This window comes from Lonchura striata, chromosome 5 (assembly GCF_046129695.1).
Source record: "Lonchura striata isolate bLonStr1 chromosome 5, bLonStr1.mat, whole genome shotgun sequence".
In the NCBI taxonomy this organism is placed as follows: domain Eukaryota; kingdom Metazoa; phylum Chordata; class Aves; order Passeriformes; family Estrildidae; genus Lonchura; species Lonchura striata.
The window spans coordinates 44,538,246-44,826,603 of record NC_134607.1 but is presented as its reverse complement, the minus strand read 5'-3'; the positions used below and the strand labels follow the sequence as shown (position 1 = coordinate 44,826,603).

General features: G+C 39.2%; 8 protein-coding genes across 13 annotated transcripts; 2 read left to right on the top strand and 6 right to left on the bottom strand.

Annotated features, from left to right (window-relative positions):
- Positions 1-65,721: 65,721 nt before the first annotated feature.
- Positions 65,722-107,431, bottom strand: MYRFL (myelin regulatory factor like). Its single transcript, XM_077783153.1, has 25 exons — positions 105,310-107,431; positions 98,635-98,725; positions 95,662-95,729; positions 95,310-95,568; positions 94,431-94,522; positions 92,450-92,597; positions 89,143-89,338; positions 88,606-88,682; positions 87,249-87,359; positions 86,591-86,681; positions 83,604-83,804; positions 83,134-83,242; positions 82,517-82,626; positions 78,916-79,079; positions 78,265-78,328; positions 77,474-77,559; positions 76,628-76,699; positions 76,460-76,506; positions 76,171-76,335; positions 71,737-71,811; positions 69,486-69,573; positions 69,154-69,228; positions 68,106-68,214; positions 66,015-66,089; positions 65,722-65,921 (listed from the first exon to the last, which is right to left on the bottom strand). The coding sequence occupies exons 1-25, from the start codon at positions 105,353-105,355 to the stop codon at positions 65,835-65,837; spliced, it is 2,706 nt and encodes a 901-aa protein (XP_077639279.1). The 5' UTR covers positions 105,356-107,431; the 3' UTR covers positions 65,722-65,834.
- Positions 107,432-107,839: 408 nt separating this feature from the next.
- Positions 107,840-140,468, bottom strand: RAB3IP (RAB3A interacting protein). 4 transcript variants are annotated; one of them, XM_021544257.2, is made up of 12 exons: positions 140,465-140,468; positions 140,240-140,280; positions 132,037-132,309; positions 131,576-131,837; positions 124,859-124,954; positions 122,330-122,407; positions 121,755-121,958; positions 116,904-117,032; positions 114,582-114,694; positions 111,102-111,201; positions 110,928-110,997; positions 107,840-108,207 (listed from the first exon to the last, which is right to left on the bottom strand). In XM_021544257.2, the coding sequence occupies exons 3-12, from the start codon at positions 132,282-132,284 to the stop codon at positions 108,125-108,127; spliced, it is 1,383 nt and encodes a 460-aa protein (XP_021399932.2). In that variant the 5' UTR covers positions 132,285-132,309; positions 140,240-140,280; positions 140,465-140,468; the 3' UTR covers positions 107,840-108,124. The 4 variants fall into 4 exon arrangements, with proteins under 4 accessions (XP_021399932.2, XP_021399933.2, XP_021399934.1 ...); XM_021544258.2 differs by lacking the exons at positions 124,859-124,954; positions 140,465-140,468 and having other exon boundaries at positions 140,240-140,346; XM_021544259.2 differs by lacking the exons at positions 124,859-124,954; positions 131,576-131,837; positions 140,240-140,280; positions 140,465-140,468 and having other exon boundaries at positions 132,037-132,145.
- A 10,266-nt stretch (positions 140,469-150,734) lies between these two features.
- Positions 150,735-172,185, top strand: BEST3 (bestrophin 3). Of its 2 annotated transcripts, XM_021544261.3 has the most exons (10): positions 150,735-150,896; positions 154,570-154,739; positions 156,435-156,529; positions 157,069-157,302; positions 162,442-162,596; positions 163,276-163,353; positions 163,771-163,923; positions 167,184-167,264; positions 168,563-168,714; positions 171,061-172,185. In XM_021544261.3, exons 2-10 carry the CDS (start codon positions 154,588-154,590, stop codon positions 171,965-171,967), a joined length of 2,007 nt encoding a protein of 668 aa, XP_021399936.2. In that variant the 5' UTR covers positions 150,735-150,896; positions 154,570-154,587; the 3' UTR covers positions 171,968-172,185. The 2 variants fall into 2 exon arrangements, with proteins under 2 accessions (XP_021399936.2, XP_077639644.1); XM_077783518.1 differs by lacking the exon at positions 150,735-150,896 and having other exon boundaries at positions 154,237-154,739.
- A 4,998-nt stretch (positions 172,186-177,183) lies between these two features.
- Positions 177,184-185,922, bottom strand: LOC110477989 (cathepsin E-A). The gene is made up of 9 exons (XM_021544265.3): positions 185,817-185,922; positions 185,463-185,640; positions 183,355-183,472; positions 182,750-182,868; positions 182,084-182,283; positions 181,308-181,430; positions 180,253-180,397; positions 177,774-177,872; positions 177,184-177,681 (listed from the first exon to the last, which is right to left on the bottom strand). The coding sequence occupies exons 1-9, from the start codon at positions 185,870-185,872 to the stop codon at positions 177,502-177,504; spliced, it is 1,218 nt and encodes a 405-aa protein (XP_021399940.1). The 5' UTR covers positions 185,873-185,922; the 3' UTR covers positions 177,184-177,501.
- A 4,599-nt stretch (positions 185,923-190,521) lies between these two features.
- Positions 190,522-191,358, top strand: LRRC10 (leucine rich repeat containing 10). Its single transcript, XM_021544282.3, has one exon. The coding sequence runs from the start codon at positions 190,522-190,524 to the stop codon at positions 191,356-191,358; it is 837 nt and encodes a 278-aa protein (XP_021399957.2).
- A 2,497-nt stretch (positions 191,359-193,855) lies between these two features.
- Positions 193,856-204,787, bottom strand: CCT2 (chaperonin containing TCP1 subunit 2). 2 transcript variants are annotated; one of them, XM_021544266.2, is made up of 16 exons: positions 204,650-204,787; positions 203,969-204,043; positions 203,437-203,502; positions 203,227-203,338; positions 201,672-201,748; positions 200,846-200,958; positions 200,178-200,380; positions 199,884-199,984; positions 199,678-199,805; positions 199,161-199,264; positions 197,539-197,658; positions 196,835-196,963; positions 196,646-196,749; positions 195,571-195,670; positions 194,732-194,873; positions 193,856-194,158 (listed from the first exon to the last, which is right to left on the bottom strand). In XM_021544266.2, exons 1-16 carry the CDS (start codon positions 204,650-204,652, stop codon positions 194,128-194,130), a joined length of 1,608 nt encoding a protein of 535 aa, XP_021399941.1. In that variant the 5' UTR covers positions 204,653-204,787; the 3' UTR covers positions 193,856-194,127. The 2 variants fall into 2 exon arrangements, with proteins under 2 accessions (XP_021399941.1, XP_077639643.1); XM_077783517.1 differs by lacking the exon at positions 204,650-204,787 and adding an exon at positions 204,432-204,467.
- Positions 204,788-208,355: 3,568 nt separating this feature from the next.
- Positions 208,356-259,080, bottom strand: FRS2 (fibroblast growth factor receptor substrate 2). The gene is made up of 7 exons (XM_021544267.2): positions 258,968-259,080; positions 225,525-225,630; positions 223,056-223,147; positions 221,050-221,236; positions 217,902-218,060; positions 216,932-217,095; positions 208,356-214,586 (listed from the first exon to the last, which is right to left on the bottom strand). Exons 3-7 carry the CDS (start codon positions 223,119-223,121, stop codon positions 213,636-213,638), a joined length of 1,527 nt encoding a protein of 508 aa, XP_021399942.1. The 5' UTR covers positions 223,122-223,147; positions 225,525-225,630; positions 258,968-259,080; the 3' UTR covers positions 208,356-213,635.
- Positions 259,081-276,039: 16,959 nt separating this feature from the next.
- Positions 276,040-281,401, bottom strand: YEATS4 (YEATS domain containing 4). Its single transcript, XM_021544268.3, has 7 exons — positions 281,294-281,401; positions 281,085-281,204; positions 280,484-280,550; positions 280,299-280,393; positions 278,825-278,917; positions 278,660-278,747; positions 276,040-276,721 (listed from the first exon to the last, which is right to left on the bottom strand). The coding sequence occupies exons 1-7, from the start codon at positions 281,342-281,344 to the stop codon at positions 276,552-276,554; spliced, it is 684 nt and encodes a 227-aa protein (XP_021399943.1). The 5' UTR covers positions 281,345-281,401; the 3' UTR covers positions 276,040-276,551.
- Positions 281,402-288,358: the final 6,957 nt, after the last annotated feature.

Genomic DNA, 288,358 nt, shown 5'->3' with positions numbered 1-288,358 from the left:
CTGCAGGCCAGCCTAAAGGACGAAGCACTAGGGAAAGAGTTGTGTTCAACCCTGAGAGGCTGTTTCTACAAGAAGATTGATCAACATATACACTTTTCCAAATGACATTTTGTTCTCACAAACACTTTAAGGCACTGACAGCCTACTTTGCCCATCAATAAACCTGTGTGAGGAGTGCAAAGGTGCTGCCCTGGCAGTCTGCCCAAAGCCCATTATGCTGCCATTTGCCTCAAGGAGGAGGTGTGGAAGTTTCCATGCGCTTCATGGTGAGTCTGCAATGGAGACATCGTGGCACAAGGACTGTGAGACCTGCCCAGAAGCAGGGTGGATGCAGTGGTAGGAAGCTGGGTGCAGGGGGCAAAGGGGGTAATCAGGGAGCAGAGCTACAGGAACAGCTGGAGGCTAAAGAAAGGTTTTGTTTCTGGCATCTTGTTGCAACCTTTAAAATGGATAACGTAAAGCCTATGCTAGACTAGCCCAGGCAATGTACAGATCGCACTTGTACAACAGTTTCTTTACATCTACTTCTTTGCATCATTGTCATAAACCAAAAACAAACATAAGCTTTGCATTTCAGAGTTTTAATCTCTGAGGTACTCTGTTGATTTTTGCTATTGGAAGAAACTACCTCATCTCCTGTGAGTTTGTCCTCACAAGTCTCCCTTTGAAAAAGGAGAGAAAGTTCACATACAGAATTATTTTTCAAGTTTATGTATAGAGGTTATTATTATAATTGAAACTTTCCTGGCATAATTAGTAAATATAATAGTTTCTGTGTTCTAATGCCTGTGCACCAATTTATCTTCTTGTAATGTTATGTTACTGCAGGGAGTTCCCAGGATCAAAGTCCAGCCTGTACAAAGACATTATCTGATCGCCTTCATACTAGTGACTGAAATAGAAATTTAATACTACAGGAAAAGAATGCAGCAGTTCCTGCTGTAAAACTTCTTTCATAACACTGGCCAACATATATGGCATTTTAAATGCTGGTTGACATGCCATAGTATACTAGTTGATTCCAGCTGTTGCAAGTAACCTGATACATCACGGTGAGGAGCAGCTCCAAGGAAAATGCAGATATTGCCAGATGCTGGAAGTCCATATTAGGAGAAGTATTGCTTTGTCCTTCTGCATCAGAGATGTATGCATCTTCCTTCTATGACAAACTTTTGTTTTCTTATCCTTTTATGAGTCAGTCCATTGTGAGTTCTGATTCATTTGTCCAGGAGAATGCTCTGGTCTCTCAATTTTGGTAAAGGAAGTGAGCCTTACCTTTTATGTATGTGAAGGTGAAGAAGTTACATTTTGTAGGATCTATAATTGTAGCTCATATTGACAGCAATCAATATATTTCAATATAGCAGACTGTTCCATTAATATACATGACAATGTGTATGCACCCCAGCAAAAATACAGATGATTTTGGGTTTTTTTATAAATGTAACAGATCCACATATACCATTAATCTGGTCAGAAGGAAAGACAATATTTTTGGTTAAAAGACAAAATTATGAGAGTGGTCCAGGTCCAAATTGGTATTTTAACCAGGCAATTTCTATTTCCTTTTGCCATCTCCAGTATCTTAAACTTTTTATTCTCTTCATTCTCTAGTAACTGTAGATACACATGGCAATATTTTCAATGTAGCTGGATAGACAAGAGCATGGAAAGAAAAAAATATTAGCTTTCCATCTGTACATACATACTTCCTTCAATTTTTAAAACATTTTCCCAACACTTTAGTTTTTTTACCTGTTTGTAAAACACATTTGAAATTATTTGGGACAGGGATAAAAAAGCATTTAACAACAACAATATGAAATTTTAAAAAAAGATAAAGATTTTTCTCACGTTACCCAATGCTGTTAGGAGACTTCTTGAAAATAATAAATGTTCAGTGAATGTATTTTCTTTATACCCACAGAAATGGACTTCTTTCTTTCATGTAACTTTTAAAATCAAATAGTGGCTTTTTAAATTTAGCTTCGAGTAAACTCCACAGTTCTTGTTTGAATTTACCAAGAGGTTTTGGGATACATGTTTTATTAATGCCATTTTCACCAATTTTCATATTTGGAGATTTTCACATACATTTCTTTTGTGGGGAGGGGAAGAGGGAGCCTCTGCAAATGACACTGTTAAATTGTTTACATTTCACCTACGCTTTAAGGAGTGAGAGAAATATTGCATCAATACTCAGAAACCTTTGTGGGCTTTGCAATGAAACACTGCAAATTAGGAAATTCTTAACACAGGCTCAGCCATATGAACCAACTTCACTCAAAACCTGAGAGTGACTTATTTAGAGATTTTAGGCTACTCTAGTTTTGTTCACTCCTGGATTACCAAATATAGCATCCCCCCAGAGATGAAATGGTAGAAAAGACACTTAAAAATGATAACTGGACATTTCTGCTGGCAACTTCAATCTAGCTTTTCACCACAGAACACCCAAACCTCGTGATGGATTGACATCCTGTCAATCACAAGAAGCAGAGAACCCACAGTGCTACATCCATGCAGTGTGTAAGTCCTCTTTGCCCATCAGTTAAACACTAATTTTGTTTGCCTGCAATATCATCCATTATGTAGTGCTTGCTTTTGATGAAAGATTCCAACACTAGCTGAGTTTATTGATTTTCCTGTCCTCAGACTTGAGTCCAAAATATTACTTTTAGATGCAATATTAAGTGACCTTTGAAATGGTGTGGCCTTAGAGGACCACATTCAAGTTTTCTACATTAAGATCTAGTTCCTGACATTGCTTTCTGAGATAAAATAATTTGCATTCTACCCAAACAAGTTTCAAACTTCACAAATTATCTTAATTTGTAATTTAAATTTATAAGAAGTAAGTAAAAAGAAGAAAGTATCTGTATACTAAACTGTGACCAACTCCACCAATGTGGAGAGTAACACAGGAAAAAAATAAATGCTAATTTTGACTGATCATTGGGGGATTTTTTTTTTTCCTCAAGAAAGTGATTTTTTTTTTTTTGACAATTCTCTAAACTAATTTGTTGAATATATGCATATTCTTCAAGTGAACAGTTCAAAATATTAAGGCTGTCTTAGCTCAGTGGTTCAGATTAATCTCACCTATTTCAGTGTCTGGGCATGTTCAATCATCAGTAAGGGACACAGGCATCTTCATGTTGGCTTATTAGTCCACTGAAATTTCTGCATGAACTGTTAAGGAAATGAAGGTGAATACATGCTTCACTTCAGTAAATGTCTCATTTCAACAAGATGCACTTTGCACCAGTGAGCTTGCAGTCTTACACACGAGAGCAGAGTTTGGCACTGCATGGGTATGGTATCAAACTGTAAGAAAGGCATCCAAATTCATCCAGCAGGAAACCTCACAATACTTAAAATGCTAATTAAATTACATGCTGAAGTCACATACCTTTACCACTACAAGGGAAAGGTTTATAATGTTGTTCTACAAGGACTGCTAAGTACAGATAGCCTTACTAATATAGAATTTATCAATAATCATGAGTAACAAATGAGACTGAAAAGCAGTGAGCTTTTGTGGCAACATTAAACTTAGTAAAGCTATTAGACCACTCACTGCAGTGAAAGGCCATGTCTTGCTGCAGCAGCAGTACATTTGGATACAGATCAAATAGCTCTGCAAGTTAGAAGCTCCAACATACAGCTCCTAATTCACAAGAAGTCATAATTACAACCAATCCTTATCCACAATCAGTCTATTCCTTGCTTAAAATTAAAATAATATTTTATGTACCCAAATAAACTCTAAGAACTATAGATGACTTATCTCCACTGCCACATGCTTCTTTTCTCATTCTAGCCCCCTTACATTTTTCTCTCATAAGCTTTTGTGAGGAGACCCTTAGGCCAGTTTGGGCTAAGGGCTTTGTATCAGCAATACATCAATGTGCTTTCACCCCTTATCTAGGCAACTGAGAGCACCACAGAGTGGTCAGATGGGCAGATGCTTATGTAACCTTAACCAGGTGGAGCATGTTAAAGGAGTCGGATCACTCTACAGGAAGGATGGAATTTTTGTTTGAAAATATGCAAGAACTTGGCTTCTGTGATTACACAAGAAGCACATGTAAAGCATAATTTAATGTAATGATAATTTGACAAATGTTGACTCCTGCTGATAGAGCTGCTAATTACATGCTGCAACCATTCTACTAGATCAGAGGGATTAATACATTACATTAATAAAAAGTCCTATTTTTATGGATATCATGCATTAATTTAGTAATTCTTCATACATTCCTGTAGTCCAGTGTAACATGGAAATACTGGCTCACCAAGGGCCTATAAAGCATCACTAGTATTTATGAAGCTCCATCCTTTTAAGGCCATCTTCACTGGGACATTTTATTTTGCTTTGGTATTTACATTTTCAGTGCAAGAGCAGGATTTCAAGTCTTGTGCTGTAAAAAATAATGCAGTGCTTATTGCATGCAAATGAGTGTCAGGAATTAATGTAGATTTGAGACCTGAACAGAGAGTTCAAGCCCTCTTTCTCCAAGATATTCCTTAACTGCAGGAAGCACCTCCAAAATGAGAGGGATAATTCAGGCTACACATCTATTTACTACTTAGTCCTATAACTGGAACTACAGACAAGGATGGAGTTCTTGGTCATTTTTGTGATGCATCCAAAGGTTCCTGGGGAATATGCTGCCAGGACCAGAGTCACTTGCAAGCATCAGTTAATAACAACCTGGGTGAATTTCAGTCTACTCCCTGCAGAGAGCTGAATGAGTCTGTAAATATCTGAGATCATCAAGACATCCAGATTGTTCATACATTAAGAAAAAGTTTCCAAGTGCTTAATCTTCTGGAACTTCAACTTCCTTGCTGCTTACTTTTAATACAAACTGTCATTAGTGATCTGTCTCATTGATGCTCCAGGCTCTGATAAGTCTTTGAGAAGACTCTTCATTTTTCTAAAAGTCAGCTTCTAGCCCTCGAATGGCAATTTCCACCATAGCAAGTGCTACTGGCTGCAGGATTACAATGCTTTTATAGGATAGATGGATAGATAGATAGATAGATAGATAGATAGATAGATAGATAGATAGATAGATAGATAGATGGCCTGATTGGCCTTTCCTCTAGAATCACCATATAGATGGTAGGTAGCTTCTCTGGAGTTAGAAGAAAGCTGCCAGTGCAGGACAGATGCAAGTAAGCACAGAAACCAAAGCGCTGCAGATGAGTGATTTTTAATTTTTTAATTGTGACAAATGTGAGCCTGAAAGTTGCCTCCCTGATGCCACACATCATCCAATAGGCTCAAGTGAGAACCTGATGAGGTGGAGACATGTTTCAGAATGGCAGCTTTACTAAATCCCAGTCTCCTTAAAGAAGAGTGATCCTAACAGAATGAATACTGGTCTTCTCTAGACATTATATATATATATATATTTTTTTTTTTTTTTTTTTTTTTTTTTTTTTGCCAGCTCTTCCATTTTCCCAGACCTTTCCAATCTGAAGGCTTTCTGCCTGGGGAAATGGAGAGCTTCACAGCATGAGTCAGCCTCAGGGGCAATCTTAGTCTGACACAGTGACACAAGCACAGTTTAAACTGAAATATTTGGAAATTACCATAAAGGGCACATGAAGGGATAATCCCTCCTTTTTTTCTCATGGTCCTAAGAGACTCTTTGGCAGGGCTCCCACAAGGCTGTGGTAGTGGGCAAGCAGAGTCTGGTCAGCAAATATAACATATTAAGGAAACAATTAATCTTCATTCCAAATTATCTGCCATTACTGACTGCATACATGTGCACAGTAATTAATCCCCTTTCTTGCTGAGGAACTGATTCACTGCAATTTATCTCAAGTTTATCCAGCCGCTTTTGCTGCCCTCAGCAGCTTTGCTGGGGCTTTCTCCTGATCACACTCATCTTTTTCTCCTCCTGAGGCAAATTGCAAAAGTGAGAGTGGAGGTTCAAATACTATCCCAGAATGTTGCCTTATTGAATAAGGTAAATATATAATCATCCAGTTTAAAAAAATCTGTTAGAGATGAGAGATGATGTAATTAGTTTCTGTATCTCATGGTATGTTGATACATTAGACAAAAATATGAACCATGCAGAGACATCACAAGAGAAGCCTTTAAAAAACATATGGAGTGATTTTTAAAAACCTATGGAGTGATTTTCTCCCTGTTTTCATTCAGATGAGTAAATCTTTCTTACAATCAATCACATGTGATTATGAAAGGTGGGTTTAGATCAAACCCTCCTCTTGAACAGCTTAAAATAATCCAGACTTAAATTGATATTGCTTATGTATTGTTGTAGTCCAGATAAGCCATCCGCCCCATGGGTGTGAGATGCAAAGAGAACTTTTAAAATGTTTGGGGTTCTTTATAATTATAGTTATACTAGCAATAATGTAGGAGTGGACATTTATTAGCTTAACATTATTTATTTGGCTGCATTTTTGTAAACTGAGGTGGAAATCTATGAAAAAAATGTATTTGGTCTATGTGTTTATTTCATTTCTACTATTTTTAAGTCAAAATTTGGAATCTTGTTTCTACACATTTTAGCAGAAATCACTGTAGAACTAATGTCTGATTAGAGTGAAATATATCTATCAACTAATTATTTTATAATTCAAGGTATAATTGCCAAAAATGGAGGAGGCTCTTCCAAAATTAGAAAAACTCAGTAATTCCTTTGTGCAGAATACAGTCAGCACAAAGTAATTACTGCAAATAGTCCTAAAAGTATTACAGTTTAACAGCTGGATGTATCCAGAATATAGACAAGGAGATCCACACAATTAAAAATTTCAGCTTTTTCTTTTAATACTCTCAATAGCATTTGCATAATTAAGCAAAGTGGTTACAATATTAAGGGATGCCACCTGCGGAGGGATTGCTCTGAAATTGCACTCTCTCCTGTTTGTGCCACACAATACTGTTTAACACACAACAGCTTACATGTAGTCAATCCAAACAACAGTTTTATGCTGATATCCACCACTAATACTTGGTTAATTATGAAGACAAAATAGGGGTATGCAGGTGCTGCCTTGGGTCTGCAATGGTCTAAGATGTATTTTTGTCATTCAACTGTTAAAGGAAATGCATGCTAAGGTTTTGCATTTCCCAGTCTTTTTTTCCCAGAACATACTTGTTTTTGAAAACTTCTATCTTTTTTATCTCTAAATACTACCTTCTATTTTGGCTAAATAATTATCCTAAATTAACTTTGTTAAGCTTTTCAGCCTAACCATTCTGTTATACTATGAAAGCATAAAACTAAAACCCAATTTCATCTGTTCTCAATTTTTTTTCCCAAATGCTTTCAGCTTTGTAAGAAATGAAAAGCAGTCTTAAAAACATCTTTAAAATGAAAAGGGTTGTGGGAGTTCCTGTATTTTTTTTAGTAGTTTTGTCAGTAAACTGAAAAACCTGTCATATCACAGTTGCCTTAAGTCATGAAAGAATAAATAATTTTAGCATTTGTTAGTGCAAGTTAGGGGAGGGAAAGCAAAACATGTAAAACATTGAAAGAAAACCAGTAACCTAATCTTGCCTAACCCTTCTTCTTTGTACTCAGTCAAGTGGATTATTTGGAATTATGCTGAAGATGTTCAAATAGCTGGGGTTGAGCTGGTATGGGATTTAGCAGGAACATCCATCATGCTTCGTTTCCTGTCTGGGAGAAGCTCACTGTAAATATTCACAGAGTATGGGTAAAATATATCTTAGACTAAGCTGCCTTTGTAGAGCAACAAAAAAGCAACTGCACAAAGAAAGGCATGGTGAGAACAGCCAAGAGCAAGTCAGCTCCTTGTTTGAAGCTTGCAGATCATATTGTGCATGACCAAACTAGCCACCCTTGATCTCACATTGGCTTCACTGCCACTAAGAGTCTTTGGTGAAGTTACTATTTTTTGCTTCTGGCTGGAATGTGGCAGAAAAACACTTTAGTGCATGATTAAACTAGCTCCAGGCAGCTAAGCTGGACTCTTAGACGAAGGTCCTGTTTGGGTTCTCACCATCTCAGAGCTGAGGTTTCATGGAATGCTTCTGTTTGACCTTGGCAGAGCAGGGCTGCGGACAGCGCTCTCCTTGCTGGTCTCCTCGACAGCACCTCCCTTTCCTCCCTCTTCTGCAGCACAGGATGCCCTGGTGCCGCTTCCCAGTGGTTTTCCACTTCCCTATCTCTACTGTTCCTCACCCCCTGACACATTTTCCTTTCCCCTTAGGTATCAGGAGGGGATCCTCTGCTTCCTCTTAACCTTTGTCATTAATTTTCAAACCAGGTTCTTTGTGTGTACTTTCCTGCTTGCAGAATGCTCCCTATAACCTCCCCTGGATCTACCTTGTCGTCCTTTTATGGTCCCTTCCTTCACCCTCTGCCTGGCTTTGATAGCAGAAGCAGACTTGGTGGCAACCATGTTGCAAATGTTCTGTGGTTCGTTGCCTCTCTGCAGAAAAAAAACAGAGCGAACTTTCCGCAAATGAAACATTCCTCACAGAGGGCTTCAGGAAGCATGTAATTTTTAACCTGGAGCTACATGGAGATTTATAGTATATTTAGTAGCAATGGTTCCATTCAGAATCAGGAATAGTCTCCCTAAAGATACCAGAGATCAGCTTATTTTCCATGCTTCTGAGGGATGGCCAGGGAATCTTTTTTCCATCTCCTGAGGTCACTCAGGCCTTCAGGAGGCTCCCAGCATATGGGCAGGCTGCCTGGGCATCACATGAACTCCCTGAAGCAGTCACAGCCCTCTTGGACAATAACTGCCTGTGAATAATGGATGACCCCAGCCAGGCCTGCTGGGGATATATTATTCAAATGGCAGCAATGCCCAAAAAAGAAAAAGCCACGCTTGAATTCTGTATAATCACAGGATAGCAATCGACCTCCAAACACATGGGTGGCTGCCTTCCTGGCACCGCATGTCTGGTAAAAGAATGCCAGGATTGCAAGCCTTTATTAGTACTTGATAAACTGAAAAGGTGTAACTTACACTGCTCATTTACTTCTAGAGACTTATTCTTCTTGCTGCCCCTGTGCCTTTCCAGACTTCAGGCCTTCCTATTTTCCTTCTGCTCTCAAAAACAGTGGAGAGAAAATACAATGGCATCTTTAAGCTGGATAAGACTGTTTATAGTGGTTGGTGACACTGTTCTTGCAGCTAGCAAGCTAAGCCAAGATCACATCTTTTTATATATAACACCCAGCTAAATCCATTCAGGAGCTGTATCTCAGCAAAAGGTGCAATGCTGTGAGAGAAGCCTCCTTCAATGGCACAGACACAGAGTTCTCCCAACAAAGTGAGTCTCCGTTTGTCTGTGTTTAACCCAATGTGAACACAGACACTTCATGTAATTATTTGAATTGTTACATCTATCCAGAGAAATACAGTCCATGGCTATGAGGCAGGTTACATTCTAGGTGCTACATAAAGTCTGAGGACTCAGGACTTATGGTCTGACTGTGGCTGTGCCCTTTCCACAGTTTCACTAGAGCTGGCAACTTGTGTGCCTCCTCCCCTTAAATGCAGGTTGTACATACAAAAGTAGGTCATACATGCATACACATCTCTGCAGTCCCTCCTGAATGTCAGAAAACTCAGTAATTTCCATTTGCTCTGCAAAGTAAATGCCTGGGATGATAAATCCTAGCTCACAATCCTTTTGTATAATGGGACACCAGTCACAAAGCAAGGGGCATTAAAAAAACTATTTACTCAGCCACAGACAGCAAAAGGGCTTTAACTGTGTCCTTATGTCCAGTGCAAGTATGAAGAGTATTGACAGGGCTTATTTTGAATGATACAAATAAAGAGAAGCTGTTAAATGTAATTGCAAGAAAATTAATGTGGATAGTGGTTTTATAATATAAAGTATGTGAAAGCTTAAAAACAATATATAAATTTTCTTTCTGTCCCAGAATAGACATTTTCTGAAAAAAATATAAAATTCACTTATTCTGATACTATAGTAATTCTACCATTTTCAAGAAATGAATTAATCCACTTATATCTCTAAATACTGACTTTTACTCAGCCTTAATAGTGCTCCTAAATTAACTATCATTAAGCTTTTCAGCCTTGTCATTCTTTTCATGTTACCATGTAAGCATAAAACTACCCAGCCCTTTCAGCTGACCTTCAAAAAATGAAGCAGCATTGCAGATAAAGACCTCACAAATCACAATCAAAGCTTTTGTTGACTTTACAGTGCCAAGGTTTCATCCAGATGGTTTTTAATACAATGCCTTTGTGAAGCTATGAAGGCACTTGATTATAGGTAGCAAAGTACATGCTGATGACCTCCAGCTGAGATGCCAATTCTTGCACAATGGATTTCAGCCTGTTGGCAACAAATTTGCATTCCACTGTCGTCTTTTAACACATATGTACCTGTGGACAGAAGACCAAAAGCCTGATCCCTCCTGGAACAGACAGACCCATATCTGAATGACAGGTTCAGCAAATGGCAAGAATTAGTGGTGTGCAGTCACAAGGCTCTGAGGGCAGTCTTTGTACACCACAGAAAGTCATGTAGAGCTATCTTTTCCCTATTTTTTTATTGCTGTTTCCCAGCACCACTTTGACATCTTCAGAAGACACATGATTTAAGAGTCTAAGTCTCCTTAGGTTTCGCTCCTGGAAGTCTTGAAATACCTCCAAGAATTGCACAGAGGTTTTTCCCAATTAGTTGCCAAAATTCAAAGCAATGTTAAATTAGAGATTATTCACATATTTAAAGGTATCTGAGCTGATATCTGCCTCTCATAGGCTGATGCTGATCCTTTAGCAATGCTTCTGGGGTCTGAGTGTTGGTTCATGCAGACAAACTTACTTTTCTGACCTATATATATATAAAACCACAGACGGTTTTGTATAAAACCAAACCAAAAACTTGTAAGGTCACCTTTCTAAGTCTTCTGCCATATCCAGATACTGCATCTGCAGAATCAGTGCATCCCAGCCTGACCACAGAAACAAGTCAGCAGGGCTCCCAGGGCTCAATGCTGACTGAAGAATGTAGAGTTCTGTGCTGGGTCTGGTGGTGGGAAAGCTCCTCTGGTCTCCAATGCTCTTGGAGGTATCATGGCTAATGTAATAGAGGAGACAAGTTTGCAAAACAACCATCGGGTGACCACAAAAGGAAATCTTTAATATGGACCTTTGATGTAAGAGAAGGAAAAATTGAGTCCCGAGCTTCCAAATACTGAACTGAGATAAAAGAGAAAGGGCTTCATGGAAGTGACCATTAATCAATTTGCAATATTTAAATTATTTAAAACATTAATTACCTTTCTGCTAAATTAAGCTGAATCAGTAGCTCTGTTTAAATCTGCCTACTGTAGCAAAATCCATCCTAATTTCCTGATCACTCTTCTACCCTGCAATGGGAACCACTCTGTGAGGTGAAACTTTGATCTAAAAAAGTAAGTAAGCATAAATACTTTGGTTATGACCATCTCATTTAGAAACTCAGTGCTTTCAGCAAAATAACACTGTGTTTTGATCCATGATATATTTAAGGAACAGGATGATACATTCATCCTAGTGGATGAATGACTAAAGCATGTTGATTTTTGGTACAAGGTAAGTACTGCCCTCAGAGCCTTGTATTTTTTAGGTAAGTTGACTCTGAAGACACCTCTTTATTACATCTCAATTGGTTCCTTTTGTCTCTCTTTTTTTTTTTTTTTAGCAGAAACCTTGCAGAATTTTTAACATGTCCTCCAAGTTTTCTTTTGTTCCAGAATTGCCTGTTAGTTAATGGACAAAGTTTAACAATACCTGTTAACTTCACTTCAGACCACTAAGCTTTGAAAGTAATAAAATACAAGGTTGTGATATGAAATCAAAAATGTCTGAGACTTGTTTGCAGTCAATGCCAATATATTTATTCTAAATATATGATGAGCCAAATTTATTTCTATTTTTATGCTTTCTACTTTAAAAAAGCCAAACAAAATACAAAAAACCCACACCCCCCTATTGCTCTAGTTCAGACAAGTATTTTCGAGTTTAGAATGTAAAAATAATCAGCAAAAAGCTAAAAAAAAGTTAATTTTATTAATGGAGACTAATAGAAAATGTTGGCTCTCCTATGACTGTCTTTGGAAATTATATATAAGATGAAATATTCCTAGTTTTGAACATGCAGCTGTGTTTGACTGCCAACAGTGCTCACTCCCACCTGGAATGTTTCACACAATAGTCACTTTGGAGCATTGTAAGGAGCAGAACTGCCTTTCTGGAAAAACTGTACGGAATCAAATACTGTGCTTGATATCCACATTTCTCAGACTGCACCGACTCTCCTGGCTGAAAGCAAGATAACTCTACTTTGGTTGGAAGTGTAGTGAACATTTGTGTACCTCAGCCTGCTGTGGTTTAACGAGGTATTTTACACACTTACCTCTAGTTAATGTGGATTAATTTTCTGAGGACATACCTATACATGAAGTTACTTTGCAAAGGGAACCCCTGAGCACTCCTGTGTGCCCAGCACTGCTCCCAGAGATGTCCCAAAGCCCTGCAGCAGGGCAAGGGCTGCTCCCAGCCTCTTCCCCAGTCCATTCTTCTCCTACATGGAGTCCATGGAGTTAGAAGGGCAGTCCCAGAGGATTTGTGGGGACTGGGATTTGCACCCTCTCCACCCACTTTGTTCTCCCTCTGGCATCCCATCTGGGGACTGCTTGGCAGAGACAAAAGAAAAATTCCTGGCCCAGGGACAACTTACAATACATCATGGAGGAAATTACTTCGTTGTAACTTTGTTGGCACCAAATGAATTCACCATAATTATTGCATTCAATGTGAATCCCAGTGGAAGCAATAATGATTTTCAGTTTATTCAAAAAGGTTGCTATTTTCCCTGACAAAAAAATTATGACCTAAAAATATCTGATGTATTTCTCATTACTTTAGTGACTTTAATGATATGTTTGGAAGAAACACCAATTTTCCTGTCTACTGCTTTTGACACAACAACAATTAGTCATAAGCAATGAAAAAAAGACATTAGTTAAGAATGGTAAGAAATACACAATGTTTCTGTATTCATAGCTATTGGATTATTATTTGGTTACATTAGTCTAACTTATTTTGTAGAATCAGGGATTTAGAAAACACACCCTGTAAAAATTCAAACATGTTGATTGTAGAGGCAAAAGAATTGTATCTCATCAGTATAATCCTTCCAGAGGGAAAAGACACTTTGGTAACACCTAAGTATCACATCATGTAGTAAAAATAACAATGCAGTTTTTAGAAAACCAAGCTAGGCTTAGGATAGTAGTGTTTGTCTAATTACAGAGAGAGAGAACATAATCACATAATGCTATTTTCCATGCCTTGTCCCTAAGTTTGGCTGATATATCTCTAGTTATTTGAGTAAATATACAGAAAAATATATTTGTAAATGTTCTCCTTAACCATTTACTTTTATCAATGTTTGTTGATGAGTTTGTTGGTCACTTCTTTTATTCTTCTATTTGACAAACATAAAAAACAATTATGCAAATTGTCTATGAATATTTCAGAAACTTAAAACTAGTATGACAACTGTACTGCATAAATTTTGGCTTCTATTTCCCCCTTTTTTACTCTTCCCAAGTCCTTTCCCCTCCAGACACTGCTCTTTCAACTATTCTCTTCTCACATGTTATCTTACCTTCGCTTTCCAATGTTGTAGCATTTTCCATGAATCCATCTTCACGAACAATGTATGGGGGAAGAATCTTCAATTTCTCTGTCAGTCCTTTTCCAGAGGGTAGGTTCATTCTCCAGAGCCAACAGGTCAATCAGTGGCACACATCACCCTTGTCATACAGACTGGTATTCTCGGACTAAGGCATCTTTCTCGGCTTTTCCTAGCACCATGTGCTCATGATATAATTATACATTTACTACTGCCTGTTAAGCATTAATCCAATGTGGTTTGGAAGTATAGATTGTCAAGGCTACCATCTATACTCAACATATGAGGGACAGTGGCTGAGGTCTAGGGCTATCTGAAGGTCCAACATTAAGGTTTTACTGCTTCATTGGAACTTGGAGCCTTCTCATGGGACATGGGTTAGGCTACATATGCTCCCTCTCTCTGTTAAAAGAAATCCCAAATCTGGCTGCTTCAAACAGGATATTCATCTGGGCATGAGCCATAGCTACATGGTTAAGAAGACGCCTTGTCATGGGCTCAGCACAGACAAGAACTAAGGTTTGGCTCCTGTAAAAGTCAAAAGGAAATTCTCTGCTTTCTCAATGCAAAACCAGGTCCTACCACAGCATGAGGCTATTTCTCCATTTGATTCCTCTTCTTTCAAAGTTAGATAATTTCCCTCCCCCACTTCTTCATTTCTTACTATTTCTGGTAGACTGGGAAATTTCATTTTGGCAATTTTTATATCGTGAACACAAAATAAATTGTTTTTGTTTCATTACTGCTCACCCTGCAAAAATTTGGTTTCTGCTGTGTTCTTTGCCTGCCAGTTTCCAATTACACAAAGAGATACACTATTAAAACACAGAATAACTTGCACTACTTGCACTTTTCTGAACCTTACTGCTTATAGGAGTGATTTAAACAGCACCTACTGCATCAGCTAAACAAATTGGTCTTACTATTTTCTACAGATAATGGAGGTCATTGATTATTAATGAAGCTTAATTTATTTACCTCATTTTCCTTGATGAGTTTGCTCAGCAACAGACCCCAAACAACAAGCAAATGAGCATGGAAAGGTTTTTTCGATGACAGCCCAAGCTCTCCAAGACAGAGGTTATACAAATGCTGCCATGGTAAGACAAGCCCCCTTTCAGGCTTCTTGTTTATAAAAATCCCTCTGAGAGTGTCTTGCCTCTGGGGCATGGGCTCCAATGGGTCCCACCAGAGCTAATGTCCAGCAGTGCTGCAGCTTCACCCACTGACTCTCTTCCTTGCCCTTTCTCAGAGGGTCCTGGGCCAGAGACTAGGTTTTAAATGGCACCAAAATTAGGAAAACTCACTAAAATGGAGAACTGCCTGCACATCTCTTTGAGTTATGCTTTGAAATACTTTACAAAGTGTCACACCAGTGACTTTTGAAGAGCTGATTTATTGTTCAAAACTTGTTTTACTCACAGAATTGCTAGCTTCTCATATGAAGCAGATACATATGAATACAGATCATAAAATTAATGTATATGAAAGTTGTCAGGTGTCCTAAGCCCCTCCCTAGCTTACAAATTTCTTTGAAGTTAAAACAAAACCAAGCCTCTAATTATCTGGAGAAAACCCTGTGAACAAGGAACCTTACGATCAGAAAGAAATTTTCACCCATCATCTATTCTATGCTAGTATTCCCATGCAAAATCCTTATCTGTACACTTTCTAAGGCATCTTCCTTCTGCATGACTTCTGGAAGTCTTCAAGTACCAGAAGCCCAGGATAATATGATTTCTCTGATTTCCTTGGTTTTAATGTGGTCCCTACTGAAAAGTGGAACTGTTGGAATATTCTGTAATAACAATACCAATCATGAAATATTTGCTCTAAGATATTCAATGAGAAAATCTTACATCTATTAAGTTAATCAATAGCTCAGCTATTTCACATATAACATATGTGGCCCCAAATCTGGATTGTACATTGAGAGAGGCAAAAAATGTGTTTGAAGGAGAGCTTTCTGCTGGCACTAACTGAATTTAACAGTTTGCTAATCATTTATCATGTACTAAGTAAGTCCCAGGTGCTCAGAGAAACCTCCAGCCAAAGGCAGAAGAGTGATTTCTGTATCTCTGTGGGTAAACAAGTGATCTCACAACCATAAACTGCCACTGCTGTGGATACTACTATTAATTTTCACTAATCTGGAACATCAGGTCAGCTGTGCAAATCCTTCCTGATCAGTGCATCCAGGGTCACCAGTCATGCTCAAGAAGCCCACCAACCTTCAAAAGGCAGTAGTAAAATAAACTGCCTTTCTGAAGGATGGAGATGACTTTATGGGTGAGGCAAAATTGTACCATGCTCTCATGTGTCTGAGCACATTATGCTATTTCTGAAGTTTTACACTGGCCACATCCTCTCCTGATACTGTGGGCAGCATGACAGACCCCAGGGGCATAGATGGTGAGCAACAGGAGGTGAAGAGATACGTGGTTCCCTGTGCCACTCCCTGCTGCTGCAGAGCAGTGCTGGCCATATCTTAACTGCAAATGAGGAAACTTGATGGCTGCTATAAATTACATTGCCAACCCTGGGGGCTGTCCAGCAGTGGAGGGCTGCCACCTTGGAGTGAATGCCAAAATACCAACCCCAGGCAGTGGAGGCAAATGCAGTAGCTGTGTGTCTCCTGGGGGCTTCCTGATGCTGGAGATATCTTCAGAGGCAGATGAACCATATTAAGGGCTGATTTGCATGTCAGTCACTCATACCACTACTTCAGACTTAATGATCTCCTTCTTTGAAAATATCAGTTGCTACTGAAAATAATAAATGGAAGTTTATGCATCCCAAACAGCTAATGCTCATAAAGAGATCACATAGCATAAAAGGGATTGCCAAGGAAAGGATGCACCCATTTGAAGCTTTTGGCAACAGCCAGACTAATTTGCTTAAAATTAGCTCAAGGGCAGTTGAGAGCAGTTCCATACATCCCATGTCACATGTCAAAATTTCATTGCCTAAAATGGAAATGGCTCATAAATCACAAGGTAGTGCAAGAGCATGCCAAGCAGAGGACTGTTAACTGCATATTAAAAGAAATAATCTTTTTACCAAGCAAGTTTACTGGGGCTACTGTATCCATAAGGGGAAAAAAGAAATTCTTTGTACTGTCCTTGGAACTATTTGCCTTCATATGTCCTGCCCTCAGAAGCCTCTGAGTTTCCTTCACAGTGCAATATTTCATTCTCCTTAGCAGCTGGAAGGTCGGTTTGTTAATGCACAAGGTGCAGAATCAGTGACAGCTGCATCTGTGCCTGACCAAGGGCATGGCATAAGCAGGCATATGGTACATAGAGCATGTTTCACTTGCTAAGGCAACAAACAGCATTTTTGTTGTACTTCAAGCCTTTCACTATTGAGCCTCAAACCAGCTCTATCTGTTGGGCTTGCTGTACCAAGAATGCATTGAGGATTATGTCATGCAGGTCAGATGTCTCTCTAGGAAAATATGAGTTAGTTATGAATGATGAGATGCAGTAGACTGTCCACTGTATGTGCATGTATGCCTACCTGTGCCTGTATATCATGTGTAATACTGTAAAACCTGGTTTTGCAGATACAGCTGTTGACTCTGAGTACTTCTGCCTCTACATGGGAGGAGAACTTATGTGACTAACATGTCAAGAAAGAGGCATGTGCACACTTGTAAACTTGAAGTACAGAAAAATCACCTACACACACCCAGTCTCAGACAGGACTAAAAGCCTGCAGACATTTCAGGATTGACAGCATGCCAGACTCTCCATAGAGCTGGTTTGGTTTTTAGAAACCTGTAAAACAAGAATTGCCAGGAGGCAGGCAGTCTGCCAGCGATTAGGGGAGCCTGCAGTACCTCTACTGGGGTGCTCCGCTTGTCCAGAGGCTGTGTGCAGCTGAGAGGGCGGGTGGTGTCACACGGGCTGCTGCACAAGGGATAGAGAGAGCACACCAACCTGCTGCCTGAGCTTCTTCTGCAGGGCCCACTGGAGGGTTTTCAGCATCATTTCTGTGCGCAGACCAGCCAAAGGCGGCACACCTCCATACTGTGCCTGGGAGGAGCATGTTGCTACACTTGGGGAAAAAGAAATCTGTGTCTTCCAGCAGGTTTAAAATTTTCCCCCTGTCATTAAGACCCAATAAAGCTGTTAGCACCTACTCAGGTATCCTATTTTCTCATGCCATCTTTCAGGTGTGCTCTATGGGCTTCCCTGTTTAGTACACGCAGGATACATTTTAAGAGCCTCATGAATTATTTTGGGTAAAGCAAAAGGAAGCAAACTCCTGGCTTTGGAGGGAGGTTAATCTGGCAACAGCTCCACAAATGGGTATCCTGGACCTCAGCCCAATTTTCTGTCCTCAGTCTCCTTTCCACTTAGGTATGATTTCCAGGCAGGCAGCTGGAGCACGGGAGACAAGGGACCCGCTGGAGCAGCTGTCCAGGGCCAGGGAGATACCCGGGGTGCCTGAGGTGCATCCAGTGCTGGGTGCTTGCCTTGAGGCTGGAGGGCACCCCCGGGGCTCCTGCCCTGCTTGGTGCAGAGCTTGGGTAACATGGGGAGACCAGAGGCAATTTAGAAACATGAGCAGATGAGGCTGGAGAAAGTGCAGTGTGCACAGAGAGGTTGCCCCTGTGAACAGCGTTTGTAGGAGGCAAAGGAAGGTCCTGCAGAAGCAATCCCATTGGCTTTATCACATTCCCTGCTCGTATCCTTGGGGGTTTGTTTCACTTTTTCAAATTCTGCACTTTCTTTCAAGGTATATTGCTCCTAAAGAGAGCAAAGATTTTACAAAGCTAATTCCAGCAATGTTCTAGTATAAAAACTTTCTCCTTTCTTTCCTTGGCACTGCAAAGACATGCATAAATTTAATTGCATCTATTTATTTTGCATTAGCATATCCCTTCTCCCTTTGTCAAATCACCATGCATGGGATTCTTAGTTTAGGATTTCTTCTGTTTCAGAAATTAGCACAGAAAGGATCATACTTTCAGGGGAAAATAGGGAGCTAGAACTATCTTAGAAAAAAGAGCACAAGCACATTTTTGTAGATAATTTTCTCTTTTGGAATTTTTTTTTGTTTTTATCACCTGAATATTACATGTTTTTATTAGCAAGTAGGATTTGGGCAGGTTTCAGAAAAGACAAAAAAGGGGGTGTTTTATATTTTTTTATTACTTTTCCTCAAACCTGTTGAAAACAATTGACATAATAAGCTACTTAAGCACTCAGTTTGCATAAATCCCAAGAGGAATAAGATATCTCAGAGCTAGACATCTAAATAGCTTAACTAATTGCCTCTTGACAAAGAGACTTTATGGAACAAGCCATTCAGCCCACACAGTTGTTTTCCTTACCTTCAGAGAACACCATTACAGCTGTCAAAGGGCTCCTAGACCTGGTATGAGTTAAGGATTAGTTGAGGATAGAGGGATTGCTAAATATCTTGATTTTTGTCCATCAGACTAATGTGAATCTCTGTTTTCCACAAGCTTTTTTGTACAGAATTAATCAGCCTAAAGATGGAACAGCAGATGCAATATTGGTATCTTCCACAGCTGTAGCTGTAATGACGGGTACTTTCTCCTCTTTCCTCACTGACAGAACAATACCGGCACGTTAGAACTGCTGCAAACGGCAGCGCATCTGCTGGGCACAAATGGCCCCTCTTTCTTGAGGCTGCCACTCCTCAGCAGCTAGCTCAAGGTGCCAGTAGTTAATCCAGTGTTCATCTCTGGAGGACATTTGAGAGATGAAAGTAGGAGCAGGCAGTGTCTCCCTGGAGGCTGCAGAACTCCTCATTGAAGAGAGGTGCCAGGGGATGGAGAGAGCAAGGTCTGGAAAAACCCCAAAACTCCACCGCATAAAACCTCTGCATCATCATCTCCAGGGCAGGGGAGCTGAGAGCTGGGAGGGATGCTGGGGAAACAGCAGCAGCTCTTTCCAGGCTGAGATCCCCAGCCTGCTGTGGATGTTTAGTGTTCCACCAGGTTGTTTCTGCCCTTATAGCAAGGCTGGGCTCATGCCTGGATCTGGGACACTGTGCTAGTGTCATAGTATCACAACCAAAATCACTGGAAAAGCTGCACTGAATCCAGGTATGGCCAGGAAGTCCAGGCTGGGCACTGGACAAGAGAAACAGCAAGCACATGAGAGCAGAGAACAGGTCAAGAACATAATCAGACATTGCAGGTAGAGAAGACAAGGACCTCACACTGGACCAGGTGCGGGAGTAAGTCAAGGGCAGAGGCAGGAACCAGGACAAAATAGGAAGAAACATAGCTTCAAGCTTTGCCAGAAAGAGCTGCAACAATGGTTTCTTCCAATGTCTGTCTGGGGACAAACCTAGGGCCACAGGTGGATATGAGATTTAATTGTGCCCTCAGATAAAGCAGTAAAATGGGGGGCACTGGCAGCCTCTGGAGACAGGGACTGAGTGGAATTGACACTGCCAATTGTCAGTTGAAAAATAAAAAGATAACACCATCCTGCTGAAGGCATATTTAAAAATACAATATGGGTCTGAAAACCACAGCTAAAGTGTTGTTTTAGTTAATTATATATTAAGAATCTTATTCTCAGAGACAAGCAGAGCCTTGCTTAAATTAGCATGTTGCCTGATAATAAAGAACTTTGCTACAATAACAACACAACTACCCAAAACCAACATTCTAAAAATAACATAGTGAAAAAGTTTTCACTGACTCCTAAGGTCATTAATTAATTATGTTACAGATATTCTGTTAAGTTAGTGGCAGTGTAAACCAAGACATGGATACTGAAGGTATCTAAGCAGAGACTTTATGTGATATGAAAGGAGGGCATATTAATTACAAGTAGACTATGAATATACATCAACATAATAATCAGTGTGCACCTCATGTACTTTCAGGAATCTTAAACTGTTGTGTATATGATATAGCTAGAATAGCTATTGACTCCAATGGTTTCAAATGAGAGGCATCACACAGCTAAATTCTCTGTGCATGTGGAGTGGAAGGAATTAACTTTAGTCAATCTGGTTCTATGACCGCAATATTTCCTCTGGACTCCTATCCTGAAAGGTATTTACACTTTTTTTTTTTTCAGTCTATTATGCTATAGACATGACAGACCTCAAAGGCCATTCCAGGACTGGTTTTCTCTCCTCTTTGCTTATTTCTGCACCCATTTTTGGAAGAGTGAGTGTCCCCATGGTGCTGTCTGAGAACATACCACCTGTTCTTTCTGTGTAATGCACATTTTGTTCAAGTCCTGGCCTGATGCCTGCACAGATGACCTCTTCCAACACTGTCCACTACAAAGTTACTGTGGGAGTCTTTTGTTGCTTACAATTTTATCATCCCTTCACATAAGCATAATTTTGTTCCTTAATTTAAAAAATACAGTTAAAAGGACTGATTGATCTGTACTATACCCATCATAATCAATGAAGTTCTCACTGCATTGTATTTCTCCCCAAAATAACCATTCCCTGGTTTTGTATCCTCTTTTTAAAATGTAAGTCTCACCAAATCTCTAATTTTGTTATTCTTTCTTGAATCTTTTCTAAGTTATGTTTTTTCTTGAGATCAGAAACAGTATTGAAGAAAGCATTCCAGAGATCTTATAAATATACACACACACATTCTGTTTGTACTACTGAGCACAGTAGTTTCTATTGCTATTTAATGAGCTTTTATGAGCATTTAATCAACATTAATGTGTAATGTTCCCTGCTGCTGTACATGTCACTGATATCCAAAAATGCTTACAGCATTTTCCACAGACCCAGCCCAGAAATTAACAACATATGAATATATGACTTTTTTTCTAATATTCACATCTTTTGTATTTAATCAGGTACAAATCTGACTTCAGTTACGTACATATTACCTAATATAAAATCTGTTTAAACTCTTTTAATGAGTTTTTTAAAATTTGCCCTGATTTTTACTAATCAAATTATTTAGAATTGAAGTTCCTCCCTTCATGTATCAGGCACAGCAGGAGGGTGTGAATCTAAGATCTGCTCAGCATGGGACCATAAGTTATTATCTGTGTGGTCATGAAGGCCAATGTGCAAGCATATTTCTAATTCTCTAATGCTGATTTACATCAGTGTTTTAATGGGAGGACATGTGAGAAGGAAAACCTTGCACTTTTTGGAAAGTCCTCTCTTTCTGCTGTTTAGGCTGTGTCCTCTTTTGTGCTTTTTATGTGTGACATTTATGCCAAGTCTTTCAGATTTATCTTCTTTGAAGATTGTCATGGTGGATTTTACTACACACTTGTGGCTAGGGTTATAGAATTTGAATATATGCACTCAGGAAAGTAATATTAAAAAATAAATTACTTTGTACTGTAAGGAGTTCTGCACCTCAGGGTTGCTCATCAGGATGGATGGAGCAGAGGATTCATTTCAGAAGACAGACATAACCCAGGTCTTTCAATACAGTTCCTACAGATACATCTCTCAAACATGTTTGCCAGATGAACTTCCTTGAGTAAACACCAACTTCATCCTACTAATTACACTGCAAAATTCATATGCACTCACTCAATATTTGCAAATTATCTCCTTGCAGCAGTCCTTTTCATTTTTTCTTTTCCTTTCTGAACTGCACACACACGCCTTGTGGCCCATAAGAATGTGTACGCTGAAAAGAAATTTAAACACCAGCTGGCCTGAGCCTACATACATCAGAAGAGAGCTGCAGTTTACTCAGCTGAATTCATTTCCCAACAGTATATTTAAGGGTAGAATGCAATTTCAAGGTCTAATGGCTGATAAAGTTAATGTGCACATGGGAGAAACAAAAGGTGCTGTCATTGCTGCAGATGGTTCCAGTGCAGATCCATTCGTGTACATTCCTGTCCTGAAATGATTCTCCTCAAAACCATGACATAGCCATGTTCCCCAGGGAGGACAGGGGAGCCAGGAGGGGCAGTGGGGTGTGGGGAGGAATCCAGAGGGTGAGGCCACTGGCAGCCAGTGACTGGAGGACAGGGGGGCAAATGGGAGAAAAGAGCCTTTGGACAGGGGGTCAGGGTGCAGAAAACACCCTTTTGTACACAGCTGGAAGGAGAAAAGAGACAAGGAGCAGGATCAGAGGGATGTGAAAAGACAGGGGTTAACAGCTGTGTATAGCCTGTGGTCCTGTTTCTGCAGTGAGGACAACCCCCAGATGACAGTTGACTCAGTCTGAAAAGCCACCATCACTTGATGTCCCCACTGCATTAAAAGTGTCCTCCCTTCCAAGGGGACCAGCTGGCTCCTCATTGCCAAAATCTGGCTGAAGATAGGTTTCAAAATGAAGGTCTGCTTTTCTTTTTTAATTTTTTGTACTATTCTTTCATGAGAACTCCTGTTCTCATTTATGATTAAAGCTGGGAGCTGAGCAGATATCAAGACAAAAGAAAGGCTTTATTAGAAGTATTCTGTTCAATAGAACTAGAAAGCACATTTTGGGCAGTTCTAGCCCAAACAATCCTCATTTTACTGAGCTGAACTGTGAGACCTTCCAGACACAATGGCCAAAGCAAATATCTTATCTTTGTGTATTTATCAAGAATGGGAATTTAGATTAAAAGAGTGGTTCAATTTGTCCATAGGAAAGAAATAAGACCAGTACTGAAACACCAAGGAAAGCTGAACTTAAGCCACAAATGTGAAGGGACAAACCCATGCTGGGATTTTGTGACAGACACTAAAGGAGATCCTGGTGCCTGAAGGGGAATGTGGCACCTTAACCCCCAAACCCTGATATTCTCAGATGAACTCCACGGCACCTTATCTGCTACCAGAAAGCCCTCCTGCTCCCACCATTTACCCCATTGAAGTTTTTCTCCCAGTGAAAAAAAAATAAAAATTTGGGAGTTCATGGCCAATGGCACAGCCCATGGACAAAAAAGGCAGTGCCTGGATGCCTTCTCCAGCTCAGCCTTCCAGTGTGCCCAGCAGCCATCCCTGTCCCTCCCACAGCCCAGCGCCCGCAGAGCCTGGGGGGAGCTGGTAGAGAGACACAGGTCCTGTCCCTTTTGGGAGCCTGACCAGAGCACTGTGTCATGAGAGTAAATAAGGACCAGCAAGAAAGAAGCACGGCCATCCCTGTGCACGAAGAGGAGCCACCCCATCGGGAGGGAGCAGCCGCTACAAAGGCAGCACCGCAGAGCCGCCCTATGCCGCAAACACTGCGTGCTGAGCCTGCCCAGCCCGGTGCAGGGAGCGGGGCTGCAGGAGCTGGGCTGTGCTGTGCTCCTCTGCAAGGCTCTCCGGGCAGAAGGTCTCTGAGGCCTGTGACGCCTGTGTCCTACGTGCCCCAGGCCAGAGCCACGGCTGGGCAAAGAGCCTGTCAGAGCTGTCAACCATCACATCAACAAATGAATGCTCATCTCTGCTCAGAGAGGGTTTCAGATGCGGTTGCACAGGGCTGGAGGTGGCAGGGCTCCTGTTCAACATGGGCAGAGAACAGCCAAGGTGGGGCTCTGAGCAAAGGAAGCAGCAGATGTGGATTCAACAGAAGATAAAATAACTGGACCAGCAAATTCACAGCAAAACCCTGAATGTTTTCTGTGCTGAGACAGCCACAAAGCCTTGTATTAAGGAAACAAATCAGACTTAGGAAAGACCAAAAAATAAACACAGAAAGGCAATGCTCTGTTACATAAAGGAAAAGCCAGGGTCTGGAACTGAAAGGTCTGCTACATGTTCACCTGAGGACCTCCCAATGTGTCACTACGGGACACATGAAAGCACGACACAAGCGAGCCACCTGCTATTTGCAAGGTAAAGAAGAAAGTTTATTCTCCGACTCCAACTTTTATACTTTCCCAAAGGTGACATTGGGTTGGAGAGTGAATGGGCCACCTCTCCAAAGACACTGGACAAACCACTAGTACATCAAGTTTCTCCACCCCCCATAAAAGAATGCAAAACAATATATTGTTTATAGAAATTGTGTGGGAAAGTTCTCCAACAGAATGTAAACTCAGAAGGCTTTAGAAAATCTTAAGAATCAGGGTGACACCAATGGGCCTGAGAGGCGGAGGTGAACAGGAGTGCTGTCAGCAGGTGCCCTGTTCCCAGCAGCACAGACAGGGCTGCCCCAGGCCAAATGGCCAGGATAGGGCTGGGAGAGCCCCTTTTCCCTCTCAGGGGTGCATGGGAAGATGTTGTTTCTAAGCATTTGTCTGTCCCACCAACAACCAGAGCTTCAGCCTGGCTGCTCAGCCTCTCAAAGTGTTCCCCTGCAAATCTGGGCTAGCACAGCAAGGCACCAATAGCCTGCAATGTCTGAAAACAGCACCAGAAATGGCTGAGGTTTCCCTCTGTGCAGAGGGATTTGGGTGGGACAGATGAATTGAAGAAAAACTGGCAAAGATTAATTTTGCACAGAATGTTGTACAAAACATGGATTTAAAACCAGTTCTCCCTCTCTGCGGAAGCATTTGTCATTCATATAAAAAGGGTTGTGATTAAAATCACATTCATAAATGAAAAAGTAGGCAACTTGCTAATCCTTACTCTAAAAGGGAGGGAAAGCAATTTTGAAGGGAAAGAAAGGAAATTAAGTAAGTTATAAAACAAGATAGAGGCAGCTGGTGGCAGCTTAGGACAGTCTGGCAGTTCATCTGCCCAAAATCCTCTTGTGTAATGGAGATGTCTTTCCAGGCACCCTGGCCTCACTGCTGCACTGAGAGCCACGGGCTGGCCAGCTGCACAGAGACCTTTATTGCCTGCCTGCCCTCATCTGCCAGGGTTCTGTCTGCTATGGAGGTGAAGACCTCTGCACTGGGCAGGGTATTTCTCAAGCTCTCCCCTGCACACCCCTGCCTTTGTCTTCTGTGGGGTTTCTAAGCTCTACAGCCAGGTAAGGTAAAACACTTATTCTCTGCTACTGAGATTCACAATTAGGCACTGTAATCCTACAAACAGTCAAACAGTCAGAGAAAACCATCTGATTATGCTATAAAAAATGTCATTAAAATGTTGGGTTTAAAAGAAAAACCCTTAGGTCTGGAAAAACTCATTAAAAAGTCATTATTAGGTAGAACCACCATAGCAGAAGGAGGTGGGTGTTTGGGTAATGGACCTTGCATATGCACAGAAGGACCTCCTGGTGATGCCATTATGATGCCAGATTACAGTGGCTAATCAATTTCAGTGCCAATCTATGGAGATCCCATTGAGTTACAGAAATAAAGCAAGGTTCTGCTGTGCAGACGTCCCTCTACTTATTACAAAAGTAAGAAAAGAAATAGATATACATTGCTATGGTTTTATTCTGCACCAGAGGTAGTCTCATAAAGAGAACCTCCCACCTTTTTCAGGGCTCCTGTGTGCCAGCTGCCAGAGGGTCCTGCAAAACAGCATGTGCTATCAGTACAGAGCACACACCAGCAGCACATGCTGGGCAGGATGTCTCAGTAAGGGACAACATATGTAAATACACAGAGGCATTTTTAGTCTGCCAATAGCAAATGGGTAGGTGCATAGAAAAGAAACATATCATATTTGGCTAATAAAAAATGCTTGCTCCATTAGATACTGATCTGGCTTCACCAGGAAACAAAGGGTTTGAGCGTTTGGTGTAGCCTCTAACCTGTCCTGGTACACCTGGTGGATTGCAAGGAGTCTGACTGTATTTTGCTAGAGAGAAAAAAAGCCCACATTTCCTTACACTGGTCACAGGTAGCTTCCATCCAGTAGGAACCTGTAGCCAAAGAATGTGATAAAATCTGTTAATTTTTGGTTTTAACCAAAATGTTTGTTGCACACAAAGTCATAGTTGTATTTAATGCAAGTAAAGCCTTTTGGTTTCCCAGCTGAATCCCATTCAGCTGTGCAGATTGATGGAGGGAATGGAGGGCCCTGGAGACCTGCAATTACAAGGTCAGAATCTGAGCCAGTGTGTGATGCTCCCAGCTGTGACCCTGCTGTCTGCTCTCGTGTAGGTGAAGTAAAACATCTTTGATCAAAGTGTGCAAGTGCCTACTCGCAAAAATTCCCAAATCAGTAAAAGATAAGGTAACACATAACCCTTTTCTTTCCTGCCCTGCAACTGAGGGTGCCCTGCTCTGTGCAGATGTGGCAGCCCTGGCACAGCAGTAGGAAGCCCAGTGTTGCAGGCTATGTGCACCTGGAATTTTTTTCTGGACAACATCTGTTTCCCATTAGCCTGTAACAGACAGTTTACAACTATTTTACAGAAAGCCAGTAACCATAGCATCATGGTAGCTGGAATAGAGTCTACTAAAAATATCCACTTTCAGGACAAAAACACTGAATATTCTTTTGTTTTCTATTTCCATCCAGCTGCAGTCATCAGGATAAAAATCGTGCAAAAGCTCAGGCAGGTTTACTGTTATACATAGAGAAACTCATTAAGCCATCCTCCAGTTCACAGGAATATTTTTCTACCCATTTTCAAACCTTCTGGCATATTCACAGGAAAGGTCACCATAAACAGGTTGCTCAGTCATCTGTGTAACAGTGACCCAAATCCTTATGCCCACAGGCAGACAAGTTGCTGAACTTCTTTAGCAAGGATTTAGAATAAAGGACTTCACTTGCTGGATTTCTCTGGGAGAAGCTTTCTCTGGGTTTCAGAAGTATTTCATGCACTCACAGAGGTAAACATTGTCCAAGGTAGGAGCTACCAAACTGGACATAAAGTGCAGGCTGTTGTTCTGATTTTCAGCATTTCTAATATTCCAATAAAAGTGTAACTAAATATGTAATTAGAGTGGAGCCAAGCTTCTCAGAGCATAACTTTCCAATTTAGCTTTGACCATGGCCCAAAATAGCTACATGCAGGCAAAGCACCATTTGAGGAGAAAACCTTTCCTAAGAACACTTGCCTGAGAACAGCCCCAACCCAGGTGGCTCAAAGAGGGAGCTGGCCTTTTGCCAGGATTTGTCCTGTTCTTGGATTAATTCCCAGAGTAACTTCAGGAAACTTCCTGGACCTTCTGCATTAAAAAACACCTTTTGCTATGAAAGGTTAAGCCTTAAAATACCACTGGGGAGCAGATCTTGGAAGCAATTGGTGTTACAGGCCAGTAATTGTTGGCCTAAGGAGGAAGAAGACTGAATGGCCCTAAGACATAACACCTCTCCTTGCATTTCCTTGGGCCCCTTTCTCTTCACTTCCTTTACAGTGCTAAGTTAAGACAGATTATTTGAGTTTCCTCTGCAATACACAGGCTATTTAGTGAACTGGTGAGCAAAAGCGTGACTTCAACCGAGGTTATCAATGTGGACAAGCTGTGCTTGGATTTGCATGGAATCTACTCATCTACCACATCTGCAGTGTGAAGTTGGTTGTGTGGATCTGACTGCTGCATTCAGGCCAAAAGTACCACCAACTTAAGCTTTTTGCCTTGATTTATTCAGGGAGGAGAGCATCACTGCAGGAAGACTTGCTAGGTTTATTGAGATCGATCTATCAAAGGATTCCTCCCCAAAGGGTGTAATAGCACAAAACCTCATTTATGGCTTCAGATACCTCTGTAATATTTACCTGTATTAGCTTTGGTTGCTGTTAAATATTAAGAAAAAAAATTGAATAAATGGGAACTGCTTTCATGCCCTTAGGGGTGCAGGTGTGGTATGAACATGATTAGCACATAAAGGGGACTCTAGATGTAAATGCAGACCTGTATTTATTTACTGTTATTGTACACACACCCTATATGCCATATCTACACTTAAAATTGCTAATTTAAAGAATTTAGAAAATCCCCTAGGCATAAAAATACCAGGACTCTGTTAGAATTAATTACAAAATAGACAAAATTAATTGGCTACATTCTAGTTTGAAGGTTTTGGTTAATCTCAACTCAGGCTTTTTGTGCTATCAAGGAAGAAATCTGGATACAGTAATATAAATATGGACTATAGAGCTAGGCCTGAAAGAGATGTCAAAGCCATCAGAATCCTATGTGCAGGGAGTTTCTCCAGACATCAGGACTAGGAACACAAGAAGATACCTAATACAGGGGACAGCCTACGAGCAGCCTCAGAAGAGTCATCGAGAGGTGATCCTCATAATGCAATCCAGGGTGATAGCTGCAAAGGATGGCTCATGCAGAGACATCCCAGTTACAAGGGAAGAGAGAAAATGCAGATGACACAGTGGGCTAGGCTTGTGTGCTGTGCACCTCCCACCCAGCATCATTCACATGCTCAGGGCAAGATCTGGGGCTTTGTAGTTTTCATCACAGTGGAAAAAAGAAAGTACATTAACATGTATGACAATTAATGGCAACAAATGTATTGACAATAAATTTAGCACTTGAAGCCACTCTCCTGCATCCACACAATCAGGTCCCTGTCATGTCAAGGTAGATATACCTGCTGTGAAATTAAACTCCACTGACACAAAACAATTATATTAGTGGCAACTGACTCTCTGGCATGTGAATATTTGCCATCAGACACTACCCAGGAAATGGGCAGTTTAAGCAAGCCTAATTTATCAAGAAAACTATAACCTGAGGACTTATATTTTCATTTTTCTATTATTCACAAAATAAGATTATATATGGAATAGGCATGATCTTCAGTCACACGCATTATATGACTTTGCAAGCAGGGGCTGCAGCAGTGCTCTCAACCTCCTTCTCTCAACCTCCTTTGCAAAGGCACCTTTTCTAGTTTGGAGGAATTTCACCAACCTGATGTAGAAGATGGAACTGAGGTGATGTGAAATATCCTTGCTCCTTAGCATCAGGCACTGATCCAAAGTGAGTGCCAGAATCACAATGATGGGCACTTAATTTTCTACTGCTGTGAGTAAATCTAGATGTTCAGAAAAATGTTCTTAATTTCCATCTTGATGCCTGCAAGTTTACAAACTAGAGTAACAATAGACTAGAGCATAACACCTTACCTCATTTACTATCACTTTGTTCCTTTAGACCACAAATGTCTGCATTATTAGTCCAACAATTTTATGTGTTTACAATGTCCTTTTTGAGCTGCTAATTACTTGATTGTGCTGAACTGTTGTCGGTTGTGATACTTTTGTATAACACTGCCTACCAGTGCATTGCTGTGAGCCTTGCAGTACAGCCCAACTCCCAGCCCCAGCTTAGCAAAGCCACTTGACCAGGTGGCTGCAGCACAAGGTCACCCGGGATGCATCCTTTCCTGAATGCATCCTTTGCTGAATGCATCCTTTGCTGGATGCATCTCTCATGGCCCAGCCTCCATCCATCGCAGCCTTCCTTGCAAACCTGGAGCAGTCAGAGCAGAGACCTGGCAGCTTGCTCTGCCCGGCGTGGGGGATCAGCACAGAGACCCCCAGGGAGCCTTGTGGCCCCAGCACACACAGGCCACGCAGGAGGTACGTCTGGTACATCTGGTACGGCAGGAGTGCTGCTGCATCTGTCAGGAGCACACACACGCTGATGTGCAGCTGGACCAGGGCAAGGAGACAGCCAGAGTGGGCAGGACCTGCCCTGGGGAAGAAGGTGGGTGGGAGATGCCACAGCCTTTGAGTGAGGGTGTCCAACCTGTTGCTGCGTACTTGCCCAGCACTGCATTGTTTTGTGAGGTACTTTTTGACAGGTTTCATCAATACTGGTATGAGCCCAAGGCTATTTCTTACGTGTATAGGGCTGATCACTCCAGCACGTGTTACACACAGAACTCAGTGTACCAAACTCAGCACTGCTTCTATGACTGCCAATTCCTTACCTCCACATGGAAAGGGCAGTGAAGAGCCCAGCCCCTGAAGTGGTATAAGAGCTGCATGGAAAGTTACAATTTTTGAGCATTGTTTGCTTTAACCATGGAGACTGTTAATAAATGTCACTAAGAAGTGTGTTACTACCACTTTCTGGGAAGTGAAAGGCACAGGTGTGATATACACACTAAACTCATGATTGCTGCTGTGATCCAGAGGCAGGGATAACACCAGCTAGCTTTGTGCCACCAAGCAAAGTACAGTCAGAGACACCATCCCATAGGATGTGGAATAGATGGAGTGACAGCCCTGTCACTTCTTGGAAGCTTGCACACAGACCAATTGCACACAATTATCAGGTGATAATTTTCAATTCTACCCTGCACCATCTTTCTGATGGTGCTCAGCACAAAGAAATTAAGCTTGGCATGGCTCCAGCATCAGCAGACACCTGGAAACTGTCTGGCATGGCTTCCAGCAGGGGAGAAGTTCCAGCCTCAGGAAGAGTAACAGGAAGTCACTCCTGCGTTTCACAGAGCTGGGACCTCCCTGAGCAGTGGAAAGCTCCATAGAAAATCCTAACAAAGAGCCCAGTAAAATTGTCATGTTTGCCATTTCTCATCTCCAGCGTGGATACATCAGAGGTTGTATCAGACTGTACTGAAGCAGCATGCTGTTGCAAAAAAAGCATGAAACCAGCACCAAACATTTAATTCAAAGGCTGTGTCATAGCTTGTCAGCTGCCAACCAAACATCACCCAGCCCTCACTCAATCCTCTCCAGTGGAATGGGGGAGGGAGAAAAGAGTAAAAGTTAGAAAACTCATTGTTTGAGATAAGAGAGTTTAATGGGACAGAAAAGGAAGAAAGTAATAATAATAATAATTGCAATGATAATAACATTCTAAGAGTACATAAAACAATTGCTCATCACCTGCTGACTGATGTCCAGCCAGTCCCCACACAGTAGCCCCTGGCCCACTTTACCTCCAGTTTATATATTAAGCATGATGTCTCATGGTCTGGAATATCCCTTTGGCCAGTCTGGGTCAGCTGTCCTAGGTGTCTTCTCCCACCTTCTTGTGCCTCTCCAGCCTCCTCAGGACATAGGAAGCTGAAAAGTGCCTAATGTAGTATAAGCACTTTTTGGCAACAACTAGAAGCATCAGTGTGTTTTCAGCATTATTCTCATATTGTATCCTAAACACAGCACTCTACCAGTTACTGAAGGAAAATTAAGCCTATCCCACCCAAAACCACATCAGGCCTCAATATTCATGGTATTCTCCTGGAGACAGACAGCTGTTTTCTCATTATTTAAGTAAGACCCAAACCCTGTAAGAGAAGCTGCAAGTAATGGTATCCTTATGTCTCTACACAGGAGGCTTCCCAGTTCTGGCACTAAACCATCTCTTATTAGACAGCCAAGCTATAATTACATCTGGGTCAGAAGGCATAAACTGACAAGTTTTACTTGGAAATAATAATTGGGAAAAGAAGCAATAACTAAACTGAGATAATAATTTGGGATCCATTTTGCCCTCCTGAGAAGGCTTTTCACAGATTCTTATTACCATAGGAATGAATATAAAATCCACATCCTAAAGGGTATGCAAAATAAATTGTTCAAAGAAAATAGGCATAACCAGAAAAATACGTAATAAATTCTGAATTCTCAGATGAGCACACTGGAGTGGGAGGGTGAATCAGCAATCTGAGGGGTTGCTGTAACATAGGGGGAATTTGGCTATTCTGCTGGGAAAGAAAATGTTCCCTTTTCCAGATCTTTGGGAAACAAGACACCAATTTGATGATCCACTTTTTATTGTGTTCAATGCTATTTCTGAACTCTTGCTAATTACATTGGCTAGTTATTATACCCTTAAAGAAGCCCATTGTGAAATGCAACCAGGTGTCTAAGCACTGGCTGTTGTACACTGGACCACAAGATACTTGAGGATGGCAGCTTTTTCCATATTTTTTTAACTTCTTGTAGTTCAAGCAGATGCCTAACTGAATTAGATCATTAGTGACTGAACTGCAGCCATGACACAGGTTTATAAAAGCAGTGCCAAGAGGCCAGCAAGAGGGAAAGAGGGTCATAATGGGCTTGCTGACTGTTTGGCCTGACTTCCTGTGTGATGGATGCCAGTCAGTCATTCTTGTGTGTGGGCCATTTCTGATATTTGTGCTACAAAACATAAATTTGGTCTAATGAGTAACAAACAGACTTGGAAATGAGACATTCCAGGGAAAAGCTTCAGAGTGCCAAGCTTTTCACTCATGCCAGCTGTCTGAGCTCTGCATGTACCTGCTGCACACCACGTGTTCCTCTGGGGTTTTCAGCACACCTACCTTGGCTTCAGACACACAAAGTGGGGAGAGTGGGTGGTCACACCAGGTGTCTAAAGCTGAGCAGTGTGGTACCTCTTTTGTGACCCTGTGCAAGAAAATGAGTCCCAAATAAATGGTGCCATCCTGAGTGTGCCACAGAGACCAAGTGCTCGGTAGACTGTACCAAGGAGAGGCCCTTTGACATTTGATACACTGCAGGAAGGCCATGGTAAGCACATCCCTGGCCCTGGCCTGGGAACAAAGTGAGAAGTCTTTCAAATTCCAGGCTGAGAGAACACTTAGGGAAAACTATGAGCTCTACCATTTCTGAGGCAGGTTAGCTTCTGATGTCTTTTGAGAAATTTCCCTTTCTCGAGGGGAATTGCAATGCCAGGCATAAGATCGTTTCCCTGCTTTGTTAGAGAGGTAAACAAGATATCAGCAGATCAAAAGTAAAGTGGCTGGTCTGTCTCCTTTTGCTGTGGTTGTGAAACAAGGCAGTACAGGTTGTGTCTGTGAGCTACAGAGAGGGGTAGCAGCTGCTCAGCTGTGGTGGCTCCTGGCCTGGAAATAGGTCAAGCACAAAAGGGGATCAGACAGCAAAGAGCAGAGGAGACTCTTCTCCTTCATGCTTTCATAAACCCGAGGATCAGTCTCAGCATAGGGAGACGTTGCCTGGGGAAAGAATAACAGAAGGAGGATGAGGCTAAGAGGGCCTGAGATTAACTTTTCTAGGAATGGGGGAAAAGCCATAGATGTATAAAATGTGGAAGGTCATGAAAAGGAGAGTAGAAAGCAGGAAAAGCCTGGGCATGGGTGGTCCTGGAGAAGTCCAGGGAGAAGGAGCATTTAAGACAACAAAAAATTTCTATTCATAGTACAGTCTATTACAAACATGTACATTTTCTTTAATGGGTTTTAGGTTAAGCAAGGTATATCTAAAACATGTTGAGCACATTGCATCCTCTGATGTTCCACCAAGGATGTAACATCTTTCTAGCATCTGGTTTTGTGCCTGTCTCCTCATGAGCCGTTCCTTGGTCTGTCCAGTTCTCTTCTGGGCAGGGCAGGCAGAGCTCACATGAGACTGTGACCACCAAGAGCCATTGGGGTCTCCTAGGTGTGCCATTCCTGGTGCAGAGATGTGCTGCATTAACTCCTGCTGGTGGCCTTAGGATGCAACTGCCTATGAAATGAGGTAAAGTTCTGTATATGTTACAGCCCATGTCAAGATATATGGTGTCCTACAAAACCCTTTCCAGGGTAAGAGGACTGTGCTTCAAACTATTTTTGCTCACATTCAAAAAAAAAAAAAAAAAAAGGTTAATTAATCACCCACATAGTTGGGATTATGAAGCAATCAACAGACAACACTATTAAGAGTAAGATAGGCCTGGCATACTTCTCTCACTTTTTAATAAAAGTTCACAGAGGTCTATCTGTTTAGCAAAGCTCTGACAGAGGCAAAACATCCAAATGTCCCTGAGATGAGAAGGAAACTTCTTGTGGTCACCAGTGTGAGGTCAGATCCTGGTACAGTGTGGCCTCTTTTACTCTTCCTTTCAAAATACTGATACCACTGTGTTCCTAGAAAATATCAAAAGATCAACACATAAATGGCTGCAACAAACAATACTTGCTGTCCTTATGCAGTTCTTCTTCTTCCTCCAGGGCTACAGATAATTTAATGGGAGAAATGGTTATTTCATAATGAACTGTTCATTACAGTATTTTCATTGACAGTTCAGTGAAACTGTCATCTCTTCTCACTCTAATTGCTTTTGATCAACTAAAGGAAAACATGCACCCTTAAAAGATAATTATTTTGATGAAGCTGGAACAGCTCCCTCTTTAAAGATACTGATGTGGCAAAGAGCAAGCAACAGACAATGATGAGAAAAGAAAGGAGGAAAAAAATTGACACATTTTCCCAAATTATCAGTATTTCTGCAGTCAAATGCAGTTACTCCAGAGGAAAATTTTACATGTCCTTCAGCAGCCTTTGACAGAAGAATTTATTTGGATTGGCTCCTACAGGTACACAAGAAAAAGCCAACTCTTGAGTATTTATAAGGGAGCAAGTGGTTAACTTGTGTTGCATGAATCAGGTTTCTCACTGGTGCCATTCAATCGAGTTACAGAGATTAACTTGGATATACAGTCTAGTATAACCTGCCATAGAATACCTATAATTGAATATAGGCTACAACCCTAGTCATAGCAGAAGTAGCAGCAATGTAATCTTAACCTCTAGTGGAAAGTATGATCTATTTACACTCAGGGTTTAATGGATTTCTGTAAAACACCTTCTTGTAAAACACCTAAAAAAACTTGGTTGCTCGTTGCCTGCTCTTGGTAACTTATTAAGCATTACTACATCACACAGAAAACTGACTAAAGCCACAGTCCCTTAAATACTAAACAGAAATTTGTTTCTGTTTAGTTCACTTCTCTTTACCAAATACTGAAGTATGTAAGAGAGAAAATAAAATCCTGAATTCCATTCAGATTTGGGATCAGATTACAAGAAAGGTCTTGCATATTCAGAAAAGGCACCGGAAAAGCCCCAGACTTTGGACAACCACCAGATCACTCTTTCCTGGGTCTCTGGGGTGGTCAGAGCACAGTTGCCCCACAGAGCTACATGAGGCAGGACGGGGATTCAGGACAAGGTGTCACCCCTCCCCTCCTGCTCACCTGTAGCATTCACTGCCCAAACATGGTCAGTCCTTCCTGACTCCCCTGTTGGTGCTGCACCCCCATCATAGATGCTGTGTGGGACCCCACCTCAGCCCTGTCCTCCCTCCTGGCTCTAGGCACCAGCTCCCTCTTTAGGACCAGGGGCACCAGGCTCTGTCTCCAGGAAAAGCCCCTGCCAGAGACCTGGAGGGAGATTTCCAAGAGGGTGATGCTGACGAGAGTCCCCAAGAAAAATAAAGCAGCGAGACCAACTGCTGACCATCTCTGGGACAGGTGTCAGCGTGTTTTCTGAGAAGGACCTGGCTGCGCACCAGGCAGGTAACTCATCCTGGTGCTCCTTTCTTCTAACAAGGGCTTTGATTTCTAAACATGTAAGATTAGGATTGATTTTGTATGTTTTGAAAACCTCTGTAGCATACATTCTCTCCTAGCCAAAATGGTCACCCTTGGGATTTCAGCAGAATATGTGCTGAAATCACTCAGCTCTTCCAGGAACTGAATCACTCTTATTTGTGTACCTAATCATGGCTTTAAAAGCTTAACTTGTAACATGCTGGTTTGAAAAATACAGTCACCTCCTTCCTGGTTGTACACATGTTCCTGCTGTTTTACTACAGACATGGAAATTAAAAATTATAAAATAATGTCCCTTAACCTGAAAGAGATTGTTTTAAAAGCCAAACTAGCATCTCCTGGTGGTGTATGGAGGATACCTGTGTTTAGATACAAGAGATAAACTGACCAGCTGTGAAATTGGGAGGATGGAAAGAGATCTTGATTTATCATGTCAAAACCAAGCTTCATGTGACTTTTCAGTCCCAATATAATCCTCTGTTTTTAATAGCTGGTACTCAGGTACAAAAAAAGCTTTTTAACTGCAGGCTCCAAACTAGCAGAGGGAAAACAAGAGTATCTGTCACCTCCCTGATAGCCTCTGCCAGCTCCATCTACCCATTTTTATAAAACATGTTCACCTTATACATTCAGTGCAATTTAGAAAATCACACTGGGCTTTATGTGATCACATTTCCCTCATGACCTTGAAGAAATCAATATGAAAAACCAGAGGCTTCACTATGCCTTTGCAACGATCAAACCAGGCCATGTTTAGATTGGATATTAGCAAAAATCTACTGAAAGGGTTGTCAAACATTGGAACAGGCTGCCCATGGAAGTTGTTGACTCTCCATACCTGAAGGTATTTAAAGATGTGTGGGTGTGGCACTTGGTGACATTGTCTAGCGGTGGGTTTATTGTTGGACAATGATCTTAAAGGTCTTTTCCTGCCTAAACAATTCTGTGATTCTGCAAGAGTAACACCTGTGGGAGGCTGCAGAGCCCACATGCTGTATGTAATCCTGCAACAATATCAAACTTTTTTGCTTTCTGATATTTTTTTCCTCCTTGTTCTATATTTCCCTAGAAACCTCACAGTCAAGTTTATTCTAATTTTGCCCTTTCTTCTGTCAGGTTATTTTTACTCCTGCATTCCTAATGTAGCTTGAAATTAATGCAGCCTTTTTATTTATATATCAGCCTCCTCAATGATGTATGCACAGTTTGAGGAGAGATATAATTACAGGCTGCTGTGAAAGAGCACAACATGCTGGTGTCGTTACATCCCAGGCAAACTTCAGCTTTGTTTGGAATTCATGGCATATTTGATTTTTTAAAAAAATGTTTGATCTGAATGTCATTCCTCTAGACCTGATAATAATCTAAATCAGATCAGGACACAGGCAGTATCTCTGTGCAGCATCAGAAATCACAGAAAAAGGGGCTGAGAGAACATGGCCCTGCTGCCTGACTGACAGGGCAGTCCTTCATCCAGGGATTTTTGAGCCCAAATAAGGAATGAGGTAGTTTTGATTAATACTTTAATTAAAAGCACTCCAGACAAACACGTCTAAAACTAAGAAATGGAGGTACAAAATTAATGAGAAAAACCTAAGTCTCCTTTGCAATGACCCCACTCTTGGATTTGTAATGTGTTGTCAAACTGTGAATATATCACTTCTTGCCAAAAAAATAAAAAGGTAAGAGAGAAGAGGTTGAGCTGTGACCACTGGGGCCAGCCATGGCTGTGTATCTCACATGGCAAGGATTTCAAATGAGGACAAAATCAAGGGACATTTTACCTGGAGACTCTGACTTGAAGCAGCTGCTAAACAGCAATAAGAAGAGGAAAAACAAAGAAGAAGGATTAAAACATTCTACTGTCTTTCTAATAGCTTTCACTGAGTATCTTGCTGTGGCCTATGAATATTTAGATAGAAAAAGTAGTAATAAAACTAACAAGGTTTTATCTTTATAAATAAAGATCACCTCACCTTATTAATTACCCCAAGGGTACTGTGGTTGAGATTAACTCTGGCTGAAAAATGGCTTTCTCATAGCCATTTTAAGAGTTTCTTAATCTCAGGATCTTTCACCAAAAAAGAGAAGGTGAAGGAGAGCCTAGAGAAAGCAACAGAGGACAAGGCAGAAGAGAAAAAAAATTCTCAAACTTCCAAAACCTTGTTATATACTAAATAGATCCTCATTCATGGATACTATATATCTTTAATTTATAAGAGAGACTGGTGTTTAAACAACTGAGATCTAGCCTTTGGATGTGTCATTTCTATTCCTGGCTAAATTCAATTTCCATTTAAGAATATTTGTTGAATTTCCTTAATTTCTTCTTTGTATAAATGGCATATATAATAGGGATGAAGGCAGGAAAAAAATTAAACAATTGCTTATGAAAACGAGACATTTTAATTAAATTTAAACATCATAGTACTTAGTATTACTTAAGTAAACCAGCACTTTTTGTTTAGCATTGCTATGAGATGGTTTTTCCCTTAAATAAATTTTGCTCTCCAGTATCAAACCAGGATTATTCTGAGTACTCTCAATGAACACTCTGGCTAGTGGGATATTGCACAACCTCATGGTCTAAAGACCTTTGTAAGTGTGTCGGTAAATTGGTAAATTGGGATTGTACTTGTTTTACCTAGGTGCAGGCTAGATTAGTCAAATCTAATAATGGAGGCTTCCTCCTCTGGCAAAGGGGAAAGAGAGCATCTCCAAATGGCAGAGCATCTCCTTAAGGGTTTCAAATTTGCAGGTTAAATAGCTTTCTGTGGGTGCCTCTCTGTCTGCTCTGAGCATGGAACAGGAAATAGAAGAGTGCTTTTAACATCTGTACTTACTACTAGATGAATAAAAATAGAGAGATGACCTAATGCTTTAGATCAAGCCTGTAATTTACTAGCTTTGGCACAAACCATTGCAGCAATTACTAGGAATTACTCCCACATTTCAGGGGGAAAACCCCAACAAAACTAAAATGGAAATAGTAGAACGTGTAGGACTTCAAAAATTCCTGTCCCAGGTAAGCAGTTTTGTATAAAATGGGAGATCAGAAACCAATTTAAAATGAAAGAAGGGGGAAAAAATTATCTCTGCAGCCTGTACAGTTTCAATCTCATAAGAGGCCAACTACAGTTGGTTTGGTTCTACTTTGAAAGGTATATAAAAACATCCCAAAAGGAAATCTCATTACACTGTGACAACAATCAAAACACTTTTTAGTGGAGCAATTCTAGAGGAATGCCTTTGAAAGTACTGAGCAGAAAAACAAGTGGATGGGTTTGCTTACTTTTATGCAGAAACCTCACTGGGGAGGTTTGGTTGCAAACAAGGGGAGGCTCAGCTCTGCAGACCTCTCCAACTAGCAGGATGTGACACCTGTATCACACTGTGTGCACTCCCATATCCATCAGTCATCCGGGGAAAGCAAAGATTGGAGATGGACCTTCCTGAATGGCACTGAAAGACACTGGAAAACCCCAAGTAACCAAGGTGGGACACAGTGAAATGCTTGAGACTAAAACCAAGGGGTGAGGGACCTCTGATTTGATCCATTCTTTTGATGATGCCAAAGCAAGTGCTCCTTGGGTCTGAAACAAGATTTAGTCTTTCCACATCACTGCAAAGGTCCAAGTGATTTCTCCCATGAAAATGAAGAAGAAAGAGCCACTGCTTATTGGCCACAGATACAAGAGGACTGTATCCCTGCCCCATGGCACTGCATTGGCAGATCAGTCATGCACCCCATGGCCCCGCTTTGTTTCTCAAGGGCTGAGTGTTGGATTCACCAGCATCTCAATCCAAAATCTCTCTGACATGTTTTATTTCTTTTCTCTTAGAAGGCAGGACAAAAAATTCAGCAGTGTTTGCCCCTAGCTAGCTATCAAACAAATGAACAATTGCATATTTGAAGTGGAGATGGGGAACATTAAGGCTATTCCAATTATAAAACCACCCTAATCTTTACTGAAAGCTTTACTGAAATCACAAAAAAAAAAAAAAAAAAAAAAGAAAAAGAAAAAAGAAAAGAAAAAAAAAAGCTGTATTTCAATGTGATATTTTGTGAAATGGTAATACTGTGATAGTGATACAATTACTGCAAAGGCTGTATAATTGGATGATTTAGGATATGCAGGGCTTTTGAAATACATTGGGCTTGTTCCTTTCACTAAGATTGCTAACACTTTCTTTTAAGTCTTTCATTTTACATTAATGGATTCATTTTACAAAATCCCCTCTTATGCTAGTACTAGAAGGAAAGTCAGTTGGGCCAATTTGCTTTCTGTGTAATGTTTGTTAATGCACATCCTTCCACATGTCCCTGCATTCATCTCCACTCTAGCTGAAAAAATCTATTTTTTCTGTTGCATTTCCCGGAGATCTTTTCCTGCTCTCATTAATTTTTATTGCCTGGTCCAGACCACTCTCTGCTCTGCTAAACAACAGGAAAACAGAAATCATGTTCCTAGTAAAGTGGGCAGCAAATTTCTCAAAAGGAAAAATAATAACCCCATTTAATTTTTTTTCTACTCTGTCCCTTACACAGTCTGGCACTTGAGTTGGTTGTTTTTTTTTTTAATCACTAACTACATCAGCTAGGGGTTTTCTGTGTTCTGTCATCAGTCACATCTAGCTTTTTCCCTCCATCCCATCTGCAAATTAATCCAGCATCCCTGGGGTAAATCATTGTTCAAATCATTCCTGTCAGCAGCTTATGAAGGTCTTGGCTGGCTCACCAGTGCAAACGCTGATCCCAGACCTTGTCACCTCAGCTGGGACACAGCTGCTCAGTGCCATGCCAGGCTGATTCCTGCCCCACAGCGAGGGCCAGGTCACCCCATGGCACAAAGATACAGTGACTTTTGTCTCTCAGCAAGAGGTGGGGTTAGGGCTTGCTCTCATTCATCATCCAAGAGGGACAGAAATACTTTTTTATTCCACTGTAATCTGCATGCTGTAATCTGAAAGGATTGTGCTCCCCCCTAACACACACCAAAAAAAAAGACCTTAGTTTATTGCTCTTCCCAATCTGCCTGCTTTAAGGGGAAATAGCTGGTGCCAATGAATAATGAATTGAGTATTTGCATACTTTCTTTTTTGTTTCTTAAATATTTAGTGTCATTGGCCAGCTATAGATCTATTGTCTTATGTCCCCTTTTTGAGATGATTTATACTCTAAGCAAATAACTCCATGTCTTACCTACAGAAGGTGGAAGTGCTGGCCTGCTGAACAGTGCCAATTTCAAAACCATTTATTTCCTTTCTCTTTTGATTAGAAGAAAAAGGTGGCAAAATCTGTTTGCTTTGCCTATTGCCCACCTCCTTTCTTTGAGCCAAGTTATTTCCACAATCTATTCAAGGCATCAGAGCCAGTCAGTTTAATGGAAACCCTTCCCTCTGAGCTCACAGAAAAGACACAGCCTCAGTTCCTAAGGAGCTCCTCCCCTTGGAAGTGTGAAGACGTGGTGACCACTGAGAGATTGGACTCACTCCAAGCCTCAAAGCATTGGCTCTGTGTGACAGAGCCTCTGCAGCCTCATGGGTAAAGTAATCCTGCCCAGCTGGCTGAGTGCAAAACTGACAGAAAAAACACTCTGATCATTTTTTTTTTAATCTGAATACCACTGAGGCGAAGCTCAACTAAAGAACATGTAGGGTTGGCCTCAAGTAACTATGTAGAATAAGAAAAATTGTTCTCACTGGGATTTTTATGTTACAGGAACTATTTCAGTGATTTTACAAGATTGTAAGGATAGTATTTGAGAGTAATTAATTTTTTACTTTATCTACAGAGTGCTTGAGTAGAGATAATTGTGTTTTACAGTGCTTGAGAGAATCCAGAAAGCAGTTTGATGTCAACTTTTCTGCTGAGGCAATCCAATCTTGCAGATTAGACACTGATAAGCATACCAAAGATACATAACTCTTGGTAAATGCTAAAGATCATCATACTGTAAGTGTAATTTTGATGATGACTACTTTGCCACTAATTCAAAACAATACCTGTCATTGTGTTTGAAGTAGGCAAAGTGCTGAAACGACAGTGCTGGAAGCTGTGCTCCTTTATTCAGAGATGTACTACAGAGACACAAGTGCAGCATCAGCTCCTGCAAACCAACTCATCTTCATGTTTCCACATTTTATGGGAAAGGCTGTGGCTTTCAGAGCATGAAAAAACCTCTTTGCTCATTCCCAATCTTGCTGGCAAAATAGGGAGCAGCAGAGTACTTCTGCAATTCCAAAATCCTGCTTTCTGGGTATCCCTGTATCACCTGTCACCTTCCTTAATGATACAACTAATTCCTCTGTTCCTGTTTGGAGTGTATCAGCCACTCTATTCCTTTCATATTCTTCTTGCCCAATGAAAACCTAAAAGTTAACCTGCCTAAGAAGACATGTCAGAAGACACATACTGAGGACCAGTGGGCTACAGCATCCAATTCTACTGCTTTTGCATCCACATCAGCTCAGCCATGGGTTTGCCATGCTCCTCTGTGCCTCGTCACAGCCCTGGAAGGAGAGCAGGGTGTGCTGGCACGGTGGGCACAGGAGAGCTCCCCAAGGACCATACCCCAAGGATCTGCCCCAAGCAGGGCTGGTGGAACCTTGCACATCCTCTGCTCTCAGCCTGGAGTGGTGTCACTGCACACACTAGCAAAGGGCTCCAGAGTTTTCATCATTTGTGTGACCAACACTAATTGACTGCTTAATTACATCTCGGTGAGAAGCATCTTTCTCCCAATAGCAAATATTTCTGATGTCTGATGGGGCTAGCACTGGCAGGGGTGCAGAAAACTATGCTTGAAGTATGACATTATCAGAGCAGACTGTTCTCCATTCTTCTATTTTAAATGATATATTGTTATTTAACTAGAATTTAGCAATCACAATGCAAGTTTAAATACAAAACAGCAATTGTAGATTAATTAAAAGTCACATGATTAAAACAAATAATTCTGAAGATTGATAACTTTGTAACTACTTTTATGTTCATAATTCCTGTTCTCCAATATTGTTTGCAAAAGTCAATGGCAATTAAGTAACCTTATACCATTCGGTCAAAAGTAAAAGAACTTTGGATAATTGATTCTATCTGTTAACAACTCTATTAAACAAAATAGACAAAGCCCCAACTACAGTTTCATAACAAAATTTCTGGAGGACAGTTTCTGCCCCCAGCTTCTTGCAAAATGAGAATGAGTTAAAAGAAGCCAGATTTATCCTGAGGGACAAAGGATGACAACAGTCACATGAAACTGTTCCAGGATGGTGTGAAAAGATGCTGGTCATGTCTACTGGCCTTCACCCACTTATGATCTCTCCAGAGGTGAACAATGATCTCCCAGCCCCTGCTGCAGAAAAATAATTCCCAATGGGCCATTATACTCTTTGCACTGAGGTGCAAAGCCAAAAAGCTACATAAAAAAAAAAAATATGAAGTCAAAGAGAAGAGAAGAAATAAAATGTCATGACCAGGGAAAGGATATGGAAACTAAAGCTGTCACTTAGGGGACTTTGAAATAGCAAATTAAAATACTTCTGGAATACAAGCAGGCAAATAATACTAGGTAATGATAAAAGATGCAACACCCAAGCAATAACTCTAACAGACAAAATCTGGAAACCATCTGAGCTCATACTTACCTTTGCCTGCTAAAGCACCTGATGGACAATTAGAGGTGGCTGAGGGGGCTCCTGGCTGAGCTGCTGAGCTGGAGATCTCCAGCATGGCTCACCTCACACCCCTCCCATTCACAGGGACAGAGCTGCAGTCTCATCTGAAGATGAGGATGCAGAGACCCCCTGCCCACCCAGTCAGAAATTGCCCCTCACCCACACATGAAAATCCCTTTACTGGGAGTACTTGGGGACCATGTAACAGGCAATAAGCCTAGTAATAGATGGATGCAGGAAAACAACTTCAAAAAGCACTGTAGGATTGAATGTCTTCCCTAACAAAATGCCGGATGTCACCCTCAGTTGATTAGCATTACAACTGAAATGTGCTTATAAATATGTCATATTTTTGTAGCACTGAGAAACCTTGGGAGCATTAGACAGTCCTCAGGACACTTTCCCTAAAATGCAACCTACAAAAATGTTCTTGTTTTCCTCAACACACTGGAGAAAAAGATAAAAGCTTTTTTGGTACTCAGGCATCACACATAGATCAAGGGAAACATATGGACAACATGTTATTACAGCATTTATGGGCATTTTTCCCAGTAACATTGACCAGTATGGAACACAGGACACTGACCTAGGTGTGGACCTGGGATTATCCTGGAAGGCAGCTCCTACATCCACAAAACAGTGACAACAACCCATTACTGAGAATTTCTCACAGGCATCTGTTAATTATTTTATGACACACGAAGCCAAGAGAGAACAAATCCCAGGGAAAGTGCTTCCCCAGTGGCAATTTATGGCCCCACTTCGGTATCTGCAGGCAGAGACAACCACTTTGCACTGATAACAGCCAGAACCTCCAGGTAATGAGTCTTCAGGACTGCCATGAGCTAAAATGTCCTCCCCAGTTTTCAAAGGTGGTGGAATTTGGGGTGTCCCTTGGTATTCCTTTCTGCCTAAAAGAAAAACACCACCTCCTTTCAGTGTCAACTTGGCACCTCAGCCATGCTCATGTCATGTTCCCATAGTCACTCTCAGACAGGGCTGGGAGTGCTGCTGCCACACAGGGTCTCATCAGCTTATGGGTATGACCAGGCATTAACCTCAGCTCATTAATTTGATGTACCAGGTCTCAGTATTCTCAACCTGCACCCAATGTACCCCTCAGCGACACTGCAGTGCAGCTACTGACACCCACACAGAGGGGAGTGCCAGGTGGAAAGGGCAGACCCAGCCATGCTCCTGCACTCTAAACTCAGCTTAAGCACATCAAGGTAGACTTAGTGAAGATGGTTATTGATGGTTATACTGCCACTTGGGATGTCTCAGTAGCTTTCTCTACATTGAACTGAGCAACCAGTTGAATATGACCTCATTGCTTCTGTGATGAAAACTCAACATTATATGAATTTGAAAGAAAAGAAATAGCACTAAATCACTAAGAACAAGCACCACACAAGTGCAGTTGGCTGAAAGTTAGATGCTGGCTGCCAGTGAATTTTAGTTTGTGTCTGTGTTATATATATCCTTCGTGCTTTTGTTTATAAAGTATGCAAGGATATCTGGAGGCAATATTTTAAGCAGAGGGCACAAGGCACACTCAAAAGACAGACTTGAAAATATAATTAAATTGTATTTTTTAACTTATTTGATTATGTCATTATCGAAAGTCAAGGTTGGGATTGTTTCGATTAACTGACCTAAACCTTTTCTTCCATGTGTATTTTAAGGACATATTAAGGAAGAACCATCATTTGCCAAAGTTTGGGCAATACATATTATCTAATTATTGAGTCAAAATACAGATTAATTAACATTGATTAAGACATCTTTCCAAGCCTTGTTTTCTCCCTGAAAATGAGTATAAACACACAGCTGTCTGTCCTATCTCTGGAAGGAGATTTTTTTAGAATTTCTTATGTCATTTTACCTATTAGAAAATGTTTATGTCCCTATTTATGATTTCTCACATGATTATTCCTTATTATGTCAGAGCTATCATACTCTGCCTGGATGCATGTTTGGTAGTCTCCCTTTTCAAGGGTATACAGATGATTAAAAGTTTATTTTCACAAAGTATGTGGAGTAGTTTTTTCTGCTAAATACCAAAACAATATTCAATTGGGAGAATTAAGCTTATGAAAGAGATGCTAAGGCAATGTCAAAGATCTTTCAGGAAGACGGAACTTCTATGCAATAACAACATGGTTGGATTAACTTTACAACAAAAGGAAATTAGACTGGATTTCTACAGAGTCAGTTTTGTTATTCTAGCTAACAATATGATTAACATTGAATGAATAGTAAAGGCCTCATTCATGCTTCACTTAGCCCAAATTAATGTGACTGATTACCCAGCCTCTCTGTACTGGCAGAAATTCCCGTGACTCCTAGGCTCATTTATCCAGAAAGTCTCACTTCTAAGGGAGTTGACCCCAGGTAGAAAAAAAACAAAAGCTGAAGCCTTTGAAACCTTTGCACTTCATTGCCTTTTCCTCTGGACAACCAGCTCCACCTTTATGTGGGGGTAAAAGTCTACAGCCCCAAAGGTCCAGCTGGGCTCCCTTGCAGATGTGAAGTTTGACAGTAACTTCAGGAACTTCTCCTTTCTCAGGGAGGTTCATTTTTTTCTTAAATTACTCCCATGCTCCACATTGCCAATAACCAGACCATCCTAGACAGAGGTTACTGCTAGGTTTAGGATTAGCTGCTTGCCCTCATTGAGGACAATCCCTGAATCCCCAAGGTGCCATGAATTAAAGCTGCTGCTGAATAACACCTTTCTCCCAAGCACCTGAGGAATCTGAGAAGATCTTATGGGCCGTGAAAATGACAATATGCACGTCAAGTGACGTTTGTTTGCGGTGAAAAAACAAGTCAGTACAGACTGACATCAATGTCAGTATGATGAAGGCTGCAGAAGAAAACCTAAGCTGTAGATTTATCTTAAGAGGCAGGAAACCAGGCAGGAGCAGTTTCCGCCCATCCCTGCTGCTGTCACTGCCCCATCACATTACTGGAGTAATCCACTGCCTAAGCATAATCAACATGAAGAGCCTTGACTTTGCCTTCTCCTCATTCTTGCCTAAGTACAACAGAGATGAAAACTGGAGGCAGTGAAAACAGTACACGTGCATAAGCAGGCAATTGTCTCTTCACAAGCTCACATACTCCTTACGTTATCCTTCAAAATACTTTCCACATTCCACCACAGGAGCCTGACTTTCACAAATGCACAGCAGGCACCTGCAAATCTGAGTGCCTTTTGTGGTTTCAAGACCTGCTAGTGCTTGAATCCAACACCCACACCCCACCAAAAAAAGCCTTCTGCTGGATTTCTAGAGCTGGACTGAATGGGGAACCAAATCCTAGATTTATCCTTATGCATTCATGGCTGACTCGAAGGGAATCCACTTAGGACATAATGGTGTTGCCAGGGTTCTCACTGGGGTATTGACACTGACCAGTGGGGATCTTACTAGCCACCCTTTAACTTCTGTCTCTTTAATCACCAGAAAAATGACCATACTCTCTTAAATGGCAGCAATTCTCCTGCTGAACAGGCAGTGCAGTGCTGCATTAGGGGCAGAGCCTGAGTGCAACCTGGAGGCCATAAAATGGGAGCAAAAGCATTGAGTCAAATCAGCTGCAGCTTACTTGGCTTCTGCTATTGGCAAGGTACTGGGAGGGCAGCACCTGGAGATGGCGTTTGGGAGCCAGAGGAAGACAGGGAAATGTGGGAAGAGGAGGACTGAAGAGTGGCCTGTGGGTGGGAGATGAGAAAAGCAGGTCGCTAAGAGTGAAAATCCAGAGGAAACTCTGGCACACCTAGGGGCTTCACATTATATTGTCACAATACTTCCATTTTTAAAGGCACTCCAAGTTGAAAGCCCTACATAGTATAAGTTTATCCAAGCTAGAGAATAGGGTGTGGATCCTAGCACTTGTGAAGGCAGCACCTGCTTTTTCAGTGCATTTGCCCAACAAGAACACCTGAAGGAAACCAATTCTGGTACTAGTCATTCAGCAAATTATTTTGAATGCAATTCGTAATGCTATAAGCTAGGTAAATATTAACTGCTGTGTTACTTCAGATAGTCAAAATCCAAACCTAATCTCATACTAAGGCTTAACATTAAACCAATTACTGCTGACTGTGAAACATATGTACATCTTGAAGTCTTTTGATCTTTCAGAATGGGTGACAGAAATGTCTCCTTGCAATGTACTCCATACTGAGATGATCTGGCTGTGGTCCCTCAACTCCAAATGCTGGCATGTGCTGCAGACAATTTGACTCACAGAAAAAAACTTTACTCCTTTACACTGCTTTGAGCACTGGAAACCACAATTTTAGTCCATTTTCACAAACTAATGTGAGAAGAACAGGAGGAATTACTGGATACCTTCTGCAAATCACATGCAATTGTCACTACTGGTAGCTCCTTCATGACAGTGTCTGTGTCTCCTGAAGGTCTTTCTGGCATCTGCAATGCACATGGCAACCAGAACCAAACCAAATCCTCCTCTAAGACAAACAAGAGACGAATGGGAAAGTATCCCAATAGTCTTCCTGGAAAAACTCTACAGAGACTTAATTTTTATCATCATAATGGAGACTATGTCTGAGAAAGTAAACAAAACAAAGAAAGGAAAAGAAAATGTTTCTCCAAGAATATGCAAGTAATTTTCATAGCAGAGTAAGTCCTTGAGTCATGCAAAGGACAAAGCTGTGATAAAGCTAGCTTTTCCAGCCCTACATGCTCTAAATATTTCACATCTAGCAATATTTTTGTGTACTCCTGTGGGAACTAAAAATGTCTCTCAGACATTTTTAGAGGTTCCAGGCCTTGGTCAGAAGCATTTTAGATCACGGCAGGCAGCTGGAAACAGCTGTGATTTTGAGTTTGAGCCATGGAATGAATTACCAACTTTGAAGGTGGAACAAGCAGTCACAAAGGGTTAGATAGTATAGTAAAAGTAGTTACAAAGTATAGGGGAAATTTTTTTAGTATTGTACAGGGGGGTTTTAACACCTGTACAGGGGGGTTGTTATTTTGTACATGGGGGTCAGAAGTTCTAAGATGGAGGAAAGTGGGCTGATCCTGTTCTTCCTCTTTCTTCTTCCTTACCTCCATGTTCTTGGTGATGTTGGCACTCACAGATTGGTTTAGAGTAGAAAAGCACCTTGTAACATAGGTAGTAGGTATTGGGGAATAACTGTAAACATGTAATACTCAATATATCATATAAAAGATAGCAGCAGCCCTGGGCGGGGAGAGAGAAGAAGCAGACAGCAGATAGAGAGGATGTCAGGGTGTGTGTGTGTGCCTCTGCCCAGGCCGCAGATCAAACAGCCACAGCCTGAGAAGACAATCTTTTAGATAACCAACAATAAACTGCCTTGAGACAGAACAACGAAAGGCTGCGGAGTTTTTCTTTGGACACACGGGTTGGAGGAGAGACTTTACCACCACACAAGAACCCAAACCAAACCCAGGGTTCTCACATACTCCTAAAAGTAAAAATCAAGAAATTGTTACAGAAATAAGCATTATGATACATATACATATCTGTTTGACTCCTGCCTAGAAAAAAAAAAGATTTGTACATTAAATTGGAAAGCCCCATAGTCCAGAATATGGCTCCAGAATGAAAACAATTAAAAGAAAATTGCATTCCAATAGATTGTACTGTCATACTTTGTTCTTAGCTGAAAGCAAATCCATGTTTAATTTTAAAAAATTGTCATTAGGACATATATATGTAATAGTCTGAGCAAGGGACAGAAAAGATGATCAGATTTTGTTACTTTTTCTGGTGTTGCTTTTTTCATGGTAGTTAATACATCTAGAAGTTTAACTCATTGTACAAAAGGTTTTCTAGAACTTACTGACTTCATGTTTTTGAAGATTATCCTGACAGAGCCAGTAACACAGAACATTGTTTTGATGGTGGCAATGATGTTGAAAACCAGTGGGATAACCATTCCCCTTCCTGAAACAGCTTTTATGAGCATTTCTAGAAGCAAAATAATAATAGTAATATGGCAGAAGAAGACTGCAGAATCCTTTCAGAATAACCCTAAAGGACATCTAAAACATGTTGAGATGCTGGAGCATGTTCAGAGAAGGACAACAAGCCTGGTAAAAGACCTGGAGCACATGTTCTATGAGGAGCCTCTGAGGGAGCTGGGGTTGTTTAGCCTGAAGAAGCAGAAGCTCAGGAGAGATCTTGTCAATCTCTGCAATCACCTGACAGGAGGCTGCAGCCAAGTGGGAGTTGGCTTCTTCCCCGAGGCAGCCAGCAACAGGACAAGAGGACACAGCCTTAAGCCACACCAGGGGAGGTTTCTATTGGACTTCAGGAAGAAATTCTTCACAGAAAGGGTGACTGGGCATTGGAATGCGCTGTCCAGAGAGGTGGTGGAGTCATTATCCCTGGAGGTGTTTAAGGAAAGACTGGATGTGGCACTCAGTGCCATGGTCTGGTTGACAAGGTGGTGTTATGTCGTAGGTTGGACTTGATGATCTCAAAGGTCTTTTCTAACCTCATTTACACAGTGATTCTTTGGGTTTGAAGAGAACAAAGAAAGGACTCAAGTCCTGGAAAGACAAATATGTTACCAGAATCCAGAGTAGGATACATATGGGATTAATTACACAACAGAATAATATATGCAAATACATCTGCATGCTGCATTACATACTATCTTTTTCTAAATCTGGCAAGTTTCCCTTGCTCTGTCCTGCACATACAGTTTTCCAGGCTGGCTATTAAAGGACAGAAGTCATTTACCTGAGGTAATTCTGCCAGGAAATCCCTTGGGATGGATGAAAAGCAGGGGCTTTCCAGGGCCTCGTGCCTGGAGTCCTTTGATCTCAGCCACATGTCCTTGCTTGGCAGCAGGCGGGTACTGCACATGATGGCCCTGTGCCAGTCACACTGTGCATCTGTGGCTCCTGGCAGAGAACGAATGTCATTCCTGGGAAGGAAAACCTCCTCTGGATGCCAGGGGAACAAAATGAAATGACTCCTGGCAGGATGCAGAACAGGGATTGTTCAAGCACAGTAGACCCAGGTATCAGTTTGCAGAGTCAGAGACTGAAAAACTGACAAGGTGAACATGATTGGGAGGAGGAGGAGGGACAGACAGATACAGAGGGATCTCCCCTCTTGCAAGCCAAATATACTGCTTTTGGCAAAAACATGATTAAGATTTAATTAATTACTAGGTAAGAACTATCTGAGAGTCCCTAAAGGAAAACCCTGAGTTGTTCAGCAGGAATAAGCCACCAAATTAATTTTTGTCAGCACTTGCATAATCCAGGCTAAAGCAGAATTAACATTAGACTTAAAATTCCTTGTAGAGCAAATCTTTGCCTTATCCTGAATATCCATGAACATGATCAGTTGTGGTATCACAAACAAATAGGTTTTCTGGTAAAATAAACATGTGGAATAGGTTTTATTGAGCTTATTTCATAAACCAGAACAGGCAACAACTCAAAAGGGGTGCCACTGAACACAATCTTGCAGCTTCACTCTGAGATGCACAGGGAGACACATTGAATGACAAGTGAGAACATCTGGCTTCCACGATCAGCAAACTCTTTTCCCCACAGCCTCAATTTCTCCTCCAGAAAGACACAAGGTACTGTGTTTTCCATGTTTTTGCAGAGGACAGAACAACAGAAGGCAAGTTTGTCAGCTAAGCATCTGCTTGACTAGTAACATTCAAACCAAAAACTTTCAACAGTCTTAAGAGAGAGGGACTCCCTATTGAGCTGCATGTGCTTTTCAAACTTGGGCAACAGGGACTCTGTTTTAGTATTTTACCACCCTCATTATAAAGACCCTCTTCCTCCCCTCTTTATTTTAAAACCATTACACCTTGTCCTACAGGTATATCATGACAGGTCCTACCATTTTGTCCCCATCATCCTTATAAGCCCTCTATAGGTATTGCAGAGCTGCAAAAGGTCTCTCCTGGACTTTGGAGGCTTTTTTTTGTCCCAGATGAACAACCCCAACTCTCTCAGCTGCTCCTCATAGCAGAGCTGCTCCAGCCCTTCAGTCATTTTCATGACTGTAGTCTGGACTTCTTCTAACAGGTCCATATCTTTTCTGTGCTGGGGACCCCAGAGCTGGATGCAGTATTCCAGGTAGGGTCTCACCAGAGCAGAGGGGCAGAAGCCCCTCCCTGGCCCTGCTGGCTATACTGCTTTGGATGTAGCCCAGGATATATTTGACTTTTGGGGCTTCAAACACATATTGTTGGCTCTCATCACCAGCCCCCTGACAGCCCTCCTCCACAGGGCTGCTCTCAATCCCTTCATCCATCAGCTTCTATTGGTACCAGGGTAATCATGGCAGTCAAATAAACATAAGCAGCAAAGAGCAAAGAAGTTTTACAAGAAGCTGCACACCCAGCTAAGGAGGAAAGGACCGTGAAACTTGGAACACCTCATAGTATAAACCTGTAAATACTTCACCAGCTGATGCAAGTGAAGCTGTTTTGGCTTGCATAAGAGCAAAACTGGCTGCCACTGATTCAGGCATGAAAGAGGGCTTGTGGATCCAAGCCCATGTCCATCAGATCAGTTGATACAGCTGGAAAACACAGGCAGTGCCTGCTCTAACCCCCAGGCCTCACCTTGCTCACATTCAAAGTGGCAAAGCTCAGTGCAGTTCCAAGAACCAGGCACACAGTCCTGCCAGGACTTGCAGGGAAGCCATGGGACCTGGGCAATTCTAATGGCCCACAGTCCTGTGTCACAGATGACACCCCACTCAGAGACAAAATAGCCCTGCCAGCCCGAGGGCTGCTCTGACCAAAGCACCATAGCTATTTGTGAGGACCAGGCTTGGACAGCAAGTGTTGACATCCCCTCCCCAGGGACACACTAGGCTGCTCAGCAGCAGCTTGTCTAGCTCAAGCCTGCCATCTGCACCCTGCATGTGAAAATATGCCCTGTGCAGCTGTGCAACCCCTCTGGATGTTTCACTGACCTATATTCCCATGTGTACACCTTACAGAGCAGCACCAGTGCTCTGCAAATGCCATTTCTTCCACACATCACAGCAGCTTCCCACTGTGCCCACCCATCACCTTGAATACTGTAAAAAGGACCACTTCCAGCACGACCTCAAGCCTCAGACAGCAGCACAGCTCTTTGGCTGAGAATTTAGGCATCACCTCAGCTCTGACACACTCACCAAAGGGGTTCAAGAGATGAAGCAGCACAGCTCAGTTCACCAGATGTACAACTGTGTCTGAACAGCAGCGGGCCAGTATGTCAGGCTCTGCAGGAGCTCACTAAACAGGCCCATTAGCCAGAAAAATAGGGCACTCTGCCAATTAAATTATTAACCTCCAGGCGTATTTGCATGCCTCGAACATACTCAGCTTTTCCAGTTTTACTCCTTTTGCTACACTCAGTGACCCATACATGTCACAGCACTCTATGTGGCTAGGAAAACATTTTTATAGTGTTTTGTAAGTGAAGAATAGCAGAGACTAGGTCCTGCAGAATATCTTATGTCAAGTCAAGGGAAGAGCCTGGAGAAACAACTCCTGACTCACCATACAGTGCTCTGTCCATCACATCACATCACATCACATTTCAGTGGAGGGACATTGCTGGATCTGCCACATGCTGATAAAGTTGTACAACTACAAACAAAGGTAGCAAGTATGGAATCTTAAATTATATGGGATTTTTACCTAAGTGAATGGTCTTTTGGTTTTCTGTTCAACTCCTTACATGGATGAAGTTATATGCACCTTAAACCCTTCATAGGCCAAGCTTTTAAAAGTGCAAAGATCTTGTATTTCAAAATCTATAAAAGTAAAAAAAAAAAAAAGAATTAAAAAATATAATAATAATAGTAGTAGTAGTAGTTCAACTTGCATGGCACTATTTCCCACTCCTTTCTGCTCTGAAGGAAATGCATGCTTCCAACCAATGGTACTCTGGGCTCTGTTGCATGGGAAAATCACCCTGAAGTGCTATCAAAATGCACAGCAGCAGCACAAGCCCTAGAGGCATTACTAGATCCTCTGACTAGGTCACAAATTTTTGACTGTAGTTACAGCTGAAAGAGTGACATTCTTTCATTCCTTAGGTCAAACTAATTCATATTTTAACCATGTCAAAACTTTAAAAAATCACTTAATCATTTAAATCACAGCCATGGGTGTTTTTTTCCCTAGGTTTGAACAGGGGAAGTACAGACATAAGCATGCTGGGGAAAGCTCTGCAGCATAGGAAACTCCTAAGTACAGCTCCCACTGGTTTTCAATAGGAATTATGCCCTTCAGTCCCACGAATGCTTTTGAACACTTACTGCACAATGCTCATCTTTCTTTGCAAGCTCCATGCCGAGCAGCACTGCCCTTTGGCAGAATGTCTGACTGCTCTCCTGATGTAATGCAAATAGAGAAGTGAAAGAGAGAGACAAAACCGACCTTACTTCAAATCACAGAGCAGCGTTGTCTGTATTAATCAGTTCAAAATAAGAATATCAAAGAGCGTTTTCCTTAAGTTGATATATTTGACAGGGCATTTTGAGAGGCTCAGGGATGCAGAAACAACTTTTATATAGTCAGAACAAAAGCCACAGACAAAACCAGGTGTTTAAAAACCTCTAACACTGCAGAGGTTCCCTTAGTAAAGTCTGTTTTGATGATCATATTTTAATTTCACACAGCTGTTAGGTGAACATCATCTTAGCCGTATGCTCTAGCACCATCTAGCTTGTGCCCAAGGAACTTTCTCCTCAAGTAGGGAAATGATTAATTTGTCATAAATGTGTCATTTCCTTCAAGTCTGTGCTTCAGCTATTTTAGTTATTTTGACATTATAATCCAAACGAAAGCAAAGGTAGTGAGTACAAAGCAACCTCACATGTTAAAGAGGCCCCTTCATGGATCAGTTCCTTCAGCTGTATCCTTTTCCATCTGTCAGTTTATCTGTTCCCTCTTTTCTGTGCTTCAATCCTGCCAAAAATGCATGCACGTTAGGTATTTCTTAAGTTTACACTTCAAATTTTGTTTACTTAAACAACGGTCCTTAGAGGAACTCATTAAGAAATCAACAAAGAATGGGCCAAAATAGCATGACACCAATTCTTATTGACAAAGGAAAAAGCACCAACAATATGGAAAAACAGAAAAGAGTTCCTGTTCATCACAGGCAAGGCTAATGGTTAGTATTGGGAATGTTTTTTCTCGTGGAGAATTGAAGAGGCTCCCAGTGGCCCTTGTGCCCCACAGAAGTCACCTTGATGCATTCTCTGGCTCAGAGCTCAGATGCAGGCAATGCAAACGAGAAGAAAACCTCCAGTGGTGCGGGAACTGATGTTTAACTTGGATCACCCAGAAAATTATACATTATTCCATTCAATACTTGGGCTGACATAAGCTGTCCTGTCCAGATTCCCAAAAGTGAAATCCATACTTGCAGAAACTGTGATAAGGACCACCATTACCCCGCAGCACACATCAGAAGACTTCTCCTAAGGAGTCAAGGGAGCTGTTCTTCTTTCCCTAATCCTTGATGGAAATGTTAGGAGAGTTTTTGCTAGTTGTGAGGGCTCTCTAGTTACACTGCTGCAGGGCTCATCAGCGATATTTGTAGCGACCTTGCTAATATTTTTGGAGGGGCTTCTAGCTAGCTTGCCCACTTCTCCCTGAAAAGCACCCCGTAGCTGAGTACTCACTCTTGTGGCACCGGTTTACACTGCAGCAGAGTAAGGAGAGGCTCGCAGACAGCTGTGTGCAGTGTCACTGAGGGAGGTGACATTGAACTGGTGCTCATGTTATCTCCCTCCCGAACGAGAGCAGACAGGTCCTAAAGCACGGCGTCTGCTCTGGCAGCCCCGGGAGCAGTCTCAGCTCCTCTGCTGCAAAGGACTTTGGCAACAAGCAGCTGGGGCAGGCATTGATTTGGATATTGTTTCCATTTTTGCTGAGCCAAAGCTTTAGGGAAGAACTCAGCTGGTTTGTTTTCCTGTCAGCACCTTCATGACTAAATTAGCTTGTGCGTTACAAAGCGGTGATGCCAAAAGTGCAGCAATGCAGGGAGCCCGGTCACAAGCAGGTGTATCTAGAGACCAAGCAAAATGCTATTCCTCTGCCAAAGCTGCACATAGCTTTACGTGTTTCTATGAAAAACCCTTAAGGCTCTCACTCAGCTTTCAACTTAATTTTGCAAACATGCTAAGTCTCCAAGACTTGAGCTTTTCTAATACAAGGCGATGAAACGCGCCGGCCCTGGAGCGCCGCACGCCCTGCCCTGCGCAAGGCCGGGGCGCGGGCAGCGCTCGGGGCGGGCGCGGCGCAGACCGCGCGTCTGCCGCGGCGCTCGGCGGCACGCAGAGATTTCACAGAGGATGCTCCATCCGTCACCCTGCTCTGCAGCAGAGCTCGACCTCGCTAGCACTAAGGAAGCCCCAGCAGATTAACATTTAATGATGCTTTCAGTTTCAGCCCTTGTAGTTTTTCATCTCTCAGAGGGCAGACAGGGAAGAGAAAGAAAATTGTATACTATGTACAGCATATGGGACTTCTTTCAGCCATCTGCTTTAATATGCTTGACTTTGACAGATTCCAATTTTTTAATTATTCCAACTTGGAAAAAAAAATTCTACATATATCTTATTCCAGAAACAGAACCTTGTTGCTTCTTGTATACCCAGACCATTTTTATTTAGATTTGTGTAACCATCATACCTAATTCAGTTTAAATAAGTAAACACAGGGAACATGGTTCTTGGTAGCTGTCCGAACAGAAGCAAGAAAACTGAACCTTGCCAAGACAGATGGATTAAATGAGATCCTTCATGTCACTCTTTGTTGTCTTGGAAAACACATATAACCACACAACTTCATGCAAAAATAAATCCTTAAGGGACAGTAAAGTGAACCAGAAACAGAGTTTCCATTCTTTTTGTTAAGCGCTTCTGTTCTTTTTTTTTTTTTTTTTCTGCCTGTGAAGTGTCCAGCTTGTGCTCTGTGTCCAGGAGCAGCTGCAGAGAAAGCACCTGGAGGTTCCCAGAAGCCCCTCAGTGCTGCCTGGAGCACCCGCTGAAGTCAGTAAGATCATCACAAGCACAGAAGATGTTGAAAAAACAAAACTGTGATATGAAAGTTCACAAAGTACATAATTGGTGGCATGGCTGAGCATTTGATAACTTATTTGTAGGAAACAGTGACCTGAAAGAAGGATTTACATGAGAAAGTAGAGGGACAAAAGTGATGGCCCAGAAGGAAGGAGAAATACAAAAGCTAGCAGAGAGATCCCAAGCGTTGAACATTTCTGGAAGAAAAAGGTAAGAATTTTAACTTTGGGATTATAGTTACCAAGAGACAAGGCAATAGTCAGATCCTTAAAACAAGTAGATCACCTAGGAAAGTGATAAAACAACAGGCAAGAGGATAATTGGTACTGCTTCAACCATACTACTGTAGGGGGAAGCTAGATAGGAGCACAGTGGGGAGAGAAGGAACTGAATACCACTGAAGTCACTTCAGCAGCCAGAGCCCAGCTGTTATGTGCACTTTAGTAAAGAGAATATCTGAGATGGCTAAAGTCCAGTGAAAGTATGAGCTGGGCAGTCATGAGGGTAAAAACAAGGCAATTAACCTGTCCCATACAGTAGCTTTCATTGTTTTTTAGTGCCCATGCACCTTCAGCAGCCACCCAAGCAATGAGGTTATCTCAATAAGTTGCTAGAGCAGGTTTTCTTTTGCATGAAGAAAGCAGAAAACTATTAACAATTCCTAAGAAACTGACCAAAGTAAATCAGGAAGACAGGAAGTCACTTTTTTTGCAGTCAAAATCCTCCAAAGGAAGAAAAAGAAAAAATTTAAAAATTTAAAATTGCAAAATCACAAGGTTGCAGCAGACTCCCAAGCAGCCTAGAAACTGAGAGTCATGAGTTTGCAGAAAGGGTGCCAAATAAAGGCCTTACAACACCTGCAATAATTTAGAGAACAGCTCCATTCACAGAGCTTGTGCTCAACTGCTCAAGTCACAGCAGATCTGGCTCAGGGGAGACTTCATTCTCCTTGGTATCTGGCAGGCCATGGGTTTAATGCTGCAGGTATTTCATGTCTTCCTGGCCCATCTCTGTCCTGCTCTGCTGCAGGGTGGATACCCCTGCACTGGTGAGAGACATGCTGAGCTGAAGCATATCATTCCTCAGAGTGAAAGAAAACCTTCTAGAAAAGTGTGGGGCCTTGACTCTTCAACCTGCACATCTCATATCCCCTTGCTAAAGCTCAAAGCACATAGCAATGGTATGAAATCCAAAAGGAAATTTACTCTGAATAGTAAAAATGGGTGTTTGCAGTTAAATGCAACTATGGGAATAAAAGAGTAAAGCCTAACACAAAACTGAACTCCCTGGAGCAAAACCCTGAGGAATTAGTAGGCATTGTTTATGAGCATCATCATAGTGTGCTCTTTCTGCCCCAAAGGCATGAACTGACACAGTCCCCAAGAGCAGCACAGAGCAGGGGAGAGAAGAGTGCAGCAAAGCCCTGAAAGCACATCTGTCTCTCTGTGCAACATTTGCAGAGTATTACCCTTAAGTGTAGGGTCTTGGTCCATGTATGGGTGGCATAACTACAGGACATAACCATTATTACCACCATTAGATGTAAAGATATCCAAACACATCAGCAAGAACATTCACAGTCTCTAATTAACACTTTGAGAAGTCAGAAAATATAGATCATGCTTAGCTACTGCCTCATTTTGTTAACAAGGGATAATTGAAAAAATACATGCTAAAATGATTGCCTAATCATCACATCAAAATTGTTAAAAATTCAATTCATTGTGATCAAATAGCTATTTACAAAAAGCAACAACACACAGAGCACATTACTTGTTTGGGGTCTATCTCACCAAGTCTGAACAAACAGCCTTTGTGCAAGGAATTTTACAGAGGAAGGAAGATCAAAACTCTGCCCCAGCAGCTTTTGGGCTAATTTTGGGAATCAGAGTATCCTTCCTGCTGCTCCATCACCTCCAGTTTGAGAATTATTCGTGTCCCTTTTCTATGTATCCTGAGGAACCTCTGATATTCCCCCTTGCAGCACTACCCTGACCCCAACCATTCTCCCTCTGCCATCAAGGTAAAGGTCATGAAGGTCCACAGGAAGAGCTTGCATGACTCTGTGCCTCCAAAATGCAGGATTAGGCCAACTGACAACAAAAGTCCTCTGTCACCTTTACCCCCTAAGGATATTTTTTAAATCTAGGTTTTCAATGAGAAAATGTGTCATCCAAATGCATAGCAAATGATTTGTAAGTAATTTACCAAAGAGTTTTGTTCCAAATTCATGTCAAGCTCTGCAGATATAACAAAGTAGTCAGGACACAATTTGTTTTAGGAATCAGCAATATACTTTAGGCAGAAATCTCAACTTGTAAATATTGCATTCTGGCCCAGCAGATTTCCTTTGTGATAGACCATGACCACTTCATAATTCTAGGGCAAAACCATGAAGATTAATAAAAAGCAGAAAAAGGATTTTAATCAACATAGCCAGCTGGTCTGTCGTTTGGATTATGTTGTGGAAGGCAAAGTGTAACATTAAGATTGAACGAAAAATGCAAAGCACTGATTACCCTGCAGACTGTCTACCAGCTAAATTAACATTAAACTCATATTTGCAAATCCTGTGCTTATATTACTGCATGTAAGCAATTGTGATATATTTAACATCAACTAGAAATTTTAAAATCTGCCTTTAAAATAATGAGTTTTGTTTCAAATCCTGTTCATAAAAGTCACTTTCCACCCGTTACTAAGAAGATGACCTATTTTAGATCTCATTTTTTAAAAGTATTGTGGTGAGTTCCTTTTCTGGAAGGAGTAAAGCAGGACACCGGATGTCTGGGAAGCAACGAGTGAGGGATGAGGAGAGAGAACCTGCTTAAAACCCAGGGGCGGGAAGACAAAGGCTTATCCAATACAGGAACATGCAGCCAAAGGATGGGACCTCTGGTCTGCAGGGGTACAGCTCTGGGTGCCTGGGAGCCTCCTCCAGGACACAGACCACGAGAGGCATCAGAGGCTGCAGCCTGACCACTGCCCCTGATCAGCAGATGTAGGCTGCTGCCAGCTGCTGTGGGGTGGAGGGAGAAGGGGGGAAACAAGCTGGCTGGACCGTGGCCAAGGAGCAACAAAAGGCTTGTGTGCCATCCCCACATCGTCCTGCCCTGCCGACCACCCAGCCCGCAGAGCACCATAGCAACCAGAGTTAAAATTGGGTCAGGATGCCAGTGCAAAACCTGTTATTTTGAATATAGGGCTTGCACTGAAAATGTTCATTCATGTGCTGTTTTGACAGAAAACATGCTATTTGGTGAAGCTGAAGAGGGGAGAGGAAAATATGCTTATGAGGAAATCAGTGCCCAAAGTGCTGTGAGTGCATGAATTTTTCTTTTTTTGCTGGTGCAGTACCTGGACAAGACACACTAGGACTAACAGAAGTGCCATCACACACCTTGGATTTCACTGAGGTTCCAGGCAACACCCACAGGGCCCTGGGTGCATCAGCCAGGCTGCTCCTGACCACCTGCCAGCATGGCCCAAAGATAAGCAGGAAAGGAAGCAAGTCACTGGACAAATATATGTGATCTAGGACTGGGACATACTTATTCCTTGGCCTTTCCTTAGAAAGTACAGTTCTTTCAGCTAAATGCATAACTCATAGCCAGTAACTGCTACTCCAGGCATTATGTGATGCTAATTAAAAGTATTCTGTCCATATTAGAAGAATGTAACAAATACTATGCATGCAAAAGTGCAGGGGAGGGGGTTTGGAAGTGTAACCGTAAAAATAGTTTCTTTCAATTACTTGATCCCCACTGTACAGAAAAAAAAACAATAATACTTTTTCTGGAGAAATATTTCTGTAGCTCAAGAAAGATATGAAGTTAACATGCCAGAATCAAAGCAGTCAAGCTGAAAAGCTAAATCTAGACCTAGTACACTCCTCACTGGGCCTGATTTTTCTAAAGTGCTGAGCACATTGTTTTACTAAAAGAGGACCTGTTTGATTAGTCCCAGACATACATAATCCTGACACATTTGAGCATCTCAGTGTGCCTAATTAATTTACCCTTACGACACTGACCCACTTCCAAATCCTCTTTCCCTTCGTGAAGTAAAAACACAATTAGCAAATTTTTATTAGTGAGCAATGGAGGCATGAAGGCTTCATCAGTGGACCCAGGTCTATACATGAGCAGGACTGCATCCCAGCTTCCTCAATAAACCTGAGAGACATAGAGACATTATGCAAGATTTTTTTTGCCTGGAATGAACTAAATCCTGGCTTTTAACCCAGCATCAAATTCACAAGCTGATATGATCAGCTTCACTGTTCTGCTGACTAATAATTTTAAGGTGTTGATCAATTACAATAAAATTTGATGGAGGCTCAGCCAATTTATGTTTCTTTAAAATGCAAGAAAATCCACAGCCAGGAAGCTGAAAAATACAGAACTTGTGCCCACAGAAAGAAACAGATAGGAACAATTTAATATTTACTAAGGCAAGTAAGAAATTCCTGTGTGAGAGGCAAGAAATCCTGTGTGAGCATCCAGTTATACCCCATCAGTATGAGAAAAGCTCAAATCAAAGCCAGTCCTGCCTTTGCCTTGTCCAATATATAAGGAACATGGGGGGAAGCAAACATCTTGTGGAGGAGAAGTCCACAAAAGCCAGCAGAGCAGCTGGAATTTTTGCAGTGACAGATTATCAGTGACACAGGACACAAATCCAAAGTAAGTTGTTCCTCTGTAGCACAGTTTATCTGAGACATTATTATAATTATTCCACAATGAAGGCAATATCAGTAAATGATTCCTTATCATGAGTTTCCATCAGTTGTTCAAAGCTTTTGAGTTTACTATAATGTCATATATAAAAGCCATGTCCTCATATGAAAGTCTTACAGCACTGCAACTGAAAAATTATTATTCATTTTCTGCATATTTTAAATGTAGTTTCTATACCTATAATGAACTGGCTTATTTAAAACACACTGTAGCATCCATATCAATAGAAACCTGATATAAATCAGGTTTGCATTTTGCAGATGGATTGGCTCAGGTTCTACACAACAGATTCATAGTTCAAGAAGTCAGTGACTTATGAGTGAGGAACTTCTTGTACTGTGAGCAGAATTTAACCCAAAGTTAATGAAAATCTTACTAAAAGTATTTTTCTGATTTTATAAAGCAAGCTAAAATCCTAGAAAAATGTAGATAATCAGGACTTAATAAAAAGATCACCCCTAGGTCTCCCTTCAGACATGTTCTATGCAGGACTGCAAACCCAGTTTTGGCATTGCTAACGTCTCAGGGTGGGCTCACAGCATGTCACCAGGCTGCCTCCTCACTACCTACCAGGCATCTTCTGAACTAAAGAGTCACTTGAACTGAGCTGTAGTAAGAGACCAAAATGCTTTTTTGCTCACAGCTGTCCACAGATGTGCCAAAGGCTATTAGCAATTCAAGCTGCAGACTCACACCTCAGAGCTGCTCATTCTGCTCTTCTGCCTTGCCCTTGGTTTCCATGAAGTGACCATGCAGGATTTCCTGCCTTTACAGCCTCTTGGCTCAATGCCCTGGCTTTGAATTGATCTCTGGCTCTTACTTCAAATGCTGCTGCCACTGCTAGATCAAACTCAGAGAAAGCACAGCAAAGTAATTTGTGTTACAGTCAAGTAAAAACATGAATTGCCACATCATGTTCTTGGTATGCACAGCATGGTTTGAAACCCAGATCAGATGGCACAAGATCACCCCATTCTAGCCCTGCATGTGCCTTCTGCCACATACAGCTGTGACTTTCATGCAGCCTGGCAGTTTCCTTTGCCTCAGCTCCCTCTTAAATTAGGCAGAAATATTCCAGTGATGGATGTCTGAAGGTTTCTTACAACCACATTGTGGTAAAAAATAGATAAGGGAAAGAGAATTTCCTGTTCCTTAGAATTTACGTAAACCATTAATAATTAATAAATCAGTTTTCACAAAAATTCTTTCAACTTAGAATGACCACCATTAAAAAATGTTGTAACTCCATTACTGAGGACAAATGAAAAAAAAAAAAAAAAACACAAAAACAAAACAAAACAAAACCAAAACAAAAAAAACCCACAAAAAAACCCCAACAACAACAACAGACATGCTTAAACTTTTTAAAACCTATTCATTTGGAAAGGTTAATCAATACTTCCTTTGGCTTTACAGGATGGAAAATGCTGCTGGCCATGTTTTCCATGTGGTATTCTTTTCTCTGGTAGTTCTGGTTAAATGCCATACAAGGGAGAAGGACAGCAGGAGGCCAAGAATATCACCAGTCCAGTGCTGTCAAAATGAGTTCCACTTCCCAAACACAGTAAAGTGGAGGCTTGGCAGTTAGGGGGGTGAGAATTATTCCTAGAGCTTCTATATTTCCAGTCCAAAATGGATCAAAATCTGGTCATGTAGGTCAGTCACTCACTGGGTTTCTGGTGGGGCTGTGTCACGGTCTAACTCCAGTAAGCAGGTAAACAGCACCCAGCCACAGTTCTTTTGCCATAAAGTATTTAATTTCTGCTAGGTCTTCCCTAGCTTTTGCCAAGATTGATATTTGTTATCTCAGACATATTAGAACACAGCCTTCATACAGCCACACATCACCTTAAACCTGAATGATATCTTCAACAGTATCTTACTACAAACATAGGACTAGAGAACTAGTTGAAAATTCTTAAATGGGCAAACTGATGTGTAATTAAATCACCACAAGCTTTTTAAGAAATAAAATAGTTGCTATCCCACATGAACCTCACTCTAGACTCTAATTAGAGAAAGCCTTTTGATGACAGGAAACACAGTTTATATTCTCCTGCTGCAGTGCTCTGGGCCATTGGAAAGGGAATTACAATCCAGAATAGTGTGATGAAAACCAGGTGGGCCTAAAAAGGTAGAATTTTTGGTCAAAATGCACATGCATTATCGTCTGTGGCTGATTGACTCTACCCTGAAGTACAAAATACAAAAAATTAAAGGCACAGATTCTGATTATTTTGTATCCAGAGTTCCAAAACCAGTTAGTCTCTGGAATATTATAGAACAGTGGTTTACACCACAAATACTTCCCAGGAAAAAAAAAAAAAACAAAAAAAAAAACCTACACCACAAAATTACCTTTACACATAAAGTCAAACAAATAAGTAATTTAAGAAAAAGAAGCCAGACATTGCAACTGACCCACAACTAGGCACATGCATCTAAAAAAAAAAAATCAGTGAGAAGGAGATTTTAAAGGAAGCTCCAAAATAGCGACAAAAGAAGTGCCAAATCAAGGCACAGAAACAAATTAAACTCTCCCATCACACTGGTAGGCAATAAATATACAATTCAGGCACACTGGTGTTCACAAAGACTGTGGCAAGGTCTTCTTTAAATATTAATTTTTCTTCCTAATGTTTCTCTTTCACTGCTAAATAATTTCATTCAGAGGACAGTTGTTCAAATGTAGCTTTCACATAATAAATCTTTAAAAGCCTACATTCTCTCTGTTATATTTACTTTCTCTTGTCTACACAAAAAAAGAGGATTGATCTAAACATATCCTACAACACTATTTACACTTCAGTTGATTATTAGATCTGATTTCTTTCTGAGTAACTAATGTAAAATTTCATTTGAATAGTTATCCTGAAAAATGTATTTCCTAAATATAAACAGAAAAAATTTCCCATGCAGGTGTGTATCCATATGCAACTTAGAAAGCCATGAAGGCAAGACATTCTTATTTTCAATATTTCTATTATTTTATCATACTAACTCAAAGCACAAACACCAAGAAAAAATATGACCTGAATTTAGGAGTAAATAGTTCATTCCTGGTGTACAGTTTCAGAGGGGAAAATGGCTAAAATATAACTTGTTGAAATAGCAGTAGCATTGTTAAATCACACAGCTGTGGTGGCAATGATGGGACTGCTTTTTGAAACGGAAACTCTTATACAGACAACTGAATTGACCTGTTGTTCCCTAACTTACACTTATTTTAGAGGGCATTTGCAGAGTGCTACATTTCTAATTTAGGGTTTTGGTTGTTTTTTGTTCTGTTAGCAAAAAACGAAATGGATTTATATCTAAAAAAGGGCAGCAAATACTAAAATAAAGTGTATGCCTGTAGGACAGAAGCAGATCTCCTTATTTGAAATAACATTTAATCATCTTCCCATTTTTTGAAAACTGAAGGGTATCCCAGCTCAGCAGTATTCCTACCCATTTGCTATTGTCTGCTATATATATAATATCATATAACTTCTACATGATCTATATGATCATTTTATTTACACATCTATCTGGGATGCAGTAAAGACTTGAGCAATGCAAATTTTTCAAAGCTATCAATAGGAACTGAGAGGAGGTGTCATGCTGCTTTTGGTGCTGAATTACACAAAACCAAATCTGACTCATCGGCTCCAAAGCTAAACATCCTGAGAGTGAGGTGAAGGTATGGCAGGTATTGCAAAGTATCCTTACCTAAAGATGCTGAGCTGACACAACTGACTTCTCCATAAGCATATGGAGACATATGACTGACACTGAACCACTTTATACTATAAAAGTACCACTTATAGATATACTATAAAAGTTCCAAATGGAAGGGATTTTTAGCACACTCCTTGGAGCATGTGTGGAGATTCCTCTCCTGGGTGGGGACACCTCTTAAGGTGAGCTAATGATGTTTGCCCACAGTCATTGGCATGGGTGAGTAACATTGATTTCTACACAATAATTGTTTCTTTTTTGATAACTTTAATGTCATTGCTCTAATAGAGTACCTTATCATATATTACACTAGCAGTGTTAACTTCCATACCATGTAATAAGTAATCCTGATTAAGATCTTTATGTCTAATCATTTATCATAATAAATAATTCATTTTTATACATCTGTCTTGCCATCCTTAATTCTGCATGACAAAATTGTAGAAAGGTTCAATCACAGGTGCATAATTCCTTAGACTTAAACCGTTGGCCAAGTCTGGGGCTAAGATTGGATCCAACCACACCCAGACTCCTCTCTGAGGAGTTTAGAAAGCCAGAGGTCATTCTGCACCTTGTGACTCAATGGGAAGGCTTCTCTTATAAACTTTGAAGCTCCCATTCCACCCACAAAACCATCATATACTCCATTACCTTGTGTCTTTTTAGAAACAGTTTCTGGAAATGCAGAGCTATGGTTGTTGTCAAACACTTTATTTTTCTACTTTTTTATTAATTTAAAAGTGAAAAAAACCCAAGAAAATCCCATACAATCCAGAAAGAGGTTTTTTAAAAAATCCAGGATTATTTGCAAGTCTCTTTTTCATATTAAGTGTTTCCTCATCTTTTCCCCAAAGAACAGAATATTCAGCAACATTTTAATTACATTGCCGATAAAAGTAGAAGTAGTAATCAGTAAAAAACATTCCAGCAAAGTAACGGTCTGTTGAGCAGCTAGCAAAACCCTGCAAAAGAAAAATAAAGGAGATTCATATAGGAACTTCTTTCAGTTCAAATGCTATTGGTCTTTTGCTATGCTGCCATTTGAAAAGGCTTACCGGCACAGCTACGCGGAAGGAGTATGCGCTGTCATACAGCCTAGCCACAGGGAGAGCCCAAATGTGCTGCCGTCCCTAGGTGACAAATGAGAGAGATTAGATAACCTCATTTCGTGGGAAACTGGAGAGAAGGATAGACTCTGGAAATGCTTCATTGACAAATGCAGTGCAAGGTAATTACGTATTTAAAGATCAAGTGCTGACTTTAAAACCTGCAAATGTGGGTTTACTTTGATAGGCTCCACATGGAGAACTGGCAGGCATCTGACTCCCAGTGACGCTCAGCTGGCTCTGAGTAACTGGATTCCTTCACTTGTTTTCTAAGCAAATCTCCCCAAAAATGGGGATTCTTCTTGATATGCCAGGTGGCCTGAGAGCTTCAATTTGTAATACTAGCAAATGGCAATTCTGCTGATTTTGGGACAGCAACTTTAGCAGTCCCCAGAAGAAAAAAAATTTCCTCCATATATTCTAAAGACATGGGTAGACTCTTTACCCTGTATCTCAAATAGCATGAGACCTGAAAGGTCTCATGCTATTTTTTATTACAGTGCTCTGCCGTGCAATAGCAAAAAACCATATTTTGTACCTGAAATGTTAATGCTAAAATGAATAAAACAAAATTCAATCCTCACCTCTCTTTCACCTAATGACCCATGGTAACTTATATTTCTAGTGTCTCATCTCCTTCATCTTTCTCTCCTCACTTCACTTTCTGACACATCCTCTCTGCTGAAGACAATGTGCTCACATGGCAAAACTTACGTGGGACTGGTGAGTTCACATGATTGCTGTTCTGGCTTTTGGCAGGGAATAAGCCTTCCCATCCCTAGAAAAATCCTCTTAAAAGAAACCTCTTCAGTTAGGCATTTCTATTCTGAGTCACATCAAATCTGAAAGCTCACTGCTGCTGGAGGCTAGTTAGCTTTAGTCTTTTGATATGGATTTCAGGTTGACACAGGAAATCTCTTTGACCAGTTTTGTCAGTAACCTTCAAGGACATTTCTGCATTGTGAAACTCTCATTTCTGACTTAATTTCAATTCTGCTGAAATTACAGCAGACAGGTCAAAACTTGGAAAAGTTGGGCTTTTGGATGACTATGCCACTGTTAGAGAGAAGCCTGAAACTTTTTGCAAGGACATTTGAAAAGCTGAGCAAAAAGTCAGCTGGAGGTATCTCAAGTGCTGTAATCTGACTAAGCACAAAAAAAAAACAAAAACCAAACAAACAAAAAAAAATTAAAAACATGTTATATATGGGATCATAGATCACAATTCTGAAGACTCTTTTCCAGAAGAAATTGGAAATTACTTCCAAATTCAGAGATGTTTCTCCTACAAGGTGTTCAGAAATTGCTTCTGCCTTTCCTACTGTTTTAGCCAGAATAAATATTTCTGAACAAGCATTAACAAATGGGGGCCTTGAAGGAGGCCTGTATGTCCAGGGAACCTGAAGAAAGTTTAAAGCCTTCATCGAGATGCTTCAAGATTTGCTAGACCTGGTTACTAAATATTTTTTAGTGGGAAAAGCTAACCTGTTTCAACACCTTTTATCCCCATTGAGGCAATCCAGAGAATGACACATAAACAATTTTGCTTTTAAATGAAGACTTTTCCCTAGAGGGATTTATTGGTAAACTCCTGTTCATACAGAAATAAAACAGAATATTACCATTGTTACCAGCAAATTCCAGACCTTAAAACTGGAATTCATTACCCGTAAGATAATAATGGAAACCATCAAGTAGATGAGAGTTTGGAATACTCTCCTAAAGTTCTGAGTGATAAGTTATTCCTATTTCTTAAGTATCTCTGGCGTTATAATGAGTTGTAGTCGTGGCATAGGCTGAAGCAGAATCAAAACTGTTCTTGCAGAGAATTATTGGATAGATTATTATAACAGTCGGCAAAAAACTGACTCCAACAAAAAGACTGCATCTCATTATGGTCATGCCAAAGCCAGCCATGACTGACAGACTCAAAGTACCAGCATCTGGATTTCTAGTACTCCAGCAAAGATCAGAATTTTGTAGCCATTAGTTTCATAAAAATGATTCCCAAAACCCAGAGCATCGCTATAAAAATCTTACCTGTGTGGTTTCTTGGAAATTCTTCCTAGTGTTTTGGCTTGAAGAATAATGAGAGCAATAATTTCCAAATGTGACTTTGCAGAGAAATATAATTAATGGTTCTGTGGTGCTTCAAGAAACAGAGAAAAATAAGGATAAATGACTCTATTAAAAATAAAATCAGTTGCCCCCAAACCAATACTCAAAATACAGTCATGTTCAGTGAAACTCTGAATATGATGTATTAATCCCTGTATGGGAGGGCTATACTATTGGATTATAACGGCATACATTTAAAAGACAAATTTTCAGTGGCTGTAGAAAACAAGCAGACACTTTAAGGGCACTGTTATATTTCATCTTATCTGAAAAATGCAGATGCTTACAGGGATAACACTGAAGATCAAAACACTGGACAAGTCCTTTGTTGCAGAGACAGAAGTCATAAACTGCTGTCAAGCAGATTGTTTGGCAGCTGTTCTGACTACTGCTGGCCTTTCTCAGAATAAAACTCACAAATAAATGACCTGTTCCCTCTGGGAGAACACAGTGGAGGTGGGCTTTTGAGGAGAAAAAACCTGCTGAAAGGATTAATTCTGCTGCTTTTCCCTGCTGTAAGTCACAATTTTACGCAACACCAGAAGTTCCTGCACAAGAATCCCCCATTTACAGGGCTTGGCACAACAGGCCCAAAGAAGGTACTCCCTGGAGTTACTCATGTTAGGTTCCTTATGTTTCTCTACAAGAAAAGAAAAATCAGATCCCTAGGCCAGAGACCACAATCTTGCTAATACATACATACATGTCTGCCCAAATGATTTGTAGGATTGAAGCTTAAGACTTCTGGATTTCAATACCTGCAACATCAGGTGAAATTTTCCTTGAGCTGAGAATGGTATTGGGCCTATGCAACAGCAAGGAATCTACCTAAAAGGTCTACATTGTGCATAGATTTTTCCCACTCCTCTGAATAGGATGAATTTGTGTAACAATAGACATCAGGCAAGAATTTCTATCAAATTAAGAACTACTGTTCTCTTTTGCATGTATTCCTTTTAATTGTACTTACTTTATTTCCAGTGAGATTTCTACATCCGTGGGCATGTATTTGTTAATAGGAATAACATAGCTGTAGTTTCCAGAGCTGAAAAAGGTTGCATTAATACACATGGGATTTTGAGATAGACAGTATCTTCATCAAAACATGGAAATTGCATTTAAATTTAAAAAGAAAAAAAATAGTAAAAAGTATCAAAGACTACTGCATACTAGATGAATCAACTGTGAGCAGGAGCCAGCCAGGGCACAATAATGGTGTCTAATTTTACAACAGTATAATACAACAATTATTTTTATTAATTTATTAAATAATAAAGTAATAATTATTAAAAATTCACCTACCTGCACTGCAAATTTTTACTACAATAGCGCTTGTCAATGCTTTGCTGAGTTTCCAAAATCTGTATGGAACTGATTGTTGTATCAATCCCTAAAAATATTAAGAATAATAGTTTATTCTTGATTATTTCAGAAATCTTAGATAAGAGCATATTAAAACTGCAGTTAGTCTACTGCCTTGATTGCCACTACATGACTTGCTGCAGGTGTAAATTCAAACTCAATTAAACACCTCTGGTTGATTACCTTCATTCTGCCATTGGAGAAACTGAACCTTGTTCAGTTTGCAAGGACAAATATCCTGGGAACCTAATATTGCACCATTTTCTTTTGCACAGATGTTCAAGGCTACTTTGATGGCATCCCAAGTAAAACTCAAATGGGTCAATATTCATTTTCATGTACTAGAAGCCATATACATTCAAGTAACCACAAACTTGAAAAATCTCATCTTTGTTGAGAGGAATAATATGGAATGCAACAAAACTTGTTTCTAATTATTTGTGGAAGAAAACTACCCAGCTTAAAAGAAAATAATAATTTCTTCATATAATGTTGCCTTGAACTTGCAAGAATTTTTGTTTTTGCAAGAGTTTTGTAATATACTACAGATAGATGGTGAGTTTAGCCATGATAATATTGTTTTTCCCTTAAGCAGACACCACATGTCTGAGAGTGCTGTCCAAATCCTTCCTGAGCTCTGGAAGCCTTGGTGTCGTGACCACTTCTCTGGGGAGCTTGTTTCAGTGCCTGACCAACCTCAGGGTGAAGAATCTTTTCCTAATATCCAGCTTAAACCTCCCCTGACACAATTTCATGCTGTTCCCTTGGGTTCTACCACTGATCACCAGAGCAAAGAGATCAGTGTCTTCTCTTCCCCTCACGAGGAACCTGTGGGCCACCAGGAGGTCTCCCCTCAATATCTTCTCTAGGCTGCATAAACCAAGGGATCTCAGCTGCTCCTCATACAGCTTCCTCTGCAGACCCTTCACCTGGTCTTACAATGTGGTGCAGAAAGCACAAGGAGGACTTGGGTCAGCAAGCCCATTCCTTCATATCAGGCTGTGTACACTGGATTTGAGTTTCTGTTCCTCTGTTCCACAGCAACCATTCCCTACTTTGCAGAGAAACTTGCTGAGTATAGGGTGACATATTCTCTGATTATAGAATCTCTGTGTGGTAGTATATACTTAATTGTCAGCATGCAAATATCTACAAGTGACAGAGGAAAATTGAGCAAGTTCATCTCAGAGAAGTAGCACAGGAGAACATTTCCCTGTGACACAGCAACTTATTACAAGATGCAACATCATGATGCCTGAGGTGTGTGTACACATGCAAAAAAAAAACAGAAGGGGAATGATTTTTCCCAGATTATCCCACTGCAGCACATCCAGGCAATAAGTAGAACCTGTGTTCTATCCCTCACTTGCTTTAAGTGCATGTTCTAGATGTCTAAGTCTAGATGTTTTATCTTCCAAATATTGCCTAGTCTTTAATCAAATATTTATCAAAAGAAAAAAAAAAAAGGAAAAAAAAAACCAAGCCTTAAAACAGAGGATCTACATAAACCAAAAAGACACAAGACATAATCCTGCTCACACTGAATGAATGCCAGAGCATGCTGTTATAACATATGTAGTCAGCAGATACTCATCTTTACATAAAAGAATCAATATTTTCAGCCCAGGCTGGCTCTGACAGCAGTGCACAGTCACTAAAAGGGGAACCTGAAATCAAGCCAAATTTCCTGTGTCAAGGAACTTAATTTCATCTCCTCTGAAGGCAGTGTCAGGATCTGAAGGTAGAGATGGCCCCTTTGAGCAGCTGACATTTTAATCCCTTAGGTGAGATGAGGCAAACACCAAACACTTCCTTCACACTGTATTATGAGTTTCCTGCACATGAATATCACGCTCATATCCTTAAGCACAAGATTTTAGCCCCTGTCAAGGAAAATGGCACTTGTCATTTTATTGTATTTGAAGCCAAGCCTAAGAACTCTCTAGAGAGGGGAGTCAGAATGTCTATAAAAATCCAATGAAGAAGCAAGAATAAACTGAAAATGACAGTGAATCACAGGTTTCCTGTTGTTCACAGGAACTAGACTCACAAGTGGTAATTCTCTATAATGATTAATTATAACTGAAACTTCCCTAAGTTCCAGAAGTAGAATTCAAAGCCTAAAAGTAGATTTTGAAAATTATACAAGTAAACACTTTAATTTTTTTTTTCATTTAAATATAGGACTTACAGTCATTTCCAAGATCAGGTCTTCCACCAGGTTTTTTGAGGGGATCTCGTTTGGGTAACAAATCACTTTTGTTTCCTGTGAAAGGATGAATGCACAAACATTGCCCAAGTTAGCCTTGCACAATTGTAACAGCAAAGTATGAATAGAAAACCAGAAGATATTTTGTTAATTATCTCTTGAATAGAAATGCATAACCATGAGAGAGATCTCGAAAATACAAAGCACCTCCATTCAGAAGAAGATATACACAGTCAAAATAATTTTGCAGATAAGAAGAAACAAGTTTTTGAAATCTACAGAATATCAAAAACTTATCCAAAACATAGCCTAATAGAAAAGACTTCATCATACACAGAGAACATCATCAATTTCTATAACAGAGAGCCAAGCTGAAAGTCAATATGCAGCCAGGCACTTCAGCACAAATCTGACCAAAAAGCCACATCTTTCTTATTAGTGAGAAAATCATTTTAGAAATTATAGGCATATGGCATGCAAATATAGGCTGAGGGAGCAACTTAGATTTTTTTAATGTGAGATGTTAAGATACTGCAGACTGAGCCAGTACTTCAGAGAGAGGATGCATAACCAAATTTAAAAAGCTAATACTTGTCTCTAACAAATGATCACCATGTTCACTGATGTCACCTCTGTAACTTCACACATGGAACTAGGCTGTGTAATATAAGCTGATGACTTCTTTTTTCAATTGTTATTCTATTAATTTTCTCAACACTTGCCTAGAAAAATGAACTTTAATGATCATTTGAATAATCATCATATAGTACAACTTGGGGAAGGCAAATGGCCCTCCAAGCCCATGGGAAATGGTCTAATGCTATTCCTGTGCTTCTACACAGATTGCCAGCTAAGAATCTGTTCAGAGACATGTTAACAGGAAACTGGCACTGGAAATGCTGATTTTGCCTAAACTAATGTGCTTCATCAAATATCACTTCTAGAATACCAAAATACTCCATTAACATGTTTTCCAAAGGAAACTTTCTGATTTCAGAATGACTGTTTCATTAAAGGAAGCAAGGATCAAAGTGTATTATTACTGAGATTGAAACAAAACAGCTGGATTGACCTTTTTGTTTTCTTATTCATTCCAGATTTGGATTTCATTTCAGTATTGGGAAATTAGAAAATCCAGACTTTTCTTATGCTAGTAGGTGACCAAGAGCATGGAGCAACATCAACAAATGGAATTCAAGGGCCCAGAAGCAATGTAATACAAATCATCTTTGAGATTTTAATCTGTCTTGTGTTTTTATATAAAACTCTGATACTGCTGCCAGCTATTCCTTGAATTAATTTCCTATTTACTAGTGCATCATACAGATCTACAGGTTCCACCAGATTTGGTGGTAACTGCTGCATTTAGTAGTCATCTGCTGTCCCATTTCATTATACAGTTCTACACACGTAGTAAAATGGCTACTGAACACATGCAACCACTTAGACATGTACACTCATCTTGGGGCAGACCTAATAAAAGCCTGTTCGTTCTCTCATTCCCCCCTTTAATTCACAAATGAATTGTCACACATTTTCTTCTGGTTTCTCTTAATGGTCCAGATATGCTAGCTATGCATTAAACACTGAAATTTTCTATTTTCATTAATAGAGAGCTGTTCTGTAGAAAATGCATATCCCCTAGTGGAGGTAAAAGATTGTTCTATGTAGATAAAATAGTTCAGCCCATGCAAGTGTTGGTAGGAATATTCATTAAAAACTTGGAATTAGTAAACACTTAAAAGTGTGGTTCTTTTGCAGGTGATGGAAGAAACCATTAAGAGGTATCAGAATTTTGTACAAAAACCAGGACAAAGACAGATTTACTTCACTAAGATTTCAACTATTTAAACTGAGTCAGTAACCAGCATAGAACTTTATTTTCACTTGGGTTTTTACTCATAATAGAATTACCTTTTCACTGTTCTTTCATATATTGCAATCTAAATTTTGAATACAAGGTGCCAATTGAAAACACCAAGAACTATCACAAAGCACCACAGCAACCTTCAATAAATTGTAAATAAAATTACACTCTTTCACATTTAGTAATACTGAGGGTTTTCTCAAAGGCCCATGTGGGGTGTGAAGAACCAATTCAATAACAAATATAGAACTACAAGCATGACAAGAATGTAATGAGGAAAACCATCATCTTCAGATAAGATTAAGAAAAACTCATCCAATAAATGTAGTATCTTTTTTTTTTCTCTCCTCGAATACTCTATGGTTTTAATTCAAGTGAGTTATAATATTCTGTAAGCAGCGTGGGAAAAATCTGCTGATGATTTCTCATAGTGATGGTATTTTACTATGAATCTGTTAACTGCCCTCTGAAGGCAATAAATGTGAATTGCCAAAACCCAGCAGGGGCTCTCACCAACCTTTTATTGTGAGGGGAGAGACACTGGGGTGAGACAACAAGTAAGGACAGCTCCTGGTTATTGGTGGCGCTTAACATTAAGGGGAGAGCAGTGAGCACTAATGGCATGGAAGCAGAGAGCAGAAAATGCTGAAGGGTATTCACATTCCTCAATTCCACTGAAATCAATGGAAGTTCCAAAGCCTAAATCCTCCAGAGAAATCAGTTAAAAGGAAATATGAGGAAAAAAAAGGTCGCATTAAGCTAGATGACATAAAGATCTGCTGAGCTTTTGTTTAATAAATTTTCTCTTGCTTATGAATGCTTTTGCTTCTACTTGAACTTTCCAAACAGCCTTTTCATTAACAGCTCTGGGATGCAAAGGATTAGGAGCTACAATGTGTGCACTCCACAGTAGTCTGCACCCACAGAATTCAAGTATTGGATGTGGAGCAGCAAAAGGTCTGTAGTAACTCCTAAATTAGTGTTTTATTTAATTGCAATTTCAAACAGCTCTACCTTTCTATGAATTGGAATAACCAGCTGATTCTAAAGTATCCACTTTTTATTTTGATTATTCCCCATATTTAATGCTTAGCTTTTTTTTTCTGAAAACATTTTCCTTTTCATTTATCTTGGCTACAGCAACATTAAGCAGCTTGTTGGTTTTCCTTCTGTTTGGATTTCATATTGACATTGCTACCTTCCATCTGGGGATATATTCAGGTTCATGAAACTTGTGCAGAACTGAAATGCTTCAGTAGCTTGTGTACTGTGCCAATTTTTCACTCTTGGATCCACTCTTAATGCTTTTTGGAGCATAAAACCTTGAGGAGGTAATGCTTTGTGTTAATTCTTGTCTTCTCTTTCCACCTAATATCAGAAGCAGCCAGGTGAGGATAGAAGGTTTTCATATTTCATTTTCATCCATCTACAATTCCCTCATTTATAAATGAGATTAATGTCTTCTTAATTAATCAACACTCTTTCAGGTTTCAGAGCAGTACCAATCACTCAGGTATGACCTCCTGAAAGTCCTGCACTGAGCTCTGTCTGCCACAGAGCTTACTGCAGCACTGATCACAAGAAGCACAAGGACCACTCACACACAGCTTGTCTGCGGATTAAAGGGTGAGCAGTGGGTGCGTCCCACTGAAACAGCTCACGCTGAGAGTGTCACAGCAATTGGTAATGCCTGTCCTGGCAGCCGTCTGTACTTCAGAGGCTGAACTGCATCCATCCCCAGTTTCACTCCACTTTGTCGACTGTGCTGCAAGAATTGTTCCCAAGGCCAGGATAGGAAGAGTATGAATCCTGGTTTAGTAATATTAACACTCGCTTCCAGACACTGGATATGTTAAGCACTGGGAGAGGGGAATACAAGATTCCCACAATTATCCATACCTTTATGCATTAACCCTTTCTTATAAATATCATAGAAGTTGTAAACAACGCTTCTTCTCATAAACTATGCATACAACACCTGGCAGACAGAGTCAGTAAAATAACTTATTCCAGTAAAAGTATTTTATTTTATAGAGCTCTGCCTTCAAATGCTACTGCTCAAAACCCCTGCCTTAACAATCAGAGTTTTAAGAGTAATTTTTATGCTTTCAGGCAGTTGGCATTCTGTCTCTGCCCATAGCAAAGATGTAGTACCACCACATTGTGACACAATTCAGTTGTCTGGGGTTTTTTGCATCTGTTAATTAATTCTCTACTACTCCTAATCAACTCACATCCAACTGCAGCCAAAGGTCAGTTAAAGGGATTTGTGACTTTCAATTTCACATCACATAATTCACCAAGAATGGCCAGGAAGAACAGTGACACCAGACAAGGCACCTTAGGGCCCCAAATTCTTAAGGGTAACCAGGCTGGATTTTTCAAAAACATATTGACTATAGTGAGGATTAGTTATATCAAGATTTTTTAAATACTCTGAACTAAGCTCTTTTGTAGAAAGCTAACTACCTTCAAAGATTCTTGCGCCTTTCCCCACACTTTCCATACAGTCTCTGCTCAAATTATAAAGAATTACATTTCCAACTTACGTTTCTCCTTTGCATTATTTTTTTCATAACTTAGAGATTTGACTTTTGGGTGATGAATTGGACAACAATAGACCTTGTCACAAGGTAAAATGTCACAGAAATTCACTTCAGGGATCCTGCTGGTGGGTTGTGTTGTCTGAGAAACTGTGCTTTCACTCTGCAATGCTAAAAAAAAAAAAAAAAAGCAAACCATCAACAAAAAACCCCAACATATAATTCTCACAAATGCTGTATACTGGCATTTTATAATAGCCAATTATGTGTATGCAGACCAGCAGAGACACAGTACCTGTTGTGGTAGTAGCGGGAGAAACTGGGACAGAACTTGAAGTATTGCTGATGAAGAAAAACAATTCATTAAGAAATGGACATTGGAGTTGAGGACCAAAAGAAATTGATCCACAGCCTGTTACTGATTCTATTAATTTGAATTCACTATGGTAGTTTAACTACTTGCCTGTAAACTGGCTGTTTTTCAAAACGGCTGTCACGAATGCTAAGTAAATATAGGCTCCATATTGTCAAAGCACTGTAGAAAGAGAATTGTTCTGTAGATTTACACCCATCTTTTATGCAACACAATATGAAAAATACCTTGACAGCATTGTGTCAAAATGCAGTCATGCAAGTGTTAACTATCTGATCACTTTCCCTTTAGTGGGAAAAATACTGGCTGAATTTAATGGGGTTTAGATCAGATACTCATATAGAGTATTGTGTTCATATACTTGTATTCAACACAAAATACAGCCACTTTCCAACCTAAATAAAATCACACCACCAGTTCAAAGTACTCAGGTCACTGAGTACTTTGAGATTGATTGCAAGCCACAGGTTTTTGGACTGGAGACAGAAAATGGCAATCTCAGAAGTCCAGAGCATACTTTCCTTTCCACAAGTCCAATACCACAAGTTAAATTTCCAGTCACTTAATTATCCACCACAATGGGAATGAGTTCAGCTTCATTTCATACAACAGATTCACTCTCACATCAGAAATTGTACTTAGGCACAGAATGACTGGATAAAACATGCAGAGTCCAGTTTTGCACCTCTAGTACAAGCCACTGAGATAGACTCAAGGTGCACCATACATTGTGACATGGAGAGAGATCAGCTGTGAGTAGCTTACTTTTATACAGTGGTTTCAACTTTATAATATTACCAAGGATATTAATTGTTAATTTTAATACATTGTGTTCTTCAAGTCAGAAAGGAAAAGAAGAAAAAATGTTACATTCTTTCAGATAAGTAGAAAGAGGAAAGGGATAAACAAGTCAATTTGTTGTTAATTAATTTTTACCATAGTGCCATAATAGCAATCAAAGCTATTATAGTCACCCGGAAAATCTTCACGGAACAAGATTCTTTAGTCTTTGATAAACAAACCTAGGGTAAAAAAAAAGTTTGGTTAATTCAAGTGGCACATATCTAAACAACTACCTTTAGATTAAGAAATACTACACTACGTTGACTTTACATCACCCTTTTTTTTTTTTCATGATCACACTTATATAGTGGTCAACATCTACAGAGAAAAAAATTAAAAGGTCTCTAAGAATGTGCATTGTTGATAGTTTGGGTGTGCAAACATTATAGAGGAAGAAAGGATAGCTAAAACTAACAGATTCTTGTCCTTTCTTCCTGCCATTTCTCATACTTTGGAAGTATGAAGTATTTCAAAATCAAATCAAGAACTCAGTAAGTGTCCAGAATTAAAAGTTCAGCAGTTTTCAGTATGTGCTCAAATCATGCTAAAGCAGGACTGGTACAAATACAGAAGAAAGGCACTTTCCAAACTAGTAGGATAATCTTAGGTGATGGAGCATTTGACTGTCATTATGGTATGAAGCATATTTGACCTGTTGTTTTCTCTTGCTCTTTGGCACTGGCAAAAGCAAAGTAGGCAAATGAGCATTAGTTTATATTAAAGAACAGGGCTTGGCAGCCTAGGAAGGTGTCTCAAGGTATGTATTTCCTCACTCATATGATCCCTTTGAAAAAGGGTATCCACTTCCCATACCACAATAGAGGCATGAGAAAGTGAAAACAAACCACAGTGAATGACTCAGACAAGGATTTCATTTCACTCACCTTCCTGGATTTTAGTGGGACTGATTTTATTGATGGCAAGAGACTATTAGCTCGACTATACCTGCTGTAAGAGACAAGATCTCTTTAACATTCAAATGCTTCAAGTAATTAATGAAGAAAAGACATTTTTACTGTGTTAATGTCACTTTTGTAATTCTAACATTTACAAAGGGAAAGGCAAAAGTGTCAGCAGATTCATTTTCAAGGATAAAAGTCTCCAGTTAACTCATTCAGGTGAATGGTCTTAAATGCTATATTTGATTTCGAAGAAAACTTTGGGAAATGGCTTAGAATAAGGAAACATTCATCACTTCCACTGAAGCACCAGTGAAGATTCTTTCTTGCAGAAGAAGCTCTGCAGATTTGTTTTAGAAGCAATTTCCAAGTCCCAGAGCTGTAACTGGACATAATCTACCCTTTATGAAACAGAAGCAATTACAAAAATTACTGCAATTTAACAGCCATTTCAAACATTAATTTTTTCAGTGACTAAAAAAAAAATTTATAAATTTGGAGTCTTTTGCAAAACTTAAATACTGGAAAATAGCTGAACTCTACTGTCAAGCAAAATCGGGTTTCCCTTCTATCGCTTCAGAGATCACTTTAACAACTTGTGTGACAACTATTAGAGAACATCCCAGCCAGAGGTACCTGACTTTGCTCTCTTCACTGACTGTTGACTTTAAACTGTTGATCCGTTTCAGCCTGGCCAGTTTCCGGTTCCACTGCTCCAGTTCTTCTATTCTGACTTCAAGGTTGTTTGTTAGTTTACAAAGCTGCTTTACAGCACCAACATTCTCCATAAAGATCTGATCCTGAGAAGAAAACAATGACAAAAGTAGGCACATAGTAGATACATAGTATATTCATCAACCAGACGTAACAAGCAGAAAATAGTGCAGAATTCATCTATATAAACACAAGTAGATGTAGATTACTGTAGATGTAGATGACTGGTCACTGTAGATGACCATAAAACCCTTTTGCTAGACATTTAAATTGCAGTAAATTGAAAATGAGGACTTGAAGGAAAAATGGAAGCTAAAGGGCTTTTTACATCAAGAATTTAAGCTGTATTTTACCTTCATACTGTATTGAAACCTTAACCCTGTTCCAACAGGCATCTACTACTTGATTTTCAGTGCTTTAGCTGAACGCAGATTTTAGAATCCCTTAGCAAAATATACATCCAACCATCTCCCTACAGGCATTAGGTAGGCTTAGACAAACCAGAGTTTCTATACATGTTGTATACATAATATTAATCAGAGATAAGTGAGACAGATTAAAAACCAAACCAGATGTCAAGTTGTGATTGTATAATATTTTGCTCTCCCCTTCATCCTCTTCAGTCTCTTACAGGGGTCTCCTAGGTTCTAATAACATGGTCATTTCTGCAATTTAAAACAGTTTAGGCACCCTCCATTTACTCCTTCTGGATATTTTAGCCTGTAAAATCCTTCTATTCTCCTACCTCTGTTTATCATCTAGGTATCAATCTACTGCTGGAGAAGGCCTCAGTATAATCATCCAGGTAGTATTTTATCAATTTCTGAGTAAAAAATGGTTACTGATCCACTGCAGGAGCATAGTAGCAGAGTACTTTGTTTGCTGTGTGTGAAAGAATGGCTTTCTCATACTAAAGTCCAGCCAGACTGGTGCCATTGGATGAAGCTGTTACTGCAGTTAATGCTGCTCTGTTCCAGTCTAGTCAAGTTATGCAGAAGTAAGGTAAAAGGAGTTTTGCCTTTCACATTGTAAAAGCCATGCACACCTTTCATTTAAAGGTGACTGCATTCCATAAAACCAGACAGCATTTCATGTAATCAGAATCAGAGCACACTATCAGTGGCAAGTCACAAGTTTCCCTACTGCCAGAATACCAAGAGCCCATTTAAATAAAAAGTGACTTCAAAATAATGTCCTTTACCTAGAACTGTGAAATCACTTACACGGACACTTGCCCTCGTATCAATGATACGTAGCAGCTGCCCTTTCCATTGTCTTCAAATCAAGAATGAATTGCTTCTAGGTGGCTTCAACTAGCTGAGAAAATTGCTCTTCTCACAAAATGAAGGAACACTCTATTTGAGGGGAAAAAAAACTGATCAGAGTTTCACTGCCCCTCTAGTGACAAAGTACTGAGCACAGTGAGACTGAGAAGATTCCATCTGAAAAAATTAGTTGAGACATTTCTCTAGAAAGTAGCAGAGCCTGGTTCAAATGCAATGTAATCAATTAATTTTACAGAGTTCAACAGCTCCAAACTGACAAAGAGATGCAACACCAGCTAACACCCTACTAATCTGGATGTAAACTTGGAATATGAAATAACAAAGTTCAAGGCCTCATCACCTGCCAAACTGAAAGAAAAGAAAATTAAGCACTGTCCATTTACTATTCAAGCTGCTGAGCTATTCTGGGGCTGGGAGCTCCAGAAATTTAAATCAGATGTTCCACCTGAACAAGACATGTTCCAAATCTCTGAATTCAATATACATCTTAAACTGTTAGACACAGATCTCTCCTGATCCTGTCACCCCAGAGGTCATGGAATTGACATCTATATACTCTGCCACAAGTGTTAGGAGAAAGAGGAGAAAGCACAGATTTATCTGACCATATTAAAACACCAATGTGCCTGTGAAGTAATCCCAGATCCATAACTAGACAAATAGTCAAGAAAATGATAAGCAGCAAATAAGCTATTGCTGTAACAATCCACTCCTGCTTGGGCCACATACAAAGCAGAATCACACCCTACAGGGATGAACAGAAGGCATTCTCTGTCTGTAGGTCACATTCCTGGAAGACATCCTGGCAAGCACTCTCCCTACAGGCAAGATCCAAGGTACAGAGAAGAAAGGGAACATGATGGGCCCAAATGGCAGTGCTGTGAGGCACTGTTAGAGATGGTAGTTTGTGTGATATTTCATCAAGGGAGAGATATGAATCAAAAGCTCAATTTTCCAACCTAAACTTCTGCCACACAAAAAAATCGACTACCCCAAAGAAATTTTGGAGGCATTCAAAAATGCAAATGATGCAACAGGTGTCATACCATATAATTGGAAGGTTTAAAGGGCAAAATTAACTTGGGGTCACCTACCACCACTGCCCTTCTACAAGCACCTAGAAATAAGCTACAGGCTGGAACCCTGACCAAATAGAGCACATTTTCTAAAAGTTTGCTTTTCAACAGTATCTCCAGAAGTGCTCTTTCCACAGCTTTATTCAAGGCGTCTAATTCATACTTCTTTTATATGGAATGCAACCTAGAAGATTTAATTTAAATTATTTATAGCCTATCAAAAGATGACAAGTGACATGCAATATTTTTGTAGATATTTTCTCCAAGTTTGGTGGTGTAAACTTGTGTTTTCTATAGAATAATGAAAGAATGCATTATGATGATGAATGCAGGATTGATTTCATGATATCATCCAGACAAGATAAGGTCACCTTTCTCTAAAACCTCCCTCTTCTCTTTATCAGCTGTAAGTGGGAAAAAGCTGGGAAGTGGTCTTTGGCATGCAGTGAATCAGCAATTAGCAGAGGGGCTGCTTTGAGACAAGTCTGCAAGCTGTCTGCAAGCTTGTGTGACTGGACTCGGTGACTGACAGTCTCTTGCAGTATTTCCACGGGAAAAGGAGGAAAAGAGAGCACAAGACAATACCTCGGCAGTATTTCCAGCTATGAGCATGGTAACTATTTTGTGTGCCTTGTCATAACATATGATTTTGAACCTAAAAAAAGCATTTCAGATTGCCAAAAAAAAAACCCACCTACACACAGAGCTAGCACCTGGATTTGGTATGTAAAGGTTATACCAGGATTAGACTAAGGAAATTTTTATTTAGCAAATTGAATGACATCATTGCTTAATTCACTTGTGGAAAGCTTAATTAACTGAAACACTTAAGCACAAAACAATGTTTTGGAGTACCATTTGCTGAACCAATGCTATGAAATCACTATCCACTTCTATTCAGAAAAGTTAGGGCTTTTTCTTTTTAACTGTATGTGCGTATAGTATTGTAATAAGTTTTTAATATAGATACTTTTATCACTAAAAGATTCATCCCTTTACTAGCAGCTGTTGGTTATGTTTTTCTTAATGATTCATCAAACACCATTTCTGTAACACATGTGGGGGGCTACAGCATTTTATGGTGCACGGTGTGTGTTCATAGCTCTCCACATGGAAGAACAGTCTAAATACACATCCCCACTTTCTTGCTCAAGACGATACCTTGTCAACCATGAGGAAGTTTTCTATTTTTTCTCCATCATTACAAGCAACATCTCCAACTTCTCTAACAGCTTCAGGTAAAAGCCTCTTCACTTCCTGGGCTATTATTCCTGTTCAGGAGGTCACAAAAACTAATGTCAGGAAATATACTGGCATATCTGATGACCATTCTAAAAACTACGGGCAAAGCAAAAATTATCTAGAATTTTTCTGTGGTAGGAAAATCCAGGATTTCAAGGGTTTTTTTCCATTCAAAAAAAAAACCCAAAAAACAAACAAACAAACAAAAAAAATAAAAATTAAAAAAAAAAAAAACCTAGAAACTTTTAGAATTCTCATTTTTCTGCAGAAAGAACAAAATAGTTTGTAAGCACACACTTCATTCTCATTAAACTTCTTGAAAATAAACTCCCCATCTTTAAAAATTGAAGCAGAAGTTGTAAAAGTACAAGCAATACCTAATTTTTGCATTTTTATACCACAAGAGATACACTGCAAAGTGTGCAATTGCAGTAACCTAAAAAATGATGATGAAATAGCAAGATGTTAAAAGACACTATGGCACAATAAATATCAGAAGATGTTAATGAAAAATGGGAACAGAGCTGACTTTATACCTGTTTCATGGGTATCTTTTATTCCCATAACAGATGCAAATTCAGGCTTGTAGTCATATTCCACCAGTCTCATTTGTGTTATTCTTCTCAACTGCTCATTTGTGTCGACCTAGTTGGAAAAGTACCAAGATTTACATGTTGAAACATTAAGCGTGGTATCTAGGACACCACTGAGAGAGCATCTAGCCTGACACAGTCATTTGGCCAATCATCACATAGAAAAATGCAGCCAATCTTCCCTTTCCCCACTATTTGTACGGCCAGTTACCCTCCTGTTTGACAACCCCCAGCTTCCACAGAGAGCCTTGTCCAGTCTGTAGGTGATGCTTCTCAGAGCACAATGGTACCTCTGCTTTCTTTAAGGCAGCTTTTCAGCACAGCCAGGATACAGGGGCTGCTTCGCGCGTGGGAGCAGCGATGCCCACGCGCTGCAGGGCACAGGAGTGCCCTGAGCACCGCAGGGGCCTCACCTCCCGGATGTTCTGCTTCGCCCGGCTGTCAGAGGGGTGCATGACTCTGCCCATAACCTTGGCGTTTCCGCACACAACCAGCGCTTCGTCTGGGGCATCTGTGTTAATTCCCACGCGACCATGGTAGGCTATTGCCTCTGGAACCTGGCCTCGCTGCCACAGCACATCGCTGTCAGTCTCAAACTGCCCTGGGTTAGATGCCTGGAAGGAAATTTTTTGCTTAAAGATACAGTATAGCATAGATGCAGTATTGTGTGTTCTATTAGAACTTCAGGGAAAATGAATAGCCAAATCTTAAATATTGAAATTGTATTCAAGAACTTTTTAACACACTAACAGAAAAAAAACAGAGTGGAGTTATTTCTAAAGGTTTCTGCTTACACTGCACTGGCCTCGTGCTTTTTTCCCTTGAATTCTAATTTATTAGCATCTTAAGCTAAATTGACAATGCCCAAAGCTTTCCAAATTTTAACTTTACACAACATAACCATTCTTTATCTACCACTAAATTTTAGCTGAGACTGGAAATCAAAAAAGAGAAACAAGGCAGAGATTAAACACATGTGATTCATAAAATCCTCTGAAATGTTTTAAATTAACTCATATTGAAAATCTCCTGTCAAGGAAACAGAGTCTTTTAAAGAACACCAATAAAACAACAGAATGCATATAACAAGAAAAGACATTTTTATTTCAATAGCCCATTTTGGGTTGTTTGTTGTTTTGGGGTTTTTTTTTAAATTTGAATTCAGGCCAAAACACAATCATGATAAAAAGAAGCAAGGCTTTCACAAGGCTTTGCCAGCTACAAGGCCTGGCACTGTGTACTCACCACTGTTTGTCACAATTAGAGCATGATCTGATAAGCCTGACAAGCACCACTCAGCTGGCAGCTTTGTTGTGCTGGAGTGTATAAAGGGCCAGAAGATGAGCTACTTTCTCTCAAAGTGCATTTGCATGGCTTTGCCACTTTAAGGTAGCCAGTGGCTGACTTGCTTTACCCTCCCACTGAAAGCCTGTTAGACAGCTAGAAAATATCTTTATTTTCCTTCTATCTTTCCTCTTGATATTTTCACCACTTCAGACCAGAGCCTCTTGATCTTTCTGCCTTTCTGCCTTCTTTTTCCTCTGCCTGAAATAGTGGCCAGGTTTGAAAAATCTCATTCCATGAATTCCTGTTCAAATACTCTCTCACATGCTTTGAAGGAGCCCTCTTCATCGAAATTTCAAAAGAATCTAATATTAAAAATAGTGGGAAAATGTAAATTTCCAAATCTTACATAAAAAATATGTATCTTGTGAATAACAAGTATGAGACAATTGTGAAAATTCAACAGCTTCCCCAAAATATTACTTATGTGATATCTGTGACAGGTATCAGATAGCCGTCAGATCCAGAAAGAGAAATTCAGATTAAAACAGGATTGTGGAAATTAATTGACAAATAAAGGAAAATAACTATATATGCAGGAATGATACAAGCACATTGCTTCAGCATTCTGAAGCAAAAATCCACAGCAGCAGCCAGGATGATAAAACTTCTCAGCTGTGCAGAAAACTGCTGAACTCCACATGTTGCTTTCTAGTCTTTTCACATCTCCACCCAGAAAGGAGCTCCAGGCCACAATGCCCCCCGAAAACCTAACTATAACTACAGAAAGAGGGTTTATGGTACAAGAGGATGCTCAGATGAAAAAGGAGCCAGGACTGAAACCATCTGAAAGCCCCCATCTTCCTTTGGAAACCCCTGAGCAACACCCCACATGCTGGAGATTTGCCCTTTTGCTCTCTCTGAACCAAAATGCTAAACCAGACCATAGTTGTAAGCCTAGGCAGATGATGGGCTGCCAAAATGGATGCAAGCAATGCCCTGCACAAAACAATGTGAGGACTAAAAGCTTCTGACAGCCCTTGACTTTCTTTAGAAGCCTCTTCACAACTCCACTTAATACACAGGAGCTTTTGGTGTCGCTTGACTGCAAGCTAATACACTAAGCCTATTCCTCTCCATAAGCCAAGGGCTAGAAAGAGTCCATGCAAACAAGAAGCAGCTCTTCAGCTGACCCACATGAAAAAGTTCAGTGGACTGCAATCTTCCAGAGGCCCTCTCTTTGCAGCCCCACCACATGGCACCGTACGTATTTCCCATCTTTCTAAGCTCTAAACATAACATTCATCCTAGAAATAACTATACCTCCAGACTATGCCCAGTTCAAACATTAACCAGCACCTACTGATCACAAGAAAAAGGAGCCAGGACTGAAAGCTTTTAGCAACCCCCACCTTCCCTTGGCAGTCCCCTTGCAATCCCACTCATTCTGGGACTCTGTTTCCTCCCTCTCCCGGCCCCAGTTCTCCATAGCTCTTGTTACACTACAGATCTGGGCTTTTTCTCTTTTCTGAGTCTAACTGTAGGTCAAAGCTCAGTACTAAAAGAAAAACATTCTGTGAACCAGGCAACTGAAAAGTAAGTTAAGAGGAAAAGAGATTATCTTCCTTTTGTTAATTTAAAACCTAGATTACTACCATCAAATTGAGAGGTGGGACACTCTGGAAGAACACTGGAAAAGCAAAGCTATAGGTCTTAAACTTCCTAGAGCTGCTTGATCTTCTTCTGTACTTTTTTTCCTTCTCATCCTCGTTGAAAACTGAAGACTCTAGCTAATGAAAGCTTTTACAAAATTCCTGGCAAGTGAAGTAAATTGTTTCACTGCAAATGAAAAAAAATTCTGGAAAAATCAATATATTTTGTATACTGGAACTCATAACAAGCTTTCTTTTAAAATCCTTCTATAGCCCTACTTATAACATTTTTAATTTCTGATAATTAGAAAATAACATACTCATACAATGCAACTGTAGGTTTTTTCCTCAATCTTTTTGACTCAGTGTTAATTTTTATCCCCAAGAATCATGACCCCACAATCTCTTGTAAATATCAAAACCGTAAATATTTTTATATTAAAATAATACAAATTTATACCTACCCTCACAATGATCTTTTCAGAGACATTTGCAGATAGTAAGTAGAACTGGTCCTGAGAGACAGCATACAGTCCAACTACCAGCATGAAGTATCTAATTTGAAATTGATTTAATCCAGACAAAAATTGAATTCTTTCTCATTGAAAAAAAGTTTTAAATACAGCTGTTATTATTGATACATAAAAAGACAATGTTTTTTAAATTTCTTACAATATAAAAGAAAAAGTATTTCCTTCACTCTTAAGAAATATGCTCTTACAAGCCCCACAATCACTGAAAATTAGCAAAGAATACAATAATTTTCAGAAATTCAAGTAATTTCAAGAAGCTTCAAAGATTAAAACCTTTCCTGCCTCTGAAGAAAATGGTCATAATTTGGGGTTTTTTGCTTCCTGATTTTGTCAGCCATTATTCTGCCTATGATTTCTTGAAACTATCTCTAACCATGAGGATGAAGTTTGGAGTATTTTATTATCATATCATTCTGTGACTGCAGAGAAAGAGGCTTTTAAGAACACACCCAGTGTTACAGATCTATCACAGAATTTGAAAAATACCAAAGATTTGACAGCAAAGAGTTTTCACAGACATTGACTCCATTCTAAAGAAGACCTTCTCTTTTCTTCTTCTAACACACAGGCCAACTAGCAATAGCAATACCTCTGATCAGGATTAGGTTTCCCCTTTTTTCTCATATTATTTGCTGTCGTTTCACTGAAATGCAGCCGTCCTAGTGTTACTTTAGTTATCTGGTCCCCTGGCAGATCAACTCTAAAACAGAAGAAAAAACAAGATCAGGGAAGTAAATATTTGGAGATGTGTCTGCTCAAACCAGGTGTCCACAAACTCATTAAAACAGTTCTGAGAAAAACTGAAAAATCAATAAAGCAGAGGAACCACAGTAAAAATACAGTAACCCTGGTTTCTAAAAATATATTTAAAACAGTGACTACACCAAGGAGATAAACGTGATAAACCACCAGCAGTAAGAGACTGTTCTTAGTAATAAGAGACTTATGTTTCTTGGTCTGTATGCAGCCTTGAATATAATAAAACTGTATGTGTTCCATATGATGCCTATTTTCTGCTTGACAGGATTAATAACTACTTGATTATTATTGGGCCTGAATTTCCACAGTAAAATTGATAGGTCTTACTGCTTGTCCTTCTTTTCATCTGCACCTAATTTACATGTCTGGAAGTACACAGTAGATACCTATGTCTCAAATACATAGTAGGAGTCCTCCAACAAGTGATAAATAATACAAATGAAGAGTCCATATAGATAAAATTACAGTTCACCAAACAGTCATACATAAAATAATTTACATACACACAGAATCTATTTGTTAGTACACGAAAAGAGGAAAAATGTCATGAGAGAGACAATTTTGTGAAAATCAAGCTCTTCTTCCAATCTCAAAGTTCAGTTTAAGTAATAATATAGTGCAGCATTTATCCCAGGACTGTCCTGTCTAACTTGATGCTGTCTTCCTTCTTTGTATTATGAAATTAATTATTTATAGAAAACAGAGCAGCTCCAACATAGGAAACAGGCCAGAAGAATAAACATAGATTCTGCCAGTGAGTTAAATGCTCAAGAATGGCAGAGCTCCAGAAAGATGCTGCATGAGTGTTTCTAGCAGAGGCACTCCCCCTTAAAAAGACTGTAAATGTATCTCATGTTCATATAGGACAGGAACATTCTGACATTTTTTAAGATTGGAAATGCATCTGTCATACAGCTCTAAGTGTAAAATAGTGTTTCTAGCTGAATATAAATATTTTGTATAGCCATATTTAACATATCTGTAAAACTGATGAAAATTTCTCTTAATGAAGTGTGACCAGGTATATATTACTACTGTGATTCTATGTGTGCAACCACAATGAAATCTGGATAAAAATCAGAAAACTGGCATAGAGCTACTTTAAGATTTCAAGAAACAACTACTTCATATTTCAAACCAACCATACATATTGAAACAAAATGGAATAATTTTCTCAAAAATCTTACTTAACAGGATGAAAAGTTTTTTTGCTTCGATCTGATTGAGACTGTTCAATAGCAACTATTTCATTTGGAGCTTCCACCTATAAAACAAAAATAATGTTCAAAAATGACAAGAATATAAAATTTTCAAACACATAAAAATTGAAATAGACATTAATAGGCAAATTGTGCCTAAAACAGTGAAAATGCATTCATATCTAATAGAACGACATAGAAATTAATAGAGGAACTGACTGCTGATCAATTGATAATTGACATCTAATCTGAAGGCCCAAGTCTTTCTGCAGATGTAATTTGAAAAAAAGAAAAAAAAGGGAAAGTAAGTGCATTAATTTACAAAAATAAAAATGCTTTTTGAATCCAGGCGGTTATTAGCTCATTCCATGCCCAAGCTTAAGTGTAGCTATTCAAGAACAGATCCTACATAAGGTAGTTACATGTTCTTGGTCAAAAAATTACTAAGAAAAGAGTTCACTTCCATTATTTATCTCATTACATGGATAATTAAAAGTAATAATCTCAAAGAGGAGATACACTTGCCTTAATTCCATAAGCTTTCAAGTAAAACTTTTCTATTAGTTTCCTCCCCTGCTGAGTTTTGACATATTTTGGATGTCCAGTGATTCTAATATGAACCGTGATTTGGAAATGATTCTTCTTTTGGCACACAAAGGCATCATCTGCTGTTGAAAAATTAAATCCTTTATCTGTGACAATGTGATATCCTACAGCAGGTCTACAAAAACAAGGAGAAGGAATGGCAACTTTAAGTACTGACATATTTAAGTGACATCTTGACCTCCTTTTTTATAAAGTGTTCCAAAAATTCATCTGATTTTTAGTAACAAATCTGGAGTAAAATACATCATTACAATCACCAGTTCTACCAGTATTTTCTTCTTAGACTGTCAAAGGTGTAAAAATTAAAACACATATAAAATGTCCTCTAATTCTAGTCTGAAAACAAAATGTTTGGAAACCGGAGGTGGAGAGGCTTACATTATACTCCCTTAAAAATCTGATATAAAGGAACTCTGTGCACTTAAGAATGCAAACTAACCTTTTAGTGTATTCAATCATTCTTTATAACAGCACTACAAACCACAATCTGCAGTTAGTGCTGCAGACAACAATGAGCAAATGAGCCAGCAAGACTCCCCACTTTGTTCACAAGTTCCCACAGCAAGTGCTTCTGCAGAAGCTACAGGGATTCCAGTGAGGCTTTGCTTAAGTTAAAAAAAAAGCTATAGGTACCAGCCCTTCAGCCTGACTTTAAATTGCCCATCCTATTCTGGCTATTTTATTTCTTCAAAGGGCAAATTGTCACCCAAAGAGCAAGAGTATTCTGTCTCTATGATTCACAGTAAACAAGGAAAGGTATCAAAAGGTCTTTCTACTAGAGACAGTGAACTCACCGTCCCAACAATGTTTCCAGTCCTCTGATTTAAGTGATGGATAATTCTGAAATAACTACATGGCAAGGTTCTCTTATATAGACATTGGCTTTTCTTGTTAATGAAAGTTTGATAATGATAATCTTGTATGATACTACTGAGAATCTCTCATTAGCACAATTACTGAAGATGTATTTTCATTACTTTTCCATTATTATTTGGAAAAATCAAAATGTACAGACTTCATAGAAAATATACAGACCTTATTATTATTTTATAAATTATGAACAGAAGTCCCCTTTCAAACAACTATTGATTACCTGGGACAGGGAATAAAGAGAAAACTATTTTGTAACTACTTCAAAACTTTAAAATTATAATGAAGATTCTACCATCTCCTCATACCACACTTACTAAAGAAATAGAACTTTCTCATTTTTTTCCTACAGTGGGTATTTTTTATGTATATAGGAAGTGAATATATTTCATAGTAGGAAAATAAGTCATTTTTTGTATTTAGGTGTATTTAGGTCATTAGCTGATATTTTTAATGCAATTTCAGACTTTTTTCCTACACACAGGCAAGAAGCTTGAGAAGCAAAATTACAAATGTCCACATCTCCAAGTTCCAGTATTTGGAATGATGGCTCCCAAAGAGCAATTTCATATTATAACTTTCTAAGTATGTACTTTATAGTAAATAAGAGCAAACATATATTTTCTTCTTAGTCCACAAAGAATGATGAGTCATACCAAGCAGTACAGCAAAATTTGGAAGAACTTTTAGGTTGTAATAGATATCCCTGTCACACAAGCATCCCTACTAGAAATATGCTTCACATTCCTCTTTCTAATCAGAATTTAAGTCTTCAGACATATTTGGGACAGAGCACCACCAATATCAGACAAGAGCCAAGAATGCACCAAAGCAGACACAGTGAAGGGCAGAATTAACCGTAAACTTTTCTAATTAATCTACCTCAGCTAACAGCATTTTTGCTGTGAAAATGAAATAACTAAGATGTTCAAGTCCTGTATGAATAAAATGGAAAATAATAATTACCCTGAGAAATACCCCTCAAAAGGGTGCAGCAATTTGAAGGCATGGAATTAATCCATCTACACTAAGCAATGAGAAGCATGTGAGTGTTTGAGGCCAATAGAATACAGGATCCCTACACAGAAAATCTGTGCAATGTGCTGTAATTACAGTGTGTCTTGGAAAACAGCACTGCCGTTGACCTCATTTAAAAGTAATACTGACTTCCTCTGCAAATAACACCTCAATCCCCTCCTACAGTAATGGCAAAGAGCATGTATTGGGATACTTTATTGCTTTGTTCACAAATAAACGTGTCTAGAACCTTAATTTTAGTTGTATGGGAAGCAACAAGTAACTGGGTAGTGGCAGGAGAGCAATCTCCCACCATCAGCACACAGCCCTCATGTAGTCATTGACTGAAAGTGCAACCAGGACATGGAAGCCTTCATTTAGAGGGAATACTCATATCACAGATTCAGCCAGAGCCTTCTGGGTCCATCCAGCTCCCAAAGTCTGCTCTCTTGTCATGTCAATCAATACTTGAAGAGAAGGGTTGTGTGGGGCATAGTAAGATGTGTAATGCCCCTATCCCCTGTGCAAACAGAGAACATCAGTGTCCAGCAATGACACAGAAATGCACCCAGATTCCATGACACTTTTTGGCAGGTTGGGCGAGAGGAGCATTAAAATTTACTGTGCTAAGTAAGCCCCATGTAGACAGTGACAAATTTTTTGCACCAATCCTGAAGAACTAACCAGATGCTTTAGAAAAGGGTTAATTTGTTAAAAGGGATCATATCCTAAATATTAGAATGCAGAAAATCAGGGATGTAAAGTGAATTTGGAATGACCTTTTCCAGATCATGTGCCAAAAAAAATTATTTACAGTTTGTTTAACACAGGAAAAATCTAAATATTTGACTAAACAGTTACATGTCACCCACATATCTATAACTAAGACTTTAATAAGTCTTAATAAGTCTTTAACAAGTCTATCTATAATTAAGACATTAAGACTTAAGTTGTATGAGCCCAGAAGTAATACTGGTAACTTCTAATGTTTTCCTTTAATGTTTTAGACCACTAGGGGGAAAGGTGCCATATGCTTAGTAATTACTTGCCCCAATGCATTTGACAAAAAACAAAAGTTACCAGGTGTCTTAACTCACTTTTCTTTTGCCCCTAAATCCATGAAGGGAAATCAGAAAACCTGGCATCAATTTCAACCAGTGTTTCTTATCTGATACACCTGCAAGTTCATATTTCATCATACCTGTTATACTTCCTTCTCTAAGAAACAGGGATGCCAAATGTATAATTTATTCCTACAAAACTACAACAACAGATAAAAAAGGGAAAAAAAAAACAGAAGAAACCATTTTTTTTTTCAAGTGCAAACATCATTGCTTACAATTTTTCGTAATTAGAGTCAAATAAGCTGTTCCACTGAGAAGTTTGATATGGCTGCCATGTAAGAGCTTGACAGCATTTTTCCAAAGCTGCATTCTGTCCATCACTGTCATATTCTTGCACTTCAGCAGCACAATCCTTTACAGTTGCTGTAGAGAGATAGTGATAATGCAGTTATTTCTTTTGGGACTTGCAAAAAATCCTGCATAGCCATTTTTACAAATATATTTACATAAATGCACATACATATAAATCACAAATGCATTGCGTATATATTTAAATGTGATTAGCCTTTGCAGTTATTCCACAAGATTGTGTTATATTATCTTGTTCTAGAAAATAAAATTTTCAGCTTTCCTGATTTGCAGAACAAATGTTTGATTGACATGACAAGTAGCACTTTCTATTTTTTATTCTCTCCAAAAGGATGAATAGTTTCCTTTGGTGGGGGGGAAGTGAAGGAAAGCTAAGAATTCTACTGTACCTTTGCAACACTACAAAAAGTAATTAAGCAAAATAATTGTATTTGTTTCCCATTCCCTCTACCACAAGTTTGAATTGAAGAATATACTACAGGAGGCACAGTTTTCCAATAGCAAGCACATTCACCATTACATATGGTCGATCTCCTTACAGCTTTCTGCCTATACATTAGAGAATCCTTTGACAGACAGGGTCAACCCCAATTCTCTGAGATATTACACATTTTATGAAGACAGAGGAAAGTGTGATAAGAGAGATAGATAAATACAGTGCAGTAAAGAGAGGAGAAAAACTGAAATTGAGCATGTAACGAAGATCCACCCACAGCCAGTGACAGCACAGTAAAACAGAGCCTTCAGAATAATTTCAGGCCCAAGCTTCATTTGCAAGTCCCCATTTCTGACATACAGCAAAGATAGATAGATAGATTAGATAGATAGATAGATAGATAGATAGATAGATAGATAGATAGATAGATAGATAAACACCACAGTAAAGAAATTCATGCCTCACTTCTAAATTATCCCCATGACATTTTCACCTACGTCTCTTTTTCCAATACACGTGTAAGTGAGATGCTATTAAGAATGACACCCAATGAAAGCTTGTTTCAAAGCTATATCTTTCAGTATTAAAAGCAGCAAGGGCAATTTCAGATATAGAAGTGGCTGCTTGTGCTCTCTTTTCAGCAGTGGCTGACTTAGAGGACTAGCCACAATCAAGAAACACTGATTAAACAAAAAATATCAAAGAAAAAGCAACTTACTAAATCCAGTGCTACCATTAAACAACTTCTAAAAGATTGATTCGATGCTGACAAATAACTTACTCTGAAGAAATAACAAGCAGCTCAGATTTTTCACTAACAGACATCAGTAAAATTGCTCAGGTAATCAGTCATTACAAACTGTTCATTCAGATAGAGCCTTACACTTCACAGAAGCTGATTCATTTCTGTAGATGCCTGATAAGGTTTTTTGTATAAATTTGTATGAGCTTATTATTTTTATCTTGATAAAACAATATGGGGAAGGAGCAGGAAAGAACATACAGCTTTTACCAAGCTTGCTTATGCATACACTTTGTAGAAAGAAAATATGGAGTGGAGGAGATAATAGGAAATGGTAATTTCTTTACTCATCCACCCCATTAATTCCCTGTTCAGCTGACCCAAAATTGTTTCTTTGCCCAGTCAAGTTAGGGCCAAGCAAAGTAAGTAAAATATATTATCATCTCTGTAGTGGAGGTTCACATATGGAAAAGCGCAGAATATTCTATCAATAAAAGCCTCAGGAAACATGAACCTCTAATGCTCTTTCCTATTTTCCAAATAGAAATAAATCCTGCTTTTCCAAAAAGGTAAATTCCTCCATACTGGGTAGTGGAGTACAGACGACTAATATTATATACCATTTCTGAGCCAGCAGGAGCTGGGCTCCTCAAGTATTCACTTGTCTATGGCATAAAACACTAAATTTCCTCTTCACACATTTGCTCACCTTGTCTGGAATCCTGAGACTGTGCTGAAGAATCAATCCCATCTCCTAGTAATTGGGAGAGCTTCCTTTTTTTGCTTGATGCTGCATAAATACTTTCATAAAAATACATGTTGCATTAATCCTTTATAGATTTAAACATAGATATTACAGAATAATAACAAAAGAACACCCTGGTACCTCTTATCTCATTTTAACTGCACTGTCATCCAAATTCTGATTTGCTGAGGGAGGAGACTGTTGGGGGGTTTTTAAAACTGAGTTATCCAATTTTTTCCTTTCAAAACACCTTATTTTTTTTTTTTTATTTCACACCAATAAAGAAGATTATTCCATTTAAAAATGTATACAATGGCAGGGGTTTATTTTCCTGACATTTGCATTAAAATCACAGCTTTTATCTTGAATAATTTTCCTTTTTACCAGTTAATATTAAAATACCAGAGCATTTTAAATAATTGAGCATCCAGAACACATTGGTGGGTTAATATGGCAGAGAGTATATGATTACTGCTTCACTTGCTTACATAGATATGACAATTCCTTTTCTCTAATGTCCTTTGCAAGAACATTTACAAGATCATGCACAAATTTCTACAACAGGTATTGCAAAACTCCTCAATATTTTTATAATCCAGTTATGAAAACCCTGTTGATTTCTCAGTAGCCTTCTATTGTTTTAAAAACTGAAATGCATTTCTACTTCAAATCTAAACCTCAATCAGGGTATTTTAAAGAACTCTCAACCACAAGTGTCTCAAAAATGTCTAAATACTGCCATCCTGTGGAAAATCCTACACCCACAGGGATTTGCAACCAGTTTTAAACCAGTTTTACTGGTTTTGCGTGTCTAACCCTTTGCATAAAAGTTTTATCATTTACCCAGAAATCTGAGATGCATTAGGCTGGAAGTATGAATAATTAAAACCCAAACAGCTGGAGGATGTGGAATAATTCCATGGAGTCCCAGCATTTTCTGTCTTCAGGCAGCAGCCCTGGGAGATGGTGCAAGGATACCCCGTGGCACTGGGGTCAGTGTAAGTCTCCATGAACCCGCAGGGGAGCTTGCTGGGTGCCCCGACAGATGGGCATGGGAGTGGGGGCTGCAGCCCACTGGGCCACACAGCATCACACCGTGGGACTGAGAGAAAAAACAGATTAGAACATAAGCACAAGGAAGAGGAGCTGGAGATCTTCAGGCAAGCTTGGGAGGGGCCAAATTCATGTCACCTACTTTGTAGCTGTGGTGGGGAACATGGTTCTGAACCAGAGTCCGGTGGGGAGTCTGGCAACTGGCTTTGCCTAGGGTTGAAAAAGAGATTTTAATTTCTTCTGGAACAAGACACAAAGGACAGCAAGAAGGAATGCTGAAAGCAAGTGGAGGGGGACCACCAGGCTACCGACAAGGGTCTTTGGGAAGAATTGCTCACCATGTTTGCTGCCCCTTCTCACAGGACCAGTGTCACCTACCCTTCATCAGACCATCTCCTATGGCCCCCTGCCTCTCTGCCATGAAGGAAGGCCCAATCCCCATCCCTTCTCATCCAAATCCCCCCTTCATAGCCTGCTGACTTCAATCCTCCTTCCCATGAGTGTTTCTTCAGTTACCTCCAGGCATGCCAGTGACTCTCAACATACAGCATTCACGAGGGATTTAAGCCCCACTCTCTAAACTAATGGTTAAAGATCTGTAGTATCTTCATCTCTCTTAAGGAAGAGGAAATCCTATGCATCTTGCTGCCATTCAAAGGAGCTACAGAGGCTTCTTCTGTTACATTAGGAATAGATGGGTGTTTAAGAAATGGATCAATCCCTTCAGGTATTCCTATGAATTGCCAGCTCAAACACTGCTCTGAAGCCTAATCTGAAACACAAATCTTAAGGCACATGTTAGGCTGAAAATGCTGCAGCAGAGGAAGGATGACAGAAATCTAATGAGACACACCTCACCTCAGAGGCTGAAAAAAATAACATTTCTTAAATAGACACCCTCATATATATAAAAGACATGTTCACACACAGAGAGAAAATATTTTCAAGCATCAATAGAAAATTTTGACTCTATTGCTTCTACTGCAGATTTTGTATTTCTGAGTTTGGATAGCATTAAAGAGAGCAGTTTCATTTTTGGTTACTGGCTATTACTTTTGACGTGTGCTTATGCATTTCTTAATGGCATTGCTACTAGTCTTCTAACATGTTATGTCCAAAACCCTGCATTTTGGGTTAGCTTCAACCACACGGCTCCTCTTTAAAAATAAATTTTAAAATTCCACATTATAATAATCTTTAATTTCTTTCAGTACAGATTCTCTGATGCTTTTAAATGCCATGACTACACTCTAAACCTTGTTTTCAACTTTGAATACTTAGTATATATTTAATTTTTCTTTTTCTTGTGGGATACTTGATCTATATATACTGAATTCCAATTGTGCTTTGTAAAATTTTAAAAGATCCATACATAAAAGTCTAAAACTTCCCTTCTGCACATTCAGTTCATATTCTGGCTTCAGATGTTGCCTTGGGTACTTGATTTCTGCTTTAATGTAGATTATTTCAGTAAAATAGAGAGACAGACACTTTCTAGGAGAAAGTATTTATGAAGTAAAGAGGTAGTAGGGATATATCTCCAAGTTAGAACTTTACAGAGACTGATACTGTGCTTTTTGAAGGAGAAGAAAATAATCTGTAGTTTAAATAATTCTACATTACAATCATAGTTAATCAATTAAATGCCCACTTAGTAAAGGACATGGCAGCCCTTTTTCTCCTTTTGATAATGTGGAAGATATTACTGTGGGAAAAGACAAGGAAATCACATGATGCTCCACATGTAATGTATGAGAAGAATAAATGTAATGCAAATGACCTTTCTGATGCAAGATGATCTTTAATGGAAATTTCAAGATACACCCAAGATCTTGGTGGTAACAGCACCCTTTTCATTGCACATGACATTACGAAGTTCTGCATTTTATATGTCTATATGGAGGATTTTAATATTTTTCTCCTTAGAAGTATTTTGACATGTTCCTTTATGATATTCTATTCTGTTTATGCATAAAATTTCTGCACTACAGCAAAATGCTTAATAATTTGACCTGTACAGATCCAATGATTCGGTAAATGTTCTTAATTCCATAAAGAACAAAATAGAGCTCTAGTTTTAGTGTAAAATCCTGTTCAGCCTCCAAACCCATAATAGTTTTACTTGCATGTAAGTACTTTGTAGCAATGGAACTATAATAGCTAACTTACTTAAGCTACATAATAACACACATATGCACATTTATATTTTTGCTATATTTTATGCATAAAAGAAAAATAATAACATTTTTTAAGTTGTCATAAAGGAGTTCAATAATATTGTTAACCTAAAACACATTTAGTCACTCTAAAAATAAAGTCTATGGATATTTATATACTTCATTCTTCTTTACTTTTATAGTGTGGGCAAAGAGAATCACTTCATTAGATTTAGATCAGGTAGGGGCCTATTTGGCTTACTTTAAGTAAACGTGCTGCTGAGTCTGTCTAAAATGTAAAATTCCATGCTTAATTATTTTTAAAATAACCCTTCTTGCTTTGCTTCTTGGCAAGTGCAAGTGTCAGCCTATTAATAGTACTTTGCCTTGAACAACAATCATCTGACAGTTGTCTAGATGAAAGATTTGAGGTTTAAGTCTTTGATAGATCTATACTACATAATTTTTCACCCCTGACCATAAGCCTTTGCACCTTGTATCCTTTGAAAGCTTTAAAGTTAGTCTCAAAAGAGATGATGGAGTTCCTGTTCTAAGTATTAGGGGGAAAACAGTAGCTCTGCTTCCTTCAAACTGGGAGACTTCTGTTATTCTCTCAATTTATTACACAGTAGTCTCACATTTATCACTTATTCTGTACATAAATAGTAAATTAGCACGTAGAGGAAAGCTAAAGTAACAGTTCTGCATTTGATGTCATAATTAGTTCAACAGTTGTGAATCAACTCAGACTTTATTATCATTTGTTCTGTTGAACAAGAAGACAACCACATTTCCATTACTGGCTGTTGTTTAATTTTTCTAAGTTCTCCTATGCAGCTTCAAGAAACAATGTCAAGAGAGCTACAATCCTCTTGAAACTCAGAATTTATCATGGCACTAATAAAACAATTCAAGACCCGTGGCTAAGGAGAGGAAGTAAATGTTGCTATAATACTTACAAAGTTCCAAACTCTATGTCACTACTAATGAATTCTTCCAACAGGCTTGTATCCACCATGGGATTTTCCAAGGCTCCATGGACATCTTGCCCTAAGGTTAAAAGTAAAAAAGACAGAAATTCAGAGGGAATTGTCAGTATTTCAGAATAAGTGATGCTGCTGATGGTCCTACACAAAGGAAAACCAAATCTGTCCTGTCTCATGTGTAAAAAAAGAATGATGCTTCTGGTTTAGTCACTCTGGGAAAAAGGATGATGAAAAATGCAGAGTAATTAACAATGTGCAGGGACACTGCAGATGACAGTGCAGCACCAGGTAAACACCACTGAATGCATGGCATTAAGGCTTCAGGGAATTATTCCAGCAGAGGGATGAAGGACCCCAGTCTGCAACGGAGAAAAAGGGTTTTGAAACTTTTTTACATTGAGGTCTAAAGGGTTTTTGGGTTGAAGCTCAAACACTGTCTTACACAGATCCACTTGGTGCATTAATGCTCACAAGTACTGCAAGTGAGTTTCTGATATAAAACTCCATTTAAAAATCCACCATCTGAGTTTAAATAAAGCCCAAATAAACCTTAAAAAATGTTTGATTGGTGGCTTCCTTTTATTCTGCCTAAAAAACCAGCCCACTAACATGTTCAATGTATTAGCGAATAGAAAGGTTCAGTACTTTGTCCTTTGTTGCTTAGTAACTGAAGGCTATAAACAGATTTTATGATTATAAAGTTTCCGGAATTCATGACAACTTTTGTAGAAAGTCAATGGGCACTCATTAAAAAACCCAGCCAAGCAGCCCTACTCTGCAGGCTCCCCCGGTCTGCAGCAGGCCTTCCATAAATGCAGGTGTGGCCAGTCAGAATGCAAACAAGATAAGGACCTTGACATTCCTGCTTGAGCTGCAAGTGCCTCTGTCCCACTTCACACGTCATTAAATAGACCAGCCCACACAGCCAGAGATGTGAGGCTCTGCCCTGGAGTCTGACACCAACCATGTCCCTCCAGCTCAGCAGCAGGGTGTGAGAACACAACAGGTTAATCTCTGCCTCTGAGCCAAGGAGTAGTTACTGCCTTTGGTGCATTTGCTGTCTTCTCACTCTGCTACCTTGCATAGGACACTTACCCTAATATATCTTCAGTTCCTTTTCTGATGTCTGTCTGATGCTGTTCCTTCTTCATCCAGTATTTAGAAAGGACGTTCATGCAAGCAGAATCTAAAAATCTACCACCTTGCACAGGACTCCCTCAGTACATAAATCCACACTGCTAATAAATGTTTCCCAAATTTCTTTGTGATCGTAGATTAATCTAGGTATTGTTTACTTTTGGTGCTGCAGGCTTCATTTTGACTGCCTTTCACTGAGGGATAGCAACTTGGAGGTGTGCTACTGATAGATCCTTGCACCTCAATTTACTGATGTTGTATACAGAACTGTCCCACGCACACCACAGAAGAGATTCAATAGGTGCAGCCCACTAGCTTATCTCAGCAAAACTGCAACGCACAAATTCTGGAAGCAGCAGCAATCACTCTGCAAAACCAGACAGAGAGTGCAAAAGAGCCTGACTTTCCTTAGCAGCCCTCCTCAAACCTGTTGGATTCTCATCTTCTCATTCTTCATGTCTGAATGTAGGGTCCCCCTACCTTGAATTACAAACCCGTCTCCTTTTACTAATGTGATCCACAGGAAAACGATTCTATCACCTTCTTCTTTCACCCCACCTGTTCTTCCTGTTCAAACCTCCAAACCCTCACATAGAATGATATACTTTCATTACTAACTTCAGGCCAGAAGTCAAATGCAAAATGTTTTTCCTATACCACACACCAAGAATCCTTTATTTTGACCAAGATCAGGGACAGGCTCTTTTGAATCAAAGAATATAGCTTTAAATCAAACATGAACAAGGCCTTTCAAGTGGACATCCCACAGTTCAGAGATCAGCTCTGTTGCTAAGTGATGATAACAGAAATATCTATAATTTTTGCTTAATCTCTCCACTTTGTATGAACAGCTAAATGGCAAGGAGGAGAATGAAAGAATAAGCAGTGCTGGGAGAGGAATGAAGTACACTAGGAAGACAGGCCACTGCTAATGAATGTTTATGACGCAGGAACACGGAAGAGTGGGCACATTTTGCTACCCTGTAGAACTCTGTGAATGTACTTTTCAGGTTAGTGGCATCACATGCTTGTACATCTGTTTCAGCAGAGGACCTGTTGGATCATATGCAGATTTATTTTAATTGGTGGCATCCATTTCACAGGCATTTGATCACAGTAAGTACTTAACAGATATGGGCACCAAGCAAGACAGTCACTCACCTGGATGTTACATGCTTGTAAGAGCAGAGAACTAACTGTTCTCTAACTGTGTGTACGTGGCAGGACAAGCCCTACAGTGGGGCCTCTGTGAAGCACAGAACTATGCACCTGCCTAAGAGCTGCTGGAGGATATGTGCAGTCAACAGGCTCAATCATCAGCTGGTGCTCTGCTTGCAGTTCACAGTTTATACTGCAATGTGCCCAGATATCTCTGGAAGAGTCTGCACTGAGTGACACATTCACGTTTGGTGCCACTGTGCAGAGGACTACCAGCTACCCAACAAACAGATGAAGATGAAAGCACAAGGTGGTACCATGGCACAGGGTCACACACAGATATTTGCAGAACACACACTGCAGTCACAGACTGCATATGATTATATATTTTTCTCATTTCTTCTTTATCTTGATACTTCTGCTGTTTTGTCCCCAAGTCTAAAACCAGTACTACTACTGTCTTCTGTTTCCTGTCCATTCTCACTTAGCCTGTCCCTAATACCCGGCCACAGGCCCCCAAGGAGAAGTATGAACTCCAGCCTACTAATTTGGCAGTTACTCTTTGGCAGACATCCCCTTCTTTCCTCCAGACATGAGGCTCCCATCACCTGGCCCCCTTGACTCTATCTATGGTCCTGTGACCAAGCCTCAATCCCTGAAAAACCTACCTTGATCAATTCTCCCAACAGTTTCATGTAGCCTTATGCATATCTGCATTTAAATCAGCTGCCTCCTTTTCAGTGGTATCTAAATGGAAAGTGAAGGATGGGGGACAGAGAAATAATATTGACTAAAAATCAATACTAAATTAATAATTTTCTGACATTAGAAGAGGATGCCAGGAAGCTCCCAGCCAAGTCCGGCAATCTGTAGTAAGATCAGTGGTAAAGTACCAGCTACTTTACACTGGAAACAATCCTTGTATACAGCTCAAGGTGTAAACACAGCACAGAGAACATGGTCAGTGTTCAGTTATTCTAGCTGAACAGACAAATTCATGTTTGCTACAAAGCCTTTCAACTTGAGGGATATGTTTCTACTTAAGAATTAATAACTAGAATTTCTACCTAAAGACACTTTACCATGAAAATCAGTATTTTTTTTTTACAAAAAGAGGCTTCAGCACTTTATGTGCTCCACTATACAGGCTCAATGGTCCAGCTGAACCTCATTGACTTACACTAAGCTAAGTATTACTTCTTTCATGGTAATGGACTCCGAGACTGGTTGCCATTTAAAATGTGTACAAAAATCCAGCTCAATTTGACTGGAAGTGACCTGCTGTCATTGACACAAGCTGCAGAGCTACAGGGTTATAAGTATAGACCAGCTGCAACCAGCCAGGAGGTATCAAAACTTAGGTTATTCCACTTCAGTAATTTGGTTAGTCCAAATTTTAAGGAGTGAGTCTGCGTTAAGATAGCCCTTTTCCCCCCAGAGTAAAATTTTCTATAGAAACAAATCTTACCATCAATATTTTATGTTTTTCATTTCATATTTTATTCCTGTTTCAAACTCTCATCCTTAAAATGGTATTTGGCACCTCTGGGGTTTACGTGTTTTGTATTTTAAGGGCATGTTTCTTCAGTGGCTTCATTATTTACTACAAACTAATCTATATTCCATGTTACCCATGCAGAAGTATGAGTATACAGAGAGGTGATGATTCCACTAAGGAAGATATTTCCTTAGATCACAGCAGAGACAAAACACATGCATTTCAGACACCTCAAAGTACCTTACAACAGAAAGGACCAAGTTCAACAATTTAACTAGGCTGACCTTCTACCAGGTCTCTCTCATTGATAACATCAGCAAGAACAGATTGTTCTGCCAAATACAGGTGGAAGAGCTAACCAGGAGCTCTGACCTTCCCTTGACAAATAGGAACTTACAGACTCTAAAATGTAGAATGTTTTAATTGTAAATACTCATTTCAACAAGAATAATAGGAAAAAGCCTGCATCAAAGATGAAATAGAAAAAAATTCGAACTTCCCAGCAACACTAGACAAAAGCCGCTTACTTGAATGGGAAAAAGCCATGCTCAAATCCCAGAGTCATATCTAATCTAAAAGGTCTATCAACTATTCAAAGAAGTGATTTCCAGGAAAACAAATATTATCTCACTTTCCTTGAAAAAAAATAAACCCTGTTTCAGACTGTCCCCTCTCATTACTGCAGATGCAATTTTGTTCTACTAGTGAGTGTCAAAACAAATATGCACTGTAAGGAGCAAAAGCACAAGACAGAGGGGACTCTTTTTGTTCATGAATTTCAAATAATTTTATCAAGCAGATCTGTAGATTCATTAACTGCCAGCTGATGCGTTTGTAAGCCAAAATTGAACCACTGAGGAACCACTCAGTAGCACCATTCTCCACTTGATATTGCACTTTCCAGTTTGTTCATAGCCTTGAAAAACAATGTTCTAACACTGTTATGACTAATCACAGAGACCACCAAATCAACACTAACAATTTATGACTCTTGCTTCATGAGGTTTTGCCTCATTGCTGCATTACAAAGCCAGCCCACAAGCCGTAGTGCTAAGCTGCAGAGATGCCACTACTTAAAACTGGCTTTGTACTCGGTAAGTGTAACCCCTGCTTGAAAAGGGGGCTAACCACCTCTTCAGCTTGCTCCCTTTTCAGACTTACCTATGGTTTATAAAAGCAAGAAAGCCTACTCCATGCTGAATGAATGATTAGCTCTTGCAGCCTTGACACATATCCATGTCCAGATAATGAAATTCAGCCATCTAACAGCATCACTGCATGCTGTATGGACTTAGCAGACCTTTGTGACATTCTAATGGAACACAGCAGAAGCACACATTATGGAAGGGACATGACATCCTAAGATGTTTCCTTTTTCCTGTAATTAAAAGGAATCAACAGGGATTCTCTACCCTTACACTGGCACACACTAACAGAAGACATTCTAAAAGGAGTTGAAGTAATAATTATATAATTAAAAATAATAATTCTCATTAAAGAGCTCATACAGCTAAAATCCTTGCTACATCTTCCACCATCAAAGTATCATTGTCATAAAAATCAACAGAATCTAGCCTATGCTCCCCTAGAAAGTCATGTTTTCCAAGAGGATTCCTAAAAATGTGCTTTTCTGTAATATAATTTGTATTCAACACTATTTTGATATTTAACAGCTATGCAATGCAGCAGTTGGGAAAAAAAAAAAAAAAAAAAAAAAAAGCCTAATAAAAACAAGTATTATGCTGCTGAAAGCAAAGCCAAAAAAGTTTGTTAGCCTTTCAACTCCATGATGTAAACATTTAAGGAATATGGCGTGAATTTCCTACCATCTATAAACAACACATTTTTTTGCTAGCAGTCCTAGATTGTAGCTCACCAATTTAAATTTCTTGGCTTAAATGTATTTCCCTGATCAATTTTTTAATGTCTTAGCTTGAAATTAAAATTTAAAAAATACAGTTGCCTCCTCTCACCCAGGCTAACAGAGGGACAGGGGAAAGAATAATACAGAAAGAAAATCACAAGAGTGATTTTCCCAAGTAGGTAACTTGGTAGTTTCCCAAGTTACTTTGAGATCAGTGAACACCTGCATTTGAAAATAAATACAAGAAAAGCAGCTTAGAACAGTTAACATATTAAAAACAAAAAGCAAAGTGTAAACTGGAGGGAGAGAAAAAAATAGTAAACATCAAAATAAAAGTAATAGGTTTTTGAACACATTATCAGAGAGTCTAAAAATGCAGTTTTATTATGGAATCTATTAGGAAGTTAATTGTGTAGTAAGAGAAAGTGATGAAACTAACTGCACCAGCTTGAATGGAAAAAGTCCTGAAGAAAAAGGCAGGACAGATGATCCCAGCCAAAAGACAAAAATATCCAGGTTTAACTAACTCCTCAGAAGGTCCTAAGGATACTGACACAATTAACATTTTACCAGTTACAATCAGGCCATTTTAGTTAGTGGAAGGAAAACCCGCTTTACTTGACATGATAAAACTGAGAAGGAAATGAGATTAACCACATGAAAATCACTAAGATTTCAGAAGTGTTACACAGCAATGAGTCCTCAATCACTCCCCAGTTTTTCTTCAAGGCAATTTCCTTGCCCATACTGCAGGCTTTGTTGCATGTGCCTTCCCTTTGGTATTCTGACCAGAGAACAAAGAAAAAGGCACTGGAGCACATCTGTACTATTTGTAAGCATTCTGGTATTGTCTTCTACAATATCTTAGTGTAAATACTAAGCTTTGGGTTTTAGAGCACTTTTTCTTCCTCCTTTCTTCCTCAATTACCCCTGAACAATTACTGGTTTTGCTGCCACTAAAAATTAAGGCATCTCTTGAAACTAGTCTTACCTTCAAAGAACTGCTGCAAGGCCTCATTTTCTCCCACCACATCCATGAAAAGCCAGAAGTGTTTTGCTGTCCTACTACTTGAAGAGCTCCTTCTGGGACAAATGCACTCTCTTCCAGATGATTATAAACATACCAAGGAACACATCATGTTTTTGTCAGAGGTTTCAATGACTTTGTCCCAGCTGATCTCATTCCTCTCTAACTAGAGTCAGGGTTATACTTAGGCTTCATGTAAAGGACTTAAACTTCACATAAAGGAGATTTCAACAAGGCTTTTAAGGCAATATGATGCGTGTTCTAGCCAGTCAGTAAGTCTAATGTTCTCGTTTTAAGGACCTTTGGTCCCAGTACTAATTACACATGCGCAAAGAAAATGCAGCAATAAAAATTACTTATCTTGTCTTTGTACTTTCACACAGGTCATGTAAGTAGTATTATCAATGAAAGCAATAATAATCAAAAATGCAAGAGCAAAGCCATCACTGGTAGGAAAGTAGAACTATGTTGTTACTATTAACAAAACAAAATCACACATTAAACTGTTTGTCTAAGGTAACATTGGAAAACATATGGGAAAGCAGAACATGGAACAAATCTCTATTAAGGCTAGCAGTAAACTCTACTACACTTTCTCTTAGTTCATCTTTAAACAATGAAAATCGGCCATTCTGTCACCACTAAGCTAACAGGAAAGAAACACTCAAGTAATTTGAGCAGACATCTAAAAAAGGCATTTGGTTATAACAAAAGTTCCAGTGAAGTCTGGCATTAAGACATTTTTGGAAGTAATTATATTCACCAGACAAGTAGCTGTTGTCCACTTTTTTACAAGCCCCAGGCACTCAGTGACAGAGGTCTCTCATGATAAGCAGCTCATATGAAAAATATAGAAAAGCATTTTGGATTACGGGCATGAAGACAGAAGTCAGCCAGCATTTACAAGATGTTGATGTAGTTGAGCCAGTCATTACTGCTGAGATGCACTATATGGGGTACACCTTTGTACAAGAAATCACCTCAGGATAGTACATTTTAGATACTACCATGTACAGAAAGGACCAATCTCTCTGCTTAAATGAGCAACAGGATTTTATTTTAAAGGATAAGTCAGAATAGCACCAGCTACTGGCTACCATTTGCCTACTGCTAGCTAATCATGGAAACAGTTCTATCTCACTATCTAAACTAAGGATTAACAAGCATTTAGGAAGCATTTATGAGCCTAACATAAAACATTAATACCCATAAACACAGCTTGTTTTCTAAGACTGCGTAAAGCCAGACTTCCTTAGCATTATTGAAAGGATAAACAATCCTTTCACAACTGCTGGTAGAAGTTTCTACAACAGCAAGTAGTACCCAGTGACAGAAGACTGAGAAAAGCATTCCCTCAGAACTAAAATTGCCCAAGTTGAACCTACATACTCCATTACTAATAATATCTAGGTTCAGTTTTTTGTTTTTACCTTAACATTGAAATGTCTGGTCAAATCAAACACTTGCAAAGTGCTTTCACATATATACAAGCAACACAAGCATGGCATTACATTTCACTGCCCCTTCCACTGACTTTTATGAAAACAGAGAACATTGCAGAAAGACAATGATGAATACTGTTGATTTTGTTCAGCATCAAAGAGATCCAGTGAGATGCCTCCTTGTTAGAGAAACAGCTGTATAAGCTCACTTTCTAGTCAATTTACCTGTCAAAGTTTTAATCTTGTGTGCAACTGATCAAGACTGAGATCCAATGTTTTTCAAAACAGGCAAGTCTCTTACATACCCACAACCACGTTCCTTGTAACATTGTCAACTATCTGCTTTAACTGAGACAATGCCCAGGAAAAAAACAAGTGCCAAAGAAAAACTTCCAACAGAAAAAGCATCTCTAAAGAGGCCAGGCCAGGATCCTTTTTTTGAGGTTCTCTGACACCATTTTTTCATACACACAAATTGTAACATTATATGGAAATTATCATCAACATATTAAAGAAATCACATAATGGAAATTTCTGAGTTTCAAGAACAACTATGGGGAAAATCATGTATAAGACATTGAAAACTGGAAATCCCAGAAGATTAGGGGGAAAAAAAACTAATTTAAAGGAATGAAAAAATTCTAGTGAAAGAGAAAGTTTTTAGCAGTCATATATGGGTCAAAATAGATTTCTAACCAAAAAGCAAATAAGATAATTTTATTGTTCCTTCATATTTGGGAAGCACCTTTCCTTAAAGAGAAGATACTCAAGTTTATTGTGCTGTGACTCTTCACTATATGTGTTTCTCTTTTTGCATATATATTTTTAAAAATTACAAGTATAGGAAAGCAGCACTTCAAACAATTCCAAGTTCTCCCAGCTGTCTGTTAACTGTACTGGTATACATGCATAGAGAGCTACATAGTGTACCTAAACACTACAATGAAGAAAATACTAGGCATTTATTCACTCTTCATAAAACCAGTTTTATGGTTTGGAGTGTCCTACTGGGGAGGTTCACATTCTGCATCACAAAGAACAGAAGACAGAGACTGTTTCAGATTAACACTTTAATCAGAAGGTTTGTTTTTAAATGTAAATTACAATCACTAATACACTTGCAAGTGCTTACCACATTTGTTCAACTAAGTATTATATGTATGCATATACAGCATAGGTCAGATTAAAACAATCACAGTACTTCTTAGTGCCATCTGCAAATGGAGAAAGATCTTGGACCCACTTTGTGGAAATAAATATCAAGTGACAAAAAGAGGTTCAGCAATTTTAGTCATGTATATTCAATGAAGTCCATGCATGCGCACGAGTAAAAAGTTTTAGAGCTCTTCCTTGTAATAGCCAAGTTTTGCTAGTGACATCTCTCGTCTCAGCTGCATAACTTCCCAGAACATCTGATCCACTAAAAAAGACAGAAATATCATTAAATATATCAAATTCACATTTTATTTCTGCTGATGTATTCAGATTGTCTTACTCTACATGAGTTTAGAGGAACCTCATAACAACCATCTGGTAAAACCAGCATTAGTATATGTAAGGGCTAATTGTACTTGGTTATGACAAAAGTTGTTCAAGCACATATTCTAAACATTCTAAATGAGAGCTGTATAAAAAATTCCTCAGATTTTTTTTTAAATGGAGAACAGAACTGTATCAGTACTTCTTGTCAGCTTCAATTAATTGCAGCTTCTTACTTAAGCTTCCCTGCCCCTTGACTCATTTTCTGTGAATCTAAAAGTCTATAAAAAAAAAAAAGTAGAGCTTGTTGAATAAGAATTGTTTCACCAAAGAACCTGCAATTTTGTTAGAATTTTGCCTTTCATAAACCTTCTTGTTCCCTTTTTTCCTACAGTAATCTACTAGCAACAATAAATAGGGTGGGAAAGACCCTTTTTTCTTATTTCATTTTTATCTTTCCAAAGGCGATAAATCTAATGCACAGCTTAAGCTTCTAGACATCACAGCAATACAAATCAAAATCATGGGGCATATAATTATTCAAGACAAAATTTCCATACAGTCAAAATCCTGATATAGAATGTCTACAAATATCATTAACCTGAACAACAAGTACAAGGTCTTCCCTACCTCAGTTCAAAAAACACTTTTGTAAAAGTGTCCTCTGTCTTAAAAATTATATGGTGCATTAGTAGGATTGCGTGCAGCACATTATACAGAAAATTATGCTGACTGCTGACTGCCTACATTCTTGTGAATGTATTGTTGAAATCCTTATATAAAGCCAGAAATGCAAATACAATGTTCTACAGGTAAAGATGACAACTGAGCTACTGAGCTGAAACACCAAACTTTTTTTTTTTTTTTTACAAACTTCTGGAGCAGAATAAATCAATCTGATAGTGCTGAAAATATTTCATTATATGATGTAAAAAACTCATTAAGTTTTTATATCTCAATAGCAAAGTAAAAAATTTTTAGTTGAAACTTAACAGGTCCTTTTGGTCAAAGCAAAAGCCTTTTAACTACAAACCATATTAAAACTTAAATGATACATTTTCAAGATCTTCAATGATACTAATAAATCAGTAAAAATGACAACCATCTGAAGATTTTATTAAACACAATTAAGTATAGAAAAGAGCTGAATTTCTGGTGAATTCCATGACCCTTTAACATTGGAAATTAGCAGCATTATTTTTTTAATTAAGTCTATCTATCACCTCAGAAGTATTTCAGGTTAGAATTATTTGGGTGTAGCTAAAATCCTGAGCTCTTGAAATTTGGAAACATCAGGAAGAGATGACTATAGGTGAGATAGCAAAGCAGGGCTAATTCTAGCCAAATTCTTGATGAAGCAAATCCACAAAGACTTGAAAACTGGAATAATGAAATGCACAGACATCCATAAATATTACAATGTTAACTGGTTTACTTTACTTTCAAAAATGCAACTGAACTAAAAAAAAATTACATTTTCACAGTGAAAATAAATATTTTAACTTACTATTGGCATGGGGCTAATAATGCTTTTTCCACTATCTGTGCTCAGTGTTTCTGGAAGCCTGAGTGATATGACCCATTTCAAAAAAAATTTGGGCTGAAAGCCATTTGGCAATATTCTTTGATCTGGACAGGAAATACAATTAAATCAACTGTGTGCAGTTTAAGCACAAATAAAATCATCTTATTTTTCTTTTATAGTGATAAACAGGCAAAATGGTCTTGAAAATGAAGACAAAGCTACGCCTCCAACACACAATATATTTTTAAATTCCAGAATCAAGTGACTGGGTGTACCGCAAATATGTTTTCACAAACATCTTTTATATGGACATATGAGAACCACATAGCTAAGCAAATTTCTGAATTACTGTACAGACACAGTTTAAATAGGTAGTTGTTGAATATTATATTCTCACATGACCAAAGCAAGTGGCTAACAAAGGTAGGGAACCCCCCCCAGACCACAGCCTGAAGCAATGGTAGTAAAAAGCACATTTCTCTTTTGGGGTGGAGGGTGATCAAACCTAACATTTATAACCATAGCCCTAATCAAGATTTGGCTATGCCACTGCAATGATCTCATTTCTCAGCTGCACTCAGATGAATGATTACAGGTTTTCTGTATATATAAAAGGTTACCTGTTTACATTTTGCAATTTAACTCAAAATATTATGTTTATTACCAGTTCCTCCTGAAAAAACAGTCCAACAAGAACAGCTGTCTCAACTGCCACTGCACAAAACAAGAAGACATGCCAAAACAGCAAGCTAAAGAAAAAATGGCCCAGACCAAGCCAAACTGAAGTTTCTTGCATCCAAAATACCTCCACATTCTGTGAATGAGATTTAATTTTTGACCACTGTGTGGAAAAACTGTGACTAACTCCCCTAGTTAGATTTTATTTTAACATTTCTTACTGTATAAGGGTTTTTTTAATGGACTGAAAATCAATGCATTATAATTTGTTGTTTTAAAAACAAACCTTTATTGGAGAGTGAAATACCAACATATTCTCAAAATTACAACAATGATTAACTGAAAAACTGTAATGTCAGGTCACAGATAGCAAGTTTGTTCCACAGGGAGCAACTTTTAGGAACAGGCATTATGGAAATGTCTCTTTACATAGGTCAAATACAATTTTTTATACTCACCATCTTGCTGCTTCAACAGTCCTTGCTGGATGTATCGAATATATGTAAAGAAGTTACACACAGAAGTGATCTAAACTCATAAAAATAATGATGGTTAATGTAATTTGTATAAGGGGATGGAAAAAATAGTTAAATAACTACTACACAAAATTAAATAATAGTAAATCTACTTACCCTGTAACGACAAAAGGGAGAAATGTAGTAATAACTGCTTGAATCTCCCAATTTGATTCTATGCTTGCATGACTTACTTTGTCCACTGAGAGCACATTTCCTACAAATATAAAGGTCACATGATTCAATAAACCAATCTGACATCAATGTCTAAACATGCATGTGTGTTTATGGTGGTTCAACTGCTTCATATTGGCACAGATAGATGAGTCTCTACTTCATTTTGCAAGCTGCAATTATTACATTATGTTGTCAATTTTTTTAGTTTCACAAGGCCTAATTTAATTTCAATACTCTGCGTTATGATGCTTTTTTTCATTCTAAAACTTTCTTCAGCTCTGGGAATGCACTTCCATATTCACTAATTTAAATTGGCTTGACAACTCCAGCACAGTGGGATTCCTTTAATTAACTCCTTATATGTCAAATAAACATATTTTAAATTATCAGTTGATGCCAACATTTGAACAGATTTTTTTTTTTCAAGTTACACTTGATATTGTATTTCATCCAAAAAAAAAAAAAAATCAGCCTCACAGAAGAGCAGTCAATTCTCTGAGATGCATTTTAAATCTAGTTTTGCATTTATGCCCAAACTGAGATCATATTTTACATTCAGAGTATAAAATCTTCTGGGACAAAGGAAAATGGACCATCTGGCAGTAATTCTTTCTGTTACCATTACAAAAGGTGAGTAAAATAATCAATTTTACTTCTTGTGTATTGCAACTATGCAGTATTCAGGAAAGGTCATTAGTCACCACAAACTGTTCCCAAAAAAAAACAAGTTAGGAAACCAATGAATTTTTAAAGATGAGAAGAATTTGATTTATTTGGAATGTCTGTATTACAGCCTCTCAGCTGAACTGGGTTGTCATGGCAACCACTGTTTCATTAATTTTAAAAGCTGCTGGCTCTTCTTTCTCCCATTTCTACCTCATGAAATTGGGGAGTCTAAGAACAAGCTGCCTTTCAAAAGTGAAACAAAAATTACTAAGCTTCTGTGGCTCTGAGCAGTGGCTCATAGGCCCTTTTAAATTGCCTGCAGCTGGTCCACAGAACCATATAAAACAAGAGAAAATGAAGTGTGCATACAATTTTCCACAGCAATTTATGAGGACTGACAGCATTTCAGTGATACAAGAAACCCTAAAGTAGCTGAAGCAAGCTGGACCACAATTCAGTCAAGCTTTTGTCAGCAGACAAACTTTCAATGCTAGGAAAATAAAACCCTTTTTTCTTCTGGTTATGTAATTGCCTTCTCTATGTTGTCTTCCATCACACCAGTTAAATGCTGAGGGTTCTTGCTGGTGACTTGGTTCCATGGTGTACAGCACGCACAGCTCAGTGCTTTGTTCTCCTTGGGGACAATTATGTGAATCTTTTGGGAAAACCCCACTGTGTTTTGTTAAGGCAGCACTCCCTGCACACCATTACAGTTACCATTCAGTAATTTCTACATATTAAGAACCTTTCTGTACTACCATCATAGCTTTCTGTCCTCCATCCCTCACTATGATACTTGGGCTGTTACCCACTATTTAATGCATCTTTTTACCCACATACAAATGTACAACAAAATTACTTATTTGAAAACATTACTCTAGCTTTTGTTATTGCTTATTTTCAGTTTGTCTATATTAGTTACCCATTTAAGAAGATATTAAGTTACCCATTTAAGATATGCCCCAATAAAAAAAGCATTTTGCACTGTATAAAAATAAAATCATGAAACTGCTACACTGATTCAGTGAAAACTGCAACACCTGCTTCCCATTCAGTGCCAGTAATAATGTATAAGGCAAAGCACAACTGCTGTCAAATTACACTTAAATACTGCAGATTCCTTACCTATTGCTTATCTACAAGCAGCAGTACAGGAGTTTTTGTTGGTACAGAAGAGTTGGAAAAGGGAGAAAAGAATTTGCCTGACCTTTTGGTGTACCTAAAATAACTAAATTACAACTTGCGCATCATCTCAAAACATGAATCTCTATCTTGCCAAATATTTAAGGATTTTCTCAGTTCTAATTTAAAAATTATCCTGCACTGGAGAAAACAGGTTAAAAATCTCCAGAAATTTCTGAATTATGCAGTTGGGTCTCCTCTCTGCTACATCAAGATGTAGCAAAGTGCTTGAATCACAATGGCTTCAAATCCATTTATTAATTGTTTTTTGATGACACATGATTTGTTTCAGTGGTTTCTGACTGTCCAGGTTTTCTACTGCTTTCAGGGAACACAGATTACAGTGGCAGATATTGGACAGGAATTCCATACTCCTTGACTAGCTCCATTACTGGTGTGGGCCCTTCTGATGAGAGGCTGCTACAGCTCAAAGAGTGTGTTCTAATGACAAGAGGAAGTTGAAAAAAAATTTGATTGCTTGAACTCTGCAGGCTAGAAGGGATCAAAGGCTAAATCATAAAACACACAAAACAAATTTTCATTTTATACAGCTTCTTTAAACAGAAAATAAAGATTTTGAGATGTGTCAGTTGTAGTTTCTCTTCCACTCAACAGAGGAAAACAGAATAACAAGTAATGGCAATAAGAAAGAAAAAACTCTTAGAGTCAGATGAAAACATTTTTATGAAAGTTTTCCATTGTAGAATTGAGCTCTCTCAAATCAAATATAACAGAGTAAATTGTCAGCTTGTCCAAAATTCCTCCAAAAGAAAGGCGAAGTCTTTCTCAAGATTTGGAAGGCTTCAGATTAATATCCAGACTGACCTTGCTTTCTTACTCCAACATCCATTAAGGCATCCTACAATCCCTTTCCTTCTCCACATAATCAAAGCCTCAGTGCCTCAAGCAAGTTCCTCCCACCCAACTTCAATGTTTGTATCAGTACCTGACAACAAGTCTTGCTTCACATTTCTCTAGGACCATTCCAGAATTTCTAAAACAACCTTCCTACCTGTCATTCAAGCATAGTTCCAACTCTCTTTCAACTTCATTCCCACTTACATTCCTCCTGCTCAAATTCAGAGGATTAACTCTTTCTATATTTCTCAAATATTTCAGCTGCCTTTGTCAGTGTCCTATGTGTGTCCTGAGTTTTTTTATGCCACAAGTACTCCAGATGTCATAAACCCAGACTGTACTATTTTAATACCTATTTCTTTCATTATGCTTTCCAGCTGAGAGCCCCCAGTTCAAAACCATCAGGTTTAAGTATCACAATGCTCTTCTCCAAAGAAGTGAATGTTACTTTCAGGGTCAATGCATCAAAACAAGCAAAAGTCAAGCTCTCCCCTAATGATAAGGTTTACTCTATATTAGGGTTATTTTTTAAGTTTCATTTATTAGCTGCTACTTTCCCACAAAATTTCTAACAACAATTTTGAAGTCTTAGATTTTAAGGAAATTAAATTTAAGATACACAAATTTGACTGAGGTAATCAGCTGATAGCAGTTTTCTCAAGCCAAGAGAACTCAAATGAGTCAAGAATATCCCCCTGTGTCAGCTCAACATACTTTGGTCCCCCACATTCAACTGCAGAAGCTTTCACAAATCGAACAGGTTGCAAGCCAACAGGTTCAATGCTCAGAGTGTTGTTTTCAACAGCTTCCAGAACAGCTGAGGCCAACTGCAAAAGAAATTTAGAAAGCAGTTAAAAACAGCTCTGCTTCATCCAGTGTCTCAAAGCAGTGACATATTTCTTCTTCTGAAAAGTTAAGAACATGGGGCGGGGAGAAATCAACCCACAAACAAAAATTCTATTACAAATGAGATTTCACTTTTATCATGAGCAAGAGGTCCCATTTCCAGGCTCCTGTTTAAATTCTGCACTACAAATAACCCTGCCTTCCCTGAGGCAACCTAACTTCCTTTACAGCCAGGAATGTAGTGAAGCATGTTTAAAACGCTAACTGTATTTTCAGCCTTTCCTCATACACCCAAATAGCACATGTATTTGTACATGCTATGCTCTTGTCAGAGACTGAATATGGCACAAACTTCATTTTAAAAAATTGGTCTAATTTTATTGTGTTCTATGAAAAATACAAAATTATACTGCATACATCTTTATCTTGAATAAAACAAGTGTTATGTCACTATGTTTTCAGCTAAAAATAGCTTTAACAAGGTGTTCAAACAAGGAAGACTGAACAATATGTAGAAAAGCCAGATGCAACTTTCAAACACTAGCCTACTTAAAGTGCAACTTCGTTCAGGCTCTTTATGTTCACTCCTTATAATCAAAAGACACTGGAAATGTGACCATTTTGCTTGATTGGACTGAACATTTGTCCATGACCACTGCTTCAAGTTGCAGTCATTACTTGATTTTAAAAAAGGTGCAACTTACATTACTAATGAAATTTTGTGCCAAGGTTCTTTTCTACTAAGTAGTAAAGATATTTTTTCTATTGTACTTTAATTATTTTAAGACCAGAATGTTACTATTAAAGTAGTTCATATGAAATACTCTCTCTGCCCTCTCCCAAAAGCAGAATACTACACATACACACAAGAGGCAACTGAGGGTTAATGTAATACTTCAACTATTCACATAACTGCACTTTCACTTATTCAAAAACACAATACATGTGTAACTAATTGTTTGGTTTAACCACATACTAGCATGAATAGCCAAGTAAAATAGAAGTTGGTCACTACACACAGCATTTGGAAACAATAAATGGTATAACTGACAAGTGCTAGAAGCCTCATTCTTCCCTTAAAAGGCAATATAAATCTACAGTACTTATATTACCAACGAAGAACAAAATCCAAAATTAAGTTGCTGCAAATGACAACAGGATGGCCTACTTACATATACTGCAGAAGCAATTTAATTCCCATAGTAACCAAGTAAATTTTTAGTGGGAGAGGTTCATATGATGCTGTGCACCAACCGTAACAAACTGGTATACAATTGACTAAAAGACTGCATGTGTTTATGACCAGCAAGTAACAGTAGATGAAAAGCATGGGAAAAGAACATAACACCTCCTGAAAACAACAGATGAACACAATGAAGAAAATGTAGGGTTTTCTATGTGACGCATTTCTCTGTGTGGTGTTAAAGAATATCAATACTTAGGACTTTAACATGTCTTGTTCTGATTTTAATAAAGATCTAAGAATATGGTCCCTTTTCTCTACTGGTGGATACTACAAGTACAGCCCATAAATGTTGCTTAAGAACAAGAACTAAGTAAAGCAGTTGAATCTGCAATCAGTTCCATGTTATTCCCAGGACAGGTGAAACACCAGTCTTTCCTCTGTATGGGAGCGTGAGGGAATAGCACAAGGAAAAAAATTTCCTAATTTGATTCCTCTAAAACCATACGGACCAACTGCCCCTGTTGAATCTTAAATCCCAAAGTCTAATTCTTGTAACTCAAACCTCTCTCCAAGAAAAGGCCCAGACTGATTTGACTAATATGAGAGAAAATCAGTCCACAAAATTAAATATATTGGTCTCTACTGCCCCCTATATAAACAAGACACAGAATACAATTTTCAAATCAAATACACTGTATTTGAAGTATCAGGAGGAAAACTTCCATCCATTACAATAAAGAGCAGATTCTAACAGGAGTAGCATTTGAAGAAGTAGACATTAAAAGGCCATAACTGGAAGAGCATAAATGGAATAGAATAGTGAAGAAAAAAAATGGTAATTTCAATGCTCCAGACCAAACTTTAGGACTTCACTGTAAATTGTCACATACTAATGAAACAAAAATGGTTAACTTCATGTTGAAAACAATATAGTAGTCTTTTGGCTCCATGTAACATATTTAAGGGGAAGACATCAGTGAGCACATTTAGACTATTTCCATTACCTCACTTTTGGAGAAAGTTAAACATGGAAAAATATCTTCCCGATAAATTTTGTCCAAGAAAGGACACGTTCTGTCCATAGTAGGCTCATCCTTCCAAGACCTGAAGTCATTGTACAGAGACAGGTCAGCCTAGAACACACAAAAATTCACATATTTTAGTAACATAATTATCACACTAGTGTCTATCATCTGCAAATATCCACAGGTAAACAATAAGCATTAAAATACTTTCTATTGCAATGTAAAAATTGAAAGAATATGTAAATTGAAAAATGCTAGCATGGTTCAGCTATGAATGCCTTCTTAAATCCACTTTCCTAAGCCTGTAAATCAAGCAAATCAAAACATGATTTTCAATACACAGAGATAGTGCATCTACTGGTTACTACTGCCCACTACCACCACAAGCTAATGACCTTTCCCCCATTTCCTAAGCTTACAGATAGCTTTGAAATACTTAGGAGGATCCATTAAACATTTTCCATCTTCATGCATCTTCCTTGAAGTATTTTAGTTTACCTCCATTTATTGTAAGTTAAGAAAAACAGAAAAATTCAAAGAAAACAACTGCAATCCTAGACATCTTACATGTTCATGCTGCATTTGACTCCAATATGCTGCTATCCAAACACTAAAAGAAAAAAGACTAACATACTGAATATCCTAAGAAAAGAAAAGAGGAAGTCAATGTACAACTCAGTTAAAAGTACACTGCTATTCTTCACTTTTCATCTTTATGCCAAAACTCTCTCCTACATCTCCCTGCAAAGGAAAGGCAATGATAGTCACTGGGAATGATTTATGAGCCTGCTCCCCCAACAGCTCCTCTAGGCAAAGAGGAAGTGCTGAAATTACCTATTATGTCATGCTCAGAAGAACTGTGTTCTGTGTTAGGAAAAGTAATTGTACCTGCTTTGAAAACACCTTGTTTTGTCATCTCCAGGCTGAGATCAGTTAGGAGCAGGATGGCATCTACCCAGTGTGGTGGTTCAGAGATGGGTACTAGGTTGTTATTAAAAATATATTTGCATTATGGGGAAGTCTGTCCCACGGGCTTGCTGCCCACTAACAGCTAGAGCACACTGAGGTGCTCCCAGAGCACATCGCCTGCTTTAGAGTTACTTGAGAAAGACCTTTCATGGGCTCCAAGCAGAGTAGGGCTGAGTGCTTCTGACATGTGCTCCTAATCCAACACATGAAACTAACTCCAGTCCCAAAGGGATATGCAGCACCATTCCCAGACTGGTTTTGACATTCTGCTTCAGCACCTTCAGTCTGCTGAACTATAGCAGGCCTATACTCCTAAAACTAAAATTACAGAAAGGATGTACACCGCAGGAGAAAGATAAGCCAGGATGCGAATTTAAAATTTTGTACAATTAAAGAAAAAACAATACAGACAAGCTACTGAAATGGGGAAACAGCATATACTAAAAGCTGCTTTTTAATCCTATTTAAAAGTATGCTGCTTTGAACCAACCTCAGTCTCTTTTTCATTCCCCCTGTATCACTCCTGAGCTCTCTGCACTTTATCATTCTTTTACATATTTGCTCTGGGGAGCTCTTTCATCATTTTCAGGGAGTTTTGGTTCAAGCTTATTATTTTTCTTCTTTTTCCTTAAAAAGTAACTTACAAAAATTAGACTGCAAAATTTGTTTTTCATTAGAGCCCCTTGCATTACACTCAGGTACAATCAGAAACAACTATCTTAATTAAGCTAATCCATAAGTGTTCTGGTTGCTAAGCCACCAACTTCATTGTACAAGTGGAATTCAATAGGTGTAACTTGCTCCCTTAAAGGGAACATTTCCCATAACTTAAACCCATCTCAGGTCTGGCTTTAAAAATAATACAATCAAGAGAATCCAGCAGAAAAACATTGATTTTCCATTTGTACTCTAGAATTCTAGAAATTAAGATGCATTTCCTATTAACTTGGTTATTTGCTAAACTTACTCAATTTTACCTAAACCTACAATTTATAAAGAAGCTGGTGAGGAAAACTGACAAAAATTGTTCAGTGACCATAGCTGTATGATCTTAATTGTCAATCTACAATGTATGATACGTGTGTATCTCCTTCCTGTCTTTATATATGCTTTCACTAAATACCAGTTTTGATTACCTGCAATTAAATATACAGTTAAATGTAATAACAATTCCAGTTAAATTTTTTATGCTTTCATTACAGCAGATATGGTATCAGCAAAATATCTCAGCTCTTTGAACAACTTTGATGCATATATCAACATTTCTGATTGATATCTGAATAATACCTGTCTGCTTGAGATCTGGGCAGCTTATCTCAATCTTTTTAATATCTGAATTCATTACATATGTCTATTTATCCTAGAGGTTACTACCGCATACTAGGAAATATTTCTCTGGGATGTTGGCAGCTTTCTAGCTCCACTGCAATTTAAGGTGGACAGCCAGACACTCATGACTCTGCCTACATTCCACAAAGAAATCTGAGAGCTGACCTGTATTTACACCCAGCTCCATCCCACAACACAAAGCTCCAGGCAGTAGACTCTGCTAAAGGGCCCAAATGTATTGGCTTATGGCCAATACACAACCCTGAGCAAGGGTACTCTTGACCCCCCCTCTGAAGTCAAGTCACTCAAAATCAGAAGAGTAAGATCCAAAGAGTAACAACTCAGTGGCACAAACAACTAGCAAGAAGGGGACTGAACTAGGGTTTCAGACCCAAGCTACCAGAAATCTAAAACATTTACCTTAGAGCAGCTACAAATAAAGCCAGCAAACAAAATGACAAAGCACTAGATAACAGGAACAGCTGGGAAGGCATGCATCCCCTGCTCAAAGCGATGTCCTAGCTACCATGCCAAAGATACTCTTGCTTTTTTCATCCCATTCTACATTCCATTGAATACTCCTGCTCAGAAGATAAATAAAAATACTCAAGTCCAAGTGGGTGGAAAACCCATGTGTTTCTTAGTGATTCCCTGGCTGTCACTGGAAGAAAAAGTCACCAGTTTGAGCAGCCTTGGTGTCTCCTAATGCAGCCAACAAAAAGGTGAATTAACTAAAGAAAAGTGTCAGGCAGACTGGCTCTTCTGCCGCACATTCTCCACAATCACCACCTTCTCTCCATGAGAAACTAAGGCAAAACACTCTTGCTCAACACTTAAAAATTTCATTGAGTCATGACCTTGGTGTGACGCTTATGAAGTAATTGGATTCTATTCCAGTTCTTCCCTTTTCTGAAGGGCAACAAGGATTCCATTTTAGTAAGGAAAAATCCTGGATACCACTGAAAGTGGGCAAATAGGTTGCAAATAATCTGATTTTTTTTTGAGAATGAAACACCAAGTGGAAGGTGCCTTAATTTTCTAGGTTTATAGTAAAATGGTGTCTAGTACAAACACAGTTAGCAATGACTGGTAAAATAAAGAATAAAGATCAGTCAGCATATTATCCCTCTGACAATAGCAAGCAGCCACAGAGCTGGCTGAAGAGACATCTGAGGGGAAGGACAGTGATGCATATTCTTGTACAGCCTCAAAACTTCTAGCAGCCTGTAGCTAAAGAAGCTTTCTAAGCCAAATGTCTTATCTACCTTCTATGTATCTTGAGAGGCTTTTTTTTTTTTGTCACTTTGCATGACTTTATTTTTAATATATTTTCATCTTGCTTCCTCATGACAATGGTTCATTATGTACTGATTAAAAATGATTTTCCTTTTAGCTTCCAGAGTTGTCATTAATTCATTAACAATTGTTCATCATTCATCTTCCCCATGTCACCTGAGATTGCAGAGATTTTTCTTCTACCTCAAGTACCTTTACACAGAAATCTTTCCATTATGTTTGACCATCTATGTTACACTTCCTGCTATTTTCAGTGTCCTTTCTGGGAGGAATGTATCATAGTTGCATGTACAGAAACACTCTTACTACATGTTTATACAGCAGTACAATACTACTTCTTTTGTTAATTATTCTTTTCCTAAGAACTCCCAAGTGTCTGTAGGTCTTTGACCATCACTGAACACTGAGATGGGATTTTCAGACAATGATCAACAAGGACACTAGGGTTTTTCCCAGCACAATGTAGCTCTTTCCAAGTTCATAATTGCAAGCTTGCTAGTTGCATTTTTTTTCCTCAACGCCTCATTTCTCATTTATTGATTTTTGGATTTCATCTGCTATTTTACTAACCATCCAGTAAAATAAGCTCCTTCTCAACACTTTAGTCAATTTTTGCTGCTACCATTGCAAGGACTCAAGTACCAACCCCTCACCACATTATTTCCCTATTTTCAGTGACATTAGTAGATTTAAAAATCCAGCAAACAAACCAACCAAATAAAAAAAACAAAAAAACCCCACACACAAGAAAACCCCACCAAAAAACACAGGCCTCAGGATTCCAGTGACTCAGCATCTCCTCTCTAATAAATCACTGATTTCATCTTTTCCCTGGCCTCTTTCACCCACTACTGATCTACAAAATTACTCTTCCTCTTTTCTATGACAGTTTATACAACGCTTATGAAAGTTTATGAACTTCAGTGATGGACTTCATAAAAAGGCCACCAGGACCGATCAATCTGTTATATTGTTTACTTTATTGTTTAGGGTTTTTTCATCACCACATGCAATTTTAATATTTGAAATCTTATCTTCCCTTAATGATTTAAAGGTAAATAAGACTTGGAAAAATCACCATCTATCGGTATGTAAGGAATGTTATTTCATTAATGAAACATATCTCTAAGATAGTAAGCATTAAATGAAGATTTAAGATATACTCTATTTATTGTGAGGAAAACAAAACAATAACGCCAGTTTACCAGCAAAAAGAGAACAATCCTTGTACATTACCTCCTTACAGTCTTTTACAATTGGCTGCATCATGGTAAGGTCCTGATGACTGCCACCCATGGCACTACTTGTACTCTTGTTTCTTGCATGGCCTTTCTTAAAAGGAGTTCTTCCACCAGACTGGAATTCCTTAGTTGGAGATGTTGGTGAAGTAGACAGTACTAGTGTTTTCAATGCTGCTACTTCAGCCTGGAGGACATCAATCTTCACAGGGTAGAGAGGAATAAAGTCGTTAACAAAAAATATATTAGTTTATAAATACATTAAATCAATTAAAAACATCTCCAGCTATTTCATTGCAAATCAAAATTTCATCTTACAACAGTAGTAATACACAGATGCCTAGGCAATTGCATAATGTAGTAGCACTGGCTTCCTATGCACCTTGCTGGCTGACATGACACTGAAACACCGTGCCCATGGGTGGTCACTAAGAATATGTCAAGCAACACAAAACAACTGAGTATATACTCTAAAAATGTATACAGGTAATCCTCTACCTATATCTGTATGATTCACACTTCAGATTTAAAACCATGTGAAAATACAAAGCAAACAAGTTGGGAAAAACTCACCTTTCCTTGTGCTTCTTTTAACTGTTTTTCTGCTGCAGCTTGTTTGACATTTGCTTCTTTAACCATTTTGTGTGCTTCCTATAAGAGATGTTTAGCTAGTATAAATGCTTCACACAAATTTATGAAAAATCCAACAACTAATTATAAACTTTTGCTTCATGAAGACTACTTGTTGACTATTAAGACTTGCAATAGTCTGAAATGAAATAGCTAGGTTAAAAAAAAAAATCACTACAAATCTATGATTTTGATTCATCATTTGCCAACTAAGGTTCTCCTTGGTCCTGAGCCCAAATTCAGAAATTCAGCAACTCCACCTACCCCACTGCAGCAGGAACAATACCTGTCATGAACACCAGGCTCCAATCACGCTTCAGTGGCTGACCCCCAGGAGAAAGATTCAACCAATAGCAACAAAAGCAACATAGGCACAGTAGCACATTCAAAAGAACTTCTCCCTTCTTGCAGCCAGAACAACCAGTTTTAGACAACTGTAAATTTTGGCATGAAGGAACCAGTCAAACAACTATGTAGTCTAAATTCTTGCCATCAATAAAACAGACAAATCAGCATAAAAATACTTCATTATTTAATAAATATTTTTAAGTAGAATGGAAAAAGCACTAATAAAACAATCCAAGTAAAGCAACAAAGCTAGCCAATAAAGAAGCATAAAAGGACTGAGGGTTTTTCCAACATCCTTTTATCTCATAACTCTAAGCCTTTTGTCTGTATAATGTATTTGTTTAGGCTCTGATTCAGCAATTTGTGCCTATGATCAAATTACTGTTCTCACGTAGTACTTACTGAAGGCAACCAAAATCGAAATATCAGAGCCACCAAGCAAATTACTTGGGATAAGATCCTTTTCATATCTGTAAAGCGCCTAGCACATCTGGACACTATATAAATAAAACAAAAAAGTTCATACATTGTCATACCAAAAGATCTGGCTCCCACTAGCATACAACACAGCTGTATAGTATGGGTTTGTAAAATTCTCATAAGTAACAAGACACATGCAGGAATGGGAACATACACATTTATACAATGTGTACAAATACATTTAACATTGACCATGCAGTTTCTGCTTAGTGATGCATCTTTGAAAGCAAAGCATGTTACTGTGCTATTACAGTGTAATAACGTGATATATGCACCCAGCTGTGCAAAACAAGTCTCAATCCTCCACTGGGATGCAACAATATAAGCCCTAGCATATCCATTTATATGGCTGCTGAAATTAGTGGGATCCAAAATTAAACATGAATTCAAGGGCTGCAGATCCCAGTGCAAAAAATCAATAAACCTCACCACTGGGTCTTGTTAGAGCCTCTAAGTGAAATCAAATCACAAAAGAAAACTTAGGGTAACATGCCTATAACAGTCTGGACAATTCAAACTCGAACTATTATTACTGATAAACTGTATTTCAAACATATTTTTAACAAACTGACGCTGTTCTAAGCAATTCAATTTCATAATTTAAAAAATTTCACTGATAACTTTCCTTTTATTCCTGCACAGTTAAAATACCTGTCCGACATTTTCCTCCCCCCAGCATACACAAGTATTTATACTATAAAATACCCTTCCACTCTTCTATTTATTGTTTTACACAAAGGAAGTGCATAATATTTTAAGTAACCTTGCTCTACCAGGATGTACTTTGTAATTTGATTTTCAAATGTTTAATAGAGCTTTTATACAACATCATAGGCTTAAACACTGCTTCTGAAACATACCTAATGTTGTATCTTTATGCATACACTGAAAGCCTATACTTACAATTTAGTAAATGTATAAATCATCCATGGATTATGAAATTTATTCTGACAGATAAAGATACCACAATTTAGGCCCAAAGCATTCCTATATATATTCCTAAGATAAAATCAGAACTGATCCAACTTCAAGTTATGGATTTAGCATTCTATTTCTATGTAGTACAATCTCACAATCTTTGCTAGTACTACTGCCTTTTCCTCAAATGCAAAGGTCCCACTGAAACTTCAGGCTTCTCACTTCGTAACCAAGTTTCAGCCCAGTGCATCACTCAGCACTAATGCTTCTTTTGAAGCCTGTGGGTGTGACATCCTGCCAGAGCCAAAATTCAGAAGCTGAAAGCATGGTTAAGCTATGTACTTGCTACCTCCATTCATCTGGAAATACATTAGTTTTTTTATTTAGTCACTATGGCAACCCCAAATTTAGCTCTTATCTAGATAGCCTTGTTGTCAGACAGAGAAGCGGTCTCAAAATAGTTATGCCAAAAAATAAGCTGATTTATTTCCCTTATTTTCTTCATTTTGTGTCTAGGCAGATTGACAAGCTCAATACGGTGTCTCGCATCTAAGTGAAAAGTCTGCTGCTTTCTCTTAAGCCTCTGCTTCAACACACCCAAGTCTTCAGGACACAAATCCTTTTATGCACTTATTGCAGAAAAATTCAGCATACAATATACTGCTTCTATATAAAACATCTGGCTCAGCTTCTCTTAAGTATATCACATCGAAGACTCCAACAAACCTCAAACAGACTAGCTGTAAGTTCTTCCAATTCCTGTCCAAGTTGATCTCGCACTTTAGAAAGCCTTTCACATTCTTCATCTTTTAACTTCAGCTCCTATGGAAAATTGAAAGTTATTTATTCTGACTTAGAGTAGTAATTTGGCCTTTTAAAGCTAATACCACAAGAGACGAGGGACAAAAAATAAAAGCAAATAATCAGAGGAGCATAAAACCTTTGCTAAACAGAGACTTTCAAAATAGTCATCATAACACCAAAAGCAATTAAATTAATGCTATGCATATATAGCTGTTTCTTCCTGCTGTACAAAATTACACCAGGACAATCCAATGTATACCTAAGCTAAACACCAACACTTCCAAAATACGCTGAAGTAAAAACATCTTTTTTCCCTGTAAGTATAAAAAGCTGTATTCACATAAAATATAGATCAAATTAATTACTGGGGCAGACAGAACACCAGTTCATCTACCCATTCATTAAAATATGCTTTAAAAAAAAATAAATTTCTTATAAAAAATTAAAAGCACTGGCTCAGGACAATCTGCAATTCTAAACAAATCTTAAAACATATTTTACTATATAGACTGTATCCCAAATATCTCCTCATGATGTTTCTAAAATTATCCTTTAATTATATCCTTGCCCTTGTTTATGCAGATCTATAAATAAAATTAAAGCTACTTAATGAAATTTAAAATGTTAGTGTCCACCCCACTACAATTTAAGTGAATGTCTAACCATAACCATTTTTACAGTAAGATTTTAACACAGATTTGGCAGTATAATGGTTACATATGCCCAATCTCATCGGTACTGAGGATATAGTGGGGTACTTTGCAGAGAAGTATAAAAAGGCTAACAAGAAATTTGAAAGTTTTCTCCCTTTCAGTATCCATTAAACCCTGGAATCGCTTGCAGAAAGAGAAGGATGTAGAGCTAAAGTAAATGAAAGAAAAGTAGCCAATTCTGACCTTTCAAACTCTCTTTGGCCCTAGCTCCCTTCTCATCCCCATCCATCTCCTCTTTCTCCACTTCTCCCTGTCAAGAAAGGTATTACACTGCCATCGTTCCTGAAATGCAAGACCAAAGACTGTCACTAGTAGGTTAAAGATTTCAAATACAATCTAGCAGTGATTTGCTTTGAAAACCTCCTCAAGCCAGTAAAAAATAGTTGCCTTCAGAAAACTGTGGGAGGCCAGTCACAAGAGAGTCATAAAAAAAGGCCCAAATGGCAGCTTCTCTTGTGTTTTTGGAAGGTGGTTAGTATTTCCTCCAAAGTCTTCATGACTGAAGTAATGTTGCATACAACTACATGGGAAACTATATCTTGCCTTGTAGCATGCTGGTAATTAGGTCTTGGTCTCAATTTTGGCAGCAAAATTGGCAATAGATTTTTATGTAAGGTGAAGGGTCCTGTTTGACTTCACGTCCTAGACTGGACAAGAGTTTACGGACTCTTCTAGAATCATTTACTATCAGAGGCACTACTCTAGCCTTCTTTTATTTGGTTTTAACTTTGAACATTTTGATTGATTTTTAGTCTAGTTTGTTTGTCATTTGGATTTTTTTTTGCTTCAATATGCAACTATTTTGTGAGGTACCACTTAAATTATGGGGATTTTTCCAAACATGGTATTTCTCAAATTCTACTCAAATCTTACTTGTTAACTACTACTCCACACATAGTGACCTATCTCTTTCTCCAAAAAAACCCTGCAAAGGCAGAAGGAAAATAGCTACAGATGAGGCATGAGAAAAAGAAATGAATACAAAAAGCTAAACACACACACAAAAAAAAAAAAAAAAAAAAAAAAAAAAAAAGAGGTTAATAAAAGGATGGGGGGGAAATTCAATTATTTTGTATTGGTTTAAAGTATTTCTGATATAAAGTATGGTTCTTAATCAGGAAGTGGAATATTCTGATGCAAAATGCTTAAAGCTCAAAAAAGATTTTAAGCTTTTCCTATAAATGCAGAGGAAACATCAACATTTCCTTTGGTTTACTTCCCTGATTTATAAGGATACTGCTATGTATGTCTTTAAAGCAGGTTGTATCAATATTCAGGTCAAGAGCTGTCAAACTAGCAATGCAAGTAAAACAACCCCAGGTTTACCTACCACTACTGATACACTACTTACTTTCAACAATTACATTTTGCCTGCAACTGGAAAGATTAGGAGAGATTAGATTAAAATTTAGGCAGATGAGTAGAGTTTCTTAACAAAGAGACAACAGCAGGCAGTCTACTACACATGGCTGTTTAGCTGGATTTGTCAAACACCAGGCAAGTTTCCATGACATGGTTCGGGAGAAGCATAATGTAAGACATTTTTTTTGTCAAGCAAAGTTAAGCTCAGTTTTTTTAGGCAGGGCAGAAATAAAGAGCGCCCAAAGCAAAAAGCTTAGCAGTTATCAGAAACATTACTACTGCCTGTGACTTAAAGGCATTACTAGAGACTTCCTAGCCATAGACAATAAAGAAGCAGAAAAGACAACTCTGTGTGCTAGACTAACCATTAATGCTGCAGTCCTTTACACATTACTGTTCTGAAAAGGTAACTACATGAAGATGAGGAACTATTTTAAAGCACACTAAGAACACACATAAGGCAAGAAAAAAAATTACCTTTCATGGAAAAAAAAATCTTACAGTTAAAAAAAAAGCCTGTATCAAAGGGTCATATTGTTGTTTAGTTTTCTTTGACCTTCTCAGACTTAGGGTGGGTATTCAAAAAGAACTGTGAGATAAGAATTGCAAATCACTGTTTCAAAACCATTCACTCTACATGCTAGGAAGAAAATTATCCTACATCTAACTAAGCAATTTAACCAAGTCAGAACTAGACATATAATACCAAGGTAAAAACATTTTCTACAGATATCACCTAATTTCTGAACTGTGGGATACTGCTGAATTCTGAAGTTGTCAAGGAAGTACTTATATTAAATGCACTCCTATTTGACTCGTCTTCACTCAGCACACAAGTTTAAAAAGCTACATAAAAATCAGTCCTTTGCAACCAGATTCACAAGGGAGTGATATGATGTGACAGAAGATCCAGAATCTCCCTTCAAACTTAGCATAATTTCACAAACTATCGAATTATCTTATGGTGTGGGTGAAGATGTTTCTATTTTGCTTTCATGTAGTTTTCTTTCTGCTTGCCTGAGAAAATTTCTCTGCTTACAATGCACTGCAATGGCATAAAAAGTGAAGGAACTTTCATCAAAGGCAGCCTCAGAGAATCAATACATCTTCAACCATTCCAAGCCTGTGACCTTACAATTCAACTGCAATTTTATTTTATTAAAGATTGAAAGCATACATTTCAGTACACTTCTAATGCATCCTCATTTTTATGGTTAACTTATACAAAATATAAGAAAATAGAAAATAGAAAATTTTAAATGCTGAATAGTACTGTACAGTACCACTGGAATTCCTGCGTAGTTATTGTGAACTTGTTTAATGATTAATCCATGCAGAGTTTTAAAACATTATGCAGATCTGAAGTCATGAGATCAAATTGTAACACTCTGTTTCTGAGATGAAAAATGTAAACAGAAATTAAAGCCTTTAAAAGAAAATTCTAAATCTGAGAATCCGGCTCTCAAGCTATGTTGAAATTGATAGTGCATTCTATACTATCACCTCTGTCACAAGAATTACTGTATCATGGGAAAACCAGTCAATTTTACTCTACTAGGAAAATTTAATTTATTCACATTTTATCACTAAAAGTCAAACATGGTTTTACCTGCTACTAATTGTACAGATCTTACTCTAAAAGATCATGGGAATCATGGAAACCAAACTTGTTACCATCATCACTGGCAGACTGCTCCTTCCTCATCAAAGAGGGCTAAAATTTCAGTTTGTTTGACCAGGAAATAGGTTTGGGTCGAATCACACAAAAATTCAAGAAAAACATGACTACAAAATGCTAAAGATCAGAAACTACAGATAAGCTATCCAAAACACATGCAGTATGCTGGTTAATTCAGATGAAAAGCAAAAAGTATTTCCTCCCAAGGACTCCACTAAATTTGTATATCAAGAAATACCATGTATTATAATACCATCACTATTCTCTGGGAAGCTATCTACATGTGGCTGACCTGTGACCAACAGACCACAGTGACAGAGCTCGGTGCAAACATGGCAGAGAAAATACAAATGCATAGAGACGTGAGGACATGGGGTCCTAGGCACTACAGTCACAAAGTCTTTTAACACCTTCTCAATTTCCCTGATGCTGCTTTAGAAGATTAGTGAAACAGGAAGGGTTCAGATGATCTAAAGCAAACATTACTCATCTCCACCTTTATAGTATACCTGGAAATTATGAGTTCAGTGAAAAAATAAGCAAAAAAATTATCTGAATTGTCTCAAAGATTGAAAAATAACTGTCATTTTAATTAAGGGAGCATTTTAAGGCAAATGTAAAATTTTAAATGGCCCATTAGTACAGAATTCAGCACTGCTGCTAGCCTCTGACCCAACCTTCCTCCCAATCTTATGACATGATCTTATGCTGCAACTGATATAGATTGAAGTAGAAAGTGTATTTTTCTCTCATCAAGATACAAACTTTTGAAATACTTTCTTTTTTTTTTACACTCAAGCAGGAAAAAAAATACTTATTCGATTACTGAATAATGTATTCAGGAACCATATTGAAATGTCTAACAACTAGATGGCATACATACATTATCTAATAAAAAAAAAACTCACAGCACCTTAAGAAAAAAGTTGTACTCTAAGTAAAGTAGAAAAAAAAATCAGTGAATCCCTAAACTAAAGTTTCATTTTCCTTTCTAGTTCCCTTTCTGATCACAACTGCAACAATTTCAAAACAATCTTTAATGTATACTATGATAGCACACAGTTTGAGCAGGAAATTTGGAACAAATGAAAAATGCAAAATAGCAAATTTGCATTTACTTTGTTCACTCTCTGTAGCCTGTAAAGCTTCAAGTGCAAATTGTAATTCTCATTTTTCTCACTAGTAAACAGCAGAGAATTACAGAGAATTTAAAGCCATTACACAAAAGACAACCACCTATTCATTACATCTCTAGAGGATTTGAACTGAGTCCTCATCAACAGAAGCGAGTGTGCTTGGAAACAGAAGTTTCAAGACTGCATGACATGAATATCACAGAGAGAATAGAGCACTATGTGAACAACCATGAGTTTTGGAGGAAAGATACCAGAGATGAGTTAGGAATAGGAAAAAGTAGTCCTCATGCAGGAAGAGAAAGAAAGTGAGTATAATGGAAGGAATAGGGTTTATGGTTGTACTGTTTGTACAGATCCCTGCCGTGACTAAGCAATTCTGAAACAGTGCAAGTTTAGAAAGACAAGCAAAGCAAGTAACCTCTCCAGTATAACACTGGTAAGAATCACATGAAGAGTTGAGAATTAGCAAGAACTCTGACATTAACAGTCTCAAGTGAGTGCTGAATTGCTTCTGTTAAGACCACACAAAGAGCTTGAAAACACATAACATGCAGTTAAGTATGTCCTAGCAGCCTTCATGCCACTTCTTTAAGAACAGTCTTAACAAATTTTAGAGTGAAATAGGAAACATTTCCATCTTTAAGAGTCAAAGTGGTATACATTGGAATAAGATTTTTGTATCATTCCAAGCACATCCAAGTTGTGGTTTTCAAGTACATGAGCTGTAATTTCATATACTGTAAAGAAGAGCTTTTCTAAACTTTGGATGTTAATTTGTTCTTATTTTCTGGGGTTCCAAGTTTAACTGCTAGGATTATATATTCACATGCAAGGTCCTCAAGTTTAGCTCAGGTTAATGTTTTCTTTCAGTGGTCAAAAGCTAAGCAAACACACATTAGCAAAGAAAGCCACTACTCAGCAATACAACAGAAAAAGTAATGTCTGAATCCATAGGTAAGGTTCACTATGACAGTAATGATGACTGCATCCAACAAGATAAGGTAACAAACAGAGGGTAGCAAGTTCAAACACAAGATGAGCTTAAACCTAAACAAGAATGGAATCACTAGAGAGGAAAGGGCACAGATACAAATAGCACAAAATCTACTCAAAAACTTAAGCACAAAGAAATGTTAAAATGACAAATAATGGCTTTGCATTTATATAGCACCATCCATCCAAACAAGACAAAGCGCTTTACAAATATTAATGAATTGAGACACAGTGTCTTCAAAGGTATCCATATTCAATTTGAAGTGTAGTGTAACAGTACTCTAAAGAACATCAGAGGCAGCATTCCCCTATGAAACACTTCTGTTTCTAAAGCATTTATAAATTCTACACATGCTACACTTTTAAACTCTAGAGGAAAGAAAACTCAAAAGGTATATAATCAGTGTCCATAAATACTTATTCAGTGACAACAGAATGACAGAAAATTACTCCTATTCTCAAATGTCAGAATGAAGGAAAGCCTACATTTCAAAAAGACAGTGTATATAACCAGATATTGCAGCAAAAGCTTCCACGGTTAAGTAGCAGCAACAGCACCAGAAAAAAAACATTATCAAAGAATAATTCTAAGACATCAGCACTGCACTTGGAAAATTTTACATCAAATAATTACATCATAATAAATCTATAAGAAATTAGCAGACTTCAAGTGCACCTTCTGGCCTATCTATCATTCTGCAATATTAAAAACACTTTGAAGAGAAAAAGAGGGAGGAAACAAGACAACGAACCTTACCCTCTGAGCTTTTGCAAGTTCTTCTTTCAATCGCTCATAGCCCTTTTCTCTTACTTCCAGTACAGATGGGCTCCATAAGTGAGATAAACTGTCTGTACTCAACCCAAAAATATCTTCATTTCCTTCAGCAACATCTGCTACTGTAGTAACCTGCAAAAGCTCTCTCTCTACGTTATTGCTCTCCTTCCTGGCATTACTGTGATTGAACGACCCACTCTGGGGTCCAGAGGTAGAACAAAGTACTGCGTCGGTAACATTGATGCTGGAAAGAAAGCAATATAAATTTCATTTATATAATACATTAAGAGTAATTATTTTAGAAATGGCAGTAATGATGTTGAATATATAGTTATGGACACAATTTAACATTGCAACATTGTAAATAATATTAAAATTGTATCTTTAATGAAGCAAATAGTTTATATGCAACAAACATCAATAAAAAGACACTTGGCATTTACCTGACACCTGATATTTCTCCACAATTCAGTTGTCTGGGAGATGAATAAACAGGTTGTGTAGGAAGGTCAGAAACATTTAATGCATTTGGTTGGATTGGTGTGGACACAACAGAAGGATGTGGTCGGTAGATTACACTGGGTGAGGTAGTTTGTTCCTGAGTCCCTGGCTCGTTTACTCCAAGAAGATCTGGTGTAGTAGGCGAAGCGAGGTTCACTTCATGAAAGCCTTCCAAGGGGTCACTGGCCATAATAAAAGCCTCATTATATGAATCCCTAAAGGAAATAGTCACATTATCAGAAAGTAAACAGGAAATACTTAAATATACCTGACAGCTATTTGAATTTAAAAACCACTCAAATATGTTCAGAATACTTTGTGATAGAATAGAGACTGCCTACTCCAGCAAAAGTACAAACTTAACCACCAAAAAAATTGTTTTTCCCACCCATTGTACTCTGAGTCCAGAAGATCTAACAGCAGACTCTGCATCTAAATGGGATGATTAAATCAAGAACATACTCTATATCATAAAACAATGTCATTCTTAATATAATCTAGAGCTGTTTCATATAAAAACAAATATATTTCATTCGTGAAAGAGAAGTAGAGCTGGGAATAGTGAAGAAAAAAAAATTCTAAACCTAAAACTTTCATTTTTCATCTCAATGAAGCAAATAATCAAGGACAGAAATCAGTGAACCTTTAAATAAATTACAGTCCACAGTGGGTTTGGCTCAATTACTCATCTGATCTTTTAACAGTTAACTGAAATGACAGACTTTGCCAATAAGATTTCTCATGAAGTATGATGGTGTGTATTTAATACATCACATGATTAGTGAACATGACAATTGTGAACAAGTATACCAAAAATATATTACAGGCTAAAAGTACTATGAATTGGCAATTTCACTGACGATTTTTCAATTTATTTTTTAATTACATATGCTTTTCATAAAATCAACAGAAAACATGTACAACACATGATTTTTACAAGTCCTACTTTCCAGCAATTTCTCAGAGATGACAAAAATCTTTGCATAATTCAGAACTGTATTTTGGAAGGAGTATGAAGAAATTTGTGAAAGAATTACTTAGCACTGATTATTCACTGCAATAAAAACCCCACCTTTTCCATGTTATATAAATACAGAAGAGAGAAAGTGCTCAAAAAGATACCTAATCTGAAAAAAAAATCTAAACAAAATAATACATTGTATTTTAGGGAGAAAGTTGCTTGGATCCTACACTTGAAAACACAAGGCAGGGAGAAAATCTAGAAAGATGATGGTCATAACCATGAAGAGAGGATGCTGTCAACTTACACATACATACATCCACTTCATTAGCTACTTCACAAAACACACAGGAAGACATCAAGAACAGAATCCCAAAATTCCATATGCAGTAATGTTTTAGTTAAATTAAGACTTTCTGGTCACCTTAAACTCAAAGAACACTATTCAAAACTGTTCTGCATCTCAAGGTTTGTGGTGTGTACACACCAGTGTAAAACAGGAGCTTTGACACATCAACAGGTACATATGGGAGAAATTCAACCATTCAGACAGCAAGAATATGTTAATTGCTGAAAAAAAAAAAGGAAAGGGAAAAAAAAATTCACCTCCCTCTAAGAAACTTAAGGGATGAAAAGGACCTTACATGAACAAGAAGGAATGTTTTTGTTTTGGGTTCCTTTTCTGCAGAAAATTTTATGCACAATTTTGTTTTATTTTGAACTATGAAGAGCAATTGCACAAATATAATTAATGCAGAAAAACACTGCCACAGCTTTGGGCTTTGAAGCTTTCCTATAACAGACATGAAAAGCTTATTGTTGAGTTTAAGTAACTTTGGCAAATATTGCTGTTTGTTTTCCCTATAGTTCTTAACTATTAGAAGTCATATAATTACATGCTCTACATGATGATAAAGCCTGTGAAGTAGACAAATTAAAATTAAGGAACTGATCCAGCTACAGGACTTTCTTTAAAATTTAATTTCAAGAATGTTTTCAGCTCTACAATGTAATTATTACACAACTGTTTTATATTTAATAAGCTAAAATACTGCCATCTATATAGTTCATCACACCAGTGGAAAAATATCCATGTCACAGATCTCCAAGTCAGGGCCACATCTACACAGTTTCCCTTTCTTTGTTCCCACCACTCTCCTCCTTTTTGACCACCAAGCCAGCCATATCCAGCACCACTATACTGACAACAGTACTAACTTGCCACTTAAAATTCCCAATTCTTTGGATTCCAGTCTTCACAACTAACAAAAGACACAGGCTCCGAACATGGATGCAGAAGGGCTGCCTGGATGCCTTGCCTTTTCTACAGCACCTAGGAAAGTGCACTCAAATCCACACAACAGAAGCAGAAATTGAGACCCACCTGAGACCAGAACAGGAACACACTTCTGCCACACACTCCCTGCTGTTGACTAATTTCTATTTAAACTTTGAAAGATGCTAGTCATTGCTAGTCACTCTTAAAACTCACAGTCTACCTTGATATTCAGTAGAGATATCATGGAATTTTGCAACACCAGTACCACTGCCTGAGCTTTGCTATGCAAGGCTTTTTTCAAAAAACTGTTTGGTTTTTTTTAAATACTACTTAGCCTTTTCCAAGAATTAAAAAAAAAAGGTTTAAGAAAAGCTTATCTGTCGTTTTTTTCATTTATTTTACTATTTCTGTAGAAATCTTAGGGCTGTCTGTTTGGAGCAAATACTTTAAGTAAACAGAATAAGCAACAGGTTAAAAGATGCACAATTCCATATATCTGTGATAACAGACTCTACATTCTGAAGCCCAGAAGGCCATGATGGCTCACACAGAAAAAAAAAAAAAAAAAAAAAAGCCCAAACCAAAAAGATAAAGATATTTACAAGACTATCACTCTGCTTATACATTAAATATTGACCTCAGCCTAAACAGTAAATAAATCTATGCATAATTTCTCAACTATCCAAAAACAAGGTATTTTTTTTTGATACAAGAAGTAAAAAAGTTTGTAAAGTTATACAAGTTATTCCTGGAAGAGCTGAAAATAAAGTCCCTCAGCTATATTTTTCCCATAGCCTGTCAAATGGGCACCCATAAGCAAACCATCTGTGTAAAACACTTTTTATTCTCAACCTTTTTCTTTCCTAAGATTACTCCTCACTAGGCAGTGAGCAGGCAGAAGCTGGGTACACCACCCAGACAAGACAAAAGAGCCCATATGAAGTATCTCCGTTACAAGGCTCACCAACACTGTTATGTAGTCACATTACACATTAATGAAACCAAACATATACCCAAAAAGCCAGGTGGTTGTAAAAGTAAAAGCTCTCCCTTGGGAAAGAACTCTTCAAAGCAGTGGTAACCAAAAGGAGAAGGATTAAAAATGCACATTAAATTTCAGTGCCATTAAAGATTAGAGGCTTCCTTAAGGCTTGCAGGAAGGATTCCTATTATTGACTAAGGCAGCAGTGAACAGCCTTGCTGTGAAGGAACATGAAGCAAATGGTAAGCTGAGAGCTTCACTAGGAGTCAAGCTGACTGTGTGCAAAAAACCCACACACTGTTGACACAGCACTCTTTAGTAGTAGTTCTGCAAATGTGAACAAAAGCTGATATTCTGACATTTCAGGGCAGCACAGATGTTAAATAAAATAATTAATTTTCTTAGTATTTCTTCTACCACATTTATATAAGGTGAAGGCTTGGAATCACATTAGTGCCTACTAACCATGATTATTTTTTTCATAGTTGATGCTATGCAATTAGTATCACATAAAAAATGTAAAGTACTGTAATAAATCAGGATGAAACAACAAAATAATTCATTTCCTTATGCTGTTATCTGGAAATAATGCAAATTTGGAGGGAGCTTACAAAATGCCAATTTTTATTACCTCTTTGCTGCCACACTTGCATTGATGACTAATCACAACTTCATGAGGAAACTATGCTCAAATCTATTATTTTGTCTAATAGTAAACTAAAATGTACTACAAAGAAACCAGTTTAGCAACAGTTGATTTAACACTTCCTAAAACTTCTAACAGAAATTGAGAACCACAAACATTTTTAACAGCAGTCAAATCAAAATGCTTAACCTAATTTTTCTGTTATAACTCTAAGAGGGGTTTAACTACTTGTCTGAATCAAAGCATTCAATAACTAAATACTAAAAAGCTCCCCGAAAGGCAGCAATTGATTAAGGTTTGTTTCCTTTTGAAAAAATAATGTTGAAAACCACCTACAAACTCTGGAGTTTGTCTTTCACAGATTGCTTTTGAATACCAGACACTTCAAAGATAACAATTCTGAACAACCTCCTGACTGCTATAGTCCATTTAAAAGCAAAGCCAACACCAAACATTTCACATATCAGTAATCTCATTTTTAGCTTTAATATTAAAAGAGAACAATCATAACAAAATGGCTACCTGCTCGAGTAGGAAGGAAAAAAAAACCCTTAAGGAAGAAAGTTAACACCTCTAAACATTTTCACCAAGAGCAAATTCTAGTTAGTACTTATCAAAAGAATGTGCCCATTAGCCACTGTGGTTTAACCTCCACACTGCAGGCCTTTAATATGTAACTGAGTCCCAAAGACTTCATTTATCAGACTCCAACATCTGCTTCAGCCGGTTTGGGAGGGGTCTGGAAAGCAGATTTTTCCTCAAAACGACTGCCGTTAGCCCACCACTGGGCCTGCAATCTTCTCAATCGGCTAAGGAAAAAAAAAAATTGAAATATGTGGCATTCTAGAGGCTGGAATGTAATATGTTTTAAACTCTACAGAACTCAGTAGGGAATTAAGAATAGTGGACTAATGAATACCTTTTAAAGAAGCAGTTCAGTTAAGTACTGCTACTTCAAACCTATCAGATGCAAATAGGTGGTTTAAAATTTAAATTGTTGTAAGGCACATATGGGCAATAATTTCAAGTTCAAAACGAATTAAATTACATCTCTCCAGTATAAGATATTCAAAGGACAAAGTGTGGTAGATTTTCTTCCTAAACTGTTTTATATTTAATCTTAGCCAGAGATTTCAAGCAAATTTAAATACCATTATCAAAGCCAGTTGATTGCATGAACACAATTCAAAGATTTGGCACAGGAATTCCTTTAAGGTTTGCAAAAAATAATTCCCAGTCCTGGCAAAATCTTGCAATTGTCAATTGTGATAGAAATTTCTGCTCCAGGAACCCAAAACAAACTTTTAAACAAACTTTTTTTTTTTTTTTTTTTTTTAAACCAGTAAGATATGAGAGGAAAGAAAGCACTGGACTACTCCAGTCTTAACATATTCTACTTTTATTTTCAAGTGACCTCACACCATATATTTACCAACAAATGATAAATTAGGTAAAACAGTAAGGTATAAGTTCGGCAAGTTTACAGAATTTAACAGCTAGCAGAAACACTCTTGGTTTAACGTGAGAATATTTTTCTACGGCATTCCCTCTACTGTTGTCATATAATACTATGATGTGAATCTGTTTTTACTCTCACTTTACGCATTGAAAACACTATTCTGCACTGTTTTAAAAGAAACATAGTCTACTTTGGATTTTATGAAGTTACAAGGATTTTTGTTTTGATGAAGTGATGACAAAAAAATCTTTTTAAACTTTATTTTAGATATATCTTCAACTAGAAAAATATAGGTACAGACAGCAAGTGTCTCTTACAGAAACAAGCAGCACACAAGATTCAATGACCTATATTTATGAAGTGTTTGTGAAACTTATATATAAAAATGGTTTAGGGTTTGGTAGATAGTACACCTCTTACTACAGTGAAAAGTCAGTGCTTTGCAAAGGCAAAGAATACCACAAACTTTCATTGTAAACAAACATTCAAAGAATGCTGTTCTGTTCACAAAGACTCTCAAACCAAGTTAATTAAAATGAAAATACGATTCTCTTTGCAGTTCCTGGTCCTTTTAAAGCAAAGCATTGTTCTGCCTTATCTTGGAAACAATTTTACTAGCCCATCTCAGGTTTAAACCTGATCACAATGACTGTAGTGTCGTTCTTGCCAAGACTTGGACCTAAAGACCCTCTTGCTTTCACTTAACACTGAAAATATTCAGTAAGTAAACTTAAACTTCAGTAAAATTACCATTAATTTCCTGACACTGTAACTGCAAATGCATTTAAAAAAGTATTTTCTTAATTTATTAAAAAATGGTTACCGTATTAGTGCTAATGAAGTCTCTAATACAAGTCTTGACAAGTTACATTAAGACAATATTTTACGTGCCTTATTAAAAAGGGTCTTAAAAATAAAAATCCAAAGTACACATCTCTTTTCTGAAAAAATCCATAAACCTAAGTGGAACAGTGAGTGACCATCTCATTTGGTATTTTACATGAATTTTTAAACCAAATCAATAAAAGCTATGAAGAAAGCTGCAGTCTATAATCAAAATGCTTCTTGTGACTGTTCTGTTGTCCTACGGAAAAAAAATTCCCCTTTTAAATATAGCATAACAAGATGGATATTCCAGTCGCAGCTGTGAGGTGCACTCCCATTTGTTATTTATTAAAAGCATAATGAGAACAGTAAATTATTTATCCTTCTTTGCTCACTAGGTAACATTAACCAAGCACAACGGATGAATGACTGCCAAGAGACAAATACAGAAGGCCAAACTTTAACCCTTCCAAAAACTCATTAAGATTCTATAATAGAAACATCAATAAAAATATTAAAAAAACAAGATTTCAGGCTTTTCCCTACAGTGAGAAATACAAATATTTGAACAGATGGTAGCTGCCAATACATACATCTAGTGTGAATAACCTTACATCTGCTTCAAAAGAGAAGCTGATAGTTTCAGTTACAGCAAGTCTATACATGATTAATTATTTTATCTATTTAGATAACTGTTTCGAGACTTCCTACGAACATACTTAAAAAGGAATGCAGCAAATAAAGCAAGCAACATAAAACTTAGTATACAATCTGCAAACAAAATAGACAACATTTTCAAACTTATAAAAACACTGTAGCTTTTTGTCAGCAAGACAAACACTGAGGGTATCATTAAGGCTTTAGTCACTATGTTCTCCTACTTCTAAAGCCCTGCGACCCTCGGGGAATTAATAAAGCATTAGCAGTCGGGCACCACAAATTTCTGCATAGCTCATCGCTTGTATCAACTTGTACCAAAATTTACTTTCTGAGCCTTACTGTCCAACATAACTACATTAGAAAATAAAGCTAAGTCAAATATGCTACTTAACTACTTCAACTTATTGGCGACTAAGTATGGCCCTCAATATTGTTCGACAGACCACAAAGCAACCACAAAAGCTAGAGGCCAGCGCAGTCCCACAGCGCAGAACGCCACTGCTGTCCCTACCCACGCTGCTCTGGGACCCCTCGAGGGAGGCGAAATCTGCGAGCTCCACCAGGGGCCCTGCCCGGCCTCCCCCCGCCGCTTTCGGCGCTCTCCCGATCCGCACCTGCCGCCCCGCCGGCCGAGAGCTCCGTGAGCGGAGGCGAAGCGTGCGGCACTTGCTCAGCTTCTCGCATCCCTCCTCTCCTCGTCTCGGCCGCCGCCGCCGAGCCGCCCCTCCCCTCTGGCCCCGCACAGGCACTACCTGGGGAGCCGCTCCGACCCGCCGGCCCGGGGACGCCGCGGCTCTCCGTCCGCCGCCGCGGCTCTCCGTCCGCCGCCGCGGCTCTCCGTCCGCCGCCGCGGCTCTCCGTCCGCCGCCGCGGCTCTCCGTCCGCCGCCGCGGCTCTCCGTCCGCCGCCGCGGCTCTCCGTCCGCCGCCGCTGCCACCCCGGGGCAGGTACTTCCCGGGCCGATCCCCACTGCTGCGCAGTTCTGCCTTCGGCCGCGGCTGGACTCGCGGACGAGCGCATCTCTGCCGCCGACTGCCCCTTCTGTGCCCACGCAAGCCCCGACGGACCCGGGGCCCCCCTCCCGCCGCAGACGGGCACAGCGGCGTGGCCCGGGCCGTCCCCTGTCCCCGCGTTCTTCCAGGCAAGTCCCACAGCCAGCCCGCGCCCGCTCACGGCGCCCCGGCTAGGGGCAGCGCTCCCCGGCGGCGCCTGCTCCGCCCGCCTGGGCGCAGGCAGCCGGAGACGCGCCGGGGGGCAGGTGCAGCAGCACTAGCGGGGAGCCACCCCACGCTGCCATGGCGGGGCCGGGGCCGCGCAGCCCCGCCGCACGTACCTGCCGAGCCTCGAGAGAGGAGCGGCCGCCGCCGCCGCCGCGTCCCCTCAGCCGACCTGCGGGGCCGGGCCGCGCATGCGCGGCGCAGCGCAGCGCCCGCAGCGGGGCGGGGGCAGGGGGCAGGTGCGCGCGGCCCCGCTGCCGCCCCCTAGCGGCGGGGCGGGGTGACTCCGTGAGGGGAGCGGGGCGGGGGCGGGAGGAGGAGCGGCCGCGCCCGCGGGTCTGCGCGTCCCCTGGGCCAGAGTTAAATCCCGGCAGCGCTGCCGAACTCTGAGCGCTCTGTGCCGTGAAAAACACGAGGAAGTTAATAGTTCTGTGTTTAGTTGTATGCAGTAACAAAGGCGCAAGATTGTGCAATTAAAAAGGAGAAAATTAAAAATATGCCAAGTGGTTATCCACCAATTTTCATTCATGGGGCATGCACTGCTCCAAATCAGCTTCCAAGCCTCCCTAATGTATTTATAATTTCATAATTAAAGGTTGAACTGTGCACACAAAATTTCTGAAATGAGGCCACATACAGAGCTATAAAAGGCCTCACTTGCTATGGATAGGTGTTTTTCCAGCTCCAGTAGTTTGATTAAGAGCAATTACTATCGTGTCTCATCTAGGCTTGCCCTAAGTTGTCCCCATTGCCACCCTGACACAAGCATGGTACTTAGTGCACTTGAAGTCCTGGTCTGTACTGTTCTGCATGTCCTATGTCTTAAAGGTGATAGGCAAAATGTTATAAAGCTGCTATAAATAAGACTCCATTTCACCACTGGTCTGATTACAGTGCCAAAAAATATGCTTCAAATGACAGCAGTATTAGCTGGACCATGTACTTTCCTTGCTGTTAGTGCAGCTGAACAGAATTATGTGCTGCATGGTGAAGAACTTGAGCAAAAACTAAGATAACCAAGACCTTGTCCCATTCATCAGTTAAGGAATCTAGGCTGAATTCCAGTCAATAATTGAAACTTTAATTATCTTGACAGCTTTCCACTGAATGTGAAAGAATCCTGTTTGGCCAGTCCTGCAGGACATAGCCACAGACAAATAATAGTCTCTGTGGCACATTCCCCATGGCATCTACCAAGCAAAAAGGTCATTGAGAGCAAAAGAATATGACAAAGATGACGTCAAAAGGCAACTATATCAATGCCATTCCTCATAAAGTAAATACAGTACCTTTAAATACTAATATCTTCTAAATTACTTTCCCATATGTAGATCTACATTGACTACAATGGGGCTCAGGCAGAAAAATGGCTACAGAAAATCTTCATCTATAACTTTTCTGGAAGTAATCTGAATACCAAGAAACCAAAGTGCAAGAAGGGAATGTTCAAACAGCAGTATAATTTGAAGTTTGTTGTAAAAAAACTAAAAGAGCAGAGATGTAGAAGGACCTTGAACTTCAAATTATTTAATTTGCTAATATTGACATGAAATAGAATCCAGACAGTGCTATAAGAATACAGGTTTGACAAATTAGAAGATGCATCAGAAATTTATTAAAAACATGATTGCAAAATAAATGACAAGTGGAATCAGAAGTTAAAAACAACCTATTAAGACATAGTTAACCAACAAGAGTCTATAATTAGGATCTGTAATCCTATAGTTCTTAATCCTGTACAATGACTGTGCTTGGCATGACAATCTGCTGTTTTAACCAGATTAGACATCTTGCATTTCAAGAAATAAAAACAATACAGTCCCAAAGACATTTGACTGCTAAAATTAAGCACCAACTGATTTATTTTGTCAAAGTACTCCTGTATTTTGCTGTGTGTAATAATCTGAAGAGTCAGGCAGCAACAAATCACAGAAAACATAATTTACATGGTTAGATTAAAAGCTAAAATAAATAAATAAATAGAATTAAATCCAGAGTCTTAAATAAGAGGAGTCTTTTGCATGGGGCTGGGGGAAAAGAAAAAGATATAAGAGTATTTTTATCCACCCCTTTGCTCCTCCCTGAGCTGCACATCAGTGTCAGGGCAGAGCTACTCCTCCAGGCATTATGGACTGAGAGCCATGGTCACCAATGAAGGCACAGCCAAGAGCAGAGCAAGGGGGCAATAGCAACAAGATTTGCCATACACCAGTGACCATCACTCAAGTGAGATGTCAAATCAAGTCCAGGATCCATTCAGGAGGCAGTACTGGAGACATGCATGACCTGTGTGCAGACCTACACCTGTAATGTAGGTCTGAGGCTCATCCAAGGAAGAATCATCCAAGACAGACTCACACAAGACAGAGTATGGTTTGTCTGTTTGTTTTGAGCTCCATAGTGTGGTTAAATGCCCCAGCGCAGTCCCATTCTCCAGCTGAACACTGAATAGGTATCTTGGCACAGACTTGGCTGAAGCAATCTATATAGTGAAAACTGAGTCTTGACTTGTGTAGCTTTTCTCCAAGTCATACTGATGGAAGGTGTGATAAAAATCACTGCAAACACTTCCTGCACTGCACAGAGTTCCCTTGAACTGCAGCTCTGTCTGTCAATGTTTTCTGTCACATGTGAAAAATCTCTCTGAGTCTGTATCTTCAAATGTGCTTGTTTCCTTTCCTAATAGTTACAGTCCACTTGACCTAAGAAACCTATTTCAGGTTTCTAGGAGAAAACAGAAGAGACAAAACTGTTTTGCAGAAGGTAGTCCCAGTCCATGGCAGAGCTCTTTGTTGAAGGCAAGGATTGCTGCAGGACTTTAGAAAATACAAGTGTGTAGTTTTGCTCTGATCTGAATTTCTCATCTCTATACAAAGCACAAATGCCAGCTAATGTAATTTTCCCCCCTATAGGTTGGGAGGAATAAAAGAAAGAGATGGTTGTTCTCTTTGTAGAAAAATCTTAAGTTGTTTAGTAGGGGATGATATCCCAGCAATGTCATGGATAAATAAAGCAAATAAAATTTGAAATCTCACTTTCTACTCATTTTCTCACTTTCTGTTTGCCTTTCTTCTGCCTTACTTATCTTACTTTTTTTTTTTAATATTGAATGAACTGTACTTATTACCTCTCTTCTTGTCAAGATGTTACAAAACAATAAACTCAGGAGAGCCAAAGAATAAATCTATTGATAGTAGTCACACATGCATTGAATCCTCATAGTACAGTGAAAAAAAACCCCGAAGAATGATTCACTATATACAAAGAAAGGTACAGAGACTGTCTTTAGCAATTTTCCCCCCCACTTTTCTACTAGCTCAGGTAAACCAGTGCTAGCAGCACTGGGAACTATAAATCCCCACTCAGGCATATTTCTTCAGTGTTAAGCTAAGCATTTGGAAAGCAAATCCAATTGGTATTTTGGTATAAATGAGCTTCCAGCTTATTGGAGCCCTAAAACTTATCTCTGTGCTGCCCTGCCTGTCCAACTAATAGAATGTTAAAACTGGTGAGGTCTGTGTTATCTTTTAAATCTATACACTAAAACAAGGCCCAGAATAACAGAAAATAAGCAGGAGTGATATTAACTGCTCCTGAAGCTCTTTCTCAAAACTTCCAATGGTGAAAGACAGAACAGCCTCCCTAAGCAGTGCATTCCAGTGCTGAACTAACCTTGGAGTTACAAATATCTTCCAAAGTCTAACCTCATCTCCTGTGCTGCAGTGTAGAAGAGGTAATGAGCTTATCTCAGTGAATACAGGAAGTAGCAATCTTCAGGGCATTTGATAGCATCATCTACACCCTCAATTTTATCAAAGAATAAATAATTATTTTAATATTTCCTCTAAGGTGATGTTTTTTAGACCTCAAATTGTTTTTTCTTGTACTTGCTGCGTTTCTTCCTGTGGGTCTTTGTCAGTACAGTGCACAATTCCAAGAACAGCAGTCTAGCTGATGTCTGACCAGCACAGGCTTTAAGATATCACACATTTGCTTATGCATCCCACAAACAATCCTTTGCTTATTCTCTTTTGGCAGCAGAACGCTGCTAGCCAGTCCTTCTTCAGCTTGTGTATGACCTTACTTGTGAATTTTCTTCTATGTCCATGGATTGTTTCTGAATTCTAACCTTGTTCTGAAAAATGTTTGACCCTTCACATCTAGCAGATTTGATGTGTGCTGTCTATTCCATCAGCCAAGTCCTTAATTAAAATACTGCATGTTATCAGATCCAGAATGATCCTCTGAGCTGAGATGTTCCTCTTAAAAAATTTACTTTCTAAAAACATGGTTTGAGCGGGGTTTTCACACCCATCTTGTATTGTTTTTACAGTAGTTTATGCTGAACAGCATGCCCCTCCCTTTCTTATGAGGTGTCACAGGAGGGAATTTCAAAAACCTTAGCAAACTCTATCTGTATCACATATATTGATTCTTTCCTATTTGTCTTCAAATGATGTGTTCAAATCATGCAACAAATATGTTGCAGCATCAAAACCTCAAACTGCTTTATAGTCTTCACCTCTGTTACCAATGTTACCAACTCTGTTGTCTGTGCACTAAATTAATGTCAGAAACAAGAGCTTAAAATGATGTCTAAAAAGGAAATACTCATTAAAGCCATGTACTCATTAACTGAAAGTCAAGGTTTGAATATTAAAAAATATAAACTTGGTAAATTATTTTATACACAGCATATATCTATACACAACTGGCAGAACTCACTGACACAGTATCAAAACAATGGCACATTCTTTACTGATGAAAAAAAAAAACCAAAACAACACTGTTAAGGGAGTACACAGAACACAGGCTAACCAAGGAATGTACAAATTAATAAAAATATACATTCTTCATATCTGTTAAAATAACAAGGATTAAAAAGAAATTTCCCCTTCAAGCACATTAGATTACAATTATCCACTTTGACCATAAGACTGATTCTGCAAACAAGCTGCCCAACTAGACAGATTCTGCTGTTGAATATGAAATAATAATGCCGCTACATTTTTTTGAAGGTGCCTATAAATGTAGCAATACTAAATAGAAGAAACATAACATCTGAAATGGGCTTACCAACTTATGTAAGGACTGACATGTGGCTTTGTTTATCTTTAGAAGCAAGCCAGGGACAGATCCAGAGTGATTAAAAATAGTACAACATGTTCATCCCTAGTTGGAAGACAGCAGAGACACCAAACCTCAACTCAGAAATCAGAAAATAAAAATACAAAATACATTTTCACATGAAAGTTACTTTTCCAAAAACCCAAACAAACTCTGTAGCCCCAACAAACCTGTTGTTAAAACTGAAGAATTCTTTTACTTGATGAGACCAAAAATAGTTCCACCAGTACTGAAAATAAAACCAGTGAAAGGTACCAGGGGAGAATTCAGGAATCCTGTGTTTTATTGACAAGCCTGCTTGGTACCTTCCCTGTGCCTTAATTTTTTAATCTCTAAATGAAATTCATTAAACTTCTTCCTCCTTCCCCATAACACATACTCACATTATAATGTTTAAATAATATTTCAATGGTCTTAAATCTTTCAGACAGAAGTTGCTATGAAAACGGAATAATGGCTTTAATGGGCTGTTTTTTCTTTGTCTCAATAACACAGAGATTTAAAATCAGATTTCAGTCAAGCCTGCCACTTTTGGCTGAGCTCTGCTCTATGAGGTGAAGCTGATCTTATGGAGAAGTTTCTACAGGTACCAGTGATTTCCCTGTGTGATAGAAGTACCATTATATTCACCTTTTGTTGAGAGTTAACTAGTTGGTACAGGCATCACTCCACTGGGCATAGGAATGTGTCCCAGTTTAGAGTTGCCTTTTCTTCTCTTTGTCTTCTGTCTTCTCGACCTCAGCACACTCATGATGCCAGGACTCTGCAAGTTCAGTGCAGCAGAGAAGCATTTCTGAAAAGTAATCTGAATTCTTTATTCAGTAGATGTTAAAAAATGCTTAAGTAGTATTGAAACCAGAGCAGTTTCAGTTGCACAAAAGAAAGGGATTACTGTTACACTTCCCAAAGTGACCTTAAAAGTGCTAGGCCTCCCAGGAATCTAGTCCCTAGTATCATATACATCTCTGTTACCTTGATTGGAAATGTTCTCTCACACTCACCATGGTAGGAAACTTTTTCTGCCACCTCATTAAAATAGTCAAAGCATGGATTTACCCAGAGGAGAGTGAAGGATAAATTCCCCAGCTAGCACCATTCAATGCCTGTGCATGTTCTGGTCCAGGCACTGGCTCAGCAGCAGCACAGCAGCAGAGGGTTTGTTTCATCTGCTCTTGGCAAACTGATTGAACCCCATGTCTGGGGGAACAATGAGGCTTTAGGTGCCGTTCAGGCATTTTTTCTAAGTGAAAAGTTGCAGAGAGCAGAGAATGAGAGGATTTGTTGAAAATCAGGTGGAAATAATCAGACTTGTCCACAGAAAAAGGTTAGTTGTTTGTCTCTCTTGGTTCACTGAACATGCTATTCTTTTTCCTGCATGTTACTTGGTCTTTTTACACTCTTTCTGGTTTTTCCCCTCTTAAGCAATATCTAAAAAGTGACCAAATTAAGTTCTGAGGGAAATGTGTAGCATTCAACTATGTGGGAGATGAAAGTCAGAGTTCACTTTAATACAGGACTGGCAGGACCACCTGGCTGATGGAGTAAAGTCCTCAGTTTTATCCTTTTCATATCCTTTTCTGCTGCTTTAAACACCAGAATGTATTATTAGGGTTCTTTGAAATAAAACTAGTTAAATAAGATAAAACTCATGTGAGTTGTTCCCTTTACAAAAAGAAATTAATGATGGTTAGCCATCTCAATGTAATCCTTTTTTATCATAAATACCAATCATCCTATTCTCACAAATACAGCAACAACAATTCCAAATTCTTTCCAGACAATAAGCAACACAAAATAATTCACCTTTTCTAGACACATTTCCCTGAAAATGCTTTTCTGTTCTTAGTTGCTTTCTTGTTCTTGGAATCTCGTCTGTCTTATCTTTGTCTCTCATACAGGCAGATATACTCCAACAAATCTCTGCCCAAGAGACAGCTCAAGAAAACCTCCATCCTTACAAGTCCCATTTGCGTTTGCCGGTACCATGACTCTAAATTTTGGGTTAAGGTCCCCTTTAACTCGAATAGAGGAAATGAAGGGTGTACTTTCTCCAATCAGTTTCCACACAGTTTAATCACACCTCTAGCAGTGTTTTATAGGGTGAATTGCTACACAGTTTTGTATCACTCATCACTGCATGGTGTTATTATCTTAAACAGTACACTGATCTGGATTATCATTCTTGTAGGTGGATTTTCATAAACACAAACCAAAATATAATCCTATGAAGAATTTCTCCAAATATGCAAAGCAACCGTTGTAAAATGGGAGAAACAGAATGGCTCAGTTGTAGTGTTATGTGTATTGTCCATTTTTACATACTATTCTTATTATTGTTGTTGTTGTTATTATTATATTTCCATGCAGGGCACATGGGTCATCATTTGCTATTCTGAGATGTAACATCCCTCACTGAAAACCTAGGCCATTAAGCTATAAAGAGCATGAGTTTATGCGGATTCCAGTGATACATCAAAAATCTTGACTAAGAGCACAAAAATGCCTGTTGTGCAAACAACAATGCATTATTAACTCTAATATGAATATATTAGGTGAATATTTATGGGGCAAAATAAACATTTAAATGGGAGAAAATATTTGTCTTTCTCTAATTTAACTCCCTGAGAAATGTAAGAAATATAAGTATATATTATGAAGCACAGACTATCAACTATCAGTACTCTTCAATGTCCAGAACAATAAAAACCTCTCCTTCTGTGATTGCCTTAAACTGTGCTAGCATGTATTAAAGAACCTATCCAGATTGTTTCAGATGAACATGATATGGAGCACTTTGGAGACATAAGTTGTGAGAAAGCTCTCCCAGTCAATCCAGGCACTGGCTTTTGAATCCAGCTCCTGGACACGTTATTCCTGGATGCATTGTTGATCTCATCTTCTGTCTGATAAGTCCCATGGTGACATTGTGTGTCTGTGCCTTTTGCCAATAAAAGGATTGTTGAGGCTGATAAGAGTCACAGTAATAATATTTCTAATAGCAAACTCAGCACTGCTGCATAACAAATGATATTTATTTAATTACAAGGAAGTTGCAAAGCACAGTATTTTTGATTGCAGTTTTACAGTACTCAGAGAACTAATCTATCAGGACAGCAGGCTTTATCCTGCAGACAAATTCATTTGTAATCCTCTCAAGTATTCTACCATGTGACTTCAGGAGATAAAAGAGCCTCCTTTAAAGTATATTTCCATAACCCACATTGAGTGATGCTAAGTACAGTGGTATCTCTCCCACTAGATTAACTTTTAATTATTGCAATTTCTCTCATGAAAGAGACTGTAAGATACCAGAGCAAGTCTCTACAGAGTCATTCTATGGGCAGAGGACATTTTACATTAATTTACTTATTTATTTAAGACTGAATTCCAGCAGCAAGTGACAGTAAGTAAAAAAGTATAGCAAAACTCAATATATTCTCATTTGAGAAAATCTGACAGCGGGTTCTTTAATACTGCTCTTTTCCCAACACTTAAATTACTCACTTCCTTTTAATAAGAAAATTCTTTCATGTTGTTCAGACCACATTTTAGCCTATTTTTTATGGCATTTCTTTGGATATTGGCATTATGCAATGTCGTTACAGATACTGAAGTGCTTGCTTAAAGCTTCACTAGCACATGATACATATTAATGTCTCTTCCAGAAATCTTCCAGTATAAATGGGCTCAAAAATCAAGAGGAAAGAGAAGTCAAAAGCATAAATATATTAAATAACTTTATTTTATAGATTTCTCTCTGTTGCACTCAGCTGTCTTGTTAAACATCCATGGATGATACTATCTAGATGATACCTGTCTAGTTACACAGTGCTAAAATGCTTTTGTCTCTTTTATGTGTTCAAAGTACATCAAGAGAAAATTAATGCAAAATACACCATTATCAGTGATCATTAGTAGAACTGCATATAGAAAGGAACTTCTGAAAACTATTTTTGTAGATGAAACTACATTTCCCTAGAGAGAAACAGAGAAAGAGATGTAAAAACATTGCCTATCTTTGGAAATATCCGACAAGGAGTGTCAATCCCAATGGAGCTACACAGATGGGAAACCTGTATTTATTTCTGCCTCTGAAAACATAGGAGCTCTAAATCTCATGTTTTCTCCAAAACAGCTCAGAGCCAGTAGAGCAATCTCAGGCACTCCAATCTGCAGGAATACTGAAGAGCTGCCAGGAAAACCACCTGATACCCACTGACACGTAGAGGTGCTATTATTTACTGCTCAGTAAGACCGGCAAACTATTATGCTCAGCAAAGAAAAATATTTTAGTTCTAAGTAATTATTTTCCCCGTGACCTTAAAATATCCCTGTTGTTAAGAATTTTCCTTGCACAGGGCGGTCTCTGTAATAGGATCAGGCAGTATGTTTCTTCATGCCAAGTCACTGAATGCTAAAATGATTTGTCATCTTTTGCCACAGGCCACTGCCTGACACACACATGCCACAGTCTAATATCTCGCCTGCTTTGACATCAAAGTGTCTTTCTTCGGCCATTAACAACAAGAAGAAAGGTAAACAATAGCAGAAACTTCCATTCTTTCTGGGAGAGTTTTAATTAAATAAAAGGCCTCAAATAGCTTAATGCAACTAAGGCAGCAGGGAAAATCTTTCATCATAAAATGAATTAAATCTATAAATCTTGCTAATTCTCTTCCCCTGAATTTTTTTTTATTTACTTCACAGTAACATTATTTCATTCTCTGCTGAAGTTTATGACAACATTATATGATATCTCCTGGGCTTTCACAGTCTATCACCTTTTACAGCTTGCTCTTAATGCCATGGGTCATAAAAGACAGAGTTAATCTCATTTTACAAAGGGGAAGAGGGAAAGAAGTCCTGTGTAAAACCTCCAGTTGCAGAAGGATTTTCACATGGTGAAATGTACAGTTGTAAATAGGTCCACTGAAGCTTTTGGTAGCAGCAACTCTGCCTGTTTTGAGGGATGAGTGATTTCTACAGCAAGCCCCAGAGACCTGATTTCTCAAATCAAATCAACAAATCAGAAATGCAGCAAATGCTGTGCTCCAGGGTGGGACCAAGGTGCAGATGGGGAACATTTTCAGGTTTTGTGGGGTTGTCTCTGGTCTTCCTATTTCGATGCAGGTAATCAGTGCAATTCATGGACGTGTCTTCACAGGACCGTGTTAGAGACCTATCCCTTTCAAAGACAAGTCTCAGAAAAAAATGCTCTCTTCTTGTCCATCCCATTTTGGAGGAAATAAAATGCAAAAAAACCTGTACGTGCCAGCCAAAAACATTGCAAGATTCTTCATTCAAATGAAAGAGGTCCTTCCGATGGCAAGTGGCGTTATAATTATAGACTAGAAAAGAGCAAGATCAGCAGCTGCTGCTGCTGCTGCTGCTTGCGTTTGTTCCCCGTGTAACTGACAGGACAGAGTACTTGGCAAAAACAGACTTCCAGAAGTGGAAAGACATTTTAACCCCTGTTCTTGTCAGTCCACTCCTCTTAGGGCTCTGCAGCAGCAACCCCTTGCTTCAGGTTAAGGGAAGAGCAAGGTGATTTTTGCAGATCTGAAGGGGACTTGGTTTAGGACGTCTGAGAAAGAGGAAGGGTCCAGGATTTGCTTTCGGGCTTGGATTGCTGAATCAAAATAGCAGGTCAGTGGATACAGCGTAAGCTTAATATGTTGTTACAGTTGGCTTAACTCAAATCTCTCTCACTCACTTTCCTTTCTATACCGTAAATTAAAAATTAAGATGAACAATGACAAGGGGTAGGTCTGCATAGAGGTACTATTTATTTATACATTCTGTAAAGAGCCTTTCATGGTCAGTTAGGAAACACTGATGGCTGTTATTTTGTACTGTGGTTTCTCTCTGAATCCTAATGCATCCTGAAATTCTCAGCCAGGCAAAAATCCCATTTACAATTGGGTTCAATATTAATGGAGAGGACACACTTATATTTTTAGCTGTTTATGCCTAAAGTCTTCTGATGATCATCTCCAAAGTGGAGTAATATATAACTCACTTCAGTCTGTGCTTGAGAAAGATTCAGAAAGGAAATAAACACTGAGTAAAAGAAAAAGCAGCATCATAGATATGAGTCAAGGTCTCTACAGGCATTAAATGGTCATAACTTGTGTTATGTCCTCAAAACTCACAAATCCGTACCAGCAAAAAGCCTAGCCCTATATCTGCTGATGAATTTAAAGGCAAAATGATAATTAGGAATGTTTTTCATGATACTGGTGCCTGTGGTATCTGATCTAGTGTACTCTGTCCTTCTTCAGCCCTGGCCAAGAGTGCTCGGGAAGGAATGTGCTGGGAGGCATTGTTACTATCTGCTCTTCCTGTCCATCTCAGTTTTAGCTTTTTAATTTCCTGTGGCCATAAGTAATGTAGGAAGGACTTTCTGCCAACATGCTGCCCGTGAACCAAGGACTCAGGACCACTGTGCAAGAGCCAGAGTCAGCAAAAGGCTTTAGGCCAAAACTCCCCGTTGCAAGGAGAGGCCATACCTAAATGGTTGTAGCTGTACTCAGAGAAAAAAAATACAAAAGCAGATTTAAATTTGTGTTTGCTGTGTTGAGAAATGTAACCAGACAAATGCATAGCTGTCTTTCATAGCTTTATATAGTCTAAACTGTTCTGTAATCACCTAATCTGACCTAATGTATATTTTAAGACATTGAATTATATTATCCTGAAGTCCCAATATGAACCCAATTATAAATGTTAAGCAAAACATTTACTTAGCTAGAGAATAAAACAGATTGTACCACAGGCAAGGAAAGGCAAGGAAGCCAAGGCATCAAAGCCTAAAATTGCTGCAACAGTCCCACTTTTCTTTGCCCAGCTTCAGAGATAGAAAGAAAAAGCAGGGGCCTCCAGTGTCTTCCAAGAGTTTCTATTCAGAGTCAAGGGCATTGAGTAAGGTGCTAAGAGACAGCTGAAATGGGATGAAATGAAAAATAGTTGCTAGAATCAAGCAGACAAATTGCATTTAGTATATAAAACTCTTCTCCCAGTCTAATGCATGGGGAAATATTCTTAATCCTGATTCCTGATAATTCTGCATTTGTAGCCAAAACCCATCTACTAGGCCTCGCAAGACAGGATTTGTTTCAGGTCTGTAGAGAAGGTAGACCCACTTTGTCCAGCTTAGCTACTGACCAGTTTCTAGCACTTTTCACTTTCTGATTTCTAGGAGGAGTCCTTCCTGAAACTCCAAAAGTCATGTTTTTAACACGAATGCCTGCCTTCCTGCAGAGCTGCAGAAGCTGCAAGGGTGCTTCAAGCAATATTTTTTCCTCTGTGGCACACAGCAAATGCTCAGATTCCAGGAGAGACCAGCAGAACCCCTCAGACCCTGCTTGTCTCAGTTATATGAATTCTTCCTGAAGGTCATCTTCTGTCCTACAATTTGCCCTCAGCTTAAAGATCCTAAACAAGAGGGTGACTATCCAGTCCCCTGTTCTGATATTTGGCTGCCCCCACAGTTAGCAATTTATGTTTTGTTTCATCCTGCATTTGTCTAACTTCATCCTCTCATTGTGGCCTTGTGTTGTGCTGAGGGTCTGGCCTCTTGACAAGCTACAAGCCCTCCCATTATCAGACATCTTTTCTAGATCTAAGTCCCTGCTGGAGATTTCCATTACAACATGGATATTAATGGGAAGATAGAGATACACTTGTTGGTGGCAAGGCTTAAACACATGCTCCACAGCATCAATGGGCAGGATCCAAAGGCTCCTACAACAGTTCCAGGAAACACAATATATTTTTAAGCATTTTTTTTTACCCCATTTCTCCCCTATAGCCCAGCCACAGATTTCTTTCATTGTTCATAAAGCTGCACTTTTGCTGGAGAATGGACATCTTTGCCTCCATTTTCTTAAGCATTGCCTCCTGACCACAAGATTTTTAGCAGACAGGACTCTATCTCCATGCATGCCAGTCAGACAAGTTGGCTCTTGCATAGAACTTCTTGGAGTACAACAATGACAACAAAAAATTTAAAGGTCTGTGCCAAGACTCAGGAAAAGAAAAGCTATCATTTGGATTCTAAGGACCGAAACCCATACTTTTTTTTTTTTTTTAAGAAAGACAAAAAAACCCAGCACAAAAAATAATCTTCAGACCCATGCTGGCAAATATCAAGTAGTCATTCTGCAGAGGAAAAGAGACAGCCTGTCAGCAATACAAGGCTTATGGTATCTTTTCCCTGATGATTCCCTTGGTGACTAAAATAAAAACTGGCACTTTTACAGGTGAATTTTAATGGCTTACATTATGCTCTATATCAGAGACACAGTCAAGATGCACAAAATATTTGTCATCTATTAACTAGGAGTTCAGATTTTTCTCTCCCACCCCCCAATAACTTTGCTACAGTGACATCACAAAATTATAGACAACAATAATATTTGTGATACACAGTAACTTTCTTGAGATTTTTGTGCTTGTCTTAATTACTCTCTTTCTTGCATGCTGTATAAAACTGCTTTCATTCATGTTTGGAGCTAAGATTTGTTTTGTAAGCATATGAAAGTTCCTGCTGCATCTTCCTGCACTGGGTAAGCAAGTACCAAACCTAGCACAAAGTATTTGCCCATGTATTTTCAGTTGTATTTTAATTACACTGTGTCTCACACTACCTACCTGAGCAGCCCTAGGGCTGTTTTGCATGGCCATGCAATGCTGAAGTATTGATGAGTAAGTCTAGCTGCCAAGGAGAGAAATAAAAGCATTCCCCAGCTGGTTTCAGCTGCTGTTGTAACTGTTAATGAAAGAGGCAGTCTCCAAATCTCATTTGGTTTTTCAATGATTATAATCACCACAGACAATTAAAAATAATGGCTGGGGATGTACATGCATTTGTGGAATATAGCTTTACCTCTCTTACCAAGATGAAAAGCTTTGAAAACAATGTCAAGCAAATATGTTTCCTATTATTTTCTCACACTAGAGTGGAGCAAACTGAGAGTAAGCAGAGACTGCAGAGGTGTAATATGTCCCTGCCACTGCCACCCAGAAAGGTGGCCACATTCAGTGCTGACTGCTGGGTTTGGGTGGTCATTGACGTAAAGTCCAAATACAGCCTTGTATCAGTCAATCTGCAGGTCTCAACAGGGCTTGAAACTGCAAGATTTTTATTTTTCACTCTCTCTCTATATATGAATACAAACACCATGTATTTATGTACACATATTTTATATGGTTAAATTTACATGTATATCCATGTATCTGTCTATACAGGGGTACATTCAGGTTAGGATACACTGTCTAAAATGTTGTTGGTATCCTGCTTCTCTTCTACTGTTTCTAGGCCCAGCCTACTACGACGATGACAGTCACTTATTCCAGCAAAGTAGCAAATGCCACTTTCTTTGGATTTCACAGATTACTCCTAAGGTGGAAAGGCAGCATCTACAAATTGCTGTACAGAGAATTTATTGTTTTTGCTACTCTTTACACAGCGATAAGTGTTTTATACAGGTACACTCTTTCCAATTCACATCTCATTAAATGTTATACTGAAGTTTCAGACTTCCTAGTGTTAGGCTGATGAATGATGGGGGGAGGTTACTCTTTACTTATTGTCTTTTCCTTGGACATTTTCCAATGTGTTTACCTTTCCATGTTTACTTTAAGGTTCCAGAGAAAATATGTAGAGTGTCAATACAGTTTATCATATTCAGCTGATTGTACTTTTAGCCTAGCATTGAGTAACCATCCTACTGAAGTTAGACTAAATAAAAACTCAGAGCAAGCCTAGATTTTGTCATTCTGACATTGAGCTGGCAGCTGTGAGAGTGCCTCCCTGCTTTAGATCAAAGGTATAGACTTTTTGTTCTCCCTGCAGAACTCTGTTTGCTTTGGGAATTTACAACACCAAGAGGTAATAATTTGGTGGGAATTTGCCAACACTATGAGATAATAATTTTAGAATGAAGTTATATATCCAGGAAAAGCAAAGTTGTGCTTCAAGCTAGGAAGGCATGCAAACTTGATTTTTAGGCTTGCAAAGAACCAAAGAAAACTGCATGTAAGCCCGACAGGGTTATTATCTGTGTGCCACCCAGCTCCTGGCAAGAATACATTACAAGAAGAATTGCTTTTTCTACCAAGGTGTGAATTAAACACCATATGACAGATGCAATTCATCAATTAGTACAGTGAAACTTTTAATTGATGAAGTACATTACATAGAAGTATCAAAATGATGGTTCAGTTCTTACCGTGATCTCTAATTAGATCTCTGCTTTTTATTGGAAGGAAGGAGAAAATGAGCTTCAGTTTTTCTCTGATTAATCACTAATTTTTGTTCAGTAATCTATACCTGTAAAAAAAGAAAAAAATTATACCATTAATATGTAAAGGAACACCAAAGTCTCACAGTTATTAATTAATTTAGTTTTATTGAAATGTCAGGCAATTGAAGACCATGGTAAATAAACCACAGAAAGCTTTCTCTATGTGCTCCAGTTTATTGCACATTTGTAAGCAAAACCCACCAAATATTTGTTATATGTTCCTTTTATAAGAAATCAAAGAATAAATGTAATACTCACCTACACAAATAAAAAAAAATTATACCGCTGCTTGTTGTATTTTATCAGATATCATTTCCTGTGGGCAGAAGCTACTACCATGGCCCATTTGCTATAATTTGGTGAATATTTTCCTAATTGCAAAATACAGTTGTATTTTAATCTTGTGGAAAAGAAAAATTTCATAGGAGTAAGAATAAAAACCCTGTTGCACCAATGTAACATTTTCAAATCAGAGGAATTCTATTGGTAATCTTTTGCAATTCAAGCAGACCTGAGCATTTCCATTAAGTACCACCCTGGAAAAGGAGACTAAGCTCTACTTGCAGACTTAGAGCTTGCTGTCATCTCTGGTCTGTATGGGACAGCAAACTGATTCTCCAGACATATTGATCCAATTAGTAGTGCCAGTCAAATTAGTCCCGAGAAAATGACAAAAAACAGGGAATAATACTGTTGTTTCCTCCAGCTTCTTTAATACTTGCCAAAAGCATTCAGACCTTTACCTTTAAGAATTTGCTTGAAGGCATTAGCCAAGGTTGCTCCCCAGTGTACATATCTGATTATTTATACATGCTTGCACTTAGTATCTAGTACCAGAATATTATGGAAGGACAGATACATTTTATTTCTGCTGCAGATTTTTTCTTACAGGTAGCCAAAAACGATTCTTTGAAAAATTATCAATTTACTGTGACAGATATGCTGAACAAATCCCAGTAACTTTTGTGCTTGGTAAGTACCGGTTAAATGTGAAATTATTCTTCAACTATGTCTCTGTTCAGGCATTTTGTGAATGTTGGTGCATGGAAGCATTTCAGAGCTGAGGGGAATGTGGGAGGTTTGAGGTTCACAATAAATCATCTGCCTCCATCAGGCCTCCTCAAGTTCAAGTTGCTTTTTTCACATCAACATTTATGCTCATATTTTTAATATACTAACAGGAAAGGTTTCCATAAATCTAGATCTAGATCATGCTCACTACTATTGATTCCTTATACCTGATCTTCCAATGAGATTAATTCACCCTAAGTTTTACTACAGAGAGGAAATTTGTTAATTTGTGGGTATGAGATACTTAGCTGCATGCCCTGTCACATTGTAATGTCCATTAAATAATTAGTATTTATTGTATCCTGGGTTTTAACATGGCCTATTGCCTTTATTCTGGGAAATGTAACAGCTCAGTGATATGAACAACACTCTGCAAACTAAAATTAAAGTAACTGAAATCCTGATAGGCACTGAACTTTTTTTTCCCTCCTAACCCTCAGGTTTCTATGTTACTTTGGTGGTGAATCGCTGGTGGAACCAGTTTGTGAACTTGCCTTGGCCAGATCGTCTGATGTTGCTCATCTCCAGCTGCGTGCAGGGCAGGGATGAGTATGGGCGCTTGTTAAGGAGGACTCTCATGCGTTATGTGAATTTAACATCTCTGCTGATCTTTCGCTCTGTCAGCACAGCTGTGTACAAAAGGTTCCCCACCATGGACCATGTGGTTGGAGCAGGTACTGCACTTCGCTCCCCAAAATTGCTTTGCTTTCTCTCAGAGGTGGGGACTCAAGGAGGGAAGGAGCTAGCCTCATTTTTTCTTTCCTTTGGTCCCATGTGCTCCTCATACTAGCCTACGTCAAATCACATAACCTTAAGAGTGCATCTTTAATATTCTAGAAGTCTTTAGCAACACTACAGAAATCAACTGAGTTTGACAGTCTTATGTGAATCTGCTTTCAGACCCCATGGAGGCAATAGGCCTGCCTCAAACATTCAGGTGTATGCAGCAGGTACAACATTCTCTAAAGCACAAAAAAAAAAAAAAAAAAAAACAAAAAAAAAAAAAAAACCCAAGTTGCAATATAGTTTGATGCAGTAGAAATGATGACTTGTTATATGGCATTGCCTCAATGTCTGGGATATAACTTGTTCTGGTGTATCAGAGACTGATCTCTTCAGGCACTTCACAAGTACAGCTTTATCTCAATTTTTATTGAAGTAGACTGCATTTTTAATAGATTACATTTGAAGTGTTGTGATTTACTCAAAAAAACCCTCAGCCCCAAGGGGGTTTTCTTTATATTGAAAACTTACTTTAAACTTAGTTTTTCAAGGATAACTAAACTAAGTATTAAACGTGTCTTTGTTTTCTGTTTCTTTCAATAACACAATGAATGTAATGATGGTGAAGAGTTTTCAGTCGTGTAACACTTTGATTATCTATTAAGGACTGACTGCTCAGTATTTAAAGGCAAGGTGTAGCACTGTACCTTCTGACTGACATGGTCAGTGTCAGAGGTAGAACAGCAATACAAAGTCATGTTCTCTACTGAATGTCTCGAATCTCTTAAATTTATTCCTTTGGCAGATAATAGTAAGCAAAGTTGTAGCAAGTTAAAATACGCAGTGTAATATACATATACACATTTCAAATATGTGTGAGAAGCTTTGGATATTTAAAAAAAATGCCAGGCAGAATGCACCAATCTTACTGGAGGGAAAAAAAAAAACAAAAACAAAACAAAACAAAAAAACACACAAACATTTATGTTGGATTCATTGAATTTTAAATCACTCTTCTTTGTGCTGTACAACAAAACTGTTTACCTGAGCCTGTGAGAGGTCAAGGAAGATTTTGTCACTGTCCCCAGCAATCTGCTTCTACTATGCACTGGAAAATTACAACATTTCCAGGCAGATAATCCAGCTCTGCCTCCCTGTTGCTAAAAACAATCTGTTCCAAAGAGACAGAATGTCACAGCATTGTACCCGAATTGTAGACTGGAAAGCAAGTTTTGATTGTTGGGTTTTTTAACAGTGAAAAATCTTCTACTATGAAATAAACTGTGTATGCAAGTATAGACAGTGTAGTCAGCTCTGGATTTCAGTACTTTTTTTGTAGGTTTTAATGCATATTGAGCTGCAAAGCTTTTATTGATGCAGTACCAAGCTTTTCAGGGTATATTTCGCTCCTATTAACATCCAGTGACTTAGACAATACTCTGCAATCATCCCCTCCCTTGTTCCCTGTGGCATTACATATCAGACTGCACAGGAGAGAGGCATTGAGTATGAATGTGAACAGCACAAATCTGATACTTACAGCACAGTCATCATTGAAACAAATTATGACGATTTTGCATTTTGTTGTCAAACTGAGAACTGCCATGACATGATTATTGCTACATACTTCTCTTTTCAGCAAATGAACTGCTTAAATTTATAGATTTTAAATTTGAGAACAGTATCACAATGATCTAGTCTGACTCATCCATAACACAAGGCACAAAAGCTTGCTAGTATCATCCTTTAACATGCTGCAATTTCTGACTGAGCTGTAATACCTTCTAGGAATATAATCAGCCCAGATTTAAAATTCAGATGGATATACTGGAGACTAAACCACATCCTAGGTGAACAGACATTCACAACAGTAAACCTGCTGTTGAAGAGTGACATCTTAGTCTGAACTTGCACAGTGTTATCTTCTATTCACTAGATTTTGTCATAGGTTTGGGCTCTTCTTTTTTTTTAATTAGAAGAAAACATATATTTTCCCTCAATAGTTATATGTTAGCACACTGCATAAAGGCTTGAATGAAACTCAGGAGCTTCACCAACTGTAGGCTCTGCCTATAGGATACAGTCTTGAGTGCTGGACCTTCCTTGACTCTTTTTCATGTTTTAACAATCTGTGGAACTGTAAACAGTAGATCCATGTGGATTCACTCCTTTATGATGCTGATTGCAGGAAGTGTCAAATGCTTAGCAGCTGAGCACAGCAATCCTGTTGGCTGCAAGAGGGATGTTGGATGCTCAAGAGAACAGCTGTTAAAAAACAGAGTAATGAGTGAGCAGCAGAGCAGAGAGCACCCCAAAAGAGCTGATGGGAAACACTGAAGAGAAATATGAGGTGTGAGCTCAGCAACATGAATATCTATGGATGGCTGAAGACTGCAGTCCCAAATCCTCTACTGGAAGGAAGCACCTAAATTAACCCTTTCCCACATAACACAGAAGCAGAAAATGAAACTTTTATCTACTTGATCATGTTCCTTCTTCTCTAACCACTAGTATTAAAAATATTTACAGTGAATAATCTGAACCAGTCTTGTCTCAAACCATTGAGTTTTGACAGGAGAAATGAATACTCTTTGAATCACTCATCGGAGAGCACGAGTGATTTTGTCCCAGCTAGGTTTGTGTTCTCATCAATAATTTCCCTGTAAGATCTCTCTGGCTGACACTGTTCACATTAGTGTCCTTTGATTATTTATTGATTGCACTCCATGTCACTCTTTTGATACTTTCACAAGAATTCAGTGTCCTGAAATGCCTTAGATCATCCTTTTTCCTGATCTTGGCACAATATTTGACAAATATTTCCCATCTTCTGGAGCTGCTCCAGTCTTCCAGTGCTTGTCAAAACCAGTATTCTTGTTTATAGAGCTTCTTGGTTAATTCTTTGAATACTCTTAAATAAAAATAGTATTACCATATTTAGAAACCATGTAATTTTAATAACTGAAATTTTATATCCTCCCCTATATTTGATGGAATATAAAGTGTTTCTTTACCCCTGCAATAACAGTATGTTGTCTGTATTGCCACCAGTAAGAGCAATCCAGAATTAGTATTTTTTGCAATAAGAATACTAGGCATTATTGATATTAATCAAAGAGAATATTTAATCAATGTTAACACAAACACTTCAATGCCAATTTGAACCTTATCATTAAAAAAATCAAACTTTGTTGAGCTTTCTGAACAGAAGGTGCCCAATTTCAGTGGAAAGCTGAACTGATCCTTGCTATTCTTTGTGACCCCTTCAGGCTGTGTCTTTCCAGAGCCTCCAAGTGACTTGCATCCAGTGTTTACCTCAGGCTCAATTTTTTGTTTTTCTGTCTGTCTGTTTCAGCCTGACAGAAGCATCTTTTCCTGTCCTGAAATAAGCAGGCTGGCTGAACAAAAACTAAAGGCAGCCTGAAAGATTGACTTTTAGGAGTCAGGAGCCATAACTAGCAGGTTAATTTGTCTGGTTGCCTGATTATTTCTGATTATGAGAAGTGGCTGCAAAATGCCCAGGGAACTTTTAAAAGCTTTATCTTATTCAGTTCTGAAATTCTATGATACTGCATGAGTACTGTCTCTTGCTGCTGAATATTTCCTCTTCTACAGTGTTTTCTGTCCTGTCCTTGCCTTCCTTCTCAGTAGTTGCAGCATTTCATACCTCCTGTGTAGGCTTGTTCCAACTGTACATTAGTGACATTTTCCTCAACAACAGAATATTTAAGATCACTGTGTTTAGCAAATCTCCTGTAATTTAATTCACATTTCTATGCAACACAACTGAGTTTCTATATATTTATTTGTTAGCTGTGTCATATGTCTTTAGCAATGTTAGCTATAATGGACAAATTCTTAGTTACTCGTTGGAGTCTACTGTCAATTCCCTTACTGAATTTTCAGCATTCAAACTTGTAATTAGTTGGCTGAGCCCCCTATTTTGTTGCTGTTGTGTTACTACCTTTGTCTTATTTCAGAGCTAATGTCAATACAACAAAATAAGCTTTATACCCACCCTGATAGATGTCACATACCTGTGCAAAATCTAAGAGCCTCCAAATATGACAATAGCAGAAAATCCAGGGTTTGGACAAAGGAAAATGTGAATTTTCTGAGGCTATTTTTGTCAAAGCCTGGGTAGAAGGAGGACAGTAGAGCAGCGCTTTCTTCCCCAGAGGGGTGGAGGTGTTGCTTCAAAAGGCAGCTGCTCCCTTGCCAGTCCCGGGCAGAGATTGGCTCTGGTGCAGGATTTGTCACACACACAGCCCTGGCTCCCTGGCTATGTGACCTTGCAGCAGGGTGAAGCAGGGCTTCACGAGGCAGGGGAACTCTTCAGGCAACCTAACACTTTCCCAGCATCCCAGCAAGGCAAATTGCCAGGCAGAGAGCATCTTCAGCCTGCAGACCCACAGCATGTCACCTGGCCCAGTGTCCCCTTAGCAGCAGGACGTCTGTGCATGATTCCCTCTTCATCTCTTTGCATGCCTTCATAATGCCAAAGAAAACAACAAACAATCTGTCAGGGAAGTATTTCACTGGCAGAAGGAACACTCTGTTGGGCTTTGTTTCATGCATGTACTTATATCCTCTGTTGCTTGATCACTGCTTTGCAGATATAACAAAAAATTATCAGGATCAGAAGGTCATATAACTGCACTTACAATATGTCAAAATGCTTCTGAAACCCATCATTGGTGAAAAATGTTTCTTGATGGATGTATCCAGGTCCTTATTTTTATGAAAGTAGAATATGAAACTAGAGAGTAATTTGTGCAATTCTTACTATTCTATGCATCTACCATATGTCAGCAGTTAGATATAAAAACACAGTAAATAGCAAATTGTTGCCTATATCGGTACAGAGGAATTTAGCATAGGTAATTAATGCAAAAAGAAGTTCTTTCAAGCAAGATCTGGCACAATTTTTTTTTTGTTTTTATGAGGAGGTTACTAGTTAGAATTATATGTTGTGTTTAGCAGAGTTCTATGCAAATATTACATAAAAAGAAACATATTCCAAACATATAGTATCAGTAATACTGAAAGCACAGAGTAAATGAAGGTTGTTTTGATTTTTTGGTATACAGGTTTTATGACAAAATATGAAAGAAAACTTTTTGATGACCTTAAGTCTCCCCACCTGAAATATTGGGTCCCATTTGTCTGGTTCGGAAATTTGGCATCAAAGGCACGAAAAGAGGGAAGAATTCGAGACAGTGTGGATCTGCAGACACTGATGAATGTAAGTAGAAAAAGGAAATATACAAAAAACTAATCTGAAATTGCTTTTCACTTACATAAATGTTTTTATTTAGTATGAACAGATCTCCTGTGTCATCTAAATGACCTTACTCAGGATTTATCCTACTTTTCTTTGTGTACCAATGCACACTTAAACACACAACAGCATTCTCTGGGATTCTTTTTAATATGACTAAGAAGGTATTGAAAGAAACAAAAATTTGATAAATAAAAAATTATTGTAACATCACTCTAAATCCATACTTGTTCCATTGCTAAAAATACGAGAAGTGAGAATAATATGGCATTTTGAAGATTTTACTGTCAGGGAGAGATTATCTTCCTGAATATTTCATTTAATGGTAAAACATCCTTTTTATGATGTAATATATTCTCTTTCATGTATCACTAGACTGTGAATAAGACAGAAACAGAAGATGAATTGTGAAGAAATACAAAGTATACTAAGTACTCCAAATCCATAAACCAAGTCAATATTCAAATGGGGTGCTGGGTACAGTTATAGTATCAATTTATACATACTATGCTTTCTTGTCTCCCTGTCCTTTTATATATGCAAAAATGAACTGCAACAAAATATTTATAATTCAGAATTGTATCCCATGCAAGTTTATTTTGTTGTGGTTTCTTGCTGGTTGATGTTTTTATTCCCCTTTTAGGAGATGAATAAGTACCGGTCGTGGTGTAGCCTTTTGTTTGGTTATGACTGGGTTGGAATTCCACTGGTCTATACCCAGGTACTGAGCTATTATCCTGTAGAAAGTTCAAAACACAATTTCCATAAAAGGGGTGTTGGTACCCAACATTTATGGTATAAAACATTCATAGTCCTGACCTGAGTCTCTGAGATACTGAGCACTGGTTCACTTGCACAGGATCATGGAGGCCTGGCTAAATATTTAAGGCATATTTAATGTAGAGATATTTTTAATATCTTGCCTAATTTGGAAGAGGGGAGGGAAGCACTGAAATGTTTTTCTGTTTCCTGAGTGTTCTTCCTGGCCGTAATTATTCTTGCAGCCTCTGTATTTGCAATACCTCCTATAGATTTATAAATTATATGGCAAAAGGCAGACAAAGGGCTTTGGATATGGGTTGCCTTATGCATAAAATTGTCTTGGTTCATTATCTCAATGAAATTCTGTTCTTTTCAGGTGGTTACTCTTGCAGTCTATACCTTTTTCTTTGCCTGCCTGATAGGGCGTCAATTTTTGGATACTGACCAAGGGTATCAGGGACATGACTTAGATATTTACATTCCAATCTTCACACTGCTGCAGTTCTTCTTCTATGCAGGATGGCTCAAGGTAAACTGGCTTTCTGGACAGGTGATGGGGGAACCCTCCCTGGGGGGCTGGTCAAGATGTCAGTTCTGTGATACCCATGTAAAATCTCCAATGAATACTGAAGTTACACCGGAGATTAATTCAGCCTGAAGTGTTCTCTGGTCATATAGAAATATAATGCAATACATTTTTACTTCCACCTGACAGACGGTATAGTAAGAAATGGTCATGAATCTGAAAGAGCCCGTTTTAGTAGCACCAATGCTGGACAACTCCCCAAGGGAGTATTACTCCCACAAATCTCAGGACTTTAACTATAAAGTGACAGAAAAGGGATTAAAAAACCTTTCTCCCACTCCATTCTACAGTGGGGAACTGTGGCTGCAGACCTGGCATCAGCTGAAAGGGACTGAATGATACTTTCTTCTTATGATCAAAGCTGGAAGTATCTGCTGTTAACCTCATCAGATGCAGGCAATTAAAGGTCTCCAGTTCCAGAGGGCTATGAAAGAGTAACAGACAATATTGGCTAGAACTCCACTGCATAAAAGTGTTCATTAAAAAGGAGAGTTGTAGAGGAATTGGATGCTGCCCATCCACCTGTTGATGACTGCTGGCTAGTGTATCACAATCAATCTGATAGCTGACTAATCACACCACGTACCTCAAGGTGGTTCTCTCCTCTGAACAGACTTGCTAGAAAAGTTTCATAGGGGTCTATGTACATTATATTTTCTTTTGTGTTTATTAATCATGGATGGAACTATAGAACTAACTTTTCTATTAGAATGTAACTTTTCTGTTAGAATATAAATTGAATATAATTGGCCATAGACATGCCTTTCCACAGCCAACTCCGAAGGGCAGAGTAAAGAAGGCAGCACACCAAGCTGGCAGATTGTGAAGAAAAGTAAAGTGCATGCAGGACAAGCTCCTCTAGTGTTGTGTCCTAGGAAATGAGGGGGAAAGGCATTTTGCTGCATAGGGAGCAGCCTGGATGGGGGTGGGAGAGAGAGGAAGGGAGGCTGGTACAGTGAAGGTAGCAACTTCTGGAGAAAAGTGAGGCTTTATCTGTAGGAGGTGTCTTCCCAATATACTAAAGGGTTAAAAACTTTAAGCTGTTCCTCTTGACCACCCTGCTGGTGCCCCTGAGGGGAAATGGGTTTTCCTTCTTCATCACCCAAGGAGGTTTATAGCATCTCCTCCTATAGTTAGGCTCAGAGCTTCCAGCCAACTACTGGCTGTGGCAGGTATGAGGTGCCTTTGTAACTGAAAAATCTTCAGCAAAATCAAAAAGAGAAGTTTTTAAAAGTTAATTTAATATCAGCAGAGTTTCCTCAGACTGGGGGTTCATCCAAACCTTCAGTGCCTGGAGTCAGGATATTTCTGTCTTGAAGGTTACAGCCAGTTTTCTGCTGAATGTGTTGGACTTTGGCTGCCAGGCAGCAAAAAGGGCCCTGAAGTATTGACTTCCAGTAACTTGGCAATTCCTCAGAAATAATGGGTAAACTGAGCTCATTCCTTGGCCTGAAGCCTGGTCTGTTATACCTATAATACAGGGCCAAAATTTCCCATTACATGAGACACTTCTAAATCCCCATTTTCTTTACAGGGACAAATGAACTGTCCAAATAAAGAATTTAGTTGTCCAGCACTACATTCCTTCCTGGAGAATAAAGTCATGTCTCACATGCAAGGACCAGGTCAGCAAAAAAAAACCCATCACCACTGTTTGCACTGTCCCAGTCCTCACTTTTTTAAGCTCATGTGATAGGTTTTATGGTGTACTTTTGGGTGGTGGTCCGCTGGCTTACATGAAGCTGATCCATGTCTTCCCTGGAGAGCCACAAGACAGACTGTGTTCTGGCTCCTCCCTTTTGCAGCACTTTCATAGCTGTACCCAGAATTTAATACCCATGTGAATGAGTGTGAGCAGAGGTGACCCTTGTCTCCTTTCATTGCTCCCACCTTACAGGTGTTTCTGTAGTGTTAAATCTACTCAGCAGTTCTTTTGCTCTGTGCCAATGCTGACCTGGGAGTTCGTGGCCTCAGAGAGGCAGCAAGTCCTTATCCACAGGTACAACCTAGAGGCACATAGGAAAAATATCCAGGGAGCAATTGCCTTGCAGCTATAAGTTATTTAGGTCATAGCTGTCCATAGTGATGTTAATAAACAAGATTGTTTAATCATACAGTTGCTTTACCCATATCCACATTAAACAAAGGACCTGACTGCTGCTCCTGTGTATGGCCCTGGTAATCACAAGGAAGGCTTGGAAGGGTTATCAAGAATACGATCACCTTCAAAACCAGGGCTTAAAAAGATAACCAGAAGGAGAAAATAATGGAAGGGAGAGGATATTTAATGTCAGCATACCAAGAAACTAGGAAATAGAGAAGCAGTCTGAAATTTCCTAATTTTTTTTTTTTCTATTTAATCCACCAGCAGCTATGTGTTTACTCTCCACACGATATACTTTAGTGATCACAGGGGTGGGGGGTAGTCTCCGTGGGTTTTTTCACTGGATATGGAGAGCCAGAGAGGGTACTTTTCCAGACTAGTTCCCAGACTAAGGTACCTCACCACAAATATGTCTGAGCTCACTGTTTGATTGTGTCCTCCACACGATGAGCTTCTGCCCTGCAGTTTCAGCCTGTTTAGGAACAGAAACCCAAACCAGCAGGCCACACTGAGAACCAGAATCAGGTTCTGTCTCTGGGATTTGGCTAGCATGATGCAGAGTTAACTCAAGTTTTTTGTATGATGCTTTTCTTCAAAAGCCTTGGAAGGTTGCCATTGGGGTTAATGCTGATAAAGAAGTAGGGGCTGAGGACTGAGGTGGAGAGATGAGCTCCACTCCCTCCAGCAAACTCCAGCTGCAAGGCTTGAGAATACTAACCCCGTGGGCTGGTGGACTATTGCAGACAGTACAGTAACAGAGCCTCTAGCTGCTAAACCATTGATTTAAATGAGCCAAAGACAACAGTAAGGAAAGGTAATGACTATTGGATATGACAATTACCTTGGCCCAGACATGTCACAATTCCCAGTAGGCCAGCACTGACAATTATGATTGACAGCACCAGCGAGGCACAGAGATACGAATCTATAGTGAAAGCAAACTAAGCTTTGCTAGGCTGGCTGAACAATCACACAGAGCTCAAGTTATGATTGTAAGTGACAGGCAGGCAGAGAGCAAAAAATCCAATCCTACTTTCTCTGCAGCACTAGTCGTGACATGGCATGCCAACCTCTCTTCACTGTCTTGTTTTCTTTTCAGGTCGCTGAACAACTCATTAATCCATTTGGAGAAGATGATGATGATTTTGAAACTAACTGGTGCATCGATAGAAATTTACAGGTTGCTGTTGTTATTTCTACTTCCAGCTTTATTCTACCATAGGTTATCATTACATCTAATACTATGTCTTAAATTGAGGAATAAATCAGGGCAAAAAATGTTAGCAAAACATATTCTTTCCCTGAAGGATAACCTGTGGCTGTGATCCACAGAGTTTGTTTTCACAAGCTAATTCATCTTGATTTTGGTATTTGGCATTTAGAATGCCTGACTAAACATGCAAACAGCTTAAATTATAAAACCACTCTATGCCTGGAAAAACATGCAATGTAGGTCAATCCTGCAAAATCCAAAATTCATTCCCACATAGATAAGAACACATTTTGCTAATTTGAAAGTCTCGAGATTAAAATATTGCATATGAACATTCCTTTAAAAAGAAAGGCAGCAAAACCAGTAAAAACACTAATAAGCAGGGCCAGTACCATGACTCATGTTGGGATGCTGTCACCCATGGCAGTATCTGTGGCCAGCCCAGGAGCCAGTGTCCCTGGTCATAGGGGCTGTGAGATGGCAAGGGTACAGTTTTATTCCAGTTACCCCTGATTCCCAAAGAGTCCTGACTGTTGGGCTGTCAAGGAGCTCAGAGACATGAGGAGTTCCCACAACACCTGCTGCTCCCCTTGCATAGAGCAAAGCACAGGCCTGGCTGAGCTGCTGTTGAACTCCACTCCAGGAAAGCAGAGCTCAGGAGTTAGGGGAAGCAAGGACCAAATAAGCCACCAAATTAAGCAAAGAAACCAGAGTAAGCCATGCAAGTATGTGCAAGAATGGGAAAGGACTTCATATGGATAAAGATTCTCTCTGGCTTAGTACCATGTCAGGATACTCATGCTACTGTTAGAGCCTCTTGTGTAAAATTTATTAGAAGGATGTTTACATACTTGATTCAGAATGTTAAAATGGCAATGAAGCCTATCAGAATGATTCTTGACCTCTGGACATTTTAAGGAGCACATGTGTAATACTTTACACAGATTTTCCATAGCAGATGAAGGATCACATTTAATTAATTATTCATGTGGGAAGGACTTCAATCTGGCACAAATATCTTTGCAGTCCAGAAGGTTCAAGTTATGATAAAATGTATCCTTTCATGAATATAGGCAGATATAGGGGGTTTATTTTGTAATACTGAGTCTCTTCCTAATGCCCAGGCCATCATACACAGCTTATGTTAAGGGGTTTAAGAAATGGTTAAAGGGTGTAAGAAATGTTGACCCAGGGAGTATAAAGTAGACTATTTCATATACTCCACTATCTTGAAAGTGACATGATTTATGCAAAAAAAATTTAAGGTTTCACTTCTGGCTGTGGATGAGATGCACATGAACTTGCCAAGGATGGAGAAAGATATTTACTGGAATGATACCTCTGCCCGCCCACCCTACACAAAAGCAGCTGCTGATTACTGTATTCCTTCCTTTCTTGGATCGACTATTGAAATGGGGTGAGTGGCACTAAGGGTCCTCAATGCCATCAGAAAGATCACCAGCCCAACAGTCTGCACTGACTGGCAGACAGTCAGAGCAGGGATGCGGGCTCTGACAATACTTCAGGCAGAGAACATGGAAATGGGAAAAGAAATTAGGAGGGAATGGGCAGGCTGGGGAGGATGTCTTCAGTGGTCTATGTGTTCGTCCAAGTTGTGCACGCAGATCTTAAATTGTATAATCAATAAATAGAGCGTGTTTGCAGTGAGGGTTTGTTGATAGTCCCTAAGCACAGGATGATACCTGAAGACAGTGACTGACTTATCTTAATGATACTTGCTTTGCTACAGCTTCTTCATGCATTCCCAGTTAGCAAAACAGTTATTGCTTTGTTCATTTAGTTAGCAGACAACAGTTGAAATCAGTCCAGATTTTTGTGAAGATCAACAAGGAACCATCTTGAATGTTGTATGACTTTTCATTGACTAATAATCCTGGCATGGAAGTTGAAATGGACAGATTTTGTGAAGGTATGAAGAGGATTTATTTGCAGAGATGAGCAAAGAATAATGGTTACAAAGAACAGAGGGTATGGGATTGCCCCCTGTTGTCAGGATCTATATGAGGAATTAGTGACAGGCCAGCTAGCTTAGAAGATGCTAGTTTACATACTTGTGGCATGCTGTAAAATAGACAGATCAATAAGTGTAAATACCATCATGCCTGAGAAAATATAAGGCAAGTAGATGTTTTCATCTGAAAACCTTTTTTAAAACTTTACAGAAGAATTTTTTTTTACTTTAAAAATTATCTCAAGATATTTACAATTTTCCCATAATTTCCCACCTTTATCAAAATAAAGTGTCTTTAATTTTTTGTTTCATTTGGCCTCAGGATTGTGGCTTTCACATTTTTCTTCCTCTTATTTTTTCATTTTCATTTTTCATTCTACTACAAAGGACAATGGTTTATCACACACAGCCTTTTCAGAAGGTTTTTTTTCCTTCTGGAAAAAACTATAAAATGGCAAAAAGAAAAGTAAAGAAGGAAGTAAAAAAAGTAAAGAATAAAAATTCATAGAACATAATTTATTTTAAGGTAACTTCTAGGGGGGAAAGGTGGCAAAAAAGAAACATCATTCAGTGTGGAAACAATTTCTAATAAAAGGTACTTTACACAAAAAATTAAGGAAGGAGAGAATGAGAAGTAACTCTCTGATCACTCCTGTGGAATGCAAACAGCTCTGAGGTGTTGACTTTTTATTAATTATCTTCTCATGTGAAACGTTTCTCTGTTCATATCTCTAAAAATTATGGATAACTCTTACAAAAACTTCAAAAACAAGCTCTAAAATCCTTCCAAATCCAAAGCAAATATATAAAACTTGAGCCCAAACCCAAAGTCTTCTCCAGTCTCCTCTAGCTAATATCTGGAACAAGTTGCCTCAAGAGGTGGTAGGTGTCCCATCCCTGTAAACATTCAAGGCCAGGTTGCATGGGGCAATGAGCAACCTGTTATAGTTGAAGGTTTCCCTGCTCATCACAGGGAGGTTTGATTAGATGCCTTTAAAGGTTCCTTTCAGCATAAGGAGATTCTGGAGGTTCTATGATCTCCAGAAATGCTGGATGAAGTTCCTCTGTCCCTCCAGGTTAGTCTTGCCTGTGCTCCTTGCCTCAGCTTTGGCCCAAGCCCCTTTGCCATTCTTATCCTTAGGACAGGTAACTGGGCCAGTTGGCTTGTCCAGACTGCACTGAGTCAGTGCCGTGTCCTGAATTCACTGGCATGTGCAGCAATAGTTGTTCTCATGAAGCAACAAGGCTATTCAGGAGAAGAGTACTAGGTACAGGTGAGACCTTCAGACACACTGTCATGCCCCAGAAGTAAATGAGATTTGGCCATAGAGTAGTTTCAACATTTTTTAAACTGTTGTCCTCTGTTTCCAGCAGTAGCTTTTTCACTGTTGCTATTTTTGCCTGAAGGATTCTCCTGAAAAAGTAACTACAGCACTGACTAGGGTTCCTTTCACCCCTTTTCCCTCACCCTGACACAAGCCTGACCATGTGGCGCTGCCTCAGAAGGCTGCAGCTCAAATATGAAATGGTGCCAGATGCCTGGCTGGATGCCTTCCCAGCCTGGTCCATAGGAAAAGAGACTTCTGGATGTGAAAAGCTCTTTGTGTGATCTGGCTGATTCAAAGGCACAGACACTCTTTCCTGGCACCCTCATCCTTTTCTTCCTTCTCTTTAGGGACACACTAGGGCTTTGGTTCCTATGTCATGTGTCCTATGCCTGAGACAGAGGGATAATGTGCATAGATGCTTCCTATATTTAAGTGACATCTACTACCTGGCTTTACTTTGCAGGCTGGCTGATACTGAATTTCTCTATGGGGAAGAGTGGCCTTGGGAAGAGGAGAAACACCAGAGACAGTATTCAGTGTTGAGAAGAGTCAAGAGGTTTCTCAGTGTCCATGAGGGTCCTTCATACCCAACTCACCAGCGCTACAGTCGGCAGACGAGTGAGAATTCGGTCTTTTTCCCAGCAGATGAGAAGGGGCACATCAGACGGCTGCAGGAAATGCACACAAGAGGGAGGCACTCTACATTAAGCTTCAAGAAGAAACATGAAGGAGTTACCAGAAGTAACAGACTTCACGGTAGCCGAGAGCTAGGACCCATAACAGAAACCTCAAGGAACGAGGCACAGTTTGGTGACAGTGACACCTCATCTGAGACAACCAGGCCAGTTCCTGAGGTCATTGTTTCTGAAGCCCAGGAGATTGAGCCTGATGTGCTGGACAAACCAGACCCTCCAACAGAGCGCTCCGCAAGCATGCCAGAAGAGAAGCTCCAAAGGATCTTAGCTGAGGCAAATGTAGCTCTTCTGAACCAACAGTTCTTCCCCCCAGAAATGACTCCATACCTCTCAAGTTCAGAGGTGCATCAGTCACTTCCCAGTGTGATAGGAGAGCCCAAACATGAGCCCCAGGTTAGTAACATAGCTGGTCTCATAACAGATCATGAGAGAAACCTTCAGCGATGGAGTTTACCAAGCTTCCATAGTCCTAGTACAGCATCAAACACTGATGCTGCACCACCTTCAACAGATTCTGGAACTACTTCACCGCAAAGGACATTAAGTGATGGGAAAAATGGTACTTCTGCTTGTGCTCCACAAATATTTGAGATGCAGGACTTGTGGGAAAACCTGGACAGTAAAGAAACAGCCATAGTAGAATTTTCTAATGATGAGAGTGAAAGAAAACTTTGAACATTCTTCCTCTGGGTTTGACTGAACTTCTTGTCTTCTCTTGAACATGGTTCTCACACAAATTTGCTGAAAGTGCAGAAGGGCAGACTCAGTACTCTGACAATATCCAACAGAGGATCTGGGCACCTAAATAGGAGGCACTGTGGTGACATATTTTAAGCCACTTGGTCATTGGCTTGAAATCTGTGACTCTGTGGGAAATAAATTTACAGGGAGTACTAGGAGCCTCAGGATGTATATGGCAGTGAGCTGTGTAGACATAACTAGAGGAAACACTAAGGTTATCAGAAGAGTGGGTATGGTTCTGTCTACTTTGGATATACACTGAATTCTGCTGCCTTTGTCTGCTCTGTCAGCTTAAGGTCCATGACATTCCTGTAAGACCTACCAACAGTACTGGTTTCTACTCAGGTGGCTCAAAGGCAAGATGTGGGCTCAATTCCTTTCTCAGCCTGGAGAGAGTCAGCCCACCATCTCTTACTGCCTGGAGGAACACTTGAAAAATCAGGCCTGTCATTTGTGTAGGACAGTATTCTGCCCCACTCCTGATGAAGCTATGCCACTAAAGAGTAGACAAAATAAAAGGATTAAATGTTCAATTTTGTTTTAAATAATGGAAGGTGCAAAACAGCTGATGGGCTGGGCATGGTATGTCTGAGCCTTGGAGCACGTATGTAGCATACCCAGTGACAGTTTATTGTAAAATGAGGCTCCCAGGTGACCTCCCTAGGGATGACAGGCCTGCAGCACTGTCTCAAGAGGTGATGGAACTGCGGGTGAAACTAAGCCGAGACTCCGCTCTTGTGGAGACCTTCAGCTGGAAGAGCACAGGCTGTAGTCATCCCAGGCAGACTATGAAGTGGCCCATGCCTCCTACCAAAACTGTTCTCCACTTCTCCCCCATTCCCATGCTTCCCAGATATACCACACACATTCTTAATTAACCCAAACCTGAGTCAGCATTAGGTGGCTCCTGCTACTCCAGGGATGCCCAAGCCACCTCCCTAAACCTGCTTATAGTGGCCTGGCCTTTCAGCTATCACTCCTGCAAAAGTCTCAAAGTAGGCCAGGAAAGCAGCCACAGCTCCTTGGGTTTAGCTCACACACTCATTTACAGAAGTGCAGTCTGGAGCACGTTGCCAGCATTCTCCCATCAGTGAGTATCCAAGTAGAGGACAGACAAGGTAGCTTAGGGACTGAAAGAACAGAGGGTGGGGTGGGACCGAAAGTTACGAGTCTGCAACAACCAGCAAAAGCAGTATGGACTTCATGGACAGCAAGTCCACACAGCTCTCTTGCTCAGAAGGCTGCACTTCAAAAAACAAACCAGCCTCTCTGCCAAGTAACTGGTAACGTCAGTGGCTCCAGGGAGAATTTAGGACTCCCTGAACCTGGGAAGGGAATGAACAGACCTGCCTGCTCCTGGTCCTACAGCCAACAACTTAGGTAAGGAGCCCTTCTGGTTGGTGTCACATACAGCAGGACCCTATCTCATCTGGGTAGGCTTTGTACAAAAATCAACTGCCCTTCCCACTTGTACTTCTTCCAGCTTCATTTCAGCCTGGAAAGTGGCTCCTGCTGCTGTATATTAGGTATGGTCTGAGCAGAGCCATGCTCTCAAATCCTCCAAAGACACTAGACAACAACACATTATCCTGTCAGTTTAGGAAGCAGAGGACACTTGGCCCAAGGAAGCACTGTTTAAACTCATATTATGTGAATTCCAGTTATGCAGTAAAGTCAAGCATGTATTTGCCAGGCACCTATGGAAGGACTTCTTCACACCATGATATGAAGTGACACTGGTGTCTGACAGCAGCTTATTGAAATTTGATCACAATTTGGAGTCAGGTGTTCTGGTGCAACCTCACACTTGCCACTCCACAAGAAGTCTTCAGGCAATTCAGGTTGCTCTGTTTAGGTTTGACCAACAAAATGAGAAACTCTGTGGAGTGAAATTATACAGAAATAAACAGCGTCTTAGCCTAGCAGTCCAGTTTTCTGAATGGCCCTTATGCAACTTCTGGAAGCATTCCCTTTTTCCTCCTAATTCCCTCTTTCTTGTAGCTGAAGCCACACTTTTCAATTCAGCATTTCTCAAACTAATTGCATCTGCAACTGTCAAGGAAATTAATTTAACCAATGAGCTTAACTTAAATAAATGGCTAATTTTAAGTACAAACAATACTTTTCAGGACAGCCAGACAGGTCCAGTCACACAGCTAGAAACAAAGTAAAAGTAACTTCTGCTCTCCTCTATAGCACTTTTGTCAGAAGAGCAGTACAAGTTTCTGGGGAGCTGGCCATACTCCTCCTAGGTAGGCATGTGTAGGAATGGTTTCCAGCAGCTGTGAAGGAAGCTGGCTCACACCCTAGCTCTCTCCTCACAGTACATAAACACAGCTGGAGGAGCTGTGCTTCACACTGTAAGGGAACTTAAGCCAGAAACTGGAGATGACTCTCAAGTGTCCACCACAAATCTGCACTGAGAGACCTGTCCCACCATACCTGCTCCCTCTAATCCTTCACACAGCTTCCACTGGGCTTAAGGTATTGGACCAAAATGCTCTTAGTTCCCAACCCAGACATCAGCTTGTTTCATCCCAGCACTGCTAAGTGTGAAAAGCCTTCCCAGCGTCTCATCATCAAGCTCTGCACATCTTCTCAGCCTGCCTACTGCCTAGGGCGCACACTGTTTTCCACCAGAACCTTATACATCTAATCAGCAATGATTTTGCTACCTCTCCCACTCTGCCAGCACACCCTGTCCTGCAACAGTGTTCATTATTTGATGGAGGCTAAGGGTGACCACACAGCAGCCATTAAGTAGGTAAGAGCTTCAGTTAAGCTCCACAGAGGTGTCTATTACACATATAGATGCATGCTAAATTAGGAATTACAGTTCTGAAGTAATGCAGTGCAATCTGTAATACACAACCAGCATTTCATACAGTGGGCCAGCTCCAGGTTAGCTACAGTAGTCTGTTCATTGCTTCTGAAGAAGCTAGTGCTGGGATGAGTTATCAGAAAAGTTTCCTTTCATCATTTAGCCTGTTATCTCACTTTGGCAAACAACAGTATACTCTGCTTTGTATTAAATTATCTTTTGGGATTATATGCTCTTTTATGCACTTTTCTCAGTAAACTATTTGCCATTAAGTATTTTAGCAAACCCAACAATCTGCAATTCATGTTCACAGGTATAAGCAATGCTGAATTATTGCATGAATAAAGGCACTTTGAGAAACACCATTGTCCTGGTTTTACTAAACTCTCCAGAAGCACTTCTGGCAAGGGTTTGACCTATCATGCAAATCAACTTGATGTCTACCAGGAACAGCAAGGCACTTACAGAAGTTAGCAAAGTTGGACAAGGATAGAACAAGGCCAGGATAGACAACTAGGTCAGAGCAGCAGTTTGCTCCCATCAGATGGTGTTAATCTTGAGCAAGATCAGATACATCAGAACAAAGAGAAGGCTAGTCCCTGTGCATGCTGCCTGACTTCCCACCTGTTTCTAGGATGTGTTCACACTCTGCACTGAAATTCAGAGCCAAGAGGTCAGTGCTGGGGCCGACTGGCTGTGGGGACATGTCCTAACACCCTTAACTATTGTAAATAACAGATCTCTGACTGCAAACTCATATTTGAGGAACATAAATATAGTGTACATATAATGAAGATATTCCAGAGTGTTAGGTATACTTCATAGCAGAGAAAGCGAAAATACCCTCCTGCTGTTAAATGAGGGATGGAGATTTATAGATGTTTGTTTCTCTTGACTCATGGCCAAACAAATGACATTTTCTAAACAAATAAGTTAGCTCATGGTTAATCCATTCTTTGAGTGTGACATGGAAAAAGAGGAATCAAGGCAAGATTTGCCTGAAATACACAGTAACTTCACACAGCTCAGTCTCATCTGCAGAAAGAGACAGCTAGCAGCAGAGTCTCTTTTGCTAGAGGTTGATGCCAAATGTGCAACACAATGTGGCTACAAATAGAGAGTCATGAAAACAGGCATGAGGGAGAAAGATTATTTCATATTGGAAGACAAGATCAGTATTTAGAGATACCTACAGGAAAACTATCCTGGTTTTGTAATACTTATTAAAATCTAAGGGGCTGTGATTGTGATACCACCAAGGCCAGCAATGGACACTGCCTTTGGTCAGTGTCAGGCACATCCAGACAGACAGCAGCAGCAAGTGCCTAGGGGCCACCAGCCTCTGCTCCAGTGGTGCCACCATGGGGCCAGTCTTCATCTCCCCATGGCTCTGCCCTGCTGAGGAGGTCCCCAGCACACATCACTGGGACTTCAGACATTTGCAGGCTTTAGGAAGATACAAGCAGCCCTAACATGCCAACAAATTACATTTTTTTTCCTGCAGGACAGAGAGAAACCTGAATTTCCAATTGTTGCTCCACCCTCAACTCCCCTTCCTCCCAGCACTGGAACCACTGTAAAGAAACATAAAATGTAACTGAAACAGCACTGAGATAAAGCAGATTTTGTTTGGTTGAGTTTTATGCATGTGTATGGGGGCAGTATCAGCTTTAGCAATCCAAACAAATAATCCAATGGGTAGAATTTAGGTGAATCTTTTGCCAGATCAGCACAGCTACCTGTGACTGTTTCATCTGAAACTCGTGCCACAGCTGACAAGAAGGGGCTGAGCGAGGGGCAGTAGATGTGTAGTGCTGGTGCATGGGTCCCATAACTCATCTGAGATGGAGGAACACTGGTATCCCTTTGCACTCTGGGCGCATTCTGCATTTCTAATGTGAGTAGATGCTGCTCCAGCTGCTCACACTGCTGAGGGGGAGAGGAGTCAGGCACTAAAAGCAGCATCTGACCTAAGGCACAGACATCAAATGCCAAGAACAAAAAAAGGAGAATTAGCAAGGTATAATGAATACTGGGGGGAAAGCAGGTTTGATAGGTGGTGTAAGGAGCAGGAAACTGTGCAAGGAGTTGAAATTAGTGGCTACACAGGCATTAGTCAAATTCTCTTTTATATAAGCTGTTTGGAGCAAGCTAATTTAAAGAGAATTTCCACGGCACTCAGGAAACAAAGTTGAACAAAGCCCAAAACATGGAAGATAATGATGGAAAGGAAAGATGTTGGAAATTAGGTAGAAACTCACACACAAGAAGTAAAAAAGGATAGTCAGACTAGGCAGGATTAGGATTCATTTTCCCCACACATATCTGCTGTATTTTCAGCCTGGCACAGTTCAGTATTTTTATTCTTCCTGATCTTTTGCAAATCTGAATGCTGAGATGCTCTGCTGCTTTATAATGAGAGCTGTAGTGTCCATGAGTTACTCAGGAAAAATTGTTTCTCCACTGTAAACATATAGATAATTAACCACATGATATCATCTGGGACAAAGATCACTGCAAAGTCCTTAAAACTTGGAGAGGAACAACAAAATGTGCATTTATGTCCAGAGTTGCAGTAAAAGCTCTTCTTCACACATGTGTTGAAGACCATTACATTAACCTGGGACAGAATAAATGCTATTATGGCTCAGTAGTAATCCTTTCTGTGAACAGCTTTTGCAAATCCCACTCTGTCATTCCCACGGTCAAAAATACAGTAAAATGCAGACATGAAGACATCTCCTAAAATCCAGAGTGAGCCAGTGCGAGTGGGGATGTCGAGAGACTGAAAGCCACTCATGCAGAAGGTTTGGTCATCAATAGACTCCTGCAAGGGAAAACACATGTCCCTGCAGCAGCCTGCTCCATCCCCAGGTCAGGGAGTGAGGAACAGGGAGCAGGGAAGCTGCTGATGCTCACCTTTATGATGTACTGCTCTGCTGCCAGCTTGTATTCACGGTGCCCAATCGTGAAGCTTATGTGAGGCAAGCTCGACAGTCTTCTGCAGTCTACAAGAAACTGGACACAATGCACTGACTGAGATGGAATCGCTTTGTCTTTCTTCAAGTACTGATCTTTGAATTCAAGGCTTTTGGAGTAGGTAATTGTGAATTTACTAGAGAGAAACAGCATCAGGCTGACTTACAGCCTAACACTGCCATCCAGCTTTCCTGCACTCGGTCAAACCAGCCCAGCAGTCCAGACCACTGCACCCTAGGGACCCCAGGCTGATGAAAATCCTTGCAAGTCCCAAAAGAAAGGAGGTGAAGGGGCTCTGATATGCTCCCTGTGCAACTCAAAGGCAAAACTAAGTGTGTGAGCCCCAGCCGGCCTGCATCAGCAAGGTCTGCTGAGCAAAAGTTCTCCAATGCTCTGGCCTTGACAGGGCAGAAGGAGCTGCTCCAGCCACAGAGGCTGGAGTTCACCCCAGGTCCTCCCATAATACCATCACTTTAGGGGAAAAAAAAAAAAGCTAGTGAGGAACACAGCACTTTATGCTTAAACTTTGCCCTGGAATGGGATTTAAAGAGTTGAAGGACTAAACTCTGGCTTGATCATGAATGTACATAAATAACATATTCAGTTACAGTAAGAGACAAGATACTTTCCTGGCCTTTCTAGTTATTTCATGAAACAACTAGTGTGGGAAACAGAACTGCAGAATGGTCCAAGTCCCAGAGGAATCTTTGCTGTAGTGTTTTAAGTCATTTTTAGAGGCTTCCTAGAAGGAAAAATCTGCATTTTGCTGTTTTTCAATCTATTTTATGAAAACATAACCCTACATCTTGTGTACACTTGCCAACTGTCATACCATTAGAACAAAATAAATAATGGGATACAGAGGACAAGGATACAAAGACCCAGTAAAATGATTTGTAGGATACAAGAAGCAAGACATAATTTTTTTACATAGCTATTACAGAATAGTACATCCAGAACAAATCAATCCTTGCTGAAAAGAGATAAAAGTTCTGGTAAAATCTGTGATGGATAAACTCAATTGTACTGGGATAAATTTGAGCCAATGTGTGCTGTTTGTCTATGATTGCTAAAAACCAGTCACAGAAACTCTTATTTCCAGACACTTTTTTGTGAAATCTGAGATGCCAGATAAATGTTCTTAAGTCAATACTGGTGTATATATGAACCTACACAGCAATGACCCATTCCTTGTTTACATTGGGCTAGTATAAGTACATTGGAAATAGGTATTTTATCTATGTTCATTAGCATGACTCATTATAAAATCAACTTGTTGTCAGAGCGTACTTTTTTGCATGTATCTAAAAATTTGAACAAAATCAAGATTAAAGGTTTGATTGAGAAAGAATCAGGAGCCTCAGGAGTTACACAGAGGTCACTATGTAACACTCTTACAAATGACAGAAGAGTCCACTTTTGTCTTTTCTCATTGTCCAGTGCACTGGACACTTGAAATTAATTTTCTTCCAAGAGTAGGTTTGGGTCAGGATCAAGACAAATTGAGATTAGCTCAGTTGGTTAGAACATGGTGCTAATAACACCAAGGCCATGGGTTTGATCCCTGTCAGGCCATTTGCCTGAGAGTTGGACTTGGTGATCCATGTGGATCCTTTCCAATTCAGAATATTATGTGAAATTCAGTGTTAAAAAAGCTACACACTGCAGCTTTGCTTGAGCACTGGAGCTGTGGCAATGTGCTGGTCCCCTGTGGGAGTCAGCCAAGGGCACAGTAAAACAAACTGCTCTTTCTGAAGGCAGGACAGGAAGGAGTGGTAAGGAGTGTCAGCAAGGGAGATGCAGGAGATAGCAGTAGGGAAGAAAGGAAAACCAGGAAAGGGTCAGTGGAGTAAAGTTGAGGAGGAAGAGTAAGAGCCAGAAAGCCTTGTCCTGTGCCCTGTGAGGAGCCAGCATTGTGAGTGACACTGATGTGCATCCCTCCCAGGAGCTCTGGCATGACACCAACTGCTCCACTGCAAGCTGACAGGGAGAGGCTCTGTCAGTGAAACCACTGTGGGGCTGCCACTAAAATACCATTCCCTTTCCATCTGATGCTGACATAGCTGGCCATCAGCACCAAATCCCTCCTGGCTTGGGAGAGCCAACAGCTAGAGCTGGGAACCTTGAATACCCTCTGAGCTTCCAAAAGAAAATTCTCTCTCATGCAGAGTACAGATCAATTCCTCAAACAGACATCCCCATTATTTCCTTACACATCAGTATAGAAGATGAAGTGAATATTTGGGAAAAGGACTAGGACAAGGCATATAGTCAAAAGCAGCTTGGCTCAGAGCTCAGTACTGTCCTGGAAACAAGGCTTTCACTGGCACCTGTCTAAGCCATCACTTCTGTTATTTTCCAACTCTTTGCATCATATACCGGTTTCGCTGTAGTGGTTTTCAGGCTGTACAGTTTTTACCTCTCCAGTATTTGATGGACTTGCCCCAATATATGCCTGCAATCGTCTGATTTGTGAAGAGGGGCCGGTGATAAGAGAAGTGCCTGAGTCAACGATGGCTTCACAACCGTGGGAGCAAAATGTCACCTGGCCCTGGATCTTTATACTGCAAATGAAAAAAAAAAATGCAGCTTTAAGCAAATGGCATATACACTGTGACTGATACACTGTATTATTGCTAGCTAAAGTACCAGAGTATGACTGAAGTTAATCCCAGACAACAAGGGACAGGACAAGAGGAAATGGCCTCAAGTTGTACCAGGGTAGATTTAGATTGGATATTAGGAATAATTTCTTCACAGAAAGTATTGTAGCATTGGAACAGGCTGTACAGGGAAGTGGTAGGGTCATCATCCTTGGAAGTATTCAAAAGATGTGTGAATGTGGCTCTTGAAGACATGGTTTAATGATGTACTTGGTAGTGGTGCTGGATTGACAGTTGTACTCAATGATCTTAAAGATCTTTTCCAACCCTAATGATTCTGTGTTTCTATGATTAAAACTAGCTGCCAAGCTTTGCTAAAGACAAGAATGTCTGTGGACCCACTTTTCTCTCTCGAGACTCCTACAACTCCTATCATGTGCTTCCTGCTGATGAATTTGTCCTCACCCCCAGGTATGTGCTCTCACCAATTTAGGCAGTGTGCTAGAAGAGGGACAAAGGAACACTGGCTATTTCGACCAAAGTTAGCAGGACCTAGAGCTAGATTCTATTCCTGGGTGCCTTAACCTCATAACTGAACAGTCCACCAAGACTCATCTTGACCACTGGTGTATCATATTAAAACTTACTGACATGCTCTTCCAGACACCAGCTACCCATGTCACACCAGATTTAGAGAACTAACAAACCCTGATCTCATCCTGGTGAGCCCCTCTTTGAGGGCACAGGGCTAAAACACTGCAGCCGAGCCCTCCTGCACCTGTGTCACCAGGTGTTTCTGTCTCTGGGGGTTTACCTAGAAAGGTGAATTTCATCAGGGTTTTTATACATACATACATACATACATACATACTTGTTCATGTGTATTTGCCAGTAGCTTTTCTCAGTGACTGGGACCCAGTGGATTGAACCTTTGTAGAGAGAATGGTCTATTCCCCCCAGAATCAACTCACCACCAATTTCAGTGTCCTCTCCTCTGAAAGCAGAAAACAGTTTAACACAGACATGGGAGTGTGGCAGTATGCACCAATGAGATTACACTTAAAAAGCAAAAGTCAAATCACAGCCCTTTCTAAATTCAGATATGGATGGCTGAATGGGATTATTACTAAATTATCACTGTATGTGTTCCAACTCAGACCTTCCAAACAAACTCTGAGAAGACTTACTGTTGGCACCAGGGTAGGCAGGGGGAGCAGGCCGAGCTAGTTGCTACTCTCAGCTCAGAAGAAACACTAGAGAAATAGGTAGAGTTGCAGCTAGGTCCAGATTAGGGAACAGTATTTTTCTGAAATGTGGCTAATTGGGTGTAGCACAGCACTTCTGTTCATCTGCATGGGCTAGTGGGAAGCCTCTGGCAACTGACACGGTGAGTTTGAGCTGGGAACTTTTATTTATGACCAGCTCCAAAAATGAATCTCTGTCCAAAAAGTCATGGTCCTCCCCATAACATTTTTTCTTCATAATCTTCAATGTCAAATTGAAATTAAAAAAAAATAATAACACAAAGACTCAAAAAATGGGGAAAATGTCTTTCTTGGGTTGAAGCTTTATACAGATGCACAGTTGTTTCTATTAACAGTTAAAATAGACTTACTTCTGTTTTAGCAGTTCATTTTAAAGACAGACCTTTTCAGATAGAAAGAGAAGACTGGCTCCTCTACCAGGTGCTGGTTCATGATGCTGTCAAACACAGGCAGAGCATTGCCTACCGCTAAGGAGGGGTAGCCTAAGCCCAGTACACCATCAAAGTGGGCAAGGACAAAAGTTGTTCCTGGCTCAAATACTGACTCGCCGAAGTCCTGTCCCTTGATGGAGATGTTACTTATCTGTTTGGTAAATAAAAAGGAAACAAACAACCAAGCAAAGAACAACCACAACTGGAAGTAATGACACCACCAATAACAAGGAATTAGCCATATTTCTGATCCATATCAATAGATTCATTCAGTTTATAAAGCCTGGCTATCTTTGTGTGACTTGCATCAACATAGCACATGCCCATTTGACATGTAGGCAGCACAGATTCCCTAGAATGTTTCAATTATGTGGCTCTTCTTCATAAACCCAGAAGAAGATCCAAGAAGACAAGCAGAATTGAAAAATAAAATGTGATGCTTTTGTGTTGGTAGCACAAAGCTGGGGCAGAACCCACACCTCTCAGCACTCAGCTTGGTGGGACCTCACTCTGCCCTTGCCTAAACCAGGCAAAGTTTTCCAGGGCAAGGCCAGTATCTGAGCTGCCCTGCAAACAGTTGATGTGGAGGCTGACAGCCGTTTGAGGTGGACACTCACCTGCAGTGTGTCTTTGCCAGCAATGCCCAGAAGCTGTCCTGAGCCGTACTGCAGGGAGAAGGCTTCCCCTCCATGCTCATATGAATCTGACTTGAAGGACTTAAACTTCTGGTGCACCCCTACACAAAAAAAAATTAAATCTCTACACTGAGGGGAGGTTCTGGCAACCCACCCACTCCCCAGTGCAGGATGAGATGAGATGTAGAAGATTTTTTTCTCAAGAGAAAAGTGTTGAAGAAGTACTGCAGGCACCTCAGTTCTTCTGCAGACCCCAGTTTTTCTGTACCAGAGATACAGAGTGGTAATTTTGCATTTTAGAGGAAAATATTAGAACAGAAATGGGCATTTCCACCTCTGCTGGTAGGTCTCCAAGGTCTATTTTCATGCCTTTTACCTCATGGTGCAGAGGGTCTCTGGGCAGTGGCAGCCGGTGCCTGCCCTGGCTGCAGAGTGACATGAGGGACAGAGGAGGAAACAGCCCTAAGGGATGCTCCAAATCCCCCCATCAAAGATCCCTGCTGCAAGCAAGCTTCTTGGGAAAGGAGAACTGGGCAGGGTCTCTGGACCAAGACAAGAGAAGCATGGAGGAGAGCAGCATTTCTTACTGCAGGCTTCGCTGATGCAGTAAGCGGACGGGACCCAGAAGTTGGAGGAGCCGGTGTCAAACACGACGGTGAAGCTCTGGGGCGGCGTCCCCACGCTCACGACCCCGTAGTACTGCGCCTGCAGGAGAACAACCCGCTCAGCCCCAAGCCAGGCAGCCTCCAGCCAGCTGCTCTGGGGAACAGCCCTGACTGGGAGCATCCCGCAGTGCTCCCTCAGGGGCTTCTGCGCAATTCCAGTTCAACACGAAGGCGCACCACACGAAGCGTGTCTGGTTCCACGAGTGGCTTCAAGCAGCAGGTTTCACTCCAGCTGAATGAACAATGGTGTGGCATTTGTAAAGCCTTTTAAGCAAACATTCAGTTGGGTTCCCTATGGAGTCAAAAAGCCCTCTTGCACTGGCTTCAGAGGTGGTAAGGTCATCCTCAAGATGAAACCCCCATGTGGCCACACAGACTTTCAGGCTCGCTGATGTCAATAAGAAAACAGTGTTGCAAAGTCAGGATGAGCTGCCTCTGCCAGCTTCAGAGGGCTCCGACCAGTGGCACAAATACTGTCTTATGTGGCTGTCCTTATTCCTTTGTAATGAGCAGCTACTATAGCAAGTCAAAAAGTACTGTGCTGCACAAACTGTTCCTGATGTACTGGACAAAGTTCATCCAGCAGATGAAGAAACCACTGACCATCCCTGGATATCAATTGAGACTGAGATAATATGTGAACACATGAATGTTGCAGTGAAGTGCTTATCCACATCCCGTATACAAGTGTCTAAGTGCTCCTATCTGGCCCTGGAAGAGCACTTCAGCATTAAGAGACCTATTTTTAGGAAGAGGCATTTCTGGAATTCAACCACAGATAGAACAGCAATAGTTAGTGCCAAATGTTTTTCAGCAATACAAGTATTTGAATATGTACCTTCAAGTGCATACTTGATAATTAATAAACTGACGTTTCTGACCCCCAGAATATACCGTCTGAACGAGATAATCTTGAAAAGGCATGCCATTTAAGAGAATATCCAACTCTACAGTAGGATTCTATTTCTTCCTGCATTAAACAAACCTAGGGGATGTTCATTTAAAAAAATACCCAAAACAAAAAAAACATACAACCAGAAAACCCACATACACACTGCAATAAAACCGTTCCTGGTGCTACCTGAATATGCTGGGGAAGTGGGTTTTGCTTTGTTGTTTTATCCCTCTTTGAAGTAAGCTTTAAAGCAGGTTGAAGTGTTTCAGTGTCCTTTGTTCTTCTTCACATACTTATTTTTTTATGGCTCTCAAGTGACAATAAGTTCTTGCTGAATGAATTTGGCCTTTCTTTCAATTCCATTCCCTGTTCAGACTCCACAAAATTTCTGAAGTTTAGTTTCCCTTGAGATAAGCATAGCAGAAAAACCAAATAAAACAGAAAATAGAGACTATCCAAACAGACAAAATTCTAACACCAGAAAAGACAGCTTAAAAAATGGTAGACTTGATGACTTGCCTGTCTGAGATCCAGAGAAATTAATATTTTTTCCTTTTTCAGTTTAGATAGTAAATCCTCCCAGGTCAATCTCCAATATTTAATACATATAAATTCCAGAGATAAAAGCAGAAAAATAAAAAACTCTACTTAAGTCTTTATCATCACTGTTTTGTGATTCCCTCTGATTAAATAAATGAGATTTGGAGCATTTTTATAACACAGAAGCATCAAAGTGTCTCTGGTAAGTAGAATATGACTAAATGAAGCAGTCAGATTCTGCTGTGAAAAACCCTGTAGTTCATCAAGACTGATACAGGTAAACCTCCCATATTTCTTTGGGGATCCAACCGAATCCAATACAGATCTATACAAAAGTAAAACTTTCCACAAGACTACTACTGCTACTCTACATCAGCTTTCTACTCAGGTCCCATATTATTCTAGATCCAGACATGCTTTATTTTGCAGATTGCAACCTAGTGTTTTATGATCTAATATTTATAGCATAAAGCAACACAACACCACAAGCCCTATAATTTCATTGACAGACTAGATTTGAAATATGCTGGGAAAAAAACCCTGCCTTCAGTAGAACGATGAGTCCTAATGATTGTATTACCAAAACTGTACTTACATGCATGTAATCATACAGTCTTTCTGAAGCAGCTCCTACTGATAAAGCAATATCTGCAGGGAAACAATGCAGATACCTCCGGGCAAAAACATCAGGGTGGTGATTCCTCCAAAATTCCTCTAATTCTCCCTTTTCCTTCAGCTGTTTCCTGATAGATTTGAATCGAATCAAGGGGATTCTATACAAATAAAATAAACACACAAAAAAACACCTGATTGTCCTTCCTAGAACTGTCATATACTCTGTTTTTTTTAAAAAAGGTTTCTTTTTTGAGACCTCAAGTAGCAACAAGCACAGGTCACCCCATGAAGCCAGCTGAGATGTGTGCCAGTGAAGCCAGATGTGTTTTCTTACCGTTCTACAGCCATGATGAGCGGGATGTAAACCGCAGCCAACACTATCGCCCTCATGGTTCCAGGAGGTTCAGAGTCTAATGACACTCCTTTGCTCAGAAGTCCCTTTTCTATGGCCTGTTGTCAGCTGAGGGCTGCTTGCCAGGTCAATCAATCTCAGGAGGTCAGCGCTTTGGCAGAAAACTGATTCATTTACTCTCAGACTAACCGCTGGTTTGTGCAAATAGTGGTATCCAGTGGAGCTACTCAGGCACAGATAACCAGGTCTGTGATATCTAAGTCTAGACCTAACAGACATTTAACTAACAATCCTTAATGTCTTTTACATAAATACAATTCATGGGGTGAGCTTAGCTCCTGCTAGAATGCGAAAGAGGAAGCAGTCCAAGGACTTGCTGCTTTTCAAGCTTGCTTTAGTGAGATGTTTCTCAGAAGTATTCAATGCAGAAAAAGAGGACATAATATATCACCATCTCCCTTCTGCATGGAGACATTTCAGCAGGGATGAGCTGACATTTGGTAGGCTTGCAACAAGTCACCCCCTAACAGTTGAAGTTTAATTCCGTATCTATGGGAGAGCTCCAGTCTAAACATAAATGTGACTGCCACACCATAAAATGGATATTCAAAGTAAAAAACACAAGAGTACAATATTGCAAAATACAGTAAAAACCAACAATAATGTTGCACATATTTCAGCAAAACATTTGGAAGAGCTCTCTTGGGTTTATTTTCCTGCAAGTTTCCTGGGGTTAGTGGCTCCCACTCCTACACTTGGGTTCAAGTCAAGCCTGCAGAGAAATAATGAAGTCAAAAAGAGGCTGATATGGCAGAGCACAGCCCCCAACCCATCAGCTGCCCAGGAGGAAGCAGAGCACTGAGTTTGCGGTTTACTTACAAGACTTTTTGAATCTTTCCTCTGCACAAGAAAGAGCAGTAAGGAACCACATACTGCAGCCTAGAATATCTTAAAGCCAACTTTGAATAATCAGCCATTTTTGTTCAAAAGACTATGGTAGGATGCTGGGAAAAGAGCAATCACTTTTTTTTTTCCTCACAACACACCATGTATTTAAAATTAATTGCTCACTATGGAAAGGTGAACTGGAACTAAGTAATTCTCCCAAAAGAGAGAAGATGTGCAACAGCACAGCAAGGAATGAATGTCAAAGGACATGGACATGGAGGAAGCAGGAGTTGTCATCTTCTGCTCCAGCAGCAATATCAAGAAAAAAAGAGCAGAAAAACCCAATCACACAGCATTTGTGACCAAGAAGAGGTTTAAATGCCTGTCACAGGCATTGTATTCAAATAAATACAAAGCAAAAAAAATTGCTCCTTAATTTCCCTTGCTATATCAGACTGATTGAGGAGGGGTATGAGAGCCTTAAAATCAATAAGTTTAGAGCTCTATTTATTAGTTCTCACCGATTTTGAAATACAGTTTGCTTTTTCCAATGTACCTCCAAAATTGTAAGGGCTAAAAAAACTCAGCAAAGGCTGAGCCTGGTGTCATCACACAGCTGCAGGCAGAACTTTGGATCTGAAAAAGCACCAGCATCTCTATTATAATATCTTGTTTCAAAAAATAATAGAATCTTAAAAATGCATCTTTTATACTGATTTCTATTTTATTCTATTTTTTTTTCAGTTATCTATCTCTGAGTAATAGTCCCCATTTCTCCTGAACTCAGAGGTTTTATACAAGTTATCAGCAAACAATCACACATTCTGTCCCACTGTCATTCCAGCCACCGAGCTGCAAGAGCTGGGTGCTGGAAATGGGAATGGTGAGCAAAGATGCAGCCATTTGTGAAATCTAGAAAGAAAAGGCATTTCGCAAGGAGCCCCCTCCTGTCACTTGATGCACAGCAGAGCAGATGTCATGCCTTTGGGTAGGGCAGTGTCGCTTTGACAAGAGCAAGACAATGTCTGTGCCGAGTGTCTTTATCACTTGAACTTTTCCTCAAATGCTACAAATGCTTCTCGGATAATGCTCCTGTTGGAGGGCACCACGGTAACTTTGAAGACATGCAGCTTTCAAAACACCGCCTGGGTCTACTGTGAGGACTGCCTTTGCCTTAGTGCCTCCACTGAGTGTCTGATTCTCAGAAAGAATGCAGTTGTTCATTTTACTGCAAGTGTAGTCCTTTATTAATCCACACACAGAAGTTATTCTTTCCCAAATTCTCACTCTATGTTCCAAGCAGACATTAATTGAGCTAACAGAGGTACAAAATGCAGCAACAAAAGGTCATTGTGACCTTTTTTGATAAGCTGGAATAATGATTAAACTACAGTGCAGAGGATCCCTAAGAAATAATTATCTGCAGCTTAAAAGTTCCATTAAGGAGAAATAATTCAAGCAGAAAAAAAAAAATATCCATATCCATATCTGCAGACATAAAATACTTTGCTAAGTTATTTGTCTACATATGGATTATTGAGAAAAAATATGCCTAAACTATATCATTAACGTATTCTTAGCTATGATCTTGTGTTGCTATGATTAGTAGGTTATCTGAAAAAATTTGTCTAAAATACAAGACCTTGCTGTGGATGTATGTTCATTATTAATTATGTCAAATGCATTTGGTTTTCCACACCTGTAGTCTACAGTGCCTTAAGGGGTGGGACCCTTGTCTTCAAAAGGTGCCACGGCTGTATAGAAATGAAAAACAAATACAACAACCTGCTGACACATTCCCCACAGTGGTCCTCTGACAGGCCACAGAGTATCAAAGCAGTAAAGTGTCTAAAAGGAGATGCTCATGCAGTGCAAACTGGCTTCTTCTGAGATGCCATGTGCAGCAGGTCCCACCATCAGAGAGGGAACTTTCAGGCCCTCTATTCCACAGCACCACCACACATGACTGTGACATTGTCTTTGTTCTCCAAGCTTGTTACTCTGCCCAGCTTCTCCATCCAAAACTGATTTTATGGCACGCAGGTCTCAGCACTCACTACTCTCTGTCCTGCTGCAATACTGTTTCCCAGGTGCCCTCTCTATTGTTGTCCTCCACACACTTCATTGCATCACTGCTGCATGGCACAGCCACTCATCTTGTGGGGAAAAAGCTCATAAACATCCTATAGCCTGTACCAAATTGATGCTAAGAGCTGCTTTACATTTGAAACCAAGTGATAGTAGAGAGCTCTATATAACTAGATTTGACCAAAAATCCAGAGGCCACTTTAAGTGGTGCCTTTTCCTCAATGTTCTGTTTGCTCTGCCTTTCATCTTTCAAGAATGTGTGGCTCTCAGCAGTCACAGATTTTGGTAGTTAGCACCTAATACCCCAAAACCAATTGCAGATTGTTCAAAGAAAGTATTCTCCCTAAATTACAGTAAGTGTGGAAAATTACAGCAATGAGCTGTAGATATCAAAGCAAAGAGCCAGGTGGTGAAAAAATTTTTTACCTTAAAATACTCTGCCAGCTTTTACATCCAAAGCTCATGGTAGAGCCATGGCCAGCAGAGAGGCAGGACAACCACAGAAAGGGTTGGGTTGGAAGGAATCTTAAAGATCATGTAGTTCCAACCTCCCTGCCATGGGTAGGGACAAACAGGAGTCCCCAGGAAAGCCTGAAATAGCAGCAGCTCAACATGTCAAACTATGCAGAGGTTCCTATACATGGGGATGCTGCTAGAAATTAGAACTGAATAGCAAAATGGGTCATGATGAGACTAGAACAGTTTACACTGTCACATCTAAATAGCCGTAACTTTTCAAAATCAGACTTATTTCACTTACAACAAGTGAGAATCTTGACAGAAATAAATCCATGGGAGTTTCTTTGACAGGTTTTGGTACAGACAGAGGAACTGCAGTAGCACAGTTGAAATGCAGGAGAACAACCTTGGCAATTTGTGATAACACATTACATTGGGATTCAGACAAGGAGTAAAACAATGTGAAGAAAAAGGCCCTACAGACAAGGCCAAAAATGTAATGAAAAAGGCCCTACACAACCAAGAGTGCCAGAGGCTATAATAAATATCATTAAATTAGGAACATAAACAGTAGAACCGCTCAAGATAGCAGTTTGCCAAGTATTTGTGTTAAAGCTTTAAGATAAGTACTGGGCAGCAAGTTACAGTCTGAAATCCAAGTATTTGCCACCTTTCAAAATACATCCCTGAAAGTGCCACTTGTCTTGAAAGTCAGCCAAGTCTTGACAGGTATTTTAAACAGCAATTTGATCAGATCTGACATTTCTACTGAAAGTTTCATCAAAGTTAAATATCTGAGCTTAAAACTTTGGTCTGCTCTGGTGTTTACTTTCCCAAGCCCATTCTTGCTGCCTGCATTGGCTACACAGACAACACAGCTGCAGCAAGAGGTGATGGGCTGGGGCATTGGTGTGACCCTAATTTTGTTTGGGGCAAAATCAAAGAACATTTACAGTGTGCAAGGGGAGGAAAGAAGGAATGTTTTGAGGGTGGGAGGGAGCGAGGGTGAGTGAGTGGGAGTGTGGGGAGAGAGGGAGACCAGGGCCTTGAGTCATCCTGTCTATAATCCCCATCACCAAACACTCATTCAGTTATCAGAAGCATTTCAGAACCCTTGAGATTAATGGCTGGTGCCATGTAAACAGAGCCTTATATTGGGAAGAACGAGTTACCAACAGGCCAGTGTGCAGCAGAAGATCAAGGCAGCCTCCTGTCCCTTGCAGTCCCTGCCATCCCAAAACAAACTCCTGACATGGGCAACAGTCTGAAAGCCATACTTGCTTTTGTGCCCTCAAACAAGTGCCAGAAGTACCTCCTAGAAGACCTAGAAGAGATGCCAGTGGATAAAATGGTCGACCTGAGTGGCAGGCAGATGAGGCGGCTGCCTGTGCACATTTGCTCTTTTAGGGAACTGGTTAAGCTGTACCTGAGTGACAACAACCTGAACCACCTGCCCCCTGAGCTGGAGCAGCTGCAAAACCTGCAAATTTTGGCACTGGACTTCAACAACTTCAAAGCACTGCCCCTAGTTGTGTGTACGCTGAAGCAGCTGTGCATCCTCTACCTGGGCAACAACAAGCTCTGCAGCCTGCCCCTCGAGCTCCGACTCCTGCAGAACCTGAAGACCCTGTGGATCGAGTCCAACTGCCTGCAGTACCTGCCCGAAGTGGTGTGCGAGCTCAGCCTGCTCAAGACGCTGCACGCCGGCTCCAACGCCCTGCGCAGCCTCCCTGCCCAGCTGCAGCGCCTGCAGGAGCTGCGCACCATCTGGCTGTCGGGAAACCTGCTGTCCGAGTTCCCTCCCGTGCTCCTGGACATGCCCTTCCTGGAGGTGATCGACGTGGATCGCAATTCCATCCGGTTCTTCCCCAGCCTTGCTCACCTTCCTGGCCTGAAGCTGGTGATCTATGACCACAACCCCTGCAGGAATGCACCCAAAGTGGCCAGAGGGGTGCGCAGGGTGGGCAGATGGTCAGAGGAGACCCCCGAGCCCCGCAAGCGATCAGGGGCGGTGATAGAAATCACACTCGACGAGAAACCATTGCTACCTCCTGCTGCCAAGACCGAGCCAGAAGCCGAGCCCTGCTGACCCTCAGCTGCCCCTTTTGGCCATGGTGGCAGCACTCCCACCACTGCCCAACCTCTACCTCTCCCTTGCTTGCTGGTGTCCAGGGAGCACCACACTGCCTGGCAATCATTAGGAGTATGTGCACCAGCTCGGAGATAACGCAACAGCAAAACTCTTGCATAGACACCCGTCTTTGTGCAGTAGCCAGCGCTCTCCCTAGAACAGACTTCTTCCCTCTCCCGCTCTTCCCATGCCAGGACCACACACAGTTCACAGTAGAGATAAGACTCGGTTTAGATATTTGCCATGGGTGGATTGCATGGAGCAGAATGGACTTGCTGCTCCTCACCCATAGGCTCACTCTCCTCCCGTGCACCTTGCTGAGGTGTCCCAGCTCAGCCGGCAGCCACTGCTCAAGGTGATCGTCACTGAGCTCTAAAGCAACCCATAGCATTGGTCTCAACTTTTTCTGAAACACAGCAACACCTTGAAGGTTTCCCTGTCTGCTGAGTGGGAAGTGGCAGCAGAGTCCCAGCTGCACTCTCAAGGAAACAGCACTTATGTCCAGGGGGCTCTCCTCTTTCTTCCTGCAAAATTTGTGACAACTGCTTCATTACTGATGAGCACCATTCAAATGATGGTGAGGAAAGCTGTAGGCTTTGCTGCTGGGTTTTGTTACTGACAACATTGCTTCTGAGGGCAGCTGTACAGGATAAGTTTTCATGCAAGAGCAAAGAAGAAAATTAAAGCCTGACTAAAAAGAAAAAGCTGCAAGAGCTGCAGAGGTAAACTTGCATGAATAAAATCCAGGGCTGTGAGCTGTCACTATAATCTTGCACATAATCTCATGAGGCAAACCTTACTCAGATTATTTCAGCTGGGTATTTCTCAAGCTTTGCAACTTGGACCATTTCAGATCCCCTTAAAAATGCACTTTTTTCTTAAGCTTTGCTTTAATTGACTAACAGAAATCTGGCTCAAAGTGACATTTTAAACTTTAGACTCCATAGCATGGTTGAATTAGGTGACTGGTTTTGTTATTAACAAGGGTGGAAAGTCCTTGGTGGCACACTTTTTGAGAACTGTCTCACCAGCACAGCCTGCAGAAGTGGCAGTTGACTTCCCAGAAAAGGTTTGATTTCATGCCAGTTTGTGACTGCTTAATGTCATCTACATGCTTGAAAAATTATCTGGACATATACAGACTCTGCTAACACTTGCTGTCTTGTAAAATGAAATCCAAATTTGCATCTGGCTGGCACCCATGTAGTGTGCTCCTAGTCAAATTAAATAAAAGTATACTAGAATGCTTTTTTTTTGCCAAGTTAAAAAAATCCTTTTTTGGAATTAACACCAGATTCTCTATCTAGTCTTGTTCCAACAATTTCTCCCTACAAAAAAGAGAGCAGAACGTGAGTTAGGGGGGCTATTTTAATATCCAAGGTCAATATTTATAAAATATTAAAATATTCCTACAGAACTGAGCTGGTACTGAGGGATGGGGAAGAGCACACTTTCACTGGCTTATCGATGGTCTGTGTTTCACCCAGTCCTCTCCATACAACACTATCACTTCCACAGAGCTGAAGAGTCTCTGTCAAGTATTAAGGGGAGGATTCTGTAAGCAGATTCCCTTCATTTGAAGAAATCTAAGGGAGAAAAACCTTTGCACACGTACTTGCTTCTTTCAGCTTAATCTTTCTGCTTTGGCAGACTTGCCCTGGTGTTTGCAAGGGCCAGAAAGGTCACAAGGCCTGGCGGGCTCCCACACAGACAGGGCCCTGCTTGTCTGTGCTTACAGTCCTCACAGATCTGCATGCAGATTGCTGCAGGAACCACAGGCTTCCTTCCAACCTAGGCACAAAGAAACCAGACCAGTCAAGAAACATGTTGCCTTTGCAGCAACTAATAGAATAGGAAAGTGAATATAAAGACAGGATTCAACAGACATGAAAGAGGGGGAGCAGAGAGGGCAGGAAGTGAATGTTATGGAGCCTGACATATTTTCTGCTATGTGTCCACAATTACAAGTGTTTGTAAAGTCAGCCCAATACTTTATAGATCAACACTCAGACTGTTTAGTCCAGAATGCTGGACTCCCTCTCAAACTGTACATTCCTCTCAACTCCCTTGATCAGAATGCAAAATTTGTGGTGTAAAAAGCTGTAAGATCACTTAGTTGTAGTTCTGGGCATTGATTGAGGTTCTTCAGCCACTCTCTCTCTCTTCTATCATCAAAAAAAAAAAAAAAAAAAAAAAGAAAAAGAAAATAGTGTAATATTCCAGTACCACTAGAAAAAGATACTATCTAACTTCAGAGCCAATTTCCAGGACCCCAATTCAAAACCTATGCAGCCAGGAGTGGAACACACCACTCACACTAACACAGCAGGTCAACATGAAACCAGTGAGCCATGAGGGCTTAGTCACTCCCCGAAGCAGCTGAGGATTTGCACCACAGCTGTCCTCATGGAGCTGCCCTTCCTGGTTCTACAGAAAGAAATACAACTTTGGGAAATCTGATTTTTTTTTGTTGTTTTTATTTCTGTGTATTTTAAGTGGAACCTTGAAGGAACAGAATGAATAGGGATGTTGAAAACCCCTGGTTTATGCACTCCTGAAAGTGAATTCTTCCCCACAACACATAAAGGCTCCAGTAAGTAAAAATGAACTGAAGACAGTGCCAACTGTTTCTCTGAAGCTTCTGTTCCATAACCTCACAAAAACTAGACCATTAAAAAAATTACTAGGTGAGATCTGGTCCACACATCCTCTGGTACTGAAGAAAATTTAACAGGGGCGATGGTCTGGTACACGTTTTCTGGGGAGAAAAAGAAAAATCAGAAAATTCCCACCATGCTGATGTCCACCAGCCCCTCCTCACCCACCCTTATTTTTAACCTTTAGTAAGTACTTTGTGTTCAGTGACAGCTTTATCTCACAGCACAAAAACCAGTACCACCTCAAATCTAACACACCACCCATGCCCATGCTAAAAAAATATCTTGTGATGCAAAAAGCAGTGAAAACTACTTGGTAGCAGGCACCCAGGGGATAACCTGCCTATGAGTGCAATTCTTCTCAAACATTCTAAGAAACATCTAGGCATTTCACTATAATTCTTGCCAAAAGAAAAAAGAAAGCATGATCCCTTACATTTTGATGAGCCACTTGTGCAGATGTTTAGTGGTACCTGGAATTAACTAGGCACTACTAAGGCACAGCAATTTAAGTTTGCTGATGGCTCTAAAGGCCTGATGCTGCTAATGCAGTAAAATTATCTAATATGAACATCAGCATGTCACACGTCAGGTTCCCTTTCAAGTAAAGCATGTTTAGACCAAGACTTTACTCTTCCACAGAAAGACTAATCATGCAGATACTCTGGTCATACCTTGGTGCTGCTTTAATGATGTCATCTACACGAAGAATCATTTCTGCTGCTTCAGCTGCACTCAGTAAAACTTGTCTCTTGACCTGGAAACTTTCTGTTACTCCCAAAATTGACATGTCCCCAATGACCCCCTCTTTCATATCTGGAAGAAGAAATACATTAAGAGGTGGGGATTGGTTTTGTTTTTTAACTCAGCATTTTTTAAGGAAATTATAAGAAACTGAGAGCATAGTAATTTACCTGCTCAAATTAACTATATTGAGAGGGAAGTATTAAATAAAGTCTTCTACCTCAAGACTCCTGATTAAAGCCTAATTTTGCAATTATACACAAACACTTGATGATAAAAACTTTATACACTGTGATGAAGAGACAAGATCCAAACAGAACTCTCAACACTATGCCCTTAGGTACATTAACTTCAGGGCTCTTCTTCACAACTCTGTCGTTGTTGTTTGGTTGGGGTTTTTTTTGGGGGATGGGGGGGAAGGGCAAACGGAAGGATGTCTGGTTCTCCTGGGTTTTTAGCTGGTTGCTGGTTTTAAAACAATGTTTTTCTTTTAAAGCTTCCTATAACTAGACTCAGTGTAAGGAAAGTGGTTTTTAGAGGTGAACACCATCCATTTAAGAATCAAACGTTTTCATTCTACTGTCAAAAGCCTGGTATATCAGAAAAGGAACGTAGTGCTGTACACCAATTTCTATGCAAAGCAAACATATCAACATACTCAGTTCTTCCTGCTGAATACGTGTGACAGACATACATGAACAACTTTAATGAGCCTAATGGATCTGGCCAAACAGCAATTCAAACACAGAAGTGAAGCTGATCCCCTTACCCAGTCCATAAGTAGTCTTCCCTTCACTATGAGCAGCTCTGAGCTGAGCAACCAAATCAGCACTGTCATAGCCAGCATTATCAGCTATTATTGTTGGGATCTAAGGGGATAAACACAGGTTGTTTTTGGGACTGACTGTTAGTAAACATGAAACATACTTTGATATTATTAGTTTACAACTGAATTTCAAGAAGATGCTTCAGAAACATGCCAGATGATCTGTTACTGTGATAAGTAAAAAACCTGAACTACTTTTCTAAGAATTTCAAGACTGTTTTAAGAAAGTACCTATGAGGACAGAAGCATGTTAGCAGATTTGTAAGCCCATTTTACATGGACAGAAGATAAAAAAGAATCTTGTCATTTTATCGTTTCAGACTACAACTGAAGAAAATGTTTTCATTTAAAAAGCACAAGTCTGGTAAGCATTAACTACCTGACCATTCTGTTCACTGTTTCCATGACAGCAGTGCAAACTTGCATGTGCTGACTGAAGAGGTAATGCCAAGTGTTACATGCTCTTAAATTTAATTTTCTTGGGAGAAAGGTTTTCCCTAATTCAAATAGCAGAAATTCAATTTCATTCTCAAACTGACAGCCTGTTATCACAAGTCTATTAATGTTTCTTGTGACATTCTCATTTCCTACTGAGGTGCAATCTCCAGTGCAAGACCAGAAACTTGTAGCTAGTACTAGAGTATGAATACACCCAAACAGCACTAGAGCATCAATGGAACAGAAGCATTGCTCTTTCCTAAATCAGTTGTCAACGACGTAAGATGAGATTTTTATGTACTATTTCTGCAGCACTTTTAACTAGCAGGTAAGGTGAGCAAGAACAAATTAGAGGAGGGTTAGCATATGAACATTTACAATTCTGTAACATGCAGAATTACTAAAACACTTTTTTCCTAAGACAAAAAACCAATTTCCCCCTTTGTTTATCCAAGATGTGTTGCTAAACTTCAGTTTTCTACTTTGGACAACCACAACTGAAGCAAATATCTCATGTCACAAGTTAGTAAACTTCATGAAACTTTGTCTCTTAGTCCAGCGACCTGATTAATAAACCTACCATTCGTAAAGCCTTAGCAAAGGACTCCATTGCAACAGATTCTTTGCCAGGTGTTCTGACAGCAAGTTCTGCAACAGCATTAGCCATCAGCATCTCTGAACAACCTATTCATTGAAGACACACAGATGTTACATATCTAACCCTCAGTAATGCAAAATGTGTGACATGTACAAAGAATCTGATATTCACCTCCACCATATACAGTTCTTGTGTCCTTCACAGTCTGGGCCAGGACACAGAGAGCATCATGCAGAGACCTCTCTGCTTCATCTAGAATCTGCTGTGTGGCTCCACGCAAAACTATGGTGCAAGCTTCACCTGGAAAGCACAAATGTAAAAGGATTAAAATGAGAAACCAGGACACAAAAATGGGCTATCACAAAGCATTTACAATGGTTTTGTTATTGCTGTGGTCGAGTTCTGTATTATTTAATTCTGGGAGCAGAAGAAAGCATGATGACATTTAAAAGATAGAATGAAATTATGTGCGCAGTGCTATTGCTTTGGTTCCACAACACCTTAATTAATTTAACAGAAAATTAATATCGCCTCAAAACTCCTTGAAACATTAGAGCACTGGCATTTACTAGAACAAGTAAATGCTGAACAAGCTCTTTAAGTATGACATATTGCTACTTTTCTTGTCAATTGAATTTCCCAAAGCAGAACCCTTGGTTCCCATCCTTAAAAGTGATTATATGTTAATTTACATAACACAAAACATCCACAGTTTCAACCATGCAACTGTGCAAGATTTTTACTCAAAAGCAAGGCTTTAATAAAAACAGTTACATAAACAGTTACAGAATTCCTATGCATCACTGGAAACTGAACAGCATTAGCACAGGGTTAACAAAAATGTTACAATACACCATTAGTGATAAAACACTTACCCATTGCTACTCCAGAGAAATGAATGAGTTTATCTTCTCCAATCATGACTTCTTCAATAAGCTTGCAGCTTCCTAGTTTTACTAGCTCAGGGTGATCAAAGGTTGAAGCAATTTCACCACCTACAAGTGTAAGATCATGAAGAAATCAGAGCTCACAATGAAAGCATCCTCTCAGGCAGGGTCTAACCAAGGGCAGGGGGGGCTCTGTGTGAAAAAAACGGTCTTTGTAATTGCCCCAAAATAAATTTAAATTAACAGTACTGATAAGTCAAGACTTTCTCATGTCAGCATGTGCTACCAGAAACCTTTAACCAATGCTGATAAATCCTTAAAACACCAATGTTTTGTTTCACATCACAAGTAAAATGCTTGTGAATTGTGTCTGATAGCAGAATAAACATTTTTGCTACCATTAAAATGTATGTTTCAAGTTTTCACAGTATTTACTGATTAAAGGTTTATGAAATACTAAATTAAGTCTCCTATGCTTTAAAACTTGAGCTTGTGACAGTATTCATTTTGCCTGCCTGATGATGGCTGAAAGCCAGTGGCCACCATTCTCCTGCATCCCAAGTCTTATTCCATGCTACAGCAGCAATACTCTGCACAATCTGTAAACTGTCATATAATAAACCAAACAAGCATTACAAAGACCAAAATGTCTTTGAAAACAACATCATTCTAGTTATTGTTCTAATTCTTTCCTCTTCCTATTAGAAAACTCTTTACATGTATGCATTCCCAATGCATGCTCAATTATTCCACAGTAGAGTGCAGCACTGCGTAGTTGCAGCACCACAAGAAAAACTAAGACTTGTAGCAGAGAGTTTGTGTAAATTAAAAACTTGTCCTTTTTTCAGCTATACTATTCAAGCCAGTGTGGTCTAATAAGGCCCATCTGCTCTGCATAGAAAGTTTGCTTTCAATTAATTTCAGCATTAAGCAATGTTCCTCTTAATCATGCATTTACCTGTGTCAATGCGCCTATTGATGGTTATCTGCAATTGCTACTTTAATTTTGCTAAGATAAGCAAGTCAATGTCTTTTCCTTTCTCCTGCAAAGCAAATTCATCCTCCTGATCACTTTCAAAGTCAACTATGATGTCCCAGTTAACTATCTATGACTTCAGCAATGAGAATTATCTGCAGCATTCCAGAGGTTTCATTTTCAGCAGTTACTAGAATCACATTTATGCTGACCACTACTCAAAATACCCAGGTTGCTCATGTCATTTGAGGTCCACCTCAAATCAACAACTCAGGCCCACATTTTTAACAAAGGATGACTCTTTAGTCTTCTCTATCATCACAGTCAAACAACAGCCATTTAGAACCAATTGCTACAACAGAATCAAGAGCTGTTAATACTAACTTGTGGAGTTATTCTTTCTGCTGCTACGTTTCATCTTTTTCTTAGAAAACAAACATATCAAAATCTTATCAAGCAGGATCTTAACTGAAAATATTTTTAAAATAGGAAAGAAAATTACTAACTGGCACTAACTTGCTAAATTATGATCCTTTATTCACAGATGTTGAAGAAGTATGTTTAAATAAGTTTTATGTTTACTAATGTTCAAACAAATATTGTGCTCCTCCAAGTTTCATATAGCTCTACATACCTGTGACAAGAGCCAGACGTTCTACACCAGCAAAGTCTGCATGTTCAATAGCCATGACACCAGCAGCTCCAAAGAGATGCTCAGGGTAGTTGTAGATCAGCTGTCTAAAATCAAAACACATCTCACCATCACAAACAGAACAAATCTTTGAAAATAACACAGTAACAAAAGACACCAGATTCTCAGTAGCATGGACACAGAACAATTTCTGAAAGCTACTAAAGCAGTCAATGGATGAGGCATCTGCCACACATGGAATGTTACACAACATGGAGGAAAACGTAGTGACAGGAAAACATGCAAAGCTAAGGAAAAAAAAAATCAAACTATGATGTTTTTTGAAATATCCTTTCTATGAAGAAACACTACCACACTAAGCACAGGCAGCCATACGCTTTAAGGTCTAAGTCCTTTGATCCTAAGTACCTGCCAGGCACCTAGCTGCCTATTCTAGCAGAGTGAACTAGAACAACATGGAAAGTAATGTAACTTTCCCTTTTTCCTAAGAAATACATACCTGTTAATAAAGCAATTTATTCCATGTTTAAGAATACGATCCACTTTCTCCTTCATTTTTTCTTTTTCTGCCTGTTCTATTTCTGCCACTTTTGCTGTGGAGTCCACTCTAACACGAGAGCCAAAAATCTAAATCAAAGAGAAAAGAGCTCAGTCTTAAAATTCCATTTACAAAAACAGTTTCTCAACAGTAGTTCTGTCACATACCTTAATCTTGTCTGTATCCATACCAGTATTTGCAATAAGAATCTTAGCATTTTCAATTCTTTTTGGCTGATTTACACCAATCTTCTTGTCAAGTAAAAAGCCTGTAGTAACAGAAAGGTCTTGTCAAACTTCGAATTTAAAAAGGAGAGTAACTACTAGTTATCACAAAATCCATCATCTTTAGTTTTCAATTTAATAACATAACAGCGTTTCCTATAAGAAATTTACATAGATGTGTAACCTTTAGCAGCTTTATTTCTCAAGTGCATACACAGTCAACACTCAAAAGCTTACCTTCATCTAAGTAGGAATCAGCCAAACTTCCACCAAGTTTCTTAATGACATGGATAGCCTCCAAATTACCAGAACCTTTCAACCTAAGAACAGCTTCTACAGCTAGTTTGACGAAGTGATCCTTATGGTGAGTAAGCAATTTTGATGATAGAGTCGTTCCCGCAATGTTCATCAAGTCTTCACGGAACTTCACTTCATCATTACTAAAATAAAGACAGTTCAGTTAAAGTGGCAAGTCTGAAAGCCTTAACTACCACTAGCTACCACCCTGAGTCTTTGCCACTTCTTTTAGCCTGTATCTATATGTACCATATTTTCTTTTGAGGAACACTGCACAGAATCCCTCCACTGTCCGAGAACACAACCTTCTATTTGAAATACAAGTTTTGTTAGGAGAATTATTGCATTCAGCTTTAGAAAGTTTCTGCTCCCAGAGTGCTGGCCATGGGAAATAGTTATATTTAAAATGTGAGTAGAAAATCTGAAATGCCAGCTCAGATCTTTGTTCCAGGGAGCAAATTACAGCTTGAATTTAATTTCTGCATATCATAAATAATTTTGAAGCTTCTTTAACTCATTTGGAGAAAACATAATTATTTTTTTCTTAACTGTTAAAATTAATGAACTCAGAAGTACACTGAGAGTTACAGCAAATGGACATTACTAACCCATGATCCACAGCTGCTTTCAAAAGTGCCTCTCTTGAAGCCTTTGTGGCTGCTCTCCAGCCTGCAATGATCGTCTGAGGATGAATCTTCCTCGCAATCAGTAATTCTGCCTCCTGTTTAAATGAAATCAATAATTACTCCCCCCACGAAAAAGTACAGTTTCACTAACTAGAAAAGACATGTTCATTTACAGATGCAACTTAAAGTGCAGTTGAAAAAAGCTATCTTTCTTTTTCTGTGGAACTTGGCAAGCTGACAGATCATTCCTTAAGATGCTCTTGATCCCAGTTACTGGACCTGAGATGATCAGGCTTTCTGACACAGCTCTGCAAGGAAGAATTATGCATTTCTTAAGTCTCTTTCATAGTAATTTCAGGTTTTAGAGTTTGGCAGTATAAATTTTTCTATAAGTATAAAATCCATACAGAACAGTAAAGGAACAGTATGAATTCAGGCCTTGAGAAAATAACAGAATTTAGCACAAATTTTTTTTATGTAAATGGATTTCAGAGGACTGAGCCTCACAATTAAGCAATGCTGCATGCTGCTCAGTGCAATAGTCAGGAAGCAAGCTGTGAGAGTCAACTTAAAATACTTGAGAGTTTATAAAAAATAATATAAGGAATAATAGTCTAAAATAATACCCAAAAAATGATGATGCAATACCTAAGGGTTGTTTTTTGCCCCCTATCAATTTCACCAGCAACAGAGCAAGCGATTCCTTTCTATGCTTTAGGAACCCTTTCACAAACATAGGATAACACACCTCCTACTGGTGGCATCACAGAAGTACACTGACAAACATCCGAAAAAACTAATACATCACCCTCAGTAATTCAGCTGCCAACACTGTGACAGATGTAGTTCCATCACCAACTTCATCATCTTGAACCTTTGACATGTCTGAAGAAGGAAAACACAGTATTAATGCTATTTTTCTCATGCATTAATTTGGACAAGAAAAACAAATCTTAACTCTCTGTGTAAAGAGGGAACTCTAAAAAACACCCAGAAAAACAAGAGATACAAATTAAACTTGGCATCCCTCAAATTCCTCCTCTTCATTTACAACCTAGACACCAGTTTCAGCCTGGTGATGGTCAGGATGCTCCCCTCTGTTCCCCATCCTAATAATGGTTATCAAAAGGAAGTACAGCTGGATAGAAGCTCTAAGGTATAGATACAGGATCAGAGACTATAATAACCAGGTCTCCTGCATGAACTGCTGATAAACTGGGAAGCAGCAAAATTATTAGGAAAACTGACATCCAATAGTTCAGGCTCCTGCTTGTCACCAGTACTGGACCACTGGCACACAGAACAGTCGCTCACAACAGTAAACTGTACAGAAGTACAGTGCTCACTGAGTGACAGAGATTTAAATCTGGAAGAAACAGAGAGAACTTCTGTTGCTGCACAGATTTCTGTTTCAAATTTTCCCACTGCACTAAGAGGGTCACACAGCTGTCTTTTGTCCCTTCTGACTACTGGGACAAAGCAGGGTTAAGGGACAAGAAGGTAAAAAATCAGTTTTGAGGAGCAGCATACATCAGAATTTTACTTTTGCAGAATGCTAAAACTCTTGCAGTACCCTGCCCTTCTTACTTCAGATTTCTACTCCCCCTCCATTCAATTTTTCACAGTATTTCAAGAACATTTTTCTAAGAACAAATAAAAACTCCACTATAGAGTTACAAATTAAGAAATACCAAGCCTTTAAGAACTCACCTGGGGGAATCCAGAGCTTCCCTCTGGCTGCCCTGGGACCCTGGCAGGGGGTCAGGAACCCCCCCTGTACAGAGCCCCGAGAGACACTGTCTCTGATCTCTGTCCATGGAAAAGTTTTCAATCTTACAGGATGAATTACAAGTGTAATTCATCCTGTAAGTGTTTGATGTAAGTAATCATTAACATTCTGAGTGTTTGATGTAAGTAATAATTCAGTGTGGCACGGGTGCAAAAGTAAAATTTTAGGATTCTAGATTAGGGGTTCAAAGGGGACAAGATGGAGGAAATTGGGTGTGTCTTGTCCTTCTTCTCCTTCTTCATGACCTCCATGTTTCATTGTAGTGCTGGCATTTTTCTATTGGTTTAGGCTGGGGACACACTGTTCAATGTAGGTGACAGATATTGGCACATTATTGTAAATATAGCACATGTAGTTTCTGGTATTTAATGTTTGTAACATCCCACTGAGGGCAGAGCCCCACACGCTCCCCTGCAGGACAGACCTGCAGCAGGGCAACAGAACATGTTAGAGATAAGCAAAAATAAACAAGCTTGAAACCAGCAGATGAATTATGGCTTCTTCTTTGGCAACGGGGCAGAAAGACATTTTTTACAATCTTGGAATCACCAATACCACAGATTCCACCACTCACCAACCAAGACCTTGGCAGCTGGATTGTCAACTCCAATAGCTTTCAGGATGGTTGCACCATCGTTGGTAACTGTGACAGAGCTGTCTCTCCCGGTACTTAAAAGAATCTTGTCCTACAAGATGCAAGATTTAGCATACTACTTGAAAAGGCACTGTAACTATTAAAGCTAAATTAATGGGCATGCCTACTGAGAGCCAGGAACTGTCTTACCATGCCTTTAGGCCCCAGGGTGCTCTTGACTAGGTCACCAATGGCAATGGCACCAACAAAGGATGACTGAAATGAAAATAAATATACCTCAGGGAACAATTTATTTCTATTCTAATAAAATTATTATACATTACCACACAGCTTTTGACATTTTACCCAACCCTTCCACCACTTTCAACAGAGGCTTAACTGAACTTAAGGCAAGATTCTTAACTGCTAAAATTTGATAATCAGATCAAATATACTTGAATCCCCCAGAAACTGTAAGTCTGTCTCAAACCCAGAAGAAATGCCACTCAATAAATACCAGTTTTCTGACCTCCAGTAGAGGTACTTTCGTTTTGACAATGAAAAGTTTCTCTAATTTTTAGTATAAACACTCCGCCTCCCTTCTGTTCACAGACGTGCAAGAAGAAAAGCCAGTTAGAGATAAAAGTTCCATATCATAATATAGTGAAAATATTTTTATTAGTAGAAAAGACAAAATTTAATTACCTCAAGTACTACCAGTTTCTTAGAGAATTAAACTTACCAAGCGAGCTGTTTCTGCCTTCTCTTCATCTGCACCTGCCTTGAAAATGTTCACAGGAGCAAGGGAAATTGATGCCTAAAACACAGTTAATGTAAGAATATTGTTCTAGCTTCAGTAAAACTATGTGTTCTAAATCCCTCACTGTAACAACTTAAACAATCGGTTTTTAAATAAAATTATTTCCCCGGACCGAGCGCAGCTGCCCGCAGAGCGCAGCGCACCGAGCTCTGCCAGCCCATCCCTTTCGGCTCTGCCCAACCAGCCGGCCTGCAGCCCGAGGGCACGCACAACCAGCAGGAACCAATGCAAGTCTATGTACTGGCCGTACTGAGCCTTTAGCATTTTGATACCTGAGCTGAACTCGCTTTTTTAATTTTTTTTCCCGTATCAATGCAAATTAATCATAGCGGCAACCAATACCCGCCCTTTAGGCCCAACATTTGCAGAGCAGCCAAGGCCTTACATGAAGCAGGATCAAATCCCGAACACTGGTACCGGGGCTCTCGGAGTCGCCCCGCCCCGGCTCCAGAACCTTCGGGCGCCGCCGCCGCGGCACAGCGCGGGGCAACGAGGGGCGCGCCCGCCAGGCCCCGCGCCCGCCCGCCTCAGCGCAGCCCCGCCCGGCCCCGCCGCACCCGGCCCGGGCCGAGGCGCCGCTACCGCCACCGCCCCGCCGCTCACCATGGTGCCGTGCCGCCGGGACCCGCCGCCCGCCCCTCCTTCCGCAGAGAACCAGCGCCGCGCCGCAGCCCGCACGCGCTCCTCCGGAATGGCGGCACGGCGGCGCCGCTTCCGGCCGCGCGGCCTGCTGGGAGCCGCAGTCCGCCCGGCGCCCGCCCGGCGCCCGCCCGGCGCCCACCGCGCCTGCGCGCCGCGCCTGGGGCGGTGCTGGCGTCTGCGAGCGCGCTCGGGGGGAAACTCCTCACCCCGGGCTGAGGCACTGGAACTCCTCACCCCGGGCTGAGGCACTGGAACTCCTCACCTTGGGCTGAGGCACTGGAACTCCTCACCCTGAGCTGAGGCACTGGAACTCCTCACCCCGGGCTGAGAGGCACTGGAACTCCTTACCCCGGGCTGAGGCACTGGAACTCCTCACCCTGGGCTGAGGCAGTGGAACTCCTCACCTTGGGCTGAGAGGCACTGGAACTCCTCACCTTGGGCTGAGGCACTGGAACTCCTCACCTTGGGCTGAGAGGCACTGGAACTCCTCACCTTGGGCTGAGGCACTGGAACTCCTCACCCTGGGCTGAGGCACTGGAACTCCTTACCCTGGGCTGAGGCACTGGAACTCCTCACCTTGGACTGAGGCACTGGAACTCCTCACCCTGGGCTGAGGCAGTGGAACTCCTCACCCTGGGCTGAGGCACTGGAACTCCTTATCCTGGGCTCAGGCACTGGAACTCCTCACCCTGGGCTGAGAGGCACTGAATGGGCTGCCCAGAGAAAGCGTGCATGCCCCATCCGTGCAGTGTCCAGGGCCAGGTTGGATGGGACTCTGAGCATCCTGGGCGAGTGGAAGGTGTTGTGGAGCTAGATGATTCTTAAGGTCCCTTCCAACTCAAAGCTACTTTTTGATTCTGTGGTTCTGTGATATTCCTGGAGGTCAGCTCTCACACAGGTCAAAAGCATTTTCAGTTACTGATTGTGGCCTCCAGTGCGCTTGCCAGCCCAGCCCAGAGGGCTGCTCTTAGACCACATCTCCAGTTACATGCAGTGAACAGGAGATGCCCTGCACAATCCCACTGAATACACTGCAATTAAATACAGAAAAATTGGTAACTACTCCCATGGCAGCTTTACCAGGGTGAGACAACACTTAAACCTTGCTTTGTCACCGCTTTTCCTCCACACAAAAAGCCTGTTACCTGGTCATATAAAAAGAAAAAAACCCAAACCCAACCTGTATTATTTTGTACGACACATCTTCAGGAATTAATTCCACCTGGTATCTGTCTTCTTGCTGCTAGGTACTAAACTCTTGGGATATATGGAAAGTTGTTTGTTCTAGATTCAAACAGGCCAGAGAGAAATCCATCCCAATGGAGACAGCAAAAAAGAACATGACTAAAACTCTGCCAACTCTCATCTGTATTGCTAATTTTGTCAATACCTGGTAAGTATTAGTCTTGAGTGTGCTAGGCTTTTTGTCCCGATTTCTTCACAGTTAGGTTACATTCCCCTCCAGAACCCTGTTCTGAAACTAGACTACTAATTTAATTTAAATATCTTTGGTTTTCATCATAGTTATGCTGAAAACTATTTAGGACTAGAGCAAATAATACAATTAAAACAATGTAAACAGCTTCTTTCAGAATCACAGCATTTCATAAAGATGTGCACTGAAGTAACAATTCATTTTAATTGACATTTGCTGCTACTGTGGTGAGTTAGCCTTTCAAAGGTCCAATGCTCACAGAAAATCTACAGCAAATTAATAAATTGGGTTTAAGGGGCTTTTGACCATTGCTAAGGTATGCTTTACAATGTGTAGAGGTAGTGACACCAGAATAGGAAGAACACAGCAGCAGTGCTGGTTCTGGACTCTCACCTCTCTCACCTGTGCCATGCCCTCACCTCTCTTGTGCCAAGGGCAATATTTCAAGTTGCTGTATGTTTCTTCACTGTACCTGAAGAAAAAAAATGCCTCTTTAAAAAAAAAATCTCCATCAACATGCATGACAAAGGTGTGACAGCAAACCAGCAGAAATGAAACAAAATCTTGGAGATGGATTTACAGACTTCAAACCACCATGATCAGTTTTGGGTTTTTTTAAACTACTGAGTAATGAGTGGAATAGGGAGGCAGGGAGGAGGGCAGAGAGAGGTACATGAAGCAATAATTTAAAGAAAAGCAAAAAAGATTATACAAACAAAACACAATACATTGACACAAACACTGCAAACTACTGAAGTAATCCACAGACAATTTTTAATGTAAAATCAATAGTTTATTGCCATGCTACAGTTTTTTTTTTTTTTCCAAATGAAGTTGGCACTGGTAAGGGGAAAAATGTACATAACACATTTTTTTTAAATGCACATTTGGTAAGCTTTATAACAACAGCTTAAAAGAAGTGAATTTTTTTTTAAGATTAATGTGGAATGGCATAAAAATACACTCTTTCTGCATAGTATAAGAAATATGGAATGTTTGTAAAAACAAATTCACTGAACAGGGAAAATTACTTGAAATTTTATAAACAATTTGGCAATGGTACTCCCACTGTTTAGACTTTTTTATATAAAAGAAATAAAAATCTAGAAAGCTACCTTTATACAAAGTTGCTATATTTATGCCTTTAAGTAGGAAAAAACATTTTATAATGCAAATTAGGACATACAATAATCTTACAATATGATACAATGTAATGACAAGAAAGGAACATACAACATAAGATTTTGGCCTTTGTAGAAATGTCTATTTCTGCATTTAATAAATGCATTTGTGGCACACTGGTGACTACTGTATCACTACTACCAGTCAGCGTTGACGCTAGTGCGGTGCACAGCTGGCCTGCGGTTTGGCTGGGACACAGACTGCTTTCCAGGAGACCAAAGGTGATGCTGCAATGAAGCGAGACATAAAAAAGGCAACGTGCCTGCTGGTTGGGCCATCTGGACCGTGGGACACCATACAACACTCTTTCCTCTCATACCAGAGCATTTCTTATACATTCAGTTATTAAGTACCAAAGTCTTACAAGTGAGAACATCCGTGTTTGCGATTTGGCAAAATTTCAAAATACAAACTTAGTACCAAATATATAATATATTATATATAAAATGTGGGTGTATGAGATACGCACATGTAATGTTTTTCTAATGCAAAAAATACTGCATTATTATGGAGTTAAATTTGCTGACATCCATTCCTAAATAACATTATTATTAAAAAACAGGTATAATCCTGACCTTTCACACATTTTAGAATCACTTCCTCTTTCATACACAACAGTTAAAGCAATATATATGCAACTATGACTTAAGAAATCAAAATTCCCGTAATTATCTGAACTCTGACCACAACAAATAGGATTTGGTTTTCAGTACATGTAATTAAATATATTTATATTTTTACATCTTTTTAGACCATTCCTGAAGAACTTGACCAAGCAGGTCCTCAGGTGTAACACAGCTGTTACACCAGTAGTACCTGATCTTTCAGGAGCACATCCAGTGGCCCTTGATGTCAACAGGAATCATTTCTTTGTCTTCAAGGGACACTGCATGCAGACTGAACAAGCTCTGGAAGTGTCACCCCGCTAACAAGGAAGATTTCCTGAGGACACCAAAGCTCCTTGTCAGACTTGCTTTCCTACTGCAAAGGGGAAGGATTGGAGCAAAGGACACTCCGGGCTCTCTGGGTCGCTTGGCAGGCGGTGCTGGGAACAGCCGTACCCTGCACAGCCCCAGCACCGGGACTGGCAGGGTGAGCTTCACGGCACCTTTCGTACTAAGGCTTCTCGTGGAAAGCAGGGAGCTGCTTCCCCCACACTCCTCACTGGGCAATTCCGTCACTACAGGTCTCAGACGGGAGCTCTGGCTGGGACCCCAAGGCATTTAGTACTTTGTAGACACAGAGGAAGACAGTTCCTGTTCTGAAGGGCTTAAGCCTATTTTTTAATCATAGCTTTTACATAATCTCCTTTCTATATACACATATTTGCTACATAAAATACAATTACACCAAAGTAATGGATATAGCAGAAAACATTGTCACAATATATGTATATTATCACACTAATTACTAAAACTGCAAGAAAAATTTCAAAAATGCCCTTCATAATGTATAAAAATATAGAAATGTCCAACAATTGTTTCATCAACCTTATTTCTCATATTCTATTTCTACCTGTACACCTACATACCTCCAAACAAAATACTGCGTTAATCTGGAGTAAACAACGTGTTAGGAAAATATCCTCATAAGACATCTGACAGACTTATTCACATACCTTACAGCACAGCACAAGAAATAATGTATACATGGTCAGAGTTGCAGATGCTAAATTGCTCTTTTTTTTGAATCTGATTCACTCATCTTGTCCAAAAGAGGAAGTAAATCCTAAAGATCGTGAAAGAACCTCAACATGACTTCCTTTTTAATAATCTTCTGTAAGAAGGACATCAGTAAACCTGACTCCATCTTAACGCAGTTTTTTGTGGTGGAATTTCTTCTGGATTTTTTTTTCTTGGAGTGTATATGAATTAAAAATAAAGATATAATAAATGAACTTAGGTTTATATTAAGTAAATACTGTCAAATATAAATGCCTGAATTGCTACCTCAAGGAAGAGATGGGAAAGATCCTATTATTAAATTCCAAAAATACCTAACTCTATCTATCACAATGAAGGACCAGACTCCTTTAGGGGAAATAGGAGAATTTCAGATTTAAGTCCACTACTAGTTCCTACTCCATTAGTTTTATCTTATTTGAAGACATAAAATAAATTAGTACAGTGCAGAAATGGAATTTCACCATTGATCTCGCCTTACATGAAGCGAGGAATACTGTTTAAAAAGAGACATCCAAATCCGATACATCATTATATGCTCAAACTAGTAACTGACATGAATCAGAATTTCCACTCGTACTTCACTGACAATGAATAAAAACAATCTGCTCTCTCCTGAATCTCTCTCTTTGAGAAGAAGGTAAATATAAAACAAAAACAAGAACAGCTAGATTTTGAGCCAATACACAGTGTTATAAAACCAGCAAAATCAACTGCTGATCTGTCACCTATAAAAAGCAGCCCTGTTTTGACATTGCTTTGGACTTTGTACTCTTTACACATTTCCATGATCCTTTTTACACCCAAGCCTAGTTAGAGGTACACACACACACTTTTCGGGGGAGGAGGGGGGGGGGATGAGAAGGACATTTTATCAATTTATTGTATGAAATTTCAATTCAACACTTATATTTAATATAAAAGCTCTGAAGACTTTAATAGGGATAGTGCTTCAATGCACACCATCAGATTCAACCCCTGCTAAATGCAAAACATACTTATTGGGGGAAACAAAAGATGTTCTAATGAATCTCATGGTTTTCAGAATGGTCTTTTTCAATATTGTTTTAGGAAGTCAGCAAAAAACACCACAAAAATTAAAACAATTGGTCCTCCTTCTGACATAACTTTGAGGAAAAGATTATTTTCCTGGTATAACAATGGAATAAATTCTCATTCCCTGTATTTCTAGCACAATCTTTATTATGTACTTTTGGTCACTTTTTTTGTGTTCTTTAACAATTCTGTTTCCTTGTTTAAAAGATACAGTAATGTATGTCTTTCCCAAATCATTGCACTAAAGGAATACCTACAGTTAAAGGTTTCCCCTTGTCAAATGTGTTTGAAGGGCAGCAACTGACTGCACATTATGGATGAAAATTGGAATTGATGGAGATGCTACCATTTTTATAGGACCTAGTTTATGTAAACTTAACATGCCACATTTACTAAAGGAAATGGTTACATATTTCTAGTTTCTCAGTCTATACACCTGTGGGCCCAAAATAAATATGATCTAAATACCATGGAGAGATTTCAGCTGAAAACTGAATCCTAGATTACAGACACTAAATCTAACATCACAGCCTTTAAAAGAGACTGAACTGAAAAAATATTTACCAAGTCTCAAAGGGTAAAGTGCATTGCAACTGCATCTACTTCAAGGGGCGGAAAATAAGGAATGCTAAAGATGAGTAGCGTGAGTGACAGGGACTACCCAGAATGTTTATAGCGTACACAAAACAAGAAAGCATTATCCCACCTGTGAAACATAACAGGTTAAAAAAGTAGTCCTGGAAAATATGTCATCAGAATTCTTAATATAAGTAAGGCTACAGACAGTTGAAATTTCAGTATTATCTCAATTCTGGGGACCAGAGCTAAGAAAACATTGTGAAACTTGCAACAATGTAAAAAATTTGCTCAGAACATTCTTTTTATCTGAGACTATTCAGAATCTATCCATAGGACAGTGCACTGGAACTAAGGAGGGATATGGCTAGTTATTGAAATTTCAGCAGGTTACTTATGATCTACCCAAAGCCTCTGCTTCCTTATTTAGTAGTTAAGAATATTATTACTTCCCCTGCCTCACAGGTGTGTTTTAAGGGTTCATTTAACTAGTCCAAACTATACAGATGAGGACCATATATTGCTAAGCAGCTAGCTAGATCAAAAAGGTTTGCCTCAAAAGACATGCAGCTCACAAATTTAAGTGAGCTATATACTAAGAACAAGAATCACACCAGTATTATTAACCCAGTAAGTATTTTGCAATACATGGTAATTTCAGTATACACCAGGAGGTTTCATACGGTGAGGCAATGGCAAAGATGTGAGGGAACAGTTCAGAATCACAGGATCAGTAGGCTTGGAAAAGACCTCTGAGATCACTGAAGACAACCTATGACCAAACACCACCTTGTCAACAAGACCATGGCACCAACTGCCATGTCCAGTCTTTCCTTGAACACCTCCAGGGACAGTGACTCCACCACCTCCCTGGGCAGCACATTCCAATGCCTAATCAGCCTTTCTGTGAAGAATTTCTTGCTAACATCTACCTGGCACAGCTTAAGCCTATGTCCTCTTGTCCTGTTGCTGGCTGACTGTGAGAGGAGACCAAAATCCACCTGGCTACAGCCTTTAAAATGCCTAGCTCTAGGTAGTCTTTACCTTCTTGAGTACCAAGGTCTCCTCACAAGTCAGCAAGTCTATCATAAGATTATGCAGAAGCTGACCATGAAATAATTAATAAAGTTTTTTATTAAAAAATCTCTTTTAAGTTCCTCACAATGGTCTCAATGACTCCCATTTTTTACTTCAGCAAATTATGTTATTTGTCCATCTGGTATTTCAGTACCATACAGTCTGTAAAGAATAACGAAAGCCAGAGTGAAAAGGTGGCCTGATGCCATTCATTCATATGGCAAGAGATATTTCAGGTGCTGCTACTACTGCTGCCACTACTAAGTGAGAGAAGACCAAAGAAAAAAGTTGTAGGAACAGAAATACACACCAATTCAAAAGACAGAAAATAATTGTAGTTGGTTTTTATAAAACTTCAATTCAAATATTGCATGGAGACCCTGAATGCTTTTTCAGATCTCCAAATGGCTTTTCTTGCATGTTTTTCCTCACAGTTCAAGGGCTATTTTACATGATACCAGTTCACACAAGTGTCAGGTCCTTTGCAATCACAGGCTCAAGAGCAATCTCTTCTGCTGCTAGTACCAAGGTGCACCTGTAATACTGCCAGAATTCTAAGGCTATTCAGAGACTAATAAGCAATACAGAAAAAGAAAGTCTAAGGGTGCCTCTGGCATATTCAACAAACAACATTCTACCTGGATGTACCTGGAACACTGAGCAGCCATCATTGCAACCAAATTCACTAACTGCAAAAGGAAAACAAGTATGCTCATAGATAATACTACCTTCAGATAATTTACTACGTATCTTTTTAAATTAAAGTACACTATCACCTATGGATGCACATTGCTAGAACGTACAACTTCCTATGAAGAACTATCAAGTCCAGTACCCTGCCTCCCATGTAACCTGTGTTTGACACTTTAGAGGAAGACAATAACTGCATAATAAACCTTTCCAGTTGTGCAATAATGCATGCTGCTGGAGAGCTTGGATATTTCTGTCAGGCATAAAAAAGTAGAACACTGGACGAAGACAACCATTTGACCTTCAAGAGTCTTGCTTTGTCAAATGCAGAGAGTAAGACAAATACATATATGATTCTGAACAATTAAAGCTATGTACAAAATTCTGACTTTTAAAACAAGACATTAGGAACAAATAAAAAGGAAACACACAAACACAAAGAAAAGAAGGCACACTGAACTAAGAAATGACAAGAGAGCCTTAATTCATACAGCCCACCTGTGAATTCCTTCACAAAACACCCCAAAACTCTAACGAGATAAAAATTTTGTCAGATTTCAGAGGGAATTTGATATATCACTTGGAATTCTAATCCAACAGAAGGAGCTTAAGGTTGGTTTTTGATGTGTTTATAGCTCCAATCAACAACCATCAATGGGACCTCTCAAATACCATACAAGTTAAGAAAACCATCAGGAATTAGAGGCCTTCTTGCCCACAGACAAAAAAGGTGTGGTGTTCATATTCCTTGAGATGAACCAATATATCCTGTGCATGTCAAACTGAGTGAATTAACACATTACATACAATGCATTCTGGAGGAACCACTTCAATGAGGAATGAACGTCAGAGATATATATATATTGAAAGATTAGGTTTACCTGCTAATAATGCACATATCAAGAGGCTTTAAAAAGTGTTATAAATGCCATTAATGAGTATAGGCACCAGACCAGAATATTTTTAAATTCAAAACTGGCATGTCACTCAGACTCTAATCAATTAAAGAGGCACTGTGAAAGGTGGTGATGCTGCTATGCAGTAATTACTTCTACTGTAGAATGAAATAGTGTTACCTAAAATGAATACTTGCTCTACATTAATTCCCTTTAGTAAGACAAGTACATGAAGTATGCAGAAAAAGTTCTCTCAGTCTATAAAAAGCGTTAGTGTTAAGAAATGCAAAGTACTTGCATCTTCAATTTTATAAACTTCACAAAAGGTGCAAATGATTCAATGCTCCCCAGGCTCACATAGGCAGGTCAGTACTGTTATGTCTAGTTTTCCTAGAAGTACCATCATCTCGGGGCAGTGCTTTTTGCAAGCTTGACATAGCAGCAGTTCTTTCAATGTCTATCACAGCATACAGCTCTGTGCGCCTGGTTGGAGTTTGCGGAAGTGGAGTGGTGGGGGTTTTTGGAGTCTGAGGGTTGTCAGAGTCACTACCACCTTCCAAGTCAACCTGTATATAGTTGAGCTGCCTGTGTTCTAAACTTGGACGCCTAATGTCAAAGTTAAAGACTGTTGGGGTACAGTCCCGACGTCGTGTAAATTCTACTTTATGAGCACTTGCTGGTACTGTTACATTCTCTGTATTGACATAGTTATGCATTAGATCTAGGTTATTGTGGTAGCCATTCAGAGACGGGGTCTTTGGTCCTAAACTGTCATCTTCATCTCTGCTCAGCTTCCGGGCTTCCCAAACAGGAGGCAAGGATGGCAAGTTCTCATAGTTCAGCAGCGCAGTTCTCCTCTGAGCAGAGTTGTTAATGTTCTGGGTGTCTGAGGTACTGGTTGATGTTAAGCGACCTCTCCTGACCCCTGAGGCACTAGGGATTGATAACCTATTTATATTTTCATACACCAATTTATTACCAGATGGTGTCTCTCTACGTTCATCACTGTCGTACCCAGTGTCCCATTCAGTGTTGTTTGTGCTGCTGCCACTAACTTGATCTCTCCCAAGTTGTTCCAGTTTCTCTCTTTCCATTAACTGCCTTTGAACAGGTGTTGGTCCTAAAACAAACTTCACTCCCTCAGGCTCCAGGAGAACCTGAGCATCTCTGTCATCAGTACACATCTGGTCTTCTTTCACTTTAGTTGTTTCAGTGTTTGAAAGCTTTGATTCCAGTGGCACATGCACACTTGATCGATTTTTTCTTTCCTCTTGTACTCCAGTAGTGTTTACATAAGTGTGCACCTAAAAGGGAAAGAAAAAAGAAGAAATTCAAACACTATTGTGCCTTCCCCCCCACCAAATTTATTAGTTTCTTAACTCCCCACATTTCTAACCAAAGTATCTGAAAAGAAAAACTTGTGCTGGCAGGTGTTTAAGAGCAAAAGTCACCTCTCTTGCATTTTGATGAACTGTAGTCAGTTTAAGTTTTTTCAGTTCAGGTTTTTTCCCTGAAATTTTGTTTTTCATTATGTTAATGTTCCACTAATGAAAAAACAGAATTTATATCTTAGACTGATAATTATTTTTATTTGATGTTTTATCTCAGTTGTGCTCTACTTCTAGAGTTTGGCTCTAATCAAGGCCACCTTGGGCTGCTCCAGCCTAGCTCATAACTTTACCTGGGCAGATCACTGAGAGCTCTGCTTTGCTGTCCCTGACCAGTGACCAACAATTACTTTGGCTAAGTTTATGTTCATAACTTCTACACTACAAGGAAATCTACTGTCCATACAAGTTAAAAAAAAAAAAATCCAAAAAGAAAACCACAGAGAGACCTAAGAAAACTCTCGCTCTCTTGCCTTGTGTACTATTCCAGGAACAAAAAGAGAGGTTGGGTCTACAGGAATAACTATCCATTCTTTCTTCAAGAGCCGACAGCCTCCTAAGAACAGGAACTCATAGAAAAATATAAAATTCCATATGAAGTGTGGCACTCAGAATTAAAAAGAAGCAGTAGTTGGCACTGTATGTCACTAAGAACAGCAGAAATACCCTCCTAGGTTATATCACTCCAGTTTCCACAGTGGATCAATAGAAGGCTGAATGGCAAAGACTGGAATCCTTTTCTAAATTTTAATTCTATGTCTGGACACCCAAATAGCAAAAGTAGTATTTTACAGCAATAATCATGTAGCTTGCCAACCTCTTTGTCAAGCTCTGCCAGCTGAAGTGTCATTTACCAGATCACTTGACTCCTCCCCTGATGTTTTTAACTCACTTACTATTCAGTAACTCCAGTGATAATACCTGAGCTCTTCTGTGAGGGCTCCTAACAAATCCTTTCCCACAAGACAGTTCACAGCACTCTGCTCTGGCTACCTTTGCTGGTTTCCAACACTTTTTCTTATCACACATGAAAGTCTTCCTAAACCACATGACATTTTTAAACTTGACTATCATTTTCTTCTGCAACCTGAATGATGAGAGATAACATACCCTGACAGTTTTCATTCTATCCAGACTGGCAGGGTTTCCACTGAGAGGAACCTCTGCACCCTAGAGAACTGACATCATAGAAACCTTATGAAGTTCAGCAAACAGCAAATATCAAATTCAGTGCTTGGTATGAAACAGCACCAACAGTACAGGCTAGATACCAACTGATTGAAACCAGCCTTGCAGCAAAACTTCAGGGGCCCAGGTGGATGATAAGTTGAATGTGAGTCAGCAGTCTGCTCTTGCAGCAATGAAAACCAAACATGCACTGGTTTGTGCTAGCAATAGCACAGCCAGTAAGTTGAGGAAAGTTACTATTACCATCAATTCAGCTCTCACAAGACTGCACCTGAGCTCCAGAGTATAAGACAGACAGCACCATACTGAAGCTAGTCCAGTGGAGGGCCATGACTAGAGAGCAGCTGGAGTACATGACATACAAGGAGAAGCTGAGGACATCATCTTAGTTCCATTTTAAGAGAATGCATGGAACCACCTAATAGCTGTTTTCAACTACCTAACAGAGCCAGACTCTTTTTGGGGATGTTCAGCAGAAAGGACAGCCAACACCAGATGCAACAGGCAAAAATCTGGTAACACAGAGAGAAATGATTTCACAACAAAAGCAGTGAAACACTCGAACACATGGCTCAGATTCTGTGGAATCTCCTTCCCTGTAGTATTCAAAACATGACCAGGACAATGCTCTGTGCAACCGTCTCTAACTTAGAACTGTGATCTAGAAGACTGGAGGTCCCTTGTAACCTAAATTATTCCATTACTTCTATTTGGCAAATAGAAGATTAACATATAAAGAAGCTTTTTGACCAGGATCGCTCATTATAATGTACATATTCATGTTTAAAAATAGTAACTGTATAAAAATAGTAACTGAAATATTTGAAAATAGTATAATGGAAACAAGTACTTTCTGTATCTTTATTTTTATATAAAATATAGATTCCTCAGCAAGCCATTCTACAAAGCAACATTTTAAAGAGGTAAGGCAAACACTTTTCTAAGGTAGTTAAAATACTGTAAGAATATTTATACCTGATGCTGAAAAACTAAGTGAAAGCTAACAGAACAGTCATTAGAAAAATCTGAAGCAATATAGAACCTAAGTTGTACAAAGGGAAAAAAACACCCACTTGCTCCTCTGCTACAAGTAAAGGATGTGTTGATTCTTCACCGACAGAGGGGAGGCGTGCGCTGCCGACAGAAGGATGTCTGCTGGAAGGGTGTGATGAAGCATCTCCAAAAGATGGGTATCTGGGATAGCCGTTGGGTAAACTTTGTGCATTGAATCCAGGAGCTGATTCAATTAGAAAACAGCCAAAACCATATTAAAATAGAACATTTTACTGTATATGAATATCTTTATATCTTAAGTTTAATTTTCAAAAGATAAAGTAAAATATGTAAAACAATATTAAATATTCACAAAGCTCAGTTTTGCCTGGAGGAAGGAAATGGAAAACAGAATAGTATCCCAGTATTTACCAGAACACATTTATGAAGCAACCACTGAAACCTAGGTGTATTACACACCCAGTAAACTCCCTCCAACTTCTCTTTCCCCCATTAACATCTCTCCCTGTCAAACAGACTCCTTTACCTAAGCTTCCATTTCTCTGAAATCATCAATACACTGGAATTCCTAGTTTCAAATATCAAGCCATCTGCCTGAGATTTCAAAAATATCAGAAAATTTTAGATAAATACTTCACTCATCCATTCATCTACTCAGAGCAAAAGAAAGATTCCAAACCAACTGCACATGTGATTTAAACAGTATTTTTTCCCCTAATAAAAAGTTTGAAACATTGCCAAACTTTAACATTTCTTTGAAATGCTACAGGTAAAGCATGTTGATGTATCATAAAGCAATTCAATAGGTGTATTCATAAGGGTTCTTATGCAACAACTAAGTTCCCAAAACTTATTTCTTGAAGATAATCCTCAGCAAGTACCTTGAGAGAATGCACTGGTAATTAGCCTCTTAGCTTTAAATTAGCCTTCTTTTTAACTACTTAAAGATTAAATTCAAATCAAATGGTATTTTCAACTAAGTACCACATTTCATTCAGATATGCCATCTGACAGTAAAACCATACTTACTGGTAGGTGTTCGAGGCGTTCTTGGTACTTCCAACTCAGTTTGATGATTATTCCTTTCTACTACTGGTTCTTCTACCACATTTATGCTATTATTCTGCATTATCTCTTGTAACATGTTAAATAGTTCTTCTGCCCGGGCGCACTTAAAGGCAAAGATTCCTATAAATACATTAAAAAAAAAAATAAAAGTTCTGTAACTCAGAAACATGCCTTACAATATGTATATAACTTTCAAGAAATGGAACTGGAATCCACATAATGAATACCTGTTAAAGAAGCAAAAGTGTTACAAAATTTTTATTGCACCAAAACACACAAAATTAATGTGACAACCTTTAAAGTGCTTATCTAATAGAAGAATAAAGTTCCCATGCACCAAAAGTTAAATTAGAACAGAAAACTGATTCAGTTAGGAGCAAAACTAAGTTTTGAGCACTAAATGAGGGGAAAAAAACCAAGTTGCTTTTTTTTGAGCTAATAAAAAGGATACCTGTTAAATAAATATTTATTTTAAAAGCATTAAATGAAACTACAGTGGTGCTACAAAGTTGAATTTCCGAAAACAGACTTCTATTAACTACCATAAGAATAAGATACCTGCACAACAGAAAAGGGTTTAAAGACTGGATAAAACGTTAGTTTCTTTAAGAAGACTAAAATGAAAGCCAGTAAGACGAACTGTGTGAAACAGACAGTAACAAACTAACTGCTTTAGGCTAAAGGATAGACACAGAACACAAAGTTAGCAGCAATACCATGTATTTTGCGTGTGTATTGTGCCACTTTGCCTTTGAACAGCAGGGAGTGTCCCAACTTACCCTCACCAGCAAAGTCGCAGCTTTGGATTATTCTTCCATTGAAAGCATGAAGTTAAAGTTGACATGCTTGTTAAACATGGGTGCAGGTGCTCATTTTTTAAGTGAGTATTACAATCTTAAAACACTCTTTACTGAAAACTACCTACCTATATAGCCACTTCTGTAAGTGCAGTTATGTGAATATGCTGGCAATTACAATTCCTCATATATTGACTTAGGAATGCAGAGCTGTGACAGATCAGAACCACCAGAAATGCTTCACATGGCAGAAGTTCACACAACCCCAGCTGGGAATACACCAAATGGGCTACAAGGAGTGATGCTTAGCTTTTAATATGCAGCTGCTGCACTGAATAAGCTTCATGTATGCAGCACTGCAGCTATAGAACTACTACTATATGTCCCTGACCCCTAACCCAGCCATGTACAATAGTCCACGTTTAATGTTTTGTATATTTCTGAACATTCACACTGGATATTTGAATTTCAATGGACAAAACCCAGATTTTAAAAAAATCTAGGTTCACAAACTTTAAAAGCTCCCACTATGTTTCTGAGAAATTCAGCTGCCTTTAAATACATTCATATGTGATCTATCACACAACATGGTGACATACCAGCTTCTCCAGGTTCTGTATCCTGAATTATCTGTAAGATGTGCTCCCAAGACATGTCTGCAATGTTTGCAATGCCTAAAACAAACTCAATGTTTCACCATCATTGCTTCTCACAACTTAACAACAGAAATAACTAGATATTAAAGGAAAAAAGAAACAAGAATACTGACTAATGTAAGAAGTTGCTGGGCAGTATTCAGGGAATTCTCAAATGAAAAATTTCTTCGTCATCCCATGAAGTGAAGATGAAGTTTTGCAACTGTGCCCACAAAACCCACTGTAGATCTCCAAAAGGGCAGCAGAGAACATTTTTTGCCAGATTTCTTTTTTCCCAATATTCACAGTATTTTAGTATTACATAAGGAAGGCAAGAAACAAAAGAGGGAGGAAAGGGTTGCTGCTTACACAACCTGCTTAATCTTTTTTATTTAAAAAAAGGATAAATTAGAAGGAAAGTGGAGAAGTCAATTAAACTTGGTGTTAAGATTTTGCAGATTTGCTAATAGACAGTAGAGAACAACATTCAAATTAGAATTTCAATTAAGTATTATTGGTATCTGTTTTCAATGTTCAAAAGAAACAGTAAATTCAGCTGCAAAACCCATTAAAGTGATTATCTTCAAAACAAAGTTTATTTCTTTAAGAATTATGAAAATATAGTTAAGTATGGAGTATACTTCAACGTTTGAAAATATCTCCATGTCTCATCAGGAGATGAACTGAGAGTGCCTTTTAAACTCACATTTAAAAAAATACTTGTTTTCCTTTACCTCGGCTTGTACAATGAATTTTGACTATGTTTATACATGATCCAATTCTTCCATCTTTCTGACTTTTTAACAGTGAAATTAAAAAACAAAACCTGTGATTTCTCAATGTCTAAAACTATTGATAAGAACACTGGTAAATGCCAAAAATCCAGAAGAACATTGGAACTTAACCTCACAACATATGAATGCATAAGAATTCCAGCCACACACAGCTATTTCACAGTAGGAAGATGCAAAACGAGGCTGAGAGCTCAACAGAGACAGCTGTTCCCTCAGAAACTGCTGCAGGGGAAAGAAACACACACCTGAATATTCTCAGAGGGAGCCAACCTTGGCCAAGGCATGCATGGTCTGGGTACTGAAAAGGAAATCCTCTTTTTCTGATGAAAGTCACTCAGAAAATATCTGAACATAACTAAGTATACACATCTCATACAAAAAGTCAAAATTTGAGAATTATGTCATTGATATTAATGAAAGTGGTATTTGCTTTAAGAAGAGGATGAAACGCAAGTTCATTACTGAAGACAATAATAAGTTGGGGACATCATGTTCGTATCAGTGCCCCAGGCTTTTAAAACCTTAAAAATAGAGAATTTATGGAATTCTGAGGGGATTCCTCCACAGTTTCAGATTCTACTGCCTCCCCCTGAAAGTCAAGTCAACCTCTGCAGCAGTAGAATTTCCCTGTCAAAAGCACCTCCTGAGTTGACCAAAAGAATACTCACACAGAAGCTTGAAGTCCTCCAGACCTACAAATGCCAAAAACTATGTGCAACTCAAATCCTCATTCTACCAAAAGACCATTATAAGGTAATTTTTTTCCAGAAACCACATTCACATATAGAACTGTAGCCTTTATAATTCTTGCCAAAGGACTGGCAAATATCTTCCAATATCAAATAAATTTCCAAAACACTTTATATACAACATTTCCACGTACCTTGTCCAGTTTGACACCTTCGACCACTTTCAAAAGAGAAAAGATTTGAGTCATAGCCATAGCGACGGAGACAGAGGTAGTGCCATTTTACAGAGTCCCTTTTACGGGTGTACAAAACTAGTTCTGTATCTGTAAGTTCCATTATGCCAGAACCCAGTTCATTACCATCGTCATCCACATTAATAACCTATAAAAAAGAAATTAAATATCATTAGGTAATTACACTTCTGAGAAACAACACCACTTTTGATACTTAATTCCTGGCTGGAGATTCCATTTGTGCTATCATATTTGTTAAAATCCTTGAAGTGAATGTTTAAAAAAACTCAAAAAAATAACTTAACAAACTAGTTTCTGTGCTACCCTAACCCAGAAGTAAAAAAATTAAAATAATACTTATTTAAAAACAATACAAATGAGGCTGCCTAACATTACTGTAAAATCCGATGAGAAATTTAGAGTAGAAGAGATTTGTAAGTTAAATATTTTTTTAAACTGGCTTTATGTACATATTCTAGAATTCCCACATGGATATGGCATACCTCAGATAATGGAATCTTTCAGAGCCCCATTTCTAAAAAAAAAAATTATTTGCTTTGTCATATAACCCCGCTTACAGTTGGGAAAAGGAATGAGAAAGGGTAAGTGGCTCCAAGATAAAGCTTCCTTCACATACATGTATAGCCTTGCACTGTGCTGAATCACCCAATAGATCTAGACATTTTGCTCCCTTTTTAAAGTCAAGAAATAATTCAAATACCTTATAGTTATCTTGTGTGAAAAGATGTGTATAAAGCTAAACTCTTGCTCTTTCTGCTTTTAGGACAGTTTTGACGTCATCTGCATCCTTTATAGAATTTGGACAATACATATTTCCCCTCTATTTTACCTCACAATGCTGCTTTTAGTAGGATTCTTTCTTAATCAATAAAAAAATCTATCAAAAAAACTTCCCTACAGAATTAATGTTACTCCTTAAAAAATACATTTTCAACTTGAAATCTAATCAATTGAAAAGAATTAGGAATTGTTTCATCTGCCTGTGAGGCTCATGCCCATTTTCATAATTTTGCAGATTATATTATCTCTCCCTCCCCCACCCCCCGCTAAACAAAAAATAGAGAAATTCTACAAGGAGAAAAACAAGAACTAGCTACAGAAAATTATGCATAAAGAGCAAGAAAACAGAAAAATATTTTATCCTTCAGCTTTCTTAACTGATAATATTAAACATTTCCAGAAATTCCCATGGCTTTAAAGTTCATGTCATTGTTGTCCTAAGGCAACACATGAATCAATTTTCACTATGGAAGCATTACATTCCTTTGTCAACTCACAGAGACAGTTTGGAGCACAGAAGCAAATCTGACTTGTGTGACATATGCAAAGGTATGTTGACTTACAGTCAGTGACTTCGGCTGCTTCATGTTTAGCGTGTCAAGCACATGAACGAGTGTTCACAGGCTTATAAATTCCAGAGATTTTTGAGACAAAAGGGTACTTAGAAATAAAATTTCTCCACATAAAGGACAAACGTTTTCAAAATGTGTAATCAGTAGCGACTTTCAAGTCAAACCAGCATTCCTAAAATTTTCTATTGATGACCCCACATTCAGGTTCATAATCACACTTCTCCAAAAGCTATTTATTCCCTTCTACTAAGGACTCCTTTCCTAACGTAACCGTCTATAAACTTCCATAGGCAACACCACTTACTTGGGCTCAACCAACTGAAATGTTGATAGATGAAAATCACAGGGCTTCTCCTCTTTCCTGAAAATCAAAACTGTCCTAAAAAGCCTACCCTGTCTAGGGAATTCCTGTCACCATTGAGAAGAGAAGGTTTCTCAAAGGTGCACGAGAAACCTGTAGCCACAGGTGGCCTGCAGTGTTTCAACTGTTCAGACGTTTGCACTCTATTTTCATTACTTTTTTTTTTTTAATCACAGACCTAGTCTGTAACAAAACAACAAAATAGTTAACAGCACATCACACCAGCTGCATACCTTAAATTTGTTTCGGTGGTTATCTGGGACAGTTTCTTTATCTGGACAGCTACAACAGCTACCCATGACTTCTTTAGAAGACCATCTGATCTCTAAAGGGGGGAAAAAATCAACCAACAAAATGATAATTTAGTTGAAGTAAAAATGAAGTAACATCAACAAACAACCCAATGCAAATTACTCTGACATACAATTATTCAGGATGAATGTTACAGTCACATTTAATAAAAAAGTCAACATAGATACTGCAAATATGATAGTTAATTTGGATTTGACAGTAAGGACTGGCAAAACTGAGCTGTTAAAGTCCTACCAATAACTCAACTTGAGGTTACTAGCAGACTCTTGATTTGTCACCTTAATTCCCATTAAGGTGACAAATAGCAGCTTGAGAGAAAACTAAACCAAACCACTTATTGCGTGAGATTCTCATTTCCTAAGCCAGGTTTTTTACACAAGGCAGCTATCTGGATTCTAGTTCCATCTAAATGAGCACTCCCTGGCTCAGGAGCAGAGCACTAGAGACACCCCTAGAAGCCCTGGGCTGTAGCAGGTTACCAGGCACAGGCAAGACAAAAAGCCCATATGGCAACCCTGAAAGGCTGCCCTGGCTTTGGCACCTCTAGGGTGGAGGGGCTCCAGGCCTGCAGGCAGCCCTGTGCTGGCAGCCACGCAGTGAGGCTCTGTGCTTCCAATTTTGAGTATTTCCAATATAGCAGTGTATATCAAACTATGTATTCAAAGACAAGGGAAGGAAAAAACCCCACATTCAACACAAATGTCTTAAGACTTGGAGTTTCTTATTTCTGTAAATTTCCATTTGGATTGCATTACACATTCATTTTAAAACCGTAAAAATACTCAAGTAACACTGAACAGCATGGCTAAAGTAATGAAACAAAAAAAAATCACCTCGATATTTTTGGTATTTTCATTTAAAGATTTCTCTGTGTGTAGGAAAACGTTCACAAAACAGTTCAATAAAACGTTCACAAAATGAAGTCTCGTAACTTGCTGTTTCACCCTCTACCACCATACAAAAGGGTTAAATCTCACATTTCTTAAATGCAAGAAAGTCTGACAAAAGAAAACACAACCCTTTCACACCATTTTTATATTGGATAAGAACTAAAACTTCCACCACACAAATGAAAAATGGGGAAAAATCCTGGAAGAGACTATTAAGTCAACAAGAGTTCTAACACTACAAATCAAGAAGAAAGAAGACAGTATGGGCTGGTAAGTCTTCCTAGGGGAAAAAATCCAATGTCATCATCTTAAGAAAACCATGACTTGGTTCCTAGACAGGCATTTTTATTAGCACACAACAGTAGTATCCACGTAGCTCTTTAGTCTGCTAAGGGATAAGATGCAAAGAATACAATTAAGAGCAGCTAACTCTTCCACTTTTTTTCATCAGAAAAGCCATTTAAAAGAGATACTCCTACTCCAGAGACTGTATATATCAGCCACCAAGAATCTCCTGCAGCGGTAACAACACTGCTCCAATTAATCCAGTCATAAAGAGGCAAAATACCAGACACCTTATCAAAATCATGGATTCTTTAATGTCATTTCTGGCCGTAACATGAAAACATGCATTACATTAATAAATATTTTTTCCCCAACTCAAAATTAAACTGGGCATTGTTTGTTTGCTTCTACTGCTGCAGAGAATCTGTGCTAGACACAACTTTTTTTTTTTGCATTGTGAAGTTTTGAAATTTTTATAGTAGTAGCAGCAATAGTTGTAGTAGTAGTAGTTCTTCCTCCTCTTCTGTTTAGAAAGGGAGATACAGGTGATAACACGTGATTCTGGTTTCCTACCCTGGCACCCCTCAATGTCAGGGTAATGTTCAGATGATGTTCTTGTCAACCTGCTACCAGCCTGAGAATCCCCTGCTATGAAGAGCATCAGGTGACAACAGCCTCAATGCAGATTAACAGTGAATATTCTGGTCCACCCAATGTAGTTGCATATGCCTCAAGCAGCCTTCAGGCACAAATGCATGCACTCAATAAAGCCCAGACCTAGACCTCCTCAAATGTTTTTTGTAGTGCAAACAGAACTACATAGCTGCATGCTGACTTCCTATGCATGAAATAGCTGACAAAGCATGAAATAACTGACAGTCCATAGAATACAGGTGCCTGCTTCTTTAAAAAACTTTAAAAAAACCCAGAACTTAAAATCCAAAGCACTTTGGAGAAAAAAAATCACTACAGTTGCAAGAAGAAAACAGTAGTATATGAAGATATTTGAAGCACAGCCTCTGTATCTCAGGAACAACAAAGAAAGGGTATGTAATCAATAATCATACAAGCTTGTTATTTTGTCTCAAGTATGCTCTAACACTAATATTTCAGAAAAACAAGAACTGAAATGCTGCTTCAAAGATGAGATGCAAACCAAGGCTATGAGAAAGAAATTAAACAGGTAGGGAACTGGCAGAATTAAAAATCACTCACCTAGATTTGGCCATTAATATTCCCAGCCTCTGCTGCAGCATCAGGGCTTCTGTCATACTCAAAGTGTCATGCTTTCTTGTCACAGAACTAATCATTGGACCTAGAACTAGAAAAGTAAATAAAAATAACATTTTTTTCCTTTTTAAGATGCCAGTTAGTAAATTAACAAGAATACATGCTTTTGTTTATAATTATTTAGTCATCAAGCAAGGTCTTCATGATGTTTTAGGTAAGACTGACCTCTGCATTGCCCTGGCATTTCAATGCTTTGGATCTGGCATTCCTTTCTGCAATGTACCCCGTCACACTGGGGTACATTCATTCTCCACTCACTGCGTACCCAGTTCAGTGTGGAAATGACAGATGTGAAGCTCCCATTATCCCCAGTGCATACCAACCCAACCCAAACCACAGCAGACAAACAGAACATGTACAACTCACTCCATTTAACTCCCTCCTGCTTATCCTACTGAACATACATAAATGCTGACTTGTATGGCTAACACATCAGCCTTTCTCTGCTTTCCTCATGATTCTTGCTCCATGACATTAACCATAAATTGCTTGCTTTTACTTCCCCACCCCCTAGATTATTCTCACACTAGCTATCCACTCGAATGTAACACTTAAAGCTAACTGCTGCTTCCATCATGCTAACAGCTGGCAGTCTCTGTTCTCTCTTTGTAAAATTGCCAAATACTTGATGCTTCCTTTGATGCTACTTATTAAACACAATAGATGGGCTAATTTCTCAGAATAATACTTTATTATTATGTCTATGCAAACTTCTTTGAGACCACGGCAGCTTTGCTTATAAATTTTTTGTTGCAATTCTTTGTATTCATCAGCTGTCCCCTGTTTTGCCCCTGGATTAAAATCTTCTTGGCAAACCAAAGTACTCTGCATTTTTGCATAACATCCGTGCAATCTAGTCCTAATTTCATCCCAGGTCCTAGGCATGCATGATTGTATCAGTTGCAGAACCCTCTTACTTGTGAAGGGATTGTGGAAGAAATTACCAGAAATTCAACATCGGCAAATGCAAAAATAACACTCCTAGCAAAGGAGCTCATCTGTCAGGAAAGATCAGTCACGTAGTCATGCAATCCAAAGGAAACTCTAGCTGGACAGCTATCATAAAGCAAACAAAACATAACTGCTTGGAAAGACTTGAAAGTGCCAAACCAAAAAGACAATTCTATGGCATTAATCCACAGTGTACCCACAGATGTAGTAATGTATGCCATCAGGCCTCCCCTGTCAAAAAAGACAGAGTGAAAGCAGAAATATGCTACTTAGACAACTTAGGATGAAAAAAGGAGCACACAGAGCAGAAAAAATGAGTACAGAATTATAGGTGACAAAGAGAAGTTAAATAAAGCAAAAGTATTTTCCAAATGCAACCATTAGAGAACAGCAGTTGACATTATTAATTGGAGTTCAAACACATAAAAGTTATTTTTTGCACATGATCTGTAGCTAAGCTTTGTGATCTGCAATGAGTTCCAAAATGTTAAAGATTCAGAAAGTAAATTGGACAAATGCAAGCTCCACAAATAACTTTTAAATTCAAGGATGTCATATCTTGCTTAAAAAGTCTCTAAGGTGCAGATACTTAGAAGGGCCTTAAGGAATGATCATAACATGTTCCTTCTTACTATACTCTTCCCTGTATATTTACTATTGGCTCTCCGAATATACTATTTACTGTCAGAAACAGGATACTGGACAAACTGATACTTCAAGTGTGACCCAATAAAGTAATTCTGATTAACATGTATGGATCATATCAACTTATGATATCAACATAAGTTTGTGAGCACTCTGCAATAGGACATTTAAAAAAAGAAATAATTAACAACTTATACATAACTTGAAACTAAATCCGAGATTTCACAAAGGTACCAAAAGGTAAACTTATTGAACTGCTTGACAGAGATGCACTTTTGCATACAGTTGTGCACCTATCCCTCTGCAAGGTCAAGATTTGATTATGGGATGACCCTACCCAATCTAGCTGATATTATTAAACTGTGATTTTGGTCAGGTTAGATTTCTGCTGGCTTAGCATACCAAACCAGCTAGCAGAGAGTTTGGCAAGTGCCAGAACCAGCTGGGGACAGAATCACAGCCTTAGTCACATCCACCCAGTTTTCAGAAAAATTAGCCACTTTACTAACTATTGGGATTGAAGTTTACCGAGTTTCCTGTTAAAATTTTCAGAACAGGCAAATAGAAAGAGGGAGCAGAAAACATGACCTACTCACTTGGGTGAATCTTAGGAGGTAGTCATTGGAAAAATAATTAAAATAAAAATGTTCACAGGCTAGCTATTCTAATGCAGGTATGTTTGCACTGGTCTTTACCTTGGTATTTTTCTAGCACAGTTTTAACCCTTTTACATGGTTTGGCTACCTAAAGCAGAGTAGCCTATTTCAGTTATCTAAGAATGATTCTTAAACAATCTAAACAGAGTTTTATAATAGATTAAAGAAAGCACACAAACTTGCAGTACTTAACTTCTTTTAAATGTAAAGCAATAACAAAATTCTCCAAACAGTTGCTTCCAATCAGAAGTTGGCTGTTTATTCAGTTCAGGACTTTTTAAAATTTTCCCAGATTGCAAAATATTTACTCAAACTTAAACATACAAGAAGTAGTAGACATTTCCACAGTCACAACCCTAAGTTATGTCTACAATGTCAAATTTAGTAGCTGTAATTTCCCATTCACAAAGCATCAGTGGTGGTTGGGTGCAGTCCTTCAAGGAGGGGGAAAAGGATGGAGGGTATCCTCTGCTTGTTCCTAACACATTCATTACTGCATTGCAAGGTAAAAATCCCAGGCAAGACAAACTAGGACCAACACTCATCTAAACCTTGTTAATGGAAGTAAAAGGTGGGAACTGCTGTTAACTTCACTAAGATTTATTACTTGACTTTGTGAAGTAAAACATGGCTCTTTACCTCACTGATTAAGCAGGGCCTATTATTTATGCTAATCTCTCAGAAGACAATGCATCAGTGTAAACAAGAGTGGGTACTTTAAAAAGAACAACACAATCAAAAGCTTGCAGATATTCAAACATTTGCAATTCTGCAGCCTCTCCAGGCTGGGAATGATGAGAAAAAGGCATGTATTCCCCTTACACAAAAAGGCCACACAGGCATGCTGCTATCCTACTCCTCATTTGCTGGTAGTCACCTCATTCAAGTCAGCTCATGGCTGAAAAGCTGATCTAAAAGCTGGAGATATTTTCCATACACATTAATTCCTCTCACAAACCTCCTAAAAATCAGGGAGTGAAAAAAGCCCAAATCATAGCACACCTCAGAAGAGGCAGGGAGAAGCAAGGGTGCCTTGTCTGTTAACCCATCTTTTGCAGAGTCTTTTCAAATGAAAAACTGGCCTTCCAAACCACTAGCTTGCCACAGTGCTAGGTCCTCTGCTCTGTCTTTCCATGTAGTGTGTAAGAAACAGAGTCCAAACACTGGTTGTCTAAACTGCATCTAAAGTAGACACTAGGAGTAAATATCACAAGTAATGTGCTAGACAATTGAACACACTGAAAGAGGCAAAACTAACTTGGATAACCTCCTCCCAAAGTTCAAAATTCCTGGCCCTCAAGAATTTGGATGTTTACAATTTCTAGAAGGATTCAGAGAAGTATCCCCAATTTAGTATTACAGTGACCATCAGTACACCTGCCCATCCTGCAATCTCACACACAAACAGGAAATACTTGAAGAAATCACAGCCAAATCCCCACAGATATATTTTAACTCATTTTCTCATCTCCGTTTCCAAGCACTTGTCAATGGTTTTCATACAGCAGGTGATAATTTCACCTGGAAAATATTGCCTCGGAGATTAAATTGAAACCGAGAGTATAAATCTGAACATTTCAAGTTATACATAGAAAATTTCTAAGTAACTCATTACACCTCTCTCCTCATTAACCAGAGTAGTCACTACACCAAAGCAGCTTTCAGCTTACCACACAAAAGAAATGTTGTATGAAAGTGTAAGACAGCAGACAAATAAGAGAAACCAATTTAGCATGTAAGAAAAACGTTATTTAGTAAGACAATGACTGTTTTATTAGCATGCTATTCATTTCAGAATATAGGTGAAGAATGCTGAATGGTACTGCAGTCAGTCTTTTGAATTTTGTTGGTAGCTGAAAACTGCCCATTTCACAACTGGCTAACGCAACAAATTAAATGGATAACCTCTGTACCTAATGTGATATATCCTAGGTCTTTAGAGTTGTGATGTAATCCATGCTGGCAAATTCTGCATGATTTAAGAATCCTGGTATCCTACTCAGACTTAAAATAACCTATACTTTGACCTTCTGTTTATTTTGGCTAGCGTATCTTCACTGCCATGAAGCCAAGTTTTTTAACTGGAAAACAAAATGTTTCTGGTACACAGGACTCCTATGTACCAGACCTCACATGCACATAAGAGATGAAGCACCAAAATAAAGCTAATAATTATTGAGTGTGGCCTTAAAATCCAAGAGCCTTATTTCCCCAATGGTCAAAAAAAGGACTTCTTTGCTTTATAATTACCAGAAGAGAAAAAGTAAAATCTGTACATGCAAAGACTGACTTGAATGTTTGGAATTACAAGAGACAAAAGAGGTGACAAAGTTGGAATGTTCTCTCATGGAAACACAGGGGTTTAATGGCATGTGAGTGCTCAGAAGAACAGGGAGAAACCCTATGAGAAATACAGCAAAAGAAGCACAAAATGTTCTCCTTGCCTGCCCACGCCTGCCACCATCATTTAAATCTACTCATCTTCTTTCAGGTGTTCTGGAAGGCTCTGGCCTCACGCAGTCTGACAAACAACAACAATTCACACCCAAGAAACCAACGCATTTTGGGAAGAAGCTGCTTTAACAGTAAAGCAAACTGAACTAGGGTCAGACATAGTCCTTGCCCTTCATCCTCTTGGCAACGATTATTAGGAAAATTAATATTGAAGGTGCCTCAGTACATTAGGCAGATGAAAAAAAGCAGTACTAACAAACCATAGCAGAGTTAAAAACTACAATGAAGGAGATCCAAGAAGAAACTAAACATGCTGAGAAATACTTTGGTGCCGCTGGCTGCAATTAGGGAAAACAAAGTACTAAGGGTTGAGGTGAAGCTGCAGAATCTAGTTTATAACTTTGCTTATGCTAACAGGTGCAGTTTTCACTCAATATTTTTATTAAATGAGCATGTTGTCAGACTCATGATTAAAACACAGCAATAAATGTACACTCCTTTTCTCTCTTTAGCCTTTTCCAAAGGGAAAAACAAAAACAAAACAACAAAACTGACATAACCCAAGCTAAACTGTAAAAGCTTTCTGGCTCCAATGAAAACAAAATTATTGCAACCACACAGCAGCTTGAGCAGACCAGTTTGCCATTTCAGCGCAGTGCCCTCAGAGCCTCTTTGAACACACCCTGAGGAGGCTGATGCAGGATCACACCAGAACTCGCCCTCTCAGCAGCATTCCTTTGCCGGCACCTTCTGCTGCTGCCAACTGCCTGCTCCTCAAACTCACAGGAGACTTTTTTTCTTACTCGTGCTTTTCAACACTCAAATCACCTCACAACTTGACCATATATTTGGATTCAAAATGAACAACAACTTTTTATTTCATATTTATTAGTGCCCTATAAAAATAGCCAGTATCATTTAATAAAACTAAAATGGCATAAAATGAAACATAAGGAAAAGCAACTTTGGAGCCTTGTTGTTTGTTTAAATTCAGAACTAGCAATTGATCTTGAAGAGTCATTATGCAAAAATTTGAAACATTCTGCTACTATTAATTCTCTACAGTTCTCCTTAAAAGTGATAATTTCAGCAAAATGCTCACATTTAGGTGAGATAGTTAAACATTTGCAGGAACATTGTTCAACAGTAATTCCTTAAAAAAACATATGTTCATTCTGACAGAAAAGCTTTTATATTCACCACAATTACTGCAGAAGTGAAGATTAAAGTCCAGGTCAAGTAGCTGAGCTACGATGAGCAGAGAAAGAACTGCAGCAGGCAGCAATGTTGTGCCAACCCTAAATACTTCATGGCATTTAAGACCAATTTACGTAACACCAATCCTACATCTCTCCACTTTGCTCTGGCATGACATTCTAAGAACTGCACTCCTTTATCCTGAGATGTGGTACCCCCATACTTTGGCCTATCCCAATGCAATATAAAGGGTAATCACACATTTCATCCCGGTACTAGGTTGGTACAACTGTTCGATTCACCAAGTGCACACAGACACACGTACAGCCTTAAACAGAGTTTCAAATTTTCACCTCAGTGCATTCTGAAAACCCTAGGTTGTCAATGAACAAGAATTACTTCAGTGCATTTTGAAAACTCTAGGTCTTTAATGAACATGAATCTTGAACAGGAGCACAAACACGGTTTGCTTCACTGTCCCCATTAGTCCCTCTGAGGATGTGGGACATGGTTGCTTGTTCTACTCTTTAATCACTCTCCAAAACCTGATCCTCTTACACTAAACTTCCAGAGAAACAAGACTTATGTTTTACTTGGTATCATTTTAAAAACAACTTACACACACGCAAATATTTTTCAATTTCTTAGTAAAACAATTTCTCCAGATCCACAGCACCATATTGTTTCCTGTGAATGTCTGCCAGATTAACTGCATCCTTTTAACAGAAATAGCAGAACATCAAACTCCAAACCATGACATTAGGTTAAATAAGCAAGCATTATAAAGTATTTTATTCTTGGAAAATCTGAATTTCTTTTAAAACATCCTCTAAGAAATAGCATATACTGAAAGCATCATTTTTACACAACAATAAACCAGCAGACATGGGACTGAAGTTTTAAGAGCTGTGCTATGGAAATGCTTTTTGGATACAGGATCAAGGAGTAAGGTAACAAGATGGGAAAATATAGTGGAAGGCTACAATAATTAAGTAATGGGGCCAAGGAAGAAGAGAGAATCTAGCTTAATTCTTGAAAAGGAAGCCTGACTTGAAATTGTTTAAATAGTGAGTCAGTTCTCCAATATTTAACCACAAATGCCTCGTACAACTTGAGGCCTGCAGCTCTTGCCAAGTTTTCAAAGCCAGTAAAGTGCCAAGTCTTGTCATTAAGTAAATGACATGAAGTTTATATTTTGCAATATTTTAATCTTTGAAATATTGTTTGTTCAAACATTTCAGCAAGGGTTAAGTTCTGCTTTTATGTTTTTGACATGTTTTATACGCAATTTTCTAATACATTAATAGAAACTACTCTGGAAAGCCTGCAAGGTCGTTCTTACTGAAATATTAAGTAGATTCAGTAAGAAGTTATCAAAACTGAGACAATTCCACTGTGTTTTATTAAACTAAATAAATAACCAAACATAGTTTGTATATCATTTTAGTATGTATTCTCAGTATGTGCCCTTCTTCATCTATCCATCTATTGCTTCCACTATCAGCAAGTTCTTAGTACTTGGATACAAGGAATCTGGCCCTACCTGAACATCAAGCTTTTATATATGGTTTTTATTTCTTGGAAAACTGACAACCGAATCCTCCCAAGACCTCATTAAAGCTATTAAAAATAGCTTGCCTTCTTTAATTTCCATTTTTCCATCTTCCACACAGAACTCTTCTCATCACTTTTGAAAGGCTCACAATTTTCTTAGTTCTGCTTACATATCTCTTCATGTGCTTCTTGCACATTTTTTCTTCCCACTTTAGAAGACCCTCCAATAATCATTAAAATTCACCTACCCTGTGGCCCCAAATCATTACATAAAAAGGAAAGACTAAATAAAAAACTATGCTGATTGGTCACTGAAGTAAAATTCACAGTCTTACGGTATCTTTTGTCACCACTGAATTGCATCTGCGAAAAAGCAGGTTTAAATTAAATTTATTTTCTTTGTATTCACAGTGAAGAAGAGCATAAAAACATTTAGTTAATGTGGCTGATTTGCTAAATCATGGTAACTTGATTGCACAGATGTCTGTGCTTTGGGCTAAAGCAACTCATTCAAATTCTGATTATTGGAATGTGCATGGCAGATTTAAGTAAAACCCAAAATCACATTTTTACATCCAAGCAATTATTTTCTCCTTTTCCTTGTTGAATCTCTTACAGTCAATTTTATGTCACTAAACAACTACATCTTTGAGAACTTCTTTGTTAGTGATTTAACACCCTTCCCATTAGTCTAGTTGATCCATGCCCTAAAAATTATTTTTATGTTTGAGATGGAAGCTACTAAAAACTAGTTTGATCTACCTGTACAATGGAGAGCAAAGCTTCATTAAACAAAACAACCTTTATTCACAGTCCTCCATAATTAACACACCTAAAAAGTCCACTTCCTTATATTTTACTTCCATATGTTTAAAAAGCTCCATTTAGGGTCTTATGTGTCCTTCTTGATCATTGCTGAAAAACTACAGAAATGTTTGCATTAGCCTACTTCTCTCAATACAGAACCCTACAAAGATTGATTCTCTTGTGGATGATTTACACAATATTTGACAACTGCTCTTCAACGTTAAGATTGGGCACCATTTTGTTCTAACAAATAAACTTACCTTTTTATAAATCCATATTGTCTGCTTTGCATAACTTACCTTTTAGTATTTTAAAAAGCTAAAAAAATATTAGGAGAAGATGTGTCAATAGAAATGCGTATGTCAGCATGTGCATGTCAATATCCACACACCAGAACAGGGAGCAGGACAAAGATTAAAGCTTAGCTTGCCCACATAAGGAAGAGCACCATACCCACAGGAGTGCTCCCCAGCAGCAAGGCCTGATCAGAACAGCCACCGGTGGAAGAGCCTGCAGCCTAACAAAAGTTTGCATCTTACTGTGTATATCGTTCCTTTTCCTGTTACCACATCCCTGAAACAGACTATTGACATGTATTTTAACACAAAATTCACTGATGACCCTTCTGTGACTCATGGAAGCTAAAGACTAAGAAAAGCACATCACAACATCTCATGATGATTAAAAGACATAAAAGATCATGCAAAAATCATCTTCACATTAGCAGTTGATAAAGATGTCGGAGATGTTATTAAGATTTTACAGCTTTTTTCTTGTCCCGTGTCACTCACAAGGGATCCTGGCTAAATCACCCAGGCACAAGTCTGGCTGCATAGTGAGCAAGCAGACAGAGTGCAAGCAAATTAAATATGTCAAGAGAATGCATCTCAGGTAACTTGAAGATCATAGAAACAAATATCACTTTGCCCTACCTCAGGATCTTGCACTGAATTTTGTTATGACATTCTTCCTAAAAAGATAAAACTAAATCTCTGATTCTTATGGTAAAATAACTGTCACAGAACCATTGGTTTCATGACAAAGTCAACATCATTAATTGTTATATAGGAATGAACACATGGCTTATGCAAACACAGCAACTATTTAGAATTCCTCAATACCATCAGCTGTGGACCTTGAAATGAGCAGGGTCTATGCCTTTATTAATGTTCAGCTCTTTATTAAAAAGATCGGCTGGGCAGGGGGCTCGACACAGAGCTCGCCCCCGCTGTTGCAGCTCTTTCCCGGTAGCCAAAGGGTGAGAAGGTGTGCAGTCTGTCCCTGGAGTCTCCATGGCACACTGGTGGCTGGAATTGAAGAGGTGCAGACCATCCTCTCTCCTTTCCTCCTGGCACACTGGTAGCCAAAGGGTTGGGGCGGGGGATGTGCAGAGCCTGTTGCCAGATCCAGCAGCAGCTATCCCTCTCCTTCCCTCCTGGTAACACCAGGAAGAGCTGTTCCTTTGTGCCTGCTTCCTAGTCCAGTCTGGTCCTCTGCAGGTTATGGTGACAGGTCAAACACAAGACTAGGGATGGGGTTCCCTTTTCTCCAACCAGCACACCCATCCAGCCCCCTCCACAGTGCCCAGCTTTTCCATTTAGGGGTGCTTTTCATTCCCAAAACCCCCTCCCATGATTCCACTGGATTATTTTGCATCCCAGTTCCTAGTGTGGGTGAGGTTGTAGGTGATTCCCATGAGCAATTAGCTAATTAACATTTCAATGTTAGTACTTAGCTCAAGCCGAGGTGTCCCAGCAAGGCTGTTTTATTCATAACAGACCTCATTATTTGCTACATAATTAATTTTTTTTTTTTTCCCTGGGTCACCTTTTTGAATTTCTATTACCAACTCTATCTTTATTTCCTAGAAGAGTATGGCCTGGGACAGGATTTGAGATGGTGGAAAAAGGGAGGTGAAAAAAAAAAAATCTGATTTTCTTCTCCTTGTAAAATTTAACTCTTCCCAAGACATTACTGCAGCTTAATCTTCAGGCACTTTACTGACCGATATATTTAGATAGAAAGACTGTACGGTAATAGTGCCCATTTTTGAAGAAAGGACATTTACAACAAAAGGAAGCTTTCTTCACCAGAGAGAAAAAAAAAATATATATATACACATTAGAAGTGTATATCTATGTTTTTATATATACGTATACGTTTCTGTTTAAACAAGTTTTTCCATAAGATCCCTTCTATTAACAAGTCTGAATAGGTATCATTTAGAAAATAATTTCTGTGGAAGGTTTTTAGGATTAAACTGTTGATTTTGTGTGTAACATGACATTTAGAAGCACTCTTTAGAAGCACATTCTCTTTCTTGTACTGAAATTATCTCCTATTGTCATAAGTGGTAGATATTTAAGGATAAAAAACAACCTTTTTGGATCTTCATTTTTGTAACACATGCATGTATTCTAATCAACAACTATGATGCTAGAATGTGTGTATTACATACTCTCACAAAACAGTCATATCCAAGATTTGGATTCATAAGTACCTGTTCAGATTGAATAAGCAGGAGTGATACAACTAGGCTAAAAAAAAAAAAGTACTCCTAAGTTAAAAGGCCTAAAGAAGTACCCTGCACTTTCCCAATGCAGGCACAGTAGCCTTAAGTTTCAGCCTCAGACAAACCCCACACACCTTCTCTTTTCCTTGGCCATGGGGAATTCCAAACACTGCAATGTCAAATATCACTTGAAACAGTGTAGCCTTTAAAGCCTCCATACAGGTGTTTTGTTTCTCTACAACTGCATTCAGAGGTAATCTCTACATACGAGTTCACACTGGCTACATTTTCTGTATTATTTTGTGACTCATTTTGTGCTGCAAATTTCTGTAACTTCTAGATAATAAGAAAAAGGTTGATGTAGTTTAAATACCACACTAAAACTCCAAACACTTTTGCATATGGAAAATAAACTGATTTATAGCTAGCATGAACAAGCTTGCCCTTACCCATCCATTTTGTTAGCATCTGATGGCTATATTGAATGCACATTTTCTCTCATAAAGAATTAATTCTAGAAACTGCTGAAGATGCCAAATTTTACTACCATTACTAACCATGACTACATCAAAGCAGCACTCACAACACTCTTTGAAAATGCTATGAGTTACACAACAGGGTCTTGTCTCTACCTGGGACTGAAGTCTCCAAAATCTACCCTCCACAGCTACACAGTTTGTGCTTTTTCTGATGGACTTACACAGTGGAAAATATATACATTTGAAGCCAGGGGGCCAGCATGTGTAGAATACACTACATTAATTCTTCATATTTTATGACACTCTCTCTCACAAATCACTAGTCAAACTGATCACACTCTGTGATACTGTATGCCACCTGTGCTATTTAATGGATAGTGAAGTAGTACCACTTGGCAGAGCACACTGGCTTATAAGGTCCAAACAGTAGCTCTGCTGTTAATTTTTTTATTATTAAACTTCAAAAAGGCCTTGCAAACAAGAAACCAAAACAAAGGGAATACTGAAGCTCTGGAAACCCTGCAGGCCTCCATGAGAGTTGTTGATTATGAGGTGTATTGGCTAAAGCCAATAAAGACAAGTTGTCTCCTTTATGAAGAGTCCCTATTCATGAGTTAGCCACCATCTCCTAAACCAGCAATCCTCAAAATAAAGCTCACAATCTCAAGGTTCATTTCATCTTCCCATCCCTCTTCTTCTCCCCACAGTTCAAGAAGCTCTTTGCAGAAGGCAATGGAGAATTGCAACGGGATAAACTGAGTTATGTTCCTCCTCCAGTTAATGCATCTCTACCTAAATGTATGTAAAATACCATTTATCATTACTGAGAAATCAAATACAAAATAATAATAAAATCCCATAACCACCTGAATTCCAGCTACCTCAGGTTTTCCTTTCTAGAAATACTTTTTACGTTACCCATCACTTCCAAACATCAGCAGGTCACTCATAACTCATAATTGCTCATTGTTTTCCTTGCTCAGCTATTTTTTTTAACCTGGGCCACCTTCCTGATCAGGTTCACCACACGAACACTCAAACACAAGTCAGGGGCTGGCACTGTTTACACCAACAGCAGCACAAAGAAAAATGCACTTTGAAACCATGCCTACAGATATATCTTTGTAGTTACTTATTTCATATTCCAGTTAAGTAATCAGTCACATCTTACTGTCAATGAAAAGAGACAGAAAACCTGAAAGAAAGGACAGAATAAAGAAGAATACAGATTTAGGCAGTTTCTTTTAAACAGAATAATTAAAAGAAAGTTATGGTTCTGACCAATCCACAGGACTTGGAGCTTAATTTCAAAGTAGTTACAACAAGCAAAATGGATACCACTCCGATACAACAATTTTCCAGAAGAGGACAGATAAGTCAGATAGTTCAATCAGCCAATTTACTGTTTCAAAGTATTAGAAGTCTGCCCAAAAAGGACAAAAAACCCAGTCATTTGCAGATGCTGAAAGTACAACCCTGTGTGGGTAAAAACTCCGCAGTCTCTAGCAAACCAGCACCACTTGTTTAAAAACATGAAATGTAATATGACTTGGCAAAAATCCCATTTAAATAACAACCCCATAAAGCTTGCTGGCACTTACTTAGAAAGGAGTGGAAAGAAAACAAAATCTATTCTAATTTGCTCAATTCTAAGAACTAGATTTGTATTTTAAATGTAGTATTTATACATGACTCAATATCTTAAACTAGACTTCAAGTACGGAGGAATTCAAGTTCCTGACTTACTAAGCCCCTTCTAGATTTACTCTCTAGGTGAAAACTCAAAGCAGTAACATATATAAAGTACTGGTTTCCTTTGTTATATTTCTCTACTCCAGCTTATTAGCATTTCTGCAGTGAACTATATATTTTACCAGCTTTTTTTGAAATAAGGGAAATTGCTTCTTACCACTGTTAATATTCAAAATCCTGTGAAGTAGTTACAGCATATTCTCACTCCCTATAGCACATTACAACTGCTCAGGGAGTCCAAGGAATGATACACAAAAAGTCTAAACCAGCTAAACTGAACTACCACTATCTACAGAATAGACTGGCTTTTACTGGTTACCATAACAAAATACAGTAATTTAAAAGTAACTTCTGCTGAAGACCCTGACACTGGAGACCCATATATTTTATTGTGTGAACAAATGCAGGTTTTTCTGTGGTGCACTATTGTGTATAAGAAACATGGGATATTACCAGATACCTGAGCTATTTTATCTTAAACAAGTTCTAGGATTAGCAATCACAGTTAATAAATATTTACACACAAAAATTATTGGCTACACATAAAAAAAAGCTTACACTTCATGATGAGAAAACTTGATAGACTGTTTGAAAATGAAAAAACCTTTTAAACCCATTAATTATAAAAAATACCAAATAATTAAATACCGAATGAATACATGGTAATTAATGTATGCAATAAGATGACAAGAAACCTGGTGGAGCTTCAATGTCTTGAAGAGCTCCAAGATCAAGGTTAAAAAACTTTCTGGAATACCTAATTAGGTAGAAAGTTAACAGCTTGCAATAAATGGGTGAGATGTAGTGTCTTATCAGAACACAAAGGAGTAAAGATAGGTTCACACATGCTAGCTTTAAGCAACTTACAATAAAGAATAAACACTGGCATTAAAAATCCAACCAAACAAGAAAAAAATCCCTTTCTCCAATACTTACTGATTTTCAAAAGCAGTTTCAGGATAAAAACTACATTTGAACTTTGTGCTGAAATATATTCCTGGCAAGAACTAAATTCTAGCATAACACCATGTGACATACTAGACTGACATAAATTACAAAAATGATTACTGAGGATCTTAAAAATGGAACCATGGAAATAAAACAAATAGACACCAATACTTTGAACATATGTGGATGTTTAGATAGAAAAATGCCAATGTTTGCTATGTAGCAAAGCTACAAAGTCTGCAATGTAAACTTTAAGGTTTCATTAATATAACTATTTATCTTTTATACTTACTTTCTTTGGTATCTTTTATAATGACTTTCCCCTATTCATTAAAGGAGAAAATGTCACTGGACTCTCTAAGGGGAGGTTTTCCAACAGCAAACAGTTCAGGTAAGATTTTTATATGACAACTGATTCATAAAACATGATAACTGAACACAGTGCTTGTTCCTTTTATGTCTACTTCAGTTACTTTTTACTGTCTTTTCTATAGCATTTCATCTCCACATACACCTCCGCTGGCAAACACCCTGAAAATAACAACTGACCCTTTTGTACCAACTCAGGGGGGTTTAGCAAATCAATAGGGTGATCAGTAATAATCACCACACTGCCACTTATTCTGTCCAGTGAAGGCAGCATCAATTGGAGCCAGGTGGCAGGACAAAAGGCCAGGACCTTTTGTTTCCAGGACATCAGAAATAATCTCTGTACAGCTCACTGATGGTCCTTCCTATGTTGTCGAGAGGTTTTCTTTCTGTTACAGTCCTCATCTCAGTTCCTTGCACAATCTCACCTCATCTCACGTTATCTGCCTCTTTCTTCATTTTCTTTGTTCATCTCATCCCTAGCTCATACCTGGGAATTTGCTACCATCATTGCTGTCAATCTACAATCTCTTATATAATGTAGTTTTCTTGTTTTGCATGCCTGTCTTACCCATTTAGACTGTACTCTAAAGAACAGTTGGTAACACCTGCCCTAATATTTATACTGCAGCCATCACAGAAGATGTGATTGCAGCTGATCATTACACACAGTGTAACAAAAATTCTCAAGCCAGCATCAGCTCCTTGGCAGGAATATGTCTACCAGTCCAAACTGGTATCCCCATTTTATGGCACAGCTACCTTGCTTTTATCTGTTCCCATGCAATGAAAATATTCTGCATCCAAGAACTAGCAATGAGCAGAATATTTTCAATTATGTTAAAACACTCTTATGCTTATAATACAGTTTAAGTGCCTTGTACTTCATCTTTAATTTGTGTACAGGGGGTTTCATGTGCAATTCTACACCTACAGAGGTATTACCTCATATTGTACTGCTTATAACCCTTCTAACCCTAAACTGTGAAGACACCAAACACACATTTGATGGACACAGGTTTTTAAAAGGGAAAGTGTACAGTTTGTCAGTAAACTTGGCTTAAAACAAGGCTTCCTAAAAAACTACAGCTACACCTTACTTCAAGTTAGCAGAGTGATGACAAATCTCTTTTATTTTTATCTTTAAAAACTTTTCTGCAATAGTTCAAGAGACAAGGGAAGAAAACATGATGCTGTACAACCTTGAAATAAAGAAACTCTCAAGAGATGCTGTGCCAATTAGTTTACTTTTCTTACAGAAACTGTGTTCTTACAGATAATACAACTAGCAAGTCCAAAGGTCCATATTTAGGAAACTCAATCATGTCCTAAATATGAAATATTTTAAATATTACATATTAATAAAGTATTTAAAATATTTTTGTAACAATTTTTAAGAGTTTTGCTCATACATACTAAGGTAAAAGAGGTACCCTGTCACGGAATCTCACCCTTCCCCTACAATCTGAAGGCTGTATAAAAGAAAGTCTATGTGGCAAAGAGAAAAGGTGAGTGAAGAGAACATGTACCCATCAAACATTTCAGAAAACTTACTGCATGGCAAATGAAGTTGAGCACTAATTAGTATGGATTACACTGTAAATAACCAGTGAGAACTTTAACGAATAAACAGTCTTCAGGATGACCTATTTCTACCAAATACACAAAAATTATCTCATTAATCTGCCTAAATGGTTCAACAAACTTGCAATTTTGAATATAAGCATGTTTTGGAGACACACTGGCAAGTATACTTGACTGGTTTGCAAATTTTGGTCATTATTTGTATTGAAATATCCATTAATTACCTACTCCCAAAATACAAAGAATTATTCTAAAGCAAAAAGTTCAATCTTTATCCAAACTACACAATAAACTAAGAGAAGGACATGATAATTTGTACTCATCAGCATGGTGATACAGATGCAGAATCCTTGAGCATGTAGTTTCTCTTTTCCAAAGTTTTACTACACACCAAAACCTCGTTACCCAGCATATCTGATTTTAAGCAGGGCAGATTTTACATGTGGTCTCACCATACATAAATCCAGTATTTGCTCTCCTACCTCTGAAATAGCTTGTTGGTCTTCACTTCATAAAAAGGAATACCTCTTTGAGCTTTCTATAAACTTCAAGGCACCAACTGCCTGCCTCCATCTCACCACTGCTACTGCTGCCTGCGCTAATTAGATAGATCCTCCTACCTGTAAATATCAACAGGGATCCCCAAAAAGTTGTACCAGATCTGTGAGAACCAAGACAAAGATTATCATTTTACACTGAGTTAAGAGACGGTCCCCTCAAACCACCACTTAAAAACAACCAGACATATTGACAATAGCCCAGCCATGTATACCACACTCTGCATTTTCCCATAAAAATTTATATATATACACAATATGAACCATTAAAGGATACCATTAAAATTTAAATGTATTTTCCAAGTCACGCCTTAAATTTATTCCTTAAAGTGTTTTCCAAGTCATTTCTTAAAAGCCCCATCTTCAATTACCAGAAACTGATGCTTCCAAATTCAAAATACTGAAGTGGTCTTGCTTATTTAATCCATCCAGAAAAAGACAGGAGTACAAATAGCAAAGCCAGATGTTGTTAATAACATCTAATTAACACCACAAGGTTCCTACTGATTCACTGCAACCCCAGAAACCTGGGGTTTCTGGTGTTTTCATGCAACCAGGAGTGATAGGATATTTCTGGGAAGAACAGAGAAAATAAGTGAACAGCTGTGTCTAATAACACTACTCACAGTCAGTAAAGCTGCACGTTAATATTAAAAATTTAAGTTTATTGTAGTAATATTTCAATAATTCCAAATTTAAAAGTCAGGAGAAATCCCAAAAAATTTTGCATTTTAATATATTCTGCACATCCAAAGACAATACTAATCTAGGCAGAATGTACCCAAAAGTCCAATTATTTTACAGGTAGCAACAAGTACTTAATATCAAAAGGAAATACATTAAAAGAAAAGTGTGCCTTTTCTACTCCAATAAGCTCATGTTAATAAGGGCCATCTTTTGTGTCAAAGATTTGAACATTACAGCCAGACAGCTTTCAAACAGTTGAAACTGTGAAAGCTCTTTTGACCTTATCCTCAAGATTAAAGCTAAACTTCTAGAAGTTTTGAGTTTCTTTTAAATAGTCTCTTTCATAATTACAAAAAAAGAAAATCCCACACATGACATTAAATGTGTCCCAGAAGCCATATTTAAGTATATGTGATACAGGAATGAATGGGAGGTAGGAAGAAGGAGGTAAAAAAATTTCATAAACAGAAAAAATTCAGTTGTATTCTACTGAATATAATTTTCATTATAGGAAGTACTTTAACCACAGTGTTTGATTTTAGTTACATTAAGGGAGCAATTTAAGATGACAACTTTAAAAGAAAAAAAATAAAAAGGCCAAAACAGTGAATATTGGTAATACAACAGTTGTGTAACACTCACTAAAGATTAAGTTGGGCTGCTCCATAAATTTTTATACTACCAATCTCTGCTTGCTTGCCTGAAAAAAAACCTAATTTCTTACTACTGTTGTGAAATCACAGGGAAATCCAAATGACTCAATACTAATATTTACATACCTATGTCCTACTCCACTTTTTCTTCCTTATATGTTGACATTGAAGCCCAAAAATGCCAAAAATATTTATTTTTAAAATTTGTAATTTTCTCTACTGCAGTTATGTCTACTAGAACTGACAAAATAAGAGTTAAAAGGTAGTAACAAAACCCATCTCTTTCAAAACCAAACCTATGTTTCTGAGGTCATACAAAATCAGTCTATAATAAGGATGTATCATTTCCTCACATGTATAGAAGATAGTTGTATTTTTACCAAGTAGTGTGAAGCTTTGCTTTTCTAAATTAAAAAGTCATTGTGAGGTGAGATGTATTAAATTAACTGCTTTTCTTTCTCAGAATGCTATTTTGTGTTCCAGTCAGCTAATGTAATGGTGACAACAGCTGAAAGACAGGATCTTTCCTGCTCTGGCCATATTCTAATTAGCCAGACAAGCTTCAATCCCAACTACTGCACTGGTCTTGCAGATCAAATGACCACACTGTGACCAGTGCCAACAAAAGGAAGGCCAGACCACGATGCCTAAGGAGAAATTAGATCCTTCTTTTTTCACAGCAGGTCACACTTCAACTATCTTAAAGTTGTTATGAAAATAAAGCTTCATTGTAATCTAAGATGATACCAGAATTTGCCAAAATAAATTAACCTGTGTATAACTGCTACAGAATCCTACAGGAAATCCACTGGAAAAGGAACCAATCTGTAGCCTCTGAAACTGCTTTCTTTTAACATATATTATGCAAAGCTAAATTCATAAAAAGGCAAAGTTAAAATGCAAAGTGTAAATCTGTTTAAAAGTTGGAAAGAGTTTTATACATACAAAGTACAGTATTTCAGTTGCAACATCAAAAATTGTACTGATAAGGCTTATTACATCTAGACTTATACACACAGCTTCTTGGTATTCCACAAACTTCTAACAGTGCTATTTCTAACTTGCATTTACACTACAGTGTGTCAAAAATTCTGCACAGATACAGCTTCGAAAGTTCCTAAATATTCAAGAGTGGGATTAGTGACAATTTAGCCAGTGCAGACTTTGTTTTCTTACAGAAGTGCACTTAAGTTTGCATTTTGTTTAAAATAAGAACACAAAATCTCATTTAAGTATACAATTTAAGATTAAGCTCCTAACAGTTAAGCTGTTTCAGCTGACTGATGGAAGTCATTCCCATCATTTGTCAAGCAGACAAATACAGATATCAAGTTTTAAATTACACTTTACATGAACACTCAGCATGAAACCTTTGGAAGTTTTCTAAACATGATCACTAAAGTATTCAGCTAGCACAGCTATAAATTGAAAGATTTTTGTCCTCCCATCTGCAAAAGATAAATAGGAGAAAAATTAATTCAGAGCAAGAACAAATTTTAGGCCTTCACATTTTACATCTGATTTCTAATGACACTGCAAGATAAATTATTTGTTTTCACCTTACACTTACTACTGTCCTAGTTTACTGAATACCAGTTTAAAAACTTATACTACTTGGCTTTTAACTTTCAAGTTAAAAGGATATCTTTGAAATTATAACTACATATTGTCTGAAAGTATTTTGGCACTGGCACAGAATCTGCAAAGAATAGCCCAAGCTTTAACTTAATTACCCTTTTACAAGAACTGTGGTTTGAGAAAACACAACAACTTCGTAAACATAATAATCACTAAGAGTAATTGCCTTTGGCAGTAATATCCCAAAGCAAGTTTGGATATCCAAGATAAACCATGATTCCTATTCTTTTTTTTTGTACTTTCCAGTTAATATAAAAATTCAAAAGCAAATGAAAATGGTGCATCTAACACTGTACAAGCAAACAAAATACAAGCTTCTGTAAGAGCAACAGATTATCATCAATAAATAATGAAATCCGTCAACAAGAGTATGTTACAGAAACTGCAACCCAACAATAAAATCTGCAAAAGTTACATTATTTTCTAGAACAGAAATAGAAAGGAACTGATGGAGGTTTAGATGCAGCTACAGAAGCAGTGTGAAATAATCATTATGCTACTTACAGTGTACTGCAACCCCCCTTTGTATATACTGGAAGACACCCAAAAGCATAGAAGCCATTTATCCCTGCCTTAAAATATTGCAGGGATTTTGAAAGTAGTTTAGAACTAAGAAACATGATAATTATCTAATGTTAAGACAATAAAACACTATAATTCAAATTCTATATGTAACAGGCAACATTAGGATAAATTAAAGCAAGCACACAAAATTCCCAAAAAATCAAGCTTCTTCCTAACTGATTTCAAGGCCTCTTTCTATAACAGTTCCCATACAATTCTCTGGGCTGATTCACTGCCTTACCTTATCCTGCCCAGCTCCTACAACTTCTGTTTTAACCCACCAACTTTTAGGCTACTCACCTGTGCAAAATACTGCAAGTTTTCACAACTCCAGTTCTACATCTGAATTGGAGGTATTCCCTCTAATAGCTGATAATTAAAAGAAGTAAATTGTTACTGTGTTTGCAAACATATGTGCTTTGATACCACTGTACAACTCCAAGTAAATTACTTGACTCTGGACATTTTCAATATTAGTAAATTAACATCCCTACACTCCTTCATATGAATTCCAACCCATTTATATTGACCATCTGAATACGTAGCTCAATTTCTGTACATTACCCCCTAAACTACAGCAGGAGAAAACTGTACAGTTTAGCTGGAAGTCAATACTGTTTAACAAGAAAGACTTCTAATTTACATTATTTCAGTCATCCTATACACACCCATAAACATCCTAAGGGAGAGGGATGCAAAATGTAGTGCAGAATGGAAAAGAACACAAGATTATACTCACAACAAGATTATATTAATACCCTGCTTCTGCTGTGCCAACACATAAAAGCCTGTAGTATGATGTAGCAAGGAGGGCTGCTGTCAAATTCTGAAACCTGCTTAGTGCTGCATCTTGACATAAATTCTCCTACTGCAGAAGTGACTTTTGCAGGCAGCCCTATTACACCTGTTAACTGAGCATGTTAACTTTGCCCTTTCTAACAACCCCACACAGAAGCAGCATGAATCAATTAACCCAAATGGTGTAATTTTTCTATTATTCAACCTAAATTGCATTAATTCTTGACTGCTGAGGCAATACATTTTGTTTGTTATATTCACTGAACTATGACCAAACTGGATAGGACAAATTTGTATGGGTATGTTAATGCCATTTTTGTAACTTACTATGTATTGAAGCAAGAGCTGAGTACTTTAACCTTTAGCAAACCTAGGCTTCCTTGATGGTCATCAGATAGCTTAGCAAACAAGAAGCAATCACAGGATTCTAAGAACTCAGTCTGCTACTTATGTGGTACTGTACATGACTCATTTGAGAGTTTCCCTAGGGAATCTTCTAAAATTGACACTTAGCAGAAGTCTTACTACATTTTTAAGTGTTTAAAATCTCTGCCAAGTCACTACTATAGACTTATGTCATCAGTTGTGAAATATTACCTTAGTTGAAGCACATCTAGTAGCTCTGTTAGTTAAAAAAAGTACTAAAATAGATCTGTAAATAATGCTTTAAATCCATATGAAAAGCTGCAATGCACCACAAAACTCACTAGCACAATTCATTACATTAGCCACAGGTCTAATAGGAGCCTGCGAATGCACACACTTCGCAGAGAAGCATTTACAGTCTTCTTAGAAATGAAATTAAGTTCTGGGATGTAGCAACTACCACCACCAAAGAGCCAGCTGATAAATTCACTGTACTCACTAGGTGCAAGGCCCCCACCAAAATCCCCACCTTACTCAGGAGACAAACCCCAAGCCACTTATGAACCAGCTGCTAAACTGCTGCAGTTTTCACTATGGCCTCGTAAAGCAAACAAACAAAAAAATACCATAAGGCCATGCTGCAAACTCATTTACAAATAGTTTAATCATATGTGTGCAAGAGGATTGTAAAACAGACTACAGAAAAAAGTTCACTACCTGCCCTCAGATATGCCATTTCTGACTTAAAAACCCAAACCTACTGATGCTCAGTTTAACTGCTACCATTTTACCAATTGTACAGCTGCTGGGCAGAAATGTGCTATTCAAACAAATTAAAAATATAGTTTGAGAAACAGGGAATTATCTACTCACTGTGCATCTGCACCAGTATAAAACTTTCAAGCCTCGGAAATAGTGTTTCTATTAAAATATATTAAAAAGAAAAAGTCTAAAGTCCCTGGTCCCAAATTATACAATATTTAGCAATGACCAAAGGAAATCCAGCTTCTAGATTTCAGTTATTTTTGCCAAATTTCCATTTAACAATGGTTTTACTTTCACCACTAACATAAGAGTAATATATTCACAAATCGTTTTGAAGCCCAAAAAAAGTTTAAATAAACTCTGTTATTAGGATTAGCCTATCAGCAGCTTGGCAAATAGCTTTTAACATACAAAATTTAACATCAAATATCTCTGGTTACAGATTTTGGTAACAATTTTAGTTGCATTTTATTCACAATCCAAGATTGGTATTTCAAAGACAACACTCCCTTATTCTTTCTAGTTTTACATTCTTTTTGCCTGTCACTCTGTAGTTAAAAAATTTCCTATAACTACCCACTTTGAAACACTGAAAGCTCATTCACACTGAAAGGCAATCAGAGATGTGACTGCTGAAACAGTCTGGTATTGGAATTAATTCATAGAAAGCCTTTGCAATGAATGTCAACCATGATCTCTCAAAAATCACTGTCAGACACAATATTTACTGTTCAAAGTACTATGTCAAAAAAACACTTCTAGTGTTCACCACTGCTAGACTTTATTATTCCATCATCAGAACTATTCTTCTCTGATACGTCCTTGTTTGAAGTCATAATTATAGAAGGTACATTTCCCTGGCACTCAAGAAATAATATTTCATACAGAATAAACCTAAAGTGTAACTAATTTAAAAGCTCACTAATACAGAATGATAGGACACTACTGATAAGAATCCAGTGCACTCTCTTTAATGGACTGCTCACTTTAGAGGTCATCATCAATTAAATAGTACCACTGCATCCAGTCACCATTTCAAGAGCTGTCTGATAGAATCAGTAGTTATGTGACATATCTCTACTTATCAGCATAAAGTATCTCCTGGTAATCAACATTTAATAATTTATTTAGAGTTTTCCCCAGACTACACCATTTATCATTAAGTACTTTAGCCTGTCCTCAAGGCCTCAGCTGAACATGTTTCTTCTCTTCAGACATCATCTTACAACTTAAAAAAAAAATCCTAAGACCTTATAACCAGTAAAGCTAAACTGATATGGTAATAGCACAATCAAACCTTCAGAGAGGTAGTTTTAATTTGATATTACTGACATTGTTAAACTGCTTTTCACTTTGATATGAAACTATTTTAGAACCATACCATTTACAATTACTAAGTTATATCCATTTAACAAATAGAATTCTATATTACAGCTGACATAAGAAATACAAACTCTTCAAGAGAAGTAAACTTAAATTTAGCAGACATACATGAAGTTGTGCTCTATGGGACTACTGAACAGGAACTTAACAGAATAATGAACTCTAAAGCAGAAAGAAATAAATATTTATTAAGCAAATGTACGTACACTTAGGGACTAAAATAATTATAAAAGAAAACACATTTGTGAAGGTCAGATGATCAACATAACACTGTAGGCAGAGAAAATCCAAGACAAATAACTTGGATTTTGAAGAGCACTTCATTGCATTTTACTAGTAGAAATATTTCAAGAACCTAACTGTCCACAAGTATCTAAAAATAAGAGTCATAATGTACACTTAAACCCAAAGAGTCCTACAGAAACTAGAAGCTTATCTAAGTTTCTGGTGTATGTTGTACCTCCGAGACAAAACACACATTGCTCTAGAACTAAAGAGCCACAGGACAAGCTGGAAATTCTCTCCAAAGCTCTGTTATCAAAAAAAGTTCTGGAACTTAGGGAGGGAGAATATAAGTACTGCACAAGAAAGGTTCACTTTTCTACTGAAAAAAAAAAAAAAAAGGAGGGGGGAAGAAAATAAAAAAAAAAAAAAATCATTTGTCTGAGGTCTATGTAGCACCTTCTCTTTTTCATTTCCTCTATACCTTCTTTTCCAGACCAGCAGTTTTTAGGAATGGAGTGGCAGGACTGAACAATTAGCATGTATTACTCAGAATTTCTCTAACTATAGGGACAACAATATTGTTAATATAATACTAAATAAATACCACAAAGTTCAAGCTCAGCGAACAATGCATTGGACTGGATTTAATATTAGCTTGTTTGTTCTTTTTAACATCTAAAAAGTCTTAACTAAATACCTTTTAACAACTAAGATTAACATAATGGCATCCCTCCTAGCAAAACATTGGTACACCTGAGAGAATTAACACCCTAATTATGACTGCCCTTATCCTTTTACATTTATGACAATACAAATTGATGTGCAACACATAGACTACATTCTCAATTTCAAGCATGAAAGTTTACTCAGCAGATTCTAAGAGAAGAAAACATAAGGCAGCTGCCAGGACACAGAAGAGAGTCACAACGATTTAACAATACTATCCTAAAATATGTCTAAAACACATACAGCAAGCTATACATTGAAATTTATTATTTTATTCATTATAACTAGTTTACTTTTTCATTATCTTACTAGCAAAAAACCTCAAATTACCAGTAGCCACAGCGGTTTACCTTTCTCCAAAATAAACCCCCCTCAAAAAATCACAAACAAAATGCAAAACACAAGCCACAGAAATCTAGGGACCAAAGCTTCATGAAGCATGAAAGAATATTTAAGAGTGACTTGGCTTTCCTTAATAACAACAACAAAAAAATATTACCTCTGCTAATATTAGCATTAGTCCTACAATAAGTCAAGTATATGACACAGCACCTAATACTACTTTGATTGACAGTTTAATTCTTATATTATTTCAATAAAAGCTGCAGATTACATCTGCCTCACCAAAGAAACTGAAATCACATATGATATTAAATGTCCACAAAATATGACACTGCATTCACACAAAAGATTTTAAAGCATGCCACTGGTACACTTTACTCCAAAGTATAATCACTGGACAAATAAATCAAATTTAAAAGACATACAGCAATATACATTTCCCAAGTACCTATAAGGAAAGATCTAAAGGTAACATGTATCCCTGACCATTTACATGGTTTAAAATGTTATTTATCTGTATAAATAAAGAGACAACAGAAAAGTCTAATACCCAAGAAGAAAGGTCAGAGGTGCAGTCACTTTCTCTTGTAATAGGATGAACATATATAATATCTCAGAAGTTTTGTAAATCAAAGTATATGACATGAAACATAAGTAAAGACTTGGGGGGAAGAAAAAAAGACAGATTCAAGTGCCAAAAGTAGCAAGGAAAAAGACTATGATGCAGAAATACGAGATACAGGTCTTTGAATTCAAAGACAATAAGTGAGCTTTAGCTTGAAAGTAGCAGTCAGACTACTGAAAAATTGTAGCAGCTGTATTTTGAACAGATTGCAGGGATAGGAATATCAGCAGAGGGAGAAGGTACTTGAAGTACACCAGATGGCAGATACAGAAACTCCATTTGCAAAGAGAAAAAGAAAATGTGGTCTTGAAAATACTATTTGGACAAGGAAGGAGTATATTAATAAAACATGGCTGTGGACTCAAGAAGAAGAAATGGTTATTCCCAAACAAGTGCCCTCCCTGGGTGAGGGAGGATTATTACACTGTCAGCAGCATTGCAAATGGCAGGCAAATGAGTTAAGCTTGACAGAGAAGATAAAGAGCTCTGAAACATTCAAAATGCTTATGATGATAAAGAACACTTAAAGGAAATGCAGGACTGAATGAAGACACATAACAAGCCATGAAACTCTACAAAGTTTACAGCAACCTAAAATATAGGAGATGTAGAGATTTCTATGAATGTTGCACCCTTTGGGATTAGCAGGAAGAGGGTAGAGAAGTGGGAAGATGGTTGCAGGAAGCAGCACTGCAAAGGCAGGAGAGGGTCCAGGCTGTGACAGCCAGGCAAGTTTCCCAACATCACACGTCCACTCATTCCCACAAACCTAAAGCAGCTTAGTTATGCATTTTATAAAAAGCCCACCTATGCTTGGAAAATTTAAATTATTTTTAATTGTATTATTGTACAATTACAGGTGTACAACAGCAACTACCTTCAATTACAACTTTTGTGGTGATTTAAAAACAAGATCATATTTAAACTAAAATTTGTGTTCTAGCTACATGCTTCGATCAGTGTGGAGTTACTGAAAAAGACAGCTACAAAGTAGTCCAATACCCTCTATTTGTGATGGTTGCCTGAAAATGCTAACTTCGTTGAGTGACATAAAGGGGAAAAAAGGTCCCCTTGTGTTTCAAACATAAGGGGAAATAAAAACAACAACAACAACTGTGCTTTAAAGGAGTAATTCAAAGAGATTAAAAAAAAAACCACAGTAATAACCTACAACAAATGCTAAGATGTCAGAAGAATCTTAACATATTTCCCTGAAGAGGTAGCCCTCCCTGTGTTTGTTTGGTATCTTAATTTGCCTTGGGTTTCAAAACCCTAGGCTTGCCAAGAGCTATTCCATTCAAAACCTCAGGAATTCCATTACTAGTTTTCAGCTAAATTAAAGGAAAATAGAAGCATTCAATGCATGGCAGAAGTATGCACAAAGTGTTTGTTGATACTCATAAATAGACTGAAAAATTTAGCCATGTCTGATGGATAACTGCTGCATAGTCAACTCAGTTTTGCTCTGCCATGCTGCTAAGCAAAAAGCTACACTGCTGTCAGCTCAGACAAGCTCAGCATAACATTGATACATTGCTACCAAAATTGAACACAGCACTAGATTGTTCATGTCTCACTTCAAATTTAAATATAAACTAAAGTTTTCATTTCTCCAGGAGAAAAATAGGAAATAGTGTGAGTTCCCTCTTTAAACCAACTGCTTCAACATCTCCATCAGGGAAAAATGTCTTACTGCCCTAAAGCATGGCAAAATCAGTCAACTCCCCACCCTGTCAAACATCTTGCAAGTAACAAAATAAAGACATTTCATCTCAGAAATTAATCTAGTATTGTGCTGATTGATATTTTTCCAATATTCACACAATTGGGTCTCTTCCAAATCCTATTTTATGATTCTCAGCAAGCAGTATCACTACAATCACATTTGCCCAATAAATAATTGTAAGAATGAAATGTCCCCACCTGCATATTGTGCCAGGTGTCATACTATCACACAAGAAGGTAATATCCCTGTGCAAAGCATTTAAGAAAATCTTTGTGAAAGACAAATGCTTCATCTGTGTCAAGATGTGCAATCCCAGCAGGTAAGAGCTACTATGCAGTTTAACTTCTTTGGCAGCAGTGACAGGAGAACAGTGAAAATATCAACACACTATTTTAAACTGCAGGTCTCATGAGAGATCAAAGATCTGTATCTTGCATTAAAAACACAGGAATCCGGGAATATAGGATAGAGAGTTTATTTTATCCTTCGAAAGGCAGGAAATTAAAGCAACTTTTCACCACTGAGTTAGCAGCACTCAGTACATATCAGGGGTTTACAGTAACCATCACCACTGTGTGAATGACAGCAGCAACATCTCAACCCTGCCAGGACCAAAATCACGATGAAGAAAAGCCAAGGAAAAGAGTCAGTTCTTCAGACTGACAACCTGGGGCTCTAGTCTGTCCTGACTTGGGCATCCATACAGGAGAAGTATCACTATCTCAGATATGCCAATTGTCTGATAGTATTTTGCTACAAGCATTTGCTAAAAGCACAATTAATACAGTATTTGTAGATTAGATTTTTCTCAACAGAAAAATAATAAACACATGTACAAGAAAAACCTGAATAGCAAGATAAACTTGAGCAGCCTTTCCATAAGATACATATTTACTGTAAATAAAGGAAAGAAAAAGTATAAGTTTAAAACCTACATTTGGGGTATTTTTTTAAATACTGGTCCAAAAATATACCAACACAGACATGCTTCTACCTACAGCCGAAACAGAACCTAAAGATCTATTAAAAAAAAAAAAAAAAGAAAAAAAAAAAATCAAACAGCAACCAAATAAAAACAAAACAAAAAATTCCCACTTCTGTGAGAAGAAACAGCAGGTCCAGTAACTGGCTGATTCTAGAAGCTGAAGTGAATAAAGGCCATCCAGCATGGTCAGGTATGATTGTAATGCCATGCAACACAATGATTTTACATTTGCAGTATCTGAGATGAACACACTGCCTGACACAGATACTAGTATTACTTTGTTGATCGGGATTCAAGCAAAAAGTTCAGGGATTACCCTGGACCACCTGAGAAGTCAGTGACAGATTGCATATCACTCCTGTGACAAGGAGCTTCTCATCTCACTACCCCACATAGGGACATAAAAGCATTTTAGAAAAATAACAAAATAAAACATGAAATTAAAGTACTCTGAGACATGAGAAGGTCAGTAATCACCATGCCATTTCCACTAATTAGAAAAGAATGCATATAGTCAGTCCCAAGCATGCAATAATCATGAATTTTTATTGTATAAACATCAGAAATAAGTTATTAGTTCTTTTTATTTAAGCCAAGAGGTAATTATTTCTGTTGTCATTTGAAGCTTGAGGGGAAAAATGAAATTGTGGAGAATCCCATGGTTGCAGGAAGAGGGAACTCAATAAAGAGTGAACTAAATTCGCCATCATGATTGTTGCCACCCTGCCAGATGAGTGAAGATGAAGCTTTGAAAAGTGCACTATGGTTGGAGAATACATGACATACATACTCAGACATTTGTATGCACACATGCTTATACAAGAAAGCACCACACACCTGTTTATCACCAGTTCAAGTTTAAAAAGAATCTTCACATCTAGCACTGATTACACAGAAGGGCCAACAACAAAAGATGATGTAGAAACAGAAAAGTGTAAGTCTATTACAACTGCTGTTCTACAACTCACGCACAACCAAAATACCATCTGCATGCCCTACATGAAATTACACATCTCTTGACAGCAGTTTTCAGCCAACAGTTCCTCAATTCGTTTTGATAAAAAAACAGTAGCAGGCAAAAATAAAACCCATTACATTTTTACAGCAAACGTTACTTAGGAGCTGCAGATAGGTCATCTCTTCCAGCAGTAGCTACTGCCCAGTTACTCATCACCACTGAGCAAAGAGAGTCTACCACCCATACAAACTTCCAACAGAGTGAATCACATAAGAGCACATTTATCCACTTTGGGAAAAATTAATCAAGGTAACTAACCAGTGAAGGTAGGCTGAGCTAATCCTGTCCATTTAATGGCTGATTATGCCTAAAGCATGTAACACCACATATGGCTTCTCTGGTAGAAAGGATTATTACACATGGTAATCCATGACAGAGAAGGAGACACAAATGGATAGGGGGCACTCTATCTACAATTTTCACAGATATCAGGGGAGGCAAAAAACATATAAAAATCAATGCCTATCCATATCCTGAAACATTAGCTACAACCTTTATGACAGGCTGAACCACTATCCATTATAGTTACTTAGGAAGAGAAGTCACAGACTGCCTCCCCAGAAACTGTGTGAAGTTAGTATGTGTATCTTACATCAGCCTCATAATTTTAATAGATTTCTTCTGTCTCTTTAGCTACTTGTTACTGCAAAATAGCCTGGCATTTTCTTAGTGGACACTCTGATCACTAACTTTCCTTATTTAAGTATTTTAAATTTAAAAATTCAATATACATGCCAAGCAAATCCATTTGTGCAGTAATTTGATGAACACCAGTTATATGAAACAATAGATACCAAATAACTTTTTTTAATTAGTTACTATACAAAAGGTCAGATTCTGCCCCCAAAATCCCTTCAAAGCACAGAATGAAACCAGACACACACTACTCTGGTTTAAGGGGTCTTAGATGTAAATATTCCCAAGAACCATAACCAAATGATGTCTTCAAACCCTTAATGCTGTACCATCTTAACTTCAGGAATTAGGCCAGCATCAAATTTACTTGAAACTGGCATCATGTGTCACTGACACCAAAAGAAAGACACACCCTACTCCCCTTACTGCTTGCTTCCATCCCCATCTCTGCGCCAGCACAAATGTTTGTGCAGCAAACTGATCCAGCTCAAAGCGAACCCTTCCCTGCCTGCCCCTCCCCCAGGTTACTTCAATCCTCGGCCCAGCTCACCACATAACCATACAAGTATTTCCTGCACGAAGGAGGAAGCAGCAGAGCAGGGTGGAAGCAAACAGGACCATGTTTTTCAATGGTGGAGCTGGTCTGTGCCAATGTATGCCAATGCAAAGCAGGAGTAGCAGGTCGAGGCTGGAGTCCTGCAACACCAACAGATCTGTCCGCAGCCGCCTCATGGATCCTGCACCAACCAACCTCACACATGGGGGCCCGCAGTGTGCCACTCTTGCCCTTCCTCTCGGGGATCCCACCCCTCCTCACACAGCCACTGACAGCTGTGTAACTGCCGGGCGAGTCAGTTCAGGGTGCCGAGTCAAGTGAAACATAATTCTACCAAGGAAAAAAAAAATTGCTACTTTTCAGCCAGTACAGGTTTGTAAACCAGTGCCCACTGCAATCCTTACCAGTACAAGGAAGGAAGTGAAGGAAGGATGCTGGGAAGGTGGGAGGTCCAATTTTTATCAGGTTGGGATGCTGTGAACACACTCAGATACCACCACATTTAAATTTCAACTTGCCTGCAGAGCTGAATGTGACTATTTTAATCAATTTTTTTCCAAAGATTAAACCTTATTCCAATCTTTGCAGGAGCCTAAGCAGCCACAGTCGACTTGAGCACAACAAGCAAGAAGTGAGGCCAGTTCACTACATTAACCACTTTCACCCTTCATAGTCAATAAAACAAAGAGGGAGGATTAGTTTCTCTAACTTAATGATAGTTTTACCAGATAATTGTTTTAAGCATCACTGATTAAGTGACCTCAGATATTTGCATAACAAGAACATACATGGAATAAGACCACTGCAGTCATGTTAAGTATTATCTAAACCATAGTTTAGTACTTACAAGGAATTTAAGTGGCTCTGGTGATTAAAGTTATCTAAAACTTCTCCACTCAGGAGTGAATTTCACCCATTATTCAAAAAGTTGTTTTGCTTAAACTAAAGTCCCAATGATCACAGAAATTAACAAAATCAATTTCAATGAGGTCATAATCAGACACCTAATAAACACTGATGCAGCTACTTTCAAGCTAACTTTTGAACAACAAAGTATCTTAAGTAGAAGTGCAACTGTTAGCAGCAATTTTTTAACTTATAAACAATGGGATTTATAACTGAATTGTTAAATTTAGCAGAGAATTATTTTCATGCAAAGTAAATGTATGTTTATGTTCATACAGTTAACAAAGAAAAGCAACATAATAATATCAATTCAAAAGATGAAGACCTAGCAACATTACAGTTCAAGAACTGAAATGCAGAAGCAGATGCTTTTTCCTGAAAACCAGTCTTCCCAAGTGCCATACATCTTATTTCTCCAGTTAATGAAACTCTCTTACAAAGCCATATTCTTCCACAGACTACCTACCACCTGCCTACCACAGCATTTTATAAGCGCAAACTGAGCCAATTCTTCCCAGAGCTGTGTGCAATTACAGCTTTATTTATTTATTTATTTATTTACTCTTTAACAGAGTTTTTTTGTATGATGAAAAGGTGTTGCAAAGTATTCTGCCTATAAAAATTTTAGAGAAGAATAGTTCATTTTTACTACAATTCACCACCAACACTTGAGATAAGACACTGAACTGAAAAATGAGCAAAACCCTGAAAACCTATTTAACTATATATTCATACAACTGCTGACACACTGTTTCAACAAGCATTTTCAAAGCATTGTTTAAATGGAAGTAAATAAACTGAGGGACTCTCTGTCAAGGAGTAAGGTTCTTAATTTTGTTCCCTTCAGCGTGGAGTTAGCAGTACTTGGATCTGAACTGGTTATTGATACTGATACAGGTTTCCTTTCAAGTAAGTATAGACAGGTGTGCTGTTCAAATGCACTTGCTAACCAAGGAAAACAGAAAATTCATTTCCCTGGCAGTTCTGCTGATTTCAACAAAAAACCAGAATGCTTATTGTATCTGAACCTGTATATCTTAGTAACAAGACATTTTTAACAGAGCAATAAATCTTCAAAAATTAGTTTTTCATTTTGCTAAACATAAATGCACTGTAGAATTAGCAGAACAGATTAAATGACAGGCTCACAATATGGAATTATTGCTAGTGTTAACATTAAAGATTTAGTCAGAAAACTCTTTTTGCTCATTACACTAAACATCACTTTGTCACTAGGCCTTAAAGTAAAAAAAATCCAGGAGTATTTAAAAGTGACTAAATGCTTGTTAAAAATACTAATATCAAATCACACTTGGCAGTATTTGCAATACTTACTGAAATCTATCTTGATTTCTATACTATTTCTTCATTGCAATAACAGCATTACTTTCAATTCACAGTCCAACAATATCCCAAGTGATTTCTAATTATGATTATCACATCTTATGCAATGACTTTGAGCAAGATGCAGTGACCAGGAAGATGGAAAAACATGCATTTTTCTTCCAAAATTTCAAGTTTACATGAGCACTCAAGCCAAATCAGTGCCGAGACATCTTTTGACGTCTGCATGTCTTCAGCTCTATCATTGCTACATTTATGCGTAGCGATACGTCAGAGGAAGGGCAGTTTAAAATGACGAGGAAGTGAGCCCGGTATCGCTTTCATTCCTATGCACGGCACCCCTTCCAAGAGCCGGGAGGACCCCCTTCCCCTGTCTGCTCTGTCTGCCAACCCACCGCCCCGACAGAGCTCTCAATTCGCCTCAGGGCTCGCACCTCGAACGCCGCGGAATAGCAAACAACTTGTCCTGCCAGGCATGTGCCGCACACAGCTGACCGAGAGGAAGGTGCGAGGGCTTGACAGGTGACACGAGCCGAGACACAGCCATCAGACACGCCGAGAAACGAGGAGGCGGCCAGGCAGCCGGGACCGCTCCCCGCGCCAGACCTGCCTCCGACACAGCCACAGCACGGACAAATTCATCGCCTCGTCTTTTGTTTCTAAACACGAACTCCGCTCGTCCACCCCTGCTCCCGCCCCAGCCCCCGAGTAAGGCAGCCATCCCCCTCCGTGCCCGGCCTTCCCCGCCCAGAAACAGCCCCGGGCCGGAGCCCCCCGTGCCCGTGGGGGCCCAGCCCCACGGAGCTCCGGCCGGACCCGCGGGGAAAGAGCAGCAGGTCGTGGCGCGGGCCGGACAAGGGCTGCCCCGGGGCCCGGGGGCTCCCTGGGAGGGGGCGGCAGCGGAGCCGGCCAGGCACCCCGCGGGAAGCGGCCGGGAGAAGGGCGAGAGCCAGCACCCACCTGGGCCGTGAGCCCCGCGCTGCCGCCGCGCCGGGCCGCCTGTGACGGGCGAGACGGCGGCCCCGCGTCGGGCCGGGGCACAGCTGCGCCTCCGACCGCGGCAGCGACAGGGCCGCGCTCTGGGCCGGACCCGCCCGGCTCCGCTTCCGGAGCGCGGCGCGATCGCTTCCGGGGCAGCGCCGGGCGGCCGCGGGCGGCCCCGGCTGCGAAGCGTGTCTTACTGGTTCCTCGGGTTACAAATAAATAAATAAACAAATAAAGCTGTACTCGCACGCATAGCTCTGGGAAGAATTGGCTGGGTTTGCGCTAACAATTGTAGCGCTCGATGTCACGCCGTGAACTCAGGCGCTGCCGCGGTGACTCCTCGCCTACAGCCGTCGGAGTTGGGCTGTGTTGGTAAGGTTGCGCTACATGCGACTGAACACAAAGGCAGGCGCTGTGCACATTGAAAACAAAGATACAAACAAAAACAACTGATGCGGGAAGCAAGAACCAGAGGAGGTGCCACACCTGTGCAGGTCTGTGGAAACGCTTAACACTCCTTTTAGCCAGTGCAGAAAATCCCGCACGTTAGTTCCTGCTCTCGCTACCTCTGTATCACCGTTGTCTCTTCCCTCTTTACAGACCAGTACGTGTGACAGGTCTTGGACCAGATCACACTGTGATCCACAATAAATATTGAATGTGTAGGTTTTGTCCCAACATCCACAGAAACACACTGCTCACAGTCAGAGCAGCCAGCAGCCTGCATGAAATTCAGCTTTGTCTCTTCTTGTTATCCACCTGCTTTGGCCGTAATCTAACTTCTGAACTCTTCACCAAACAATGCCTTGCACCAAGTTGCTCCATAGAATAGGTCTTCTATGACCCTGACTTTCTCAGGGGGTGTGCAACTCCTCTTTTGACTTTGTTTCAGTCACCACATGATAAGGAGAAGAGAAAATCTTGCTCTCACAGTTGCTCACTTTCTTCCCTTCCCTGGACAGTTACTTCTTTGTAGCAGAAATGTTGAAAGTAAATGAATCACAGTATCCACTATCCTAAGATTCTTTTAATCCGTAGGTTGTGAGAGCTGAAAAAGCTGAAGTCCATGCAGAAATTTTCTTCAGCTGGACATGCTTAGAAAGGTGATAATACCTAGAAAGAAAAGGGTGGAGAGAGCACAGCTGTGGTTCAGCATTTGTATCACCGCAGCTATTGGCTCCTGTGCGTGTGAGTCAGGACCGAGAGGACTAGATGGATAAAGCACAGCAAATGGGATTTTCCTATATCTGAGTCATGTAATAGGAGAAGTCACGTAGCAAATGCTGTCGTCTAACATACAGTATCTGCTCCTATGCCATAAACATAATATACCAACGGGCTACAAAGCAATAGGCTGTTCTTAAACATCTGCAGGATTCCTTGTGACCTTCAGGTCACAAGACTTGCCTTAAAGTCTGTTCAGATGCAGTTGTTGATCGTGATCTGTCAGTGCACCTTCAACTAAGTACTGTGCCTCGCAATTTTTCCCTAGTCTTTTCAGCAGTGTCTGGATGAGCAAAGAACAAAGTTTCAATGTGTCTCTTCTTCTGGGTAATTTATTTATTTTCTCCTCCCTCTAGCGCTCACCACATCTTCATCAGTTCATTTAAATGGCTGCACTTAAATTATGTCAGGATTTGTATTAAATTAGGATAGCACAGCATCTCTTTGACAGTCAAGTTCAACATCTTCATCAAAGGTGAAGTGCTGTGTTTGTTCATGTGTGAAATTGGTCATCCTTACTGTTTACCTGAGTGATACCTTACCCAGCTCACTCATTTTCTGACAGACCAATTCAGTATTTAGATACTGGGCCTGCGTTTTGTGGCTGTTATAGATCTTTCTCCAGGGCATTTTCTTGCTTCTTGAGACCTTGCTGTGTTGCATTCCTGGTGGGAATTTCTGTTCTGTTTCAGGTCTGTCCAGATGCTGCATCAATTACAAGTCTTTCGAAGATTACATAGCTGCTTACAGACTTCTGTAAATTATGAGTTTTTATTGTTTTACGTCCTTTGATGGCATCTTCATTTCTAGTAGATCTTGCTAAACTTTCTTTATGTCAGCTTTGAAGTCAAAAGCCTTCTGTGTTATTTCACTACAGCTCACATTCTCTCTTTTTAAAAATTAGGTGCTGCTACTATCTTTAAAGCTTTTCCAAAAATGTTTCATCCATAGATAAATTTTTTTAAATTATTATTTTAGTAAGGAAACTTTTCAAATCATTTGCTTCAGCATTTCTTTATATGGTATTATACAGTCACTACAGGGTGTGCTAAATGTATGGCTTTTCTGAGGCAACAGAATTTAAAAATTAGGTCATACAAGTATTTTGAAAATATTTGTAGTGTTTTAAAAGGGAATAAATTTGAACTGCATCAGATATACCATAGATTGTATTTCCAGAAATTCTTATTGCACTGTCCAAAAGTATTTCAGTGTTGATTCATAGACCACTCTTGTTCCAGATCCTGAATTCTTTACAAGATGATACCTGACACCTTTTGGTGCCTTTTATAATGAAATTTGGACTCTCCAGATCAAGTGCTTTTGCCCTGGGCCTACGATGATTTAGGCAATATTCAGTTCTGTAAGCAGGAACACAGTCCAGTCACATACATATTAACAGCAGATTTGTTTTTCCCCCTGCACTGAGCACTGGTGAGGCCTCACCTCAAGTCCAGTGCCAGTTCTGGGCCCCTCACTGCAAGCAAGGCATTGAGGTGCTGGAGTGTGTCCAGAGAAGGGCAGTGGAGCTGGGGAATGGTCTAGAGGACAAGTCATATGAGGAGCAGCTGAGGGAGCTGGGGTTGTTTTGCCTGGAAGAAAGGAGGCTCAGGGGAGACCTTATTGTTTTCCATAACTACCTGAAAAGAGGCTGTAGTAAGGTAGGGGTCATCCTCTTTTCCCATGTAACTGGCAACAGGACAAGAGGAAATGGCCTAAAGCTCCACTAGGGGAGGTTCAGGTTGGACATCAGGAAGAATTTCTTCATGGAAAGGGTTGCTAACGATTGGAATGGACTGACTGGGAAGGTGGTGGAGTCACCAATGCTGGAGGTGTTCAAGAAGTGACTGCACTTTATGCTATGGTCTAGTTGACAAAGTGGTGATTGGTTACAGGTTGGACTCAGTGATCTTAGAGGTCTTTTCCAACCTCATTGAGTCTGTGATTTATCAGATTAAAACAGTGTTTTCTTTTTTATTTTGTATTCTTTCTTAATATCTGAATCTGTCAAAGAGAGGACTCTTGGGGAATCAAACGCCAAATTCTGCATTCTGTTTCTGCAGTTTCCTTTTCTATGCTGTTCAGAGATTCATGGCAACAAACTTATCAAAGCCACCAAGTGGAGACTTATATCACTTTTTTTCAAGAACTTTGGATCCTTTTGCATTTAATGTGTAGTTTTTCTTATCCTCAGGGAAGTCTTTTCTGACCGGTATGAGATATGTCTACACCAGCACAAAGCCTGGATATGTTCTTGGAGATGAATATGGACTCAGATCCTTAATGTTTCAAATATAACTTCTACTCTTGCAGTAAACATAGGAGAGTATACCGTTTCTCTTAAAAATAAAATCACAGGAACAGTCTCATGACCAATCACAGAAGTTTACAGTTGCTTTGTTTCGTAACACAGAAGGCCTTTGATATTCCTGTAGGCACCACCTGACAGAGCTATAGTGAGAGCTGTACTATGAACACTCCTGGTTTATGACTGCAGTGAAAGCATGTTTCTGGTTGAAATCAGTGCAGAATCTTGTGCACTTTCTCTGCTATAGAAGGCTACCTGCAGTAATTGTATTCTGACCCACACTTTCCAAAATCCATTTGACACTAACAAACCCTTACTAAAAATTAAAACCCACACATTCAGACTATGAAAACATTTCAAAAGCTGGAAGAAAAATTTACAAAGGGAGACAGTTAGACTTAGTGTGCTAGCTGAACTTAATTACTGCAGTCACATCACATTCTGCATCCCCTCATGTGTGGTATGTTAAGTAGAATAACCCTTTGTACACCACATCAAGAAGTTTTTGTTTTCACAACCAAACAAACCCCCTGCATATAGTAAGGACCATACAGCAGCTACTTAGGCCAGATCCTGCCCTTCTTATGAAAGCACACATCCACAGTATAGTTAATATTTGGGGCTTTTTTTTCCAGAAGGAAGTGCAAGGTTGAGCTAGTTTAAACTAGTAGTTTACTGCTTCATTGAATATTGTCATTAGTTGTGATTTCACTTTAAAGTGAAAAAGAAAGTATAAATCCAATAATATATAGAAGTGTCTTGCAGTTGGACATTTTAATTCACATAGTGAATTTTTTCCTGAAATGACTACTGGAATATGACAAACTTTCTGTTCTTACAGGGAAAAGTGGAGCAGACCTGGTCATTCAGGAATTCTTCTGATGACTACATGTATTGCAATTTGGTTTTCCTCAGTTTTATAAATTGCCTTGTCCTTGTACAACTAAACCTCTAACAAGGTTAAAGGACACATGAATTCTAAGTAATATTCTATGAAGGACAGGGTAGTTGTGACAGTTGGTCAGTAAACTTTGAAAGATAATACGAGTTGCAAAAATGGAACTTTAAACTTAGGTATCCCCTCTGACCTCATTTTAGTCTGAGCTGCTGTCTGAGGTGTTATGTAGTTTATTCTTAGAGATGCTAGATGTTTGGTCCTTTATCATTTGAATATTGAGAGCCTGAAAAACATCATTCAAAGTGAAGCTGATTTTTGGGCCTCACGAGTATATATACTAATTCAGTTCTCACAAGTTAATATTCTTTGTAACCAAATTGAACTCGTTTCATTTTCCTAAAAAGGCTGTCATAAGCAGTTCCTGTAACTTTTTGGTGTTTGTTTCCCTGGAGAATCATCACTTTGTTGAATGTACACATGTCTGTCTCTAGGTTATCACTCCTGTATTTTGTGCCTTTTGGGGGACAGAATAGAGGCCTCTCACAGGAGGAAACATCTGGTGATTTTAAATCTCCACATGCAGCATGTGCCTTTTGCCTTATTCACTTAGTGAGTAAATACTTAGATATTCTTAGGGCATTTGTCATTGTGTTAGTTGATACTTCATTATCATTAGTGGAATTATGTCTGTGCTTCTTTGGCAAGAGAAGCAATAGAGTTTCATCTTGCTTACAAGGAAATGTGGGTTAGGTCTGCAGCAGGTCTTGGTATTGCACAGCTCAGATTTGTGGCAGTTAACAAATTGAATAACCTTTGGTGCTGGGTGAATTCAATTGCATCTGGTTCTCTGTCCAGGTTTCCTGTGTGGTGTGTGATGGAAGAAAGTGGACAAAAAGATCACTTGGGATCCACTATGAAAAAGATGCTGGCTAAACTTTTCACTGTGAAATGGCATTTATGTGACTGAAGTCACAGTGACTGGGGAATAGTGCTAAATAATCTTGGCAAATGCTGGGCTTGTGTCAGTTGTCCCCTGTGAACCAGTATTACAACTGCTATTGGAAAACTTGTGGGTGGATTGTGCACCTTTGCCTCAGCCATGACAATGCTAATTCAGGAATGTTCAGTTAAGTCCACACTGCAAGTTCATAACCAGGACACTGACAAACACTCAATTTTGCCAACATAGCAAGTCTTTCAGTGTTTCTGTGCAGAGGCAGAGCAGGCAGGAAAGTACAGATGCAAAACTTAAAAGTGTGTCCCTCAAAGTCCTCAAAGTAACAGAGTCATCAAGAGCTGCTTGCTCCACTAGGTGTTAATGTTAATGAACTTTTTTTGCTAGACACCTTTTGTGCAGAATGTATATATTCAAGGCTGGGAAAAGCCATCCTGTCTTTTTTCCTGTAGTCCAATGATTAGAAAGCCTGAAATTCACCTGTCGGGGATATGGGTTTCATTTCATCCTCAATCTGTGAATTTATAAATTAGTATTTTCCACATACTCAGTGTGTTCTACAGCCATCATAGAGTTACTACAGCTGCCTTCAGCTCTGAAATAAATCCACTGAAATTGTTTCATTGATCATGTGGACTGAACTTTTGGGAGTAGAATTAGCTTGCTAAGAGGTACATGAATTTGCGGAATATAAGCACTTTCATAGCTGGAAAACAATTGAGTGAGAATTTTAGAGACAATAATTTGAGATTTATGGAACATAAGTGTTCATTTTCAGTATTTGAGCCCTCTTGTTGGAATAGTCAGCAAGACTTGTCTCAGGTCATAGAAGCTAACCAGTGACAGAGAGGTGGTGTGAGGCTTTAGCATACAGACAAATATGTCAGACTGTGGAAAAATCAACATGGGTTTTCATAGATAGAGGAGCTTTCTCATAATTATTAAGTTCTTTGACAAAATCAACAAACTGATAAACCAGGGTGATGCATTCATTGTAGTGATTTCAAAAGAGCCTCTGGCACAGTCTCTCAGCAGCGCTGCTGAGGAGTACTGGCTGTCACAGGCTAGGAAGGAAGCCTCTCCTGTGAATTAGTAACTTGCTGAAAGAGAAGGGTTAACAATGTAGCAATAAATAGTCATTTTTTACAATGTGGGAGAGTAGATTGGACTCCCACAGGGATTCATGCCGGGACCTGCACTAGTTAGCATACTCAGAAATGGTCTTGGAAAGAAACTTGAGTAAAAGCAGCAGCACAGTTTGCTGCTGATGCAAAATCCTGTGCAGTAGTCCTCTATGAAGCTGACAGCAAGTAGTTTCAAAAAGATCTCCTTCTGCTGAACAGCGTGGGTCTTAGACCAGAAGTGGAAATTTGTTTTCTAAATGTGAAGTAATGCGGGCAAAACCAATAAAGGAAATAAAAGCAAAGCAGTGCACTATCAGCTAGTACATTGAATGGAATATAGTGGCCTTTGGTTATGGTTTACCCTAGCCAATGATTTACAAAAAGCTGAATATATATCAAAAAAGACTGTGCTGTACCTGACCTGTTCTTTCTAGCCTTGACTGTTTAGTCCTAGTCATTAAGACCAGAATCAGGTTGGGAATACTTGTGTAGCCTGATGCAGTACGGCCATTTGGCAGCTAATATAGGACAGAGACACCAAGATAGGCAGGGGGCTGGAAAAATTGTGTATTGCTAGAAGGAGCCAGCTACAGGAAGGACTTACTGCTGTTGCCCACATGGAAAAATGTGCCAGATTCTCCTCAGAGGTACACAGTGATAAGCTGAGAGGGAATGGATGCATCCTACTATGTTCTGCTGAGATTCAGAGATTTATTTATCTTTCTTGCTTTCTTTCAGTCTCTCTGTCTCTCTGTCTCTTTCTGTCCTTCTTTCTATCAAGAAGGTGGTCAAATATCATAAGAAGTTGCCAAGAGAGGCATGTGACCTCCTTCCAGGGAAATACCCAGAGTCTGACTAGACATGTTCCTGAGCAATCTGGGTTGACTGGCCCCACTTTGGGCAGCAGCTGTCCTAAGTGGCCTCCAGAGGCCCATTGCAACCTATGACTTCTGGCTTCTTAAGAGGGGATCTTACCATATGCTTGTGCCCTATCTATACATTATTTTAGATGGCATACCCATGACAGATGTGGAATGTATTTGCTCCAGGTTAACAACTACATATTAAAACTCAATTCAAGAACATTGTGGGGCTAAGACCCTTTGGATTTGGCATGAACAAAGCAAGAGTATAGAACTTTCTGTCTAGTGGCTTGACAAAGTATTAAAATACTTTGTAAAATGTCGACAAGAGGAATTTATTGTCAGGGTGCAGCTATAGCAGGAGTCAGTTAGTTGTATTGTTTGTTGTCCATTCTTTTTGGTTACTTCCAATGTCTTCTTTAAAAAAATGACATAATTAATTTGTCAGAGACTGAATGATGGGGAATAGTTAACCTGGCATACTATGTGCTGCCATGTCACATGATGTGTTTGTATAGGTACATATTCTCTGCATCTGGATCAAACTTGTCTCCAGCAAGAAAGTCAGTAAAAAGTTGTTCTTCACCCTGATATGTCTAACTAGGGTCAGTGCTTTTTAGTACTTGGGCTAAGATCTTTGAAAGGTGAGATAATGCTGTTTGTGGCTGACTGCTTCTGTTCAACACCTGGAATGCATGGCATGAACAAACAATTCAGACTACAGCAACACCCAAAACTGCCCATCACTGTTTTCTCCTGTAATAAGAACTTTTATTTGTAAGCTGAAGATCCTGCTGCAGCTCAGCAACTTAACAACCATCAGCAATACTTATGGAATAAGCTGAGTCCTATAGTTTTAAAGAACAAATGTACTTCAACTTAATTACAGTCAGGCCTGAATAAAAATTAAAGGGTTTGCATGTTTGTTAGTCTGTATGTGGGTAGAAAGGCAGTGAGGTTAAGATAATAGTCTCAAAATGCATTCTCAGAAAACATTTAAAACCACAGCAGGGTGTGATTGTATGCAAATAAGTATTTTTGCAATAGCAGATTAAACACCTTATGGAATTTGTATGGAATACTGCATGCTTGTACTTGATGCAAAATATGATTAAGCATCAGTGTGTGGAGTTTTTGCCTTTGGTCAAAAATTAAAGCAGATTTAAATCAATCAATGGTTTTCTTCAGTCTTTTCACAATGTATATTATAAGTTATGAATGGTGACTACTAGAGAGAAAAAACAACTTTCTCCTTGGGTCTGCATTGTTACAAGAGTATGTCCTGCTATGGTTTCAAATCAGTAAATGCAGGGCAGTAGCAGAAAGTCTGATGATAACATGGCAACATGTAGGATCTGAGACAGTGAGGGAAGAAAACTGGCAAATGAGTGTAAACTTTTACTAGAATAGCTCTGACTGTATGTATTTTGCATCAGCTTACAGACAGCTTCTCATGAATGGGTGAATGAAGCATTCCAGGTCTCAGGACTACATTTAAATAAACTTTTTTCATGTTCAAAGATTGTTAAAATGATCCTCAGGCAACCCAGTGCTTTTAGGGGCAGCAGGTACCTTCTCAAAAAGCTATCCTTAGCAGTAGTGGAAAGACCTGCATTGTCACAGGTAGATAATTGCTGCTCTACTTGGTCATTTGCATAGCTAAGGGACATTAAAATAGTCTTTCATGTTAACTTCTAATCTACATTACATGCCAGAATTGTGTATCTGCCTTTCTGAAACTCTCTTACACACAAATTAGCACATCCTATGCAATGAGAGTGGCTTTTCCTAGAAAATTGCCCTTTGGTGTGCTCAGGAAGAAGTTTAAAGGAACATTTAAAGTTGCAACCGGAACTTTTTTTCTCCTAGCAGTGATAGAACTGATTTAGCAAAATCAGATTTAATGGTGATTGTTTTAATACTGTGTTTTTCCTATCCAGAGTAAAAAAAAAAAAAAAAAAAAAAAAAAAAATTCATTACTTCAAATTAACTTTTATATAAATAGTGACATAAATTGGACTCATGGCGATATGCAGTTTCCCTGGGATGGATATAGTACTTCAGGAAAAACATAAAAGCTCTTCTGAAGAAGTCAAATTATCATGTTGAGAAAAAGTAAAACACCCGCTCTCTCTTCCAAAACAATTCTGCCTACTTAGCAGTAAATCTACAGAGGGAACCCAAGCTCACACTGGCAGGATTACACTTCTGCCTCTTAATCATGATTTGTTAGTGAAAGCAGTGGTCAAAGGAAGTGCAAGGTCAGCTGTTCTGAACACTGGTAGAGCAGGCTTCACTTGCCTTCATTCATGTGCCGTTGTCCCACAGACTCCAGAATCACACCTGGACATGAGTAGATAACTAAGCACTGTGACTTAGCCAGACAGGGGAAAACTGGAGCACTCTGAAAGGTACCACCTACCCCCCTCCCCGCGAAGGGTCTCACCCCTGCTTAGGGAAAGGCTCAGCTTACAAAGCTTTTGCTGAAGTACTGGTCATACCCCCATGTTTTAGGAGAAGAAAAGCATAAGTGCCAGGGTTTTTTGGTTTTGGTTTTTTTTTTTTTTTTCCATTTCTCCCCATCATGTTAGGAGTGGACTTCTTTAGGAAAAAGATAACCTTATAACCATGTGGGCAGAAACCACCAAGTAAAGGTAATGGGCCATCCAAAGTGATGAACCACTTCAAACCCTCCAAGAAAAAACTTTAGAGTTGAGACAGACAGTGTAAAAGTCTGTGGAAATAACATTGGACATGTTCCCTCAGAAGAGGCATAGAAGAAGAAAAGGTGACTTGTGGCAAAGCAGAATTATTGGTAACGAAATGTAGAGCTGTTTTCGCACTGTCTCATTTTGCACCCAGCATATTATTTCTAACTTTTAGCACTGCCTAAGTTCACACATAAGTCAGTAGAAGCAAACTACATAATTGCTTGAAACAAGGGAAATAAAAGCTGAGTTGTTAACGTAATGATATTTTAACCTATTATTATTTCAAGCAGAAATAATTAAATTTCCCTTCAGTAGCATATAATAGCTTATATTTTAAGGCAATTTAGGGACAAAATCAAAATATATACCAACATTATTCCCTCATGCAGAAACAAGTACGGGGAAGAGTTTGAAGGATAGAGACCAAGGAAGTCTTGCTCATAAGATTTTTCCTGAAGCAGTTTGGTTCAGGTGGGACTAACTAACTCTATTAATAGAGATTTGCCCAGTTGTGTTTGTTGTTCCCCACTGCTTCACTGCTTGCAGGAGGAGTGAAGGATGACAAAACAGTTTTTGCTTTAATAAAGCATTTTTTAAAAAAAATGTCTTGTGTTTACATCAAAGAACCCCAAAGAAATAGGCCTTCAAGATGAAGTGAAAAAAGGTGAAGTTTATGAGCCTGCCTCTCAGAGAAGTTCATTGCACTGCTAAGAAAACTTCTGCCCCTCATGACAGAGAGCTTCATTTTGTCAGGAGAGCCAAACTGGTAACTGTGGACCATAGATGATCTTTGATGGGCTTTTCCTTCTCTCTCTGTCACAGTCTTGGCCTTTCCTGAGATGTTCAATTAATTGCTGTTTGTGTCAGAGCTCAGGGTAGACTGCATATCCTGGTTTTAAATGAGACCCACTCATCAGTGCAGACCACTGTGAAGCAGCCTGAAGTATTTGGGTTCTTTATTCTGCTTTCAAAATTGGTGGGAACAGGATTATTTCGTCAAAGTATGAAGCAAGATGATTGGAGTTTTTGTTCTTTATTTTTTTTTCCCAAGGCTACTTAATTCTGTACCAAATGTGTACCCACTTCAACCCTCAAACAGCCTTTTGGCTACAAATGGCAGATTTCAGAATATTTTCGCTCTTTTTCAATCTCTCCTTTCTTAAAGCCATAACAACATTTTTTATGCAAATGACTTCCTGGAATACTGCTTCTTTTAAAATAAGTCTGATTTATTAAAGATGGTGAATTCATAGACAACAGTTGCTTCTCTTACCCACTATAGTCAGACTGGGTTGTGCTGCCACAGGATGAGAACTGCACTGTACTGAATGCTTCTTCAGATCAAAGTGGGTGATGGGTATCATTTTAGAGCTGAAAGACATTGCTTACATTTAGAGAAAAGAACAGCAATTTATTGTACCACCCATCCCATATTGCCCATTCAGATTGCAGGCCTTCAGGCCTGGAACTCTGCCTGTGCATTTTACATGTGCAGTATTCTCAGGATACAATATAAATAATAATATATCATCAGTGAAGGGAATAGCCCAGTGTAACAATCCACAACTGAGTGAACCTTTCAGATATTGTGGAACAAGGCCAGCATTACTTCAAAAACATTTCTTTTTTCACAAAGTCAGTCAAATGCCTAAATTAAAATCCCACTCAATTGCTTTGGTCTTATCAGATAAAGTATCTCTGTGTTAATTTAATATGTCTCTCATGCATTTTATCTTTATGCTTCATTTAAATATGAGAAGCAAACACATTTTTTTATAGTTGTTATTCTCCAATTACTACAAAAGCTTCTTGGAATCTTTGATCATGAGAGTTATTTCAAATCCAGTTCTGCTTCACAATTACAAAGTATATTCACTGAAGTTAGTTTGGATGCAATTCTAACCCCAGTAGAGTAAACCACAGTCAGTCCTCAAAAAACCAGGTATGAGTATGGAGCAGTAAAGAGATCAGAATGAACACAAATAACTGAGTTGATTTATGTGGTGATGGGGTTTTTTAGACAGAAATTCCAACCAAAGCTGTAATGGTAACAAAAATCTGATGTGAAACATCAATGATTTAGCATTACATAGCATTTACAAAACATTATTATTAAAATACAGTAGATCAGCAAACTTTATTTTTTGTATCCAGGATAGAAGTTCAGCCCCAGAGTTTTGGTTTCTTAGGGGTATTTTTACACAAGGGCACAGAGACATGCTGGAATGCACAGCTACTCAATGATCACAATGTATTCAGAGTTGTCACACAAACTGTGTCTAGATTTAAGTAAGACTGAAGCTAGCACTCTGCAGCATCAGTGTCAGCTACAGCTCAGGAATCCTGCAGAGCTCACTGTTGGCAGCAGCACAGGAGAGTACTCTCATGATATCATGGTGAAGAACTAAAACTGTGTCATGCAGTTTTCCTCAGGAATATTTCGCTTACCAAGTAAATGCTTTACCTACTATATAATCTTCCAGAAAGAAACTGGGAAATAACATCAAAAGTTAACTGCAAGCTCCTCAAACATAACTTCTCAATATTCTTCTTTTTACCTGCTCAGATTTCAGGTGGATTGGGACCTGAATGGAACTTTAGGTGGAACACAGTTGTCACTCTACTCAGGACAGTAATTAAAACAAAAATAACCTGGATTAATTCTTATTTTAAAAACATAGAGATGCTTCTTTAACATTCTAGATCAGAGGTTAAATAAAATGTTCAATTTGAAAAAAGCTGGTTTGTAGACTGGAAAAAAGTGAGATTTTCCTAACATTGTAAAATTAAGATATTAAGAAGAAAATAAGGTATTGATCACTTCAGGTGAAAATATTTGCAATGCAGAAGCCAGTAGTAGATCAGATAAAATTGGTTTTCTGTCCTAAAGTACACAATTCCCCACAAGTGTGAGGGAATGAACACCTTAAAAAGACAGTCATTATTAGGGGTAGAGTAGGACAAATACTGTATATTGCAATGTTAATGAAGTTCTTTTTGTGGCCTAATCACTGACATTCAAGAGATTTTTCCTATGAAAATCAAGATGTAAATTTAAATTCTGGATATGTATTAGCTATTTGTATAGACTGGACTGTTTCACGAGAAACTTACATGACTTCATGTGCTAGCTTAAAACATTTTTAAGTGGAAATAGTATGAATGTATAAGCAAATGTTACATAAATCCCAACTAAATAGATACATAATTTCTCGTTGCTGCTATCCTTTTCTACCATCCTAATTCTCTTTTTTTCCCCCTCTTAAGTGAAACTGTTCTTCCCTGCTGTATGCAGGCAAATTAGAACTTCCAACACACTTGGAAGCCAAAGGTTCATTATTCATAATGCAGTAAGTAGTCAAATCAGTTTATTAACTTTATCAACACTAAGTTGCAAAAAATAATTGCTTTTACTGGTGTAAAATTCTGCCAATTTGGACATGCAATTGAGTGCAAGCAAAGTGTGCAGTCCAGTAGAATGCCTTAGTTATGTTTTGTGCACTCATTTGACACATAATCTTGGCCTGAAGGGGGAAAAAAAACCCCAAAAACTAAAAGCAGCACCAGAGATTTGTATTTTGAAAGCTTCTTCCCTTCCCAAATAGAGAAAAATTCTAAACACTCATGCTTTATTTTGTGCTTCCTGGCATGGCACACTTGATTTGTTGACAAGGCTGCTGAACAGTTCTGTAACATGCAAGACATCATTTGGTCACCTCTGCAGAAACAAATACAGGTGCTCTCATCAGGACCCAGTGTCAAAGCAAATGAGATTAACCACAGATCTGCCAAAATACCAGTAATCAAGCTGCTGTAGAGACTGGAGACTATTTTGGGCATACCTGCCCCCTGGTGTTTGGAAAACATCATGTCTGAAAATAACCTGAAATGCTCTTAAATCTGTATTTTCATTAAGACACAAACACACTTTGATGTATTTTCTATGGATTAAATACATGAGCAGCAAAAGATTGGTGTTACTACCAGCATCTGTCTAGAAAGAAAATGAAGATGGTACTTTAATGTTGCTTGCAGTTCCATCTCTATTGACTGCGAAAATTCTTTAACTGTATCTATACATCTCCTGTCAGATAATGGCACTTCTGATGAGAAACATCCTGGGCAACAGCCTTATAGTACTTCACAGTCTGACAGTAAACTACAGTGTGCCAAACCCAAAGGAAAGAACTGAGTTATATGAAATGGAGCTAGGTAAGAAAAAGACTAGTGATATATAATACTGGGTACTGAGTAATGATTCCTTGTCTGAAATTATTGTGATGAGTATTAATTTGTCTTATCAAAAACATTTTAAATGCTCAGGTCTTTATAATTTAAGTGGCAATGACACTAACTAATAGTTTTGCATACTTGATATTGATGCTCACTGGTAAAACTCAAAACAGTAAGCATGTAAACTGAGATAAACCATGTTTATCTTTACCTAGCAAAAGGTTACTTCAAGTGGTGGTTAAAGTTTTAGTGCCAGCAACTGAACAAATCACTGTGCCATTCAATGATATCAAACTGTACCTATAGCACAGTGAGATTTTTTTTTTCTCCTCCTCTGCAAAACAAGATTTAAATACAATTGTGTTTCCCAATGATAACTCAGGATGAAGCCATAGTATAAGGTCAGCTTCAGCAATATAAACAGCATTTAAGTTTGCACCCTGGCAAGCACAAACTGGAACTATTTTTCTGGAGCTGCATCTCCATAGGGTTGCCAAAAATGAAGCCAAGTGTAGCATTTGGGTTTGTCTTTTTCTTCAAGGCAATGGAGATCAAATGCAACTGTGTCCTTAGTGTAGCATTTGGCTTTTTCTTCAAGGCAATGGAGGTCAAATGCAACTGTGTCCTTAGGTAGCCCACTCCATTTCAGTTCTAATACCTTTGAAAATTATATGCACTAGAAGATCAACACTTACTGCAAATTTACTGTGTAAACCATGCTCTCAGGTGTTTGCATCCATAGCTTTTAACTGCAGAGCACATAGGAACAAGCATAACCTCTCAATTAGCTGAGATGATATGGAGTTCTTGAGGATGGCCTGTGCAAGGTCAGGAGCTGGTCTCGATCCTTGTGGGTCCCATCCAACTCAGGATACTCTATGACTGAGTCTATGAAGAATTGTCGTTCTCCCAGAATTTAGTTACTATCTAGGGCTCAGTTGTTTTCTCAGCACCTGAAAAAAATGTTTTCTAACGAAAGCACAGAATCTAACTGGAACTTTGTGTTCTTCCTATTGTCTATTGACAGTGACTACTCAGCACAGACAGCTCTGTTAGCAAATAATTTTCTTATTATTGAGAAAGGAGCCTAATGACTCTTCTAAGATCTTTGCAGAGAGTGCAAAGGAGAAGGAAAAAAAATACAAACAGTTGAAAGAAAAACTGAAGAAAAAAAGACCACTAACTCCAAACAGAAATTACATCTGTGGTCTAGCATGCTGATGGCTACTAGCAGCGGAGCCAAGATCATTGCTCCTGTATCTTAAGACACTAGGCTGTTTATTGGATGTAAACAAAAAAAGTATTTCAGCCTCCCACAAAGAGTTGGATTCAAAAGGTACATCTCCATTATTTTTTGGTCTGTTCAAGTCTGTTGTGGCAGACCTATTCATGCTAGTCACAGCTCCTACAGACCTCTTTAATATTCCATTTGAGTTGGTCATCATTACTATTATTTTAACTGACAAATATGAAAATAATAATGTATACACCAAAACTTGTGTTTTCCATTCCCATTTTTGTTTCAGCACGCACAATATACTGTGGCTCATGCAAGTGCACATCTCTGAAAATGACATTCTTCAGCTGCTGCTTAGAAAGAACTTGGCTACTGAATAAAGAAACCAAAGCACATAGGTAACCAAAAACTGACAAATTTGGATATTCTGCACTACTAGGAAGGGTCTGTGTGGATACCACAGTACAAGCTGTTCCTCAACCTATGTGTATTCATAATACTATGCAAAGTTGCTGTTCTTAATGAAAACTCTAAATCTACATACAGAGTGATGAAACTTTCACTTCACTAAGCCATATAGAAGCCCATCAATCATCAGTTGTTTCAAATATGAAGAAATGAGTGCTTTGTTCTTAAAGGATTGAACACTTGCAAATTACTTAAGAATTACGTGGCAAGGTTTTGGTAGTGAGGGGGCTATAGGGGTGGTTTCTGTGAGAAGCTGCCAGAAGCTTCCCCTGTGTCCACCAGAGCCAATGCCAGATGACTCCAGGTTGGACCTGCCACAGGCCAAGGCTGAGCACAACAGCTTGCTGATTTTAAAAGGGAGAAAAAAAACCTGCTTGGGCAGGGGGAACAGGAGTGGAGAAAGGACTGAGAATACGTGAGGAACAGCCTTGCAGGCACTGTAGTCAGTGAGGAAGGAAATGCCTTAGGTGCTGGAGGAGAGATCCACCTGCAGCCTATGGAAGACTTCACACGAGACCAAAGGGACGCCCAAAGGAGACTCTGATCCCGTGGAAAGCCTGCACTGGACCAGCTCCTGTGGCCCCATGGAAAGGAGCCCACACTGGTCAGGTTTGTTGGCAGGACAGGTTTGTTGGAAGTCCCAAGAGGGACTTCATGCTTTGTGAAGAAATGTAGCCACTGAGAAGCTCTCCCAGTGGAGGAATTAATGGAAGACTGCCTCTTGTGGGATGGACACCAGGCTGGAGCAGGGTAGAGTGAGAGGAGGAAGAAGTGGCAGAGACAGTATTTGATGAAGTGACTGTAGTAAAGTACAAATATGAAACAAAATCCTACAAAACATACTGGAATTATTTGCTGCTTCTGAGCATAGTTTGTAGCATTGATGCATTTGTATGTGTTAAAGCAGCTTTGGGGCCAGAAACTCTGATCTGTAGATACAAGTTATTTAAAATCCTGTTTTCAGAAAGTGTTCTCATTGTGCTGACCATAGAGAGACATGCCAAAAATCACTGTAACCAGACTTAAATAACTTGCATACCTTTGTATTTCAGCCTCTACCTGAAATCAGGGTATGCTACTGTAAGTAGCATACTTACAGTTATTCTTGAAGCTGGACAGAGGCAAAAAGCATTAAAATAAAAAACTGTGTATTTTATTTTTAGCTTTAAAGATGCAGCTCTAAACAGTCAGTAGAAAAAAAAGTAAAAAAAGTAAACACCAGCATTTTGTAAAATCATATTGAACTAATACAAGACAATACAAAGTTTTCATACACGACTCAAATGCAGTTTTCAAAGAAAAAGTAGTCTGGTCTTCAAGACCACTTCCACTTGAAAAAAATCCTAAGTACCCATAGATTTTAACTATAAAACAAGAATACATTCTTTCTTTTTTCTTCCATTTACGGAGTTGATAGCCACAAACTTGCATCATTTGCCAGTGAAATTCTCGTAGTCCCAGTTAAAGAGCTGAAGAAAACTCATACAATTCCATGACTCAAGTCTTTCCATTTTCAGTACACACTCAAGTCAGCATTTGTCACATATCTTTAGACTGATCATCTTCTTCAAGTTTTCTGATTTCATTCTTTAAACAGTTGATGGTTTCACGACTTGCTTTTAGTCTTTCTTTAAGCTCAGCAATTTCAAAACTAGTCTTCTTTTTGGCAGCTTCAAGCTTCTCCCTGGTTTTCACTTCAAGATCTGCAACTATGGCAGTGATAAAGAAAAATATAAAGTGTCATGAAATTTTCTTTTTTTTAAAAAAAAACTGAAACAGTAATTTGGATATCATTTGTCCTGAAAAAAAAACTGTTACTGTTAGCCTTAGAGATTCAATAGTTGTAATCAAAATGGTATCCACATAAGAATCTCGATGTAGGAAAAAAAACCCCAACTTGTTTTGCTGTTATTCAGCCCTCAGCCCATCAGTTTTGCAAATAGTTATACAATTAATAAAATAATTTTCCGATTTTTTTTAAAGTTAGGTGACGAAAATAAAACCTGACATGGTGACAGCAAATACATGGAAAATTACGGAGAATATTAGTATGTGGTGCCCAGTGACAGCTCACGAGGCCACAGGCACAAACTGAAACATGGGAGGTTCCCTGTGAACGTCAGGAAACTCTGTCTGTGAAAGTGACCACAGGTTGCCCGGAGAGGCTGTGAAATCCCCAACATTGGACACATTTAGAAGCCATCTGGACACAATCCTGGGGAACCAGCTGTAGGTGGCCCTGCTAGGGCAGGGGATGGACAACATGCACCCAGAGGTCCCTTCAAACCTACACCATTCTGTGGTTCCTCCTCCATGTACTTTAACCATTTTCTGTGTCTCACTGGAGTTTAATTCTACAGATCTGGAAGTTCTGGTTACACTGCCCTGCTTTAACAAATATCTGACACCAAGCATTCTATTTTTTTATTATTTCTTCATGCACAAGTTTTAGGACAAAGATGGTAAAGACAAATCTATGAAGGCTGCAGAGATCACTCATATCCCACACATTACATAACTGTGGCAGTGGCAAATATCTGCTTCATTAGCACATTTTAAGGAACTATTTCTACAAAGAAACCACACTGAAAAATTCTACTGCTGTCTGGAGAAATATCCAAAAAATTTTAAATGAAAAAAAGTTTAAATGAGGATGTTTTTCTCAATCATATTATTAAACATTTTCTAAACAAAAACTGTAACATGCAACAAAACCAAAAATCTACCTCAAGACTGGCTGACCTGAGGCAGGAAATACAAATAGCTCACATATCCACATAAGCAAGCAGGCATCAGGCAAATAGAAACCCTAACTTTAAAGAGCTTCAAACTCATAATCACTTGCCACTCTTAGCTCTAGGTGTTTGCTGACCAAAAAATACCTGACATTTGTTGTCAGGTGAACATTAAGGTCAGGTGAGGCGGACTACAATGGATTAAGGTTTGTAATTAATAGGGCAGGATTTTGGCTCAATAAATACTAGATCTTTTACTCTCAGAAAGCAAACAACAGATGAAATACAAAAGATCAGAAAATAAATAATTACTAAATGCATTACAACTTATGAATCAATGGATCTTTAAATAAATTTCCTTAGTTCTCTTAATATTTTTGCTTATATTTGGAGACAAATTGGATAAAAATGCCACAAAAACCATTATGATGTACTTAAGAAGTATGTTATGAAATTTCCTAAAATTAAAGAAGTAGAAGGGAAAAAGAACTTTCAGACACTACTCTTTATCCACAAAGGATTGCTGCTTTGACTTAAACATCACTAACTGTTCTGTAATTCATGACTTCAAGTGTGACCTTCGCTTGCAGTGCTGAACATAACTGTACTATAGGGTGGCCTTCATTTATCCTCTGGTTTAATTCATTTCAAAGATGTCAGACTAGGTGTAGTTCATACCATCATACCAAATAATTCCTAATTCCTTTTGTTTTTTGCAGCCACAGGGATAAGAAAATCTTAGAAGTTTTCAGATAAGTATTAATACCTTTGCAAAAATTGAAGCTAAATATAATCCAAAATTACCAGCTTTTTGCATCCTCCAAATCCATTGTACTGTTACAGCCCCACACAAAAACCATGTTAAAAGCAAATCCATCTATTGTTATTTCTAAAGTTTAATTTTCAACTTACACTCTGTTTCATGTTTATAAGCACCTAGTGTTAGTTGACGAGATGTTGTTAACAGCTGCTGCATCATTGCAGTAGGATCTTGAAATATCTAATGAAAGAGAAAAATACATGGTATCACTAATGCTCTTCAAAATAAAGTGAAGATTACATTAAGAATGTTCATACCATTTCATCATAGAATTCAGAAACTACAGTTTTCTTCCCCAGGATGGCATTGGTATCCGACTGAAAAAGCTTCAGCAAGTGATATAAAGTTACCTATGCAAAAGACAGAATTTTATTAGCTTCAAAATTGTAGCAAAATAGAACTCTTGTTCTAGATATCAACAAGTAGTATTTGTTCCTACAAAATAATTGCAGGATTTAAAAATGTTTTAGGAATGCAAATACAAATGTCATATAGCTTCAGTAGAATTACTTTAAATTTAACATTAACTCTTAAAACATGCCAACTGTCCAATAGCCTCTTGAGACTTTAAAAATGTCTCCAAAGTGGTTTAGAACTGATCTATAAAAAATACTATCTCTTCTGAAACATTTCCAAATGGGTGATTTAATTAGAACTGACTTTCTCAATTAATCAGTTAGAAAGTGCTTTCTGTGACCTTATCCTCTATTCTTGAGAAAACAAAGCACCAGGGATGCTACAAATTGCTTTTCACTGAAATCTCTCTTTGTGGGGTTACTCTTCCATCCCTGCCCTGCAAATGGCAGGGTGGGGAGAGGACTGGAAGCCCTCTGTGCAGCTTGGAGGAGCCACTGACCACCTGGCCCATGGTCTGGGAAGAGCACACACAGCCCACGCTTCTCCCTTCCACAAACAGGCCCAGGAGCGGTGGTGGAACAGAGCAGTACCTGACTCCCCTTGGTACCTCCTGGAAAGGAAGAACGTGACAGGCTCCCAAACAGCCTTCCAAGAACAGCAGCAAAGAAAAAACACCCAACCAACCTTAGGACAGCTTGGTCAAGCTGTGAACGGAATTAATACAAGTCAGGATGCTACCGAGCCCAACACCAAAGGAAACCCATTGTTACCAATTGCCACGTATTCAAAAAAACTATGAAATTCAGTTTCATTCTCATTTAGCAACAAATGGATTAAAAAAGGATTGTTCATGTACAGAAGGAACTCAATCCTTCCAGAAATAAACATCCTTTTCCCCTAACATAATTGAGTTTCCTACCTAAATCTGCATAAACAAACCAACAATATATGTCTTAAACACACAAATGGAAGAAATTAATTCCAATACTTTATACAACTACAGAGTTGTTTTAAACGTGGTCTTCTTAGGCAGAGACTTATGTTAGCATAGTAGCCCTACTGCTTTTTGACTGATTTTATTCTGACAGAAAAAAAAAAAGTTAAAATACTCAAATATCCTAGAGCTTGGAAGTTATGCAGAAGAGAAATCCTCAGCATGTGCTCAACCCAGGTGAGTTGGAGAAGCCAAGCACATGAATACCAGGAGTGTAGCACAGGAAGAGGAAAATGAGACCAATCCTTAAAATAATTTTCTTCAAAAAAGACTTTTATTACTTCCATGGCCAATGAGACTTATTTTGACCAACTATTTCCTAGAGCTGTAGGCCACCATAATTAATTATTTAAGCTTTATTAAAAGTTCAATGTACTTACAGGTCTTTCATTTGGATCAATGAAAAATATCTTAATGATTATTTCAAATTCACCCCAGCCTGTTTCAGTGATTTCATATGGTGGTTTGGTAACAACTGCAAGAGGCAACATAGAAGTGTTAATCCCATGATAAAGCCAAAACAAAAGCCCAGTTCTAGGAACAACTGCCCAAATGCAAAACCCACCTCTTAAAGGATTACCGTAGCTTTCATGCAACTTGAATTGAATTTTTTTCACATATGCAGACATGTCCTAAGACAGAAACATTGTTATTTGTGATTATTCAGCATGCCAAGTTACTATTCGGTCATCTATCCTACGTGCCTACATTACTTCTGATTTTTAATAGTATTTCTTCTGACTTTAAGCACAGAAGGAAAGCAAAGCAGTAAATGCAAAAATTAGTTCTTGCACACAGGTCTGTTAGTATTTCATCCCCGTGAATATTCTCCAGTCTTCCCCTACACTGGGAAGGATCACTCCAGAAAACATAAATGGAAGCATGCCTTTCCCACGGTTTTCCTTTTCGGAAGCCCAAACCAGCCTGTGTGTTTCTCGGTTTACAGCCAAAGACCCTCCTGCCGTTTCCTCCAATCCCGGTTTTTCAAACCGCCGCGTCCCGGTGCTGCTGGGCTGGAAAAGCCCTCTAACATCACGGAGTCCAACCCTTAACCCAAGGCCACCTCCACAGGCGCTCTGCACACTCCCATGGACGGCAGCTCCCGGTTCCCCACAACGCCTGCTCCAAAGCCTGGCCAGCCTTTCGGGGAAGCGGCTCCGCTCTACCTCGTTCCGGTACGGCTTCACATACACCGTCCACTGGTGAGTGTGACCATCCTCCTCCCTCTTCTTCCCGAAGTACCGCGCGACGTTCCCGTACACGACGGGCTTCACGATGGTGACGCCCTGAGGGAAAAGGAACACAAGCGAGCGCGCCGCGCTCAGAGGCGCCGTCGCGCCGCCCCCCGCGGCCCGAGCCCCGCCGGCGCCCGCACCTTCACCCTGCCGCCGGAGTCAGGCCCGAACTCTGCCATTCTCTTGAACATATTGCCCGGGGGCGCCGCCCGCCGCCGCCGCCACCCGCGCCCGCCGCCGCCGCCCCGCGACCGCCATCCCCCGCGGCTTCCGGGGCGGAGCGGGAGGCGGGGCGGAGCGGGAGCCGGGGCGGAGCGGGAGCCGGGGCGGAGCGGGAGCCGGGGCGGAGCGGGAGCCGGGGCGGAGCGGGAGCCCGCCCGGCCCGCGCCGAGGCCAGGCTGGATGAGGCTTTGAGCACGCGGGGCGTGGATCCGGGGCGCCGTACGGCGCCCCGGATCCACGCCCCGCGTGCTCAAAGCCTCATCCAGCCTGGCTTTGGAACGCTCCCAGTGATGGGGCATCCGCAGCTGCCCTGACAACCTGTTCCACTGCCTCAGCGCCCTCACAGGGAAGAATTTCTTCACGATATCAACTTAAATTCTGTCCTCTTTCAGTTTTAAAGCCATTCCCTCTCGGCCTGACACTGCGTGCCTTTGCAAAAAGTCCCTCTCCAGCTCTCTCAGAGATGAGTCTGAGGGGGTTGTTGACTTGTGGAGCTGCTCCGTGCCTCCAGCCCAGCTCTGTCTGTCCCTGCCACGGACTGCAGGACTTGGTGGACTCCTCTGGGGAGATGCAGACAGACCCTGCCTGCAAATCATTTTCCAGAGCATCCCTCCAACACCTGTGCTGGGACTCCTGGCAGACAAGAAGACAGTGAACATCATGCCTAACCCTCTCCCAGAAAGCAAAAATTTCCTACCCTGTTCCTTGTTTGAACTAGAGTGTGTGAACAGCTCTGAAATGTTACAGCTATGTTTATTAAAGCAAGTTGGCAAGACTGGCAGCTGGGCCACTCTTTTACAAGTGGTCAAGCTCTATCTTCAAATAAAAATTTTCTGAGGTTAATCTAACTTCTAATTAATAATTGGCTTCTGCGGAAGACTCTTTATTCCAGTGACAAGATGAACAAAAAGGGGAATGGTGCAATTCCTGATCTGAAGAAACCTTTTTCTCCCATTTACTCATGACTGCTTTACAGATCTACCTTTGGGATAGGTGGGCTTGAACATATCTGCTTTGGTTTTTAAAAAGAAAAGTGTAAGCAACCTTTGTTAATCTGTCAGAAAGAGAAAAGTAAGAGCATCAAAAACTTCATCAGAAGCTATCGTACAAACCCTGTTAAGACCTCACCTGGAAAAGAGTGCACATTTCTGTTAAAAGAGTCTATAATAAAATGGGTTGGGAGGAACCTTAAAGACCATGTAGTTCTCGCCCTCGCCCCCACTGTGGGTAGCTTAGAGTCCCATGCACCTTGGCCTTGAACACTTCCAGGGGTGGGGCATCCAGAACTTTACTGGGCAAGCCATTGCAGTACCTCACCACCCCCACAGTAAAAAACAATTCTTAATACCTAGTGTATTATCTCCCGTTATAGAAAAAAATTAACTGAAAGGCAAATACGCAAGAACAGGGCAAATTGGTGTAAACACCATGTGCCCTAAAGAAGTCCAGAGCCTCCTTAAACAAATTTGCCAAAATAAAGGTAAAGGTTGCAAATGCTTTAGACAGTTAAGTAAGATGGGAAGGGAAATAACAAGAGGGCAAGTAGTATCAGCAAACAAATGAGATTAATATAATCTAGCCAAGAAACAACTCAGGCAGCAATTTCCTTTTGTAGCCCCTGGATCAAGGGAGCAGCTGGATACTCATCCTGTAAGAAGTGCAGGAGCAAACACCCCAGGCAGACCTTTACGAGGCTTCAAGATAAATGATAGAAGAAGTTAAATGATGCAGTTGCCTGCCCCAGGACAAGACTGAGCTTCATATACCAAGCAACATTTTCCAGCCTTTCTTGCTATTTTGCTTTCTTGTGTGGCTTTGCAATGGAAGGTTAAAACACACCCACACCATTCCCAACCTGCTCTGCCTATAAGAATGGCCAATCATAGAGATATAGGTTGATTGAAAAAGAAATAAATTCCTTTTCTAAAAAATTTGTTCACCAAAATAATGGTTAATGGATTTATTATCTAAATATTCACAGTCTTGAATGTTATTACAAAGATGGAAGCACATTTAAGAAAAGAAGTGGCAGAACTGGAGAAACTGGCACTGGACATGCACTCTGTGCCAACTGAAATAAAGGATATAATCTCAAATGCAGAAGGCTTCAAGACAATCACTGAATTTCAGAGTCAGATTGTGGTTATGGAGGGCAAACCTTTGTTGGAACATATGGAATGAGAAGAACCTGCGTAACAAGATGACACAGGAGAGATTAGAAATGGATGGGATTGTCTGAACTAAACCACATTAGGCAGGTTCCTGGCTGTAGCAAAGTGCTGGCAGCACTCTGAAGAAGGTAAATGCTGAAATCTGCTTCTACCAACCTGTTTTTCGGAGCTGCTGCACATGATCTGCCACCATGTAGAGTGTAACTGTTGAGCCCAGCCTGTGTCCAAGTGTGCAGTTTAGGTGAAGTTTCTTCATGTCACTGTTGTGAAAGAGCCACATACAGGGAGCTGGCTGCTCCTCAGAGCTGAGCCCTTTACCTGCCAGCCATCCTCAGATGGCACACACAACACCGCATACTGTCATACATAACACAAAAAGAACAACTTCCAACTCAGATTCTCAGCAAAATTACCAGGTTCCTCAGCATCCTCACCCAGGTCAGGTCATACCAAGATTTAATTCCAAAATTGTGGGGTTTAATTCTTTGTAAGGGGATTACATACAATCTCACAGGAGTTGCCCTTGCAGAAGTGTCATGTAAGACCTTCCTCAAACTTCATCCAGTCCTGGAAAGGACAAACTGAGCAGGCAAAGAGGCCATCTGTTCCAAGGATCAAATGCAGCTGGAGGTAGCAAAAACCTGGTTCCAGCAAGGAATGATATACCATCATCTCTCTCACTAACCCTGTTTTAACAGACTACTAATTTAATTTGATGGTAACATGGTTTTGGCAAGCTGCTACTTTTTCCCACAAATAAATTTGCATTTTTAGAAACCTTCCCTTCTTCAGTAATGTACCCAAGTGCCTCACAGTTAAAAATCTGAACTATCTAGTGCTGTAATTATTACAAAAAAAAAAAAAAAAAAAAAAAAAAAAAAAAATAATGTAAAGGTTTAAATTTTATTTCTAAATTCTTTTTGAGTAAAAGGCATAAAAGTAATTTTAAAATATGATGAATTACTTAACTAAATGGAACAGGCAGGGATAACTAGAGGGCACAGCAGGAACCCTACATGACAAAATAAGTTATTTTTCTGAAGTATCACACTGTGACCACTGTGAAATTAACAGGAAGAAAATTTTCCTGAACTGCTGCTGAGATGGAAACCAGCCAGCAGATAGCTTTAATCTTATGGAGAATTTATACTTACATAGAGAAGTTCAAAATACAGCTTTTTAGAGCTGCTAATAAAAGATTGGCCTTCTCTGACTCTTTTTATTTAAAGTACTTTATGTACTAAAAAAAAAAAATCCACCAAACAATTTAGACATTATTTTCAATAGTATCTTCTGCAGAGTTCTGTTAGCCATTCTACACTATTCACCATTTTCAATACACTTACACTACAGGTATTGGAGGAAGTAGGGGCTATGAACCTTCATCTTGCAAATAATTCAGGCTATATCACTTTCAGGAAAGTGAGAACAACAGCTTTAATTACATATAGGCTCCAATTAACTTTTTGAGGAGGGAGCCCAAGTCCCTTACAACTTGACCCATGAATAAGGATTCTGTTTGGCGTGAATGGTCTCTGTTTCTATCCAGTCCCACCAGTGTGGAGCTATAAGACATCCAAGCAGAGCCATGTATTTTTTAAGAGAAGCACAGTCTGCAGATTGTAAAAGGTGGCAAGGGCCTGTCAAAAGTAGTAAATGGCTAACAGGGAAATGGGACACCAGCAAGCCTCAGAAATCAGTTTTAAGTATAAAAGTAACCATTCTGAAATGCAGCAGCTGCATAGAGCTTACTGCTCCTTCAGAAGCAAATGCTGTTTGCTGTTCCACAGGGGAACCCACTCATTTTCAGAAGGGTTTCAGAGATGCATTCCACTACAGGCAACATTTTATCTACCTGTGTGGACAATGTCTTTTTCCAATGTCTTCAGCATCAAAGAAAGGTTTCTAAGCCTTAAAGTATTTCAGTACCAGTGTATAATATAGGGAAACACACACAGAAATTTAAGAGCAGTGCACTCAAAAGGCATTCAGACAATAAACAAGGATTTGTAATTTTTTATGAGGTGTCAAGGCAAGGAAAATACAGGTTATTTTGTGGAAATGGGAGTAAAAAGTGATTGCTATCTTCCTAAATTTAGGACACTCGAGGATTATTACACCTAGTTCTGCTGACACTGCAGACACAATTAATGAGATTATTAAGTGCACAGGAATGGTTTTTTTGTTGCCACTAGATGGCAGAAAAAGCCCTTTTACACTCCTTGATTGCATCTGCACCATTTTGAACATATACAGGACTCCTAGGGGCTTATCTTCACCACTAAGATGCAGGATAAAAGAAAAAAAATTACTTAACTGCCATTGCTAAGTAGATTAGTTTTGAAAAAAAAATGTTCAGCAATATATAATTTTTAAAACCATCTGTTTACACTGGCTCCTTTCTGTAAAGCTGAGAAGTCGTCTTTGAGAAGAAGCTAATTTTTACCTTCCCATTTATACCTAACACAAGACTTCCAGCAATCTGATGAGAAGCTAAGTACTAAAAATTTTCTGCAAATTGTTCACAAGAAGGCAGAAACAGGTTCAGATTGAATTAATTGAAAGGACTAGCCGTCTTCTATCTGCAGCAAAAAGCTGTTTCTACCTGGCTGCATTTTGTTTTTCACACTCTCTTGAGGAACAGAAAGAAAGGAGAAAAAAGCTATCAAGTTTTTGATGAGTTCTTTGACACCATATACTTTTATGTTTCAGTGTTGAGTGTGAGCTGATCTTTATCTGTTTTCTATATTACACATTATGTTACACTATGTCACTTCTCTGATTCACTTCAAGCTCAAACTCAGTAATTAAAAATCTGTCCAGCAGAAGAGCTTAAATATACCAGCCCTTCTCCCTCCCTCATCCCAAGGACACCACCACATCTCTCAAGTTTGCAACATCCTTGACAAATGTGCTGCGTTCCCCAGCTGTCACTCCACAGCACTGCTTCTGCACCTTTTACAAACCCCTCCTTTCTCCTCCAGGCTAAGAAAGGAAATATATTCCCACCTCACTCTCACTTTGGTCTCTCTGTTGTCTTTTGTACATCTCCCAGCATATTACTTTTCCTGGACACAAGCAGACTTATCATCTCCCCATTCCCAGCCATTTAATTACATTTTACAGAAGCCATCACTTGCTTTTATATCTTCCAAGAGATAAAATAGCTAAAAATTCAATGTGATAGGTACGTTTTTCTCCTTATGCAGTTCCAGTTCATCTGTCCATCTATTGTGTGACAAAGTCTCCTGAGCAGCTGCAGCCTTACCTATACTCATAGAACAAGAATGTGCATTAAGTCATAAATTCTTCACTATGTCTGGAGTAATCTCTGTTGTTAGTCAAGATACATGCAGAAAGTAGTGTCAGGCTTTAAGTACTCTAGGATGTGCTAAATTCATTGTCAGAAGTGTTGTGTTCCTTTAACAAATATGCTGTGCTGACCAGGAGGATATCTTTACAAAAATGCTAACTTGGCAAAACTCCTTTCTCAATCAACTACTTTATATATAGGAGCATGATACTGCAGGCCTTCCAGGGGACTAGCTAAATCCCAATGCAAAACAGAGATCCCAGCCCCAAAATTATTAAACCAGTTTTTTCTCACCTTGTGTGTCATGATTTGTTATAGTCCAGAATTTTGTGGTACAGATGCTCAGGTGTCTGCACCTGAACTTCACGTAATGATGTTTGTAAAAAAGGCATCTTTGTGATAATGAAATACACACATACCTCTGATTTCCTTTACTCGGTCTGCACTGGACAAACTTACCTTTTCTAGCTTCATAGACTTTACTCTGCTTACTTGGGTGTTTGCTTTCTGCTGCTCCTCTCTTTTGCAGCTTACCATTTTTCCAGGACAAGCTGCAGTATTGTGAAACTGTCTGAATGTTGAACAGGGGAAAATTAAAAGGCAGAGAACAGCACTAATACTCCAAACCTGAGCATCTCTTTCCAGCCCAAACAAGGGTTAAAAAAGACACTTTCAACTCCTTACTCAGTGCCTGCTTCCCTGAAGGTGCTGAAGATGCCTCGCTTCCATAGAGAGCTTTTAAAACTAAAGCTTCTCTCTGATCAATAACTCCTGTATTGACAGTAATTAAAGCAAAATGCCAGCTTTGCAAGAGAAGAAACTTCAGTCGTGCTTTCAGTGAAGCTGACACAGAAAAGGTGCAGCAGCAAAAGGGAAGATTTCTTCCTGTAAAAACACCTGGAGAACTCAGCTGTCCCACTGCCTGGCATGCAAAACCCACAGCAAATATGTAAAGGAACTCCAGAGCTTCCTCACAGAAAAAGTTACTACAGTAATCTCCCTTCAATTGCAGTTAGTGTGACAACAGAAGGCTCACAGAACTATTTTAAGGCTCCCCTGCCAAACCTCACAAATGCCTTCCACCTCCCTCCCAAAAAACTAACAGTCAATAGTAAGGGCCACACAGTAAGGTTATCCAGCCAAGTACAGTCATGTTCAGGAACAGGTTTATCCTGGTGTGGGGGTGATTTTGGGTTTTTGGCATTTTTATCTTGTTTCCAAATGTTAGAGGACATGACAGATGAGGTGGCAGAGAGGAGGTTTCTGCACCAGCTTCCACATTGCTAAGCATTGGAGACTCTCCAGACTGAGAGAAACAAGCAAGGACAATAATCTGAAGCCTGGATTCCACCAAGATCTCTCCCTCCAGCTCATCTAGGCCTCTAGACCTTTCAATCTGCACCAGTTATGAAGAAGACCCTGAAAGAGGTTGGAGGCAAGGTCTTTACAAGTAGAATTGAGCAAAAACATTTTCCTAGTAAGCATTATCAAATTATTTC

Excerpts from the sequence above, each read along its gene's own strand:
- LRRC10 (XM_021544282.3), top strand. The coding sequence starts at position 190,522 with ATGGGCAACAGTCTGAAAGCCATACTTGCTTTTGTGCCCTCAAACAAG.
- RAB3IP (XM_021544257.2), bottom strand. The coding sequence starts at position 132,284 with ATGGCCAGTGACCCCTTGGAAGGCTTTCATGAAGTGAACCTCGCTTCG. Across the intron at positions 124,955-131,575 it reads AACTTGCAAAAGCTCAGAGG|GAGCTGAAGTTAAAAGATGA; the intron begins GTAAGGTTCGTT and ends AATTTTCCATAG. Across the intron at positions 108,208-110,927 it reads ACTGTTGAAGCAGCAAGATG|TGGATCAGATGTTCTGGGAA; the intron begins GTGAGTATAAAA and ends TGTCTTTTTTAG.
- YEATS4 (XM_021544268.3), bottom strand. The coding sequence starts at position 281,344 with ATGTTCAAGAGAATGGCAGAGTTCGGGCCTGACTCCGGCGGCAGGGTG. Across the intron at positions 280,394-280,483 it reads CTACGGTAATCCTTTAAGAG|TTGTTACCAAACCACCATAT; the intron begins GTGGGTTTTGCA and ends TGCCTCTTGCAG. Across the intron at positions 278,918-280,298 it reads TTGATCCAAATGAAAGACCT|GTAACTTTATATCACTTGCT; the intron begins GTAAGTACATTG and ends TCTTTTGCATAG.
- BEST3 (XM_021544261.3), top strand. The coding sequence starts at position 154,588 with ATGACAGTCACTTATTCCAGCAAAGTAGCAAATGCCACTTTCTTTGGA. Across the intron at positions 163,924-167,183 it reads TCTATGCAGGATGGCTCAAG|GTCGCTGAACAACTCATTAA; the intron begins GTAAACTGGCTT and ends TTTTCTTTTCAG. Across the intron at positions 167,265-168,562 it reads GCATCGATAGAAATTTACAG|GTTTCACTTCTGGCTGTGGA; the intron begins GTTGCTGTTGTT and ends AAAAAATTTAAG.
- MYRFL (XM_077783153.1), bottom strand. The coding sequence starts at position 105,355 with ATGGATGTGGTGGGAGAAAATGAGGCCTTGCAGCAGTTCTTTGAAG. Across the intron at positions 83,243-83,603 it reads CGAAGCAGAACATCCGGGAG|GTCGACACAAATGAGCAGTT; the intron begins GTGAGGCCCCTG and ends TTTTCCAACTAG. Across the intron at positions 76,700-77,473 it reads ATTGCTATTATGGCACTATG|TGCTTTGACAATATGGAGCC; the intron begins GTAAAAATTAAT and ends CTCTTTCTACAG.
- LOC110477989 (XM_021544265.3), bottom strand. The coding sequence starts at position 185,872 with ATGAGGGCGATAGTGTTGGCTGCGGTTTACATCCCGCTCATCATGGCT. Across the intron at positions 182,284-182,749 it reads CTGGCAAAGACACACTGCAG|ATAAGTAACATCTCCATCAA; the intron begins GTGAGTGTCCAC and ends TTTACCAAACAG. Across the intron at positions 181,431-182,083 it reads TTCTCTTTCTATCTGAAAAG|AGGAGAGGACACTGAAATTG; the intron begins GTCTGTCTTTAA and ends TTCTGCTTTCAG.
- CCT2 (XM_021544266.2), bottom strand. Across the intron at positions 200,381-200,845 it reads AAAGCAGCTGTGGATCATGG|TAATGATGAAGTGAAGTTCC; the intron begins GTTAGTAATGTC and ends TCTTTATTTTAG. Across the intron at positions 196,750-196,834 it reads AAGAACTGTATATGGTGGAG|GTTGTTCAGAGATGCTGATG; the intron begins GTGAATATCAGA and ends TTCAATGAATAG.
- FRS2 (XM_021544267.2), bottom strand. The coding sequence starts at position 223,121 with ATGGGTAGCTGTTGTAGCTGTCCAGATAAAGAAACTGTCCCAGATAAC. Across the intron at positions 217,096-217,901 it reads AACGCCTCGAACACCTACCA|CTCCTGGATTCAATGCACAA; the intron begins GTAAGTATGGTT and ends TAATTGAATCAG. Across the intron at positions 214,587-216,931 it reads TACTTGTAGCAGAGGAGCAA|GTGCACACTTATGTAAACAC; the intron begins GTGGGTGTTTTT and ends TTTCCCTTTTAG.